The 246,162-nt window shown below is 40.9% G+C and overlaps 14 protein-coding genes, 146 non-coding genes and 29 pseudogenes across 176 annotated transcripts in view; 185 read left to right on the forward strand and 4 right to left on the reverse strand.

The window, feature by feature from the left end:
• The window catches only part of XRCC2 (homolog of X-ray repair cross complementing 2 (XRCC2)), a 13,075-nt gene extending 6,173 nt beyond the window's left edge, over positions 1–6,902 (forward strand). The window contains exons 5-11 of one of the 3 annotated variants that reach the window (XR_015423074.1): positions 2,456–2,518; positions 3,454–3,588; positions 4,894–4,984; positions 5,866–5,902; positions 5,994–6,094; positions 6,357–6,435; positions 6,696–6,902. Coding sequence is in view for 1 of the 3 variants with exons in the window: in XM_023694291.2 (XP_023550059.2) it covers positions 2,456–2,518; positions 3,454–3,588; positions 4,894–4,984; positions 5,866–5,902; positions 5,994–6,094; positions 6,357–6,380 (451 nt within the window). In the remaining 2 variants the exon portion in view is untranslated. The other 2 variants (XR_002817072.2, XM_023694291.2) reach the window with 2 other exon arrangements.
• Positions 6,903–9,114: 2,212 nt separating this feature from the next.
• Positions 9,115–12,329, forward strand: LOC111806055 (Tetratricopeptide repeat (TPR)-like superfamily protein). The gene is made up of 2 exons (XM_023691439.2): positions 9,115–9,188; positions 9,311–12,329. Exon 2 carries the CDS (start codon positions 9,653–9,655, stop codon positions 11,435–11,437), a length of 1,785 nt encoding a protein of 594 aa, XP_023547207.2. The 5' UTR covers positions 9,115–9,188; positions 9,311–9,652; the 3' UTR covers positions 11,438–12,329.
• A 1,182-nt stretch (positions 12,330–13,511) lies between these two features.
• PAHX (phytanoyl-CoA dioxygenase (PhyH) family protein) lies at positions 13,512–18,946 on the reverse strand. Of its 2 annotated transcripts, none has more exons than XM_087117560.1 (9): positions 18,798–18,946; positions 18,565–18,686; positions 18,395–18,452; positions 17,778–17,846; positions 17,379–17,497; positions 17,133–17,280; positions 16,897–17,041; positions 16,352–16,438; positions 13,512–13,780 (listed from the first exon to the last, which is right to left on the reverse strand). In XM_087117560.1, exons 1-9 carry the CDS (start codon positions 18,850–18,852, stop codon positions 13,738–13,740), a joined length of 846 nt encoding a protein of 281 aa, XP_086973686.1. In that variant the 5' UTR covers positions 18,853–18,946; the 3' UTR covers positions 13,512–13,737. The 2 variants fall into 2 exon arrangements, with proteins under 2 accessions (XP_086973686.1, XP_023516663.2); XM_023660895.2 differs by having other exon boundaries at positions 18,395–18,455.
• A 3,563-nt stretch (positions 18,947–22,509) lies between these two features.
• Positions 22,510–36,553, forward strand: LOC111806211 (SEC12-like protein 2). Its single transcript, XM_023691586.2, has 10 exons — positions 22,510–22,900; positions 25,759–25,853; positions 28,417–28,567; positions 29,132–29,223; positions 29,360–29,453; positions 34,326–34,401; positions 34,480–34,600; positions 35,186–35,302; positions 35,390–35,457; positions 36,271–36,553. Exons 1-10 carry the CDS (start codon positions 22,595–22,597, stop codon positions 36,378–36,380), a joined length of 1,230 nt encoding a protein of 409 aa, XP_023547354.1. The 5' UTR covers positions 22,510–22,594; the 3' UTR covers positions 36,381–36,553.
• Positions 36,554–38,489: 1,936 nt separating this feature from the next.
• On the forward strand, positions 38,490–41,838 carry CYCJ18 (cyclin J18). 5 transcript variants are annotated; one of them, XM_023669906.2, is made up of 9 exons: positions 38,490–38,663; positions 38,838–38,914; positions 39,465–39,583; positions 39,663–39,761; positions 39,842–39,859; positions 39,935–40,005; positions 40,119–40,245; positions 40,321–40,381; positions 41,467–41,838. In XM_023669906.2, coding segments are annotated over exons 1-9 (666 nt in total). In that variant the 5' UTR covers positions 38,490–38,661; the 3' UTR covers positions 41,559–41,838. The 5 variants fall into 5 exon arrangements, with proteins under 5 accessions (XP_023525674.1, XP_023525659.2, XP_086978218.1 ...); XM_023669891.2 differs by having other exon boundaries at positions 39,484–39,583; XM_087122092.1 differs by having other exon boundaries at positions 39,484–39,583; positions 41,472–41,838.
• Positions 41,839–42,888: 1,050 nt separating this feature from the next.
• LOC111792396 (putative clathrin assembly protein At1g25240) lies at positions 42,889–45,453 on the forward strand. Its single transcript, XM_023673819.2, has 2 exons — positions 42,889–43,595; positions 44,568–45,453. Exons 1-2 carry the CDS (start codon positions 43,020–43,022, stop codon positions 45,198–45,200), a joined length of 1,209 nt encoding a protein of 402 aa, XP_023529587.2. The 5' UTR covers positions 42,889–43,019; the 3' UTR covers positions 45,201–45,453.
• Positions 45,454–48,928: 3,475 nt separating this feature from the next.
• Positions 48,929–54,056, reverse strand: LOC111800515 (Pentatricopeptide repeat (PPR) superfamily protein). 9 transcript variants are annotated; one of them, XM_023684366.2, is made up of 5 exons: positions 51,253–54,056; positions 50,078–50,282; positions 49,760–49,884; positions 49,516–49,650; positions 48,929–49,432 (listed from the first exon to the last, which is right to left on the reverse strand). In XM_023684366.2, the coding sequence occupies exon 1, from the start codon at positions 53,960–53,962 to the stop codon at positions 51,845–51,847; it is 2,118 nt and encodes a 705-aa protein (XP_023540134.2). In that variant the 5' UTR covers positions 53,963–54,056; the 3' UTR covers positions 48,929–49,432; positions 49,516–49,650; positions 49,760–49,884; positions 50,078–50,282; positions 51,253–51,844. The 9 variants fall into 9 exon arrangements, with proteins under 9 accessions (XP_023540134.2, XP_086985186.1, XP_086985335.1 ...); XM_087129060.1 differs by adding an exon at positions 50,863–51,159 and having other exon boundaries at positions 48,929–49,650; XM_087129209.1 differs by having other exon boundaries at positions 48,929–49,645; positions 49,760–49,826.
• A 4,515-nt stretch (positions 54,057–58,571) lies between these two features.
• Positions 58,572–67,196, reverse strand: LOC111811437 (plant UBX domain-containing protein 7). Its single transcript, XM_023698286.2, has 10 exons — positions 66,789–67,196; positions 66,096–66,232; positions 65,893–66,003; positions 63,004–63,196; positions 61,186–61,263; positions 61,024–61,092; positions 60,629–60,772; positions 60,448–60,547; positions 59,343–59,599; positions 58,572–59,085 (listed from the first exon to the last, which is right to left on the reverse strand). The coding sequence occupies exons 1-10, from the start codon at positions 66,888–66,890 to the stop codon at positions 58,921–58,923; spliced, it is 1,356 nt and encodes a 451-aa protein (XP_023554054.2). The 5' UTR covers positions 66,891–67,196; the 3' UTR covers positions 58,572–58,920.
• A 13,439-nt stretch (positions 67,197–80,635) lies between these two features.
• LOC111777792 (uncharacterized) lies at positions 80,636–84,296 on the forward strand. The gene is made up of 4 exons (XM_023657511.2): positions 80,636–81,469; positions 82,649–82,906; positions 82,991–83,208; positions 84,128–84,296. The coding sequence occupies exons 1-4, from the start codon at positions 80,728–80,730 to the stop codon at positions 84,155–84,157; spliced, it is 1,248 nt and encodes a 415-aa protein (XP_023513279.2). The 5' UTR covers positions 80,636–80,727; the 3' UTR covers positions 84,158–84,296.
• A 20,429-nt stretch (positions 84,297–104,725) lies between these two features.
• LOC111779783 (uncharacterized) lies at positions 104,726–122,330 on the forward strand. The gene is given in 15 exon segments (XM_023659925.2): positions 104,726–105,075; positions 105,691–106,221; positions 106,479–107,642; positions 107,728–108,055; positions 109,621–109,876; positions 109,957–110,173; positions 110,303–110,646; positions 110,761–111,288; positions 111,519–112,734; positions 113,119–113,466; positions 114,668–114,905; positions 115,271–120,309; positions 120,401–120,543; positions 120,831–121,930; positions 121,933–122,330. Coding segments are annotated over 15 exon segments (11,661 nt in total). The 5' UTR covers positions 104,726–104,952; the 3' UTR covers positions 122,019–122,330.
• Positions 122,331–140,835: 18,505 nt separating this feature from the next.
• On the forward strand, positions 140,836–144,945 carry LOC111808428 (formin-like protein 2). The gene is made up of 5 exons (XM_023694387.2): positions 140,836–142,352; positions 142,441–142,648; positions 142,729–142,937; positions 143,563–143,807; positions 143,904–144,945. The coding sequence occupies exons 1-5, from the start codon at positions 141,020–141,022 to the stop codon at positions 144,732–144,734; spliced, it is 2,826 nt and encodes a 941-aa protein (XP_023550155.2). The 5' UTR covers positions 140,836–141,019; the 3' UTR covers positions 144,735–144,945.
• An 8,029-nt stretch (positions 144,946–152,974) lies between these two features.
• TH1 (thiamine biosynthesis protein) lies at positions 152,975–162,314 on the forward strand. 2 transcript variants are annotated; one of them, XM_023694450.2, is made up of 10 exons: positions 152,975–153,231; positions 153,816–154,043; positions 154,825–154,899; positions 155,093–155,168; positions 155,252–155,327; positions 156,331–156,465; positions 159,105–159,169; positions 159,267–159,394; positions 160,965–161,221; positions 161,603–162,314. In XM_023694450.2, exons 1-10 carry the CDS (start codon positions 153,196–153,198, stop codon positions 162,138–162,140), a joined length of 1,614 nt encoding a protein of 537 aa, XP_023550218.2. In that variant the 5' UTR covers positions 152,975–153,195; the 3' UTR covers positions 162,141–162,314. The 2 variants fall into 2 exon arrangements, with proteins under 2 accessions (XP_023550218.2, XP_023550227.2); XM_023694459.2 differs by having other exon boundaries at positions 153,826–154,043.
• Positions 162,315–166,341: 4,027 nt separating this feature from the next.
• LOC111779593 (protein SMALL AUXIN UP-REGULATED RNA 9) lies at positions 166,342–168,898 on the forward strand. The gene is made up of 3 exons (XM_023659670.2): positions 166,342–166,606; positions 167,707–168,216; positions 168,384–168,898. Exons 2-3 carry the CDS (start codon positions 167,739–167,741, stop codon positions 168,410–168,412), a joined length of 507 nt encoding a protein of 168 aa, XP_023515438.1. The 5' UTR covers positions 166,342–166,606; positions 167,707–167,738; the 3' UTR covers positions 168,413–168,898.
• A 167-nt stretch (positions 168,899–169,065) lies between these two features.
• LOC111779587 (small ribosomal subunit protein uS4y) lies at positions 169,066–170,569 on the reverse strand. The gene is made up of 3 exons (XM_023659658.2): positions 170,454–170,569; positions 169,718–170,099; positions 169,066–169,533 (listed from the first exon to the last, which is right to left on the reverse strand). Exons 1-3 carry the CDS (start codon positions 170,479–170,481, stop codon positions 169,350–169,352), a joined length of 594 nt encoding a protein of 197 aa, XP_023515426.1. The 5' UTR covers positions 170,482–170,569; the 3' UTR covers positions 169,066–169,349.
• A 7,908-nt stretch (positions 170,570–178,477) lies between these two features.
• On the forward strand, positions 178,478–178,596 carry LOC111782334 (5S ribosomal RNA; annotated as a pseudogene).
• Positions 178,597–178,809: 213 nt separating this feature from the next.
• LOC111782965 (5S ribosomal RNA) lies at positions 178,810–178,928 on the forward strand. Its single transcript, XR_002813246.2, has one exon. It is a non-coding gene; the product is annotated as a 5S ribosomal RNA (ribosomal RNA).
• Positions 178,929–179,153: 225 nt separating this feature from the next.
• On the forward strand, positions 179,154–179,272 carry LOC111782815 (5S ribosomal RNA; annotated as a pseudogene).
• A 146-nt stretch (positions 179,273–179,418) lies between these two features.
• Positions 179,419–179,537, forward strand: LOC147793855 (5S ribosomal RNA; annotated as a pseudogene).
• Positions 179,538–179,764: 227 nt separating this feature from the next.
• LOC147793856 (5S ribosomal RNA) lies at positions 179,765–179,883 on the forward strand (annotated as a pseudogene).
• A 213-nt stretch (positions 179,884–180,096) lies between these two features.
• On the forward strand, positions 180,097–180,215 carry LOC147793857 (5S ribosomal RNA; annotated as a pseudogene).
• Positions 180,216–180,705: 490 nt separating this feature from the next.
• On the forward strand, positions 180,706–180,822 carry LOC147793858 (5S ribosomal RNA; annotated as a pseudogene).
• Positions 180,823–181,384: 562 nt separating this feature from the next.
• LOC147793859 (5S ribosomal RNA) lies at positions 181,385–181,503 on the forward strand (annotated as a pseudogene).
• A 219-nt stretch (positions 181,504–181,722) lies between these two features.
• On the forward strand, positions 181,723–181,841 carry LOC147793860 (5S ribosomal RNA; annotated as a pseudogene).
• Positions 181,842–182,059: 218 nt separating this feature from the next.
• On the forward strand, positions 182,060–182,178 carry LOC147793861 (5S ribosomal RNA). Its single transcript, XR_015413543.1, has one exon. It is a non-coding gene; the product is annotated as a 5S ribosomal RNA (ribosomal RNA).
• Positions 182,179–187,402: 5,224 nt separating this feature from the next.
• On the forward strand, positions 187,403–187,521 carry LOC147793862 (5S ribosomal RNA). Its single transcript, XR_015413470.1, has one exon. It is a non-coding gene; the product is annotated as a 5S ribosomal RNA (ribosomal RNA).
• Positions 187,522–187,748: 227 nt separating this feature from the next.
• LOC147793863 (5S ribosomal RNA) lies at positions 187,749–187,867 on the forward strand. The gene has a single exon (XR_015413943.1). It is a non-coding gene; the product is annotated as a 5S ribosomal RNA (ribosomal RNA).
• Positions 187,868–188,094: 227 nt separating this feature from the next.
• LOC147793864 (5S ribosomal RNA) lies at positions 188,095–188,213 on the forward strand. The gene has a single exon (XR_015413400.1). It is a non-coding gene; the product is annotated as a 5S ribosomal RNA (ribosomal RNA).
• A 227-nt stretch (positions 188,214–188,440) lies between these two features.
• Positions 188,441–188,559, forward strand: LOC147793865 (5S ribosomal RNA). Its single transcript, XR_015413487.1, has one exon. It is a non-coding gene; the product is annotated as a 5S ribosomal RNA (ribosomal RNA).
• Positions 188,560–188,788: 229 nt separating this feature from the next.
• Positions 188,789–188,906, forward strand: LOC147793866 (5S ribosomal RNA; annotated as a pseudogene).
• Positions 188,907–189,133: 227 nt separating this feature from the next.
• On the forward strand, positions 189,134–189,252 carry LOC147793867 (5S ribosomal RNA). Its single transcript, XR_015413121.1, has one exon. It is a non-coding gene; the product is annotated as a 5S ribosomal RNA (ribosomal RNA).
• A 227-nt stretch (positions 189,253–189,479) lies between these two features.
• On the forward strand, positions 189,480–189,598 carry LOC147793868 (5S ribosomal RNA). Its single transcript, XR_015413114.1, has one exon. It is a non-coding gene; the product is annotated as a 5S ribosomal RNA (ribosomal RNA).
• Positions 189,599–189,825: 227 nt separating this feature from the next.
• Positions 189,826–189,946, forward strand: LOC147793869 (5S ribosomal RNA; annotated as a pseudogene).
• Positions 189,947–190,173: 227 nt separating this feature from the next.
• On the forward strand, positions 190,174–190,292 carry LOC147793870 (5S ribosomal RNA; annotated as a pseudogene).
• A 95-nt stretch (positions 190,293–190,387) lies between these two features.
• Positions 190,388–190,506, forward strand: LOC147793871 (5S ribosomal RNA). The gene has a single exon (XR_015413535.1). It is a non-coding gene; the product is annotated as a 5S ribosomal RNA (ribosomal RNA).
• Positions 190,507–190,733: 227 nt separating this feature from the next.
• On the forward strand, positions 190,734–190,852 carry LOC147793872 (5S ribosomal RNA). Its single transcript, XR_015413256.1, has one exon. It is a non-coding gene; the product is annotated as a 5S ribosomal RNA (ribosomal RNA).
• A 227-nt stretch (positions 190,853–191,079) lies between these two features.
• Positions 191,080–191,198, forward strand: LOC147793873 (5S ribosomal RNA). The gene has a single exon (XR_015413546.1). It is a non-coding gene; the product is annotated as a 5S ribosomal RNA (ribosomal RNA).
• Positions 191,199–191,425: 227 nt separating this feature from the next.
• Positions 191,426–191,543, forward strand: LOC147793874 (5S ribosomal RNA). The gene has a single exon (XR_015413480.1). It is a non-coding gene; the product is annotated as a 5S ribosomal RNA (ribosomal RNA).
• Positions 191,544–191,770: 227 nt separating this feature from the next.
• On the forward strand, positions 191,771–191,889 carry LOC147793875 (5S ribosomal RNA). Its single transcript, XR_015413376.1, has one exon. It is a non-coding gene; the product is annotated as a 5S ribosomal RNA (ribosomal RNA).
• Positions 191,890–192,116: 227 nt separating this feature from the next.
• LOC147793876 (5S ribosomal RNA) lies at positions 192,117–192,235 on the forward strand (annotated as a pseudogene).
• Positions 192,236–192,462: 227 nt separating this feature from the next.
• LOC147793877 (5S ribosomal RNA) lies at positions 192,463–192,581 on the forward strand. Its single transcript, XR_015413485.1, has one exon. It is a non-coding gene; the product is annotated as a 5S ribosomal RNA (ribosomal RNA).
• Positions 192,582–192,808: 227 nt separating this feature from the next.
• On the forward strand, positions 192,809–192,927 carry LOC147793878 (5S ribosomal RNA; annotated as a pseudogene).
• Positions 192,928–193,154: 227 nt separating this feature from the next.
• LOC147793879 (5S ribosomal RNA) lies at positions 193,155–193,273 on the forward strand. Its single transcript, XR_015413486.1, has one exon. It is a non-coding gene; the product is annotated as a 5S ribosomal RNA (ribosomal RNA).
• Positions 193,274–193,500: 227 nt separating this feature from the next.
• Positions 193,501–193,619, forward strand: LOC147793880 (5S ribosomal RNA; annotated as a pseudogene).
• Positions 193,620–193,846: 227 nt separating this feature from the next.
• Positions 193,847–193,965, forward strand: LOC147793881 (5S ribosomal RNA). The gene has a single exon (XR_015413122.1). It is a non-coding gene; the product is annotated as a 5S ribosomal RNA (ribosomal RNA).
• Positions 193,966–194,192: 227 nt separating this feature from the next.
• LOC147793882 (5S ribosomal RNA) lies at positions 194,193–194,311 on the forward strand. Its single transcript, XR_015413116.1, has one exon. It is a non-coding gene; the product is annotated as a 5S ribosomal RNA (ribosomal RNA).
• Positions 194,312–194,538: 227 nt separating this feature from the next.
• On the forward strand, positions 194,539–194,656 carry LOC147793883 (5S ribosomal RNA; annotated as a pseudogene).
• Positions 194,657–195,010: 354 nt separating this feature from the next.
• Positions 195,011–195,129, forward strand: LOC147793884 (5S ribosomal RNA). Its single transcript, XR_015413280.1, has one exon. It is a non-coding gene; the product is annotated as a 5S ribosomal RNA (ribosomal RNA).
• Positions 195,130–195,357: 228 nt separating this feature from the next.
• On the forward strand, positions 195,358–195,476 carry LOC147793885 (5S ribosomal RNA). The gene has a single exon (XR_015413231.1). It is a non-coding gene; the product is annotated as a 5S ribosomal RNA (ribosomal RNA).
• A 227-nt stretch (positions 195,477–195,703) lies between these two features.
• LOC147793886 (5S ribosomal RNA) lies at positions 195,704–195,822 on the forward strand. Its single transcript, XR_015414065.1, has one exon. It is a non-coding gene; the product is annotated as a 5S ribosomal RNA (ribosomal RNA).
• A 219-nt stretch (positions 195,823–196,041) lies between these two features.
• LOC147793887 (5S ribosomal RNA) lies at positions 196,042–196,160 on the forward strand. The gene has a single exon (XR_015414156.1). It is a non-coding gene; the product is annotated as a 5S ribosomal RNA (ribosomal RNA).
• A 219-nt stretch (positions 196,161–196,379) lies between these two features.
• LOC147793888 (5S ribosomal RNA) lies at positions 196,380–196,498 on the forward strand (annotated as a pseudogene).
• Positions 196,499–196,725: 227 nt separating this feature from the next.
• LOC147793889 (5S ribosomal RNA) lies at positions 196,726–196,844 on the forward strand. The gene has a single exon (XR_015413563.1). It is a non-coding gene; the product is annotated as a 5S ribosomal RNA (ribosomal RNA).
• Positions 196,845–197,071: 227 nt separating this feature from the next.
• On the forward strand, positions 197,072–197,190 carry LOC147793890 (5S ribosomal RNA; annotated as a pseudogene).
• Positions 197,191–197,416: 226 nt separating this feature from the next.
• LOC147793891 (5S ribosomal RNA) lies at positions 197,417–197,535 on the forward strand (annotated as a pseudogene).
• A 219-nt stretch (positions 197,536–197,754) lies between these two features.
• Positions 197,755–197,873, forward strand: LOC147793892 (5S ribosomal RNA). Its single transcript, XR_015413540.1, has one exon. It is a non-coding gene; the product is annotated as a 5S ribosomal RNA (ribosomal RNA).
• A 226-nt stretch (positions 197,874–198,099) lies between these two features.
• On the forward strand, positions 198,100–198,218 carry LOC147793893 (5S ribosomal RNA). Its single transcript, XR_015413318.1, has one exon. It is a non-coding gene; the product is annotated as a 5S ribosomal RNA (ribosomal RNA).
• A 219-nt stretch (positions 198,219–198,437) lies between these two features.
• On the forward strand, positions 198,438–198,556 carry LOC147793894 (5S ribosomal RNA). The gene has a single exon (XR_015414201.1). It is a non-coding gene; the product is annotated as a 5S ribosomal RNA (ribosomal RNA).
• Positions 198,557–198,783: 227 nt separating this feature from the next.
• Positions 198,784–198,902, forward strand: LOC147793895 (5S ribosomal RNA; annotated as a pseudogene).
• Positions 198,903–200,423: 1,521 nt separating this feature from the next.
• Positions 200,424–200,542, forward strand: LOC147793896 (5S ribosomal RNA). The gene has a single exon (XR_015413471.1). It is a non-coding gene; the product is annotated as a 5S ribosomal RNA (ribosomal RNA).
• Positions 200,543–200,769: 227 nt separating this feature from the next.
• On the forward strand, positions 200,770–200,888 carry LOC147793897 (5S ribosomal RNA). Its single transcript, XR_015414212.1, has one exon. It is a non-coding gene; the product is annotated as a 5S ribosomal RNA (ribosomal RNA).
• A 219-nt stretch (positions 200,889–201,107) lies between these two features.
• LOC147793898 (5S ribosomal RNA) lies at positions 201,108–201,226 on the forward strand. The gene has a single exon (XR_015413475.1). It is a non-coding gene; the product is annotated as a 5S ribosomal RNA (ribosomal RNA).
• A 227-nt stretch (positions 201,227–201,453) lies between these two features.
• LOC147793899 (5S ribosomal RNA) lies at positions 201,454–201,572 on the forward strand. The gene has a single exon (XR_015413361.1). It is a non-coding gene; the product is annotated as a 5S ribosomal RNA (ribosomal RNA).
• Positions 201,573–201,799: 227 nt separating this feature from the next.
• LOC147793900 (5S ribosomal RNA) lies at positions 201,800–201,918 on the forward strand. Its single transcript, XR_015413558.1, has one exon. It is a non-coding gene; the product is annotated as a 5S ribosomal RNA (ribosomal RNA).
• A 227-nt stretch (positions 201,919–202,145) lies between these two features.
• LOC147793901 (5S ribosomal RNA) lies at positions 202,146–202,264 on the forward strand. Its single transcript, XR_015413813.1, has one exon. It is a non-coding gene; the product is annotated as a 5S ribosomal RNA (ribosomal RNA).
• A 227-nt stretch (positions 202,265–202,491) lies between these two features.
• LOC147793902 (5S ribosomal RNA) lies at positions 202,492–202,610 on the forward strand. The gene has a single exon (XR_015413389.1). It is a non-coding gene; the product is annotated as a 5S ribosomal RNA (ribosomal RNA).
• Positions 202,611–202,837: 227 nt separating this feature from the next.
• On the forward strand, positions 202,838–202,956 carry LOC147793903 (5S ribosomal RNA). Its single transcript, XR_015413838.1, has one exon. It is a non-coding gene; the product is annotated as a 5S ribosomal RNA (ribosomal RNA).
• Positions 202,957–203,183: 227 nt separating this feature from the next.
• Positions 203,184–203,302, forward strand: LOC147793904 (5S ribosomal RNA). Its single transcript, XR_015413369.1, has one exon. It is a non-coding gene; the product is annotated as a 5S ribosomal RNA (ribosomal RNA).
• Positions 203,303–203,528: 226 nt separating this feature from the next.
• LOC147793905 (5S ribosomal RNA) lies at positions 203,529–203,647 on the forward strand. The gene has a single exon (XR_015413123.1). It is a non-coding gene; the product is annotated as a 5S ribosomal RNA (ribosomal RNA).
• Positions 203,648–203,874: 227 nt separating this feature from the next.
• LOC147793906 (5S ribosomal RNA) lies at positions 203,875–203,993 on the forward strand (annotated as a pseudogene).
• Positions 203,994–204,220: 227 nt separating this feature from the next.
• LOC147793907 (5S ribosomal RNA) lies at positions 204,221–204,339 on the forward strand. Its single transcript, XR_015413869.1, has one exon. It is a non-coding gene; the product is annotated as a 5S ribosomal RNA (ribosomal RNA).
• A 227-nt stretch (positions 204,340–204,566) lies between these two features.
• On the forward strand, positions 204,567–204,685 carry LOC147793908 (5S ribosomal RNA; annotated as a pseudogene).
• Positions 204,686–204,911: 226 nt separating this feature from the next.
• LOC147793909 (5S ribosomal RNA) lies at positions 204,912–205,030 on the forward strand (annotated as a pseudogene).
• Positions 205,031–205,249: 219 nt separating this feature from the next.
• LOC147793910 (5S ribosomal RNA) lies at positions 205,250–205,368 on the forward strand. The gene has a single exon (XR_015413542.1). It is a non-coding gene; the product is annotated as a 5S ribosomal RNA (ribosomal RNA).
• A 226-nt stretch (positions 205,369–205,594) lies between these two features.
• Positions 205,595–205,713, forward strand: LOC147793911 (5S ribosomal RNA). The gene has a single exon (XR_015413319.1). It is a non-coding gene; the product is annotated as a 5S ribosomal RNA (ribosomal RNA).
• Positions 205,714–205,932: 219 nt separating this feature from the next.
• LOC147793912 (5S ribosomal RNA) lies at positions 205,933–206,051 on the forward strand. The gene has a single exon (XR_015413150.1). It is a non-coding gene; the product is annotated as a 5S ribosomal RNA (ribosomal RNA).
• Positions 206,052–206,278: 227 nt separating this feature from the next.
• On the forward strand, positions 206,279–206,397 carry LOC147793913 (5S ribosomal RNA; annotated as a pseudogene).
• A 1,521-nt stretch (positions 206,398–207,918) lies between these two features.
• On the forward strand, positions 207,919–208,037 carry LOC147793914 (5S ribosomal RNA). The gene has a single exon (XR_015413267.1). It is a non-coding gene; the product is annotated as a 5S ribosomal RNA (ribosomal RNA).
• Positions 208,038–208,264: 227 nt separating this feature from the next.
• On the forward strand, positions 208,265–208,383 carry LOC147793915 (5S ribosomal RNA). Its single transcript, XR_015413124.1, has one exon. It is a non-coding gene; the product is annotated as a 5S ribosomal RNA (ribosomal RNA).
• A 227-nt stretch (positions 208,384–208,610) lies between these two features.
• LOC147793916 (5S ribosomal RNA) lies at positions 208,611–208,729 on the forward strand (annotated as a pseudogene).
• A 227-nt stretch (positions 208,730–208,956) lies between these two features.
• LOC147793917 (5S ribosomal RNA) lies at positions 208,957–209,075 on the forward strand. Its single transcript, XR_015413557.1, has one exon. It is a non-coding gene; the product is annotated as a 5S ribosomal RNA (ribosomal RNA).
• A 257-nt stretch (positions 209,076–209,332) lies between these two features.
• Positions 209,333–209,451, forward strand: LOC147793918 (5S ribosomal RNA). Its single transcript, XR_015413455.1, has one exon. It is a non-coding gene; the product is annotated as a 5S ribosomal RNA (ribosomal RNA).
• A 227-nt stretch (positions 209,452–209,678) lies between these two features.
• On the forward strand, positions 209,679–209,797 carry LOC147793919 (5S ribosomal RNA). The gene has a single exon (XR_015413756.1). It is a non-coding gene; the product is annotated as a 5S ribosomal RNA (ribosomal RNA).
• Positions 209,798–210,024: 227 nt separating this feature from the next.
• Positions 210,025–210,137, forward strand: LOC147793920 (5S ribosomal RNA; annotated as a pseudogene).
• A 227-nt stretch (positions 210,138–210,364) lies between these two features.
• On the forward strand, positions 210,365–210,483 carry LOC147793921 (5S ribosomal RNA). The gene has a single exon (XR_015414223.1). It is a non-coding gene; the product is annotated as a 5S ribosomal RNA (ribosomal RNA).
• Positions 210,484–210,710: 227 nt separating this feature from the next.
• On the forward strand, positions 210,711–210,829 carry LOC147793922 (5S ribosomal RNA). The gene has a single exon (XR_015413555.1). It is a non-coding gene; the product is annotated as a 5S ribosomal RNA (ribosomal RNA).
• A 227-nt stretch (positions 210,830–211,056) lies between these two features.
• Positions 211,057–211,175, forward strand: LOC147793923 (5S ribosomal RNA). Its single transcript, XR_015413456.1, has one exon. It is a non-coding gene; the product is annotated as a 5S ribosomal RNA (ribosomal RNA).
• Positions 211,176–211,402: 227 nt separating this feature from the next.
• Positions 211,403–211,521, forward strand: LOC147793924 (5S ribosomal RNA). Its single transcript, XR_015413392.1, has one exon. It is a non-coding gene; the product is annotated as a 5S ribosomal RNA (ribosomal RNA).
• Positions 211,522–211,748: 227 nt separating this feature from the next.
• Positions 211,749–211,867, forward strand: LOC147793925 (5S ribosomal RNA). The gene has a single exon (XR_015413484.1). It is a non-coding gene; the product is annotated as a 5S ribosomal RNA (ribosomal RNA).
• A 258-nt stretch (positions 211,868–212,125) lies between these two features.
• Positions 212,126–212,244, forward strand: LOC147793926 (5S ribosomal RNA). Its single transcript, XR_015413461.1, has one exon. It is a non-coding gene; the product is annotated as a 5S ribosomal RNA (ribosomal RNA).
• Positions 212,245–212,471: 227 nt separating this feature from the next.
• On the forward strand, positions 212,472–212,590 carry LOC147793927 (5S ribosomal RNA). Its single transcript, XR_015413783.1, has one exon. It is a non-coding gene; the product is annotated as a 5S ribosomal RNA (ribosomal RNA).
• Positions 212,591–212,816: 226 nt separating this feature from the next.
• LOC147793928 (5S ribosomal RNA) lies at positions 212,817–212,935 on the forward strand. Its single transcript, XR_015413185.1, has one exon. It is a non-coding gene; the product is annotated as a 5S ribosomal RNA (ribosomal RNA).
• Positions 212,936–213,161: 226 nt separating this feature from the next.
• On the forward strand, positions 213,162–213,280 carry LOC147793929 (5S ribosomal RNA). Its single transcript, XR_015413378.1, has one exon. It is a non-coding gene; the product is annotated as a 5S ribosomal RNA (ribosomal RNA).
• A 219-nt stretch (positions 213,281–213,499) lies between these two features.
• LOC147793930 (5S ribosomal RNA) lies at positions 213,500–213,618 on the forward strand (annotated as a pseudogene).
• A 119-nt stretch (positions 213,619–213,737) lies between these two features.
• LOC147793931 (5S ribosomal RNA) lies at positions 213,738–213,856 on the forward strand. The gene has a single exon (XR_015413151.1). It is a non-coding gene; the product is annotated as a 5S ribosomal RNA (ribosomal RNA).
• A 227-nt stretch (positions 213,857–214,083) lies between these two features.
• On the forward strand, positions 214,084–214,202 carry LOC147793932 (5S ribosomal RNA). Its single transcript, XR_015413152.1, has one exon. It is a non-coding gene; the product is annotated as a 5S ribosomal RNA (ribosomal RNA).
• Positions 214,203–214,421: 219 nt separating this feature from the next.
• Positions 214,422–214,540, forward strand: LOC147793933 (5S ribosomal RNA; annotated as a pseudogene).
• A 119-nt stretch (positions 214,541–214,659) lies between these two features.
• On the forward strand, positions 214,660–214,778 carry LOC147793934 (5S ribosomal RNA). Its single transcript, XR_015413154.1, has one exon. It is a non-coding gene; the product is annotated as a 5S ribosomal RNA (ribosomal RNA).
• Positions 214,779–214,897: 119 nt separating this feature from the next.
• On the forward strand, positions 214,898–215,016 carry LOC147793935 (5S ribosomal RNA). The gene has a single exon (XR_015413155.1). It is a non-coding gene; the product is annotated as a 5S ribosomal RNA (ribosomal RNA).
• A 227-nt stretch (positions 215,017–215,243) lies between these two features.
• LOC147793936 (5S ribosomal RNA) lies at positions 215,244–215,362 on the forward strand. The gene has a single exon (XR_015413427.1). It is a non-coding gene; the product is annotated as a 5S ribosomal RNA (ribosomal RNA).
• Positions 215,363–215,580: 218 nt separating this feature from the next.
• LOC147793937 (5S ribosomal RNA) lies at positions 215,581–215,699 on the forward strand. The gene has a single exon (XR_015413428.1). It is a non-coding gene; the product is annotated as a 5S ribosomal RNA (ribosomal RNA).
• A 227-nt stretch (positions 215,700–215,926) lies between these two features.
• On the forward strand, positions 215,927–216,045 carry LOC147793938 (5S ribosomal RNA). The gene has a single exon (XR_015413429.1). It is a non-coding gene; the product is annotated as a 5S ribosomal RNA (ribosomal RNA).
• Positions 216,046–216,272: 227 nt separating this feature from the next.
• On the forward strand, positions 216,273–216,391 carry LOC147793939 (5S ribosomal RNA). Its single transcript, XR_015413493.1, has one exon. It is a non-coding gene; the product is annotated as a 5S ribosomal RNA (ribosomal RNA).
• Positions 216,392–216,618: 227 nt separating this feature from the next.
• Positions 216,619–216,737, forward strand: LOC147793940 (5S ribosomal RNA). Its single transcript, XR_015413430.1, has one exon. It is a non-coding gene; the product is annotated as a 5S ribosomal RNA (ribosomal RNA).
• Positions 216,738–216,965: 228 nt separating this feature from the next.
• On the forward strand, positions 216,966–217,084 carry LOC147793941 (5S ribosomal RNA). Its single transcript, XR_015413431.1, has one exon. It is a non-coding gene; the product is annotated as a 5S ribosomal RNA (ribosomal RNA).
• A 227-nt stretch (positions 217,085–217,311) lies between these two features.
• LOC147793942 (5S ribosomal RNA) lies at positions 217,312–217,430 on the forward strand. Its single transcript, XR_015413494.1, has one exon. It is a non-coding gene; the product is annotated as a 5S ribosomal RNA (ribosomal RNA).
• Positions 217,431–217,657: 227 nt separating this feature from the next.
• LOC147793943 (5S ribosomal RNA) lies at positions 217,658–217,776 on the forward strand. Its single transcript, XR_015413432.1, has one exon. It is a non-coding gene; the product is annotated as a 5S ribosomal RNA (ribosomal RNA).
• A 227-nt stretch (positions 217,777–218,003) lies between these two features.
• On the forward strand, positions 218,004–218,122 carry LOC147793944 (5S ribosomal RNA). Its single transcript, XR_015413436.1, has one exon. It is a non-coding gene; the product is annotated as a 5S ribosomal RNA (ribosomal RNA).
• Positions 218,123–218,349: 227 nt separating this feature from the next.
• Positions 218,350–218,468, forward strand: LOC147793945 (5S ribosomal RNA; annotated as a pseudogene).
• Positions 218,469–218,695: 227 nt separating this feature from the next.
• Positions 218,696–218,814, forward strand: LOC147793946 (5S ribosomal RNA). Its single transcript, XR_015413333.1, has one exon. It is a non-coding gene; the product is annotated as a 5S ribosomal RNA (ribosomal RNA).
• A 227-nt stretch (positions 218,815–219,041) lies between these two features.
• LOC147793947 (5S ribosomal RNA) lies at positions 219,042–219,160 on the forward strand. Its single transcript, XR_015414237.1, has one exon. It is a non-coding gene; the product is annotated as a 5S ribosomal RNA (ribosomal RNA).
• Positions 219,161–219,387: 227 nt separating this feature from the next.
• Positions 219,388–219,506, forward strand: LOC147793948 (5S ribosomal RNA; annotated as a pseudogene).
• Positions 219,507–219,733: 227 nt separating this feature from the next.
• On the forward strand, positions 219,734–219,852 carry LOC147793949 (5S ribosomal RNA). The gene has a single exon (XR_015413125.1). It is a non-coding gene; the product is annotated as a 5S ribosomal RNA (ribosomal RNA).
• Positions 219,853–220,079: 227 nt separating this feature from the next.
• On the forward strand, positions 220,080–220,198 carry LOC147793950 (5S ribosomal RNA). Its single transcript, XR_015414259.1, has one exon. It is a non-coding gene; the product is annotated as a 5S ribosomal RNA (ribosomal RNA).
• Positions 220,199–220,425: 227 nt separating this feature from the next.
• On the forward strand, positions 220,426–220,544 carry LOC147793951 (5S ribosomal RNA). Its single transcript, XR_015413156.1, has one exon. It is a non-coding gene; the product is annotated as a 5S ribosomal RNA (ribosomal RNA).
• A 227-nt stretch (positions 220,545–220,771) lies between these two features.
• On the forward strand, positions 220,772–220,890 carry LOC147793952 (5S ribosomal RNA). Its single transcript, XR_015413272.1, has one exon. It is a non-coding gene; the product is annotated as a 5S ribosomal RNA (ribosomal RNA).
• A 227-nt stretch (positions 220,891–221,117) lies between these two features.
• LOC147793953 (5S ribosomal RNA) lies at positions 221,118–221,236 on the forward strand. Its single transcript, XR_015414274.1, has one exon. It is a non-coding gene; the product is annotated as a 5S ribosomal RNA (ribosomal RNA).
• A 227-nt stretch (positions 221,237–221,463) lies between these two features.
• On the forward strand, positions 221,464–221,582 carry LOC147793954 (5S ribosomal RNA). Its single transcript, XR_015413299.1, has one exon. It is a non-coding gene; the product is annotated as a 5S ribosomal RNA (ribosomal RNA).
• Positions 221,583–221,809: 227 nt separating this feature from the next.
• On the forward strand, positions 221,810–221,928 carry LOC147793955 (5S ribosomal RNA). The gene has a single exon (XR_015413159.1). It is a non-coding gene; the product is annotated as a 5S ribosomal RNA (ribosomal RNA).
• A 227-nt stretch (positions 221,929–222,155) lies between these two features.
• Positions 222,156–222,274, forward strand: LOC147793956 (5S ribosomal RNA). The gene has a single exon (XR_015413472.1). It is a non-coding gene; the product is annotated as a 5S ribosomal RNA (ribosomal RNA).
• A 226-nt stretch (positions 222,275–222,500) lies between these two features.
• On the forward strand, positions 222,501–222,619 carry LOC147793957 (5S ribosomal RNA). The gene has a single exon (XR_015413198.1). It is a non-coding gene; the product is annotated as a 5S ribosomal RNA (ribosomal RNA).
• Positions 222,620–222,838: 219 nt separating this feature from the next.
• On the forward strand, positions 222,839–222,957 carry LOC147793958 (5S ribosomal RNA). Its single transcript, XR_015414288.1, has one exon. It is a non-coding gene; the product is annotated as a 5S ribosomal RNA (ribosomal RNA).
• A 227-nt stretch (positions 222,958–223,184) lies between these two features.
• LOC147793959 (5S ribosomal RNA) lies at positions 223,185–223,303 on the forward strand. Its single transcript, XR_015413160.1, has one exon. It is a non-coding gene; the product is annotated as a 5S ribosomal RNA (ribosomal RNA).
• Positions 223,304–223,530: 227 nt separating this feature from the next.
• On the forward strand, positions 223,531–223,649 carry LOC147793960 (5S ribosomal RNA). Its single transcript, XR_015414302.1, has one exon. It is a non-coding gene; the product is annotated as a 5S ribosomal RNA (ribosomal RNA).
• Positions 223,650–223,876: 227 nt separating this feature from the next.
• LOC147793961 (5S ribosomal RNA) lies at positions 223,877–223,995 on the forward strand. Its single transcript, XR_015414320.1, has one exon. It is a non-coding gene; the product is annotated as a 5S ribosomal RNA (ribosomal RNA).
• A 227-nt stretch (positions 223,996–224,222) lies between these two features.
• LOC147793962 (5S ribosomal RNA) lies at positions 224,223–224,341 on the forward strand. The gene has a single exon (XR_015413161.1). It is a non-coding gene; the product is annotated as a 5S ribosomal RNA (ribosomal RNA).
• A 227-nt stretch (positions 224,342–224,568) lies between these two features.
• Positions 224,569–224,687, forward strand: LOC147793963 (5S ribosomal RNA). The gene has a single exon (XR_015413443.1). It is a non-coding gene; the product is annotated as a 5S ribosomal RNA (ribosomal RNA).
• A 227-nt stretch (positions 224,688–224,914) lies between these two features.
• On the forward strand, positions 224,915–225,033 carry LOC147793964 (5S ribosomal RNA). The gene has a single exon (XR_015413288.1). It is a non-coding gene; the product is annotated as a 5S ribosomal RNA (ribosomal RNA).
• Positions 225,034–225,260: 227 nt separating this feature from the next.
• Positions 225,261–225,379, forward strand: LOC147793965 (5S ribosomal RNA). The gene has a single exon (XR_015414337.1). It is a non-coding gene; the product is annotated as a 5S ribosomal RNA (ribosomal RNA).
• Positions 225,380–225,606: 227 nt separating this feature from the next.
• LOC147793966 (5S ribosomal RNA) lies at positions 225,607–225,725 on the forward strand. The gene has a single exon (XR_015413483.1). It is a non-coding gene; the product is annotated as a 5S ribosomal RNA (ribosomal RNA).
• Positions 225,726–225,952: 227 nt separating this feature from the next.
• LOC147793967 (5S ribosomal RNA) lies at positions 225,953–226,071 on the forward strand. The gene has a single exon (XR_015414350.1). It is a non-coding gene; the product is annotated as a 5S ribosomal RNA (ribosomal RNA).
• A 219-nt stretch (positions 226,072–226,290) lies between these two features.
• Positions 226,291–226,409, forward strand: LOC147793968 (5S ribosomal RNA). Its single transcript, XR_015414367.1, has one exon. It is a non-coding gene; the product is annotated as a 5S ribosomal RNA (ribosomal RNA).
• Positions 226,410–226,628: 219 nt separating this feature from the next.
• LOC147793969 (5S ribosomal RNA) lies at positions 226,629–226,747 on the forward strand. The gene has a single exon (XR_015414387.1). It is a non-coding gene; the product is annotated as a 5S ribosomal RNA (ribosomal RNA).
• A 227-nt stretch (positions 226,748–226,974) lies between these two features.
• On the forward strand, positions 226,975–227,093 carry LOC147793970 (5S ribosomal RNA). Its single transcript, XR_015414398.1, has one exon. It is a non-coding gene; the product is annotated as a 5S ribosomal RNA (ribosomal RNA).
• Positions 227,094–227,320: 227 nt separating this feature from the next.
• On the forward strand, positions 227,321–227,439 carry LOC147793971 (5S ribosomal RNA). The gene has a single exon (XR_015414412.1). It is a non-coding gene; the product is annotated as a 5S ribosomal RNA (ribosomal RNA).
• Positions 227,440–227,658: 219 nt separating this feature from the next.
• LOC147793972 (5S ribosomal RNA) lies at positions 227,659–227,777 on the forward strand. Its single transcript, XR_015414428.1, has one exon. It is a non-coding gene; the product is annotated as a 5S ribosomal RNA (ribosomal RNA).
• A 227-nt stretch (positions 227,778–228,004) lies between these two features.
• Positions 228,005–228,123, forward strand: LOC147793973 (5S ribosomal RNA). Its single transcript, XR_015414445.1, has one exon. It is a non-coding gene; the product is annotated as a 5S ribosomal RNA (ribosomal RNA).
• A 227-nt stretch (positions 228,124–228,350) lies between these two features.
• LOC147793974 (5S ribosomal RNA) lies at positions 228,351–228,469 on the forward strand. The gene has a single exon (XR_015413301.1). It is a non-coding gene; the product is annotated as a 5S ribosomal RNA (ribosomal RNA).
• Positions 228,470–228,688: 219 nt separating this feature from the next.
• LOC147793975 (5S ribosomal RNA) lies at positions 228,689–228,807 on the forward strand. The gene has a single exon (XR_015414460.1). It is a non-coding gene; the product is annotated as a 5S ribosomal RNA (ribosomal RNA).
• Positions 228,808–229,026: 219 nt separating this feature from the next.
• On the forward strand, positions 229,027–229,145 carry LOC147793976 (5S ribosomal RNA). Its single transcript, XR_015414479.1, has one exon. It is a non-coding gene; the product is annotated as a 5S ribosomal RNA (ribosomal RNA).
• A 227-nt stretch (positions 229,146–229,372) lies between these two features.
• On the forward strand, positions 229,373–229,491 carry LOC147793977 (5S ribosomal RNA). The gene has a single exon (XR_015414503.1). It is a non-coding gene; the product is annotated as a 5S ribosomal RNA (ribosomal RNA).
• A 227-nt stretch (positions 229,492–229,718) lies between these two features.
• On the forward strand, positions 229,719–229,837 carry LOC147793978 (5S ribosomal RNA). Its single transcript, XR_015413302.1, has one exon. It is a non-coding gene; the product is annotated as a 5S ribosomal RNA (ribosomal RNA).
• A 219-nt stretch (positions 229,838–230,056) lies between these two features.
• On the forward strand, positions 230,057–230,175 carry LOC147793979 (5S ribosomal RNA). Its single transcript, XR_015414524.1, has one exon. It is a non-coding gene; the product is annotated as a 5S ribosomal RNA (ribosomal RNA).
• A 219-nt stretch (positions 230,176–230,394) lies between these two features.
• On the forward strand, positions 230,395–230,513 carry LOC147793980 (5S ribosomal RNA). Its single transcript, XR_015414538.1, has one exon. It is a non-coding gene; the product is annotated as a 5S ribosomal RNA (ribosomal RNA).
• A 227-nt stretch (positions 230,514–230,740) lies between these two features.
• Positions 230,741–230,859, forward strand: LOC147793981 (5S ribosomal RNA). Its single transcript, XR_015414556.1, has one exon. It is a non-coding gene; the product is annotated as a 5S ribosomal RNA (ribosomal RNA).
• Positions 230,860–231,086: 227 nt separating this feature from the next.
• LOC147793982 (5S ribosomal RNA) lies at positions 231,087–231,205 on the forward strand. The gene has a single exon (XR_015412912.1). It is a non-coding gene; the product is annotated as a 5S ribosomal RNA (ribosomal RNA).
• A 219-nt stretch (positions 231,206–231,424) lies between these two features.
• LOC147793983 (5S ribosomal RNA) lies at positions 231,425–231,543 on the forward strand. Its single transcript, XR_015413032.1, has one exon. It is a non-coding gene; the product is annotated as a 5S ribosomal RNA (ribosomal RNA).
• Positions 231,544–231,770: 227 nt separating this feature from the next.
• Positions 231,771–231,889, forward strand: LOC147793984 (5S ribosomal RNA). The gene has a single exon (XR_015413082.1). It is a non-coding gene; the product is annotated as a 5S ribosomal RNA (ribosomal RNA).
• Positions 231,890–232,108: 219 nt separating this feature from the next.
• LOC147793985 (5S ribosomal RNA) lies at positions 232,109–232,227 on the forward strand. Its single transcript, XR_015413093.1, has one exon. It is a non-coding gene; the product is annotated as a 5S ribosomal RNA (ribosomal RNA).
• A 219-nt stretch (positions 232,228–232,446) lies between these two features.
• LOC147793986 (5S ribosomal RNA) lies at positions 232,447–232,565 on the forward strand. Its single transcript, XR_015413104.1, has one exon. It is a non-coding gene; the product is annotated as a 5S ribosomal RNA (ribosomal RNA).
• Positions 232,566–232,792: 227 nt separating this feature from the next.
• LOC147793987 (5S ribosomal RNA) lies at positions 232,793–232,911 on the forward strand. Its single transcript, XR_015413115.1, has one exon. It is a non-coding gene; the product is annotated as a 5S ribosomal RNA (ribosomal RNA).
• Positions 232,912–233,138: 227 nt separating this feature from the next.
• LOC147793988 (5S ribosomal RNA) lies at positions 233,139–233,257 on the forward strand. Its single transcript, XR_015413126.1, has one exon. It is a non-coding gene; the product is annotated as a 5S ribosomal RNA (ribosomal RNA).
• Positions 233,258–233,476: 219 nt separating this feature from the next.
• On the forward strand, positions 233,477–233,595 carry LOC147793989 (5S ribosomal RNA). Its single transcript, XR_015413143.1, has one exon. It is a non-coding gene; the product is annotated as a 5S ribosomal RNA (ribosomal RNA).
• Positions 233,596–233,814: 219 nt separating this feature from the next.
• On the forward strand, positions 233,815–233,933 carry LOC147793990 (5S ribosomal RNA). The gene has a single exon (XR_015413085.1). It is a non-coding gene; the product is annotated as a 5S ribosomal RNA (ribosomal RNA).
• A 227-nt stretch (positions 233,934–234,160) lies between these two features.
• On the forward strand, positions 234,161–234,279 carry LOC147793991 (5S ribosomal RNA). The gene has a single exon (XR_015413157.1). It is a non-coding gene; the product is annotated as a 5S ribosomal RNA (ribosomal RNA).
• A 219-nt stretch (positions 234,280–234,498) lies between these two features.
• Positions 234,499–234,617, forward strand: LOC147793992 (5S ribosomal RNA). Its single transcript, XR_015413170.1, has one exon. It is a non-coding gene; the product is annotated as a 5S ribosomal RNA (ribosomal RNA).
• Positions 234,618–234,844: 227 nt separating this feature from the next.
• LOC147793993 (5S ribosomal RNA) lies at positions 234,845–234,963 on the forward strand. Its single transcript, XR_015413195.1, has one exon. It is a non-coding gene; the product is annotated as a 5S ribosomal RNA (ribosomal RNA).
• A 219-nt stretch (positions 234,964–235,182) lies between these two features.
• LOC147793994 (5S ribosomal RNA) lies at positions 235,183–235,301 on the forward strand. Its single transcript, XR_015413220.1, has one exon. It is a non-coding gene; the product is annotated as a 5S ribosomal RNA (ribosomal RNA).
• Positions 235,302–235,528: 227 nt separating this feature from the next.
• On the forward strand, positions 235,529–235,647 carry LOC147793995 (5S ribosomal RNA). The gene has a single exon (XR_015413236.1). It is a non-coding gene; the product is annotated as a 5S ribosomal RNA (ribosomal RNA).
• Positions 235,648–235,874: 227 nt separating this feature from the next.
• Positions 235,875–235,993, forward strand: LOC147793996 (5S ribosomal RNA). Its single transcript, XR_015413255.1, has one exon. It is a non-coding gene; the product is annotated as a 5S ribosomal RNA (ribosomal RNA).
• A 219-nt stretch (positions 235,994–236,212) lies between these two features.
• On the forward strand, positions 236,213–236,331 carry LOC147793997 (5S ribosomal RNA). Its single transcript, XR_015413273.1, has one exon. It is a non-coding gene; the product is annotated as a 5S ribosomal RNA (ribosomal RNA).
• Positions 236,332–236,550: 219 nt separating this feature from the next.
• Positions 236,551–236,669, forward strand: LOC147793998 (5S ribosomal RNA). Its single transcript, XR_015413289.1, has one exon. It is a non-coding gene; the product is annotated as a 5S ribosomal RNA (ribosomal RNA).
• A 227-nt stretch (positions 236,670–236,896) lies between these two features.
• LOC147793999 (5S ribosomal RNA) lies at positions 236,897–237,015 on the forward strand. The gene has a single exon (XR_015413316.1). It is a non-coding gene; the product is annotated as a 5S ribosomal RNA (ribosomal RNA).
• A 227-nt stretch (positions 237,016–237,242) lies between these two features.
• Positions 237,243–237,361, forward strand: LOC147794000 (5S ribosomal RNA). The gene has a single exon (XR_015413335.1). It is a non-coding gene; the product is annotated as a 5S ribosomal RNA (ribosomal RNA).
• Positions 237,362–237,580: 219 nt separating this feature from the next.
• Positions 237,581–237,699, forward strand: LOC147794001 (5S ribosomal RNA). The gene has a single exon (XR_015413350.1). It is a non-coding gene; the product is annotated as a 5S ribosomal RNA (ribosomal RNA).
• A 227-nt stretch (positions 237,700–237,926) lies between these two features.
• On the forward strand, positions 237,927–238,045 carry LOC147794002 (5S ribosomal RNA). Its single transcript, XR_015413366.1, has one exon. It is a non-coding gene; the product is annotated as a 5S ribosomal RNA (ribosomal RNA).
• Positions 238,046–238,272: 227 nt separating this feature from the next.
• Positions 238,273–238,394, forward strand: LOC147794003 (5S ribosomal RNA). Its single transcript, XR_015413496.1, has one exon. It is a non-coding gene; the product is annotated as a 5S ribosomal RNA (ribosomal RNA).
• Positions 238,395–238,621: 227 nt separating this feature from the next.
• Positions 238,622–238,740, forward strand: LOC147794004 (5S ribosomal RNA). Its single transcript, XR_015413391.1, has one exon. It is a non-coding gene; the product is annotated as a 5S ribosomal RNA (ribosomal RNA).
• Positions 238,741–238,967: 227 nt separating this feature from the next.
• On the forward strand, positions 238,968–239,089 carry LOC147794005 (5S ribosomal RNA). The gene has a single exon (XR_015413498.1). It is a non-coding gene; the product is annotated as a 5S ribosomal RNA (ribosomal RNA).
• A 227-nt stretch (positions 239,090–239,316) lies between these two features.
• Positions 239,317–239,438, forward strand: LOC147794006 (5S ribosomal RNA). Its single transcript, XR_015413499.1, has one exon. It is a non-coding gene; the product is annotated as a 5S ribosomal RNA (ribosomal RNA).
• A 227-nt stretch (positions 239,439–239,665) lies between these two features.
• Positions 239,666–239,784, forward strand: LOC147794007 (5S ribosomal RNA). The gene has a single exon (XR_015413419.1). It is a non-coding gene; the product is annotated as a 5S ribosomal RNA (ribosomal RNA).
• Positions 239,785–239,983: 199 nt separating this feature from the next.
• Positions 239,984–240,102, forward strand: LOC147794008 (5S ribosomal RNA). Its single transcript, XR_015413149.1, has one exon. It is a non-coding gene; the product is annotated as a 5S ribosomal RNA (ribosomal RNA).
• A 227-nt stretch (positions 240,103–240,329) lies between these two features.
• LOC147794009 (5S ribosomal RNA) lies at positions 240,330–240,451 on the forward strand. The gene has a single exon (XR_015413554.1). It is a non-coding gene; the product is annotated as a 5S ribosomal RNA (ribosomal RNA).
• A 227-nt stretch (positions 240,452–240,678) lies between these two features.
• LOC147794010 (5S ribosomal RNA) lies at positions 240,679–240,797 on the forward strand. The gene has a single exon (XR_015413434.1). It is a non-coding gene; the product is annotated as a 5S ribosomal RNA (ribosomal RNA).
• Positions 240,798–241,024: 227 nt separating this feature from the next.
• LOC147794011 (5S ribosomal RNA) lies at positions 241,025–241,146 on the forward strand. The gene has a single exon (XR_015413503.1). It is a non-coding gene; the product is annotated as a 5S ribosomal RNA (ribosomal RNA).
• Positions 241,147–241,373: 227 nt separating this feature from the next.
• Positions 241,374–241,492, forward strand: LOC147794012 (5S ribosomal RNA). Its single transcript, XR_015413449.1, has one exon. It is a non-coding gene; the product is annotated as a 5S ribosomal RNA (ribosomal RNA).
• Positions 241,493–241,719: 227 nt separating this feature from the next.
• On the forward strand, positions 241,720–241,838 carry LOC147794013 (5S ribosomal RNA). Its single transcript, XR_015413162.1, has one exon. It is a non-coding gene; the product is annotated as a 5S ribosomal RNA (ribosomal RNA).
• Positions 241,839–242,065: 227 nt separating this feature from the next.
• On the forward strand, positions 242,066–242,184 carry LOC147794014 (5S ribosomal RNA). Its single transcript, XR_015413469.1, has one exon. It is a non-coding gene; the product is annotated as a 5S ribosomal RNA (ribosomal RNA).
• Positions 242,185–242,411: 227 nt separating this feature from the next.
• Positions 242,412–242,530, forward strand: LOC147794015 (5S ribosomal RNA). Its single transcript, XR_015413482.1, has one exon. It is a non-coding gene; the product is annotated as a 5S ribosomal RNA (ribosomal RNA).
• Positions 242,531–242,749: 219 nt separating this feature from the next.
• On the forward strand, positions 242,750–242,868 carry LOC147794016 (5S ribosomal RNA). Its single transcript, XR_015413087.1, has one exon. It is a non-coding gene; the product is annotated as a 5S ribosomal RNA (ribosomal RNA).
• A 227-nt stretch (positions 242,869–243,095) lies between these two features.
• Positions 243,096–243,217, forward strand: LOC147794017 (5S ribosomal RNA). Its single transcript, XR_015413507.1, has one exon. It is a non-coding gene; the product is annotated as a 5S ribosomal RNA (ribosomal RNA).
• Positions 243,218–243,336: 119 nt separating this feature from the next.
• LOC147794018 (5S ribosomal RNA) lies at positions 243,337–243,458 on the forward strand. The gene has a single exon (XR_015413508.1). It is a non-coding gene; the product is annotated as a 5S ribosomal RNA (ribosomal RNA).
• A 227-nt stretch (positions 243,459–243,685) lies between these two features.
• LOC147794019 (5S ribosomal RNA) lies at positions 243,686–243,804 on the forward strand. Its single transcript, XR_015413089.1, has one exon. It is a non-coding gene; the product is annotated as a 5S ribosomal RNA (ribosomal RNA).
• A 227-nt stretch (positions 243,805–244,031) lies between these two features.
• On the forward strand, positions 244,032–244,150 carry LOC147794020 (5S ribosomal RNA). Its single transcript, XR_015413497.1, has one exon. It is a non-coding gene; the product is annotated as a 5S ribosomal RNA (ribosomal RNA).
• Positions 244,151–244,369: 219 nt separating this feature from the next.
• LOC147794021 (5S ribosomal RNA) lies at positions 244,370–244,488 on the forward strand. Its single transcript, XR_015413516.1, has one exon. It is a non-coding gene; the product is annotated as a 5S ribosomal RNA (ribosomal RNA).
• Positions 244,489–244,715: 227 nt separating this feature from the next.
• Positions 244,716–244,834, forward strand: LOC147794022 (5S ribosomal RNA). The gene has a single exon (XR_015413241.1). It is a non-coding gene; the product is annotated as a 5S ribosomal RNA (ribosomal RNA).
• Positions 244,835–245,061: 227 nt separating this feature from the next.
• Positions 245,062–245,180, forward strand: LOC147794023 (5S ribosomal RNA). The gene has a single exon (XR_015413553.1). It is a non-coding gene; the product is annotated as a 5S ribosomal RNA (ribosomal RNA).
• Positions 245,181–245,407: 227 nt separating this feature from the next.
• LOC147794024 (5S ribosomal RNA) lies at positions 245,408–245,526 on the forward strand. The gene has a single exon (XR_015413569.1). It is a non-coding gene; the product is annotated as a 5S ribosomal RNA (ribosomal RNA).
• Positions 245,527–245,753: 227 nt separating this feature from the next.
• Positions 245,754–245,872, forward strand: LOC147794025 (5S ribosomal RNA). Its single transcript, XR_015413580.1, has one exon. It is a non-coding gene; the product is annotated as a 5S ribosomal RNA (ribosomal RNA).
• A 227-nt stretch (positions 245,873–246,099) lies between these two features.
• LOC147794026 (5S ribosomal RNA) overlaps positions 246,100–246,162 on the forward strand; it is a 119-nt gene continuing 56 nt past the window's right edge. Inside the window, exon 1 of the ribosomal RNA XR_015413379.1 lies at positions 246,100–246,162. This exon is cut by the window's right edge and continues 56 nt beyond it. This is a non-coding gene — a ribosomal RNA (5S ribosomal RNA).

The raw sequence follows: 246,162 nt of genomic DNA on the forward strand, positions 1-246,162 counted from the left end.
CAAGAATTGATGTAAGAAGCTTTCATCACCCAATTTTAATCAATGCAACTTACATTTTTAATCCAATTTCTTTCCTCAGAGAAATAAAACTCCATAGTTTCACCTTTAATCGCAATTATGATGTCTAGCTCAGAGGAGATAACACATTAGTTTCTGATTTTGCATCAAAGAACTCCAGTTCAGGTATGAGACTTTGTTCCTTTCTTTTCCTTTGTGTTTCAAATTCAGCATATCATTTCTTGATATCTTCTATTAATTTTCTGAGCTTTGAACTAATAAAAAAAATCCAGCCCATCCTTGAGAACAATCTTGAACAAGGGATTTCTCTATAACTTTTCCATATTCCGAATGAATAAGCCAACTGTTGTAGAACTGAAAAGGGGAAGGACCCCAAATGAATGCTCCTGCGTCAAGTAACAATGGAAAATGATCTAAAATGTGCTAGCTTGTCTAGATTCTCTGGAGTTATCAAACAAACCATTCCATATTTTTGGTCAATGATCTCTATTTCTGCTGGAATAAAACCACATTAAAATTTCTTCTCTTGAATTCTAAAAGCTGAACAATCCATGCAATTAGGAGTATGATAAACTAAACCCCCAAAATGCTGCCCAGTTTCTTCAAAACAATATCTTTTCCAGTAAGGCAAATGAAGCTTTTTCAAAGAAATCCAACCACCATATCCATATCAACTTAGGATGGGAACGATCATTTTGTGACCATTTCTCAATTTTCAGATGGAAATTACCAATTTACCTCCACCTACCCTCAAATTCAAAAACTGATAATTCATCATTTAACTTCAAAAACTTATCTGCCATAAATGGATTGATTAAAACTTTGGATTGTAAATAAACTTCTAGAGGAAATTGAATATCCTTCCAAGAGTTCTGGGCTAGCAATCTGGATAACAAAAATGAATTGAAAAATCTTTCACCTACATCATTGTCTTTCCTAATCCAACATTTAGAAAGGAGGAGTCTTCTAGGATGAAAACTAAGTGTGGGGCTGCAATAGACAAGAGCACTATAATTTTCTATTTTGAAAAAAAAAAAAAAATCCCAAATCGATAAAAAGAATAGCAAAAACATTTAGGTTAGAAAGGAATGGCAAAAGAATCTCCAAAGTGAGTAACTTGTAATGGCGGTTAAGAAAGCACAAGGTTAAGCACAAAATTAGATTTCTTAGTGGCAACTAGTCAATGATGAAGCCCAGCATGACCCACGACGAGGTAGTCTAGTGATAATGTAACTACAATGATGGACTCCGGTGACAATGTGAATCCCTTCACCCTCGAGGTGAATCTCTTGTGTGATGACGAGTCTCCTGATGGTGCCCAAATCTTGATGGCCGAGACCTCCCACATGGTACATATTTCCTGCGACAGTGACACTAGACATGCCAGATCCTTGGTGAACACACCTATGGCCAGCTACTCGTGACAGCCAACTTTTAGCATGACCTGTGTGCCTACAGCCCCCTGCTACAGCCCCCTTCTCTCTTATGGATTATCCTAGCAACAACTCACTCGAGAAAGGGAACACAAAAATGGCTTTTTCATTTTCTTAGTCATAAGGAAGGCACCTTCTCTTATGGATTATGAGCTAGATGACAGATATAGGGAAACAAGAATAAAATTATCAATGATCATTAGAGACAAAGCCTTTTTCACATCACTCAAATGAGATTTTTTCCAATGACTAATAGCATCTTACCAGGCCCTACTATCAGCCCCACTGAATCAAAGTTCTTCAACGTTTTCTAGAACAAACTATTTGGATAGAGAAACTCATCAACAAGAAGGGTACTATGGTCGATATTTCTCAGTTCCATAGAAATGGTGGTCTTATTTAACTTTTTGTTCGAGTGTTGAACAAAAATGATGGACAGCCTTCCTCAGCCTCATTGAAGATTAGCCTCTTTCATCCACCAAAAAACTTTTTGAACAACTAAAACCCAATCAACTTCAGAATAGGAAGCCAACCGACAAATACGCTTTCCGTCCCTTGCCTTCCATAAAAAAAATCCATCACATAAACTAGAAAATCCCTATACAGAAACATACCTTTCGATCCTCAACAAAAAGGGCAAGACAGTCATCACAGAGTTTCCCCGCTCCCTTGTTCCCATTGTTTGGGATACAGTGGCGATCATCACCCGTAAAGAGAAAAAGAGGTGTCCCTCTCTTGATAACAGTCAAAGATTGAGTTTTTCCTTGCTCCTGTCTTTTAGGTTGCTTCTTTTCTCTTTTGTTTTTAACGCTACTTCAGGTTTCTTATAAAAAAGGAAAGGAAAAAAAAGTTTGGAATTGTATTAAGGTGCACATATGTGAGAATTACAAATCTTTTCTTCTGCTCAACGTACTGTGAAATTGCTTGCCTAATTTCTTATTGAATAGCCAATTGTATGTATAAATGTTGAATTTGGGAATCATTTCTTTCTTCTTTCTGTTTAGTATTGGAGCTTATCATTGGGTTGATCGTGTCTCTTCATCCTTGCCTTTGTGGGGTAACAACAGGTAGTGCCTTCAAATTTTAAATTGTTTAATTATATATATAGCACACTTGTCAAATTAGAATTCCCACTAAATTTTGGGAAAAGGAGATTATTAGCTGCCATTTTTCTTTTCTGGTTAAACTTTTTCAGGCATTCCAATTTAAGTCTTGCATGAGCTTCTTATTGTGAGTTACTGATGGAGCAGGGTTTGCGACAGAGAAAGTCTCCAGTTACTTTTTATCATGTGATTTTCTTAAGAGATATTTTGATTTTTTTTTCTAAATTCTGCGCATGGATTTTGTCTCCTGACATATTTCTTAGTCCCTCATTTTCCTTGGTTGATTTTTCCCTTTACAAGTGTGCCTAAATTTTCTCATGCATTTTTACAAATTCGGAGGATATTACTTCATTTTAATCTCACTCCCTATTTGAAGTTCAAGAAAGTTGATTAGACATACTAGGAATGTTTGGTGGTTTCTGCTGCTTTGATTAGTTCTTTTACAAGGTTTATTAACATCATCTCTCTTTCTATTAAAGAATAGATTAAACGTCCTAGTCTAGGATATCCCAATTTTTCTCTCTCAAATACTTATTTCCAAATCATCTCTTCGAGTTAACGTCTCAAGCTCCATTTCCGTCCTTTGCAGGGGTTGACTTTATCTCCCTGGTCTATAAATTTTTTAGGCTCCCTCTTCTTTTCATTGATGTGATTGTTTCTTATTAGAAAGAAAAATAGAAAACTATTCCCCCGACTGCTTCATATAGATATCATCCATAATAAAAGAAAACTAAACTACATCTCATCCAAGCCAATGGTAACTTTTTTCTCGCATGCATAATTTTGTGAGAATCATCCAAAAAAAAAAAAAAAAAAAACGTGTTTCAACAATGTACAATTGTGTTCCCATTGTTATGTATTCCTAGTGTTATGACAATTTTATGTATTTACTCTCTCAGGAAAGGCTTTTCTCTTGCAAATATGTTAGAAGCTGCAGTAGAAGAAGTTAAAAAGCTTTTGCTGGTGCATCCGAGTATTGTTATTGCTTCAAAAGCTACCATTTTTGGGGATAGATCTTCTGACATGGTTAGACGGTGAGTTTAAGGCCAAAAGAGACCTTTTTTCCCATATGTGAAACAAAAAGTTGTATAGCATAGTCTTAACTCTTGAAGAATTATGTTTCTTGTACTTTACTGCCTAATTCGGTATGCTTTACAAGATTGGTGACATGTGCCTAGTCTTAACCGTTTCATGTTTGAGATATGAATGCTCGCTCTGATCCATAGACTTGCATGCTTCTTTCACATGGTCAAGTACTTTAATAACTTGTTACAATTCTCTAAGACTATTATGCTTCATATTGCTTGAAGACTTGCTTTGCGAATTGGGAGATCTATGATATGAATCTACGCATCACCAATTCTTTTGTTATTCTTGCCCATGTTTTGGTTGCTTCATTTTCAATCTCTCTTTTCTTGGATAGGAAGCAACTACCTTCATTGGTTCTTCCATCAAAAGAAAAATAAAGAAGAATAAGGAGAATGATGTTATGCTATATGGTGTGACCTTGATTTCCAAATTGATGAACTTTTCAGGTATTGATATGAGTTGGAAACTGTAAATTTCACTTTAACTATATTTAGTCTTTTTTAAGACAAGATTTCATTGAGATAACTGAAAGAATGCAAGACATAAAAAACAAGCCCACAAAAAAAGAGGCCCAACACTAACTATAAGAACGAATCCAGTCCAAAAGAATGTGACAAGTAATTACAAAAAGTCTAATTAATAAACTCACACAAAAAAGAAATAAATCTAGCTAACCCTCAAAACTCCTCTCAAGAACTCTCAACCTCTCTAATTATCCTACCGTTCATCTCAAGCTAAATTTCACACAAATGGGGGGGGGGGGGGGGGGGGGGGGGGGGCGGGGAAGAAGCCTTCAACAGTGCTTTCCTTTATCTTGAAAAGGAGGGTTCAGGAGCACTTCCTTATCATAGAATAACAGACTTTGTCGCGAGCCAACACAATCCCACAAGTCATGAAAAATTGATTCCAAAGGAAGAGAGCAAACCGACAATCTTTCTGTCGTTTGATGTATTCTTCTCTCAATAGGGATTATGTTTTTTCTACTTTTTGGAAGATTTATTCCAAAGAATGTTAAGTTCTTTGTGTGACAAGTTATTCATAGACCAGTAAACACTCTTGCTTTAATCACTATAAATTCTGTTGGAACTAATAATTATCAACAATTGAAAAGCGTTCCTTTTGTAATAGCCCTTTAGCCTTGGTTTGAGAAATATTAAAACTATGGACATTGTTGTTTTGATATTTCTGTTTCTAGCTATGCTTCTTTTGATGATATGACATACACTAACCCTCACAAACTTGTGTGTCAGTGAAAAATCTTTATCAGAGACGGAATCAAGACATGGGAAAACCGATGGTGGACAAGTTTTGTACCGTGAGTATATGCCTTCTGCATGGCAGGTAAGCTATGAAACTGTCCGTCTATATTTTCTTTTATGAAAGCCATAACTTACGTAGTTAGAAGTGTTGTCAGATTTTAAAGATAACAAGTCTCTCGATCACGTTAACCAGACTTGAGGTATTGCCTGAATGAAGAATTACAAACATAAATTTAAGGATAAAAAACTAGAAATAAAATTGTTATCAAACAGTGCCTATATCATATAAGAAGAGATAAGACATCCAAAGCTACTGCTGTTACCATCACCTTCCTCTGAATTTAATGCATCATTCACTGATTTTCTGGAGACATTGTCCTCGCGGTGTACCCAAGGCTCAATGTTTTCCTTTCCTTCTTCTGTGTTTTGGAATCGAGTATTATAAGTCTCGTTTGCTAACTATTTAGTTTTTAAAAATTAAGTGTATGAATAGTCTACCTAATGGTTTCTTTGTTTTATTATCTACTTCTAAAAGTTGTCTTCAAAATCTAAATCATGTTTTGAGAACTAAAAAAATGTAGTTATGTTTTTAGAATTTGGCTAAGAATTCTAGTATTTAGATAGAAAAGATGAAAACCAAAATCAAATCCAAATAGTTATTAAACGAAATCGTATCTCTATTTGTTTGGATTGAAAATTATATCAAGCATTATTTGATGATCACTATCTTTTTTTTGTTTTTGTTGTTGGAATGTCTTCTTATAGTAAATTACAATTGTAAACACATTCTCAGTTCTAAGCACTATCATTATAATCTTTCTTAAATTATAAGCAAATAAAGGAAAACTAGTCATTTTGTATTTAAGTCTTATTCCATTTTAGTCTAGTTCCAAAGTACTCCACCAGAATGATATTTTGATCATTCTAACCTTAGAAAGAGACTAAATTGTTCTGGTTTTGCAGTCTTTTGTAACGCACAGAGTTTTTGTTCGAGGCTCAGGTTTGATTACATATTATGCTCAAAAGTGGAATGATTTGGTCAACTTTCTTTGTATTCAATCAATTATCTGATAGCTTTTATTGCCTTACAGACGAATATCTTACCGTGAGCAGTTGTGAGCATCAATCAATATATTTTTCTGAATGGCTGCTACCATCCCTGGGTGTCCTCGATAAATTTATTGTCAAAAATGTGAGAAACCAACCCATTTTGCATATATTATCACTAAACTAGTCAAGCTCCACACTCATCGATTCATCGATAGTAATGATATGTATTATTTCTTTTAAAATTAGAGGTTCAAATCTTCGTAGTACTAGAACAAATAAAACTATCACCAAACTCAAAACTTTAAATGGATAAGATTATGTTTTTATTTAATCCGATTAGTATGTATTTGTTGTCTAAATAAACTTCCATGAAAAAATTATGGATTTTTCATTTGTACCTGCAGGCTGGCGTCTTTATGGTACCATGAACTGCATTTGTTTGATATGCTACTGACCAGTTCTTGGGCGTTCTTATGATTCCAGGTCAGCTTTTTTGTTTTTATTTGAATAACGTTTGGATGTCCAAGTTTTGTATTATTATCATTGTAGTTGAAGTTTTTATTATTCAACTCTCTAAAAAGCGTCTTCTTTATTATGATAGTTAACGTCTAGAAGTGGCGTTTTAAACTATGGTATGCTCGTCAACAAAGATTAATGTTGATGTTTTCTTCCTCAAATATCATACAAAAATGTAAATAATTTCAGTGATATTTTCTTTTTGTTGACTTGTTCTCATTCTTTAGGGTTCAAGGTTTAGGGTTTAGCGCCCAACCGGGGACCTAACTGGATAAGGGAAAGGTGGTTTGGTTCGTGGTTGGTTTGATTGAGCTTCTCTTTCTTTCATTTCCTTCGTTTTCAGTGTTTGAATAAATAGGTTTAGGAGAATGAATCTTTCGTCTTTCTCTTTTTCTTTTACTGAGTGAAAAAATAAAGAGGAGAAAGAACCAAGCAGTGAGACCAATAAGTGATTTGTTTTTGGCCCAAAATTTCTCCTTTTTCATCAATTTCCTCAATCTAATTACTACATTATTAAAAATGCTGGCTAAATAAATATACTAAACATATATGATTCAAAACTTTCAAACATAACATAGTACAGTTATACCGAACAAGCCAACCTTACAAAAGATGTTTATTATTTATCTTTGATTTTTCTTCGGTCATCAAATGTCATAACTCTAATATGTCGATTTAGATTCTACAAATCAAAATGAATAAGAACTAGACGTCGGGCCAATGTGGGATTTCACAACGATTGACAAATGCTTGTTATGTCATTTCTTTGGGTGAGAGTATCTTCGACCCCTAACCTTTAAAGTTATCATTTGTAGCTTTTTTTGTTGTAAAGTTCTTAAAAAGTGGGTTGAACTCAAATGACGAAGATGAATAGCTTTAAACTCGTACATCGACCTTTGATTGATAAAAAAAGACAGTCATATTGTGGTGTGTTTTTGCAAAACTATCGTTACTATCCTATAACAAATGTGCTCTAGAGGAACTAGAGTTATCTAAATAAGTAGTGAGTGTCGTATTTTTACCTATGCAAAAGAAATATATATGTTAGAAATATACATTTGATCTTTGTTTGTATAAGTAAGCTACTTGTATATCCACTCACTCATTGGCGCGACCACTAGACTCATCCATCATTTCGAAGTTAATATGAAACAACATAAATTACAAAAATAAGTTATCACACAAAGAAATAATTTCATGAAAATGGAATGTTTGAGAGTGATTTTGAAATAATGGAAATCACGTTAAACTTATATTTTTCTTTTTACATGAGACAAATTTGAACATCTGATTTTTTAACTAATAGTATATATCTTAATTAGTTGAAATATGCTCAAGTTGACGTGTACTAATAAGTTACTTTAAAGTTGGAAGTGACACCAAATAGATTTATATTTTATGTTAGTTTAGTTAGTTTAGGTTCTCGTGTATTTGTTCATTGATTTGAGGAGTTAATACTCAAAACGTGTTACGTATCACAATCGCACACTATCAAGACTCGCAACACGATTGTATGACATTTACTCTCACTCTCAAGTAAGTCAGCCAATTTGGATCGTCATTGGCACAAACAACATATGCTCAAACCTTCGACCTCGTTCCTCAAGGAAATATTTTAGAAAGCGAAGATAGATAAAGTTTTAGAAAGCGTTTGAAAATTGGTTTGTAAGAAAGCAATGGTATATGTTAAGAACAAATAAGCAACAACCACAACTTTTACCAAGTTATAACCGCGTATAACTTGGTAGGAAGAATTGACAACTATTCACATCTCCTATGATACATCTTCAGGCATTTTAGCTTTGACATGTGTAGACATGATTTTCGCATTGCCATAACAATAATAGTAAAGACCTAATTAACATGAAAATAAGTAAAAATGGTTTGGAACATGTATATGGACATCGACAACATGCTAAGCATGATCAGGTATCTAATACGCAGCTATCAAGCCACACACCTTAGACAAGTATGACTGTGACACTAGCCTCTTATCCCATTTTTATGTTTTTTTTTTTTTTTTTTTTAAACTATATTTCATGCTTTCATGACTTATTTGTAAGAAAATAAAATGTATTTTAATTTCTTTTTGTTGCAAAATTAAGTAATGAAAACGTTCCCCTAAATTACAAGAGTGGGTTATGTGACATACATAAACTTGATCTTAGAGTAACCTTTATCCGTTGAGCGACGACCCTTTCATTCAACACCATCGGATCACTAAGGCCGACTTTCATCCCTGCTCGACGGGTGGGTCTTGTAGTCAAGCTCCCTTTCTGCCTTTATACTCAAGGGTCAATCTCCGTCTGGCTCGAAGAAACCTTTGCACGCCTCTGTTACCTTTTGGGAGGTGGGATCTCTTACTATATATATGAAATTTTATACGTGGAATATTTTAGAATAACTTGTTTCTAACGGATATAAAAAAAAAGATATTAAAGAAAGTAATACACAAAAAATATGCCATATATATTTTTAAAAAAAAATAATTAAAGTAAAAAATGCTTAATTATATAATAATGATGAGATATTATGGGCAATAAGTAAGAAATATATTTTAGATTTATTTATTAAAAAAATGCAATAAAAAATTAAAAAATTAATGTTATTTAAACCCCAGATAAACCCTGGTTCAGGGTTCGTTGGCTCAAAGCTCAGAACTGAGAGTCGATCTTTCACCACTGGAAAACAGTTCTACAATGCAACAATGAAAAGAGAAGGTTTGAGTCGTCATCTTCAATTTTAGGGTTTGGAAATGGATCATCAAAGTGTTTCGTCCCTACTTAGAATACGCACTAACGTTTTCAAGTTTCTGTTCAACTCGGTTTCGTCGTCTGTGCAGTTCATTTGAGCAGTTCGTTTGGGAGTTTTCAAATTTCAGTAGCTACCTCTACTCGATAAGTTCCTGCAAGATTCTGATGATAAGGTGTGCTTCTTTCGATTCACAGGATTTGTGGATGTTTGATTTCCTACGTTCGTTTCAAATTCAATCATGACCACCAATTTTTGAGATCTGTTTGATTAAATTTTTGGATTTGGTGGCAATCTATGCATTTATATTCTGGATTATTGAATTCTATATGAATTTTGTGGTATGAAAGATTGATTGCCCTATGCTAAGAAGGAGCCGACGTTGTACGGAACCTCAGAGCTCGTTGAGCTTCTTTTTCCTTTTCTGAAAAGAATGGCTGGTTTGGATTCGATATGCTGCGAGACGAATCTATTTCTCCAAAGTGTATTTGCTATTGTCGTAAAAGGTCATTGGAAGCACCTCTTGAAGCCCAAGATAAGTTCTAGCCTGACATCGATATCCATCCACCAGATTCTCCTCCAGCTATCGTTTTATTGTTCAGGTCCTTCACTTTCTTGGGCGTTTTTCAAGTGGGTTGAGTTGATTCCTGATTACAAACACTCTTTACAATCCTCATGGACCATGATATGCATTCTCACAGAGCACAAACATTTCAGAACTGCACAAAATTTGGTTGAAAAGATTGCACATAAGGATTTCATATCCTCCCCATCGGTTTTAAATGCTTTGGCAACCACCTATGATAATTCTGATGTCAATGCACATATTTTGAGCTGGTTAATGATAATATATGTAAATTGCAAGATGTCCCAGGATGCTATTCAGGTTCTAGAATATATGAGGCTTCATGGGTTTAAGCCTCATTTGCATGCTTGTACTGTGCTTTTAAATTCCTTGGCAAAGGATAGGTTAACCGACTTGGTATGGAAGATTTATAAGAAAATGGTTCGAATTGGAGTTGTTCCTAACATTCATATATACAATGTGCTAATTCATGCTTGTTGCAAGTCTGGGGACGTTGAAAAGGCTGAACAACTATTGAGTGAAATGGAATTGAGGTTTGTTTCCCCTGATCTTTACACATACAACACGTTGATATCTTTGTATTGTAAAAAGAGTCTGCATTATGAAGCTTTGTGTGTTCAAGATAGAATGGAAAGGGGAGGAGTGAGCCCTGACATTATAACATATAATTCCCTTATATATGGGTTTTGTAAAGAGGGTAGGATGAGAGAGGCTGTAAAGCTTTTTCGTGAAATTAAGGATGTTTCTCCCAACCATGTTACATACACCACGTTAATTGATGGATATTGTAGAGTGAATGACCTTGAAGAAGCACTAAGATTATGTAAGGTGATGGAAGCTAAGGGTCTGCAACTTGGAGTTGTGACTTATAATTCAATTCTCCGTAAGTTATGCGAGGAAGGCAGGATAAGGGATGCAAATAAACTCTTGAATGAGATGAGTGAGAGGAAAGTTGAACCTGACAATGTCACTTGTAACACATTAGTTAACGCTTACTGCAAAATAGGAGATATGAAATCTGCATTGAAGGTGAAGAGAAAAATGTTGGATGCTGGACTGCAGCTCGACAGCTTCACGTACAAGGCGCTGATTCACGGATTTTATCGAGTAAGAGATACGGAAAGTGCCAAAGAGCTCTTATTTGTCATGCTTGATGCAGGATTATGTCCCGGTTATTGTACATATTCATGGCTAGTTGATGCTTATTGTAAACTAGGAAATGAAGGAGCTATCATAAGTCTACTTGATGAGTTTTTGACAAGAGGTCATTGTGTTGATTTATCAGTTTATAGGGCACTAATAAGAAGGTTGTGTCACAGAGAAAGGGTTGGTTTTGCTGAACAAATATACAGCACCATGCAACAGAAAGGTATATCAGGAGACAGTGTGATATATACAAGCCTGGCATATGCTTACTGGAAAGAGGGGAAGTCAAATCTTGCTTCAGAGATGCTGCATGAAATGGCTAAAAGAAGATTAATGATAACCCTCAAGATTTATAGATGTTTCAATGCTTCTTATGGATGCGACAACCGCATCTTGAATCTATTTTGGGATCATGTTTCAGAGGGAGGCTTACTGTCGAAGAGCATCACCAAGGAAATACAAAAAATGAACTTGCAAACTGGTTGATCAAAAACTTTGCTACTGCTAATGAGAAGATATGCATTGGTTCAAGAGACAGAACACGGTTGGATGCATTCCTTCGATAGGAGGGCTTCTGTCCTGCCCATTTCAATTGATCAGTCTTCGGTCAGTAATTTCATACTCTCGACCAGCTTAGCTTGCTTACCAAGCCACCCTCTTGAGAAGCTAGTCGCCAGAAAGAAAAGAAGCGAGGAGGAAGAAAGCTGTCGTAGAAGCAAAGCTTCCCTCCCTATAGTCGTAGTACTCGACTCGTCCCTACTTGGATTCAAAAAGTCACTGACGGTTTCCGACTTTCTCCGGTTTCTGCTACCGTAATCATTTGTCACTCCCATTACTTCATCCATCAACCTTTTTTTCTTATTTTACGGGGTGATCCAATATTGGTTCAAGAACCACTCCACTGTGCGGACCCATGACTTACAAACACTAAAACTTACGATCAGTTAGATCAAAGGAAAAAAGTTTAGAACATGAGCATCATGATCATATCAGGAAGGGACAGGGTTTATTACTCTTATCAGTTGTCGATTCCAGCAGGATGTCGAGAGGGTATTATGCGATTTCATACGTTGCCTCGTTCAGTTGATCTTTGCATTTGCATCTCTCCAGGTACTACCATTCTTCATGCAGGTATTGAATCTGCTGATCCTTATGTTCTTTGATGTAGCACAGAAAAACACTGGTAGTATGGAAGTCTGAAACGGAAATCATGAGATTATTCATTTTTCATGTGCAGAAGTCTCCTGCTGCCTCTTATATCAAGGTATAGCACTTTTTTACTTTGGTAAAATGGTAGGGTTATTAAAAATTCATTTTCTCAAGTGTTAATGGACTTTGTTGTGCCTTTATATATAAATGATTAAAAGTTAGCTATGAAGTATAGATAATTACGCAGAGAATGTGTGTTCATGTTGAACGCGAGTACGTCCGAACACGCTCCGAACATGTGTTAGAAGAATTAATGGACGATCCAAACTAAATTCAAAGTAATTGTCACTCAAAACAATTACCACAGTTGGTAAGGAGAGACCAAGAATTTTAGATAGGAAACTTCTTTCCAATTGAAAATAGAAGAAAATAGAATGATTTTGGTCTAATCTCAAATGTTATACTGAAAACTAAACCCGGATTGAAAATAATTCTATTTATAGAGACCTTGAAGGTTTAATCTTAATAAGTTCCAAAATCAATTTTCAACATATGATTTTTAAAGTTAACATGTTAGGCGATCTTTCTTCCCCGCTTGTGATCTCTCTCTAATGGTTCGATCTCTCTTATGGTTCATGTCACTAAGCGATCTCTCTCTAATGGTTCGATCTCTCTTATGGTTCATGTCACTAAGCGATCTCTCTCTAATGGTTCGATCTCTCTTATGGTTCATGTCACTCTCTCAAGTCAAATTAAATCTTTACGCACATCAACTCTCTCTCTCTCTCTCTCGTTTAATTTGGTGGGATGTAGAGAGTGATGAAGAATGGTCAAAGAGTGAGGAGAACTTAAAAAATTATAATCATAAAAAAGTAACTCAACTCGAATATGGTTAGTTCGGTCGATTTCCTTTTCCATATAACCAAATTGAATCAGGTCAGGTCGATTTTGTAGAAGAACGGATCTAATCTGGCCTATTTTTACCTCTGGTTATGGAGAATATTGATGACTACAAGAAATACAACTGGAAAGTATATTATTCATTCATAAGAGATAACTATCTTCACCTCCTTAAGAGATTCACCTGCTAGTTCAGGATTTTCTTAAGAATCTGAGCAAACCATACATTCTTAGACAGATCATTAATTGATAACTTCCTTAATAATTACTGTGGGAGTATCATTGATGGTTGAGCAAAGCTCTCAATCCAAGCTGAAGAAACAATAAGCTGCAACGCTTCTAAGAAACCTATTAGCCTCCATTTATCGTCTGAGAACCCAGAAATACTTTACTATTTTCAAGCAATTACTAATAGCAAGTGAAAAGTAATGTGCCTTCTTTTTTAAAGGCATGTCGACCGTGCACCTTCAACGGGATGCCCAAGGACATGATAAAGGGAACTTGAACAGTATGAAATAAACAACTAAATCAAATACATCCAAGACAGGATAAAGATGGTTATACAACCTAAGCCTTGGCAATTGTGAGGAATATCTTAAAAGCTACAAAGATTACAGAGTTGAGTTAATGAAACTTTAGCACGTCTATTTATTGCATTACAACAACTGTGTATCACCCCATATGTCATATGAACAATCAGGTGTAAACTTTGTGAAGAAACAAACCATCAGATTCAATCAAGATTCATAAAGAGGCTCTGGCTGCACTTTTCTTCTAATCCTGTATGAGAATGAATGATGAATGTTAGGAGATGCTATATTCTGAGGGGAATATAAACGATACTCCACTCTCAATTTAATAATTATTATGAATCAATGTCAACTTAAACATTATTTTCAATGCCCACTATATTAATGTTTGCATCGTTTTTTGGAGCATTTTCAATCAACACAAAAATAAAATTTTAAAAAAGAATCCTCATACACCGTGCCAACATCCCAAAATTGAAGCTGGAGATTCCAAACTGGACGAATAGTTTTCTCCTGACTCAACTATGGGCAATAATCTTAAATACAATGGAGTCAGTCACTGCCTCGCAGCTTGCCCCAACTATAAATAGAACTCCACGTTGAAAGATCATTGCCTCAAACCTAAAACAGAGCACAGATGTTGATACAATAGGATGCCTCATAGTTTCTAGCAACCGTATAAATGACTCCTATGTTACATAAAGGTCTGTCTTTTAGTTAAATTTTAGCAAGTCCTTTCACTTTAAGGCAGTGACATGTATAAGCAAACCCTCAAGCCAGCGAACCAACTAGGGCTAGGGGTAGACACATTTATATGGTTGAAAATCCCATAAACACTAATTTCATAGGCACAATCAAATAAACAGTAAACTATCGTATGTACTCATCTCAGATTCAGCTTAATACAATGAAATTAAAATTGACATTCTTTTTTGCAAGAGATCAACAATGTTGAATCTCCTCCAAGCCAATAACTAAAAAAATATGTTAGCTTTAGATGGGAATGTAGTACTGAACCATAATCTAAGGAACTAAACCAGAATGGAAGAATAATCTGAACAGACTTTCTTCATCCAAGCTAGCTAATGTGATTCTTCTATATCCTTCAATTGAGTCAGCTACGCTAACATCCCCTTATAAGACACATGAAAACACTTAATTTGGAAATAAAGTAAAGAGGTCAAAAAGAAAACAACCTAAAGGGGGAACGGGCAAGGGGTCCCCTCTCCAAGGAGTAAGAATACAGCCACACCTTCCATTCTAAGCTAATATGGAAAGTGGAGTATTTACAAAAAGGCTTGTGTTAGATACTCCAATTAGAGGCCGTGAATTGTACTAGGTCACAAAGGTAATCAAAAGAATTGTGATTATCTTTACAGAATCAATCGTTTCTTTCTTTCAAAATCAGCCCTTGCCTTGCAAACAAGCCGCAAGCCATGCAAGACTTCCCTCAACCAATCTTCCTTTCGCTTTAGAAGGATTATTAATAACCGAGAGATGAAGGTTGTGTCTAAAGAATACTTCAAAGTTAAAAGAATTACTCTATTCCGGATAGAACAAGGGAATCAGGATCTTGACTTGTCTAGTTTCTATTCTTAATTTTTTTTTTTCCTGACACGTCTTCTCATGTAAGAGAATTTGGAGAATTCAACTCCTTCAGAAGGTGGGGGTTTATACATGCCATGTAACCAATTCGTTCCTATGATCTCATTTGGAGGATGTTTGCTATGTTCACATGCTTCCAAACTCACTAACCTAGGAGGAAAAGGCCCCAGGATCAACATCTCCGAATTCCTTGATTGTCCCACAAAATCGTGTACAACCCTTTCTAGAAGACCTGAAAGTTGGTGCTTTGAGCCAATTGGCCAATTGCTTTTCAGTAATGAGGTTGTATGTGCATTTCAAACTGCCAAACCGCCTTCCATGGGTGGTGCTGCATGTGTGATGAGGACGCTGGATTAATAGGAAGGATTAATAGGACATCCGTTCGTCTCAAACCCCTAAGGTCATAAATGTTGGCCTTTCAATCCGAGAATCTTTCAATTGGCATGCTGCAGTCCGGGGTTCCTATCAATCCAAGTGATTTTCTTGTTGCCACATTGTTGGGTCACCCATTTAAAAAAAAAGAAAGAAATTCTCTGTCTCTAAATTTTAGCCTTCTTTGGAAATCTTTGGTCACAAAAACAATATCATCTTAATGAAATGAAGGATACTTCTGAATCTACTTTGAACAAAGTTCTCACTTTAGCACTATATGGGAGAAAACGTTATTTTTCTTTTTCCAACTATAAGTTCAGCATTCTTTTGGTTAGATGGAAGGTCCTTTTGAAATCCAAATGACTTGGAGAATCTCCCCCTCTTTTCTACTTTCATTCATCAACAGTATTTCTATTTCCTTGCAAAGAAAAAAACGGTTCTGCTTAGAGCCTCAATTATTTTCTCTTTCTTATTATAAATAATTGGAAAACTAACTAAAGAGTGGGGCTAACCATACACATATTAGCTTAACTGTAGGCTTTGTGAGGCAGGTATCTTTTACGTTATTGTTTTGTTGTGTTTTTTTTTTTTTTTTTTTTTTAATTTTTGTTGCACCTTGTGATAATCATCTCTCAATGAAAGTTTGTTCTAAATTCTATGTAAAAATAAAAAATAAAAAGAATTTATATGCTTGCTGAAAACATTTAAACAATAGCTGATGGAAGAGTTAATATCAAAACTAGTTCAGGTTCCTTCAATAACAAAATAAAATGAATCTGTCTATGGAAAATTAGCCCCTTTATTTAAGAGAGCGGGTAAATTGTGCAAACTTTTATGTACTCACCAATTATCTGGAGCCCATACACAACCTTCTGTATCAACCACGTGTAGGCTATATGCATGTCTTGATTTTGGAGAGCGATTCTCAAAGCTATAGTTAACACATGAGAGAAATTGGACAACAATGAGCTTCGAGATAAAATTGTCATAATTTATATTTTAAAGGAAAACATACAACTCCTGGAGAATTTAGCTCATACTCCTCAGAGTGCTTAGAAAAATAACCAAACTTAGCATATGATGTTGAATCTAATATTAACCAGTAGTCTCCGGACAAACACAAATTCTGAGACATTGTTTTTTTTAAAGATCTGTGTATATATATATATACTGCATCGCTTTTCACATGAATTAACGTCACTAGCAATAGTGAGATGGTATACGTAGCCACTTTTAACAAATGCTGAGAATGAATAGTACTTTTTGAGTCAATGGTGATGGAGACACAAAAAAAGTTTCTTGAAATGAAAATTTGAGAATGGTATAAATTTATAGACAACCGTCAACGTCTACCAACTAATGAAATAGTTTAATATTCCTTCCACATACCTTTGATGAATAAGGTCTCCATGAATAACAACCAATGATCCAGCTCTCACTTCAATAGGCACGAAATCTTTATGTTCGTAAGCAGGAGAAGGCTGATCAAAGTACACCCCGTTGTCGCCCCTAAGAAATCTTCTAACAAGTCCATCTAGAAATAAAGAGATTCAAAAAAAAAAAAAAAAAATTAGACATAAGGAACGACAGTTTGCCATCTATGAAGTTGCTTGACAGGGGGATACTTTTATGTGATCCAGGAATAGCCCAAAGACAGCCGTTCGTTGTATTTGCATCTTCAAGTGCTAGCCATAGCCCTGTGCATGTAGTTGGTTCGGTGTAAAGAAATGAGTTATCCTGGTGAGGCACAACTTCACCTCCAATACCTGGTTGCTGTCAGAGTGGTCTCCAAACGTTAATATATAATTAAACTTACTTGAATAAAACTAACACACTAGTATTAATAAATTATACAACGACAAAGGGAAAACCTTAAATATGTACATAGACTGAATGACTATCGGCTTCTTGTACCCCAAGGACAACAATAAACCTGAAACCTTCTTAGAGCTGGAGAAGCTTTTGAAAACTGGGTCAATCTCATGTAATGCTACAAAAAGGAAGGGTTAATTATAATTTTTATTATAAAAAAGTCCCCAATTTCGCATCATTAAAACAATCCTGAATTTCCAAGGTTTTATTTTATGAGCTTCTAGGCATGGAGAAAATCTATTTTGAAAGTCATAATGGCCTAGAGGAAGTAATAGAAGTTAGGAGTACTTTTAAACCCAAGTACGCCAAGATGAAGTTGAAACCCATGCTAAAGAGAGAGAAAAGACATAAAAAGTTTCTATCGGATCAACCGTCTAGTATAATAGAAGAATACAAACCATGACCAACTTTGTTAATTGAGAGTTCCTTCGCTTGTTTCAAGTTTCCATCCTCTTGAAATGCTTTTTCTGCAAAATAAATAAGAGGGGGGGCGATTGGCATGGACCATACTTATGAAAACTTAGTATAGATTCGTGAATAACATATTCAAATCCTACTTGTCACAAGAATAACAAAGCAAGTTTTACTATTTGATCATTGGATTGGAGCTGCTAAATCCTAACCTCAAATGAATAGTTTTGGACCCAATCCCATCCAAGACCAAATCATGTCCACATTTCTTTGTAACCAAAACTTATTTATCCTGAAATCTCACTGTAGGAGCTCCAATCACGTATAATGGCCAGTATCTACAGCTAACACATATTTCTTTCGCACATGAATGGGTATACAAGTTTTGAATCGGCATCGTATAATCTAATTGCTAAGGAACTAAGTTCCCATAAACTCTGATGCTAAAACAAAAAATAAAAAAATAAAAAAAAGGATGGAAGCAATCTAATCCCCTTTCCAATGTTCCTTAACACTTGAGGAAAAAAAAGTCTATGTGAAACTATCACAATAAAAACTTAGAAAGATGATAAAACGATACACAAAGGGCAAGAGTGTAAGATACCCTCAAAAAAGAAGGAAATATTCTCAGCGCTTTCGAAGAAGTAATCGTCGGTCAACTGCCGCTATAGAGTAACAAACAGATCATAACGCTAATAGTTAGAAGTTCGAATACAAAGTTCTGAAGTTTCGATGAGTCATTACTAAAAAAATAAATTAATCATTAACAAAAACCTGATTTACAGTAGAGAAAACAGAGGAAGTGGAGCAGTCAAATTCATCAAGCAACTGCTCCATTCTCTTTCTCATGGCATCAATTTCATCAGGACTGGCGAATGATTCAACCACAAGATAACCTGCGAAAAAATAAGAGAAAACAGGAGGAGAAGAAGTTCGATGATGGTGGAAATTGGAAGAGCGACTAAGATTGGAAAACAGAAGTCGATGATGGGAGCGTGGAAACGTACCATGTGAGTCGAAGAACTGGAGTTGATCCGAGCTGAGATCACGAACAATTCCCATGGCGGTCTTACCAAACAGCTTCCAATGCGTATTCTCAATTCTAAATACCCTACGTGCAATGATTGAAATGCCCACCTTCACCCAAACACTCGTGTCCAATATTTTAAATTGAAAATAAGTTTTTTTTTATTTTATTTTATTTTATTTATTTTATATTTTTTTCTAAGTAGTGCTGTAATTTATATTTACGTTTTAATTTGAATAGTTTCTATCTTATATTTTAAAACTAAACTTTTATTATAAAAAAACTGTTAAATTTTTTTAATAAAGTTATAGTACAATATAAAATATATATATATAGATATATATATTGGGTTAGACGAACACGACTCTCTGTGATATTATCCACTTTGAGCATAAGCTCTCATAGCTTTGCTTTGGGCTTCCCCAAAATGCCTCATACCAATGATTTCTAACATGGTATCAGAGTCATGCCCTAAACTTAGCCATGTCGATAAAATCCTCAAATGTCAAACAAAGAATTGTGGGCCTCGAAGGTATAGTCAAAAGTGACTACTTTGTTCGAGGGCTCCAGAGAAAGGAGTCGAGCCTCGATTAAGGGGAGGCTTAGAGTGTGCTTTGTTCGAGGGGAGGATTGTTGAGGATTATTGAGAGTGAGTCCCACATTGGTTAATTTAGTGGAAGATCATAGGTTTATAAGTGGGGAATACTATCTCTATTGGTACGAGATATCTTGAAAAAATAAATATTAGAAGTTTTTTATTAAAATTATAGGATGAAGATTTTTTTTTTTTTTTTTTTTTTTTTTTTTTTTTTTATTTTTTACACTTATATTGTGTAGACAGTAAACTTTCCATTTAAATAAATTAAACTCTAAACTTAAGCGCGGCAATTTTTACCCTTGTTTAAATTTAAATGGGCTTCTTGTGATCAAATTTATCCTATAATTTTTACCCTTATTATTTAAATGTTTACCCTCGTTATTTAAATTTTTACCCTTTTCGGATCAAATTTGTCGTTCATCTCACCTTCGTTATAACACGTCCAAGCGTTGTCATCATTATTTGAAGATGTCATGGACTTACTGTCGCCTCAAGAATGCTCAAAAGTATAAGTGAAAAGCAACAAGCACGTGAATGTTGAGATGTGGTTCAAAGTTTGATAGAGTTTTGAGAAAGTTATTAGTAGTTTCTGAAAATTTATGAATTTATTTTTGGTAAATGGCTCGAGAAATTTTCCGACAAATTATTTTGTCTTCTAAGGTCTCTTTTTAATATTATTTTCCGACAAATTTGAAATGAGAACCATTTTTTGTCCGTGATAGTGAGTGAATACTTATTCTGGGTACTAAAGGAAAGCACGAGAATGATTTTTTTTTTTTTTAATGTACTAGAACCGTAGCAGAAGAAAAGAAGAAGGATATCAACGCTTTGTTTATTATTCAGCAAGCAATTAATGATTTTGAAACTTTGCTAATGACTAACGAATTTCGGATGAGACAATTGTTGCAAAAGTGTTGAGAAATTTAACTTTAAAGTTTGACCATGTGGTTGCTACTACCGAAGAACTTAAGGATCTATAAGTAATCTCCGAAAACGAAGAAGAAGAAGAAGAAGAAGAAGAAAGGCTTTTTATGACTCGTATTGATACTAAGCCGAAACAAAGTGATTTATGGTTATTGATAGCGGATGCTCAAACCATATGAGAGACACCAACTCTTCATTTCAGGGGCTCGATGAGATCCAAAGGGTTAAGGTACAACTTGACAATACAATAGAGATGCAAAGTTGAAGGAAAAGACACACGGTAAAAGTTGAAACAATAGTGTTTAATTTATACAATTTATTAATTATTGGACAATTGATGACGGAAAGATATTTGGTTCTATTTGATGACACACATGCAGGCCAAAAAGTTCTGCAAAAGATACTCTACACTATGACATTTGAGATATAAACATCTTCATACGAAGGGTCTGAAGTTTGATTTGCCGACTATTTGTTTCATGGCTTTAATTTGAGCTGCAGATCGTACTCTGGAGACGGAAATACCCACATTAATAGTAGGTCTGATTCCAGTATTGAATAGATCTATAGATAAGAATATTTCTCCATCGGTAATGGAAATTACATTAGTAGGAATATAAGCTGAAACATCTCCCGATTGGGTCTCAACTATTGGTAAAGCAAGTCGTACTTCCTTCACCTAAAGCAGAACTTGATTTAGCGGCCCTTTCCAAAAGGCGTGACTGCAAATAAAAAACATCTCCCCGATAAGCTTCGCGGCCGGGTGGTCTTCGTAAAAGAAGAGACATTTGTCGATAAACATGTGATTGTTAGGAGGGATCATCATAAATGATTAAAGTGTTTTGTTTCCTGTGAGTGTTTATTTTTTAATATTTATTGATGAACTGGATTTACTTCCTACCACATGAAACTTTAATGTGACAGTCACTTTTGTTATCTTTACACTCTTGAACAAAACAGAGTCACTAAACAAAAGAAATTGATGTGAAGATGACAAGAAGTATGTTACCAGCAAGAAAACTTTTGGCAGAAGTTGTACCAACATCTGTCTATCTATTAAATCTCTCACTAACAACGAATTGAATTCCTTATGAAGCATGACAGGGAAGGAAACCATTTGTAAGTCATTTACGAGTCTTTGATTGTATGTCTTATACTTTGATAAATTCTTAAATTCATCAAAAACTCGATGAAAAATATGAAAAATGCATTTTCATTGGTTGTTATACTCAATCAAGAACAGATAAATTGTATAACCCTCTCAATGAAAATATTTCAGATAAAAGATGTAGTATTCATAAGTTGCATATTCCAGTACTTCTACTACAACACAATCGACTTCAGCATCACCAAACAATAACTCTTCTGTTAAAGAATTTTCGGATGAGACATCGCCAATGAAATATAAATCTGTAGCTAACATATATACATATTGTCAATTTGTTCTTACTAATTCTGACCTTTAAATCATGAAGAAGCAACCGAAAAAGTAGACCGACATAAAGCATGGTAGAAGAGATGCAAACAATCGAGAAACTTGCTTTATAAGAATTATCAAACAATTGGTTATATCACTTCAAAATTTAATCTCAACATTACAGAAAAAATTTCTTTAATCAAATTACCTTCAAATTCGACTATTTTTATACGAGAAGTGTTCAAATGATTTTAGATCGGATCAACTTGGACTACTCAACCTAGATCATGAAAATTGAGTTAGGTCGGATTTTTTTTTCCGATTTGAATTTTTAAAAAATCGAAAAAAAAAACGAGTTAATTTAGGGGTTTGACATTTTCTTGGTCAAGTCAACTCGTAAATAGATAGAGTCAAGCTCCAATCCTACTCTGATTCTAAGATTAGTATATGAGTATTAAAAATATTTAATATTTGTAACAAGCATTGTGATTGCCGTGACAGTTTGAAATTTGAGATTTATGAATTTTTTTTAAATAACTAATAAAAATAACACAACAACTCAACCCGCTCTATATTTTCGAGTTTGATTGTGAACTTTATTTGAATTGTTCGGGCCACAAACCTAATCAATTCGAAATTTGGATCGGGCCCGTGTATTAAAAATATATTTTGACTTAAAATTTTGAGTCAAAGGAGAGAGGAGGTGTGAAATGAGAGAGAGGAGAGTTACATGAAACAAAACGGAAGAAGCGAGCAAAGGCCCCAAGGAGACTATATTCTCGCTTAATTTGCACCAAAACCAGACACTCAACACACAACGAGAAACCCCCCAACCCAAATGGAAGCTCCCGAGCCTTCCAATTCTCGCAAGTATGGCGTCCCTTTCTACGCAGCCGCTTGGGTGCCTTCCATTTCTCTCAAATCCGAGAAAGAATCTCCAGAATCTGAAATTGATCGGGATCAATCCGGTGACGGTGACGGTGACGTTTCCGCCGACGACAAAACATTTCCATCTCATCCCACCACCGCAGTTAATTACTACGTAGCTGCCGCTGGCGGTGGCGGAGAAGGTCGGAGTGGAATTTCCAATGCCCTCATACTAGCTCATTTCGATTTTGAATCCCGCTCGCTCTCTGATCAACCTGTAAACTCTCTCTCTCTCTCTCTCTCTCTGTTCTTCGGTGATTATTTTTCGTGTTCGAGTTTTCCTTTTCTGGTAAATGCTTGGCGTTATTTTATTTCGTCTATGTTATTGAGTGAAGCAGAAATGGGTAGATTATCATTTTTCTTCGATTGTTGATTCTCTTGCTGACTAGTTGCTATATCCTACTGTCTTTAAATTACGACCCTGTTTGGTTTTTCTTTTTGGTGATTTCTTTTCACCAATATATCGAAGTTTGCATTATGTAAATATTTGAAAATCTAAGACGTTGCTTGCTTACATTGATTTTGCCTCCTCAAATCTCGATATGATTCGGTGGCATAATTGTCCTTTACTCTCCTGCAGTTATGGTTGACCCGATGTTTTTACGGTACATTTTGATGTTTTCGTTTTTCTTTAATCTTGGAAATGTGAATTTTATAATAGAAAAATGATTAGTGTTGCCACATATGAAGATAAAACATCTTCCTAGCCTAGCCCAAGTCGATGACCAATATTCTCTCCAATTTGAAATTGGTCTCAGTACATCAAGAAGAAGCAACAGAACAAATAAATTCTTTGTTACATTTATGATTTAACAAAGGCCTGTACATCCCTGATCCTATTGAAAACTATTCCTCTCTAACAGACACTCCTATGAAATAGCCAAACAAGCATTAAAAGTATCTTGAATTTATCATTGAAGGGATGACCAAGGATCATCGAGGAGATATATGTTCAATCTTCTATAGGAAACTCCTTATGACAGATTGAAATTGCTCAATAGTTCATACCAACATCATTTCTTTCATGTAATATATAATATTCTCTGACTTGGGAGTGTAAACAACTAATCTTTATTCCTGCTAGAATATTTTCAAAGGAACCTATCACTTGATGGGCCTCCTTCTCCAATCTCATTTGCGCATTGGACCTAAAGGAAGAAAATGACAGATGGCTTTGGTTGTAAGAAACCTCCTCAACTTTCATGGTTAAGTCCTCTAAGCCGAGACATGCACAAGGTTTGAGAGAACGAGGCGACACGAGTGTTGAAGACAAGCTCGAAGAGGGTCGAGTAGGGCCCTGGGCCATAATCTCAGAAGTCGAGGTTTCAATATGAGTTTTGGCATGTGACTTTGGAATTAAGTCTGTCTATACGAAAGATGAAATCTCACCAAATTTGGTGTTAACGGATACTCGACAGACTATGCATAGGGTTGTATGTTTGCTCGCCAAAATGACGTCTACTCGAGAAGGATTGGACATGCCTCAAAATGTACTATAGGGGGAGGCATAGTATCAACTCTCCACCACCCCTAGGCCTTATGGCTTAAGCGAATTACCCTGTAGCACATACGTGTGTCATAGTGAGGGCAAGCGTTACGAGACGAGTGTCTCAAACGACTTCCTTTGAAATGGGTTTTTCAAGGACAGTACCGGGCAGCACAGGTGTGCCGGTATTGCGCCCTAGTCCATGTGTCAGAGGTTGGGTTATGCACCAGCTATCCAGTATGGTGTCTGTAAATGACATGACATGGGCACGGGAGGGCCAACGCCTCGATTGAACCCGGATGAATGGATGTTCGGGATGCCCCGATGTTATGAACGACACGTGGGCCTGTTCTTGATTGCATGATCGAGTGAGTTGTGATGGCTGACGACACCTCGTGACTTGGGAGGATGTCAAGACATATGTGGGCCATGTCGATTGGGAACCAAGATGACACGATGAGATGCGACGTTACATTGAGCGACCTTGGCCCCGAGTAGAGGCAAGGTCAAACTGAATGACTTGGCCTAGTGCAGAAGCAAGTCGATTGTTTCACGGACGATTGAACGTGCGTGCGTAGATGGCGTGTGTGGCTGAACAAGCTTGGATTCCGCACAAGTGATGTTTAGTTGGCGAAGACAAACCTCGCATGAGGTCCGACGAAGCCACGAAGTTGGGGCAAAAAATGCACATGAGGCTTGGGTTCCCCTTAAGGCTGGTCGTGAACATGAGTAATAACTGTGTTTCCTTTCAAAAAAGAAAAAAAGAAAAGAAAAAAAAAAAATTAAAAAGCACGATTAACAACCTTCACCACTCCCAAAAATTTTCTCAAAGATCGACCAATTTGAATGACACCTCGACTTAATCTCCTGAAGAGAAATGTACATTGTTGTTTGTGATCTGCCAGTGTCATTTACCTATGTGAAAATCTTCTGTAACTACTAACTTTTTTCCTCTATCTTGAAGCTGACTCGAGCAATCTTCCAACAAAATAAAGTGGACAAGTCAATTGGAACAATTTTCATTAAGAATGCATTCAATAATTTGCTTTTTCTATCACCTGCTGAGGCCTTTCTTAGAGAAAATAGCATGCAAAAATGGCCAGTCTACATCGTTATAAGCTTTCTCAAGATTTAATTTGAAGATAATTCCTATGTATTTTCCTTCTATTCTTCCTTTCGTACATACCTTCTTTAACAAATGAATGGCATTGACAATTTGTCTATCGGCTATTACCATCAAATGCAGCATGCTTTAACTAAAACCATGGAGGGTTTGGGTCAATGCCATCAAGGTTATCATTTCTGAGGATTGGTTTGAACAAAATCAGATGATCTATTTTTTATTTTTTATTTTTTATTTTTTATGATTTGCATTTAGCTCATATCCCCTCTTTAGTTAGTTTGCTATTACATTCGTTAACGTTTTATCATATTTGTGTTATCGTAATTTTATGAGATTTATTTGAATCCTGTGGAATGCTTTTTATTTGGTAGCTTTTTGCTCTATTTCCGTACAATCTTTTGCTATCATTTTTTGCTGCTGCCTTTTTTTTAGTTGGTATGCATTCATTAGTGATCTATCCTTCCAGGTTGCAAAATATGGAACTGGTTCTGATTTGCCTTACAGAATGGCTGCTCATCCAGCTGGAGATGGAATTATTTGTTCTTTTCCAAAAAGTTGCAGGTACTACTATTTCCGTTAACTGAATAAATTAATACGAACCAAAGATGATGATTATTAGTTCTTTCTTCGATAGACCTATGGCCAGTCTAAATCTCAATATACTAATAACTGTTTTAGGTAGGCATGTATGAAACAAAAAAGAGAATTGATCAAAGGGTACAAACTCCAAAAAGAATGAAAAAGAAAAATAAAGAGAAATACAAAGAAACGGCAACCCATAACAAATAATAAACTTAAAAAGTTGACAAAGAACTCATTCATCAAATTGAATCAAGAGAATTAACATTGAACTGCTCATAGAAGTTGAAATAGGCTTTTGGAAGCTCCATCAAGTATTGGCGAAGAATTTCAGTCTTCATTTCAAGGAACTGTATTTAACACAAAAATTTCTTTTGAATTCTTTTGAATTCCTCTTTGAGATGAGCTATCCAAGCCGATAAATGAGCACTACATAGCGGTATTTGACTCCATAAGAAATGTTGAAAATAAATCTCAAAGTGAGCCTTGGAAGATAAAATTCACACATCTTCAAATTGAATATATATTTAGGAGAAATGCCAAAAAACTACTTAAACTTTCAAAAAAGGTTCATTTTTCTCGAATAATAAATGATCAATGAATAAATCGAGAGAACATTTGATAGTTCCAAGGAGTTTAGCGTTAAAATTAGTACTATCATGAACCAAGAGCTACCTTGAAACAACGAAAAAACTACGTTAAATGCTGCCTTGAAACGATAAGGAAGCCCTAATGATTAATGTAGCCGAAATAACTTCTTGGTAGAAGGCAAGAGCCAAAAAGCCTGGAGTAAAAGCGCGGCGAACATCTTCAGCTAATATTCTAATGAAGAAGTTAAAGCTATCTTGACATAAATTGTGAAATTAATGTTGGCCGCTGAACCTCTGTAATTATTTGTGCAAGAGAGCTTCTTAGAAAATGACAACCAATAAACCCCAATTATGAAGGCAACTGAAATATCAAAAGATGCTGAAACCAAAAACACCTCACCAGGAAACAAACTTCAAAGGGAAAACCTATGCTCGAAGACAAAATATTCATTGAAGCATTAAAAGTATTCCTTGTGGATCTTCTTAGCATTTTTCCGAAGGCATTTAACGATGGAATTTCGCACATTTGTAAACCACAAAGCTTAATTGAAAAGGAAAACTTGCAAGGAATTCAATATTATGCGAATCGTTGTCCAGAAAATCTCCTCTTCTCTTTATCTTTGATCACAATGGATGCTAGACAAGAGTGCTTATCCTGTAACCATTTTTCCAATTTTAGATGAAGTTTCTAAGAATTCTCTATTTTCCACCGCAATACTTTTGTATAACATTTTCTTCCATCTTCAACGTTGCCTTATTGGCCATAAACGGGTTGATGACCAACCGTCCCTGATGATGCTTTTCTAATGTTTCCTTAACATCCTTCCATTTATAATGGGCAAACAACTGGTTAAACACAAATCAGTCACTAAAATTTTTAAAGACTACTTTATCTTTCTAAACCAATCTCTAGAGTCTTGTTCTTTCTTAATCCAATGACGTTGATTTGAAGAATCTAGAGACAGAATAAGACAAAAATTCCTTGACAAAGAGAAGAATGATTCTTCCTTTTTACCAACTCAGCATATGTACTTCATTATGATCGTTTTACCCATCCAAATGATTTAAAAAACCATCTCAAATCATTTCCCAAAAACCCAACCAATCGTTTTTGTTGTTACTAGCTGGAACCATAACTACTGATCTACGACCAGAAGGTTTTATAACAATACCTTGAGAATCCAGCCAAAACAATTCATCTTCTTACTTAACCGACAAATTACAAACTCACCCTTAACAGGCCTAAAGAAGTGTGATGTTAATAGAGACTGCATAAGGTCAACTGAAGCTTCCTCGAACCAAAGAATTTCTTATGATGAACAACAATGGAGAAAAGGCAAGAACTATTTTGTTTTCAATCTCTAAAAATCAGAGCCTAAAGAATTGATGAAAAGTCCTTTCCTATGGTAAAAGGCTTCATATTCTGAAATATCCTTAAACATAACTTGATTTGTGACTGATAAGAAGGCTAAAATGGATGAACTCGAAGATGTATGAAAGCTAGGATTGGAGAAGAGAAGGAAGGAAAGAGAAAGAGAGAGAGTAGAGAGCATATATTTGCTTGCCTGAACATTTCCTTTTCCTTGCTTAGCCTCTTTGATTATGAGTAAAATTCTATCCTGAACTACAAAACAGATAGGCATTCATGACATATGACAAAAACTAAGAAGTTGCAACAGTTTGGTATTTTTATATCCATGTTTCTCATGTTAAGGTCCTCCAATTTGTCAATTATGAAATAAGACTGGAGTACAGTACTTTCAGTCTTGAAATTAATCTTCCTGTTCATCATCCCAAAATAGAGTTGAAGTTTTCCTTAAGAGAAGTTACTGTTTCATAATATTTAACTGCAAGTTGGAGTCGTATCCTGTGGTTAATTTGATTTTCATCTTTTATATCATGGTGTAACTTGAGAAGCTTCGATTTGTAATTAATATTTTGCTCTCTTTATTCAGCTTGTTTAAATTGGATATCAAAAAGGACGATGGAGACCAGAAACTCGGTCTAAAACTCTCTCAGAAGGTGCTCAGCCAGTTGGAAGATGTTGGACTGCAGTTAGCCTTGAAATTTAACAACGAGGGCTCATTGCTTGCCACTGGTGGCGAGGTAGGAATTTTTCTATTTGATTGATCTTTTTTGGGAAGGAAACAACTTTCTATACTGCACACAATTTAAAGTATGAGAGGGTGGGGAGTTAAGGTATTCTTCCAAAGAGGCAAAAGGAGCTTACAAATTCAATCATTAGAAACCTAAAATGTTAATAACTTATGCATTTCTCCAAGTGCTCGCTGTTTGCAACTCTGTTCTGTCATTTTATTATGGTGAAGTTTTGATATCATTAAGTTCACTGTAACCCATAGCTTAAGCTTTTAGGTTAAATGATTATTTAACATGTTACTAGAGTAGAATGTCATATGTTCAAACTTCATGTCATTCTCTCCAATTAATATTGATTTTTACTTGTTGGACTTTCTACAAATTTCGAAGCCCACACGTGAGGGAGAGTGCTAAATTATTGATATGATTAAGTTTACCGCAACCCATCAACTTGAGCTATTGGGTTGAAGAGTGATTTAACACATTGCATGCATATATTAAAATTCTTTAGGATGTTTGGTTTTTATCTAGAAGTAGCTTGCATTATTATTCTCTGATTTGAATGCAGTACAGGATGGAAATTTAAGGGTCTTCAAGTGGCCTAGCTTGGACATTATTCTCAATGAACCCAATGCCCATTCTACTGTGAAGGACTTGGATTTCAGGTCTGCAATGTTATAGTTTCTTTTTCTTGATAGATCCTGCATATGTTAGATAATATGATAAGTGTATGTTGTTTGTTTATCTAAACTCCATTTGCGTGATGAAGTTTTGGTGATAGGTGTCATTTTACTTTTGCAGTCCTGATGGCAAGTATCTGGTCTCCTTAGGTGGCCCTTGTAGAGTGTGGGATGTGACTTCATCAACTGTAGTAACTGCTCTTCCAAAAGGAAATGTGAGTAAATAATTGTTTTATTATTTGAAGGCCTTGTGCATTTAGTTTTTGAGGCATTTGCATCTATGTTAAGCTCTTTATTGTATTCCCTTTGATATTTGGGTTCGTGTGGTGTCATTGACTGACATGTACTTGTATTTGCCTTTATTAGATAAACATGAGGTTCCATCTCAAAACTAATTTGTAATAAGAGGAGCAACTCATGGATCTTATAGAGTGAGATCTCTTCATTTTTTTGATGTGAGATCCTTAACATACCCCTTCAAGATGGTGCTTCTTCGACTACCCCATTATTGGGTCGGATCTTGATATTTTTGAGACCAAATACCCATTTAGGCTTCATGGGCTATGATAGCATATTAAATAAACATAGGGTTCCATCTCAAAACCATGTGGCAATGAGAGAGTAACTCATATGTTTTATAAAATTGTGAGGTATCTTAATCTTTCTGACATGCTAACCTCAACAACATTTTTCTTATAGGTTGTGTTTTGAGGGGGATTGGGTGGGCAGGGATTCTTTTGGTCTTTTTGGGGCTTTCTTGATGTGTGATTTCGTTGGGTGCTTTTGGAGGCTTCTCTTTACTTTATGCCTTTCCTGTAATTTTATTTTTTTATTTTTTGAATAGCAAAATCTCCTGCTTGATATGGAGTATATCCTTGACACCAATAAGATTTCGACCTCGACCAAGACCCTTCATACTGACTGAATGCATGGTAGAAGTGATAATTTGTTTATTAATTGCTTTTCTTGACTATGGAATCTGGTTCTACCCCTGGAATCCATGAGAGAGTGAGAAGCATGGCCCACTTCTTACTCCCAAGTTACATCTAGAAATTTATTCTTTTAGCATTTTTCTTATGCTTTTCACTCGTTGAAAGCCTGACCACCACTCCATCCAGATATCATCTCATCCTCAACCACTATGGAAATATTTCCATTTCACATTTCTTTTTACTCTGATTTAGAAGAAGAGGTATTTATGAGTAAAGTTTAGAAGAATAGCCAAGCACCAAGATTGATATTGAACTTGAAGTTGTAAAGTTTGCCGATTAAAGAAATCCTTATATGGTCTCAAGTGGGCTTGAAGAGCTTGGTTTGAATGCTTTGGGAAAGTAGTGACTATGATATGAACCATGACATCAATCATACAAGATAAACTTTAAGGAAGATGTGAAGAAAATGTTGTTCAAGCTTCATTTATTCTTGGATGGTTACAAATTTTGGGTGGATGGTAATTTAGAGTTATGGTGTTTCTTTAATGTATTTTAAGGCTTATTTACGTAGTGGTTAATTGTGTCCATAAAGTATACATAGTGGCTAATTATGGTCATAAAGTATGAAAGTTACCACTCTTGGAATGCCTCATGGAAGGTTAAAAGTTTTCATTTTGAGGTTATATGAAGCCATGTATCTTATATTTGTAAAGAGACTTAGTAAAAATAGTATTTGTGTTTTCTTTTAGCCAATAGAAGTTCCTTTGCAATTCAATGTAGTTTAGGTTGCATGTAGAATCATTCAAGCTAGACATGATCGATCTTGCTTGTGGAGTGATTCGAATCTCAAACAAATATTCTTGCCTTGAGATATTTGATCAACAAGGTAATTTGGATTTTACTTTCCCTTGGAGTGATTCTTTATTATTAGGGCTAAGTGCTCTTACCTTTCCTTTGCAATTCTATGTAGTTTAGATTGCATGTTTAGAATCATTCAAGCTAGATATGATCGATCTTGCCTGTGGAGTGATTCAAATCTCAAACAAGTATTCTTGCCTTGAGACATTCGATCAACAAGGTAATCTAAATTTTACTTCCCTTGTAGTGATTCCTTATCATTTGGTATAAGAGCTTTCCTTTGGTCTGATTCTTTATCAGACTAGCTATGGCTACCTTCAAAGTCAACGGATCATATGGGAATAATAAAACTACTATTTTAGTTGTGTAATTGATCTTAAGAACAAACTTCGAAGTCTTGAATTTCTTTTTAGGGAGAGTTAGATAAAAATGGCTCGGGGGGATGTTAACAAATTGGTCTACTACCGAAACGAGACTTCATAAGTTCAGGGACTTGAGAACGGAACAAAAGACGGGGCGACATGGGGGCGAAAAAAGGTAAGAGAGGGATGGGGTTTCTCTCGCTTTTGGCAACGCCCATGTTGTGGCAATTCCACCCAGAAGGTAATGGGTTACTCCTATAGCACGTCCTTGGACAATGCTCAAGGCTTGGGAAGATCAAAGAAAGAACCTGTTCGATGAAAGATTCGAGGAAAAATATAAATTCTCGTGATTTGTATCCAAAAATAAGTTCAAAATTGAAAAAATTGGATCACGAAATTACGAAACATAATTTTATTGAATTGGATCTATTTTTGTTTATCAAAAGAAATATGTAATTGACTTAGTTCAAGACACATGTTTACTTCGGTTGTCAAACAACAGGAACTCCTATGAATCGAGTCTAGAAGTCAGAACTTGTAGAAGTTGAAGAAGTAAAGAACAAAGACAAACACCTAAGACTTATGGTAGACTAATCAATTTATCTCATACATCTATATATAACATTTATATCAAGTATGGTGAGTCAATTCATGCATTCACCTGGACCCATTCATTTCGAAGTAGTATACAAAATTCTGAGATATTTGAAAGGAACTCCAGGTATAGGTGTATTATTTCAGAAGCATGACAATTTTCAAGTTGAAGTGTTTATTAATGCAGATTAGGTTGGAAGCACTACTGATAGAAGATTTACATCTACTTATTGTTCGTTTGTTGGAGGAAATTTAGTACATAGCAGAATAAAAAACAAAATATATTAGTCACAAGTAGTGCTGAAGTTGAATTTAGAGCCTTAGTATATGTAATTTGCGAAGGTATATGGATTAACAGGATACTTGGAAATTGTCTCAAAGCACCTATATAGGTCAATTGTGATAACAAGAACTGATAATTTAGTCTTACATGATAGATCTAAGCATATTGAAGTTGACATTATTTCATAAAACCGAAGATTAATGCAAGTGTAATATGCATATCTTATCTTTTGTCGACAAAAAAATGAAAAGAAAAAAAAAAAAAAAACGGTTGATATGTTAATTATAGGTCTTTCAAAAAGACAATTTGATAAACTTATCAAACAAGTTGCCTATGGAAGATATCAACAAACCAGGAGGGAGAGTGTTGAACCGTGTATCAACAAACAAGTTGCCTTGTGTATATTGTACTTTCCCTATTGGTTCATGTTCTGTCTTCTATATATGAGGACCGTGTATTTGTTTAGATGGGTAAGAACAAATACAGTACTATTATTTTTCGTCCCTAAGTTTAAGTCCAGTGTTTTATCTAATTGATTCAAGAATGTCCTGCTTTTTAGTATTGAAAAGCAAATGGCCTTTGTGGCTAATAGACAAATTTTGGATGCTTCTTCAATTGCAAATGAGGTGATTGATGATTGGACAGCATCTCAGAAGAAGGGTGTTCTTAAACTTCATTTGTTTTTGCATGAGCAAGATGCTCATTGGCCCAACATCATTGTTGATAAATACTATCATTCAGAGGCTAATTTCCTTTTGCCAAAGCACATCACGAGGGTCCATACAAATCTCCTTGGTGTTTATTTGTTTCGTCCTTTTGGCATAACTCTTGTTTGACTTGTGGAATTATTGCTACAATTTTCCAAGACTTTTTTGAATAACCACTTGACCTATTCGAATTATTGTAATGCTTGCTCAAGTTTGGAATAGTTCACAAGAAGCTTGGGATTTGGGCTTCATCATGATCTTAATGATTTAGTGGTGATTGTATGGGCCAGTCTCTCCCATTTTCAATCTGTAGGTTTGTTTTGATGGTAGTTTTTATTTAAAGTGTGATTGTATAAGTTCTTTCGATTGATGTATTAGGTCTTTCTTTTACTTAAGATAGACCTTTGTAATTCTTTTATAATGAGAAATAATTATTTTCTGAATTTTTCCTGGAAAATCAATATGATATCAAATTAGGAAGTCTTGGGTTCAAACCAATGTAATCTCATATTCGCCCTAAATAATATTGATTTCCGCTTGTTAGAAATACAAATTTTCAAGCCCTCAAGTAGGGGAGCGTTAAAGTATTAATATAATTACATTTACTTTAACCCAACAACTTAAGTTTTTGGGTTCATGGGTGATTTAACACTATCATTTATAATATAACTTTTGATTCTTGGCGTTGGTCTCTTTTAACCCTGTTTACGTGGCTAGTTTCTGCTACATATCATTGTTCTAACAACCTTTATTTGATGGTTTGAAAAGATGCCTATCCTAAGATTTTTTTTTTTTTTTTTTTAAATTCTTTTTATGGGAGCTTAATCTTGGAGGTCTTGACATAGTTATTCGATTTCAAAGGAGAATGCCTCAGTTTACCTTCTCTCCTTGTTGTGTGATGCGTTTTTCTAATTTGGAGCATCCTTGTCATTTCTTTTCTTAGTGCTCTTATTGCCTCATAGTGTCGGGCAATGTTTGATGCTTTTGGTTAGTCTATGGTTTTGTCAAATGATGTTTTTGGTATCCTTGATTCAGTTTTTGTGGTAATCCTTTCTATGGTGTAAAAAGAACTTTCTGGCTAGCTAAGTTTTATTTTGGTATCTCTAGTTTTGAGAGATGATCGAATTTTCAAGGATGATTTCTCAACCTTAGATAGCTTCATGAATTTGCTTTTATATCATGCTATGTGTCAGTGTAAACATAAACTTCCATTTTCTGATTATATTCTTTCTTTGTTGATTTCAGCTTTATTGTATCTCACCTTTATTTGAAGCTTTTTTCAAAACTCCTTTTATTTTATTAATCAATGAAATATGTCTCTTCCCAAAAAACTTGTTGGTGTGTCTTGCAGGATGAGGTTTTTGTCTCATGCAGATTTTCTTTGGCCAACAACGGGAATATGGTTTTATACACTGCTACAGTGACTGGTAAAGAGATTTCTTCCGAGTTATGTTTGCCCTATAATTCTATTGTTATCTAATCTTGGTGAGGATTCTATTAAATAGGCAAAGGTGGAGCCATTGTAACCTGGGATGCAACCACTTGGAGGAGGGTAGCCTCAAAGCTCATAACTCGTGATAATATTACTGCATTCAATGTTTCAGCTAATGGGAAGCTCCTTGCCTGGTACTAAAATAAGTGATTTTTTTTCATGCAAGTTATCTGCTATTTTGATACCGGAACATTGCAGTCGTTCCTCCTATTATGATGTCCATGTTTAGAATATGTCAAATACCATTAAATGGGAGGTGAAATTCCAGCTCCCTAGGTGTTCTAACCTTGTGGGATGCTCTATGTTGTGTTGCCCATGATTTGCTTAGGTCTTCGTTAGGGTGCACTGTGAGATTGGTTTTAATCAGACCCAATTTTTGGGGCAATAAGGCCTATTAGGTAGTGGGAAAACTGTAGACTCTGTTTCATGCATGACATATCTAACTTATCAGAAAAATTCCGGACAAGGTTATTTATCTTTTCCTGTTTGTCCGTGTGGACTAAAAATTTCGAAAGGTTATTTTGCAAATGAGATTAAGTTGAAAACAAAAAAATGATTATTACAGTCCTTTTAACTTATGCCTTCACTAGTAACTATTCTATTCCAAATAACGAATAACATTGTTTTTTGTTACCTTGCTGGCTAGGCTACTCTTGAATATGAATGGTGTTGTAGTTTGAATACACTCAGTAACAATTTCTGCTTCATTATTGGTGTAGTGGTACAACTCAGGGAGATGTTCTGATCATAAATTCAACCAGCATGCGAGTCCAAAAGATAGTTAAGAAGGCACACCTTGGTTTTGTAACTGCAATGAGCTTTTTCCATGATTCAAGGTTTTAATCAAACATCTCCGTTTAACATAATTAGATATCACTGTAATAATATTGATTATGAAGGATGTTATTTTTTTTTTAATCCAGGGCTTTGGTTTCTGCATCAATGGACTCCAGTGTTAGGGTGACTGTAATCGAGGAGGAGCAGAAAAACGGTACTTGTATCCTTGCTTTATGGTCTGATAACTCAAATGTCTATCATCACATGCCATCAGTTGTGAATTGTCACCTTACTGCACTTGACCTATAGAAACAGGATATAGAATGATATCCACGCACACTGCACCATCTCTAGTAGCAGGCTTATGTTTAAAACAGCATGATACATAAGCCTGCTACCAGTTTTGATAGAAAACAGCATGATATAACTTTGGGCTTTTAATCGAAGGATTTTATGTTCTTTATTGTTTGGTCATGGTTAATGGTGAAAGATACAATGTGCTTGATGTAGCCTAGTCTTAGGAAAATTTTACTTAAAAAGAAAAAATCATGAAAATATATGTTTTCACCGATGTTCTCTCATTAAACTGAAAATGATAGAATAAAAATGGCTAAGATGCCTTCACCGCTCCTTAGTGGAACTGTCTCACTTTGTCTATATTTGGTGAAGGACATTTCTTCTTAACTATATCTGAGTAATGATTACCTCTGGTTCCTATGTCCACCTTGAGGTGTTGTGCATTTGGTGAACGCATAGTTTTAACACTGATTTTGACCATCATGTTTGATGTTTTAGGCTTTTTCTAATGTTGGTATATTTTTTTTAACATTAACTTAGATATTTTTTATTCGTAGATGATGTATGTATGAAGGGTCCGAACTTCATATATATCTTCTTTTAACCTAAAATTGACATTTAATTCATGTAGTATAATGACTTGTTACATAAGAGCGTTAATAAACTTTACTAATCTAATAGCAAATGGAGGCCCGAGGGTATCACTAAATCACCATTTATTTGCTTGCAGGAATGAACTTGTGGGTCATCATATTCATTTTGTTAATTGCCGTTGCTGCATATTTAATCAAGAATGGTAAATTTGACAAGTTTGAGCTTCCCACCTTTTCCAGTGGTTAAATGAAGGTGGAATGTTGAGGAACTCAAAGCCTATCAATCTTAATTGGAACTGTTTTGACTCTCCCATAGCATACTTGTTATATTCAAATTCAAATAAGCAGTGTCCTAGTTCTATGATCATATATGTAAAATTTCCACAGTTTTGTTAATGTTCAAAATTGAAATTTTCTTGATCTACCCTCTTTAAGTTTGTTCTATTTTTTTTTCCTCTCTAACATTGAAGAATAGATGAGAAGGACAAAGTGCTTTCGACAATTCCTCCTGTGAATATGATTGCTGGATACAATGTTGAGAAAAATGAACTTAGCTGCAAAAGGTTAATTGTGAAGTATCAAGTATACAAACCATAGACTTTTGTAGAATGAGCTTATGTATCTCTTTGATTTGTCACTTTTAAAGGAGGGTCGAGAGCTTTATAGGCAATTTATAATTAGATTCAAGCTTGTACAAAAATAAACCATAAATCAGCTTTTGCCCTGGTTTGCATAGCACTCCCATTAAGGCAATTACGCCAATTTTTTAATAGTTTGACCTATCAAACTTAGCTCGTAATTATTTGTTAATTTCATTATGGTTCAACTAGTCAAAACATCATCGAACTCTTAGAAACTAAAAATAAAACCTTTGAAAAGAGGTCTATTGTGAAGCTTCAAGCATCAAGGCAGCAATATGTTCAGAATGAGTTTGTAGAAGTTGCTAGTGTTGTAGTTTGCTTGCTTCTATCATCTATTTTCTTTTGTTACTTTTTATTGTAGTGAGATTGCAATCATCTATTAGATCTGCTTCTCAAAGAGTATATCACTACATCCTTAACCCTAGATCTGCTTCTCAAAGAGTATATCACTACATCCTTAACCCTCTATATTGGTAACAAAAAAGAGTGCGACCAAAATGGAATGACAATTGGTTAGTTCAATATAGATTGATTATATCGATTTTAATTTGCTCAATTCATTGTGATAAGCTTGGTGCAGGAAACGTGTAGGGAGTATCACAGTCATGCTTATCCAAAGCGTGTTGCATGTGGCCACGTGTTGGATGTCTCGATTATGCTTATCCAGAACGTGTTGTCTATGACTGCATATCCGTTTTAAACGGCTTTTACTTGCTTTCATGTATAGTTAGATCTTTAATATTGCAATTGTGTCAATACGGGGTGTATAGCTATTCTCCAAAATCATATATCTATACCCACCAGGGCTAAAATGTCTCAAAATATTCTATAGAAGTGTGACTAGTTGTCAATTCTTCCTCTCAAAATGTTCTGTAGATATGTGACTAGTTGTTAATTCTTTCCCTTCCAATTATATGCTATCAAAGTTGTGGTTGTTTAATTTTTTTTAAACCTATAACATTGCTTTCTTACCAATTGAGTGTGTTATGAATAATTGGGTCTACTTGAACAAAGGGGGACCAATTAAACTAAACCGGCCACACTAGTCTTTTGACTGGAGGCCTTTGTATGTGACAAGCTTTGTCCCTCTAAAACTTGAATGCCTCCTAGAACTATAGGCCTCTAATTCTCATAAATTATTGTCCTCTAAAATTTAAATGCGTTCTAGAACTATAGGCCTCTAATTCTGTGGTTTATACAAACAAGAAAAAAAATTGCACCAATTCGAATTATTGTGGTTTGTACAACAAGAAAAAAAAAAAAAATGCACCAATTCGAATACGCAACCCGAACCAACCCAATAATTGATACTCTATTTTCGAATTAGGTTGGGTAGGATTATCGAATTATTTTTTTATAATTATTTTAAAAGAAATTATATTAATCCATAATACATGTTTTAATAACTAAAAATATTAATCCATCGTATATGTTTTAATAACTAAAATCTGATAAAAGTTCAAATATTAAATATTTATAAATCACAATCATCCACGGTTACAAATGGTCAAATATTTTTAATCTTCAAATCTTCATAACCATTTATTTTCGAGTTGGTCAAGTTGACCCGATAAAAATGTGTCAACCTACCAACCGAGAATGTTCAATTTTTCAAAAATTTAATTTAACTCAAATCAAATAAAAAATTTAATCAATAGTCCAACTTTTATGTTTACCTTATGGAGTTGAAATAAATAAAAGAAAAAAAAAAAAAAAAAAAAGAGGGGGAAGAAGAACGGAGAAACAAAAGGCCTAGGCGTGTTTGTTGTATGGTAGACATTGGCATGCAATGCAACTATGCGATGAAGGGAAGCAGAACAACGATGGAGAGTGAGAACTTACCGATTCTGAGAATTCGCGTCGTCAAATTCCTTATTCAATCTGCTCATGTGAATCTTCTTTCACTCCCAACAATTTTCAGTTCTAGAAGGCCACAAGCAGCAAATTTCACAGAATCTTTTGGAAATTTCTCTTCTCCAAATTTCAGTTCTAGTTTTACCTATACTTCTTTCGTCCTCTACTCACTTACTTTTGCTTCTGGTTTGAATCAATTTTCTTGGTAGGATCTCGAAGTGGCTCCGATCGTCAAATACTCTGCGTTGTCACTTTTCGCTGATAGATTCTACCCATCGCTTTCTGGGTAATTTTTAGCTCTTTTTGATTCTTGATGCATTCAATTTTGGAAATATTTAGTTCAATAAGCAGTATCTTGTCGAATGAGTGCACAATATGATTATAGGAATGTGAAGGGTATCATCCAATGGAGCAATATTATCCAATTTTAGTTTGATTTTACTGATATTGCTGGTTTGATGTCATGGACGTCAGTGTTGTTTGAATTAGGATCGGAATTGTTATCATTTCCTTATGAACAATTGGAGAAATTCTATATTTATTACGATTTTCTATTTCAGTGCCCGTCTTTGCTTTTGAGAAGATTGCTACTCATCGAGTGATAGTTTTACCAGGGCTGTCTTATGAAATTTTCTATCTCGTTTAGATGTGAGTTAGATGTTGTTTAAGCACTTTTGGAGGAAATACTAATTTAGTGCTTTTTAGCGTTCTAGACTTTTCAAGATCACTTTTGGTTGTCGAACGAAATGCTAGGAAAATTTAAGAAGTACTTCTGATTGGTTGAAGTTACTTTTCATCCTTCCATAAGTCATCCTAAACTCATACTCACCTTTTAATTGCTATTTGCATCAAAAGAATCACCAGCAGCAATGCCTCAAGAAATTGGCTTCTGCAACCAATCACAGAGAGCAATTTGCAGTTATTTGCACTTGTTTCCTTATGGATATCTAGCAAAGTGGGTTTTTCTTTCTCCTCTTTCTGAAGATGAGTGCCTTACTTTTTCATGTGATTCAACTATACAAATTCTTTTGCAGCTGCACACTTCTCATCCTCTTTCTATAAAACTTCTGAAATCTTTTGGGGATAAGATGATTAAGGAACAACATTTCATGACCCGGGATTTATTGGATGCAGTAAGTTGCTGTTTCCATAGTGGTTTTAGAATTGCTTTCTTGCAGTCATATCGGCAATTACTGATGATAATGTTCTGTAGGAGGTCATATTCATGCAGGTGTTTCTCATAAACCAAAGATGTTTCTTTCCTCATTTTGGTTGTGTCCTGATGATATATGTTTATCTTCTATAGATATTGAAGTTTGAGATTGGTACTGCAAATATCACTTTTGTATTTCTTGAGGAACTTCTTATTCAATTCAAGTAAGATCTTTTGCTGTCTCACTCAAATCAGGCTGTCATTTTAGTCTCGGGTAATTACTATCAGATTGTTCTTGGCTTCTTCTTAGTTTGTCTCTTCCTGGTACTAAATTCAGGGAAGTAGCGAAAGTTGGGGAGCTTGTGAACTGGGAAGCATGCATGGATGTAATGGATCTTCTTTATGAAAAAGAAGAGACATCTGTGTCTTACAGTTCTCCTTGTTCTTTAGCTGCTGCCATCTTGGTATGTCTTTTTAGGAGTGAGATTAGAACATTTCTAATTATTCACTAACTTTCTCTCTCCTTCTCATGTTTGTAGGTGGCTTCATATCTCATCACTGTTCCAGTGCAAGAATGGGAATTTCCAGTTCTTCCCTGGGGTAAGTTGCATTTACAGTTCATCTCTCCTTTTTATTAAGCATGGATAGAACTTTGAAAGTAAGAAAAAAAGTTGAGCTATCTTTATGAAACACTTCTCTGATCAAAGTTGAGGATTTTGCTGATATAAGCTTAAATTCTCAAGTATAACACAAGTGGGAACTCTGAGTGCGGAATGTTTTTCTGTCTCTCTCAAGTCAGAATGGAGAAGGTTTCATTGAACTGGGAGTGGAAGGAGTAAGAACGACATAGATTCACTAGAGAATGAGAATGGGGAAACATTGCAAGGGGGGTTAGGAGATTAAGGAGGAGATTATCTCCTTTTTCTCTTCTTTTTATGCCCCAGTTGTTTCTCATAGTTTTTTTTTTTTTAAAGAAGATTAGATTGGTATCCTATATCTGATACTGATAGGGTTGAGAGACTCCCCATTTAGTTTATAGGAGATTTTGTTTGATGAGAGACAATTCATTAATATTTGAAATTTACGCTTACAATTTACATGTTTAGATATACTTTAAAACACTCGGTCCACTCCAAAAGAGAATTTTAGAATAATAACTCGAATACTATGAACTTCAATATGTTTAAACATTTAAGTCGTCAAATTCACACACAATGTTTTTGCGTTTGCCTTTTTCTCAATGGTTCGGATGTAGGTTCCACTGATATAGCTAATAAAAGGAATAGAAAGGGCGCAAGGCTCAAAATCAACTAAAATGCCCCTTTGAGGGAAGGAAATAAAACTCTCATCTCATAGGGTATCTAAGATGAACTTTGATTGATTGCCTCTCTTGGGCATGAGGTTCAAATTCAAGATGTCTGAATTGTCTGAGCTAGATCTAACTTTCTTCGTTCCATATTGTAATACAGTACTGAATGTTATACTAGTTTGGAGCAAAAATAGTGAATCTATCATCATCGTTTTCTTGTATTGGAGAATATTAGCAGTGAATCAGTGATGACCAAATGTAATGGAACACAGGAACTAGTGGTAGTTTAACTTACTCTGTTGTTGTTTGTTGTTGAGTGAAGCTCATAGGTTGTGTTAAAACTAATTCGTAAATTGATTTACTCGTATAATCGCAGTCCAGTTCGTAATGCCATTCATAGAAGAAGATATTGTAGAACAAATCAGAGGCATTCTGCTTCACGTTTTAGAGACTGATACTGATTGCTAGAGAAGTAGCAGAGGCTTGAAAACAGAGCAGCTCTTAATCATGAGAAGTAAGTGCTGTTGCTATTTTGTGCTATCTTTTTGGGTTAAAAGTTGATGTTCCTGCCAGGAAGAAACTGAAATGCATTGTAGCTTTGGAAGCCGTACAAATAGAGAAATAGAATCAGCCTACCAAAGTGGGTAAATGTTTTTTTAGCAACAACATATGATCTAAGTCTTAAAAGTAGAGCTGTTGAAATTTTTTAAATTGGGCGTTTTTTAGCATAATAATTCTTTTATGTTAATATGCTTATTTACCAATTTTTTATTCATTTTCTTGGTTTGATTGTTGTAAGTTTGGCTGATAAAATCTTAAACTTAAAAGTATTTAATATATTTTAGATTTTTTTTTAAAAAAATTTATTTTTATGTTTAACGGGTCGATGAACTTTCAATTTGTATTAAGTGACCAAAAAAATTGTATTTATGGTGTAAATTTTCGAGGTTTGAGTTTAGGAAGTCTATATCTGAAATAGAATTCAATAAAGTTTTTTTTGGAGGGAAGATTTAAAATTTGTTTCGTGGATTTACGAAATATTTAATACTAAATAAATAGTTAGATTTTAGGTTAATTTAAATTTTCGTCTTAATTTTTTTTTCTTTAAATGTGTTGGGCTTATTTAATAATCATTTAATTTTTAAAAATTGTGTTCTAATTAAGCATTTCAATTCTTAGCCAAATTTCAAAAAACAAAAATAAAGTTTTTAAAAACTATGACCCTTTAATATTCATTGGGTTTTTAAAACTCTAGCTTGTAAATATTACTTTCACCTTTTAATTTCTTTATTGTTTTTTATCTCAAATTTTGAAGAGAAAAAAATAGTTTAAATCTTATTTTACCTACTTATCTACTATATATATATATATATATATATATATATATATATATATATATATATATATATATATATATATATATTAATAATTAAAATTTTATAAAACTCAAATATCAAACATTCACTAGTCACAACCTTATTTCTAGGTTGCGGGACTAAAAATTGTAAACCCACAAACTAACTCAAATTAAAAATTCAATTGTAAACCCACAAACCAATTCAAATTAAAAATTCAATCCAACTCAAACGCAAGAAAGAATGATGTATTAATATGATATGTGTTCGAGGTGATTGATTGATGTTATCTCTCCATTGAGTTTGTTTATATTTTAGTGCGGGCAATTATTAAAAAAAGAAATAAAAAAAGAATGAAAAAAAAAAAGAAAAGATGATTGGGCAATTATTATAGATTACATCTATTTCCCCGCAGGCACGTCCAATCCCCACCGAATACCGCGTTGAATTTTTCGTTCCATCGCATAAGCCACAAGAACACCCACAAAGCGTTGCACAAACCCACCATATAAGGGATTAAAAGGCCAAAAGGCATCCCGGTGGACGCGCGGGCATTTGCTGTGGTGGGCGGAGAATGAAGCTATGGCAAAAGGCTGTGGGCGCAATCAAAGACAGAAATAGCATTTGGCTTGCCACCCTTTCACGCCGCACGCCATATCGCCACCCCGACCTTGAGGCTGCCATAATCCGCGCAACCAGCCACGACGGCGCTAAAATCGATTACAACAACGCCCGACGCGTGTTCGAATGGATCCGTACGTCTCCGATCTACATGAAGCCTCTTGCGTGGGGCCTCTCCGCCCGCATGGAAAAGACTCGAAGTTGGGTCGTTGCTTTAAAGGGGTTGATGCTCATCCATGGGGTGTTTTGTTGCCAAATCCCGTCCGTCCAGCTCATCCGACGGCTGCCGTTCGATCTGTCCGGGTTCAAAGATTGCCATTCCAGCCCTTCCAAGACTTGGGGGTATGATGCGTTTGTGAGAAGCTACTATGCGTATTTGGATCAGAAATCAGCGTTCATATCTTCGGAGGCTAAGAAATTGAAGAAAGGGTTGAAGCCACCATTGTTGGAGGAGTTGATTAAGCTTCAAAATTGGCAATCTATGTTGGATACCTTGCTTCAAGTTCGACCATTGGATGACAACATGAAGGTATATCTTTTAACTTATATATATATATATTTTTTTTTTTAATTTAACCTCATTCTATTGTTCTGTTTGATATCATATTAAATTACTCATCCACCCAAAAGCCCTAAATTTTTAACGTGGGTCTTCTGTTTGATATCATATTAAATTACCCATCGACCCAAAAGCCGTAAATTTTTAACGTGGGTCTTCTGTTTGATATCATATTAAATTACCCATCGACCCAAAAGCCGTAAATTTTTAACGTGGGTCTTCTGTTTGATATCATATTAAATTACCCATCGACCCAAAAGCCCTAAATTTTTTAGGTGGGTCTTCTGTTTGATATCATATTAAATTACCCATCGACCCAAAAGCCCTAAATTTTTTACGTGGGTCTTCTGTTTGATATCATATTAAATTACCCATCAACCCAAAAACTGTAATTTTTTAGTTTCTTTTGTTCTGATATCATATTAAATTACCCATCAACCCAAAAATCGTAATTTTTTAGTTTCTTTTGTTCTGATATCATATTAAATTACCCATCAACCCAAAAACCGTAAATCATATTAAATTACCCATTAACCCAAAAGCAGTAATTTTTTAGTTTCTTTTGTTCTGATATCTTATTAAATTACTCATCAACCCAAAAGCCCTAATTTTTTAGTTTCTTTTGTTCTGATATCATATTAAATTACCCATCAACCCAAGCCCTAATTTTTTAGTTTCTTTTGTTCTGATATCATATTAAATTACCCATCTGAGTTTTTTTGTTTTGATATCGTATTAATACCCATCAACCCAAAAGTCCTAAATTTAACGTGAGTCTTTTGTTTTGATGTCATATTAATACCCATCAACCCAAAAGTCTAATATGAGATTAAGCTACCCATCAATCCAAAAGTCGTAAATTTGGCACGAGTCTTTTGTTCTGATATCATATTAAATTACCCATCAACCCAAAAGTCTAAAGTTAATTCCTTTGTTCTATAGGTTGGTTTAGTTTTGGAGGCTATGAACAATCTCGTTGTTGAAGTTTTCGACGTATACAGTCGAATCTGCAACGGAATTGCTCAAATTTTGTTGAAAATATACGTCTCACCAACGAAAGCCGAAGCATCGATGGCGCTTCGTGTTGTTCAAAAAGCAGCAAATCAAGTAGAAGATTTGTGTCAATATTTTGAGGTATGTAAAGAAATGGGCGTTTTGAAGGCAAGTGAGTGCCCAAAATTGGAGAAGATCCCAGAAGATGATATCAAAGAACTTGAGCTGATCATCAATGGAAGTGTTAACAATGATGAGAAAACAAAACATTGTGAAGTTCTTGAAGAAGAAAAAATGGGGAATGATAATATGATTAGAGAGGGAGACGACCACGACGATGACGATAATAATAAGAATAATAATAACAACAACAATGGAGAAGAAATGAATGGAATTAGAAGGAATGGATCAAATAAAAGGGTTTTGAAGACAGTGATTACAGAGAAATGGGAGATATTTGATGGAGCTTGTTCATCAAGAACAGCATTGGCAGGGCCTCTTCCAAGCTGTTCTTCATCCCATTTGAGTATCATTTCTATACCAAATTATAAGTCAGAGCTACCAGATTTGATCACTTTCTAGGCCACTTGATATCAGGCATTTAATTATGTATATTCACGGTCAGTCATCATCAGATAACTTCATCTTCTTCTTCTTATTATTATTATTTTAGTTACTAAAAAAAAGAAGGAACTAAGTTATTTGTAAGCCCTCTCTCCCTCTCTCTCTCTCTTTCTCTAATCCATTTGTACTAATGTTCCACTGTTTTAAATGGATATCAATGTATGTACTGATTGCTAGTTTTGATATGGTAATGAGAAGTGTTAGAAAAATATGGGAATGAGTTATGTATATGATTAATTGAATTTTTATGTGTATCGTAAGAACTATGATCCGTTAACTAATAAAATGTCTAAATTAAGAATGTTTCTAATTTTTCCAACCGAAGTGCGATCTCACAATTCCCCCTCCCCCTTCGAGCCTTAGCATCCTCGATGACACTCGTTCCTCTCTCCAATTAATGTGAGATCTCACAATCCACCCCCTTCGAAGCACAGCGTCGCTGGCACACTGTCTAGTGTCCACCTTCCTTTGGGCTCAACGTCCTCGCTAGCACACTATTCAGTGTCCACTCTCCCTTCGAGGCTCAACATCCTCGTTGGCACACTGCTCGGTTTCCACCCTCTTCAGGGCTTAGCATCATCTTTGGCACATAGCTCGGTGTCCACCCGCTTCGAGACTTAGCATCCTCGCTGGTACATTGCTCGGTGTCCACTCCCTTCAGGGCTTAGCGTCATCGCTAGCACATAGCTCGGTGTCCCACTCTCCTTCGGGCCTCAGTGTCCTCGCTGGCACAGTCCGGTGTCTGGCTCTGATACCATTTGTAATAGCTCAAGCCCACCGCTATCAGATATTATTCTATTTGGGTTTTTCTTTCTGAGTTTCCCCTCAAAGTTTTTAAAACCTATATGGTAAGGAGAGGTTTCTACACCTTTATAAAAATGTTTTGTTCCCCTCTCCAACTGATATAGGATTTCATAATCCAGATGACATTTCCGTGTCAAAGGAAGATATAAAAATAAATTTAGAACTTCTACAAACTCCAAATGATAAAATTAACTCTTTTCAAAGATTCAATGCGAACAAATTTGCATATATGATACGACAATCTTCATCTCTCATTTTACTCCAAGAAAATCAAACTCTTTGAGGTATGGTAAGGTAACACATATTCTTTGTCCGATTCTTGTCCTTGTACTTAGTTCTTGTTCTTGAGCCTTATCTTTAGCGGTATCTAGCTATATTCATGTCTTAGCATACTCAGGGCCCGGGTATTGCTACTTTAATAGGGCATGGGTGTATGATGAGATTACTTAATATATGTTATTGAAGTAGCACCCTAATTACTTGGAGCTAATCATCTTAATTTAGGTTAACATAAAAAATCAAGTGCTAATTTTGAGTTTCTCCTGAGTTAGGCTAGCCTCCGAGTTACTTAAAAACTAAGGGTTATCCTAAAGCTTATCATGAGAGGGTTCCTAATTACTTAAAATCAAGTATTAACTTTGAGCTCATCTTGAGTAAGGATATCCCTTTGGCTACTTAAAGATTAAGGGTTGTCAAGCTTATCATGAGATAGCACCTTCCTTACTTAAAAATTAAGTGCTGACTTAGAGCTATCTTAATAGAAATCAAGATCTATCCCGATCCCTAACCCTAACGGTAACATAAATTTATAACACACCTGAGTCGTCGTTAATAACATTCCAAGCCTCAAAGGAATTGAGTAAAGTGCATAAATATTGAGGTTAGTTGTTAGGGACATTTTAGTCATTTCTTTGAAATCCTTGGTAAACTTTCATGTCTTTAGAAATAGATCTAAATTAAAATTTTGAGCCATTTGGAGGGTGTTGGAACCTTGAAATGTCTTAAAAACACTTTAGGGGCATCTTAGTCATTTACCACCGTAAACTTGGTTCGAGCTTCAAACATGATCCAATTATTCTAAAACCTTAAATGATCCTTAAAAATCATAAAAATAAGTCCTCTTGTAACGTTTCATAATATTTGGAGGTCATTTGGATTGTAAACCGAAGGTATTTTACTATAGGGGCATTATGGTCATTCTACATTGTTACTCGATTTAACTACTTAATTTTATCGAATGACAACCAAATTTCATATATAACCTTAATATGTCATATTATACTTCACATCAAAATTTTATAGACAATAGAGTTCGTTTAGTAGATTATTTTAACATTACTTGATTCCAAAGCAAAATATTCGGATTAAGTTCTTAGCTCACCATTCTTTGCTTATTTCTAACATGTTCCTTTAAATCACACTTAAGGTTCATAATGAATCTCGAGTCATTCCTATAAGTATTTTATAAGAAAAGTTTAGATTGGCTACTTACCTCTTCGTCAATGATTCTTGAGCTTCCAATATACGATTTACTTCAATTTTCTTAGAATTTTATGAGAACTTATCTAGAAGGAGTTTAATTTTAATAAAGTCCAGAGGAAGTTTAAAATTGGTTGAACGGGCCACTTCATCACCTTATTCCTCATAAAGGAGGAAGAAGCGTGTGGCACACTCATTTGTCGCCTAAAACTCCCCCGTTTTAGCTCATTTCAGAACGTTTCTCTCCTCAATTTCTTCATGAAACTTGGAGATGCTACATTAAGAAAGAGTTAGGGACAGATATCTTACCTTTTTGTGCAATATAGCTCAAGTTACAACTCACCAAAATTGGGTAAAAATCGGTTTTCTAGCCGGAGTAAACCCACTAGGATTTCTTATTGGTTGGAACGATTGAGACCTTTCCAGGCCATGGCTTCCTCACAATTTTTTTTTCCTTATAATTTATTAAAGTTTAAAAAAATTATTTGAGAGAGATGAATTTGTGTGTGCAGTCTTAATTTTAGAGTCAACTTCCTTGGTTGCAAGTCAACCCGTCTTAATTTTAGAGTCAACTTCCTCGATTGCAAGTCAACCAACATATCGAAAATCGACCTCTTTAGGTAATGCTTTAAAATTTTACAACGGCCACTGTCTCTTTTTTTTTTCTTTTTTTTTTTTTCTTTTTCCTTTGCTTACTTTATAATTATTTAAAATTACTTATTTTATTTTATTAAAAAACTCGATACACAAATTCTCCTCGTTTAAGAACTTTCGTCATCGAAAGTCAACTTTTATGTATTTAGTTCTCACCCCACTTGAGATATACATATGTGCTAACTTCTCCACCCACAGTTTACTACCTCATTAAGGGTATTTGCAAGAGAGTACGTGATTTTTGTCTCGATCGCTGGTTCCATTCAAGGGTTGCATCTCTATCTCTAGTTTAAACGTCATTTATTCACTATATACCGATATACGTCCCATGTAGTTCCTTCCTTTTCAGCCTCACCTCACGACCCGAAAAACCAACATCTCTAGCATACTAGGTTCGATCTGCATTTGCTTTACAATTCGCTAGCCCCAACATCGACAAACCGTACAAAATTCTAACGTACATACAAGCTACATCATTCCTTATTTCAGCCTTTAAGTGTCCGATAAAAATTCTTTTGTGGTCGATGCGTATTTATTTCCAGTAAGAATGCCAATTTTTCATTCCCCAAGACCAAAACTTGTATATGATGACTACTGTGATTGGATCGAGCTTCAGAGACCTTAACATAAGTTACTTAAAATGTCTTCGAAGTTTCATAAGAAATCATGAAAAGACAGCTAAGAAGACAAAGAAACCCACGAAGAACCCAAATGAAAAGTCAGCTAAGAAGACAAAGAAACCCACGAAGAACCCAAATGAGTTACTGTTGTCAAAGCCTAAATTAGCAAACAAAAATTACACACACGATCACAGACGCAAGTACTGCAAAGAAACCCAGACAGAGTGTGAATTTCTTTGTACTTTACACGGTTAAAGATTGTTGGGAGAGAAGTCCCACATCGGCTAATTAAGGGGTTGATCATGAGTTTATAAGTAAGGAAATACATCTTCATTGGTACGAAGTATTTTGGAAAAACTAAAGATAAAACTATGAGAGTTTATACTTAGAGTGGACAATATCATGTCATTATGTAGGTTCGCGATTCCCAACATACACAACCTTTCAACTTCCTCTAAAAGGGTTTACCTAGAAGTCCTGAATTATGATTGTTGTTAGCTTCAATCCAAGTGTAATGAAGAATCCCGTATTTTCTATTATCCCATTTTCTTTCGGGATAGGCGGCTCACGACCTGTAGGCCTCCTCCTACCTCCACACGGCATTGTTCTTCAGCTTTCGTAGTAGTTTTATAACTACAATTGATGGAGTATGGTTCTCCAAGTGTAAGTTCAGAAAGTATATCTTCTCTTCCATGGTATCTAGGTAGAGTGCTAACCTTAAATCAGAAGAATGTGGAGATCTGTTTCCTGAGCCAAATGAGCCACGTCTTGAGCTTTATTCCTAGTGTACAGAATGCTTGAAACTTGAGATGATGGACAGCTTCCTACACTTGAATCATTTGTATTCTGAGCTGAAAAGGAGATGGCATAGCATCAATCAATAAATTATCATAGTTCATAAAGTGGTCATACAGAAATTTTGCACTTCAATACAAATCAAGTTTAAAAATAGTAAAATACTTGAATGATTGAAGGTTGCTCATCACCGTTGCCTTCCGTATGATCTTTCGGAGTTCTCTGGTCCACTCTGCAAGAAATTATATGAATACTTAAGGATAGGTTTCATATCTTCCTTGGCTCGACCACTGTCAGCAATAGAAGAAAAGTTGTCACTAATGTTTGCATCAAGCCCAAGTATATATATTTTAAGAACTGGGATACGATTTTCAAATTCAAACTACAAAAAGTTTCAATGATCCTTATAAATTGAGCTAAATCTATTAAGAACCTTAACCGATTGGTCTTTTCCGTTAGAGATGTTAACAGAGTCAATAGTACCTGATGAATTGATCCCACAAAGGAACTCAAGTTGTTGTTTTGTAAGCATTATTTCACTGTTTGCAATACTGTTAGAGAGGTAAAAGGAAGTCTCTGCCACTCAGAGTTGTAAAACATTAGTCCTCCACAGTGCAAGGCTTTTAGTAAATTGCAGTCAATTTCACGTTCTGATCAAGAAGCAAAAGAATCAAGCAAAACACTTTGCCTGCAAAGAGAAAGGTTGCCAAAGTCTAAAAGAGGTCAAAAGTCGGCCTGTATGAGCTCATAATGAAGATATACAAGTAAAAATGTCACTGGCCCGATCAAGCACATCAAAATTGGCAAAGGAAAACTTTATTCAGCAATCCCAGATTAGTAGATACATAATAAGTTGGTGATTTAGAGACAGAAGAGTATTAGGAATAACGACTCTTTACAATGGTATGATATTGTCCACTTTGAGCATAAGCTCTCATAGCTTTGCTTTGGGCTTCTCTGAAAGGCCTCATACCAATGGAGATGTATTCCTTACTTATAAACCCATGATCATTCCCTAAATTAGTCAATGTGGGACTCCCTCCCAACAATCCTCGATCATACAATAGAATGCTAAGAACGTACCAGATGGTGCCACGTTTGTTAAACTACTACTAATTCCAAAAGCTCAAATCTCTAAGCTATGACGATGAATTTTAAAAAATCTCCGTATTGAAAATTCAGAGAAATATTTAAATAATGCCCAAACAGGCACTTCAACGCTACCAATTAGAACAAGAAATATCCAATCAGAAGTCACTCTCAGATACCTTTGATTGGAGATCCCATTCCGGCCTTCCCCATCCCTGAATGAATATTCATGCTTAAATAGTCCCTTCCCTTGATCCGATGTCCAAGGAACTCTTCTGTTCTGGGCGCAGCGGCCAAGCCCTTTGCTAAATCTTCGCAGGACTACCGTATTCCAACCATGAAGATGGAAAACTATAGCTCAAGCCCGAATTACTGCCTTCAAACAAGGTGCACCGTGCAGGTTCGGAACAATCACAGAAATGCTGGCAAATCAAACTGATAGCCATCGTAGGCTTTAGCCAGATGGAGCATCAATTCTTCAGTGAGATTTGAAATTTTATTCAGCTCATCAGAACATGCTTAATATTCGAAAAGGAAAAATTACGAAAGTAATTAATTACTCTATTCACTTTTAGAATTGACGATGTCACTGTAGTATGTCTGGCCAATTAGTCCTGGTGGATGCCGCTCTAGTTAGCTCGATGTAATGAATCGAATTCCCTTTAGCTCAAGTCCTTTGCAAGATGTGTACAATCAGCTTAAGTGTAAGTTGTGTTTGCAGAAGAATCTTGTCAATGAGAAGATAATTGTGTACTTCACTGCTACAATCCTAGACAATTATTGAGTATGCAACTCCTTGCCCTCCAAGACATCCATTCACGACAAAACATCACAAAGTCACCACCGTGATTTTATTAGAGTGCATGAGAATCATGAGAGCCATTCAAAAGAAAAAAAGGATTTACATGAGAACCATTCAAAAGGACAGGATTCTAGATACGAACATCCTTCTTTCCATCCACCAAAACTCTCCACGCAAGGATAGAAGATTGATAGTATCCAACGTTTCCCTATTCGACAAGGCTTGTCGAAACTCCAGTGAAGGAGAGGACAAGGACATTAAGAAAATGTCATAGATCCATATAATAGAGCCTCACTGGGTAAAGTATCTTGATTATCTCAACGAAAACATGAAGATAGGAACCACACAAGTCACTTCAACTAATGAAATGGCACACCTGCATTAGTTTCTACTAGGCTATACCCTGGAACCTTTTTCAATCCTCTCCGTAGCATCAAATCTCTCACCTCATTAACTTGGCCCCATCTCCCATCTGAAGCATACAGGTTAGATAAAAGCACATAAAGGCTAGCTTCATTTGGATGAAACTCTAGCATTTCTCTGACTATGACTTCTCCAAGATCAAACCTCGAGTATAATCCACATCCATGAAGAAAAGCTCCATACAAACTAATATCTGGTTGAACTGGCATTTTCTTAATAAAGTCCAATGCTTCCTCCAGTCTACCAGATCGGGATAAAAGATCAACCATACAGGCATAGTGTTTCATGGAAGGCACATAGTTATAATCCTGACTCATAGATTTGAAATATCTCCATCCCTCTTCAACCATCCCGGAATAGCTACAAGCAGATAATACCGTCGTGAAAATTACGTCATTAGGTTTTAAATCCTCCTTCAACATGTCGGAGAAAATGGCAAGGGATCCACTTCCATCACCCTGCACTCCATAACCACCTATCATTGCACTCCATGTGATAATATTCTTATCTCCCATACTGTCGAACACCATACGTGCTGATTTAGCATCGCCACATTTGGCATACAAGTTCAAAAGTGCAGTGCCAATGTAAAGATTTGATGAAAACAAGCCTTCTTTAATCGAGTAAGCATGAAGTGATGAACCGACCTGTACAGCACCTAGGATGGCAGATGCTGAAAGGGCGCTCACCAGAGTTATTGCGTCAGGTGCAAGGGAGTCCGATCTCATTTGATTAAAGAGACGGAGGGCATCATATGCAGATCCACTCTGAGCATACCCAGATATCATTGAGTTCCAAGTAATCACATCTTTTTCCAAAACCCCAAGAAATACAACATAAGCATCGTCAATCATATGGCATTTAGCATACATGTCAATAAGAGCATTCTTCACTGCACACTCTTCCAGCCCAAGTTTAATCCCAAGTCCATGAACTAACATTCCGATACTTAAATTACCAGACACCGAACATGCCGAAAGAATACTTGCAGCAGTGACCGAATTAGGTAAGAGACCAGACCTTATTTTATCAGTGAAAAGCCTCAATGCCTCGTTGGGTTGGCCAGCTTGGGAATATCCAACGATCATTGCAGTCCATGAAACGAGATCAATACTAGGTAGCTCGTCAAATATCATGTGAGCATCTCTTGTTTGCCCACATTTAACATACATGTCCAAGAAAGCTGTCGCCAAAAAAGAGTTAAGTTCAATAATAACGTTCTTAATGGCATAGCCATGTACCCATTTCCCCTGATGCAAAGCTCTTAATCTTGTACAAGCAGTTATTATGCTCCCTAAAGTAAATTGGTTGCTTTCGACCAATGATTCTCTCATCCGATTGAATAAAACCAGACCCTCTTCTGCACAATCATTTTGTACATATCCCGCAATCATTGTAGTCCAAGAAACCACATTCTTATCGATAATTCCTTCAAACACAGCGCTTGAGCACTCAATCTGCCCACATTTACCATACATATCTATCAAACCAGTCAATACAAAACTATCCGGACCCCCCACCTTCACAATCTGGCAATGGACCTTCCTCCCTTCATCAATTTCACGCAATTCGCTACACGCTTTCAAAATAATTGAAAAAATAATGTTATCACATTCCTTAAATGACATCCGCATGCGATTATAGAACGGAATAATATTCGCAAACATGTCATTCAAGAAATACCACCTGATCATTACCTTCCACGCATAAAAGTCTGGGTCGCGCATTTGATCGAACACCATGCGAGCAGAACCCACATCCCGAAGTGCGCCATAAACTCCGACTAACTTAGTATCACAAAGAAGATTACCGACAAGGCCGTGAACTATAAGCAACCCATGGAACTTGATGAGAGTATCAATGTTCCTGCAAAGTCCCATGAAATAAAAGCAGGAATGTAAGGAAATAAACTGTACTGAAGCCAGGGTTTGATCGAGGTCGGAGAGTGGGGGCTGGGAAGCATATGTGGAATAAGAAACGTGGTGCCCCATTTCAAGTAAAGGTCCTGCGAGACGGGAGAAGATTCGAGGAAGGCTAAAGAAGCGCTGCAACATTCCCGCTTGTGAAATGCTCTACCGTCTTGCCGCCATTCTTTTAAGGATGGTCAGGTCGTATGCTCCGTTTTCAAACGCAGCGGTCCAACTTAAAAAAAAAAAAAAAAACTTCAAATTTTTTTTAAAACACTCTAGGTTTTTTTTTAGTTTTTGTAGTGGCCGATGGGGTTAGCTCTAGCGCCCTAATCTTAACTGAGTTTTTTTTAGGCATGCTTTATTAGAGAGATATTTTTATCGATCACCTAAGCACGTAATCCATGATTTAAATTTCACTTTAGACATACCTGGGAACTGAGGAGATCTATTGGATTCCTAGGGCGGCTCGGTGACTGAACGCGGACTTCTGACTCTAGGTTGCTCTTTTATGACCCCTCGAGTCTTTCTTAGTCTAGGAGAACTAGGGTCTAGATGCTTTGATCGTCCCTTGCGATCCTAAGGTACTCAGTTTGCTAGAAGTGTCCTGGCCTAGATCATCGTCCAGCCAACCTAACCCTAATGTCTTAGCTCTGTGAAGATAAACATGCTCTATAGGGAGAGAACACATAAAACACCTGGAGCTAACATAGTATATCATGCACATATACAAGCAAACAAGCTCAACGAGGAGATAACGTTCATCATTCATCAAGAGCACATATCACAATAGTCATCCTTCTTTCTAACCGAGCTGAAAGCATATAAAACAATATTTATCACAAATCTCATCATAAGGGTATTTTGGTAATTTCTTAGTATAACGTATTCATCCATATTACTCAACTCATATTCTAGTCATGCATATTTTCTTTCTAGATAAAACAATATGCTTCTTGAAAATCTCATCCTAGGGGTATAACGGTAATTTTATCGTAACATACATATAGTACATACTCTTCCAAAAATTTCATTTTGAAGTCCTTAACATGCACTTTCTAGCCACTTAGGTAAGGAACGCTTACATGCTAGTACATCCCAGCGATCCCTACAAGTATTATTTGCCTAAAGTCTGTGGTTACTTACTTAGATGATTGCCTTCTCGAGCTAGTTTTTCTGCATGTTAAGAGTTCCAAAGTTTCAAAAAATTATCTGATAGGTCCTAATTCAAGAAAACTAGAGTCAGTATTGAAATTAGGATGAAAAACTGATAAATGGAGATAGATCGAAGCAAAAGGAGGTAATTCACATGCCTACATGTGCAAAAAAACACTCTCATGCGTACTAGGTGACACAATCGCACTTTCGAAGGCAGCGGACTAGCGATTGTGCGGCACTCACTTTCCAACGGCAAGTGAGCTAAGCCAATTTGTTCTTGCGTCGCCTACGGCCAAGCGACGTATGATCGAGCCTCTAGCCTCGGTTTTAAAAGAAGATTTTAGAAAACGAGGAGAGCGAGAGATTTTGGAAAGAGACGTTATATCAACAAGCAAGAGAAAGATAACAACGGCTTAGCATATATAACCTTGGGTAGGGAGAAGTTGACAACTAGTCATATCCCCTATAGTACATTCTGAGCCCTTTTATGTCTGGCAGGCCTAGACATGATATTTTTGAGGCGTCATACGCCCTAGAACTACAAAAGGAAAAATACTAGAATGAAAAGACATGACAAGGGTTTGGCTTGTCATGGGCATGCGGCCATGGGCAACACGCCCTGGACGAGCATGACCGTGACACTAGGCACGTGCGTGTACAAATGTGCCTGAGGGGAGTATAGATGCGCCCTTGAAGTGAAACATGGTGAAATTCCACTAGCTGGGGCACGGAGCAGGTCAAGTCAGCTGTAGCAGATTGCCCTCGATTTTAGGTCGAGCGAGCAGGTCGGACGCGGGTCGCGAGTGACCTAGCGCGCCTTCGAGTCCTACACAGTGCAAATTAATTCTAATTTTCCCTCAACCAATTCGTGCTCGACACTAAAGGCGGTCGCGTTCTGCCAGTGGTCATCTATCACATGTCCTCCTCCATTAAACTAAACTTAGATTCAATTTGCAATGTCGATTTCCTTCCTATTTGATTCTAACTTGGTTCCCCACCAAATTGGTAACGTTTTAAGTCATTCCAACTTAACAGAAAATAGGATGGTAATTAAAGTTGAATGTTATATCTAAGTTATTCCAAGTCGTTGATTTCAATAAAAAGTTAGATCTTAAATTTGCTTGCAATCTTAAGAGTATGGGTATGACAATTTAGCAGAGTTGAAGTAGATTGAGTCATAGGCACATGAGCTACTAAACTAGGACTTCACACTTCTTAGCATTTGTTTTAGAGAGCACGGCAACGCTAATCATTAAGAAGAAAGAATTAGCCCACGCAACCGTATATTGAATATACGAATATAAAGAGCTGATCTAGATAATGATTAAAAAGAAAAAAACATGAACCCAAGGGTTCCCTCAAACATACAAACCAAGAAGGACAAGATTAAAAGGTTTTCTCTGAGTTCAACATAGTTTTGTTAGTTAGAGTGATGTCGTTGGACTCACTAATCCCCCATAGCTTACGTAATTCCCATGAATCAGATATTCAAGGAAGTTTCCAGACGAGTTTTATAATAGCGCTCGTATCGATTATAGGAGGCTAATCAAAGACAAAAAGGACAACAAGATGAATCCTTAAGCTAACTTGATATCCCATAAATTGAGCTTAAACCAAGCTCTCGGATTATGAGTCTTCGTTGAACAAAAATATTCCTTTGTACACTGACTGTTATAGAATGTGGTCTAGTGAACTATTTTAGACGAGGAACAATTTGTTGTTGGTATAGACTTGTTCAGAGACATAAGGTTGTAAGTTCACTCACTCTAACAATGTAGAAGATTTGTTCAAATGTTTCAAGTTTCGGAAGTTAAATAATTTGTTGGCATCAGTCATAGTATAAAGATGTGTTGGATGATATATCAAGGTTAGTAAAGTTTAATGATGTCATGAAGAGATAACTAATTAGAGTACTAAAGGCTTCGGTGGATACCTAGGCATCTAGAGATGAGGAAGGGTGTAGTAAGCAATGAAATGCATCGAGGAGTTGAAAATAAGTGTAGATCCGAAGATTCTCAAACTACTGCTGAATCCATGAGTAGGCAAGAGACAACGTAACGAACTGAAATATCTTAGTAGCCAAAGGAAAAGAAAGCAAAGGTGATTCTTGTAGTAGTGGCGAGTGAAATGGGAGTAGCCTAAACCATGAAAACGGGGTTGTGGGAGAGAAATACAAGCATCGTGCTACTAGGCGAAGCGATAGGTAACTCAAAAAGTAAGCATCCTACCTCATATTTATGAAAGGAACATGAGATTGTTTGTTTCGTCCTTAATTTATGACATGATTCACGCATAGATTACGAGTCCTTATAGGTAGACGAGGACTCAAGTTATGAGAAAAGAGTAATAAGAATTTTAGCCTAGGAAGTGAAGGTTTTATGTAGTGAGAAAATGGTATTTACAAAATCATTAACGGAAGAACTTATGTAAAAATAGAAAGAAGAGATGAGGGAGAAATACCCCGAACAATTCCAAGATTAAACACCGACACACAAAAGTTACTTTGCATATGTATGATGTAATAATAAAAAAAATTAGTTTAAATTATTACTAATAAATTTAAATTATTTTATGTAAAAGCCAGGAATATGTTAAATTATTAATAAATTTAAATTATGTTATGCAAAATTAGGCTTGATAGTTTAAATTATAGGAGGAGTAGGTTAAATTATTATAAGTTAGTAGGAGTAAGTTGAGTCAGAATTCTAATTCAAGATTGTTGCACTGCCTAACAAAATTAAATTTAAGAGAGAAATGTTAAGCTAGCATTAATAAGTGGTAGTAGTTTCGGCCTAAGCCAACTAATTAAGTGGCGATTCTATCGGAAGACTTTTCTCATTTATGATGACACATCCTCTGGTCTTTACACGCATCATATATGTTTATATAATATGATGATGTGATTTTAACATGATATTATGATATGTATGATGATGTGAATTGACATGAGATTATGATGTATCATGATGATGTTGTGATAATACGACTATAATGCTATGATAGATGATGATGCATAATGACATGATGACATAAGATATATGAGGATGATATGACATAATAGGATAATATCTCATGTTATAATAATATGCATGTATGAGACGGGAAGTTTCTTATACACAATCCTAAATGATGTTATAAATAATGAATATATGAAAATTTATTGTTACCTAGAGTCCGAAGGATTTAAAATATTGTTGATCCTTTATTTAAGACCCTCTTATCTTACCCTAATGCATGCACATAATTATAAACATATAATTTTTATTTAACCATCTAATTTTTTTATTGTTAATAATAATAATAATAATAATTAATACTAATAATCTTAATCTATCTCTCTCAACTCCTCCCATAACCATTTACAAGATGATTTCCTATACTTTTGGGACACCAACCCAACCATTGTAATCAACAATCCGAACGTAGAAAGCGAGTTTTGCTGGATAAGAAACACACGGGCCCAGCTTCGACGACACACACGGGCGCAAGCCTTAAAGGATTGATGGCATGATAGAACAAAGTGGAAAAGCATGGCTCTTGCGTTTTATCACAATCAACAATAATACTGCTAACGGGGGGCTGTCTAAGAGTGAACGCATTTTCGACCATAATCTACTACCCTTCGATTTCTAAGAATGATAGACAAAGCCACACATAAATCACGAGCACCACAAACACACACACACGCACATGCATAGGAGGGAGGGAATGGTAAATTCACAACTCCTATAGTCACAACCATGTCCCTTGTGTAGGTGTGTGTATGCTTTTTCAAAAGGAAATGGAAAAACACAGTAGAGAATATCACAGCCTAGCTAGCTAAACTTTTTACCCAAAGTAAATGAAGAATGCAGAAGAAAACCCACAAAATGCAATGCAGTGAGTGAGTGAGTGACTGACTGACTGACTACTTACACAAACTATGTTTCTTTGGGAATAGACATTTCTCAGTCCCAAGTGACAGAGATCATTGAATTAGCAAGCCCTGATTCCTCAAATGTCATTTGGGTATCATACTTCAGAGACTTTGTAGCTCCTGGTATTGCATGTGTCAATTTGAATGCCTTTGTGCCACCTTCCTCTAACTGAGAAGAACAGAATGACCAAAGCAACTGCAACAACAACAAGAAGAACAATACCCCTTAGCGTTACTAAGAATTGGATTGGATTATGCGCATATTCGTTTGGCTCGAGTTGCGTTCATATAAATATTGTGCATTGTTGAGCTTCAAATCATTTAATTGTCTGATATTCTAATCTTTTTGTGCTTCTAAGAAGCTTGAATAACTTATAATGTTTTAGTCTGCAACCATAGTAAGATAAGCAAGGAAAAGAATAAACAATTGTAGCTCCTAAGAAACAGTATTACCTGGATAGGATCGGTTCGGAGGAAACTCCTTTGGCATCTACGTCCATTGGGAAGGCGGAACCCGATCCTGCAAAGAAGGTTTCTGTCACCTTTGGGTTCTTCAGGCAATGGTGGATAAGTTGGGCACTTCTCTTCTTCCTTCTCACTACTTTTTGCATCCTTAGTATCCTCAGAAGATAATTTGACTGTTTCCTTCATGCCTTCTAAAGAAACTGCCAATGCACGTTGCACTTCCTCGTCCTCCTCATAATCCTCTTCTGCAGATAATTGTAAATAACACTATAGTTAACAATATGTTCGGTTACGGGTTGATGAATAAAAAAGACATCAGCAAACCATGCACAATCACAATCACTACGTTTATTTATTTTTTAAATGAACTCACTTTCTTAAAAAGGATGAAAGCCTACCAAAGAACTCAAAACAAAAACACAGGTCCAGCAGAATCACGACGATCACACGGAGCACCAACTATCATCAGTACAGTGTAGTTATACTATTCATTGTTTTTGTTTCGTTTAGGATCAGAAACAGACATTTCATAAACTTAAAGTGATCCTTACAAGGGGAAAAAAATAATGTTCTCTCCGGTTGGTGGTTGAAAGGAAAAGGAAAGCAAGTCCACAGGACGGGTGTCATTAGAGCTTTCTTATGCCTCATTTGGTTGGAAAGAAATATAGAATTTTTCATGATAAAGAAAAATCCACATATAGCTTTGAGGGTATGTCTAATCTTAGAGTACCCTTCACATAACTTACTTGGTAACCATACCATTTTGTTGCAAAATCCACACTCTGTTTAAACCAAGCAGTTTACCATCTCCAACAACCCCCTTTAGCTCACATTATTCCCCATCTTTTGAGTTTCTTTATGATGAGATATTCCAACTTTTCATTATTGAGTCCTATCTTAAAACTGATTTCACTTTTGTTTCACCATCCCATATAAATTGAGATATCAAACTGCAATGGAATCTTCATCAATGCATACATTCTTAGCTGTTAGCTGCCTTCGTTTGGATAAAATAGGTGAAGCAATAGTTACAAACTCGAATACCTATTTGGCTTCAGATTACTTCAAGTCAAATAAGGATTGTTTTTTATACCTCTAACTTTCGGTGGAGTCATGGAACTCTCCCTTGGACGTTTATGAGATAAGGTAACATGATGATCCTTCGGACCTCCATCCATGAAGGGTAATAGATCCTGTAGGACACAAGACACCTTTCTCAGATAAACCAAACTTGTTATTGAGATAAAGATAGTTAAAGTCTCTAGAACATTCACCTCAAGTAACCGTTCGGGTTGAACCATTCCAAACCAAGAGTGCATTTTTTGCCCAGTGATGGGATCAATGACAAGAACAGCAGGAATTGATTGTAGTTTATAGTATGTGCAGACCTTTTGGCCTTCAGTTGAATCATCATACACCTGTGCGCAAATAACATGATATGATTAAAAAAATGAAACTGAATATAACCCAAGTTTTTAGTTCAAGTTCATGAGGATTCTTTTATGTAATTAATCTGTTTCCTTTTTTCAAAAAAATAAATGCAGACATCAACTTTCATACAAAGTGCTGAGAGGCCATGCGCTATAGTGCAAATAACATTTAATTCTTAGAAAAAATTACAGAAAGTACGTATGAGAAAATCGAAAATCTACCCTGGAATGAAGCTGACCTGCCAAAAGATAAAATTGGTAGTAATGGTTTGAGAAACAGCTTCATTTGCCCATGTATCCCGGTTAAGCTACACAAAGCAAAATAGTAATCCCAAGTAAGTGCCTATTAAACAGGTAAACAAACTACAAGACAGAGGAACGACAACGGTCGAAAATATTACCATGTGCGAGCTGAATTCCTTGGTCGACTGCAGATTTGCAATCAGCCACTTGTCCTGGATGCAGGCAGCACCTTTTGCCTGAAGAAGATAAGACCTCCAGTAAATTCAGTAATGGCATAAAGACAGAACTGCATCATTACATTAAAAAAATATGCTCGACATCTTTGAACTAAAGAGACTTGTATCAGAAGAACGAGCAAACTTCCTTAGCTGATTTCTCAATCTCTCTAAAATTCTATTATTTCTAACAAACCAAATATCCCATAAAATCGCAAAGAAACTAGCCTATCACAAAACTTTGTCTTTCTCCCAAAGAGGAGGATTCAAAGGCACCTCCACCAGCAAAGCTAGATACCTGAGGCCAACAAACACCAAATGATCTCAACCAACAGTTCCTCTGATAGTGAGCAAAGTGGTAAAATCAAAACAAATAATTGAGGTCCTCCTCAGGACGCCTACAAATAACGCACTAGTGGATACAAATCGTAGGAAGAATGCCTTCGAACACGATCTCTGATGTTAATCTAAGAAGCATGTGTTCAGATACGAGACACGAACATGGCTATTCCATCAATTCATAACTCTAGGACATGGACACAACAAGGACAAGTTTATTAAAATATACTTTTAAGAAAATATATATCATTTTTATACAAGAAAGAAATTCAAAGTTAACGAGTTTATACATTTATAAAGTTTAAAAATTAGGTTGATAAATTTCACTCTCAAAATTTATTATTTTTGTCATATATGTGTCAGTTTAGTATACTTAAGACGTGTTAAATACATGTTCAACAATGCTTTGACTTTGTAAATCTAGTGTTTGACACATCTATGACACTACAAGTATCCAATACATGTCCAACAAGTGTTGGACATGGACACACTAGCCAAACTAAGGTGTTTGTGCTTTTGAGGTGATAACTCCACATTTATAACCTTCCATGCAAACACTTTAACATTCTTTGAGAAAATTAATCTTCCACAGTAAGGAAAAAAATAGAGGCAATAACGGAACAAGTAGGGGTAGACAAGGTACGAAATAAGGAACAACAAGAGAAACCCCTTGGAAGGATTGGGGAACCAAATCCTCACATCTCTTCACCCTAGTAAAATGGTCATTCCGAAGAAGAGAAGATTGGCCACTTCCAACGCCTCTCTATCAAAAAAGGGCAATGGAAGCCTAAGGAAATTGAAGAAGAATACGGGGAAAGTAACATCCAGTCCCCAAGATTGTTGGCTTGCATTCGAAAGATGGTATAAACACTAAAATAAAGCACACAGGGAAGTGACAGAAGTGAGAAGAGAGATAAGGTGCAATCAAGCTGAAAAAATTATGATCGACAAGAATGCACACCTAAAGATGAGGATTATATAAAGGGGAGGACAGTGAAGTTAATCATCCACTGCCCAATTGGACAGAGCTCTTCTGATATCCCAACCCTAAACACACACACACACACACACACACAACCCCTACTCCCTCCCACACACACAACGAAAACTCATAGCCATAAGGAACTAACACCATGGAAAAATATAAATTAGAATTTCACTAAGACCAGTCACAATCTAAGTTAACCTACCTCCTTAAAGTCATTTTGTTAAATAGGACACCGTTTCCAAAGTTTATTTTCTTCATTTTTTTCCATTTTTCCCTTTCATTTGGGAGTGGAGGTGGGGGAAGAATGGGGGCAAAGAAGAATGCCTTCATTCAAGAATATGCCATGCATGCACATCAAGAAGATCAACCATTACATCGTAAGATTTGGTAAAGGTTAGGCAGAAACAATGTAAAATAAGGGACATGATACTTACCTTTTCAAAAGGTCCAATGAACATCAAATGGTGAGGAGGGCGGTATAAAGAAGCTAAATTATCTCGAGAATTGCCACTTGTGGATGCTGCACCTTCTTCTGATTCCCAAACATCATGATGCTTCACCTCATTTTGCGCGTTCCGTAGTCCTATTGATGATCCAGATTCATTTGGCAGATAGCCCATAGTTGTTCTGTATAAAGTTAACCAATAAAAATTAATCGAAATGAATCTGGAAAATGAATTACAAAATGAAAGGATAGAAGAGCTTGTAAAAATGCAACATACAGGTTTGAAGGATAGAAGAGCTTGTAAAAATGCAACATACAGGTTTGAAGGATAGAAGAGCTTGTAAAAGCTAATTTAAACGTACAATAGAAAGAGCACAAAATATGGAAAAGTTAACCACACTGTTTTGATTAATCCTGCTTCTAATACAACCAAAAAATAGATGCAAGTTGGTAGTATAAATAGAATTAATTTTGGGGTCAAGAAAGTAGTTGAGATAATTCATTTATTTGCCCTTCTGAGAACTGATGTAAAAACAAACAAAAAGATGTCGTCGAAAAAGTATACAAGGATGCTCATGGAAGAAACTCTTCAAAGTGGATTTTGAAATTTCCTGATCACCTAATGAGTATGGCGGTAGCAAGTGCATGTGGTGAAGACATTTTTAGGTAGTATCAATATTAGGAGAGGAGGAAGTTGTAGAAGTGGCCAAAGGGTTTCATTCCGAAGATTCAAGATCATGTTGAAAATTTTCTTCTATTAACATTGATGACAATGAAAGGGGACTGCCTTTTGGAAAGATGTGTGGGTAGGGAGAAATCATTGTTTGAACAATTTTCGAGTCTATTTGGAGTAGATGTAAATAAAAATCTCGGTGTTCAAATATTGGGATAGTGGGTGTCAATCTTGGAAAACTAGAAGACTATAAATAAAAAAGTGTTCCTATTTGCACTGATTTTTCTCCTGTTTGCTTTAACCAGCACCAAAGAGGCATTAACATCGAACCTTCGGGATGCACAAAGCTGCACATGTAAAATGGGTTATCGTAGAAACCTTAAAGATAATGGAAGTGTAGAATTGGCTTCCCTTTCAACAATATCTACAAGTCAGCTCTCCTCCAATCCACAGGTCTATTGGGTATGGAAGCTAGATAAAGGAGTCATTTTCACTTATCTATCCTTAGTCTAGTTTAAATTCACATTTATTCAGCTAGAGAAGTTCTTTTGTAACTTTTGAATGCGCTTCCCCTATGTACATTTCATTTAATCAATGAAACTCTTTTCTATCCAAAAAAAAAAAAACCTTCTCCATCCTTAGTCCAAAAGCTAGAATCAATCTTTCACCCCACCAACATTTGCCATTATAATATCATTGAAAAGGATATATACCCTCCTTCCTCAAAAGGACAAGTTTTTGTTATGGGAGTTCAGTTACCCTTGCCTAAATATGCGTGATTGATCACAAAGGGGGGGTTCCTTGGAAAGCCGTATCTCCGAATTGGTCTATCTTATGCAAAAGAGGCCCACAAAGCTATATGTTCGTGTTCAGCCCTTTCTCCTCCAAAATATGGGAACAGCAGTTTGCTACATTTGATTGGTCATTAGCTCTATCCAACAATAACCAATCATGATCACCCTTTCCAACATACAAACAATACTTTTCATAGCTTTTATTACGTCTATATTGAAAGAAATAAATTGCAGAGATTTCAAGACAAAAGGAAGCCTTTAGATATACTTTTTGATTCTCAATCCTCCGCTATATCTTAAGTGTAAAAATATCCCCTCTTTGGCTTGCCTTCATCCTCCTTGGCTATATCTTTTAAAATACCCTCTATTGAGAAGTTTTCTATAACTTCCTTCGGGTGGAATTTCAACTCCATTCTTTTGTAATTTCATCATGAATGAAATTGTTTATATATATATATATATATATATATATATATATATATATATATATATATTAAAACTTAGTCCCTTAGTTGGAGAAGTCTAGTGCGGATGAAAACCATTTCCAAAAAGAAAGAGGTATATGAGTTTAAAGGTTGGATTCATTTAAATTTTTGGTTCATTTCCTGGTGAAGAGTTGAAATGGAATAGTTCTTTCACAGAATCAAAAGTTTAGACCAAAATGCAATGAAGATAAATACTTTAATGCGGATCTTGAAAAATGATGACGTGCATACAGCAGATAAACTTCAAAGAACCTATCTTTAACGGTCTCACATCCTTAGGTAGGTGTGCTATGCATGAAGGCAAGCTTCTGTTATGGCATCAAGATGAAAAGCAAAGCTAAACTAATTTGGGTGAATAATGTAAAAGAAACTCTTTTTTTGGTTCACAATTCATTCTTTAACTTATCTCTTTTATTGATTCCTCCTTTTTAATCTTGGCTTAGAAAATCCTCAAACCGAAGGCCGTTTAGGCTATCCTCCTTTTTATGGATAATGTATATCGTTCATCATTTCACATCAACAAACAGACTCACTAAAAAATCCAAGACTAAATAATTCAGGAAATCAAAAGTTAAATATAAATGATATGCAATCATTAACTGACCAAGAGAAACATATATTCACATAATCCCATGGCAGACACCACATTACATTTATGAAATACTAGGCATAAACTCCATTGCTTTTGACCAAATTCATATCAAATTCTTTTTTCGAGTTCAACCTCATCTGATAAACTTAATGTCTAAATGCACATGTGATGAAAGGACTACTAATGATCCAAATAGTAATTTGCAATTGAGACTAGCAATCAAATAATCCAAATAGTAGAATCAGTAATAAAGGCAAAATGATCACTGGTACACATCAAAGACATAATGAAGAGAGCGAGTCCGAAATGAAGCAAGCATGAAAAAGAAGCATACCCATACAACATTGCATCATCATAAAGAGCTTCCCTTATAACAGGTAAGGGCGGGCGGACCTCATCCTCAAATTGTCCAAATGTTCCAGCTCCCACATGCTTTCCAGGTTCACTTAGCCAATTGTAAAACCAACGTTAAAAATTAGCAATTGAACTCCAATAACGTGCTAGAAACAAACACAAACAAATGGCTTGCAAACATACTCGGATGTCTGATCAGTTGAAGAATTGATTTGTTCATTTGTAGTTGGAGGAGAAGGTACAGGTGGTGGTACAGCCACTCCTCCTTCATTACCGACATAAAACAGCTGAATCGCATCCTCAAGCTTCCAACTTGTTGCCTGTCCATACAACATTCAAAATTGAGAATCCTAAAAAGAAAATAACTAGAAGATTTCTTTCAAAATAGTCCCGGATCATCCACAAGCTTCCAACATCTTGTTGCCAATCCATTAATCGTTTAACATATAGCCTCATGTTAATCTGCTAACTAGCAATAATCAGCTTCGAACTATTTTCGTTTCATAGCAAATAGAAATGTAGGATATGAATACATAAAAATATCGTTCTAGAACCAAAATCTAGATTGGAGGACTTGATAGATAGCACCCGAAGTAGACACAGACGCATCATGCAGTACACCAAAAGAAACGAATAACATCAAAAGATAGCACATGAGCAAAACTATCTTCCCCTCCTACCCAACAGCCGTAAACCCAACACCGACTTAACAAAGGGTCTAGATTACAAAACCCCATCAAGCCGAATCGAATAGACAATAATCAAGCATCAGAAAACAACCCATTTGCACAAAACATATCATAGTGCCACAAAATGAGAGAGAAGAAAAGGAACAAGGGTGGGGGGCAAAAGGGGTTGTGGGGAAGGGAAAAGAACCTGCAAAAATTGCGTAGCAGTCTCGGCAGTTTGGCCGACAGCAATCTCAAGGAAGGAGGAGACCATACTCTGCTTATCGGAAGCTGAAAGCACCCCTTCCATTTCACCCCGCTTGAATCCCGACGATCGGCAGAAGAACAAAAAAACAAGTGGTGGGTGAAGAGAGTGTGGATTGGTTTGGAAGGGTTGAAATTGTGAAGTTTGATTCGACAGTGTCGCTGACAAATTTGTTGGGAGTGTGTCAGATTGCCGGTGAGATCTAATCGGCAATGAAATAGATAAAGAGAAGGGTTTGTAGGTTCCCAAAACGGGAAGTGGAAGAGTAAAAAAACGAAGGAAAATTGGAAGAAATTAAAGGGGAGAGATAGAGGATTGGCGTATGGAAAAAGAAAGCATCTGCCTCTCTCTGGTTCTACAATTACGAGTCTCAATACTCACCTTTTTTTTAACTCACCACTGCCAACTCCCGAACACTCTCGCTAACACTCCGCTCAGTACTCACCTTGTTAAATAATAAACTCAATCCAACCCTAGATTTATTTTTGAATCCCGTAGATTCAAATTTATTTAAATTTTTATTTTTAATAAAAATAAAATATTCCTTCGTAAAATATCTATTTACAATTTATATTTTAAAATCAACTAAATCTGGTTGGAGAAAGAAAAACTTATGAATCAATCTTATTTATAAATTTTTTATTTATTTGAATTCGACCCAAACTATATGGGTTAGGTTTTGATCAGATTTTTTTTTGTCATACTTCGAGAAATTATAGATAAAATAATTCATTTTTAAAAACTAAATATGAGAATAAATAATATTTATTTCAGAAGCTTTCTAAAATTTTCAATCTTAAAGTTAGATAAAATTCTATCTTTGAAATTAAATAAGATTTTAGAAGAATATAACTATGTTACATTTCCGTAATTATCATCCGTAATTATCAGACTCCACAATGTCAAAATTTGGTGCAATTTTTGCTAGTTTGAATTAGTCAAGATATTCGTTATTAACGGATATTCGAGATGATATTTGGAGAATATATTAGTTCTAGAATATATCTGAGATTGAGTTAATATTTTTTTATATATGATTTGATTTGTAGTATATTTTATTTTATTCTCAAGATTTAGTTAGTATATATTTTTATTTGTAAGTATTGATTGGTATCTTGTATCATATTTGTCGGGAATATAATGAAGATTGAACTTTGGATCCCAAATCTATTTTCTCATTCTTAACTTTCTATTGTTTAGTAATAATATTTTTCGATCTATTTACACTCTTGAGTGGTAGTTATTGTGTCACACAACCTAACAATTTGGAGACGGATACGGATGGTCAAGTTAGAATTCATTCTCAAAAGATTCTTCTCATCATTTGTAAATTAGAGCACTCGAGTAAGATTAAGGTGCCCACGAAAAGAATTACAAAACTAAAGGATTGTTCAAGAGGCTCAAGGAAAATAATTCCGATGTTCTAACAATGTTTCATAAGGACCCGAGGGCTTTGGGAAAGGTTCGGAAAAAAAACTGGCAAAAAAAAATGATCATTTTTCTATTTTTTTAAGAAAATTATTGGATTTTTAATTCCGTGTAGAAAAGGAATTTCAAAATGTTCAACTACGGAAAATAACCAAAGAGGGGTAAAGAAGACTTTGAGTTAAGTTTAAAATCAACAAATAAGGTCGTCCAGCTTCATCTATAAATAAGAAGTTACTGATAATGTTTTGGGACAAGAACGGAGCCTTGGCGATTCCTAAATTTGAGATAGAACTTTCCATCAAATAAATTTAGGAGCTATAGCCAACCAATTTTTCTCGAACAAATTCCTACTCCTTCTAAATGAGCTCCCCAACAAGTTTGATGAAGGGTTCAAGAACTACAAGTGGACCAAACACGTTTATCTAATTCAATCTTTCATGGTTGATCGCAAGAAGAGAATTAAAAGAATGCAATCTAGAGCTACATGAAGATTCGTTCCTCCAAATCAGTCCAAAATCAACTGACAGATTCAGAATCATACTATGAAGAAAGTATGTTGTGACCTTCACGTTGAGACAAGAAAAGCGGCAACCCTCAAGAAACATCTATCCGATCACGCGAGGGCTAAAACACACGAGAGTCATAATGCGACTGAGGAAGATGGTTCATCATCAAACACACCATATAATGTGTGCATTAAAGAGAAGATAAGGCATGAGCAAGATAGAGGCAACAAATAGACAAGAGTATAAAAAAATAAGATAGTTGAAGGGTTGGGTAGGGCCTTGGGCCTTAACCTCAAAAGTCGGAGTTTCGAAGAAAAATTAGATATGTAGTTCGGGAGTCAAGTCCATCCGTATGAAATATAAAAGTTCGTCAAATTTGGTGTCAAACAAATATTGGATAGACGCTCCACGACAATGTATGCTCGTAGCCAAGATATGTCTACACCCGCCAAATTGGAAATGCCTCAAAATGTACTATAGTTAGCTACTTTGTAGCCTAAGCAAGCTACTTTGTGGCACATACGTGTGTCACAATGAGGGTGAATGCTACGAGGCGAGTGTCTCGAGTGACTTCTTTGAAATGAATTTTTCAAGAACAATGTCGAACAACACGAGTGTGCCAACATTGCATCCCAACCTAGGTTTTCAAGTTGCATGGCTTGAAACCTAAGAAGTCTTGAATGTTGATTTCAGACTATGTCAATTAAAACGTATGAAGCTTTGGGCGTAGGTATTTAAACTATACCGCTTAGATCATATAAAACTTTCGCATACGTTTTCAGATTGCATTACTTGGAACTTATGAAGCCTTGAATGCAGGTTTCAAACTAAATCGCTGAGAATGTATAAAGCCTTGAGTGTAGGTTTCAAATTGTATTGCTTGGAACCCATGAAGTCTTAGACGTAGGATGTCAGATTCATGTTTTGTACGGTAAATTCTTGGGGAAGTGTTTTAGGGAACAAAACAAGAAACAAGAACTAAGACAAAGATGAAAATCAAGAACAAGAACTAGAACAAGGATCAAGGTCCAAGTTCTTATAACTAAGGTCATTAGATTAGAATCGAGATTAAGAACTCAGAACTCAGGACCAAGGTCCTTCGGCTAGACCATGACAATAACTCAAGAATAGAACCTAAGGGCTTAAGTTCTTAAGATAAGAACATAACAAGGAAGAATGCGGTACCTTAGCAACCCTCGTGGATACAATTAAGAGCTTACAGGTAAGCTATTTATTAAGCCTTCATATTTGTTCCTATTCTCTCATGTTTTTTAAGTGACAAGAAGGAGCTAGTTAAGGATGGACGTGGATCTAGAGCAGGTGTCATACAAAGCTATTTTTTACCGTTGGATTTCTTTAAATTCATGAGCTACAATCCGCCATTTTCCTTCAAACTTGTCCCTACACCTTCTAAAAAAAAGTTGTCTACAAGTTCTCTCAAGAATCGTAAGTGGTAGTAGCCCTTTTCTCCAATTCAGTCTGCCACTAACAAGCCTAAGGAAAAACTTGAATTTTCAACTCGAGCCTGCACGCAAATCCATCCTCTCAAACTAGTTCCAATCACCTCTTAAGATTTCAAGGAGTATTTCTTGTGAAGATTTCAAATTCCATTAAGCTTAGAGAAGGGAGAAATTTGAGATTTTCAATTTCTAGGTAAGTTCCAATTTTCTCTCTATGGTCTCTTTTCTTCCATATTGATGAACATGTTTCATGAAGGAGTCGGGTTCTGAGGGGTTTGGATCGAGCTACAAAAGACAGCAATAATCTATATTTTGAGTTGACTTGGTGAAGATTTGACTCCAAAAGTGGCCACAATCATACAAAGTCATCCCTCCCACACAAATTCTTAAGTTTGAGGGGAGGATAAGGAACCAATTATAAAGGGTCTTTTGTTCTCCTCCCCAATTAATGTGGGACATCACAATCTACCTCCCTTCGGGCCCAGCGTCTTTACTGTGGCACACGAGGCACACTGCCTCGTGTCTACCTCCCTTTGGGAAACAGCAAGAAGGCTGGCACATCGTTCGATGTCTAGCTCTGATACCATTTGTAACGACCCGTCTACCTCCCTTTGGGGAACAGCAAGAAGGCTGGCACATCGTCCGATGTCTGGCTCTGATACCATTTGTAACGACCCAAATCCACTACTAGCGTATATTGTCCTCTTTGGGCTTTCCCTTTCGGGCTTCCCCTCAATACTTTATTATAAGTCGTCTGCTAGGGGAAGGTTTCCACACACTTATAAAGGTCTTTTGTTCTCTTCCCCAACCAATGTGGAACATCACAATCCACCCCCTTTGGGCCCAACCAATGAGGGACATCACAATCCACCCCCTTGGGGCCCAACCAATGTGGGACATCACAATCCACCCTCTTTGGGGACCCAACGTCCTTACTGACACACCACCTCGTGTCTACCCCCCTTTGGGGAACAGCAAAAAGGCGGGAAGGTTTCCACACCCTTATAAAGGGTCTTTTGTTCTCTTCCTCAACCAATGTGGGACATCACAATCCACCCCCTTTGGGCCCAACGTCCTTACTGGCACACCACCTCGTGTCTACCCCCCTTTGGGGAACATCTTTTGGTCTCTTCCTCAACCAATGTGGGACATCACAATCCACCCCCTTTGGGCCCAACGTCCTTACTGGCACACCACCTCGTGTCTACCTCCCTTAGGGGAACATCTTTTGTTCTCTTCCCCAACCAATGTGGGACATCACAATCCACCCCCTTGGGGCCCAACCAAGGTGGGACATCACAATCCACCCCCTTTGGGGCCCAACCAATGTGAGACATCACAATCCACCCCCTTTGGGGCCCAACGTCCTTACTGGCACACCACCTCATGTCTACCCCCCTTTGGGGAACAGCAAAAAGGCGGGAAGGTTTCCACACCCTTATAAAGGGTCTTTTGTTCTCTTCCTCAACCAATGTGGGACATCACAATCCACCCCTTTTGGGCCCAACGTCCTTACTGGCACACCACCTCGTGTCTACCCCTTTGGGGAACATCTTTTGTTCTCTTCCCCAACCAATGTGGGACATCACAATCCACCCTCTTTGGGGCCCAACGTCTTTACTGGCACACCACCCCGTGTCTACCCCCCTTTGGGGAACAGCAAAAAGGCGGGAAGGTTTCCACACCCTTATAAAGGGTCTTTTGTTCTCTTCCTCAACCAATGTGGGACATCACAATCCACCCCCTTTGGGCCCAACGTCCTTACTGGCACACCACCTCGTGTCTACCCCCTTTGGGGAACATCTTTTGTTCTCTTCCCCAACCAATGTGGGACATCACAATCCACCCCTTTTGGGCCCAACGTCCTTACTGCACACCACCTCGTGTCTACCCCCTTTGGGGAACATCTTTTGTTCTCTTCCCCAACCAATGTGGGACATCACAATCCACCCCTTTTGGGCCCAACGTCCTTACTGCACACCACCTCGTGTCTACCTCCCTTTGGGGAACAGCAAAAGGGCTGGCACATCGTTCGGTGTCTGGCTCTGATACCATTTGTAACAACCCAAATCCTCCGCTAGGAGATATTGTTCTCTTTGGGCTTTCCCTTTCGGGCTTTCCTTTTCGAGCTTCCCCTCAAGACTTTAAAACGCGTATGCTAGGGGAAGGTTTTCACACCCTTATAAAGGGTCTTTTGTTCTCCTCTCCAACCAATGTGGGATATCACAACGTGTGTCTTCTTCCCCAGATGGAGGAAGAGAACGATGACATGGCTGGTTCAACTGAACCGACCACGTGAATCGGTCATGTTATCCCAAAATATATCATCCCTAAGTTTTTCATCAAATTCAACTCCTTCTAGACCAGTTCTCATAAAATTCTCAATGTTCACAGAAACTAAACTCACTAAGGAAACTACTTAGAAAAATTTGGAGTAATTCGAGTATCGAAAGCTCGAGAATCAAGGCCTCAAACATCGACCAAGAGGTAAGTAGCCAATTCGATTGTTTCTTAAAATATACGGGTAAGAATTATTTGGACCTTGAAATTATCCTTAAATTAAGTAAGAACTAAAGAAAGTAATATGGAAGGAATAGATTAAGAATCGTGAATTAAAGACCTGAACCGAATGTTTTACTCGAGATTCAAGTAACATTAAAATAACATTTAAAATGAACTTTGTTGCTCATGAAGTTTTAACGTCAAGTATATTATGACATATTAATATTATATATAAAATTTTGTGGTCATTAGACATGGTTAAGTGACGAAACCAAGTAACCGTGTAAAATGATCATAATGCCCCTAAGGCATATTACCTACGATTCATGATCCTAATGACCTTCAAACGAATTGAAAATTTATTCATGATCTTGAATTATGACTTTGAAGGGACTAGTAAATTTTCATAACCATTGGATTACGTATGGGGCTCGAACAAAAATTTAGGTAGAAATTTACCATATTGCCCCTGTTAACTAAGACTCGGGATTTTTAAGAATTTAAGTATGCCCTTTGGTCATAAGACCTCCTTACATGATACTCTAAGTGCTTGTGACATGAGACATGAATATAGTAATGAGAATGTTTATGTTACTTTAGGGTTGTGCCTGTGCCATGAATAGGGTATGTTATAAGATTCAAGTATATGTGGGACTATTAATATATCGTGCACCAAGAGCACCCCGTTCATGACCTCGAATTATGACTTTGAAGGGACTAGTAAATTTTCATAACCATTGGATCGCTTATGGGTCTCAATCCAAAATTTAGGTAGAAATTTACCATATTGCCCCTATTTAGTTTTAAGAATTTAAGTATGCCCTCTGGTCATACGATCCTTAAGACCTCCTTAGGACCATGCAAGCCCATACCTGCACATCCCATGCCTTAATATCGTGATGCCTAAGTTGCTAGATACTGTGATGCTATATCTTAAGTGACCACAACCTCCCATCACATGGTGCGTTACAAGGCCCTTGATTTTTCTTCTAGGTGGGATGTCTTGCATCATGTCTTACGAGCAGGATGTCATGATTGGCCTCATATTTCTCACATAAATGTGTCTTGTGTCCTATCTTATTAGCAGGATGTCATGACCATGTTTTGCAACAATTACGTGATTTCATTCGTCTTTCATAGGGAGTAATCTATGGTTACATGTCAAGCTATTGTTAGGTTCTTGAATACTCGTGAATATATAGTATCCTAATCAAGAGCCTATAAGTAGGCTGTTTACTGAGTCTTCGTACTCACTCCATGTGTTCCCTGTTTTTCAGGTAACTAGTTGTTGGTCGAGGATGGGAGTGAAATTTAGAGCTGAAGCCGTAAATCAACCACCCAACCTCCATCTTTGTTTTCTTTTGAAATTTTTTTGTATCCGTTCTTTATTTTATGCCTAAACTTTGTATGTATGAACTCTATTTGATATACTGAAAATATGTATGTACTTTACGTGTTAAATGTTTTTCTTTAATTGCGAAAGTTTTACTATGTTTTCAAGTCAGGACCTGCACTTCAAAAATCTTCGAAAATCGAGTTGTGACATCAAAGTAGCTTGATTTGATCATAATCTTTAATAACATGCCTCTCATAACATGTATCGATACATACGGTAAACATAGCTTAATCTAAAGTCCTAGGGTACTACTTACTTAGTATGCTCGGTACTTTTTGTATCAGTTTTGGTCTTTTAAAATCTCTAAATTCCTCCATACTCTTCAAATAAGTCCTATACTAAGAGAGAAAAGAGGAGTGTCATAGAAAACGAATAGAAAATAGGAGGAAAACAAGCCAAACATGCGACAAATAGAAAACTAATTCGATTTGACAAGACGGGTCATCTCGTACAGCCAACAAGCCGCTTGCCCATGTCCTATGTTTTCAGTCTCTCGTTCTAGGCCTCAATATCCTCTACTTCCTTCACCAAATTTGTAGTATTCTTCAAGTTGAAGCTAATGTCCAAAATGTTGGGATTTATGCCCTAAAGCCTCGTAATTAATTATTTAGTTTTAACAATAATTTTTATTATTTTATTTGTAATTTAATGTTATCCATGGTATAAAAATTCAAGGTTATTAATGTAATCTTGAACAGTATGTGGTTGACATACAATAGGATCGTGTTCAAATAATAACCTAAAGAGTCTATAGTATATGGATAAGGTTGGGAGCTTTATCCTGGTAACACTATTGATACGGTCCACTTTGTAATCGTTACAAATGATTTGATCCAAATCGTTCATGTAGAGACATGTAAGTGGGGGTATCCTATACAATGAGTTTGTATAAGACTGGACCAAGAAATTTTAACCCCTCTTTATAAATCGGTTAATTGAGAAGATTAATATTTCACATGATGATCATATGCGACTCGATCTTAATCCTGAGTGAGTTATGAACTCATGCCTCCTTTAATTTACATGGGTGAGAATGACTATTTTAGCCGATTCAATATGTCTACAATTTTGGAGACTTGACCAAATAGGGAGTTGAAAACATAATATGATGAGATGGAATTCACTCTTTTACATACAAGGAAAGTAGATGAGTTGTTCTCTTAAGTACTGATTTCGAGACTTGAACAATAGGCCCCACCCTCTCATTGGCTCGAGAAGGACTTGATTTATGATTGGATCATAAACAAATGGTTCATTAGAGAATTAGTGGTCTTAAGATGAAAGATGTAATTACAGGGGTAAAATGGACTTTTGACCCAACTGTAATTATGAAAACTCGTGAAGTATCGACTTGCTTGTAATGATTATATCAATGGACATAATTTGTCCTGCAGTATATAAGAGTACAACTCTAGGTTTACAGTGGAGTGACCTTAACGAATGAAAATTGATTAATTAAAGAGTTTAATTAATCAATTTTGTATCATTGTAGGTCCATAAGATTCCTTGCTAGCTCACAGTAACAAAAAGTTAAATTAAAGAAAAATATATTTATTAGATTTGATACAATTAAATATTAAATCAATTAATGTATTTACATTAAATAAAAATATATTTGAAATTTGAATCAGATTCAAATTAGTTAAATATATATTAGGATATCTTATAATATCTAAATATGATTTGGATAAAGTATAATATCCTAATATACAAATATATTATTTGGTAAATATTCTCCAAAAGTCCCTCTAAATGGAACCCTCTGGTTGAGTCAAACATATACCAATCTCTCCGCTTCCTCTGGAGAATGAAATTACATCTCCAGATAATTCTCGAAACTATTTTTCTCCAATCTCTTAGGAATTTTCTTTCAAGAGGCTCCCACAAACTTTGATCTTGTATTCAAGTCATAGCAAGAAAGATCTCGTGGCATGTTGAATAGCTTTTGCATGGTTGGAAAACTTCAAGGACTTGCAAGCTAGGGTTTCTACAAAGGTAGAGTTTTTACTCTCGAGTTTATTGCTTTTATTTTAATTTTTAATAAAAATCAAAACGGTTCCCAATGCTTCCGCGACGTGGATGAAGAATTCATTTCCTTCACAAAACCCCTAAAATCTAACTAAAATCGAGCTTCTTCACACTGCCACCTTTGCAACCCAGTTGCCAACCACATCTGAAACACTTGTTAGATCTTTAAAAGCAAAAACATTAAAATTGTACACCATACTTCACACTCAAAGGTAAAATTAATCATAACATAGATTTTCTTAAATTTGTGTAAGAACTAATGCCAGGTAAAGATCAAATTCCTAACTCCATACCAAAAAAAATAATAATAATAATAATAAATAAATAAATAAATAAAATCGTTATCCATAGATACTCTAACTAGAGTATGACAATGACGTGCAACTCATTATTAGTGTGATCACGTTTTAAAAGGTTTCGGTTTCTCTTCTTACATCAGAGTTCATCCAATTGTACTTGATGATTAGAGTTGGAATATAAGTTCACTTTCCGTGAACTAATCATAGTATACAAGGTCCATGTACTATCTATTTGTCACAACTTAATTTTTTAGGGTTATCGAAGTACGGATCGTAATTTGAAAACACGGTAAATTTTTTTGTAAAATAAAAACAAGGCATTTTAAAAAATAAATACATGCATATATTTACGTTATATCAAAGTAGGTTTATAGATACATCGTTTAAAAACAAAATAAAGAACGGACTAAAAAAACATTTTAAAACAAAACAAAATAAGAGGTTCGGTGGTTGATCTATCCCCATCCTCAACGAGCTCTTAGTTACATGAAAAACATGGAGTAAGAACAAAAATTGAGTAAGTAGCTTATTTATATGCTCTTTATGGTGTCCAATGAGCTATATTTTCTTGAGTAACTAAGGAGTAAACATATACCTTGGCTTATTTCAAGACATATGGTCAACTTGGTTGCTACCCCTAAAGTGGCCTTAGATTACTCCCATGAAAGACCGATGTGGTCACATGGTTGGTGCATAACATGATCGTGACATCCTACTAGTAAGACATGATGAAAGGTGTCACGATCATACTTCTTCAACTGTGTGGTGTCGTGATCTTGACGTGCTCACACAAGCCTTAAAGGAGAACTCAAGCCCCACATTTTTTGTCTAGCTTTGTGGCTTCGCCGGACCTTCGACGAGGTTTTCCTTTGCTAACCGAACACAACTTGTGTGAAATCCATACTCTCGTGCGTGCATGTTCAATTGTGTGCGGCTCTAGTCGACATGTCTCTACACTAGGTCAAGTCACCCGATTCGACCTTGCCTGTACTCTAGGCTAAGGTCTCTTGTAAGCAACGTCATATCTCATCATCATTTCGGTTCCCAAAACATGACTCATTCATCATGATAATATCCCATGTCTCAAGACAACTCGACCATCTTGGCTTGCTAGAACACATTCATTCAAAACTGACCCATGTGTCAATCATCTCATCGAGACATCCCGAACATCCTTCCATTCGAGTTCTCAATGGGCATTGGACTCTCTCGTGTTCATGCTAAACCATTAACAACATCTGTTTTGGATAACAAGTGCATAATCTAACCTCTTAAACATGGGCTAGGGCACAATACCGACACACCCATGTCGTCTGATATTGACCTTGAAAGATCCTTTTCAAAGGAAGACACCTGGATACTCGTCCACACTGTGACACACATGTGTCCCAGAGTAGCTCGCTTAGGCCACAGGGCTTTGTGGTGGTAGAGAACTGACATCATGCATCCCCCTATAGTACATTTTGAGGCATTTCCAATCTTTTTAAAGTAGATGTCATTTTGGCGAGCAATCATACGACTCCATGTAGCGTCTTTTGAGTATCCGATTGATGCCAAATTTCATATGTTATAAGTGTACCGACGAATGTATAAGAAGGATAGAAATTATCTGATTATGCTAGAAAATGAATATGAATTAATGTTATGGGCTAGCATTTAGTTTGAATTCATATAAATACATTTCCTTTTTCTAATTTATCTTTTAAATTGTTAAAAGCGAAGGATCTAAAAAAAAAATTAATATCATTTTCACCCATGCCTAATTTAAAAAATTGTATTAAGAAATACGTTTAGCCATAAAAGCATTTAAAATTTAAAATTGGTCCCCAAAAAAATATTGAGCGATGCCAAGTAAATGGAGACTGACATGAATGGGCTTCTTCAATTATGATAGGAGAACTTTTGAACACATGCCACGTCAGAGCCGACATTTTCAAACTCCATGGTGGGGCCCACTTTTCAAGATTCAAAATGTAAAAAAAAAAAAAAAAAAAAATGTTTCTTTTATTTCGGATTATCACCCTTCTTCGACATTCTTGTAGGCATTCGTTCATCCAGACACGTAGGATGGGAAAAAAGCATTCTTTACAAGAGTGTAGAAATATGAGAGCTCAAAACAAAAAGTCCGAAGAAAACAATAGTATCCGTTAGCGGCAAACTTGAACTCTTACCCTTTTACTTTTAAAAGTATTTAAAAAATACCCGTGAATTTTCAAAAAGTTTCATTAATACCCTTAACATTTTTTTTTAAGAATTTCAAAAACGCCTTTAAATTTTTAAAAACTTCAAAAATACACTCACCATTAATCCCATATTTCAAAAATATTGATAAACTTTTAAAAGTAAAATTAAAAAAAGAAACTAAACTAAAGATCTCCGTTAAATGATTTTTTTTTTCATATATATATAAATGATAATAAATTTTTTAATTTTATTTTTACAAAAATTAAGTGCGTTAATATTACTTTTAAACATAATACAATCATTAGCGACATTTTTGAATTTTTTAAAAAATTGAAAAATATTAATAAAGCTTTTTTTAAGTTTAAAAATATTTCTAAAATATTATTGAAAGCTTAAACATATTTTAAAAATAAAACATTAATAAATTCTTTAAACTTTGCCATAAAAAAAAAAATAATTAATTCTTTATATAAAAAATATAGTTTAATATCCACTTGTCCTCTAGTATCTATAACATATACTCATCAATTTTTATAAAAAAATAAAAATAAAATAAAAGAAATAATATATATTTTTTTTTAAAAAAAAGGGAGTTAAAAGGCTGCCCCCATGAAGGAAACAGCACATTGACGAAAGAGAAATTGAAAAAAAATGATATCGCGAGAAATTGAAAGGGACATCCGTTTGTAATATATCTTCAAAAATTCGCAATTGATTGGGTATTGGAAGGATCTCTTGTTACTGTAAACTACCCATAATGAAATCACGCCACGTGAAGCTTTCTCGTGGACCCCACTCTCCTCTCTCCACGTGGCACTATTTTACCTTTCCCCTTCTCTAATCATTCATCATTCTAACCCAACCTTAAAATAGTATTTCTTTTCAATGCTAATTCTAAACTTTTTATTTTTATTTTTATTTTTTATCTCACTTAAATCAAAATTTATATGTAAATACCACAATAAATTTTAATTCTTAAACTAATATAAAAATATTATTTAAAATGTCTATTAGCTTACTCATAATTCTCGTCGTCACTTAAGTATCCGACTAGCGTTCATATGACTTGATAACTGAACTAACTCAAACCATAAAAATTGGGTTGGGTTATATTTTTTTTAGGTTGGATTGAGTTAATTTTTTTAGAAAACTGAATAAATTTGGGTCGATTCGCAAATTTACATTTTTCAAGAATTACAAATATTTGATGTTTGTAACCAATATTAGCGATGCATAGTGACGTATAAATATTTAATATTTGAGTCTTATAAGATTTAAGTTATGAATTTTTGGGTTAGATGAAGTAGAATTGCGAAGTCTATTCGGCCTAACAACTCAAAATTTCAGTTGGTAAAATATAAATTAAATGAAATCAGTAAAACTAAGCTCATGAGCTTATTATCGTAGGTCGGAACAAGTTAATAGGGTCCCGTTTTTTACGTCCTCATATCTCTTCCGTGTGGCGACATGGGGATGAAAAAAGCTAAGAGAAAGATGGCGTTTCGGGTTTCTCTTGCTTTTGGCATAGTGGGCCCGAGCGAGAGGCCCACACGACAAGCTATTAACTCAGTGGTAGAGCGCGTCCATGATAACTGCGTCGTTGTGTCTGGGTTGTGAGGGCTCTTAGCCACATGGATAATTGAATGTGCTCATCAGCGCCTAACCCTAAGATGTGGATCATCCAAGACACATTAGCATGACATAGTTCTCTCGTTTGAATTAGGATTTGAAACCAAACTTCTCTTCAAAAGAATAGATGGGTCGATTCAGGTAAGATCCAACTTTTTATTTACTCGTGAGATCAATTCATAGGGAACATTTTGATATTTAAGGAGGAAGAATAAAACATAAATGTTTTTTTTTTTTATTTTCTCGAGTAGCATTGGAGTTATTTACTTCTAATACTCAACATTAAAATAATAATAATAATAATAATAATAATAAATAAATAATAATAATAATAATAAGACAGAATGAAAGAGAGAGAGAGAGAGAGAGAGAGAAAAAGTAAAGAAAAAGTTTCGCCTCTTCTCTTTCTATTTCTCTATCCATTGAGAGAGTCTGTGAGATGCCAAAGCCATGTCGGATCCTCCGACAACATCATCGGAGCCACCGCATCAGCAGCAGCAGCAGCAGCAGCACCACCCCCACCACCACCACCACCAACAACAACTCCTACATTTGCCGCTAATCCATGGCGGCGGCGCCCGAATCAACGCAGCAGCAGCAACCTCCTCCTCCACAGTAATAGTCCGAGAGTACCGCAAAGGAAACTGGACACTCCAAGAGACAATGATTCTAATAACCGCCAAAAAGCTAGACGACGAGAGACGGAACAAGGTAACCTTAGCTCCTCCGACGGATCCAACAGCCAGAAAGGGCGGTGAGCTACGGTGGAAATGGGTCGAAAACTACTGCTGGAGCCACGGATGTCACCGTAGCCAAAATCAGTGCAACGACAAGTGGGATAACCTCCTCCGCGACTACAAAAAAGTCCGCGACTACGAATCCCGCGCGTGTGACCAACAATCCCAAATTCCCTCTTACTGGAAAATGGAGAAACACGAGCGTAAGGACAACAATCTTCCTTCCAATATGGCGTTTGAAGTTTATCAAGCCTTAAACGACGTCGTCCACAGAAAGTTCTCTCAAAGACCTCTTATTTCCAATACTACCCCTACTACTACTACTCCTACTACTCCTACTACTTCTCCTACTCCCCTTGTTGCTCTTCCACCAGCTCCGCCTCCTTCCTCCGCCGTCCCCGCCCTTCCCCCACCACCACCCACGACGGCGACCAATTCCTCCCCGGCGGTTTCAGGTGAGTCTGTTTTGTTTTTGTTCTTTTGTGCGTGATACTATTAAAATCGTCCCCCCCAAGTCCTGGACCTTTCCTTTACTAAAAATAAATAAATAAAATAAAATAAATAAAATTGTTTTTTTTTTTTTTATAATTTTATTTAAAGAAAAAAAAAAAAGGAGAGAGAAAAGAGTTAATATTTTGGGTCAAAGTTGCAGGGTTTGACTCTGCCACAAATTTTAATAGGACCCTCTCCCGTATTCTTCTTCCTTTTCATTTCGTTATTCCTTTTCTAATCCCCTACGCTCACCTTCATGGCTCTACAATGCACCCTCCAAATCTCACCCTTCGATTGCATTACTTCATCAACTCATCCAACGGTTGGGATTTGGGGTAGAATTCGAAATTGTAAAAGCTGGGGGGCAACACTGATAAATAATGTATAATATTGGGAATGGAGAAAGACAATGATGAAATTGTGGTGATGAGATTGAGATCGTGGGGAGATCCTTTTGGGTATCTAAAACTAATAATAATAATATTATTAATAATAATAATAATAATACAAATCCCCTTTTAAGGTTAATATTAAATTATTTATATATATATTTTAATTTTAAGATACGATAATACAATATGGTCCCTTCAATCTAAGCATGCAATGCAAAACTCACTTTTCAGCCTTTCCATAATTAAATATTATGCAAAAAAAAAAAAAATAATAATAATAATAATAAATAAATAAATAAAATAAAATAAAACCTAGCTCCTGAATTTTTTTTTTTTTTAGTATTATATGTTTATTAATTACCCGGGTTTCTATGACTTAAAAGCTCGACTAACTTGGACTATCCAACTCAAAGTGTCATGTTTTGTTTTAGTTTGAGTTGACTTGCTTAGTTCATGGGTTGACATATCAACTCAAAGTGTTATGTTTTGTTTTAGTTTGAGTTGACTTGGTTAGTTCATGGGTTGACTTATTTTGTTCAAGTCAATCGGACCATCCCAAAAATAGGGTTATAACAAAACCAAATCAGATTTTTCAGGTTTAAGTCAACCCAATCTTTCAGGTTTAAGTCACCAATCCGATCAATTCGAAATTTCAGAGTTGGTTTAAGAGATTAACTCAATTCAACTTGTATATACTTTTAGTTGATTAATTATGACGAGAAAAATTGGTAATTAATTGTGTGTGTGTAGAATCATCCTCATCGGGGACGGAGTCGAGCGAGAAGAAAGAGAAGACGAAGGCAAAGAGGAGGAAAATGGAAGATAATATTGTGAGAAGCGCTATGATGTTAGCTCAAACGCTGCGGAGCTGCGAGGAACAAAGGGAGATCCGACACCAAGAGGTTATGGAGGTTCAAAAACGTTGCCTTCAAATCGAAGAAGCGCGCAACCACATTCACCGCCAAGGGATTAGCGACGTCGTGGCTGCCATCGCCAACCTCTCGGCTGGTATGAACACTCCTTATTCCTATTCCTATTGCCATGCATGGGCATGCAAGCGTTTTTGCTTACAAAAGAAGATTGTGAGTACAGAGATAGATGATAGAGAAAGAAGAAGAAGGTCGGAAGGATATGAATGTTCATACAATGGAGAAGAGGTGAGAATGTTGAAAGAACAAAATGAAGCAATGCAAGCTGAGGTTATGAATGTGAAGACTGAGCTTTCCCAACTTAGAGACCAAATGCCATCTCTCATGCAAACCATGATGCACAATATGCTCCACAACATCCCTCCTCCTCCTCCTTCCATGGTACTCTCTCTCTCTTCCTCTCTCGATTCATTCGCATAATCACGATCATAAAATCTAATAGTATAGAGATCATCACGTTAATTGTGTTTTATGGTATGGATAGAGATAGAGCGGATGTAATGGCTCAAGCTCACCGCTAGCAGATATTGTCATCTTTGAGCTTTTCTTTCGAGCTTACCCTCAAGGATTTTAAAACGAGTATGCTAGGGAGAGGTTTCCACACCCTTATAAAGAATGTTTCGTCTCATGATCCACCCCCCTTCAGAGCCCAACATTCTCGAATGCTTCGTTCTCCTCTCCAATCTATGTAGTATCTCACAATTCATCCCCCCTTCAGAGCCCAACATCCTCACTAGCACACCACCTAGTGTCTGGCTCTGATACCATTTGTAACCGCCTAAGCCCACTGATAGTAGATATTGTACTCTTTGGATTTTCTCTTTCGGGCTTACTCTCAAGGTTTTTAAAACGCATTTGTTAGGGAGAGGTTTTCACACCCTTATAAGGGGTGTTTCTTTCTCCTCTCCAATCTATGTGGTATCTCACAATCCACCCCCTCTTCAGAGCCCAACATCCTCGCTAGCACACCGCCTGGTGTGTCTGGCTCTGATACCATTTATAACAGTCTAAGTTAGATATTGTCCTCTTGGGGTTTTCTCTTTCGGGCTTACTCTCAAAGTTTTTAAAACGCGTTTACTAGGGAGAGGTTTCCACACCCTTGTAAAAGGTGTTTCTTTCTCCTCTCCAACCGATGTGGAATCTCACAACAGAGATGAAAAAGTGGGATGGACAATGGTCTCGTTCTTAGGTTAAAAAGTTAATGATAAAATTATTGACCCGGGTCGTAATTAAAGTGATAATGCATGTTTTGATCATTAATATATGATTTGATATATATATTTTTTTTTTGTGTGCATAGGACCCATCTGGATCAGGGGGAGATGCTTAGAAAGGATTCTCGACCGTAACGATTGATTATTAATTTAAATAAAAATATTTTAGTAGAATTTATTATTGTTTCATGTGGAATTTAATGATTTTGTAAAACTTATTTAATATAATTTATTATTATTAATTTTTTGAGTGAATCCTTTAATTAGTTGAGTTTGTTAAACATAAAATCTAGAATTGCCTCCTTACTCGATTCTCCACCATGTCGGTAAGTTTCGTACCATGACCTTGTTCTTACTTGAAAATCATTTTAAAAGTAGGGTAAGGCACTCCCCTAATATGGTCAGATATGTAAACTATCATATAGTTTATCAATCAATATCGAGGGATTCTAGTGGTTTATTACTTGAAACATATAGTGTGTAATCTATTCACCAAAAATCATTTTCAACAATCACTCCTTAGTGACCATTGGTGACCGGTTATGAACATGGATTGAAGAAATTAGTCGAACTAAACGTGCATTAGAAAGAAATCTACTAAACTAAGCTAGAACTAGAGAAAAAAAAACAACTGAATCAAACTAAAACCGAAGAAAAAAACTAAATCAAGTTGGAGCCGGTGTAAGACAATTGAAACGAGCTAGAAATAGATAGTGTTTCACCCATTTCTAGCGTCGATGAAGAACCAAACATGAATCGATCGATGAAGAACCACTGCATATTGGCTGAGGCAGAGGCAGAATTGATCCACTGTGTGTTTATTATTTCTCGTGCTAGTGGGTGTCACCATCGCTCGAGGGATGATATGAAAACCGTAGCCAGTTGGATATAGGAACCCTCGTGGATATGATATGTAAACCCCTAGACCAGAAAAGCTTAAATTATAAAATCAAGATGATTTCTTTGTAACTCTTGGGAGTATAACCTTCATATTTTATGTCACAACCCGATTTTAGATGTTTCGAAACATCGTGACCAAAAAAAATGAAAGTGAAAATTAAAAAAAAAAAAATTAGAAAATGAGAGAAAATTTAAATGAATTAGAACCAAGCAACACCAAAATTATACAAAATAAAATCTAATTACAAGTAGATGTTGTTCGAATTTATTACAAAGGGAAAAATGGATTTGGGAACAATTACAAAACTAAATACAAATGGCTCAAATACAAAGATAGATTGACACTGCCAAATGTGTGACCAAGTAGCTCTCAAATGCTCCTCTATCTTGATCGACAACCTGCAAACACTTGAAAAAGAAAAGGAAAAACGGGTGAGTATAAAAATACTCGGTAAGCAATCTACTTGTAGGCTCTCATTGCATCCTTAATTTAGTAGGTACCCATGAGCTTCACTTTGGGCTCTAGGAAGTTAGGCCTAGTCTCCAATGCTATCTAAGCATCTGAAATACCTCGAAGCTTCGAGCGGTACTTTAGCTGCTCATGAATCTGCTCTGGGTTTAGAGATGGTGGTTCACCCATTTCTAGCGTCGTAGGTCTTTTGAGTGACAATTCTCATCTCTGGGGTGAACTATTTTTTTTGTTCTTAGATTTAGGTAGTTTGTTTTGTCTAAGTACTATTTAACTGGTTCTCCCTATGCTTGTCGACTACTAAGATTACCCTCATAATCCCACGTTCCCTCTCACGATGGATCTGTTGTGTAGGGTAATCTAACTGAACTATCGACCATACAACCCTAAACGGCCTAGGTCTGCTTCAATAGTACTGGTACTGGAGTGAAAAGGGAAGTTGACACTATTCTAACTTCTAACATCGTGGAATATACATCTATGTTAAGAAACTGGAAATATCAGAAGAATTAGGAGAAATCTCACGATAAGAATAAAATTGACTATTATATAACGTTACCGAATACACTGAAAACAAGGAAAAACAGCTCAAGTTTAACAACTCCTATTCCTAATAACGTGGTATGAATAAATCAAATCTAAATCAAATAAACAAATATCCCCTTAGCGACAGGAATGTTAGCTAAATGTGAAATAACAAAACTTAACAATTCTCTTTTAAATTGAACATAAATAGTAATCAGTTTATATCTACGTTTTCTCTCTCGATGAATAAAGTATGCTCATAGTCACACTTCTCAAAATCTTCCTTCATGAAATAGGCTTCTATACGGCTGTACCAAGCACGTGGAGCTTGCTTAAGCCCATAGACGGTCTTCTTTAACATGTAAACCTTCTGCTCATGTCCCTTTTGCACATATCCACAGGGTTGCTCCACAAAGACCTCTTCATTCAAATCACCATATAGAAATGCAGATTTCACGTCCAGCTGATAGATGGACCAGCTTCTTTGAGCTGCACGTGCTACCACCAAACGAATTGTCTCCATGCGCGCAACAGGTGCAAATACTTCAGTATAATCTATCCCATGCGGTTGAGTATACCCCTTTGCTACAAGCCTAGCCTTGTATTTGTCGACTTCCCCATTTTCATTAAATTTCGTCTTATAAATCCATTTTACTCCAGCCTTTTTTTCGCCCTTCAGTAACTCCATCAATTCCCATGTGTCATTTCTGTTTATTGCTTCCATTTCTAGATCCATGGCTTGTCTCCATTTCTCACTCTTCAATGCATCTTCAAAGTTTACTGGATCAGTAGTGGTAAATATGGCCAAGTGAGCTTCATTCTTTCTCACTCTTCAATGCGTCTTCAAAGTTTACAGGATCAGTAGTGGTAAACATGGCCAAGTGAGCTTCATTATCTTCTTTAGAAAGATCTTCTCCTATTGCAGAGTCTCTCATCCAGACTGGTGGTCTCCTATTCCTCTCCTTATTCGAGCTCGAAGAGCTTGCTTTAGCGAAAGAGCTAGAGAAAATATTTTCCTCTGCAGCTTCTATATCAGATTCGCTCATTTCTTCATTTTCATCAAACACATCTACTGCCTCCTCTCGATCACCCCATTCCAGATCACACATAATGGATTCTTTATAGGTCTTATCCCAGTCCCAAGTCTTATCTTCCTCGAATACAACATCCCTACTTATTATGATCCTTTGTGAAGTTGGATCATAGAATTTGTAAGCCCTCGACTCTTCACTAACTCCCAACAAAACACAACTCAAACTCTTATCATCCAGCTTAGTTCTTTTATTGTCAGGCACATGAGCATGAGAGATACCTCCAAAAACTCTAAAATGTTCAACTGAAGGTTTGAGTTCACTCCAAGCTTCTTCTGGAGTTTTATTTTTGACAGCCAATGTTGGACTTCGATTCAGTACATGCACAGTCCATTTCACTGCTTTAGGCCAAAACTCTTCGGAATTTTCTTTTCTAAAATCATACTACGAACCTTATTCATAATAGTTCTATTTTTTCGTTCTGTAACTCCGTTCTGCTGTGGCGTGTATGTAGTTGTCAATTGTCTTTGTATACCATTTACATCATAAAAATTGGTGAATTCTTGTGATGTAAACTCTCCTCCTTGATCAGTTTGTAAGGCTTTAATAAATGAGTTTGTTTCTTCGACATGATTCTTAAAAAATTTTAAATATAGCAAAGAGTTTTGATTTTTCTATTAAAAAATAAACCCAGGTTTTTCTACCAAGTCATCTGTGAAAGTAATCAAATACCTTTTTGTGAATGTTTGCTGAATCACCACACCTAAATCGGGGTGAGAGTTCTCTTATTTATAATCATTTACAGGATACAGAAATATGGTAAATTACAAATAATATGAAAATAGTAATAAAAGGAAAGAATAATAAATGAATGCAATATATTTGCCTTTAATAAGAGGGCAAATATGGTAACCCGTAATGTAAGGCAAATATCTAGATATTTGCCTTACAATGAACGGTCAACTATCCTTAACACCCCCCGCAAGCTAAGCGTCGGATTTGAACGAACGTGAAGCTTGGATCTGGAAAATTCAAAGAGAGGTCGAGAAATACTCTTTGTGAAGATGTCAGCAACTTGGAGATGAGAGGGTACATATTGTGTGTGAAGTTTGCCAGCGATAACAAGTTCTCGAAGAAAATGATAATCTAGTTCAACATGTTTGGCCCGCTTGTGAGAAACGGGATTAGAGCTAAAAAAAATAGCACTTTTGTTGTCACATAAGAGTAAGGGCTGCTGTGAAATAGGAACCTTGAGGTCATGCAAAAGATGCGTAACCCAAAGAAGTTCAGCAGCGGTTGTGACAAGAGCACGATATCAGATTCACAGCTGGAGCGTGAGACAATAGGTTGCTTTTTGGCACTCCAAGAAACCAGATTGTTACCACGATAAATAGAATAGCCGGATGTAGAACGACGAGTATCGGGACAACCAGCCCAGTCAGCATTCGAATAAGCGACTAGCGTACTAGGAACAGTGGATGGACGAAAGGTAAGACCAAAGTGGAGTGTTCCTTTGACATAGCGAAGAATACGTTTGACAGCAAGAAAGTGATCTGCAGTAGGGGCATGCAAGAATTGACTGACAGAATTGACAGCATAGGCAATATCTGAACGCGTAATAGTCAAGTACTGAAGGGCGCCAACAAGAGATCTGTAGAGAGTAGGATCAGAGAAAGGAGAACCATCAGCAGTCAGGTGTTGAGAAACAACCATGGAAGTGTGAACTGGTTTGCTATCGAGCAACTGAGCACGAGTAAGAATATCTCGAGCATATTTTAACTGACTAATAAAGAGACCATCAGGAGTGGGTGAAGCTTCAAGACCAAGAAAGTAACTGAGAGAACCCAAATCTTTGGTAGCAAACTCAGAATGAAGCTTGCGAGTAAAGCTGTCAATAAGAGATGAGTTGTTGCTGGTAACAATAATGTCATCAACATAAAGAAGCAAATAGATAATGTTAGATTGCTGATGAAAGACAAAAAGGGACGTGTCAGCGCGACTGCAAGAAAACCCAAGTGTGAGAAGAAATGAGCTAAAACGCTGAAACCAAGCACGAGGAGCTTGCTTTAAACCATAGAGGGCTTTCTTTAATAGACAAACATGAGTGGGAAATTGAGGATCAATATACCCAGGAGGTTGTTCCATATGAACACGTTCAATAAGAGTTCCATTGAGAAAAGCATTCTTGACATCAAGTTGTCGAAGAGGCCATTTATTTGTGACTGCAATAGAAAACACAACACGGACAGTGGTAGCTTTGACAACCGGACTGAAAGTGTCAGTGTAGTCAAGACCAGGAACCTGAGTATAACCTTTGGCAACAAGACGAGCCTTGAAACGCTCGACGGATCCATCAGGCAAATATTTAATACGAAACACCCATTTAGAGCCCACGATGTTGGTGTTGGCAGAGCGAGGAACCAAAGTCCAAGTATCATTTTGTTGTAATGCTCGAATTTCTTCATCCATGGCAGCCACCCAAGCAGGATTCTTAGCCGCAGATTTGAATCCTTTTGGCTCAGTGGATGCAAGAAGAGCAGAAAGAAGTCCAGATGAGCCCAAAATACCAAGATTTGCTGGATGACGAGTCTTGAATATACTAGCTTTGGCTCGTGTGATCATAGGATGAGTGCCCAAAGAAGAGAAATCAACAGGAGGTTCAATAGAGGTCGAATTAGAAGTCAAGGGTGGCAAAGTGGAACCTGCAAGAGAAGTATCAACCTGCACAAACTCATCTACAAGGTCAGAACAAATATCACACGGGGATGAACTGGATCGAGGAGTTTGCGGTGATGAAGTGGTAGGGGGGGATGAATCAATATGATGAAAATGTGGTTCTAAGAAATTTGAAATAGGAATAGAGAAAAGAGGTTGGGTCTGGGAGCTAGGGATAGCAGGAAAGTGAGTTTCATCAAATTGAGCATGACAGGTGATATATAGCTTAGTGGTGGCGGGATCAAGACAGCGGAACCCTTTATGAGCAGGACTATAACCCAAAAAAATACAAGGAATGCTGCAGGGAGAAAGCTTGTTAGGCATATAATCACGCAAATAAGGATAAACACGACAACCAAAGGGATGAAAATTGTCATAATGTGAAGTGTACCCATAAAGGAGTTCAAAGGGTGACTTACCTCCAAGAAGTGGAGTAGGCAATCGGTTGATAATATAAGCTGCAGTGCTGAAGGCGTCAACCCAAAAACGAGAAGAAAGATGAGAGTGAAAGAGAAGGGCCAAGCCAGTCTCAGTCACATGACGATGTTTTCTCTCAGCACGACCATTTTGAGCAGGTGTATATGGACAAGAGAGTTGATGGTGGATGTCAGAATTACGTAAATGAGTTTTGAAACAAGTACTAGTAAATTCGGTACCACCATCGCTTTGAAATACCTTGATACGAGAAGAATATTGATTTTCCACAAATTTTTGAAATTGAAAAAAAATATAAAAAAAATCAGATTTAAATTTTAAAGGGTAAAACTAAGTGAATCGAGAATAATCATTAATAAAAATAACATAATAAAGGAAACCCGAATTTGATTTGACGGGAGAAGGTCCCCAAAGATCACAATGAATAAGATCTAACACATGAGACGACCTACGTTCATTGCGGGAATAAGGCAATCGATGACTTTTCGCAAGCTGACAAGTATTACATAAAATGATGGAGAAGGCAATAAAGACGTAAGAGAAAGATGACCTTTTCTATTTAAAAAAGAAATAACAGAATGATTCACATGACCTAGACGAGCATGCCATAAATCATATGAAGCACGTAAAGATTTGTTTCTAAGGGCTGAAATAAAAGTAGAGTTGCCGCGCTCCAGCACATATAGCCCTCCATCTCTTTTACCGGTTGCCACCACCCTTCCTGTTTGACGATTCTGGATAGTAATAAGATTATTAGTAAATGTAACGGAGAGAGGAAAATCAGACGTTAATTTACTTATGGAAAGAAGATTTTTAGTGAGGTGAGGGACAACCAAGACATCTAACAAGTGAATATTTGGAACAGGAGAAAGAGTACCGGTGTGGGTAATGGGTAGGGATGCACCGTTTCCTACAATCACAGAGTCCTTACCCGTGTAATTTTTAGACTGATACAAAATAGATGGGTCGGCAGTCATATGGGCCGAAGCTCTAGTGTCCAGAAATCAATCAGCAGCATCGGGTCCAGCAATAGAACATGACGTGTTAAAGGCTTTAGCAAGGTGAGCATGAGAAGAATCAGGTCGAACATACCGTTGGTTGCAGCGGTCAGCATAATGGCCCTCTTTGCGGCATATTTGGCAGTGAGGTGGTCGACGACCTTGACTTGAGTGGGTTCGTCCTCGATTAGAAGAGTTGTTTTTGTGAGAATAAGAACGACCTCGCTGGTTGGTAAAGGAAGCAGGGTGGCTTCCATGGGTGCGACCATGATTAGTGACTGTGAATGCTGTAGGAGTGGAGTTAGAGGACTCAAGGGAGAGCTGAAACAACTCAAAACTTTCAGCTTTAGAGACTAAATCTGCAAAACAGGGGATAGAGGTGAGAGCCATCTGAGCAGTAGAAAAAGCTGAAAATTCGGTGCCGAGTCCACGAAGGAACCAGTGCACTTTATCAATGTCCTCGACCGGTCTGCCAATGGCATGAAATTGGTCACAAATTTGTTTGAAGGCACGGGCATACTCAGCAACAGGTTTGGTGCCACGTTTCATCAACTGTAAGTCATCCTTGAGTCTCAGTTCACGAGCTTTCGACTGATGGCTGAACGTAGTTTCCAACGCAAGCCAAACATCATGTGCAGTAGAGAGACCAACGACAACAGCCATGGCTTCCTCAGTGAGAGAGGAGAGTAGGAGACAGAGAAGTCGTTGATCGGCTGCTCTCCATGCCAAATATTTGGGGTTGAGTGTTGAAGAGGTTTCTGGTTCAAAGCGAGGTGATGGAACCATAGTTCCATCGACATAGCCCAGCATGTCTTGACTCTCAAGGAGAGGGAGAAGTTGGCTTTTCCAAAGAAGATAATTGGAGGAAGAAAGTTTGATGGTGATCATATGGATTAGAGTATTGAAAGGAAGAAGATGATAAGAAGATTCGGAAGCCATAGAGAAGAAAGGATCAGGGTTGTTAAACCGAAAGGGCTCTGATACCATGTGAATGTTTGCTGAATCACCACACCTAAATGGGGGTGAGAGTTCTCTTATTTATAATCATTTACAGGATACAGAAATATGGTAAATTACAAATAATATGGAAATAGTAATAAAAGGAAAGAATAATAAATGAATGCAATATATTTGCCTTTAATAAGAAGGCAAATATGGTACCCGTAATGTAAGGCAAATATCTAGATATTTGCCTTATAATGAACGGTCAACTATCCTTAACACTTTTCTTATTGTTTGAGATGGGTTTGATCGGTCCACAAATATCAGCATGCACCAATTGGAGAATTTGTAAAGCTCGCCATGTGCTCCTTTTTTGGAAACGAGTGCCTTTGTTGCTTACGCACCAGACAATCTTTACACAGTCTCAATGGAGACTTGAGCTGTGGTAAACCATCCACCATCTTCTTTTGCTGAAAAGTCTTTAATCACTTAAAGCCCAAATGTTCATATCTACCGTGTCAAAGTTGATCAATATCTTCTGTGATTGTATTGAAACAAGTGGATGCTATAGGTTGAGATATAGCATGCAATATCAACATTCGATTCGAAGACATCTTTGTCTCCATTATTAAGCCTCTCTCAGGATGAAACACCTTGCACGTTCCATTTTGAAACAAAATAGTAAGCCCCTTTGCTTGCAATTTCCCAATACTCAACAAATTGTTTTTCAGCTCCGGCACATAGAATACTCTTGTGATTATCTGTATGATTCCATTCACTTGCAGTCGTACATTACCCTTTCCTGTTACAACCATGCTTGAGTTGTTGCCTAGCTTCATTGAATCTTTGAAACTTCCATCGAAATCTGAAAAATATTCCTTCTTCCCACACATATAATTGCTACATCCCGAGTCAAGGAACTACATATCTTCTCTATTAGCCTTATTCATATTCACGTAAGCCATCAGCAACATCTCTTCTTGAGTCTGCATAGTTTGCATCCTTCTCCTTGTTTTGACATTTCCATTGAAAATGTCTTAGCTTGTGAAAATTATAGCACTCCACTGTGGCCCTGTTGAAGGTTTGTCTACCTCGTCTCCTTTTTTTGCCTCTAAAACTTCGACCTTGACCCCTTCCTCCAGATTGCTCACCATGAGTGATCTTCAAAGCGTTTTCTTCTTTAACATGAGGAACTCATGCATTGTTCATGCACAAGTAGACTGCTTTGTAACTCATCAATGATTAAGATGGTTGTATCCTTGGACTCCTTAATGGAACACACAATATAATCAAACTTAGATCTCATAATCTTTTCAACTACTTCAACATCTCCTTTGTTCTCACCATTTAGTTTCATGTAGTTGGTTATGCCAAGGGTCCGAGCAAAATACTCATTCACAGATTCTTCTGCCTTCATGTGAAACATTTCAAATTCCTTCCAAAGAGCTTGCAAGTGTGCACCCTTTACTCGTGTCGAACCTTGATATTTCTGCTTCATAGAATCCCATATGTTATTTGTTGAATCCTTGTTGAGACAATGTTGAGGATTGTCTCCAAGATCGAACGATCTAATGCTTGAAATAGATAATTCTTTGCTTTCAAAACTTTCAACTTCTGATCTTCAATGTGCTTCTTCTGGGCATCTGTGAAAACGATCTCTTCTGTTGCTGCAGGAATCCCATATTCCACCAAACCTCAGTACTCCTTTGAATGCAAAAAGTTTTCCATGAGCATCGCCTAATGATTATAGTACCCATCAAATTTCGGAATTGCAGGCTGCACAAATGAACTCTCCATCGACATACTTTTATTATGACACACGTAGAAGACTGCTGCTTCTAGTTTTAACCTGCTCTCATCCCAAATGTTAAAAACTGGAAAGATGATGAATGGGGAGAAATCTCACGATAATGAAATTGGCTATTACATAGTTATAGAATACACTAAAAACAAGGAAAAACATCTCTAACAACTCCTATCCCTAGTAACATGACAAGAGTATGCTAAATCAAATAACTAAATCAAATAAACAGACATGGGCTTAAAAACCTAATAACAAAACCTAATAGCCAATATATTGGGAAGTATCCTTCCCTCCTGACATATAATATGCATGAGGTCCATTAATTTCAACTCATAATACATGGTTATGATGCACATCATAATTCCATTCAAAGAATTATTGACCATCCCAAAGTTGAATTTAATATTGTTTAAGGTAATTAAGGTCAGTATAAAGTTAAATTTCTTGATTTAAGTTCAATTGAGTTAGGAAAATCGAGTTACTAACGAAATGGGATGGACTGTCTAATAGGAAACGACAACTAGCAATATTTGGAGGATTTTGAGGAACGGAAGGCAAACGTACTCGAACTGAGAGAATACGTCGGCTAAGGCCAACCAAGTAAGTGGCCTCAGTTTTGTTATAATTGTATGATGATGACATGTGTCCATGGCTTTGCACGTGTCATATGCTCGTATATGCAAACTGTTATGAAATGATATCTGTATGAGATAATACGTGAATATTATGTTGTATTTGATGAATTGATATGTCTATGATATGATATGTTGAAGACATGCTCGAGTTATGTTATGTGATTGTTATGATGTGCGCATGATGTGAATTGCTACATCTTAAGGCATAAAAATGTTATGATATGACATATGTGCAACATGAATGATATGTGATATGATGGACATGCAAATGACAAATTGGCATGAAATACAACCCTGAAACACGCATGGAAGATATGATATGAAGGAAGACAGTAGCGGAGTAGTAGTATATGATAATGAAAATGGAAAAGTGTTGGGACCTCATGCATTATTGTGTGTTCATGCATTGGGGGATACCCCGTCTCCTTTTACAATAGTACGGACACGTATGCTACGAGGTAGGGAAACAATCATTATGTTTACCATAATTCTTCCATGACGGTCACTATTCCTAACAGGTGTCCGACATCAATAGTTACCCGAGAATGCTCGCCCGACCATAAAGGGGCTTAGGAGGTGTGCGAACCGACTGGTGGGTCCATACTCACACGTGTGAATCGTGTGTAGAAAATTAAGTACACATCCACTTGCCCGCTTAGGATAGCTGCCATAAAAAAAATAGATTGTTATGATAGATCCCACTCATGAATTGTATGTGTTTGCATTTCCCCGATATTGGGGTTGTTTATTGAGTATGTCTTACAATACTCAAGTTATGTGCTACTCTTATTTTTCAGGTAAAGGCAAGGCTTCTCTGTACGATTGACGGTGGCATCGCAATCTAGGAGACCATCTTCAAAAGCCCACAGACGAAATTGAGGAAACCCACAAATTATTACAAACCTTCCTTGAATCAAGTTTGAACTAATGACATTTAGACGCGTTGACTTGACTTGCACCAATCCTAGTTGTAGCAGCCTAATCTCTCAGCTATGTAAGTCATGCGAGTCTAAGAAGCCCAACATCGTGTCGACTCCACCTGTTTTTAAGCCTGATTTACTCATTTTGTACAATTGTGAAAGAACGTTTTAAAAAATTAAGGATATCAAAGGTTAGTGTAGCTATTCTCTTATATTATAACTAAACTTATTGTTTGAATGCCTACAAACTAGACTGGATGAACTTATTTGTTGCACGAATAACACGTACTATTAAATTCTTATGACAATTATATGACTGGTATGATGTATATACTTCCATGTTTGCTTTAGTATAATTCATATAATGATATGACCATAACTACCATAGTTATGCCGGGCAAGACAGTATGATGTACCATATAAAATAAACATGATTCAAATACTATAAGTATATATATGTCATGATATTTATGAGAGTGTTATGTGCATTATTGAATCTTGATAATGCAAAATCTAGTACATGTTGTATGCTCATATGATGATGGATTATTTCTCCGGTACATAATATATCGATGCATAGACTCATGATATTATTCTTTTTTTTTTTTTTTTTTTTTGCTGGTTTTGGTAGTGTGAGCTTGCATAGGGGTACGTTAACGAGTTTTCCTAGTAGACCCATGTGCATAAACTGTGTGTAGAAAAGCACTATGCATCCAAACCTATTTGAAAAAGAAAGTAGAGCCCAAAGAACAGTGGTCAATTTATGTCCCAATCATATTGCACGTGTATACCGTCGTTGATCTAATAACATTTTTATTCATGTTTTTCATGTTAATAAAAATAACATTGCTTCCCTAAATAACATTTTTATTAATCTAATATAAAATTTTAAAATATCTCATTAGGATTCATACCAAGATTCAGAATCTAGATTTGACTCATAATTGTCCCGGTATTCTTTTACATCTCTGCAACATAATATAGGCTCTGACACCGTACAAAGAGTCTAAGTACGACATTCCATCGAAGTGAAAAAAATATATGATCATGATATACCATGCGTTAGAAGATCTACGGTGACTTGGGGCATAAGGTGGATCTTAAATAGAGTGATAACTAGTCGTCTGAACGTCATGGTAGGCATAGGTTTTGGGTTTTGTATTCATATAAACTCGCCTACTTGGCTTTGCTCTTAACCTTGACATACGTCATACTAATCTTTGGTTTAAGTCCTAAAAACGCTCTTATGTTATACGTCGTGAAGGTCATTTAGTGAGTTAATTTAAAAGTTTATGATTCTCGAACAAAACGTCCCATTTAAGTCTATAACCTATGGTTTTTGACCTATCTCTTTCATTTTCCCTCATGTAAATTTCAAGAGATTCGTGCATGTAAGTCTTGAGAAAAAAAAAGCTAAAGTGGTTACTTACTTACTCGTTGTGTTTGGGACCTTAGTTTTAGTACCCCGAATGACCACTCTCCCAATTTTCTTGTATAGGGCATGTGAGGAACAAAAAAGAATTGGTTGAGAACCGGTCTGGAAAAGGGTTAAAAACTAAACGAATCATGTGCGGAGATTTGGGTAACATGGTTGGTTTAATTGAATCGGTGACGTCATCGTCTTCAACCTCGAGACTGAGAGAAGAAGTTGAAAATCGTTGCTCGCTACCTCTAAATCTTGCATTTCACAACCTTGTATGTTGGTTGTCTAGATAGAAGCAGAATTTGGAGTTTGCCCTAATTTGACCAAAAAAAAAAACTTGCCATTTTCCAGATCCATAACTCAAACGTCTCGGGGTCGTCTACACTATTCCTAATTAGACTCTCAAAAACGGAATGGGATAAGTTTCGTTGGACGAAATTTTATGAATAGACCGAATTGAATTTTATCTTTTCCAAACGTGGCCTTCAAATCTTGAATTGGGGGAACATAATCCATCCACTTTCAGTTTTCCATTCCTTTACGAAACTTGTTGGAAATCATCTTATAAAGGTATAGAAAGTGATTGATCGTACCTCCTAATTTTGGTCAAACTCGAGACTTTAATACATAAAAAAAGAAAGCTTAGAACTTGCTTCAAAATCTTGCCTAATTCTCGACCTTGAAAGCTCCAGAAACAACCTGAATTTGAAGTTGAATTTCTCAAGTTTTAGTCGAAAAATATGCTCCGTTCAACCCCTTGCCAACTTAAATTTCCAATCTCCATCGTTATCAAATGTAACAGCCTCAAGCCACTACTAGTAAATATTGTCTGCTTTAGACATTACGTATCGACGTCAATCTTACAATTTTAAAACGCGTATACTAGAAAGAGGTTACCATATCCTTGCAATAAATGTTTCGTTCTTATCTCTGGCCGATCTCACACCAAATCTATTATGTACAACTATTTTTACAAAATCTAGCTTTTAGTGCTATTTTTCAAAATTTTCCTTTTCAAATAGTTTATTATTATTTTTCTAAAATTTTTCAAAAAATGTATAGATGATTAATTTTTTAATATTAAGTTATATAATTTTTTCCTAAAACGACAAGACATGTTTTTTTCTTCGTTCTAACGCTATTTTCATTAACTGTATATTATTTTTATATCTGAACCTCATGCCTATGTGTAATCATTATAGTTACAAAATAATTATATATATATTTTTTTGATTCTCTGCTCTTAAAGAATCTAGTGATGTATAAAAGGTCGAAGGATATGAAAATGACATCACTTACGTGTGAAATTGATGTGTATCCAATGAGACGTAGGGAGTAAGAAAGTAATACTCGTTTAATAGTTTTCGTGTGCACGAAAGTGATGCATATGAATTTATGTATATAAAAGTAAAGAATTGGAATTCAAAGCACGTTTTAGGTCCTACTGCAATTATGATAGTTATGTTTTCACGTATTTGCATTTTTCGACTCCAACAATAGAATTACTTATTAAATATTTTAAATATCCAAACATTTTTCAATATATATATATTTAAAAAATATCCAAAAACGGTTTATCGACCCTTCATAAATTATTTTCAATGTGGTAATATCGACAATAATATTTTTAAATTAAAAAAAGATTATAAAATTTAATAATATTTTTATTAATTTAAGGTTAAAAAAAATATTTTTTTAATAATAATATAAAGAATTTAAAAAAAAAAAAAAAAAAATTGAATGGTATTTTGGGGGTGTGGCAGAGTACCACGGACTAAATATGAAAGATGACAGTGTTTTAGCAGAGTCAGTGGCAAGGACTGGTCAAAGCTTGTCAATTCCACTTTGACCACAATCTCCCCTGGGCCCCACATCTCTTTTTTCCTTTCTTCCCATTTTACCCCTCCCCCGACCCCACCATTTTCCCTCATCTCCTGCCTCCACCTGACAGACTGACACTCCCCTTTTTCTTTTCTTTTTCTTTTTTTTTTATTTATTTTTTTCTATCTTTCTGAAATTACCCTTTTAACCTCTGCATTTCCCTTTTTCTTTTCTTTCTTTTTTTTTTTTTTTTTTACAGCCTTTTCTCACCGACCATCCCAAACTCTGTTTTATTCTTCCCCCCAATTTATCGTCTTCTTTTTATCGTTTCCCGAAATATCGCCAAAACGGAGTAATCGTAATATTTTACTTTTTTACTTTCACGGCTGAATATGTTGCCGTGGTAACTAACAGCCTGTCACCACTTGCTTTCTCAATTTTTTTTTTTTTTTTTAATTAATAAACTATTTTTATATTTACAAAATTAATAAACTTTTTTCTCTCTGTGTATATTTATAATCTTCGAGCTTATATGTAAGGATCACTCCCAGTCATCGACTCGTCTACTAAGTTCTTAAGTGGTCTTAAATAGCTGATGGCTTCATGGTCATGCATACTCATGGGTCCAACTTAGCACTTAGTGCGTTGGTTAAGTGGTTTTGCGGGGATTAGTAGACTAGTGGACAAAGTGGCACCACTATCACTTTGAGTTCGTTGGGCAAACCTTTAGTGGTTTCCACGTCGTACTGTATTAAAAAATGTGTAATTTTTCAATTTATTGTTAAATGATATAGTTATTAGGTGGGCCACAATAAGTTAGGATCGTGTGCAAGGGTTAGCTAACTCAACCCTCTCATGAGTTCGACCAAGTAATCTATACACGACAGGATAGACCAATAAACATAACATAGAGAAACATAGTAATTAGCTAAAATCTCGTTTAAATTGAGTCCATATAAGATTTAGCTCCCCAACCCTTTGAACGTGAACTATATTTCAATTAGCTAAAATCTCGTTTAAATCTCCTTGAATCTCAAATTCGGGCTTAACTAGCTAATTCAACTTTCTCTCAAACGTACATTTTTCTCCATTTTCAAGCCTAAATAGCTAATTAAACCCTCCATCTTCTCTCCTAATGATTTTTTCACAATACTTTGACTAATTAGACGTTTCTGTTACGTAATGTCTTTCACTTTCTTTGTAAGAATTTCTATAGGTCGTTCCTCATGGCTCAAGTCTTTTTTTAAGGGCAAAGTTTCATTATTAATAACGTAAGTTAAATCAGTCACACATTTACATAGCATTGATACGTAGAAAATGTTATGTACTGGGTCGAGTTAGTGGCAATGTCATCCTATTCGCTACTAATCCAATCCGCTCCAGAATTTTAAATGGGCCAATAAACTATGAATTAATTTTTCTTTTCTTTCCAAATCTCGGGATGGGTGTAACTTTAAAAAATACACTAAGGCATTAGATTTTTTTTTTTTTTTTTTTTTTTTTTAATCTTTTACACTACCGTTATCATTTACCACTTCTTCCAAGAATATTAGGGTCTAACATCTATGACCATACAGCATCTTAATGATGTCATCTATATGGTCGCAAGATAACTATTATTATAAGTAAACTCTACGAGATGTAAGTGAGTATGCTAACTACCAATAAAGTCTAACAAATGATTTTTTAGGTTCGAATTTTGGACAATAACAAAAAAGAAAAAAATAAAAGCAAATAAAATATAATAAAGTTGGGTAAAATTTTATGTAATTTAAAATAAAAAAACACCACAATTAAAAACAAAACGAAATACAATTACAAGCCAGTGTTGTTCGAGTTTATTACATACAGAAACTTGGATACAACTTCAAAACGAAATACAAAAAATACAAAATGCACAGATGACTTACCACCCAAGACGACCCTCTCTATGACTGCATAGCTCCCGAACACTCCATAATCTAGACCGATAATCAACAACACCTCTATTTAGTAAATCATGCTTCAAATCATAATTTCTTAATTTCTTGTTGTCATAAAAAATTACTAAACCTTGGATCAATTTCTATTATGCGCTTATTATCCAAGTACTATTTATCTTTATTGAAGGCTTTCAAACAAACCTACAAATAAAATTATATAAATTTTTACTTTCTATTCTCATTTAAATAGGTAGAAAATGATGACTTCATTTATTGTCTATGAGTATATAAGGTGTCTTGCGTTTAAACCCGCCTTGAGAGGGGGGACATAGAGCCAAATAGGTTAACTTAGTAGCGGGCAAACACAGGGGTTGCTCTTTCAATCTTAGGTAACTATATGGTCCTGTGGGAATGGTTCACCGGTTAACCTTGCATGGATGACGAGCAGGGTAGCCCACACCATACTGCCTCCAATAGAGAGAGAGTTTTGAGAGGTAAAACCTAGACTCATCACACTAGTTTTACGCCACTTAAGCAAAGCAAGCTATTTACGTCTAAGTACAGAAAAGTATTTCACCGCGAATATGGGATTTTCCGCCCAGAAAACCTACGCCTTGTTGGAAAAGGGTGAACCACCCCCTCATTCCTAAAGTGGGTCAGTGAATAGCTAAAGCACCGCACAGAACTTTGAGGCAATCTAGATGCTCAGATAGTAGTAGAGACTAGGTCTGAACTTCCTAGAGCCTAGAGTAAAACTCATAGATATCTATTAGGTTAAGGATCTGATAAGAGCTTACAAGTAGGTTGCGTACTAAGTATTTTATAGTCACCAATTTTTCCTTTCTTTTTCAAGTATTTTCAGGCTTGCCAGTCAAGGTGGAGGAGCATTTGATAGCTGTGCAGTCACAAAAAGGGTCATTATAGAGTGTCAATCCATTTTTATATTTCGAGTCATTATGCAAGGGAGCCCACCGAGAAACCGAGTGCCCACAAAAGGCGACACACTATGCCTTCCAAGTAAAATTTGGAATGATCTAAAAAACATTGTTAGTTGGGAAGGTTAAACACCCTGCGCGGGGAGCTAAACACTTGTTCACTTTCCATAAGAGAGTGGAAGAGACAGTGGAACACATTATTATGTATGTCGAGACCTGGGTTAACCACATAGTGCCCAAGAACACCATTGTCGACTTTGGAGCCACCCACAACTTCATAACAGTGAGCGAAGCAAAACGCTTGAACATCCTTTGGGATTGAGATAGAGGAAAGATGAAAGTCGTCAATTTAGCAGTTTTACCTTTTAGAAGTTCTAAAAAAACTCCGATTAAGATGAGAACTTGAAATGAATAAACCAATTTTGTAATAGTCAAGATGGATGACTTCAACATCGTGTTACGGATGAATTTCCTGTTAGAACATAAAGTTATTTCCAAGCCCCTAGCAAAATGCTTAGTAGTAACAGGGTCCAACCCAACAATCATTCAGACAAACACCTATACTCGTTGTTGGTGTCATAGTTTATAGGAGAGCTTGAGTGAACTAACTCCAATAGAAACCTCGTGGTCGCTACAGAAACACTATGATGCAAGACAAGAAAGTATTTAACTCCACCTAGGCAAATAGATCACGAGATTGATTTTGTGTCAGGGGTGACATCACTTATCATAGATGTGTGTCATACGTCTCAACCTGAAATAGTCGAGTTCCACAAATAGTTAAGTGACTTGTTGAAAGTCCGGTCCATTAAACCCGCAGAGACTCTTGTTAGTGGTTACCCAAATGCTAGGTCGAGACACCAAGCCAACACCTCCACTGGTAGGGGAGATAGAGACAAACCTCCGAAGTAACTCATGTTTACTCGAGAAGACCATTCAGACAAATGAAGAGAAGGGTCGATTGGAAGCGTCGACCATGACAATTCCAAAATAGAGAGAGAGTTATGATCAAGTTGAGGTCAGATCAACACTGGTTTCAACACAGGAATAACCAACGATTGATCCACAAAATACTATGGACCAGTCAAAATTATTGAGAAGGCAGGGAAGACATCTTATAGGATCCAATTGCTCCTATGGAGGTGGACTAGCCCTATTTTCCATGTCAGTCATTTGAAGCGTTACTATCCCAACCAGAAAGACACAAGGCACAATGAGGTGGTACGACCTCACGCCACGAAGAAGAGTTCCACCACAAAGAAAGTAGGAGAGATTCTGATTGAGAAGATGCAAAAAGTTCACAAACCTATAAGTGGTTTTTAACAATTTCTGGCATATTGGAAACGACTTATTAAGTCAGAGATCAGCTGGAAGCACGTCCAGAGACCTAAAGCCAACCTCATCCTACATTGCTAAGATGTGAAGAGCCGGTTGACATGAACGTCATCCAATTGAGTGGGGGAGGATATCACAGTCATGCTTGTTCAATGTGTGTTACTCGTGGCTCAGTGTTAGATGTCCTGATTATCCTTGTCCAAGACGTGTTGTCCATGACTGCATGCTCATTCAAAACCCCTCTTACTTGCTTTCATGTATAGTTATATATTTATTACTCTAGTTGTGTCAACTATGGTGTACGACAGTTCACCAACCTCATTTCTACACCCGCCAAGCCTAAAATGCCTAAAAATGTATTATAATGGATGTGACTAGTTGTCAATTATTACTACGAGTTATATACTATCAAAGCTATGGCTATTGTTCATTCGCTTTTAGCTTATAACATTGATTTCTTTCAAATTATTTTCAATGCATTTCATCGCCACATTTTCTAAAACATTTCTCTCAAACGTGACCTGAGGCTCGACTTCCATATGACTGACTTGTTCACCATGTTAGAACAAGTGTCGCACAATCGCTGTCCCGTTGCCGCAAGAATGTGATTGTGGCACTAAGCAACAAACCTCACATTTTTATCACTTTGTAATGATCCATTGTTGATGGCGTTCATGATTCTAAAAGGAGCTTCCAAGTCCACCCATCTCAACGAACACTACAACACGCATGTAACACATCTTCACTTCCTATTTTTCTTTTCGAGATTATTGTATATAAAATAAAAGTTAAATTAATAAAAATACCCATTAAATTTCGTAGATTATTGACAAACTTTGTCAACTTTCTAATATTATTTTTGAAAGTTCATTTTTGAAACGCAAATGTATTTTTAAATATTTTTAAAAAAGTTTAAAATTATTTTAAAGCTTTTATTTTTATTTTATTTATTTATTTATTTATTATTATTATTATTTTAAGTTTGAAGGTATTTTGAGATTTTTAAAAGTTTAGGATTTTTTTTAGATAGAGTACTTTTTATTTTTTAATTTTATTTTCATTTCCTTTTAATAAACATGTCCTTATAATATGATATGTTAATACTTCGACAAAAGTAGATTATTGGGCCATATAAACTACGGGCCCATAGTACTCGAGGTACACAGGTCGAGGTGAGCTTCTCAGGGTAAGCTTAAGAACAAAAAACTTCTAAAATAGTACGATATTGTCCACTCTGAGCATAAAACTCTCATGGTTAGAAACCACGAGAACTCTGGTGGTTTTACTTGATCCCAAAATGCCTCATATTAATAAAGATAATATTATTTCCTTATAAACCCATGATCTTTCCGTTAAGCAGCCAATACGAGACTCCTCTCCCACCAATCTTCAACAGGTAATAGATACGTGAAAGGATAAAAAATTAAAATGTTCTTCAATCCATAGAAATTTGGTGATTATCAAAATTTAAATTTAATGAACTTTGTCCTTGTAAATATTAGTTAAACTCAATAGTTTTTTTTTGTTTTATTTCCTTTATTTTTTAAAAAAAAAAAAATAATAACAAACAAATAAAAAGGATAAAAAAAAAAAAAAAAATAATAATAGTAGTTTTTTAAAAACTTAGTAGTGGGTAGTCCGTACATGCCGACTTCTCCTTCGTTCTTAAGAAACTTGTTGTACAGTGTGAAAGAAGAGCTCTGTTGCGTTCCTTAACGAGGCTGCAAAGTGAAGCCTCGGAAAATGACGTCTTCTTTCAATTTGAAGATGTTAAAGCATCGGAAAAGATCATCAATGAAGTTCTGTGTACGGAAAAGGCGGAAAAAGAAGGCGTAAGTGGACCCATATGGTACTATGGAGGTCATTTTTTATGCTCTCAATGGCTTTTCCAAGTCAATTTTTAGTCTACTTTGTTTTCTTCATCAATGCGGTTGCTTTTATTTCGTCCTCACTTGTTCCCATTGTTTCTGATTCGATTAGAAGTATTCGAAGTGAGCGTTAAGAGGGTGTGAATGTTGATCGAGGTTCAATTTTCCCAGTTTCATTGTTTGTGTCTCAATTTGATGCTGAGGGAGTTTGTGAGTGAAGATTTTTTCTGAAAATGGAATCAGCTGGCTCTTCAAAGATGATCAATCCTAAGAAAATACGTTTCAATGGTCTCATAGATCAGTTGTTTTCTTTGACTTTGGAAGATATATCATATGATGATTTCTATAAAGACAAGGTTCTGTTCTTGTTTGATCTTTTGATCTTCTGAATTCTGATTATTTTTTATTTTCTGGGTTCTTCTCTTTCCCTCATGTCATAAGCTGCCACTCTTTTGCCAGTTCTTTATATTGTTCTTATGATTTTGTAATGGTAACAGTGGATGCTGGACCAACTGAAAATCTAAACTAGTTTAAGAATTATATATAAAAAGTTGCATCTTCTTTTACTAACATTGTTAAAACTTGGAGGACAAAAATGAGATTGTGGGATGTGGTTCAGTGTTCATTAAATTCCTAAATTCTATGGCCATAAAATCAGTTGTATGCTTTTATTTGAGGTCATAAAATCAAGGTTCCGTAGCTAAAATGCTACTATTATTAGTTTATCGACTTCAATCTTTCAATACTCGTTTTATGAGATCAATGCATGTATTGACAAGCTGGCTTGCGAGCTAGTTCTGTTTACTTCATTAAACGTGTAAGCTTCGTTAGATGGTGCATGATCTGTTACTTGTTATAGCAAATTGAAGTAGCCTTTTCATTCCTGTAAAATCTTTGGTTTCATCTGTTGAAATAAGTCAAATTACCAGACCTGATGGGTGCTTATTTTTTTCTTGAGTTCAAAATTGCAGGTGCAAAATATTCCAGAATCGTTTAAATCCGTGCATCAATATCTTGCGTCTTATCTCTTTCCTTTGTTAGAAGAAACAAGAGCAGAACTGTCTTCAAGTTTGAAGGCAATTCATAGAGCTCCTTTTGCTAAGCTGATCTCTGTTGAGGAACGAAAATCTAGCGGCAAATTGTTACTAAATGTCAACGTTGATACTTGGAGAAATACAACGAACAATAGTAAGAAGGAGCCTTATAGAACATTGCCAGGGGATATCTTTCTCATACTGGATGATAAGCCGGAAAATGTCATGAATTTGCAATGCTCAACAAGGACCTGGGCTTTTGCTTGGGTTCAAAACGTCACTGACAATGGATGCTCTACTCATCTGAAACTAAATGTATCCAAAAATATCAGTGGTGAACAGGGCATGTCAAAAGAATTCTTTATCGTTTTTCTGATGAATGTCTCAACCAACGTGAGAATATGGAATTGTTTACACTTTTCTGAAGACGTGAAGATTATCAAGCATGTACTTAGCAAAAATTCAATGGTAATAACTTTTCCTGAATTAAGATGTTCACCTATTACCTCATTAGCTTCTGATTGGTTTGGGCCCTCGGAGCACGAAACTTTTAAACAACAAAAGAATTGGAAGCTCTTGAAATATCTCCAATTGTTATGGGAACTTTTTACATTTATGTGCCTTTTACTTGGTTTTTTCATGTCCAAACTTTCTTTAAACACAATTTTGGGGAAAACGAAACTATTTCAATAAATAGCAATTAATTTGTTCATTTCTGATGTCAGGGTGATGAAATCTGTAACAAATGCTCTTTGTCTAATAATGTTGTCTGTGCTGAAAAATTGGGGGCAAGCTTATCTTCTGTGTTGAATGATTCTCAAAAAGAAGCTGTGCTATGTTGTGTCTGCAAGACACTTTGTGACCACAAACCTTCGGTGGAGCTTATATGGGGTCCACCTGGTACAGGAAAAACTAAAACTATCAGTTTCTTGCTGTGGTCAATTTTGGAAATGAAACAAAGAGTTCTTGCCTGTGCACCAACAAATGTGGCTATTACAGAGTTGGCCTCTCGAGTTGTAAAGTTGTTGAGAGAATCATCCAAAGAAGGTGGTGTGCTATGCTCTTTGGGAGACGTGCTCATATTTGGGAATAAGGATCGGCTGAAAGTTAGTTCTGAACTCGAAGAAATATATTTAGATTATCGTGTTGGCAGGCTTCTCGAGTGTTTTGGACAATCTGGTTGGAAGTGTCATATTACTTCTCTGATAAAACTTCTTGAAAGTAGCAACTCTGAGTATCAAATTTTTTTGGAGTCTAATGTAAACACGAGCAGAAGTGACAAGAAGAAAGGTGATAATGGGGTTGAGGTCTCTTCATTCCTTGGGTTCATAAGGGAAAAATTCAAAACTACCGCTTTGGCAGTCCGTGGTTGTCTTCAAACTTTGATAACACATATTCCCAAACAATTCATCCTGGAGCATAACTTTCAGAATATAGAGATCCTTCTGAACTTGGTAGATTCATTTGGGACGCTCTTATCCCAGGACAATGTAACATCAGAGCAAATGGAGATTCTGTTTTCATGTTCAGAAGTATTTATGCGCTTCCCAAATTATTCAATGGAAGCAACCTTCTTACATTTGAGGAGCCAGTGCCTCTCAATTCTCAGATTTCTTCAGGCTTCTCTGGATCAACTTCAACTTCCAAGTACACCAAACGAAAAATCTGTGAAACAGTTTTGTTTCCAGAGGGCCTCTCTGATTCTTTGCACTGCTTCCAGTTCATTCCAATTGAAATCCATGAAAATGGACCCAGTTAACTTGTTAATCATTGATGAAGCTGCACAGCTGAAGGAATGTGAATCGATTGTACCATTGCAGCTTCCTGGATTAAAGCATGCTATTCTTATTGGTGATGAGCGCCAATTACCAGCAGTAGTTAGTAGCCAGGTATGCTCAATTGATCGTCTATATTGACATTCCAATATAGTTTGTCATTGAAATCACACGTAATATCTAATCTTCTCTTTATTAGGTTTGTGATGCAGCTGGATACGGTAGAAGTCTTTTTGAACGGCTGAGTTTATTAGGACATTCAAAGCATTTGCTCAACACACAATACAGAATGCATCCATCAATAAGCTGCTTTCCAAATTCCAAATTTTACAGTAATCAAATTCTAGATGCTCCTCTTGTCAAGGATAAAGTACACAAGAAGCGTTATATTTCAAGTCCAATGTTTGGTCCGTATACTTTCTTAAATGTTTCTGTTGGGAAAGAAGAAGGGGACGATGATGGACACAGCAAGAAGAATACTGTTGAGGTAGCTGTTGTGATCAAAATAATTGAAAAACTTTACAAAGGTATGTTGATACAATTGAGACATCAGGTTTAGCATGCTTGGTAAATTGATTATTTATTAATTTATCTAAAATCACTTTTTCAATTTACTCTAATTTACAGAATCCTCTAGATAACAGCTTTCTTAAAAATTTGTCATGTTCTCTAACGAAGTTTTTGAAATTCCAATTCTTTCCTTGCCTATGCTTTTTTTTCCCAAGTCAAACAAAATAATTTGCCTTTTAAATCATGCAAATTTTAAATAATTCACTTATAATAAATGCAATATTAAATATTAATATTGAATTATCTGAATGATATATCTACTATGGTTATTATAGCAAAATCCTAAGATTCGTTGACGTGGATATGTCAGGGACTCCTTATTTATTATTATTTTTTTTATAGAATCTGTGTACATATTGATATATTAAGAATTCTATATAGACAAAAACATGTAAATTTACTGTAAACACACAAGATATTTCACTAAAAAATTGTTTTTTAGTGTGTTGGATACATGTCTGGAGCCTAGAGTTCGTGCTTCCTAGGAAAAACCACAACAATATTAGTATTGATTTATCAAACAAGCATTTTTAGGTTTAAAACTGAAATTTAATAAACACTAATTTATCACATATTACAACTGATTTTTCTAAAAGCACATTTGCCCACAAATATTTTGAAACAACTTCAATCTCAAACTAAGCCATAATCTCCTATGTTTTTAGTGCTATATGCAAGGGTTTTCATCTATAATATTGCTTTATAATTTATACATTTTCAATTTTAACCAGTTATTCGTTTAGGGTGTTACACTACTATTTATATGATCAGAATTGTAAACTAATGATGATAGGGATGTGGCTTAAGTTCAAGCTCTCATGAATTTGAATATTTCATTCTGAATTGTGGTTCATCCAAAGGCATTGCATTCATGTGTAGGTGAAATAGATGCAATTTTACAATTTGGTTAAAAGAAAGAAAGAAAGAGAAAAGGGAAATTGTGAGGCCTTGGAAAGTGGTGTGATCCATTGTTAGGTTCAATTCCTCTTTTTGCGTGTTCTCTAAGATCTTTTATAATTTTCCAATTTTGTTTGATTAGTTCATATTGATTTTTTTTTTTTTTTTTTTTTTTTGGTACAGTTAGTATGGTCTTTGTCTTAGCTCCTTTTGTTGGATTTTATTTTTATAGTCAAAGGTCACAATAGCAACAATGCTTCTTGTTGATGATGCAAAATTATTGTGGATATTGTAGTCTTAACGATATTGAAAATTGCACTGGCATTATTGATACTGAGAAACTGAAAAAATTGCTTACAACTTGGCTCTTTCCTGAAAGTATCAAATCCAGGAAATCTTCATAGGGTTTAGGGCTTTTTCTACTTGATGGATTTTTTAAATAAATATATTTCTTAGTTTATTGCTTGCAATAACTACTTAGAAATCTTCTTTATGCTCTTTCGGATAGGTTTTGGATTTTCAGTAGATCCTTTGTTGTAGATGATTTTATTTATTTATTATTATTATTTTTATATAATTTCTCTTGCTTTCACTCATCAATGATGTGGGTTTCCTTCATACGCAGCATGGAGGAAAGCCAAGACAAGGCTCAACGTTGGTGTAATCTCTTTCTACGCTGCACAAGTTTCAGCAATTCAGAGCAGGCTTGGACATAAATATGAGAAGAGTGGTAATTTTACTGTAAAAGTAAAGTCTGTGGATGGTTTCCAAGGTGGTGAAGAGGATGTGATCATATTAACTACTGTCAGATCCAACAGGAGAAGCAATATTGGGTTCATCTCCAATTCACAGAGAATCAATGTGGCTTTAACAAGAGCTAGGTATTTTATCCTCCATGTATGTATTGGTAATATTTAATTTCTTTTTACTTTTTACATTTTAGAATCTTTATTCTTTATAGACACTGTCTGTGGATTGTGGGAGATGCAACAACATTGGGAAATAGTAATTCTGAATGGGAATCTGTAGTTTCTAATGCCAAGGATCGTCAATGTTATTTTAATGCTGAGGAAGACAAAGACTTGGCAGATGCTATCATAGGGGTCAAGAAAGTGCTCCTTGAGCTTGATGATTTACTCAACAAGGATAGTGTACTATTTAAACTTGTCCAGTGGAAGGTATGTTTCTTCTAATACTCTATGTCATTGTTTAAGATAACTTCGTTGCTAAATATTGATATGTATGTTCTTTCAAATTCAAATTGATTTTTCATGTGCTTAAACGAAGTTATCTTCTGGTAATCTCAGGTTCTTCTAAGTGATTCTTTTAGGGCATCATTCCAGAAAATGGTCTCGATCAACCAAAAGAAGTCGATTATTGTTCTTTTGCTGAGGCTTGCCTGTGGCTGGCGCCCAGAAGCTAACAGCGTCTCCAATACCAAATGTTCTAACATAATAAGTGTTAAAGTTGAAGGTCTGTTCATCGTGTACTCATTGGATATTGAGAAGGATTCAAAGTACAAACAAGTTCTGAAGATATGGGATATCAAACCTTTGGCGGATGTAAAAGTACTAGTTGAATGCCTTTCCAACATACATGAGTTGTATACTGATGACTTTCTAAATCTTTGTAAAGCAAAGTCTCATAAAGGGTACATCCTTATCTTTTCATTTTAAATGTGAACAGCGTGAAAAAGATTTTCCATTCAGTTACTTACCAATTGGATGATGTTGGCCGCACATAATTTTCTGTTATATGGCTCCAGGGATCTTGAGCTTCCAATCACATGGAGTGCTTCTCTTGATGTTGTTATGTATAAGGATCACATGAAAGCTGAGCTCGATGCCATTTTAAGTTTGCAAGCTGACAGTGATGACATTAAGAATAGCACTCTGAAAAAGAATTTGCTGCAGATGAAGTTTCAATCTTTATCCTATCTAAAAGCAAAGCACTTGCTTTCAAGACATGATAGTAAAGAATTGGATCTCCCATGTCAAGTGGAAGATGAACAATTGGAGATAATTCTTTTTCCTACCAGTGCCTTCATAATGGGAAGGCCTGATTCAGGAAAAACCGCAGCTTTGACAATAAAACTGTTTATGAGAGAACAACAGCAGCAGATCCATTCCGGGGGATGTAGTCAGGTAACGAGAGAAAATGCAGAAGTAGGTTATAGAAATGATGATGGTGAGGCATGCAAAAAGATTGATAGGACTGTCCTGCGTCAGCTTTTCATCACAGCCACTCTTAAACAATGCCAAGCTGTAAAGGAGCACCTTTCGTACTTGAAAAGGTTTGTGACAAATTTCTGGTACTTGTCTTAGAGTCATACCTTTCTTGAAAAATGCATTAGAGAAGGAGATTAGATCTTCCCTCTTCTTTGTATTTAATTCACCACAAAGTACGGTCTCATATTGTTTCTTGAGCTATCTCAAATTATGTTTCTGACATATTCTAATTTTACCATCACCAAATCATGCTTTATATGTTTAACCCATAATAGAAGGTTTCTTCAATATGCAGAATTTCCACTGGTGGGAACATTTTAGAAGAGAACCAAAAATTTAACAAAGTTGGCGTGATGGATATGGATGATGCTCAAGATCTCTTGGATGTTCCAAATAGCTTCGATGGTATTCCATTCAGCTCATATCCTCTCGTGATAACATTTCGAAAGTTCTTGATAATGGTTGATAGAACTGTGGGAGATTCATTCTTGGTTAGATTCCTGAAACAGTGGAAACTTAGTTGTGGCAAGCCCAGAGATCCATTATCAACTGCTGCCTATAATTTTATAGAATCAAAAGAAGTAACTGTTAAAAAATTTGCTTCATCTTACTGGTCCTATTTTGATGGCTGTCTAACCAACAACCTCGATGCTGTTATGGTTTTCAATGAAATCATTTCCCAGATAAAAGGTGGATTAGGAGCAAAGGAAACTCCTGATGGTAGACTTAGTAAGCTAGACTATACTCGACTTGCAAAGGGTCGGTCTACATTAAGCTGGAAGCAAAGAGAAAGAATTTATGATATATTTTTAGACTATGAAAGGATGAAGAATGAAAAAGGGGAATATGATTTGGCTGATCTAGTCATTGATCTTCATCATCGGTTGAAGTGTTCTCAGTATACAGGTGACCAAATGGATTATGTCTACGTGGATGAAGTACAAGCTCTTACTATGATGGAAATTGCTCTTTTGAAATACCTGTGTGGAAATGTCAGTTCAGGCTTTGTTTTTTCAAGTAATACAGCTCAAACGATTGCCAAGGGTATTGACTTCAGGTTCCACGACATAAGATTTCTGTTCTACAAGGAATTCATATCAAGAGTAAAAACTGATGAAAAAGACATTGGCGCAGGGTTATTGAAAATCCCTGACATTCTTCATATGAATCAGAATTGTCATACACAACCTAAAATTCTCCAATTAGCTAGTAGTGTTACAGATCTTCTTTTTCGTTTCTTTCCTCACTGTATTGATATACTGTGCCCTGAAACAAGTGAAATGAGTTCTGGTAATTTTGAAACTCCAGTTCTTCTTGAGAATGGCAAAGGACAAAATATGATGACACTGTTATTTGGAGGGACCGGAAATATACCTGCAGATACTCGTGAATTTGGAGCAAAACAGGTCATCCTGGTTCGAGATGAGCATGCCAGGGATGGGATCTCTAATCTTGTACGGAATCAAGCAATTGTCCTCACAATTATGGAGTGTCAGTCCTTGGAGTTTCAGGTGAGTATTAGTTCTTATTTTGAATTCTAATAAATTTTCTAAGAAGTCACTGTCACTCATAGCCATTCTTTTGATATTTGAATTGATGATATATCTGGCTTCTAAGAGTTGTCTCAAGTTTGGATGATTTATCACCTCAGGCATTTCAAAACCTGAAAACTCAGGTTATAAAATCTACTCCATATAAGTGTCATAGGTAAGTTCTGTTTTCGCTATAGTCAATCAATTGCACAAGATGAATGGGATCGAGATTGGAGTAACTTTATTAGTTATTGAGACAGTTACCTTTTTTTCAGAATAGAATCTATGTCTTGCCAAATTTATCGTCGAACTTTGTGTCACGTTTGTATATTGAAGTTCTTTTTTTTCTCCTTTTCGTTTTAGGATGTTCTGCTGTACAATTTTTTCAACTCATCACCTCTGGGACATCAGTGGAGCGTCATATATCAATACATGATCGAGCAAGACATGCTTGAAATTGCTCCCAATTCTCCAAACTTCAATCAACCAGTACATATGGACTTATGTTGGGAATTAAAGTTACTACATATAGCAATTACACGTTCTAGGCAAAGATTATGGATTTATGAAGACAGCCAGGAGTTTCCCAATCCGATTGTTGACTATTGGAAAAAACTATGTTATATTCAAGTCAAGACATTGGATTACTCGATCATACAAACAATGAAGGCCCCAAGTACGAAGGAGGAGTGGAGCTCGCTGGGGCTTGAGGTATGATAAAACTTTCCAGCTTGCATGATAAATAAAGTTGGATTACTGGTTACAAATATCCTCTTGAATATTCTAATAACTATAAATACCCTTCATATGGAATCTAGATTTTTGTTATATAACTCTTGAGGAGTGGATCCAATAATCTTGCCAACTAACAACACCCATAATAATCTAATCTAAAAATCTCAAAACGAATTTGAAAATCAATTCGAGGATATTAAAAACTGGATAACCTTTTGGTCTAATATCTTGAGACATGGAAGATCCTTCTTTGTTTGAGATATGAATCACGCCACATGCAAGATTGACCAAATAAGCTTGAATGAGTCTAAGAATGTATCCTAAAATACATAGAATTATAAATAAACGAGCACTTGGCTTCAAGCTTCAAGAAGCAATTTTCATTACATTTTAAATCTAATTTGAAAAGACAACTCATGTGATCGTGAGACAGAGGGTTGGAAGTTGGAAGAAACCGATTAGGAGATACCTTGCACATTTAGAGGTAAAGTAGTTTAGGGATTGCTGAAGGACGTTGCTTTTAAACGGGAGGAAGACAAACTCTTTGAAGGAGGGTTAGAGTCTTTAGCTTCTTCAGTAGAAATTTTATCTTGCTCGATGACAATTGGAAAAGTGATCTCCATGTCATCACTACTAATACTCACTAAGGAATCCTTATTGACTCCACTTCATTCTCGAGGAAATCTGCCTTGTCGATTCCCCTTCTGTTGAATTTCTAACTTCTTTTGAAAGATGATTATCAACAAAAGTAGGAGATGAATTGATGGCCAAAGGAAGTGAAATGGCTCAAAAACCTTCTCATTTGGAGCACTAATCCCAGGGATCCTGACCTGAAGGTTCCAAATTGAGTGCATTTTTAGTCAGGACTTTTCCATGTATTGTATCAGATGAGGAAGTATTTAAAGAGGCTGAAGACTTTTTCCTAGCATAATAAGAAGTGAGAGTTTTGTGTATAAGCACATTGGATTAATTTATATGAATTTGGAAATACTTTTAGTTACATTGAACTGTCCTTTTTTATCTACATGGACAAATACATATACTATTGGTATTGGTTTGTTAGGATGTTGAAATGTTAGCTACACATAGATTCTATCCTCATGTCTGTTGCAAGTTCATCTTTTGTGTTAGCTAAAACTTCTCATCTTTTGTGCTTCCTTTTTATACATTGTGGCAGTTCTTTTGTGAGGGTGTTTATGTGGCAGCATCTCTGTGCTTTGAAAGAGCTGACGACAGACTTAGAAGAGCATGGGCCAGGGCTGCTTCTCTTCGTGCAACTGCTTGCATATTGGATGGTTCAAATCCTCAAATGGCTCGTAATGCCCTTCAGGAAGCTGCTGAAATTTATATTTCTATGCATCGTGCTGAGGTTGCTGCTAAGTGCTTCATTGAGTTAAAAGAATATCAAACAGCAGGTACGTAACTTCAATCTTGTTTAAAGTCTAAGACTGTTCAAGGATCATATTTAGGAATCCAATAGGACTAGATGGTAAGGAAGGGATAATATGATGATTAGTAAGATAGTTTGTTTGAGAATATTTATTAAAAATAGAGAGACACAGCACTAGTGGGGTTCCTTAACTTGGCCTTATTTTTATATTATTTCCTGTCTCACTTTCACTTCTGTTGCATAAATATCATTGTTTTTATTTGACCTCTTTTATATCAACAAAAAGTATTATTTTTCTTTTTGTTTTTTTCTTTTCATTTCTCTTGCTTTTAAGTATATGATGTGTGCCCATCTTGAATATCTTGTTAATGTCTCAATTATTTGATGTAGCTTACATATATTCAAAAAAATGTGGAGAAGCAAAGTTAGAAGATGCTGGTGATTGTTATATGTTGGCTGAATGCTACGAATTAGCGGCTGAGGCATATTCAAGGGGTAGATTCTTCTTAAAGTTCTTGAATGTCTGCACTGTTGCAAATCTTTTTGACATGGGGTTGCAAGTGGTCTGCAGCTGGAGGAAACATTGTGATGATGATGATGATCTAATTGAAAAATGTCTAGATTTCAAAGAGATCTGGCATGTGTTTCTGCAGAAAGGCGCCCTGCATTATCATCAACTTCAAGATTTTCGTTCCATTTTAAAATTTGTTGACATCTTCGACTCCATGGATGAAAAATGTTCATTCCTTAGGACTTTAGGTCTCTCTGAGAAAATATTGTTGCTTGAGAAAGACGTAGAAGAGGATACTAATATCATAATGAAGAAAGAGGGTACTTTACTTGAGATTCATCGTTTAGAGAAGGCTGGAAATTTGAAAGATGCGTCATCGCTCATATTGCAACATGTGCTTTTCAGTTCTTTGTGGGGATGTTCAAAAAAAGGTTGGCCACTTCAGTTATTTAAGAGAAAGGAGAAACTTTTAACCAGAGCAAAGATACTGGCAATGAATGAGTCAGACAGCTTCTATGATTATGTTACTACTGAAGCCAATATCTTATCAAATCAGACAAGAACACTGTTCGAGATGGAGCAGAATTGGAGTTCCTCCCACAGGCATGGAAATCTCAGAGGTGAAATTCTGTCTGCTTGGAGAATTCTTGATGCTCATCTTTCTTCCGGCACCTCCAAATATATATGGGAAAATAAAATAGTGACAAGTTTAAGAGAACATGTGGAGCAAACAATTTCCCGTAACCGGGTTTCAGTTCAGACACTGGTTTACTTTTGGAACTTCTGGAAAGAAAATGTGATGAGCATATTAGAGTATCTGCAACTTCCTGAAAGCCAAATCAACAGTGATTATGCAAGCTATGAACAATTCTGTCTAGATTACTTGGGTGTGAGGAAGCAGTTAAATTATGGGAACAGTATTTACCATTTAGTTGACCCTGAAGCTGAATGGGCTAGGACAGTATCTTTTGAAGGCAACGAAAATTTTGTTACCATCAATTCTCGAGAGTTTGTTGCAGCTGCACAGAGTTATTGGTTATCAGAAATATCTTCTGTTGGGTTGAAGATTTTATCCAAATTAAAAAATCTCCATATGCTCTCTGTCAATAGCTCTCTCTCATTTTATTTTCAAGCTTTCACTGCCGTTCATCTTTTTCAAATGGCCAAGTTCCTCACAGAAGACGATTATATCAAGTCATCCATCGACTACAAAAACCAGACAACAATTTTTGACTCGGGGTATCTTTCCATCCAGTTTTTAAGACTGCACCAGACTCCAAATGTAGATCTGGCCAATGAGATTGAAGCTGTACATGACAACTCACAACATTATCTCGTGAGTTGTGCGCTCCACTTCCATAAAATACAAGATAGCATCACGATGTTAAAGTTTGTCAGGGACTTTTATTCTATGGATTCAAAACGTTCATTCTTGAAGTCTTTCAACTACTTCAATGAACTCTTGTCCCTAGAAATGGAAGCAGGAAACTTTTCAGAGGCTTTGGCTATTGCAGTGTCACAAGGAAACCTTCTTCTTGAAATTGATTTGCTAGAGAAGACAGGAAACTATAAAGAGGCATCCTTGCTTCTTTTCTTCTATATATATGCAAACTCATTGTGGACTTCTAGAAGCAAAGGTTGGCCATTAAAGGAGTTCAAGCACAAGCAGAAATTATTAGAGAAAACGATGTCCATTGCAAAACGTGATTCAGAATCATTTTATGACATGATTTCTGTAGAGGCTAATATCTTATCAGGGAAACTAAGTGGTTTGGATGAGATGGAACAGAGTCTAACTGCTTCGAAGGGCCATAAAAATTTCAGAGGTTTAATTCTTTCTGTTTGGAAGATTTTAGATGCTCATCTTAAACTAGATGTGTCGAATTACATGTGGGAAAATGTGACAGAGGATGATCTAGAAATGCATTCAAAAGAATCAATCTCCAAAAATCAGGTGTCTTTTGGAACACTGGTTTATTTCTGGAATCTATGGAAGGATAGTGTCAATGCCATACTTGATCATCTATGCTCTATTGACATTGAAGATGTTCATGGTTACTGTGAGAGTCAGCAGGATTTTTGTTTGTTTCACTTTGGTGTAAGGAGGCAATACAGTAATCATGAAACACTGTACTTTTTGCTTAATCCTGATGCTGATTGGGCAACAGAAGTGGTCAATGGATCCCTGCACAGGAATGGTGGCTTAATCGGCATTGCTGCGTGCCAGTTTACATCTGCTGGCTGGAGATATTGGAGTTCAGAAGTGCTTTCGGTTGGAATAAAGGTCTTGGAAAAATTAAAGACCCTTTATTCATTCTCTGCCACTGCCTCTAATGCCTCTGAATTATGTCAAAGTATGATAGCCATTAATTTCTGTGAAGTTGAGAATTTTCTCAAGAATTCCCAGTTTCTAAAATTTGCAACCGGAACATTGTTGCAAAATTTTACCAGCGTTAGGCTGCAGTTCGTCTTGTGCTGCAAAGATCATCTGGGCCAAGGTAGTTTAGTAGGTAATATTCATGATTTGGAAGATTTGAAGTTTACTTTTTTAAGAAAATGTGCACTTCACTATCATAGGCTTCAAGACACGAGAACTATGATGAAATTTGTTAAAACCTTTCATTCCATGGATTCCAAACGTTTATTTTTGAAATCTGTGGCCTGCTTTGATGAGCTGATATCACTGGAAGTAGTATCAGGAAATTTTATGGAGGCTGCTGTCATTGCTAGGCAGAAAGGGGATCTTCTCCTCGAAGTTGATTTGTTAGAGAAGGCTGGCCAACTTGAAGAAGCTGTGGAACTGATTCTCTTCTATGTTCTAGCCAACTCTCTATGGACAACCCAAAGCAAAGGATGGCCCTTGAAGCAGTTTAAACAAAAGGAGAAACTTCTATCAAAAGCAAAATCAATTGCAAAGCTCAATTCTGATGTGTTCCACAGAAATGTTTGTTTAGAGACTGATATACTATCTGATGGAATATATAGCTTGTTAGACATAAAACATCACTTGAGCAGTTCCGGGGAAAATAAGAACATCTGTGGTGAGATATTATCAGCTCGACGCATTCTTGATGCTCACCTTTGTTCAAACACCTCCTCATATGACTTGGAAGATGTCATAGTGAGTGATCCCTTGAGACATGCAGAGGATAAAATCTCTCAGAGCCAGGTTTCCATTGAAACCCTTTCCCACTTTTGGAACCTCTGGAAGGATCATATCTTAGGCGTCATTAAATATCTCGAGTCACTTGGTACCAAGAATGTTGATGACTTCATAATTTATGAGGGGTTCTGTTTGAAATACTTGGGTGTGAGGAAGCAGTTTGACGATCAGAACACTTATCAGTTATTTACTGATGCTGATTGGATGATGCATATTAGCCATCACTCTGTTCAGAGAGATGGAAAGCTGATGAGCATGGATGTTCAACAGTTCGCTCTTGCTGCTAGAAGTTATTGGAACACAGAGTTACTTTCAATTGGTATGAAAGTTTTGGAATGTTTAAGCAACAGCTACAGGTTCTCTGTCATTCATTCCTTATCTAGATTTCGTCGAAGTTCTATTGCCATTGGTGTCTTTGAGATTGCAAATTTTCTGTTGTCATACAACCTTGCCAAATTGCCTGATGATGACAAGAAGCTGCATGATTATCTTGAATCATATGCTGATCATTTCTTTGATAATGTGTTTGGTCTTTGTTGGACTGAACCAATGACTGAAAATATGATTACTTTAAGAGAAACTGAGCTTTCTTGTAGTGTCACTGAAGCAGTCATATTGAAAATAATTGGTTCAAAGAGTCAATTATCATATGAACAAATTGGAAAGGTCGTGATGGCACTCTTAGGTTCTGGGAAGCTAACTTCTGGAGTGTACGATAAGATTGCTGGAAAATGCAGTATGAAGTTACAGTGGAAGGCAGTAATTGATGCATTCAATTCACAAACTTCAGAAAGTTCAGTGGCTGGAAAAGTTGTTGAGGCTTCTGGAGAAGGTGGTCTGATCAACCAGTTGCACGAGGCTTTGATGCTTACTTTTGTTAACTGGAAGAAAGAGTTCGATTATATGTCACCTGATTGTTTCTTGTATATAGTCGAGCGTCAATTTGTTTTGATATCGATGTCTCAAGGATGCTTCTATACCACTCGATCTTCATTCATTGAGTGGCTTGTCTGCGAGGAGTGGTCTGGCAGGCATGGACAAAGCATGGTGAGTACTGAAATATCTTCTGAACCCTTGTTTGACTCTATAGCAAAAATGGTTCATGAGCTTCTCTTCAATAACTGTGGTGCAAGGGAATGGATAAAGAGATCCAACATCAACTCAAAAGAATACTATCCCATTTTTCTGTTGCGACTTGTCATCATTATGTGTTTACTTTCTGCCAATTTGGGGAAGTATTATAACATGCTGTATGATTTTATTGGCAAACCTGATATGCATTCACTATTACCTGAGGCCTTCTCTAAGCTCTTTATGCAAAGAAAGAAGCAGAACCTTCATTTCCTGAATTATATGGCAGAAGCAGCTTGGAAGATTAGGAATCCTCTAGTCAAAGTATGTTTCAAAGGTGTATGCAACAAACCTGTAGCTCCAGCAGCCATTTCCCTTAGAATGAAGAAAATTGGCAAGAAGGATGATATATGGAAACTTCTTTTTGCAAAGAATCTCATGGATGATCACAATTGTGGATCTATTTCTCCTTCTGGCAGAAAGAAGGCTGAGCCTATCAATGGTTCAACTCTATTGAACGCTGAACCCTCACAAGTTCTGCATAATGCTAATGAGGATGAAAACAGAGATGCAGTAGAAATTATGATCAAAACAAACTCGAACACAATTTCTGATTCAATTAAATCAGAAAAACATACTCAGGTGGTGAATCCAAAGAGCAGGAAGTCTAATGCCTTAAAGAAGGTAACATCTTTTATTTGAATGCTATCTGCCGTTTTGTTTTTCCTATTATTTTTGCCTTTAAGCTGTATCTTTTTCTTAAATATTTTTTCAGATGAAGTTGAAGAAAAGAGTTCATTGTATAAATACTTCAGTGCCCAAATCTAGTCAGAAAGGCTCTTTTGACAGAGAGACCGAACTTTTTCGAGTGAAAAGCATACTTGATGAACTGAAGATGTCTCCTGCAGTTCGTATGAGGTGAGTTTCATCTAAAGCTCATCATCATCTAGAGAGGCTTATCTGTTAATGAATAAATTTAATTCATAGTACACATGGACAGATTTTGAAAAAAAAGTTCATTGGATATATCTAGGGTAGATTCATTATTTAATATTTAGTACATGAATGACCATGGAGGATGTTCCGAATGGCTTATATAAGAACCTTCATAGTCAAATAGGCTCATTTTCCTGTGCATTAGACTAGAATAATAGATGCTCCGAATCTGATACCTGTGTTTCATGTTGTTTGCCTGTTATTTTCAGTGATCCTAAACTTGTTACATCTATTGAAAGACTTTCAAGAAAGTTGGAGCGCGGAAAACGAGAGAAAAACACTTGGAACATGGATGGAAATACAAGCCAGAGCGCCAAGCTTTCATCTGCTTCCAGAAGGGAGAGAGCAAGAGAAAGGAAGGGCAAAGAGAGTGACAAGATGAGTGTTGAAAATAAGATGCTGACAGCCAAAGGATCTTCACAAGTGTTGAATTTTCAGCCTAAGATCGAGCTGGAAACGACATCTCATACGAAGACTAAGGATAAGAAGATAATTGCTCAAGGGTCTTCACAAGTGTTGCAGTTTCAACCTAAGCTCAAGACAGTATACAAGGAAACCACATCTCAAAATGGTATGAAAACCGAGGATATGATGAAAGTCGCCCATGTCATGTCACCTGCTAAAGGATCTTCTCCAGGGTTGAAGTTTCAACCTAATCTCGAGTCGGTAAGGAAGGAACCGACATCCCAAAATGATCCAAAGACAAAGGATGAGATGAAAGTTGCTGATCACATGTTAACAGCTAAAGGGGCTTCACAAGGCTTGAAGTTTCAACCTAAGCTCGAGTCGGTAAGGAAGGAACCAACATCCCAAAGTGATACAAAGACAAAGGATAAGATGAAAGTGGCCGATAACATGTCAACAGCTAAAGGATCTTCACAAGGATTGCAGTTTCAACCAAAGAATGAGGCAGTGTGCAAGAAGAAAGCATCACAAAACGAGAAGACGGGGGATAAGATGAAAGTTGCACATGTCCATGGCATGCCAACAGCTAAAGGCTCTTCAAACAAGTTACAATTTAAGCCAAAGGTTGTGTCTGCCAAAAAGGAAATTGCAACCCAGAATGATGTGAAGACTGAGAAAGACACGAAGAACGTTGTCAACAAAGCAGAGTCCGGACAAAAGTTGCAAGGCAAGCAGAATCTCAGATATGTACAAAAAGAAACAACATGCTTGAGTGATTCGAAGGTGAAGAAGGAGGATAAGATGAAATTGTTCAATAACTTGTCAGAAGCTAAAGAGTCATCACAGCCGTTGCAACTTGAACAGAAAAAGTTAAAACAAAAGGATATCAAAGCTGAGAAGGGTAAATAGAGTTGCAAGATCACAAGTCCATAGCCAAGCACACTGAGACTAACAGAAAATTGTATGAAATTCGAACATTGAAGAGCACTTAAATAGACGAGTCTTTTCAAGTGCACAATCTTACAAGACTACAAATCAAGTCTCAGCAAGGAAGATTTTGGGCCCCAACGACAATCGGTACTTGTTCTTATTCCGTTTCTTGTTCTTGTATATATATATATATACACGTGTACATATGTGAGAACTTTGATTGTATAATATAATGCATATAGTCAAATGGCTTTGATATTGGCGAAGTAAACTCTTTACTATTGATGTAGGGGTTAAAGAATGGCTTAGTTAAGAAGAAAATGCCTCAGGTTATCTTATACAAGTAATGAGACCAGTGCATAATTTCTCCTTTAGTGTATGAAAGCTATCTGTCTGTGGTTGTCGCTAATTGAATTTCCCCTTCTTTAAACATTCAATCATTGGTACAGCAAAAGAGTTTTAACACAGTTTAAACAAGTAAATAAATGCAAATACGGAAATTTTAAAACATAAAACTGATCGAGTTGTGTCATGACTGATTTCTCTTACCTTGTCGTCACTTCCATGCTTTGATCTTGTCCTTACCTGAAGATCATTTTAAAAACATGGTGAGTATTAGAAATACTCCCTAAGACACTCCCCTAGGGTCAGATATGCAAACCATTATACAGTATTTCAATCAAGATTGAGAGACTCTAATGATTGATTATTCGAAATACACAACTTGTAATTTATACTCGAAACATACAACTTGTAATCTATACTCGAAACACACAACTTGTAATCTACTCAAGAAAAATAATTTTCAGCCATCGTTCTTTAGAGTCCATTAATGATTGATTATTTGATACACACAATGTGCAACCCTTACCACAAAAATAATTAACAGCAATTTCCATATGTGATCATTAATGGTTGGCTACCCAATATAGACAACATGCAACTCTTACTGGAGTCATATGATACCATGGTTCTAAAAGTCGTAGGGCTTTATTACTCACCGTCCTCTTATGTAGAGATTGGGTTTGATTCCATCTTTCTCTAAAAGTAGTTCAACTTTAGGAGTCGTCCCGTCAACTTTCAACTTAACTTAGGGTTTTCTCCTTTTGAATGATAACAACAACAGTAGCAGCGGCGGCGGTCTTGTACAAAGTAACTGCAGCGACGAATGTGGGCGACGAGGGAACTCTAGTTGTACTTAATGAGAAGTCGGTACTATTTAAGAGTCTGAAATGGCATGAGGATAGAAAGCTCATTAGGTGCCATTAGAGGAGCTTCTAGCTAGTACTCAATAGTAAACACGTGTGGAGATATCGGGAGACTGATAGGTTACTTATAAGCGAGTGGCGACTCCTCCATATCTATTAGACTTCCCTAGAACCTAAGACAAGACAGGGCACCTCGACTTATTCACAAGAAGCATGAAGGCTAGATGGATCATGGAGAGTAGAAAATGAGAGGCTAAATACACTTCAATGGGTGACTTACGCCCTTGAAATAGGATTAAGTAGGGTACATGAACCTTAAGAGCTTGAGAGGGCTAGCAAAGAACTCGAGTCATGGAATTGGTTGACTCTAGGACCCTGATTGAGTCATAGCTTAAGAAACATTAAATACGAAAAGTATTGATGAGAGCCTAAAAGTAGGTTTAATTATGGAGTATTTTTATATTCATTGATGGCGAGAACATGAGAAGTCATACGACTCTTATATGAGAATATTTTTTAAAAAAAAAAATAATAAATGACAACATTTTTAAAAAAAATGTTTAATGTTAAAATTGCAACCGGCATTTGAATAGAACGAAAAACTTAGGTAAAAATTACATCATTAAATAATTTAATAGAAAACATTTATTTTTATAATTGCTATTGGATGAGATAGTTTAAAATTAATCTACGAATCTAGTTGGCAAGTCGGGTTGGGTTATGGGATCCATGATAAGGTTCGTACATCGTCATGTGAATGGACTCCACCACTTATACCATTCTCCACTTAGTCAATACAATCGGTCAGGAAATCTTTGCTTTGACCTATGGATGTCTTTTCTCGGTTGAGCCATCTATTAGACCTTTGCTCATCGTTTCGAGTGGCTGGTCCTAATGGGTGTGCTGGGTTTGGCCCTTGAGCACCCCCTGGGCTTAGTACCCTCCTAACCAGTTTCAAATACTTTTCGTGAACTGAATTTCAAACCTTATGAAACCTTTTCAACTGCTTTCCACCACCAAAGACAAAGTTCTTCAAAAACTTACCTCTCTCTTTTTATTGCTTTTGCAATCCACTCAAATCAATCCTCCCATTACTCGTGTTTTTTTTTTTACTTTTTGAAAATAATCTAATCTTTTATTGCTTTTTCTCGAAATAATAATAAATTATAATAAATCGTAAGAGTATTCATATGATCTAATCCACTAAACCGTTCAAACTATCTAATTCAAAGCATAAAAACTTAAAATTGTTATGAAAATTAAGTATATCTTGTATTAGTAAACAGATGTTAGTGATATACGGCAACATGTGGATGTTTGATATTCGATTTTTATGATATTTTAGTTATAAACTTAATATGTAACGTGAATAAGTATAATTTTAAATATAAAAAAACGAACAACCAAAATCAAAAAAAAAAAAAAAAAAAAAAAAAAAAAAAAATTTGAATCCTTTTTCATTTCAAATGATTTACAAATTTGACTTTTGGGTTTGTTTTGATTTCACTTTTCTTATTATTAGTTTGAGCACGTGAGAGCATATTCAAGTTTGAAATTTGAATTGCTAATAATTGTTACATTTCTTTATAATTACCTCTCTCATCTATTTATTTATTTATTTTATTTTTATTCCTTCATCTCAAAATTATTCCCAATCTATTTCAATTTTAAATTTCTTGGCTGTTATGGTAATTTCTTTATTTACTTCTAATTTTAATATTAATATTTTATAAATATTTTAATTCTTGATCTTTTCAAAATAATTTTTAGAAGTTTATCAATTTTAACCCATAATTTTTATATTATCTTCTTAACCTTACACTTGAATCAATGATACAATTTTAGGGTTCAATTTTTTATATATATATATATATATATTTTTGTGTTGAATGAATAATAAAATATATGAACGATTTAAAATTGATATAACCTAACAAACTTATCAATCAACATTAATTACAACATTAAAGTTTAGTGTAAAAAAAAATGATTAGAGAGAGAAAAATTATGGAGGGAGTAATAAGAATTTTAGAGATAGAAGTTGAGGCCGAGAGTGGATGAACTCGAAATTTTGAGTTGGTTGGGTTGGTGATGATAGCAACGTGAATAGAGTTCATAACTCACCCAACCCAACTAATAAGGATTATGGTGTCCGAATGATCCAAAAGAACCTATTACATTACTCGAGACATTTAACCATTATTCATTCTTTATCTACAAAATTGGATAGACTTGGTTCAAACTCTATTTCATATATAATAAGCTGACCCGATTGAGGAAGGATCGTTTAGAGTTTGGAACGTGAACATTTGCAAGATTGAAATGGAGCATGAATGAGGTTGCTATAAATAGCACTCGACATGAAGGGTAGTGGAGAGTAACTTGTCAATTATAGTGGGAATAACGGGTAAATCATGGCAATTTGAGTCGAGAGATTATAAATACCCACAAATTAACGGATAAAAATCACATTTTTAATAAATGAAATTGAGTTCTTATTTGTATCATCCAAGTCAAGTAGAATAAGGTGTTAATTTATTTGATTAAAGGGTTATTGCTTCCCTATTAATTTATTTGCTGAAAATTATGATTTTTTTTTATAAAAAATTCAACTTATCATGTTATAGAATCGCATAAAACTTAAATATCAAACATGTACATATCACATTGCATTACTAATATAGGTTCCAAACTTTAAATATTCTTAATTTTCACAATAATTTTAAAAATAGAGTAGGATTGAGTTCGATTATAACTTTACTTTCGAGTTGATCAGGTTGATTCCACTAAAAAATGTCAATCTGCGAACCGACCCAAATTTTTTATTTTAAAAAATTCAACCCAACTCAAACTAAAAAATTTCAACTCAACCCAACTTTTATAATTTGAGTTAGATAGTTCATATTGATCAAGTTACTTTGCTATAACTAGTCGAGACCCGAATGGATAAATTTTTTATAAGAAAAGTAAAATTAAAAAGACATCTAGAGATAAAAATTTAATGAGATGAAAAAGTCAATAATTAAATAACCTTGAAATGAGATAAGTTTAGAGAGATATTACATAACTTTTCTTCAAAGGAAAAATGGCTTGGGAATCATTTCCATCCTTATTTTAAAATGAAAATTAATTTTAGCTAGTCAGGCCAGAATTAGTCTCGAACATATTCAAACACGATATCAATTTGATCACCTATAAAATAAAAGAGAAAAAAAAAAAAAAGAGATAGAATCACCAACCCTTCCTAGATACGCATGGATACTCGCATCTGGGTTGTGTGCATGAAACGTCTTCCATCTGCACATGAGGTGGGATTTTTAGCCCGTTTCGGCTCTCATTCTTCTATTCTTCACACCACCTTCTATAATCGCCTTATTTCAACTTATCAAGACCTACCAAAAAAATTTCAGAAAATACAGAGCTCCTAACAAACATAAAATTATGTTCAAGAAGACGCGGGTCACCAAAGTAAGTAGCCAATCAAATCTTCTTCAAGCAATACTTATACGAATTACTATGACGTACTAGCATGCGAGAATATCTTGCCTTAATGGTTAAAATATGCTTGTTTAAGATTTTAGAAGGAAGATTTGGATGATAATGCATTGCATGATGTAAAAAATTCATCAAAATGTCAAATGGAAGATGAGATACTGTGATATGTGCTTCGAGTGATTGATGAATGTTATCTACCTATTGAGATTGCATTGATATTTAGATTATGTGTCACATTCTTTAGGTGATTGATAGGATTATCTTTGTATTAAGCATGCATGAATGTACTATATTAAGAATAGGGTGATAGAGCTAGGTCACGTTCATGACCCTAGGTCAAAGCATTTCTAGTAGATCGGGCACCCTAGGATCGTGAGCAATGATCAGTGGTTGAGATCATAGTGCTCTCAATAATTAGATTAGCCCCGAGGATTTAGTCCCAAGAGTCCTCAAAATGTGAGTTTGAGATTTAAACCATTTAGACGCCCTAGAAACCTACTAAACCTCTACGACACCTAAGGAAATTAAAGAGAGTTTATGAAGCCGCTAGCAATATGAACGATATCACCAGAGACCAACAGCCTCATATCTTACTCCAGTACCTCAGTAGCATTATTCAGTGACCTAGATAAGATCCACTAATGCCCTTGCCAAACGGTAAGTATCTAGGAGCCCGTATCGTTAAGCTTGACAAAGATCAAATATACTAGTGCATTGTGGCAACTCGAGGAGTTACTATTGTATGTAGAGATATGTCAAGATCCTAGGCCATGATTTTGTCAACCCGTTTTGAGAGGGGACGAGAAACTACAAAAGTAGTGTAGCTCATGATTAGTGCCACTATCGTGTGTTAAAATGGTTAGTGGTTCCCTAAACAGGCTCGTTGCACTGCAAACTCGCCTTGAGAGGGGGTGAGGGAGCACATAGATAGACTAAGTAGCTAGCAAGTATGTAGGAGTGCTTCCTCAAATGTTGACTATATGGTAATTCCTCTAGAAGGATTGCTAGTTAACCTTTCACAAATATGTTCGGACAGAGACATCATATTGTCTTATGAGATATGATGAGGTCATGTTTCAACCTAGGATACCGGTCATTTACTGTTGTGGGTATGCAAGCTTACTAAGTATGAGAACATACAAGTTGGTTCACCCAAAGATGAGATTTGTCGTCTAATAGATTTGCAGTGCTAGAATTCAGTGAACAACTTCTAGACTCCCGTTAAGTTTCTGACAAATAAGAGAATGGTTCGAAACTTTAAGCCTTTTCCAGGAAGGCCCAAACTTCTTAGAGCCGAGAGAAAAGTCTATGGTAACTTATAAATTAGATGCGGTGAGAGCTTACAAGTATTTTTATACTCATTCAATTTTTCATTTCTTTTTCAAGTGCTCACTAACTGTCAGTCAAGGTGGAAAAACGTTCGGGAGCTGCACGGTCGCAGAAGGGGTCGTCTTAGGCGTCAATCTTGTTTGTGTATATTGGGTCTTTTGTGTTTTGTTTCAAATTGTACCCCAAACCCATTCCTCGAATGTAATAGACTTGAACAACACAAGATTGTATTAATTTTCAATTTGTTTATAATTGTGGTGTTGATTATTTTAAATTGCGCACAATTTTATCGTATTCCATTTTTTATTTTATTTGCTTTTGTTTTCGTCTTTTTGTCAAGATCCGAGATCCAAAGACTCAAAAATTGGGTTGTGACAAAAATGCCCGTATTTTGTTAAAATGAGCCCCTTTGTAATGCAACATAAAACGCAGCTTCGGCCCCGTCAATCCCCAAGGATCCAAATCCAATAAAAAAAAAAAAATACATCAATTCATCTCTTCCTTTCCTTTGAAAGAGAGAACAAATAACATAACTTAATTTTATTCCAAACTGGATCTCTCTTTTTTTTTTTTTTTTCCCACATTTTTCATAAAAAAAATATGAAAATTTCCATTTCTTCATCGAGTATTGATTGATAGGAGAAAGTCGTATGTGCCATATGTAAATTACCGCAATTATTGTTAGCATCATATTCCATATTCGAAAGAATACCGTACTGGGGTCTAGTTGATTACGCCCGATTTTTGTAATGGAATAGAATACTCAAATCTGATATTGAAAATACGTCTAATGTGTAGGAAAGAAAATGACCGGTATCGCTCAGTTGGTAGAGCAAAACTATTCGGACTATTATCCCTCTACACCCTTTAGCCCATTGCCTAAAATTCTCCACTAATAATTTAAACTTCCTTTTATAACAATTTGATTTTTTTTAAACAAAAAAAAAATCTTTATCAACTACTTTTTCTAATTTTCAAAATTGACATGAACTTTGAAAACATTAGAAAATCTTATATGAAAGCAATGTTTAAAATTTTAAATTTCAAAAATAAAATTAAAAAAAAAACCTAAAAAATAAATGATTATGACATGAGATCTAAATAATAATAATATAGTTTCAACCATTTATTTTTATTTTCATAATTTAGTTTATAAAAATAAAATAAAACTAGACTAAAAAATATATAATATATATATATTATTAAATATGAAAAGGGTTTGGTTTAGGTGGTTTGAGACAATAGTGAGTGATTTTGAAAGTCTTTTGCTCGTCACGTGATTTTGAAACACGACCAATGTGGGTCCCACTGCCATGCAATGCCTTTTTCTTAACTTAGCGCCAAAACTGCCACGTCATTGTCACGCTGTAATGCACATTTTGTTTTGCCTCAATCATTGACGAGGAATTCCCTCCTTTTCAAACCTGTGGTGCCTATATTTTCATATTTTTGGGAAGCTGACGTTGCATAAATTGTTCTCCATACAATTAATATCATAATTATGTCTTAATCCTAACCAAAACTTACTAAATTCATCTTAAATTATTAAACTAATCATTTTAATCATTTCAAACTCACTCTCCTACAATGTTTGAACACGGGATTCTAAAATTAGTGATTTTTAATTATCATTATTGCGTGCTGAAAACTTCGACATTGTGAACCCTTTGGGGAGACGTGGTGAAAATCAAAGTAATATGAATGGAAGTATGATATGGTTTAGCATCAAATACGTATTGGAATGATTGGAATGTGAAAATTGGAAGGTAGTAAACCAAAATAGAGACAGACGTTGAACGATGCTAAAAATGATTAATGAATCAAGGCATGGTTCTGGTTACCTAATGGTAACCCTAATTCGACCTATTAATCATGTAAGACAGTGAAGTATAACTGAATTTAAACAAAGGGTTCCACCAAGTGTCTCCCACCGGGTATCACTATCATACCAACAACAATTTTTATATCTCTACATGCTATTCATGTTTGTTATTATACTGCCATTTTTACTCTCTAGAACAATCAAGTTTACTTAGTTTCTTTCATGGAGTATTTCTACATGCTATGCCCTATTCAAATATGCTCCGCTTTTGAGAGGGTGGATTTGATTTGACATTCTTGTTAGAAATGACATAATAAAAATTACAAAGAAAGTAAAAGATATTTTCAAATAATGAACGGGTTGAATCATATTACGCTTTTATGTAACTACAACTCATATTTTAATCATTCAAAAAAAAAAAAAAAAAAAAGTTTTAGCGCATTCACGTCAACATTATCATTTTAAAGAAAAATACAAAATCACTCTAAAAATCACATATTTAGAAAATAACTTGGATTGGTCAGAAAAGTAAGTAGCATAGACAACTAATATCTGTCTTGACCAAAAATTTGTCCACGAGAAGGTATTGCCTCCAAGCTCACAAGCAATGAACCATCACCAACATTTCTTTTTCAACGGTAGCATACCTTCTTTCTGTCTCATTTAGTTTTTGACTTTCATATGCAATGGGGTGTCCATCCTGTAATGGAATGCCTCCAAGAGCATAGTCCGATGCATTGGTCTCGACTTCGAAGGACTTTGTCATGTCGACAATTTCCAACACTGGTCTTTCCAACATGACATTCTATAGGTCATCAAAGACTTTCTTTACTTCAAAGGACTTTGTCACATAAGTTCATGACAGTGTTTTAAGATAAAGTTTATGTTATGGAGGAGCTTAAATGAAGTATTTTCTCATTTAATGTCCATGGTATGTATACACTAGCAACCTTACATTAAGTAGAAAATTTAGGGTCGTTACATGGGTGGAAAAAAATTGTAGGATTATCTATGCTCTCTGATGACGATGTTTTCGTTTCTACCGCCTCCGGTTTTGACTCTGAGATTGCGTCTAATGCAACTTGGAAGGCTTGAAGGACCGCTCTCTTGAGATATTGGTATACTTTATGGGAGGTGCTAGTTGAAGTAATTTTTATTGTAGGGCCCTCACCCTAGGATAATGCTCCTTTGTTGGGGTGCTCTCTGATCTCCCCTCCGGTTCTCGATCTATCTCCTCCTTTGTTCTAGGTGAATTAGGTCTATTGTTATAAATGTCTTCACTTTGAGGAGGGTTGACTTCACCTTACATCTTAGGATTGTTCGTTACTCAGGTCGAACAATCGTTCAGTTATAACATAGGCCGAGGAGAGATCTTGTACTCTTTATTCGTATAATTTGAACTTTGCCCGCACTTAAGTTCTTCTATGAAGTGGAAGACTTTGTCCTTTTCGAACATATATCGGATGTCCAACATTAGCATAGCAAATCGTTTGACGTAATCACAGACATTTTTCATGTGACTGAGTTCTCTCAGTTTTCTCCTGGCCAAGATGTTGACATTTTCTCGGAAGTATTGGGATCGGAGTTCCTGCTTTAGTATCTCCCAAGTGTCTATTGTGCATCAACCTTCTTTGATATCTATATATATCGACCTTGACCAAAGTTTAACATTCTCATATAGATGCATGGTGGCCAAGGTGACCTATGCCTCCTCTTTTATCGTGTTCGTTTTCCGAAAGTATTGCTCAAGGTCGAAGATGAATTTCTCTAGTGCCTTGGAGTCTAAAACCCTACAAAAGGGTTTCGGTTTCGGAACCTTGATCTTATTGAATTGAACTGCCCTCTGTAGAAGTTTGCTTCACCACCACTATGTTGGTGAAGTTTAATCTGGAGCTCAGATCCATTTTTCCCCTTGACCACGTCGAGGGTATGTCTTTAGATAGCTAGACGACCATCTAGACAATCACTTTTTGGGAGCTGTCTAAGCCATCAACACGCTCCTCTATTTAGGCAATATAACCCGTTGAGGTATCTCCTCCCTCGAGGCCACCAGTCTTTGTGGCTTTCTCTTCTAGGTTATCCACCCTGCGTCAACCATGTGGGTCTTTAGGGCAAGCTCTTTCACGTGCTTGTCCAAGTACCAAAATACTGTTAGGGACTTCTCCCAAGTATTGCATTTGTTCTTCGATGCCAACTAGTTGGTCGATTGGAACTTATTCAACTATTTCATCGTAGACATGTTTACTAAATTGCTTTTAGAGCCGACTTGACTCTAATACCAATTGTCACTATCACACTTTTACGGGATGCTTGCAAGCGATTGTGCGATACTCACTCTCATCACTGAGTGAGTTAGCCAACTCGAGTTCGTGTCGCCTTCGATCAGACGACGTATACCCAAGCCTTTGGCCCTCTTTGAGAATAAAGTTTTAGAAAATGGGGCAAAGAGAATTTAAAAAGAGCTTGAAAGCAATGTTGTAAGCTAGCAAGCAAGGAAGACAACAAAACAACTTTGATAACATATACATCCAAGTAAGAAAAATAGACAACTAGTCGCATCACCTATAGTATAGTATGAGACATTTTAAGTTTACCAGGTATAGACATGATTTTTTTCGAAACTTCATACTCCTTGAAAATACAAAAATAAACTATATATCATGAAAGCAGTAAAGTAGTATAACACGAGGGCTTTGGCATGCAACTGAAATGCAGCCATGGACAACACACCTTAGACAAGGATGACGTGACACATAGTAGGGGAGGACACTTGCAGGTTGGAGGGCCAATTTGGGTCGAGCCTATGGTTAGGGTTAAGTCTACAGTTCGAGTCACGGTTGGAGTTTCAAGTTAAAGGTGATTCGAGTCCGATCGCCTACAAATCCTTGCACAGCGGCGATCCTTTGTTCCCAACTCAATGCAAATTTAATCTTTACTTATGTTGTGGCTAATGAGCGACTAACACATGGTCATATCCTCACCTAACGGGTGTTTCTTCTTCCTCAGCCCTACACGAATTCAAGAATTTCTCTTAGATTTCGTGTGTTTTTTTTATATTTTCTTTGAATTTTGGTATCTTATTCTACCTAACTTGAATCAACTTGGTTCTTTCATCAAAGTTGTAGAGTTTTAATTCTACTTTCCATTAAAGTTATTCCTATACAACTTCAATAACTATGGAAGAAGTTATTCTTGTTCAAAGGTAGCTTAAAACTAGAAAACTCATCATTTTTTAGGCTCGTTAGAACTCTAACTTCAATCCAATTTAACTCTACTTTCCTTTACGGAAATTGTGCGAAATTCTTCCAAGAATAATATATTAAAGTTTTAGAATCTAACTCTACATGAATCTCACCGATCTGAAGAAAAATTGAGACTAAAACTTAGAAATCTTGCCTCACGTTTTACCTTGATTCATGACAGTGTTGGACGACTGAAATGTCCAAATCAGGTCTCCTCGTAATTTTGAGTAAGTTTTGTGAAGGAAGCTTGAACCAAAAACGACTCTAAGTGGGAAGATTGGGAGTCCTCCAACGATTATTTTCTCTCTCAAACTCCTTTCTCCTTTCCTTCAAAACTTAAACGATCAAGTCGTGACAGAATCATAAACATATTTTAACTGAATTATATTCTAAAATATATATATAATAAAGTATCAGTTGAATCTCATTCAAATTTTAAATATATACTTTTATTTAATGTATTTAAGATATATTAGTTATTTTAATATTTAATGCATCGAATACAATAAATATCTTTTTCTATATTATATTTAATATATCAAATATATTAATATTAGTTTGATCATATTTCGACATTTGAACGGTCAAAAAGTACGATTATTTTTTAAGAAAATTGTTGGACTTTGAAAAATAGGGATAGAAATAATAAATTTTCTACAATAAATAAAGAAAAAAATGATAACGACATTCCATTTGTTCTCATGTAACGTTTAAGTCGTCATTGTGGAGTCAACATGGTATCGGGTTGTAGTAACCACATGTCGAGTAGTAAAAATATCTCAAAGGTTAAGACTTGTGGGCCTCTCGAAACAATATCCCAAAAAAGATTGGTGTAGAAAGCTCGGGAGAGGATAAAGTGAAACATAACTTAATTTTTGCGTAACTAAAAGGTTCTATTTATCGACCTCTTAAAAAAAAATATTAAATAATATATTTAAATATTTAATATTTTAAAATTTAATTCAAGTTAATATATCCTAATATATATTTAATAAATTTAAATCTCGTTCAAATTTCAAATATATATTTTTATTTAATGTATAATATATATAAACTATATTTTAATATTTAATGCATTAAATATAATAAATATTTTTTTGTTTAATATATAATATATTTAATATATTAAATAATTTCAACTCTTCCAATTAAATATATTAAATGCTAATTTAATATTAAATAAAATTTGAGAACTTCAAAATATATATATATATTAAATATTAATTAAAAACTTCAAATTTTTCTTCTCCATAAAATACACAAAATTAATTAATTTATCATTATTTGTTAACGCTAATTTGCTTCATAATAGACCTAGAGTTACACTCTCATACACGGTATGATAAATTGTGTCTATTGATACAATTGTTACAAATAAATCAATCATTCATGAGTGGTTCATTATTTATAGTCAGGTCAAAATTATATTTTATCCATGTAATTACATTTTACATATGATATCTTCGTGATTCAGATAAAGATTCGGAGTGAAGTTTAGGATCCATTTATGATTTTAATAAATGAAATTATTAATTTAGAATTTTGATTATAAATGAAAAAAATTATTTAAAAAAAATGATATTTTGATATTGTTATTGAAGGAGAGAATGAAGAGAAGGAGCGTAGGCGTCGGTGATTCAGATTTGATTTCTGCAGCGCAGCGATTCTGAATAAAAACAATACAAATTCGGTATTTATGGCAATTTATCAATTTACCAACCCCTATTTTTCTTTTTCTTTTTCTTTTTTTCCCATTATTTATTTATTGCTTTTACATCCCACCCATTATTATTATTATTATTATTATTATTATTATTTTAATATTTTCACAATTAAAATTACTTTAAATTAAACAATATGGTAAAAACATCATTCCATGCTTTGTTTTGTTAATTAATTGTGTAATAACAATTTTTTTGTGTGAGATAATCAACATTTTTAATTTTACGTTTTCTAATTATTTAGTTTAATACTTTTCTAAATTGATAATTAAAGGCCTTTTTCTAATATTTTGGCTTCCATTTTCTTTTTAAAATTAAGCTTTCTACCACTTTTCGTTTCAATTTTTAGCTAAGCTAAGATACTGATATGAATCACGACCAAGGAATTTCCATACTTCAAGGTCCAATTACAAAGACGAGAGCCAAGAAGCTACAACAAACCTTATACAGTTATATTCAAGCTATGGTGAACTCATCAAAAGAAATTCTAGAAGACGTTGGAGACCTTTCTTATATGTTATGCAAAGTTGAGCTTCAAGTAAGAGATGAATTAAATGCACTTTAAGTTGCATTTAATGAATTCCACTGAATTTATGAAACTGGTTCAAGGATGACTAATAAACACATTTCATTAATTGCATTATTTAATTATAGTTTAACGATTTGTTAGTCATGTTTAAGCTAGTTTTAAATATAGGAGTTAAAGGTTGTATTGTAACCCACATAGGTTACTATATTCCACCATTAACTAGCCATTTTAACACGAAGGTTATGGGTATTTCTCATTTATTACCCATTTAATTTGGGAGTTATGTATACATGGGTTAAGGTTGTAAAGGCTCTATAAAGCCTTCTTTTGTTTGATTAGATATCAGATTTTGAAATTAAGAATAGAATTTCTATTTTAGCTTTGTTAAGAGCTAAACTTTCTTTGCAAATTCTTGTGTTTAGAACTTGCATGTTAGAGTCATTCAAGTGATTTTGATCAAACATGTTGTGGAGTGATTCGAATCACGAGTTTAGAAACGAGTTTTCTTTACTCTTGATCTTGATCATCAAGGTAATCCGTTCCATACTTTCCCTTAGTTTGATTTCCATATCAGATACTCGATCGAATAGACGTGCACCAAAAATGGGTGAATGGCCTCTAGACTCTAAAAGAGTTTATTATGGACATGAGAACCACTTGGAACTTCGAGGTTTTTTTAGAAGCTCAGTGAGCTATAGAATTAGGATCGAACTTCCTAGAACCTAGAGAAGAGCATGTAATAACTTACTACAAACTGGATGCGATAGAACTTACAAGTAGGTTGCTTATTCAGTATTTTATAATCATCTCATTCTACATTTGTTTAGGTATTCGTTAACTGTCAATCGAGGTAGGGGAGCGTTTGGGAGCTATGCGGTCACAAAGGGGGTCGTTTCGAAGTGCCAATCCATCTATGTTTTGGGTTTTTCGTGTTTTACTTGAATTTGTATCCCAAACTCATTCTTCGTTTGTAAAAAGATTTGAACAATACCGACTTGTATTAGATTTTGATTTGTTTTTAATTGTGGTGTTGTTATGTTTAAATTGCACAAAATTTTATTGTATTTTATTTATTTTAATTGCTTTTATCTTGTCTCGACCGAAATTCACATACCCTATTGAGGCCTAGAAGCTATTCACCAAGCTCTAGTGTCGTGAATCTATTGGACAATGTATCAAATCTTAGAGTGAACTAATCTTTCTCTTCTCATACTTGGTAAGTTTGCATTGCCATAGAAATGAACGATCGATATCCTGGGTTGAAGTGTTATCCTATCATTTTGCATAAGAGAGTATGGTATCTCTATCTGAAAACATATGTCTAAGGTTAACAGGTGACCCTTCCATAGGAATTTTCATACAATCAACGTCTAGAAGAGCGTCCCCACATCCCACTAGCTACTCAGTCAACCCATGTGATTCCTTACCCCTCTTAGGGTGGGTTTATCGTGCAACAAGCCTATTTAGGAAGCCTTTGACCATTTTTTCACACTGGACTGAATGTGAGCTGAACTACTTATGTAGTCCCTCATCCCCTCTTAGATTGGGTTTACAAAATCGCTTTTGACCCATACTTGTACACATTAATAACTCCTCAATTAGCCACAACCCACCATCCTGTTTGACCTTGTCTAGCTCGATAGTAGAAGTTCTTAGATTCCTACCGCTTGGCAGGGACACTATTCGATTTGACCTAGGTTGCAAAATAGTGGTATTGAGGTACCAGAGAAAATAGGAGGATCGAACTCTGGTGATACCTTTCACGCTTCTAGAGGCCTCATAACCTCTCCTCAATTTCCTTGGGGGTTGTGGAGGTTTACTAGATTTTTAGGGCGTGAAGACGGTTTAAACCTCGAACTCACATTTCCATGACTTCCGGGACTAGCTCCTTGAGGCAAATCAAATTTCTGGGTACACTATGGTCTCGACCATTGGTCACAACTCATGATCCTAGAGTGCTCGGTTTATTGAAAATGCTTTGACCTTGGTTTAGCGCCCTATTCTTAAGTTGGTACATTCATGCATGCTTTATTAGGAAGATAATTCTATCAATCACCTAAAGCACGAAATACATTATCTGAACATTCATGCAAGCTCAATAGGGAGATAACATCGATCAATCACTTAGAGCACAAATCATAAAATCTCATCCTCCTTTTTAACACATCAAAAAACATTTAAAACATCGTAAAATCTCATTTTTGGGGCATTTTGCTAAATTTTTTACCTCAAACATATCATTCTCATCTAAATTGCCCTTCCAGAGTCCTAATCATGCATATTCTAACCACCTAAAACAAGGCATATTTGCATGCTAGTATGTCTTAGTGATCCTTACAAGTAATTCTTGAAGAAAGCCTCAATGGCTACTTACTTGGGTAATATGTGCATTCCTGAACTTGCTCTTTCGCTTGTTAGGAGCTTCTAATTTTATGAAATTTCTATGTAGGTCTCAGTTCAAGTTAAACATAAGGTTATATCAAAATAGTGGTGAAAAACGAACAAACAAGAGTCGAATTAGGTAAAAAACCAACCTCAAAATGCCTCACGTGCCTCCACACGCGCAACCCACACACGAGTATCCACACGCGTTTGGGAGGGGTAGTCGTGCAGGCTATGCTCCTTTGTGTCCCACGACGTGAGTTTGGACCTTGCTTTCGTTTTGATTTCCTTGGTTTTTACTATATTGACACATGGCTCAATCTCGTGCATTCACCTGCTAGGAATCCTATGTTGACATGTGTCCTCATCCTTTCTAGTTGCGCTCCTCTGCTCGATGCTCGACACGTGTCAGTTGCATTTTAGTTTCAAGAACCCTTTTGAGAATACTTTAGGATTTCTTGTTTTTTCCCCCTTTCTTCCGACTATGTATCTTTTTTTACGTAACTGCTCATTTTTTACCGTTCTTGAGGATCGTCATAACTCCGTGAGGTTTGCCTCTGAATTCCTTCATAAAAGTTGAGCAAAATCACTTCTTAAATAATTTTAGGCTAATTTCAAAACCTAAATTCTCAAGAAACTCATGAGTGCAAGAAAAAATGAAACTAAAAACTCGAAACCCTTACTGATATGAACCAAGAGACATCAATCATACAATATGCTTCAATGAATATGTGAAGAAAATATTGTTGAAATCATCAAAAAATATTTTAATTCATGCCACATTGAAGAAGAATGAAGTTTCATGTGATAAATTTTGGGTGGATTACAATCTAGAGTTATTGTATTTCATTAAAGTAGTTTAAGAGTTTTTATTTACTTTAGGTTACAATTACATTACGGCTAATTATGGCATTAAGTATGAATGTTAGAACTCTTGAAATGCCTTTAATAGTTTCATTTTGAGGCTATATAAAGCCATGTATATTGTATTTGTAAGCCGACTTGGAAAAATATATATAAAAAGAGCATTTGTGCTTTCTTTAGCCAATGACTAAGTTTCTTTGCAATTCTATGTAATTTAGGTTGCATGTAGAATCATTAAGCTCGACATGATCAATCTTGCTTGTGGAGTGATTCGAATCTCAAGCAAGTGTTCTTGTCTTGAGATATTTGATCAACAAGAATCATTCAAGCTAGATATGATCGATCTTCCTTGTGGAGTGATTCGAATCTCAAACAATGTTCTTGTCTTGAGATATTCGATCAACAAGGAAATCCGAATCTTATTCTCCTTGTATTGATTTCCTTATCTTATCACTTACCTCTCAATCTTCCTGATTTTTTTTATGAATTTGAACCGTTCAAATGTCCAGATTAAATATCCAGGAGGCTGTCGTGAATGAATTTCTCTTTTCTCTCTCTTCCTATTTCTTTCCTTTTCTTCTTTGTTTTCTTTCTTTCTTTCTTTTCTCTACTAATCAATCAACTAATTCATTTACATGCCATTAATCACGAAAGAAAGTTGAAATGACCAAAATACCCCTCCAGAATTGGTTTGACTTTTCTCTTACTTTTCAACAATTTTCTATTATATTTTTCTTTTAGTTCTCTAGATTTTTCTTAGTATTGCTCTATTGTATTTCATCTTGAAATTCGACATCTAAAGTCCCCAAAAAAATTGGAAAAAAAAAATATTCCAAGTGTAGTAGAAGAATGAGAAAGAGGAGACAAAGTTGGAGAAAAAAGTAGTAAAAATTTAAGGAAGGGAGACAAAACAAAAAAGAGAGAGAAAAGATGAGAGAAAAGCCAAAATTTTGGGAATAATAAAATTTAAATAGAAAATAAAAAATATTGATTTAAAATAAATATAGGGGGAAAGCAAAATTAATAAATTAATAAATTAATAAATTAATAATATTAATAATATTTGAGAAAGAGTATCCTATCCACCACCAACATTCCAATTAAGGAGAATTATATATTTAAAAATAATAATTAAAAAAATGATTTGGTCAATTATACGTGGCCCCCACCCTGTCATAACCAAAAAATAATAAATAATTAAAACTCATTTTCTTTAATCCCATAAAACATTTTATATTTTTCTCCTTTTTTCTTTTCGTGTTCTTCAATGCCTCACATAATCATTAGTGTTTTACATACTTTTTTTAAAATTTATTTGAACGTACAAATTTCTTTCCTTTCTTTATTTATTTTTTTTAAATAAATGGGAGAAATTTTAGAGATCAAGATGATTAAAAATTATCATTTGAATGGAAAATGAGAGAGGAGAGACGGTAGAGAGATTTTTGTGTATTAGCTAAATGAGTTAGGACCAGGATTATATTGTCAAGAGAGATTCTTTGTAGCAATGATGAACAAAATAAGAGGTAAATTGTGTGAATATCTCCGTATTAAAGTAGACGGGAAAAGGGAAATGGAGGATAGAGTTTTCGTAAGAGTAATTTTTATTTTTATTTTTTTAATTTTCATTAATAGAAGCGGTTAATACAATGTATCCATGTCCACTATAATAGAAATTAAAACAAATAAACAAAAGGAAGCAAACCAGAATAGTTTTCTCAATAACGCCAACGCCACCGTCTGCCAACAGATAAATTTTATATAATTTTTTTTATTTAACACAAAATAAAACTAAATTAAAACACTAATTAAATAAAAATTGTATTGCATCAAATTGAAACAACTTTAAATTAAACTTGTTTATTATTCTTTTTTAAAAATAGTTATTTAAAAGTTTTTATTTTTTTAATAAAAACTTTATTATAAAAAATCCTAATGAATCAATATAATTTTTAAAAATTCTAAATTAATTAATTTATTTATATATATATATATATATATATTTTTTTTTTCATTTAATAGACCTTTCTAATTGTGAACTTTAAAATTAAAAAATAAAAATAAAAAGTGAAGTCTCCGAATGTTGGCGCGCTACAGAAGTAGGTACACCAGAGGCACTGTAGCCACCGTGAAAACCCAGAGGGCGATTTCCGTAATTTCCGCCTCTGCAATATCATGGCGCGCTTCAGTGTTGACCATCCACGCGCCCATCCTCGCGCGTGCAACCCCATCGACCCTCCCCTGTTTCTCCTGAGGAAGAAGAAGAAGAAAGGGGTTTGCGTTTTGTGTGTCCAGCTCATTAGTGAGCAGTGAGCAGTGATCAGTCATCTCCTTGCTTCCTTCCCCCTTCACTGTGATCATTGCTACCAGAATCTTTCCACTCCCAAACAAACTGCAACTCCCCCAATTATTATTTCACACTTAAACCCCCTTCCTTTCCATCCGCCATTGTTGCTCTCTTCTTCTCTGCAATGTCCCTTCCGTCCCCTTCCCTCTTTCTCCTCTTCTTTCCTCTCTTTCTTTCTCCCCTCTCCGCCGCATCTCACCGGACCTTCCTCCCCCTCCTCCGCCACCACCGCCACCTCCTTCACCAACCCTTTTTCCCATGGACTTCATCAATGCCTCCTACTCAACCTCCTTCTCTCTCTCCCTTGCCTCAACCTCAGCACCAACAGCCCAAGCTCCCCTTCTCCTCCACTTCCTACTCCTCGCCTCCCAAACCCTTTTTTCCCTCCTACCCTTCCTCGCCCCCGCCGCCTCCGACCCCACCTTCCACGGCGCTTCCTACGTTTCCGGCTAACATTTCTGCTCTTCTCTTCCCTCAGCCTACTTCTTCTTCCCACCACCTCCACCGCCACGTCTTTGCCATTGTTATCTCTCTGTCTCTTGCTTTCTCTGTTCTTCTTCTTCTCCTTGCTCTGTTCTTCTACTTTCGTAAGCGAAACCCACAAGTCTCTGCTACTGATAAGGCCTCCGGTACTGATAATCTCCGCCTCTACCCGCCGGGTATCGACACTTCCGATGGACTTCACAAGCACAGAACCTCCTCTACTACTACCTCCAAATTTCTCTATCTTGGGACTTTGGCTACTTCTCCAGAGATTGATGAGGAGGCTCCCGGAACTGTGGATGACGGTGCCGGCGGGATTGTGGAGTCGGTTTCTCCGGTGAAAATGGGATCCCCGGAGTTGAACCCCCTTCCGCCTCTTCCTCGCCGGAATTTCGCCCAAGATTATCAAAGGAATGTAGATGGTAATGATAAGGATGATGATGAAGATGGTGAGGACGAAGAGTTCTTTTCGCCGAGAGGGTCTTCCGTCGGCGGGAAGGAGAATATGGGGAGTAATAGAAGATTGAGCCCTGTGAAATTGTTTCAATATGTGGAAACTGATAATTTCTTGAGGAAAAGCTATAATTCGAGTTTGAATTCTGGTTCACCCTCTGTTTCTGTTCCCAATAGTCCTTCTCCGCCATTGATCTTCAGCCCCACCAGCTTAATCTCGAAATCGCCTGACTCCATTATCAGATTTCCTGTTCCTGTACGGCAGCCGACGCTTCCTGTACCACCATCACCGTCGTTGTCCTCTGCTTCTTCGCCACTGGGAGGTTCCGGAAACACCAAGAACTCGCCATCGAGAGACCTCAATTTGTCGGAGCTACATCGGCAGTTCTCTAATGGATATAGAATGGATCACCAACAACCATTTCCGGTGAAACTGCCACCACCTCCACCTCCACCACCGCCACCGCCGCCTCCAATGTATTGGGAGATTCCTCAATCTTCCAATAAGGAGCCAAATCTAGGTTGATAATTAGTACAAGACAACATTAATATATTAAATTATTGCTAAATCAAAAGCTGATAGGATTCTTTTATTCATGTTCTTAACAGGTCCACCCGTACTCACAGTGCCATCAAGACCTATACTCTCCCAGAACATAGCTCATATGTCAGCAGAGGAGCAATCAAACGCCATTGGAGATACAGAGCGAACGGAGGAAAATTCGAAGCCGAAACTGAAGGCATTGCATTGGGACAAAGTTCGAACGAGCTCCGATCGAGCCATGGTGTGGGATCAGATCAAATCGAGTTCTTTTCAGTAAGAAACTTATATTATGCTTCTTGAATTCATATTTTTGTTGTTCTGGATCATCCTTTTGAACTGTACTATGATTGCAGGTTGAATGAAGAAATGATTGAATCACTTTTTATGGCGAATAACAATAATTCAAATCCAAGCAGCAAAGAAAATGGTGGTGTTCGTCAAAACATGGCTTTAGGGAATCAAGAGAATCGTGTTCTTGATCCTAAGAAGTCTCAGAATATTGCAATTTTGCTGAGGGCACTTAATGTTACCATTGAAGAAGTCTCAGAGGCCCTTTTGGAAGGTATACTTTATCAAACTAGTCTGGTTTAATACATGAAACTGGTACATCTTCTGTTCATTGCATACTAGAATCTGTTGAAATCGTTTTATTGTAACAACCTAAGCTCACGTGTCTACTATAGTGAGGGTCTAAGTTCTACCCCGACCAGTTCATCGCACCGTTCGGTGGCTGGCTCTGATACCATTTGTAACAGCCTAAGCCCACCGCTAACAGATATTATCCACTTTGGCTCGTTACTTAGGTAGAGGTTTCTACACCCTTGTAAGTAATGCTTCGTTCCCCTCTCCAACCAATGTTGGACCTCACAATCCGCCCCCTCTTCTCGGCCTAAACTCATCGCTTGTCCTCTTTGAGCTTTCCCTTCTGGGCTTTCCCTCAAGATTTTAAAACGCGTCTACTAGGGAGAGGTTTCTCCACCCTTGTAAGAAATGCTTCGTTCTTCTCTTCAACGACCGATGTGGGATCTCACTTTTGTACCGTGATCAAATGAATTAGGAGTTTTCCCATGTTGGCACATGTAAACTATAGTTAGTCTACATTGATTCAGGTGTCATTATTCCTGGTTTTGTAGGCATTGCATGTGCCAAACCCTGTTTGTTTCAATTATTTTGCTATGTTCATACAGGGAATTCAGATACTTTGGGTACCGAACTGCTCGAAAGCTTACTGAAAATGGCGCCAACGGATGACGAGGAACGTAAATTAAGAGAATACAAAGACGATTCGCCTTTTAAACTTGGCCCAGCTGAGAAATTCCTCAAAGTAGTTCTTGATGTACCTTTTGCATTCAAAAGGGTGGATGCTGTGCTTTACATTGCCAATTTCGATTCTGAGGTCGAGTACCTCGATCGGTCCTTCGAAACGCTCGAGGTAATTCTTACCCTTTCTACAGTCAACTTCTTGTTACTGGAAATTCTGTTTTTTCAAATTTATGGATTGTGCAAGAATATTTTGTGTTCTACACAGGCTGCTTGTAAAGAATTGAAAGACAGCAGAATGTTTCTCAAACTTCTTGAAGCAGTGCTCAAAACTGGGAACCGAATGAATGTAGGCACGAACCGAGGCGATGCTCATGCCTTTAAACTCGACACCCTTCTCAAGCTTGTCGATATCAAGGGCACGGATGGAAAGACGACTCTCTTGCATTTCGTAGTGCAGGAGATTATTAGAGCTGAAGGTTATCGACATTCCACCTCTGATCACAACCCGACAAATGCTGATAAAACTCAACAATCTTCCTTAACAAATGATGTTGAATTTCGAAAGCTTGGTCTTCAAGTCGTTTCGGGTCTTAGCAGGGAGCTCTCAAATGTGAAAAAAGCTGCATTAATGGATGCCGATGTGCTTAGCAACGACGTAGAGAAACTCGCTAGAGGGATCACGAAAATCACTGAGGTCATAAGATTGAATGAAGAGATGTCGAAAGGAGGGAGTAAGTCAAATTTCTCGGCCTCGATGAACAGGTTCTTGGGGAAGGCAGCTGAAGAAGTAGCAAGGATAGAAGTCCGAGAGCGCATTGTCGTCTCCATGGTCAAGGAAATAACCGAATACTTCCATGGAAACTTAGCGAAAGAAGAAGCTCGACCGCTGCGTATTTTCATGGTGGTAAAGGATTTTCTTGGCATCTTAGATCAGGTATGCAAGGAAGTTGGAAGAATCAACGAAAGAACAATAGTCGGTTCGGCTCGACAATTTACGGGGCCTTCAAGTCAAAGTCTTCCATCAATTTTCCCGGGATTGTGCGAAAGTCAACGCTACGGTTCGTCTGATGATGATAGCTCATCTTCCTCGTCTTAGAACATGTTTGTTGGATGGATTATTTATGTTGTTTACAAGTTGGCATGAAACTGCTTTCATATTTTGGTTCAATAGTTTTGTCTGTAAATATGTTCATATCTTAACAGTTTCAGAAAAAGACTGAAAGTTTCATCTCCATTTGTTTTTCGCAACGCAAATTCATATCAAAACAGTGTTCCATCTTCGATATAAATTTACCCCGTGTTCGGTATTGATAAAGTTTTAATTTATTTGAACTAAGCTCAACGAAATCGTACGAATTGGGTTGGATTGATCATATCGTCGAGTTTTTGAACACCATCCTACCTACTTAAACGACTTAAAAGCTTAGTTGAAGGAAGAAGGGAGTTGACCGTGTAGAAAACAAATAAGTAAAGTAATATATAGACTCGAGCGATCAATATCGGTAAATAATTACCGAGAAAAATGGTGGACGTGATTTTAAATTAATAAAACAAATTTGTAATTAGGTAGGGATGACAACCTTAAATTACGGTCATTTTATAATATTTGTTTCTTATTATCACATAAATGGGAGTACGAGTCATTTACTTCTGAAAGTGCAATAAAACAAGACTTCGAGTTCATATAAAGTGAATAAACACAAGACTTCGAGTTAGATGTATAATAACGTGTCAAATGTATAAAAACGTGTCAATGGATCGCTTATATTAAAACAAGACATCGAAAGTAAACACACGTGAAGTCAATAATTTGCCAAATCTTAATGAAACTTTGCAATGGTCGAAAAGAATAAAAATGGTTTTGAGTCGGAGATTAATCCAACGAAAATATATACTTTTTGAAAATATAAAATTGTAATATCTGAAATGAAATAAAATAATTATTTTTAAATTGTATGAATGTTGGAAAAGTAGAAGATTGTAATGACTCTAATTTTCTATCGAAATAGAGTTGATACCATATGCGTGACGTGACTTTTTTATGTGGAGACGTTTATTTAAAATAATTTATCAAACGATGTCATAAACTTAAACATTCGCATTAAAAACCTTAAAACAAAACAAATAAAAGATTAGAACAATGCCATAATCTAACCTAAAATCTAAGAAATAAGACTGCAACTACCATAACACAAGTTCTATGTGTTGGATCGGTATGGCAACCCTAGAGGGGGGGGTGAATAGGGTTTTAACGATAAAAGTGTTTAAACGTGATTAATTTTTCTAATGATGAAACTTTTTACAAATAAGTAAAAGATGATAATTACTATAACAAAGTAATTCAGGTCAAAACAATAATCAAGTAGAACATGCAATAAATCACAATAATAATTTTGAAATTAAATAGAAAAGAGTCAGAGAAAATGACACCGTAGTAGTTTTATAGTGGTTCGGTCAAACTCGACCTACTCCACTCCCCAAGCGCCTCTTGGGAATTTGAATAAAGAACTTTCTCGACTCTTTCCACGGATCTGAGCCAAACCGCTACACCGCTCTTTTTACGAGTTCAAGAGCAAACTCAATCATTTCCACGGCGCAGGATCAAACCGATACAAGTATTTGAGTTTGATAATAACACACCACAACTCTCTCAAAGAGTAGATTTACAATTTGGGATACTCACAACTATTTCCTCACAATACAAAAATAATCCATCTCAAGAATAAGATAAAAAGAAATAAACTTGTAAGCTTGGAGAGAGCAACAAACAATGAAGACTTTGAACAAATGAGGATTGGAGAATGTATGTAAGTTGTTTTTTTTTTAAAATGCGGGGAAGATGAGTTTATATAGAGGAGAAAAGTGGCAAAATGTAGGATTGAATATTGACCATTGGATTGTGTTAGGAATAATGGAAGGGGGAGATTAAAAGTAAATAAATAAGAAATTTTTCTAAATTCATTTATTTCAAAATTTTAATATAATAGTAATATAATATAATAATAATAAAAAGTTATGTGAGTAACGGTCAAATGAAATTCAAAATTTATTATAAATATAATAATATAATAATAATAAAAACTATGTGAGTAACCACCAAAATTTTAAAATATAATAATATAATAATATAATATTGTAATAATAAAAATCGATGTGAGTAACGGTTAGATTCAAATTTATATTGTGTAAAAATAACTTTATTTAAAAATATAGTAATAAGAAAAACTCCACCATTTGTTACTCTCCCAAAATCATAAATGTCATACTTTGATATATTTTGATTTGTCCATCATTTTGATTTTGCTGCCACATCATCACGTCGGGTATGTTGTCTCGACTGTAATTTCTTCGTTTTAGCTCTGATTTGAGTAATTGAAAAGTCGTTGAAATTGTTATTCCCGACCTTATACTGTGGACAGTTCAAAATACTGAAAATAATTAATAATTAAAAAGTAGGTTTGTTATCATCAAAACATCAATTAATTGATTGAAATTAATTAAAGTGAGATCAAGGCCAAAAAGTCAGCAATCTCCCCCTTTTTGATGATGACAAACCATTTCAAGAAAGAAGACTTAGTTTGCTTACCCATTTGACAAGCGTCACAAATTTTATCTTTTTCAAATTTAAGTTGAGGAAGACCTCTAACTAATGAATTTTTTGAAATATTTGAAATCAAGTACATACTAGCATGTCCTAGTCTTCTATGCCATAGCCAAGAGTTATCAAGCAAAACCGAAAGACATTTATCATTTGTAGGACAATAATTCAAATCAATAGTATACACGTTATCATCTCTATTTCCTACAAACAAAACTTTTCTATCACTAGCATTTTCAATTATGCAATTATTCTTATCAAATACAACTCTAAAACCTTTATCACATAATTGACTAATGCTAAGTAAGTCATGCTTTAAACCATCAACTAATAATACATTTTCAATGAGAGTACAAGAGTCATTACCTATAGTACCCTTACCAATTATTTTACCCTTCTTGTTATCACCAAAAGTTACTAAGCCACCATCCTTCTTGGAAAAATTCACAAACTTGGATGGATTACCCGTCATGTGTCTTGAGCAACCACTATCCAAGTACCACTTATTTTTCTTGGAGGCTTTCAAACAAACCTAAAAACAAAGATATTCAAAATTGACATTTTGGTACCCATACTTGTTTGGGTCCTAGAAAGTTAGTGTTCACAAATTTAGGAATCCATTTCATATTTGCATTCATATTAAAGATATTGTATTTGGATAAGTAACAAGAATAATTTTTATGTCCAAACTTACCACATGAAAAACAAACAACATTATGCAATAATTTATTTCTTAGACTAAATTTGTGTATTCTATTTTTATTCAAAAAATTATTTTCTAAAACATTGTTAAATTTTGTATTTTGAGAAACTTTTCTTGCTAAAGGGATGTTTTGAGAATTTTTCAATTTAAAGCACTTAGGTCTAATATGACCTTCAACACCACAATAATGACATATAGGCACAAATCTAGATTTATCATACTTAGATACAAATTTAATGTTAGATTTAGACAAGATAGGGGATGCTTTAACAAATATTGTTTTAAAATTTTGAAGGTGTAGAGCATTCATCAATATAGCCTAATCTTCTTTTATCACCATATGACTTACCTCCTTCAAGTATTTTATCTAATTTTTGAGCACCTATCGTTAACATTTTAATAGACTCCTTAGCCCTACCAAGTTCTTGCAAATTATTTGATTCATTTTCTTTGAGCAATTTAATTGATTTATCTTTTTCACAACAATCATGCTCAAGAGACTTGACTTTATCAATTAATGCATTTTTCTCATCACAATCAAATACATGCTTTTCACAAGGTACATCAATTTTAACAATATTATGATCCTTCTCTTTTAAGCAAGAAATTTCATTCAGTAAAGACTTATTTTCAATAATTGAAGTCTTATATTTCTTTTTAAGCACAACATACTTTGAACTAAGTTTTTCTAAATCAATTGTCATCTCATCAACAAGTTTAAATAATTCATGATAAGAAAGAGATTCAAGAGTTACCTCATCTTCTTGTTCATCTTCTTGTTCATCATCTTTGTCACTATGAGCCATGAAGCAAAAATTTGCTACTTCTTCATCACTTCCACTTGCACTTTCATCACTATCATCCCAAGTAGCCTTCATTGCTTTCTTCTTGGATTTCTTAGATGATTTGAGGAGAGGACAATCCGTTCTTATATGACCCGGCTTTTTACATTCATAACATATTACCTCATCGTTTTTGCTCTTTTCACCTTTTGACTCTTTTTGATTTGTGAAATGTTTCTTGAATTGTTTCTTCCTTTTAATAAAATTTTTATACTTACGTGTGAAGTAGGCGACATCATCTTCATCAAGGACGTCCTCATCTTCAGAGTCAACTTTGATGGACTTTAGGGCTATACTTTTCTTCTTTTTGGATTCTTCTTCCATGTGGCCGTTCATGGTAATCTCATGTGTCATGAGAGAACCAACGAGTTCATCCAAAGGAAGCTTTGTGAGATCCTTTGCTTCTTGAATCGCCGTCACTTTTGCCTCCCAACTTTTAGGTAGAGACCTAAGAATTTTTCTTACATTTTCGGAAGTAGAATATACTTTTCCAAGATTTTTCAAAGCATTTAAAATATTAGTAAATCTAGTAAACATATCACCAATAGGTTCATTTTCCTCCATTTTAAATAGTTCATAATTATGAACTAACATGCTAATTTTTGTTTCTTTAACTTGATTGGTTCCCTCATGAGTTACTTCAAGAGTTTTCCAAATTTCATATGCCGAAGAACACATACATACTCTATTAAATTCATCATTACTTAAGGCACAATACAGACAATTGATAGCACTAGCATTTAAAGAACATTTTTTCATATCATGCTCATCAAATTCATTTTCTAATTTAGGCACCTCAATATTATTAACAATTTTTATTGGAATGTAAGGACCATTACTAACATTTAACCACAATTGATAATCAACGGATTGCAAATAAATTTTCATTCTAGCTTTCCAACATGTATAATTTGTTCCATCAAAATAAGGTGGCCTAGAAGTTGATTGCCCTTCACTAAAACCATTTTTAACACGTAGGTTTGCCATAAGCTCGAACAATAAAGTTTAGATAAAAAATCTATGGGAGCAACCTGCTCTGATACCAATTGTTGGATCGGTATGGCAACCCTAGAGGGGGGGTGAATAGGGTTTTAACGATAAAAGTGTTTAAACGTGATTAATTTTTCTAATGATGAAACTTTTTACAAATAAGTAAAAGATGATAATTACTATAACAAAGTAATTCAGGTCAAAACAATAATCAAGTAGAACATGCAATAAATCACAATAATAATTTTGAAATTAAATAGAAAAGAGTCAGAAAAAATGACACCGTAGTTTTATAGTGGTTCGGTCAAACTCGACCTACTCCACTCCCCAAGCGCCTCTTGGGAATTTGAATAAAGAACTTTCTCGACTCTTTCCACGGATCTGAGCCAAACCGCTACACCGCTCTTTTTACGAGTTCAAGAGCAAACTCAATCCTTTCCACGGCGCAGGATCAAACCGATACAAGTATTTGAGTTTGATAATAACACATCACAACTCTCTCAAAGAGTAGATTTACAATTTGGGATACTCACAACTATTTCCTCACAATACAAAAATAATCCCTCTCAAGAATAAGATAAAAAGAAATAAACTTGTAAGCTTGGAGAGAGCAACAAACAATGAAGACTTTGAACAAATGAGGATTGGAGAATGTATGTAAGTTGTTTTTTTTTTAAAATGCGGGGAAGATGAGTTTATATAGAGGAGAAAAGTGGCAAAATGTAGGATTGAATATTGACCATTGGATTGTGTTAGGAATAATGGAAGGTGGAGATTAAAAGTAAATAAATAAGAAATTTTTCTAAATTCATTTATTTCAAAATTTTAATATAATAGTAATATAATATAATAATAATAAAAAGTTATGTGAGTAACGGTCAAATGAAATTCAAAATTTATTATAAATATAATAATATAATAATAATAAAAACTATGTGAGTAACCACCAAAATTTTAAAATATAATAATATAATAATATAATATTGTAATAATAAAAATCGATGTGAGTAACGGTTAGATTCAAATTTATATTTTGTAAAAATAACTTTATTTAAAAATATAGTAATAAGAAAAACTCCACCATTTATTACTCTCCCAAAATCATAAATGTCATACTTTGATATATTTTGATTTGTCCATCATTTCGATTTTGCTGCCACATCATCACGTCGGGTATGTTGTCTCGACTGTAATTTCTTCGTTTTAGCTCTGATTTGAGTAATTGAAAAGTCGTTGAAATTGTTATTCCCGACCTTATACTGTGGACAGTTCAAAATACTGAAAATAATTAATAATTAAAAAGTAGGTTTGTTATCATTAAAACATCAATTAATTGATTGAAATTAATTAAAGTGAGATCAAGGCCAAAAAGCCAACACTATGGTCTTCAATGCGACACTGCCATCAACCGTACAGGGGTGTCTTGTTTTCTCTTAGGTGGTTTTCCAATCTGGGCAAGTTGGATGTGTAGTTTGTCTCTACATACGACCCACACATGCGAGCATGGGCTCGCTAGGTGGCCTCACACACTCCCTAGGCCTGCTGATCGAGCTAGCTCCTTTGGGTTGTAGCCAGACACTTGGAGGGAATAGTGACCGTCGTTGCACCATACTAAGCATGATGGTCATTTCAGTCTTAGAGTGTATGTGTCTGTACTCGTCATAAAGGGAAAGTATCCCAATGTACATAAACATACAATTATGCATGAGGTCCCCATATTTTCCTTGGTAATAAACATAACTTTCAAATCATAGCATGGGGTTGTGCTTCGTAGCTTTTCTTCCCTTCAAAACATTTCATAGCATGTCATAGCATGTCATGGTCTAACATAACACATCATAGTACATCATGGCATCTCAACATTATATAGCTTATCATTACATAATATAACATTTCATTAATACCATCATATTACTTGACATATCTTGTAAGAATACAATCATAACATCACATCACAAAGCATATCACACATATGAAACGTGCAAGACTTTGGGGCAGGTGTTATCATACATAAACACAATTCTTCCAACTAGACCGATAGTAGAGCCACTTGGTTGGCCCAACCTTAGCTCAGGAATCCCACCATCATAAATTACCAACCTTAGCTCAGAAATCTCACCATCATAAATTAGAGTTCTACCATGAGGATTGACTCACCTAATCTGTATAAAATAATTTAAAGCTAAGAAGTAGTCATGACTGACCTAATTTTGCTTAAAATAATTCAAAGCTAAAAAGCAGTCATACTACCTTTACATTCAAGGGTTGAAATTAGTAAGAAAGGTTTGAATAGCTTTCAAAAGAGTTGAAATTAGTAGAAAAGATTCTCAACTATATTAAACTCAAGCCAGATTAGCCAAAATATCGGCTTGGAGCATTTAGAAAGTGTACTCTCCGACTGGATTCAAAGTAAGTGGGATGAAAGAAATAAAGGACCTCCCTTTTATAAGTAGAGCTCAGCTAACCATTTTCTCAACCTAACAGATGTGAGACAGCTTCATTTTCCTTTTTTTTCTTTTTTCTCTAATTTTGGATTATTACATCAAAAGGAAAATAATTTATTAAAATATATTAAAAAAAGAAATTTTGAAAAAATAGCCATCAAATTTGAAAATTGGAGAAATAGCCTGAAGAAAAATACTCATTCTATTATTATTAACCATTTTCCAATTGAAGGCAAGATTCCATTGTATGACGACCATGTATTTAGAGGAAGCAACAAAATAAAGCTAGTGACAGCATTTTTCTCTATTTTAATAATATTTTCATTGTTATCTAACAATGATTTCACTGTATTCGTAAGTTTGTGAATATTCAAGTCGATTCTGGCACGTACCATTTTAAGATGGAGTATTTTAAGTAACTTTTTATATATACCATTTTAAGATAAAGTATTATAAGCAGGTTCTCGCACATACTTATAAGAACGAACGTCGTTTTAAAGAAAAAAAAAGTAGGATCGTAACACCAAATTTTTTAATTTTAAATTCACCATTCATACCATAAAATTTTCTTGTTGGGATACTCGAACAAAAAATTAAGATTTTAGTAAAAAGTTAGTGTTAAAATTTTTCCATATATTTTTATATATTGAAAAATAACCTTAGAAATGTATTTTTGTAATAATTTTAAAAAATTTAGGTACAAAATGAATTTCCTATTTTCCTCTTTATCCCTTATTTTCTTAAAATTAGTTTAAACGATTATTACTTTCCCTTGACTAAACCCTACTTCACGTTCAGACAGCCTCTACCGCCCATTACCAGTCACTGTACTCCGTCCCGCCGCCGCCTCCTGCCCGCCGCCTCCTCCTCCCCCTCCCCCTCACATTCTCTCGCCTTCCCAAGGACTCAAGAGTCACAGTTCTTTGTTTAATTCCCTCAGAAACACAGTGGTTCAACCCCTAACCCGCGCCGTTCTTGAGATGGTGCTGCTGCCTCTCACTTTTCAGATTCCTAAGGTCTGATTTTTTTTTGTTTCTTTTTATTCTTTTTCGTTGGGTTATGCGCTTCATCCAAGGAGAAGAAAACTAATAATGTATCCCTCGCAAATTAGACAGAAAACACCGATTGAACCAACAAGTACAGAGGAACATAAAACAAACCAATTCTTGTATGAATCAGTAAATTTATAGGAGAAGTAATGTTTAAGAATGAACAATGCTTAAAAAGACCCTGTAGTTTTGTTGGCTATGAAAAACTTGTTGGAATTGAAAAGCTGTATTTGAAAACATTGAAACTATAGAAAACTATGGACAAACAAAATAGAAAACTTAACTTTTGATTTTAGTTTGATTGAATGACGTTGAGTCTTCTTGAAAATAGAAGAAACTATCCACGGAGAGAAGAAATTATTATCTATTTTTTAAAAAAATTTCATATGGAGTAGAGTTGGAAACAGAATTTTGAAGTATTAAATCCTTACAAATCAGACCTATATAGAAGTATATTTAGGGGTTCCAACACGGGTTAGCTTTATCAATTATGGAGGTATATTTTATGATTTATGGGTTTTACTTTCTGTGCCTTGATTTGTCCTTTTTAGTTCAATCAAGTCTCTAGGTTTTGTATGGCCATGAAGAAGCCGGAAGAAACAGTTGTAGCTTCAAGTGATCGCTATGAGATGAGGATTCCACATGTGTTGAGTGTTGCTGGTTCTGATTCAGGAGCAGGGGCTGGAATCCAAGCGGATCTTAAGACTTGTGCTGCTCGTGGAGTGTACTGTTCCACTGTGATAACTGCTGTTACAGCACAGAACACCGTGGGGGTTCAGGTCATTATCACACACACATAATTATTATCCATATTTATTTGTTGGTGTATTTGTTTTGGCTTGAAAGGACAATGGGGAGGACTGGTGAATAAATAAATAATGTTCCTTGCCTGCCTGCTATGGTATAATGGGGTGTATAATGTTATTGTGAGTTTAGGATGATTTTTGAAAACAAGGTGCTTCTGAGTGAAAGCTTATCCTTTGTTAGCACTTTATTAAGTGCTATCCTGGGTATGTTTAGGAATGCTTTAGGCATGGTGAAAAACACCTTTTTCTTATGCTCAAAAGCATGTATCATAAATATCATGTTTGGGAGCAACAACAGATGCTTTTAAAAAAGTTAATAGTACTTATAATACTTGGTAAAAAGCACTTTTAGAGTGCTTTTGTCTAACTGGGAAGTACTTTATAAACACTTATTGATAGTGTGAAAGCAAGCATAAAGTAATCTTTCGTAAAGCAGTTCTTTTCAAATTGCTTACAGTACTTCATCCTTATTCTATAAGCACTCCTAAATACATCCGTAGTCCTTTTAATAAGTTTTCAAGTATCACTTCTAAGTATTTAACTCAAATTATGAAAACTTTGAAAATACTTTTGACAAGCCAGAAACACTTTTTACCTTTGCGAAAATCATCCTAAACTCACTCTTAGAATATACAATGCCCTTGAAGTTAGTTTTTGCTTTGTTCTCAATGAAATTAGCTGAAATGTTTTGTCCTAAATTATACTGCTTGTAACACAAATTTTATTTAACACGAAGATGTACTAACTTTTTCAGGATGTAAACATTATGCCGGAGGGCTTTGTTTCAGAGCAGCTGAAATCTGTTCTCTCTGATATGCAAGTGGATGTGGTGAGTATAATTAAATTTTAAGTTAGGATTGCCTTGCAAGTTTTTTAGGAGCTCATATGGACAAGACTGTGGACAGTTCATGTATAGGATATTGAACAGGCTAGCTGTTATTGCTTTTTCAGTGCACGTACTAATATATACTTTATGTAAGCTGGAAAACACAGAAAGACTACTAATGATTACATTAATTCAGGTGAAAACAGGAATGCTACCTTCTACTGGCATCATTCAGGTTATACGTCAGCACCTGAAGGAGTTTCCTGTTCAAGGTATAAAGTATTTCAGTAAGTTATTGGTGCATTTCTTTGATTTAATTATCGTTTTTTAAAGATTTTAATATGAATAAAGGCAGCTTTGGTGGTTGATCCTGTCATGGTGTCTACCAGTGGGGATGTTCTGGCTTGTCCTACAATTATTTCAGTGTTACAGTAAGTTGATTATCTGTTTATAGGGAGTATCATTAGTCCTTCAAACTAGTTCTTATGATAATTTCCTGCGCTTCCTGTTTGCATTTTTTAAATGTCCTCAGAATTAGTATATTGTTTTTTGGTTCAAAAGGACTCTGAAGCTTTTGGTATGGACTTCAAGCTTTTAGCGTTAAGGCTTACATCGAACGAACCTTTATAAGAACCTACTGAGGCTTGAAATTCTTATGCCTCATATAATAATTAGAAAAATAATACTATTTTATTGCCTATTCTCTCAAAATGTGAATGTTCACCTGTGTAAGTAATGCTTATAGCACCACAATTTATTCATGCTTTTCGCTGATGTCCATACATCCAAGTAAGGACTACATGAAACTCCCAACAATTTAATACTGTTTTTAATGGTATTGCTACTGTTTTTACTTTCACATGTTAGATTGAGTGATTTTGCAAAACCCCTTCGTTTGCAAGGGGACATCTTGTCCGTTTTTCCATATACTGTTTTGGAAGCTTTTTTTTAATAATGAAATTTCTTGCATGTTTCTTATAAAAAGAAGAGAGAGAGAGCGTGAAAAGGAGAAAAATCTTCTTGGTAGTAGCTTCTTCTTAAAGTTGCTGGTTTTTCTTGTTGAGAGAGGCTTTTAGTTTTGACTTGGCAAAACTTGTTAGTCTTTGTTTGGCTGCAATTACTCCCACAAATTTGCCTCACATTGGCCCCAAGGTGTGTCCTTGTTGGTAAGAAATTACAATATTGGAACCCCTCCCAAATCTTTAATTTAAATAGTGGGTTCTAGGGATCGAGAGAATTAATTTCCTTGCCCATCTACTAGAGCTGGGGCTGCGGGTTTTGCTGGGGATTAGAGTTGGTGGGGCCTGGATTCCCCAATTTACAGCCATAATTTGCTTAATTGAATGAAAATAATGCTTTTTCTTTAATCAAAATTCATGTCTGATCTTCATATGTTAGTTTTTCATAATTCTATGATACGTCTTTTGCTTTCAGGGATGAACTTCTACCAATGGCTGACTTGGTAACCCCAAATTTGAAGGAAGCATCTGCCTTACTTGGCGGTATGCCCCTTAATACAATTTCTGACATGCGTCATGCTGCAACGCTAATCCATCAGATGGGATCCAAGTAAGTTTTTAATCCATCACATAGCTTGCGTTCTTTTGTAATTCCATTTTATCAATGAAATGAAAATCAATGTTTCTCATGAAAAAAGAAGAAGAAATTTTATGCTACCTCTAGTCACAAGAGACTGACTTTGACACTCAATTTTCCTCATTGCCGCCTGCCTCCTAGCAGTAATGTTAATACCATTCTACTTAATTCAAAGAAGTTTTTTTAAGTCTAAATTATAAAAATACCCCTGAATTTTACTCTTTGGTTCAAAAGTTCAGAGGTGTCTTTTATAATTTAACCATTTTTAAAACTTTAATTCTATGGTTATTCGGATTACATTAGCGATCGTTAGTCATTCTCCCTCCTTTGCCACCCAATCTTCACCTTCTTATAGACCCATCGAATCTTCGCCCCCTTGCCTTCTCAATCCCTTGACCAACCCTCCTCAACAATCGCTAGCCATCCTGACCCCAATCCCTTCTTCCTTTCCCTCCTCATCAGCCAATTAACCTACCTCACTGCATTTACCAATTGGCCTCGAGACGACTACAAATTCCATGGAGTAATCAGGGACAAAAAAAAGGCTCAACGAAAATCGTGATTGGCGACGAAGAAGACAGGAGGTGTATCTGATATTGGGAGAAAACCCTTCATATTTTCCTTGACCCTTATGTTAACCTCCATCATATTCATCCGAGAGAAAGATTTAGTGGCTGTATCGATGTATCCTCCATGGGCATTCCAAATTTTCTTGAAGGATTCAAAAGATCATTTCTTGAAGGATATTTATCAATTTGAAAATTTCTGATTTTCATCCATCCCCACTGGGTAGGCACTGGAGGATCTTTAAGAAAGGACTCCATACTCAAATTTTCAAATCTTACCCTATAAGTTCCCACCTTATACCACCTATATTTCCCAAAGTAGTCTCTCGTTCTTTGCCTTCCTCCACGAGGAGTGCCCTATCAGGTTGAATGGGTCTAATAAACCCAAAATCATATACTTATTGTTAAAGAGCTCATAAAATCACATGCCCGTCATTATGAAAGTGCACAAAAGATAAAAGGATTGATCTCTGCTTGTTTCAGTGATTTTTAACCCTTTTCCACCCTCAATCAGTGATTGGTGCGCACCGTCGAGTTAGGCAGCAGGAGAGCATGGTAGGGAGGGGTGGGATTGGGTTGGGTATGTGAGAAGAGAGAGAAGGGAACATTTTTTTTCTCTTAAATCAAACAGAGTGAAAGCCAATTGGAGAGCTTTGTTGTAATTCACCAATAGTTGCTTGGAGTTTTTACTCCCGTGTTTCATCAACTAGTGAAATTGTTTCTTCTTCTTCTTCTTCTTCAAAATAATATAACAATAAATTAATAAAAATCTTTCTAGTTTTCTAACAACAAAATGTTGTAGGTGCACATGGGTGTCCATGAAATTAGTGAGGTGTCCACCAGTTGGCCTAAATGCTCAATCCATGGATATCAACGAAAGGAAGAAAAACAATGGGGTTTATAAAATTTTTGGAAGGAAGAAAAAAAAAAGGGAGCTGCAAAAAGAGTGACGGAGGGAGGTTGAGAGAAGCAAATGTTTAGTTTAGGCTTGGGTTTACTCAAATAACAGCATCCAAATTTCTCTTAGAATTATTTGTTTATTTATTTTTCTAATTTCTTATTGATTTAAAACCCTAGCTAATTGGATCTAAGAACCCTTATCAACCCTTAGATATTCTAACCCATAAATCACAAATTCTAAAACCCCCAAATGAAGATGAGTTCATCCCAAATGATTGTAAGTATCGAGAATTCAATTTGAAGAATAAGACCTTTAGATCTAAAATATCCCAGAACTCTAAAATGACAAGAAATACCCCAAGGAAAGTTAGATCCGGATTATTTTATTGATCAAATATCTCAAGTATCACAAGGCAAGAAAACTTGTTTGAGATTTGAATCACTTCACCAGCAGAATCAATCATGTCAAGCTTAAATGATTCTAAGCATACAACCTAAACTATATAGAATTGCAAATCAACTTAGCCCTTGGCTAAGAGAAAGCATGAATGCTATTTTTACTATATTTTCTAAGTCTATCTTACAAAGACAACATGCATGACTTTATATAGCCTCAAAATGAAACCCTTGACCTTTCATGAGGCATTTCAAAAGTTGTAACCTTCATACTTCATGGCTATAATTGGCCACTAAGGAAATGTATCCTAGAAACATCATAAATTTAGATTATCATCTACCAAAGAATTTGTAACCATCCAAGAATAAATGAAGTTCCACCTGACGTAGTTTCATTGTTGCACAATTGAAGTTTCATTGTTGCACAATTGAAGTTTCATTGTTGCACAATTGAAGTTTCATTGTTGCACAATTGAAGCTTCATTGTTGCACAATTGAAGCTTGATTCTTCTTTAATGTGACATTAATTGCAACTTGAGCTTATCTCGTGGTAATTTGAACCACATTTTTTCACATCTTTCTGACATGATTGTTAGTTCTGCATGTTACAACTATTAAGATAATTTTGAGTTCAATTTTCTACCCAATTAAATTCAACCTTGCACATTTTAGATGCCCCCTCCGCTTCATACTACCATTTTTATCAATTTACTCCTGACTGATGCTGAAGAGCGTTATGTTTGATTTTAGAAATGTACTTGTCAAAGGCGGGGACCTTCCAGATTCATTGGATGCTGTAGATATATTCTTTGATGGTAAGTACAGTACAGATTGCATAATTCTGACAATTTGATATATATATTTTTTTGTTATGAAGGAAGCCCATCCACTGAATCCATATTTTTTTCATAGGCAAGGATCTGCATGAGCTACGATCTTCACGCATAACGACTCGCAACACTCATGGCACTGGATGCAGCTTAGCATCATGCATTGCAGCTGAGCTTGCTAAAGGGGCTTCAATGTTCTCAGCTGTTAAGGTAATAATCTACGGACACTTATTTTAAACCCACCAATAAGAAGATTAAAGTCTCAACGGTTCATAATACAACTTCCTATTGAATAGTTAAATAATTTTTAAAAAATAAACATCTTCAATTTGTTATAGGATAATAGTTGTTGAAAATAACGCTATATTCAATATGTATGCTCACTGACCTTGACAGATGATCAAGACGGGATGTTAAGAGTTACTTTAATGCTTTTTTTTTTTTCTGGCTTTTCATTGAAATGATGAAAAATAAAAAAATGTTCTAGGGATACAAACTCCCAAAGGGAGTGAAAAAGGGAAAAAGGAAAAAAAATACAAACAGTACATACAACCAAATAGAGATTAGTCAGGAAAATAAATAAATTTTTAAGGAACCAAGAACTTTCTCTGAACACTTGGAGAGCTTGCCAATGAATAATGAAACTGTGAATAAAACCTCTATCAAACACTGAAATTCGATAGATGCTTCAAAACTTCAAAAAGAAAACCAAGAATCGACCACAACCAACAACTCTTGAGCCAATTTTACTCGTCACACCTTCATCAACTCTTGAGCTTTGCAAGAATTACTAACCATTGTTAAAAGCTTTGTAAGAACGATCACCGACAAAGAAATAAAAAATATCCTCATGCAAGTCAATTCAAATATTTCATGCAAGTCGATTCAAATATCCCAGTGAAGACAAAAAAAAACTTTGTAAAGCAAAACCAGGACGTGGCTACCCTCTCGAGCTAATGGAGAGTCTTCTTGTCACAGTCCTGAAATAATAAGCCAAAAGTTTAAGAAAAAGAATCTACAAGAACATCAACCTCCCTACTGAAATCCATGGATGAATGAGTGATTCCACACTGTTCAAACGTACCTGGGAGTCAACCTCAAACACGTCATTACATGGTGGTGAGTTCTTTTTCGAGTGAATAACTCCTCTCGTTAAACCTTGAGTGAAGTCAAAATGGTTGTTGAGGGGATAAGTGAAGGGGGAGGGTGGTAAGGCGACATTCTAATTGAATAAGAATTTAAAGAAGTTTCCTGGAAGCATGAATGGTAAGAAGAAAAAAGCACATCTTTTTTGTGAGAATAATGCAAATGATAGGCTGGAATATATAAACATTCTTCCCCTCCTTTTTAACACTTGTGGGCTTGGAAATCTCAAATCCGTAATGGAGGCCTCTAGGATTCTCAATAAATGAGGGATATATCTTTCACAGTCCTATTTGATAATCAAGCTTTTAAAAGTTGTACTTATTTTTTCACCTTTCTTTACAGCATCTTTCCTAATGAAACATTTAAATTCACGACCAAATTCTATTTACAAACCCAAGGTTTTCAAAACTACTTTTTTATGCACTAATCAAAATATGGTTGCCACTCAATCCAATTTGGAGCTTCAAATTCTTTGGTTATTTGTTTTTTTTTTTTTTTTTTTTTGGATGAAAGAGACGTATCATTTCACTCCATATATATAATTTGAGTAATTCAAAACGCAATAGGCTTGGTTGTCGTTACCAGACTTGGTGATTGTCCACAACTAAAATTTTATTTATCTGGATCTTTACAGATAAGCAAACAGTTTATTGAAAGAGCATTGAGTTACAGCAAGGACATTAGCATTGGAAATGGACCTCAAGGCCCATTCGATCATCTATGTCGTCTTAAGAGTCGAGAACAAAGTTCATATAGACAGGGGAGTTTCAATCAATCTGACTTATTCTTGTATGCTGTTACGGACTCGGGTATGAATAAGCGTTGGGACCGTTCTATCACAGATGCTGTTAAAGCTGCAGTTGAAGGAGGTGCTACTATCATTCAGATAAGGTTTGTCTACTGTTTTCCATTAATCAATTGTTGTTAGTTTGTTCGCTTAAAAATGTTTTCAGAAGTTCATACATATTCAAGTCATTACTTCAAATGTATTGAATTCCTTGTTGCATTTTAATACCTCTTAGCACCTTCTCAGTTGTTCAAAGGTTGAATGGCTTTAGAAACTTACCCATAAAGTGTAGGCTAAATATGCTCCCTCTATAGGCTAGCAATAGTGAGGTAGTAATCTTGGGTTAATAGAACCCGACTGTAAGATTTGAATCTCTTAACGTGTTGCATTATTGTTGACCGGAGTTATAAACTTGGTATAATTAAAACTTGTATTCAATTGTTAATTTGCTTCCAATGGTCGCATGATCTTATTTTTATGAACAGGGAAAAGGATGCTAAAACTCGCGATTTCTTGGAAGCAGCCAAATCATGTATAGAGATTTGTCACACACACGGTGTTCCATTACTGATCAACGATCGTATTGACGTCGCACTTGCCTGTGGTGCTGATGGTGTACACATTGGTCAGTCCGATATTCCTGTTCATGCAGCTCGTAGCCTTCTTGGCCCTGATAAGATTATCGGTGTCTCATGCAAGACACCGGAGCAAGCGGAACAGGCATGGCTTGATGGTGCTGATTACATCGGGTGTGGTGGAGTTTATCCCACAAACACAAAGGCAAACAATCTGACTGTTGGGCTTGATGGATTGAAAAGGGTTTGCTTAGCTTCCAAGTTGCCTGTGGTTGCAATTGGTGGAATTAATCACAGTAATGCAGCGGCTGTGATGGAAATTGGTGTCCCAAATCTTAAAGGTGTTGCAGTTGTGTCGGCTCTTTTTGATAGGCAATGTGTTTTAGAGGAGACCTTGAAGCTACATGCAACATTAGTGGAGGCTACAGCATTATCACCTGCGAAATGAGTGAGGGACCATAGTGCAACGACACAGTTTCTTGATTTTGATGAAATCAAATGTATGAATAATTGTAATGCTTTGATTTTAGTAGAAAGGTTTTTGAAATAAATGTAATTGTCTCAATGTGATTATAATGTAACAAAAATTTAATTTCATGATAATAAGCATGGTCATTATATATTCTTTAAAATAAGCATGGTTGATGGGGCGATTTAGCTGTGTTAAGCAAGTCGGGATCTGAGGTTGGTTGGGAGAATTTGATCCAAGTTGCTATGTAAAAGAGGTCTAGCATTATGTGGTGCTTTGTTGATCATGCTGTTCAAATTCAAACATGGAAATGGTACATACAATAAGATCGGTAGAAAAGATACATAACTCGTGGAGGCTCTTGAACCTAGGATGTCTCTCTATAGCCACTTGTTCCTTGTTCCAGATCCTGGCCTAAGGCTAATCGTGTTTATGGTTGATGTTATGGTACCACACTCTAAACTTGACCATAAGGAATAACAAAAAGGTTTTGTTTTGAGGACCTAGGTCTTAAGGTTCTATGTTATGGGTTTTTGAGTTCTTGAACTCAAAAACTTGATCTGTCTATTGCGTAGCCTTGGCTTATGCACTTGTGTGGTCCCTAGTAGGATGGGTTTAAGGAAAGTGGATCCCAATGTGTTGTCCGCTTCCACTCCATGCACAATACATAGCATTAGTACTGGTCCTAAAACACTTCCCTAAAAAAAATATGCTAGGTTACATGGTTGGTAAACAAACATGAATTCGAGTAAAAAAAAAAATCTATGTCCAAGATTTGAATAAAGACTCAGGATTTGAATTTGTCTTTTAACTGTCCCAATATTCTCCTGTCTCATGCAACATAGTCCCAACGTCTCATGCCTGAGATTTGAATAAAGATCCAAAATTTGAATTCGGCATCCATCAAACTTGACATTCCCCTATATCCCTAGCGATATAGTATGAGTCCGAAATTTTGCAAAACAAAGCATCCTGCAAAAAGCCTTAACAGGACATCCTACCCAAGTGAGAAAAAAATAAGATCATGATGTACCACATAGATGGGAGGTCTAGGGTGACTTGGGGTATAAGGGAAGTCTGATAGAGTGGTACCTAGCTAACTGGGCGTCGTGTTAATCTTTGGGTTCGTGATTTTGACTTTAAGTGCCAATCATAAAAGGCTAAGGCACAACAAAAGCATATTATGTTCTATAAACTTCGTAAAGTCATACTTCCAAAGTATATTTATCATTTTCATGCTTAAACATGTATCATAAATTCATAATATTAGGTCATACTTTAAAATTTCATGCACAAATTTAGTGGGTTAATTTTATGATTTATGCAGTTTTAGGTTCTATTAGGTATTTACAGAGTAAAACGTTTAATTGAAGTTATAGGTTGTTGACCTAACCCTTTCCTATTCACTTAATAATAAGTGAACATAACTTCGTACGACATATGTCCTACGAAGTGCTTCATAAGAAAAGGCCATGACAAATTACTTGGTGAAGCCTAAGAGTCATTTCTAGCATGCTCCTTAACTCCAAGTTGCACCAAGTTCTTTCTTTGAGCAGTTTTTGTAGCTTTCAAATTCCTTTTAGTCTATGCATCTTGCCCTCCCAACACAATCTCATCTGCTAGCAAGATTCTAGTCATGAATTTTGAGTACATAACATGGTTTTGTTGGAAGGACTTTGGTCATAAGGTTTTGAGTTCTTGTGCATACTTCAATCTTGAGGACTGAGATTCTGAGTTCATGAGCATAGTTTTATTTCGAAGACATTTAGGTTTTGGATTATTAGTTCTTAGTTCTTGTTTATTGTCCCTTGGACATTTTCCTTGGAGACTTGTAGGTTCCTATGTTGGTGAATAACACGAACCTAATTTATGTCCAAGGTTTCATGCTTCCTCTACGACATAGTCTAAATCATGATACTTGTATCTAGGGCTACATGTATTCCCTTTTAACATAGTCTGTATGTTTGTGTCCAGGGCTTCATGTGCTCCCTATGAGATATTCTGAATACTTACCTCTAGAGCTTCATGTGTTCCCTGCAACATAGTATGAATACTAGGTCGAGAGGTTTATGTGTCCCCTACGACGTAGTCTAAGTCATGAGATCATGTTGCACCGCTCATTGGGAGGCCCTTAGAGAATGAGGTGAGTATGGGTAGAATGGTACCTCCTAAGTAAAATTCAAGAAAAAAAAAAAATACTAGAATGTAGGTGGTTCTACAAACTACAACTTTACTGAAGAAATCGTCTGATTTGAGCCCTAAATTGAAAGATACAAACCCTAAATCGAAAGATACAAAAATATGAAGTTCAAGAAACCTAATTCTACTTTGCGATTTCGTCTAATAGGAGGAGAGATAAATTTTTTTGGCTAGGCTAGGGACACGCGTTGCCCATTACGTGGAGTCACGTGTTGAGCGTTGAGTGGAGCAATGTGGCTCCAGCCATTCTGTGACATGCGACATCGGCAACACACCGTTTGACCCGCAACCCGCCAATCAACCCAATCCAATCCGCAACCCAGTTGACTTACAGTCCAACCCGAGCAAACCAAACCTCTCCAAACTGGACAACGACTGCATATTTTCTGCTCGCACATGCCACTTGCGACTAGGACCATTCCCGGCACGTGAAGGCACATGGCCAGCGCATGTGAGTCTAATTTTCACCATTTGACTTCTGTTGGCCCGATTTTTCATCCTTATTTCAATTCTAACCTCATTGTATGTGAATAAGAATCTAAGGAAGAAAAATCATTATTTTTGGACACCCTATTTGTGTAGGAATGCTAAGCGAATGACACGCGTCAACCAAGTAAGTTACCATACGGTAGGAAGAAATACTTGTAGGAATCGCTTGTGTATGCATGCATACTAGTTTAATTACCTTAGGTGGTTAGATTTCCCAAGAAAAGAGCTTCGGTAATAAGATTTAAAGAATGGATGCGTAATGTGAAGTTAATCATGCTTTATGCTTCTGCTTAGTATGTATGTTCTTAATTTATGCACAAAAGAGGATGAGACATTTGTGAACTCTACGCTCCAGGTGTTGATGGATGATGTTGCCCCCATTGAGCATGTTTGCCTATTTTACATGAACTTTGTATGATGTATCTAGATTTTTGATGTATGCACATCAAATTATTTATGATTTATTGTTATGTTGAGACTAGGGATTTGTGGTTAGAGTGACAAGTCACTATTTAGACCTAACTTTTTCCGTAGGAGCCTAACATATCACCACGACATGCGAACGACTTTAAGAGGTACCCTTAGGCTGAAAATTGTGTGAACGGTGTCATAGCTTCGTGGGGGACCAGGGGTTCCTGATTAGAATTCACTGCTCCTAGTTGTTTCGCATGGGAAACGTGAACCCCCGTCGTACAACTCACCTCCTAGGTAAGATACAAAGTAGTCTGATAAGTCATGCATGATGTAGCTCCTCATAGGTCACCACCGGTCATTCACAACTCAGCATAAGGAACTCTTAGGGTTCAAATGAAATGACGGAGAATCAAAATAGCCCCAAGGGGTTAAGACTAGAACCAGACGTCCTAGACCCAATGAGAAGTCCGTGTTTATCTGTTAAACCTAAAATGCGATGAGAGCCTACAAGTAGGTAGCTTACCGAATATAACTTTTATATTCATCCTTGCTATATCTTCTCTTTTCAGGTGCGTGAGGCGTCAGGTCAAGAAAAGACTTGTTGAGTGATGTGGATTGTCACAGAGGAAAGCATGTCCCAAGGCGTCAATCCAATCTTTCTTTTTGTACACACTATCCTTCATGTTCTTCATTGTCAAAACGGATCACATATTGATTTCTTGTATTGCAACTTTCTTCTTATGAAATAAATGGTTTTTGAACTGATGTCTTCCTTTGAGTTTTCATGCACACACACTACACGGCATTGTCATTTTGAGTCATGACTCGTAGTAAAATATTGGGTCGTAACAAGATCATAACATTATTGGTATCTTTTAGATTAATTTCTAATGGTCTTATTATTTGTAAAGTTATTAAATCCATCCTATCACATGATTGAAACACTTGTACACATAAGAAATAGATTGAATTAGGTGTATTAAACAAAACAACATGCGATCTAAGCAATGTGCTTAGAAGTTAATAAAGTAATATTTAGCCACTAATATAGATATATATATATATATAGTATCCAACTGGTCCGCGGGGCATCATGGCAAGGTGTCGACAACGGAAGGCAGGCCGAAAGGATCGGCGGAGAGGGGTGGGTTGAGGCCATGGTTTCAGGGGAGTCCTTCTTCAACGCCCTTTCCTCTCTTCCACATAAATATTCATTCTCCTCTTTCTTCTCTCTTCGGATTACTTTCCCTCCTTCCCATTTCCCTCTGCTTCCCATTTCCTCCTCCTAATCCAAATGCCTTTTCTTCCTCACCTTTGCGCCTAAATGCTCTTCTTCTTCGCGGGTATCTTCTTTTCTTTCCCCTTTTATTGCTTTTTCTTCCCATTGTTGTTGTTCGATTTGATTTGATGGAATGTAAGTTGTATTATTATCGATTTGGAATTGGAATTGGAATAGAGTTGTTTTCATCGTTTATTGTCAATCAGGTAATGTAAGACGTCGTTTTCGTTTCTCAATTTGGATGTGAGGAATGATGAGACGGACTAGGGATCTCTCGTACCTACAACTTGGCTTGTTGAATTGCTTAATCACATCTTGTGAAATGAAATGGATCCTGTTGTGATAATTGTTTCTTTATGTTTCTTTATTTCTTAATTGTCTGGAGCATGCTTGTTTCTTTTCTTCACTTCCTATTTCTGAGGAATCACTAACCTCATCTACGTGATATTCATAAGCTCTTATAATTTTAATAGCCCAATGTGGGACTCCTCCCCGCACTCCTCAACAATCATCTCTTCGAACAAAATACATTAGAGAGTCTCCCCTGTGACCTGGGTCCTCGAATAGCGTCTCCTTAATCGAGACTTGACTCCTTCTCTGGAGCACTAGAATAAAATACCCCACCTATTTGACAATTGAGTCATTTTTTACTACACCTTCAAGGCTCTCAACTTCTTTGTTCGACACTTAATGATTCCATTGACATGACTAGGTTATGGACATGGCTCTGATATCATGTTAGGAATCACGGACCTCTACAATGGTATGATATTGTCCACTTTGAGTATAAGTTCCCATGGTTTTGCTTTTGGTTTTTCCAAAAGGCTTCACACCAATGGAGATGGTATTTCTTACTTATAAACGCATGATCTTCCCTTTAATTAGCCAAGTTAGGACTCCTCCCGGCCATCCTCAACAGTACTTGATAGAATACTCTGTATGGTTGCTTTCCATAAAATGGGTTGTTCTGCATATTACTACAGTTGAGGTTTCCTTTTCAATGGGTAGGTTGAATGCATACCAAGATACATTGTTAAGTGGATGAGCGTTTTACCTCTTAGAATTGGTGGGTCCCCTCAGTTTGAGTGATTGTTTCATGCTTTAGTTTACTATTTAGAACTGTTCTATTTGTCTCCGAAATTAGACACTAAATTTTGTGCACAGGGGTTCTGTACAATTGTGGTGAACATTAAGAAATGGATGGAAATGGTGGGATGAAGTGGACTGGAATCCGCCATTTTGTGAGGCTGAAACAGACTCTCCAACACTGGCAAGCTGTCACAGTTAACCCGAAATCCCAAGCATCCAATAAAAATCAAAGCCAAAGCCAAAATCATAATCGTGGGATCCTTTCACCAGCAATCAACAAAAGGCTGATGAATGCCATGTGTTGTGATTCGGATGAGGAGAGCTGCCAGAGCCCTGAGCATCTATCCGATGTCCCGAAAGGGTACTTGGCTGTTTATGTTGGGCCGGAGCTTCGTAGGTTTATCATTCCCACCAGCTATCTTAGCCATTTGGTGTTCAAGGTGTTGCTGGAAAAGGCAGAGGAGGAGTATGGATTCGATCACAGTGGTGGGCTCACACTCCCATGCGAGATCGAGACCTTCAAATACCTTCTCAAGTACATGGAGGTTCAGCAGCTCGATGATCATCCTGATGAGCAGACCCCAGGTAAAAAAAGAATCCTCAACCTTCCCATATCATCATCTTTTATCAAGTTCTTGCAGTGAATTCCATTAGCAAAGTTCATATATTATATGAATTGCATGAAGATTATATTGAGAAGAATGAGGCAGCTTACATAGAAAAATGATGCATATTTGGTTTGGTTGCTGCAGCTGAGAGTTCTTTAAGCATGGAAGGATAAAAAAGGTTGTGATGAACAGCAATGAGGGCTATTGGGAAAGCCGGATGGATGTCAGATATACTGTGAAATTGATGCGTTGTGGTTTTGGTTTGAGAGTCAGAAACATTAGTAGGGATGTTTGTTTGTGTTTAATTAGTTAGAAAAGTGGAGGATGGATTAAATTAATATTACCTTTTCTTTTCTTTTGTTTTTTTTTTTTTTTTTTTTTTTTTGCTTTTGGGAGGGAATAATAATCAATTAATTACCCTTTCAAAGGGATATGAACTTCAATTTGCTTCCCTGTATTTGAATGTGAAGCACATGATTGTTTTATTATAAATAATAATAATAATATCCACCGTCTAATTCAGCCCTAAATGTGAATGTGGATTTTACAACCTTTCTTATCCTCCTCCATCTCGGGTGGGGTTGGGTTATACAAAAATGTGTCAACTTGTATCGTTATCGTTCTTAAATTTTCAATTTTATCAATTTCATTGACTTGTACCTCGAACTTAGATAAATAGTACTTATACATTGAATCTCTTACTTTATGAAAAATCATAACAAGACATAAAAATCAAAGGATGGCTTCGGAAAACTCTATAAAGGGAGTGCGAGAAGTAGGCATTAAAGGGAATGAAGAACTCTGTAAAAGAACTTAGGACAAACCGTAATAAGAACACAAAAACTCTACTTTTGTAGGAACCTTAGCTTACATGTCTTCTCAATGTAGTCCAACAATTTAAAAGTTCTCCTACATCCCACGAGATTTTCTACAACTCGAACACAAAACCAAGGCATGTGAGACCTTCAATTGAGCCAATAACAAATACAGGGTAGAAACAAAAGGCGGTCACAGCTCAAAGTAGAAGTCCAAACACAAGCTCAAAAGACGTAAGAAAACACAGACAACACAAAATTGAAGTAAAACACTACTTTTAACTAAGCCCACAGCTCAATCCTCTTCTTCTTCATCTCCATCTCCGCCAGCAGCCTTTTTCGCAGCCGCCTTCTGGTTCTTTCTCTTCACCCGTCCAGGACGTCCGCCTCCAAATGGACTTGTGAGAGAGAAGTCTATGTGCTTTTGGGAATCAACCCTCACCATGAAAGAGGGGATGTTAACTACCTGCCTCCCTACCCTATCAAGGCAAAGAAGAAAAATGTGCTATATGTATTGAGCATCATCATGAACTAGAACGATGCAAGCAACAAAACGGCAGAAGAAATGTTGTTTACAAGCATTAATCAAGCAATATATTTGAGTTAAACTGTATATGAACTCTATTTCATTCTGGGAAAAAGATGGATAGTGAGGCACCCTACCTTATATGCTTCTGCCTGATGAGCACTCTAGCGTGGTGGATAGATTTTGCCATTCCCGACTTGAACACAAGGGTTTGGAGACGACGCTCAAGGAAATTTTCGACAGTAAGTGCCAAGACATAATCGAGCTTGTTTTGACTTTCATCCAAAAGACCATACCTGTTCATCCTCCTAAGCAGGGCCTCTCCCTCAAAAATTCTTCGTGGATTCTTTTCATCAAGCGTCAAAAGCATCCTGGCATTATTTCGGATTCGGCTCAATGCATATTGAACACGCCATAGCTCTCTTTTACAACGAAGCCCATATTCACCTACAAGTTTGAGCTCTGCATCCAGACGCTCCTTCTCATAAGGGCGCCGAGGTTTCTTGAAGGTCTTCCCATCTATATAATGACAAATCCACAATTCAGTGATCCTGGGTCTATATAAAAGCAGGAAGAAGCAAACATCACCCAAGCATTATTGTTTTTCAAACATTTTTCTGTAAAATTTACAGCCAATATCGTCATTGATTTTATAACACCCTAGAAGGTCGAGTCCAGAAAGTGAAACTTACAATGGCATCCAGTTCCAGCTTAAAACAGTCGTAAAAATGTATTGAGCTACAAGAATCTAAGCCTAGAAAATCTGAGATTATGCAATTTAATATGATGAAACCGTAGGTTCCCAGATTGAAATGAAGCAATTAAGAGAAGAAATTGAAAGGAAAAAATAGATGGTAAATTGAGCATACTCACAGTTCCTGTAGAAAGAGACGTGGACCATGGTATGCTCTCTGCTAGGGCTTCAACCAAGCGGAATGGTGGAGGTTGAAGAGGGAGGAGCTAGGGTTTAATTTTATTTTTAATTTTTTTATTTTTCGTTTATAAATAAAAGTGGAGAGGAGAGTTGGGAAGTGGGCTGGGCCGAAGTGGGTTGGGCCGAAGTGGGCTGGGCCGAAGTGTGAGATGGACTCTTACTGTTCAAGGGATACGAGTTTGAATTTTAATAAGGATTATTCATATTTTGAATATAATTGTTTATTATGATATTTTCTAATAAAATTACGTGTATTTCTCGGATATATTCCTTAATAAAATCAATTTGAATTTACAGGTTCATGTATATAGGACCGTGAAGGAAGAAGATTACCAGATAGAAAATTTCGATGAATTCAACTCCAAATTCAGGATGATCTTAAAGTTTTCAGGGTCGGTGGAGCCGGGTTATATAAAGAAGACTTGGAGATGATTTTCCTTCCTTTATTGACCCATGGTTGGGCATGATGGTACTGCCCTTATAATCCTACGATTGATTTAAGATTTAGAAGTTTGGTATTGATTATTTGGATACATATACGATGATTAAACCTATCGGGACATGATGAAATCCATTTGATATAAATTTAGAAATATGACAAGTATATTAGACAATTTAGTTCGGCAAATTATTATGCCCTAATTATGACCCATGATTAGTGTCGGTGATTTGATTTGACTTATTACTATAAGAGGACGATAAGGGTTTCGCTAACTAGATCCTAATTTGAGCTTGTCCTAACTAAGGAGGAGGATTTGCCTAGCATACACTGGGTTAGACTCCCTATTTGATAGTACATTTGAGTTACTATTAAGGAGGCATGTTGCTTAATAGGGAATCTACCTGGACAAACAGGTGCATGCATTCGTACTTATGATGATACATGATATAAATCAAAACATTTCAATCCTGCCATATGAATTTTAAGGAATGATTCTTGGATGATTATAAATTTTGGGTAGATAATAATTTATAATTATTGTATTTTATTAATATATTTTAAGATTTTTAATTTACTCTTAGGTTACATTTACACTATGGCTAATTATGACTATAAAGTATAAAAGTTACAACTCTTGAAATGTCTCCTAAAGTTAAAGATTTCATTTTTTTAGGCTATACAAAGTCATGCATGTTATCTTTGTAAAGGAGACATGAAAAATAATATAGTAAAAAGAGCCTTTATGTTATCTTTTAGCTTGCAATTCTATATTAGTTTAGATTACATGTTATAATCCTTCAAACTTGACCTGATCCATCTTTCTTGTAGAGTGATTTGAATTTTAAATAAATGCACTCGCCTTGAGATATCTAATCAATAATGTAATTCAAGTATTATCAATAAGGTAATTCAAGTCTTATCAATAAGGTAATTCAAATCTTACTCTTCTTTTGGGGTGAAATCAAATTGATTTGAGGCTTTTAGCATTTGTGAACTAGGAGTTTGCATATCCAGGCACTTTTGTGGTCCTTAGATTCAACTTCCCAAAGATGATTGAATTTTAATTTCTTTGTGGTGACATTAGATATTGTAAGATGATTGAGGTTAAGTACCAAAATGACTTTAGGTATTTTAAGATCAAAAGAGATTACTCTCTTTCTCCTTATAGTGGAAGTAAGAGAACCAATTTGATTTTATGAAGATTAAATCTTTACCTTTGTAGAAATCATGGGTTGCAAGCTTCCCAAAGTGTATTCAAACCGTGCAAGAGTTCCTCCAAAAATCTCCAGATTAATATTTGTGAAAGCCTCTTGAAAGAAAGTCCCTAGAACTTGGTCAACACTAACGTGTACTTCAAATCTTGAAAACTCACTTCACAAGCCTTAGTCCACACAAATGAGATACCCCTCTTGGTCAATTGTGTGAGCGGTGACGCTATCTTAGCAAAGTCTAGCATGAAGCGTCATAGTATACTGCTAATCCCAAAAAATTAGGTACTTCGGTAACTGTAGTCATTGCTAGGCTAGGGAGCCTGATGATTATTTATAGCTTATTCAAGCGTTATACATAGTAAAGCTATATTTGGTAAATGACATATAAAGTAAATTGTCATCTAGTATAGTAAAGGTAGGGTAGATAGTTATATATAGTAGATAGTTATATCTGGTAAAACTATATATAGTAAGCTAAACCATATATATCTCCCCGGGTAGAGCTTTGAAAATCTAGTATTCGCTGTATTCTCTCTGTACATACTTGAAGTCATCAATATAAATCCTTTAGCAGAGCTCCTCTTGCATTTTCTCTATCCTGTTCTTTGTGTTCATCTAGATCGAGTGTGTACGTTGTTGTGCGATCCTAACAACTGGTATCAGAGCTAGGCGAAATTCACCATGATCTGTGAAGATGAAAAGTTCAAAGATTGAAATTGAGAAGTTCGATAGATCCGATTTTTGTTTCAGAAAGATGCAGATTGAAGATTATCTGTACCAGAAAGATCTTCGCGAACCCCTATTGGGGGTGAAGCCGGATACCATGACCACGGAGTAGTGGAAGCTCAAGGATCGACAAGCCTTAGGGCTGATCCGGTTGACGCTATCCAGAAATGTGGCGTAACATCATTAAGGAGAAGACAATATCAGATCTGTTGAAGGCGCTGTCGAATATGTATGAAAAACCGTCGGCTATGAACAAGGTGTATTTGATGCGAAAATTGTTCAATCTACAATGTCTGTGGGTGGATTTGTTGTTGATCATATAAATGAATTCAATATGATCGTAAGTCAACTGAGTTCGGTGAAAATTAATTTCGAGGATGAAATTAAAGCATTGATTTTGATGTCATCTTTACCCGAATCGTGGAATACTGTTGTTGCTGCAATTAGTCATTCTCGAGGATCTGATAAGCTAAAGTTTGATGAAAATCGAGATGTAGTTTTTAGCGAAAGTATTCACAAACGAGAAATTGGGAATTCATTTGGTAGTGCTCTCAGTGTTGACCAACGGGGAAGAAGTAAACCAAAGGGTCCAAACAAAGGGCGATCAAAATGAAAGAACTGAGAAAAAAACTCCAAATAAATCAAACGTAACGTGTTGGAATTGTGGAGAAAAATGTCACTTTCGGACAGATTGTACTAGCCAAAGAGGAAGCAGAATCACAAATCTGGAGATGATGATGATTCTATAAATTCAGCCGAAGACATTGGGGATGCTCTAATCTTCAGTGTGGGCAGTTCGATTGAATCCAGGATTTTGGATTCAGGTGTATCTTTTCATTCGTCTCCAAATAAAGAGTTGTTCCTGAATTTCAAGTCTAGAAATTTCGAGAAGGTGTATCTTACCGACAACAAAGATTTGGAGATTAAAGAAAAGGGGATGTTTGCATAAAAACTCCAGTAGGAAATCATTGGACATTAAACGATGTCAAATATATTTCTGATCTCAAGAAGAACCTGATCTCTATTGGTTAGTTGGACGGCACATGTTATGCAACAAAGTTAGGGAAGAGTTCATGGAAGATTATGAAGGGTGCTGTGGTGGTAGCATGTGACACAAAATCTGGAACCTTATACACCACTGCAGGGTGTATGAACATAGCTGCTGTTGCTGAGAGTGCTTCAAATTCAAGTCTATGACACAATAGACTTGGACATATGAGCGTGAAAGGAATGAAGATGCTGGCTGCGAAGGGAGTTTTAGAAGATCTGAAATCTGTTGATGTGGATCGTTGTGAGAACTGCGTTATGAGCAAGCAGAAATGAGTTAGCTTCACAAGGACTGCTAGAGAATTTAAGAAAGTGCGGTTGGAAATGGTCCACTAAGCAAGTGGGAGTTGAGCTTGAGTTGCAGGGAAACTCACCTAGTGATGTTGTGGCATATACTCATGAAACTCCTAAGACTACTGCTGAGGAACCAGATGTGGAGCAAGGTTTCAAGACCACGAAGCAAGTTGGAGTTGAGCTTGAGTTGTAGGGAAACTCACCTAGTGATGTTGTAACAGATACTCATGAAACTCCTGAGCCTACTGCTGAGGATCCAGATGTGGAGCAAGGTTTCAATACCACGAAGCAAGTGGGAGTTGAGCTTGAGTTGCAGGGAAACTCACCTAGTGATGCTGTAGCAGATACTCGTAAAACTCTTGAGACTACTGCTGAGGAACCAGATGTGGAACAAGGTTCCAAGACAACGAAGCAAGTGGGAGTTGAGGTTGAGTTGCGAAAAAATCACCTAGTGATGTTGTAGCAGATACTCAAGAAACTCCTGAGACTATTGCAGAAGAACCAGCGGTAGAGCAAGTGACACCTGAACCGGTGTTGGATCATCTAGTACTATCAGAGTACCAGATATGTATGTATCTTCATTACACTATCTGTTGCTAATGAAAGGGAACCAGAGCCCTTTGATGAGGCCCTACAGTTGGAGGATACAACCAAGTGGGAGAAAGTCATGGATGATGGGATGTCTAGGCTTCAAAAATGTATTGTACTGAGGCTGAGTATGCGACAATAAGTGAAGTTGAAAAGAAGACGATATGGATGACTGACTATCTGGAAGAATTGGGCAAGAAGTAGCACGAAAAGATTCTTTATAGAGATAATCAGAGTGTCATACAGTTTGTGAGAAACCCGCTATCACTTAAAGATAAAACACGGAAGAAGATACCATTTCATTTGTAGGTTAGTGGAAGATGGTGATGTGTTTTGAGAAGATAGAGGATGCAAAGAATCCAGCAAACATGTTGACAAAATGTGTTGATGTTGGAATATTGAGATTGTGCAAAGTCTCGATTGGTATAGTGCAGTGAAGATGCTCATGATCGTTTGAGGATGATGGTTGACTAGATCAGTCTCGAAGAATTTTTAGGTTATTAGTCAACCGTTATATACAGTAAAACTATATTTGGTAAATTACATAAATAGTAAATAGTCATAAATAGTAAAAAGTTATATATATAGTAGATAGTTATATACCATAGATGTTATATTTGGTAAAGCTATATATAGTAAGCTAAACTATATATATATCCTCTCAGAAAGTATGCTTTGTACTATTTTTCTACATACTTGAAGTCATCAATATAAATCCTTTAGCAAGAGTTCTCTTTGCATGTTCTCTATCCTGTTCTTTGTGTTTATCTAGAACAAGTATATGCGTTGTGTGCGATCCTAACAGTGAGGCAAGCCCACTTGGTGACTGCTTCAACCATTGTGGGGTCCACTAAAATCCTATCCTTTGACACCATATGCCCTATAAATGAGACTTGTTGTAGCCATAGTTCACACTTAAAGAACTTGACATACAATCTATTCTCCCTCGAAATAGTCAGGACTTTTTAAAGATCTAACTTGTATTCCTAATCCATTTTTCAATACACTAGAATGTCGTCTATAAACACGATAACAAACGTGTCTAGACACTCTTTGAATACTCGATTCATCAACTTCATAAATATACATGGGCATTGGTGAATTCGAACAGACTTGTATTATATCAAAGTCATCATGTTTATTTCTTTTATCGTGTTTTTCTATGTCTTTTGGCCCCGACTTCTATAGGTCCTTGGTTCGACCTCCTAATGAGAATTGAGGTCCTTGCACGCCTTATGAAGGTGTCTTCATTCTTGTTTGGGATGTGTATTGGAAAATTAGATACATCGTAGTATTTTAAACGAAAGATGCTAAGAGCAAGTGAGGGAAGGGTTATCTTGCTTTCAATGTCCACCTTGTACACCTCCCAATATATCTTTTGAGCTTTTTGCATTACTCCACCCAATAGACGAATATCCTGTTTCATATAATCCAACAATTCCCTCTTATTATTAATCAGATCCTCTACTTTCAGTTTGTCATATGGGATTGAGATAGAGCCTTTTGGTCCAAGATCTGGGCAAAGATTGTTCCCAAGGGAGCTCAGTTTGCCAGGGAGTAGATTCAAGGAGCCTCTGAAGCAGAATAACATCTTCTTACCGTAATAGACTGCTAACTCGTAAAGCCTATTGTTCCTCATCAGTGGTTTAAGCTTCAAGCTCACCTTCTGTCTTTTTCGTGTGGCTAATCGACTTTTTGATGTGTAATCAACATTGCGGATTACCCACATAACTGATTACCCAGACAATTCAAGAGGAGAAAGAAAGAGGCTTTAACACCACAATGAAGATTACCCACAATTCTTATTAATAGAAAGAAAAAGAAAAGATAGAGAACCTCTTTACACCATCTCATTAAGGATCAAGATCAGAGACAGAACTCAGGAAAATGAAATTGCCTTAGTTATAAAACCAACAATCAAAATTAGAATTATGAATCATCTAACTGTGATTTAATCTCTTTGTATCTCTCGGAAATCTCACTTTCTTTACGATTTAATTGATCATTCAGAGTCTTATTTTCTATCTGTAGTTGTATTAACTCATACCATAGAAATTCGATAATTGATTTTCCAATGTGATCTAGGGAAGACAAGTCTTTTATATTAATTGGGTCTGTATCAACCCAGACATCTTATCAACTTAATGAAATCATCCCACGATAGACGAAACACTGAATGATAGACCGGTGGTGACCTCTATTTACGCCGTTCTCCAGACAAGGTAAGCGAACCGCAGTTCCTTACTCTGATCAAATGCTGGAGGAGACTGGATCATCACATGGTTGGGACACCTGGAAAAAATGAACAGGCGCTATAATTTTTGCCGGAAGAGTTATACTGTCTTAACCATGGATGAGAATGAGAAGATAACGGGTGATATTCCACCGACATAATTCGTTGGAGTGGGCTCCCTTAGGTCTTTGTATTCCTCTTGACAGACCTTCGGGAGACGGGATCGGGTGAAATAGCACTGGATGAATCTCGCTTTAGGATAGGGGTTTATACAATCGGTATTTAGCGGGTGGTGTATCGACTTTTGGCAGTGGTGGTGTATCGAGTTTTTGGTATGGAGGATTTGGGTATGGAGGATTTGCTGTGTAATAGTACATTGCTTATTACCCACAAAACCACCTTCGGTGTCTTTGGTGTGGTGGTGTATCGAGTTTTTGGTATGGAGGATTTGGTATGGAGGATTTGCTGTGTAATATTACATTGCAGATTACCCAGAATCAGGAAAGAGGCTCATCTCGCACATGTTTTGCCGTAAATTTTCTAAGTATTTTTCCTAAAATTTTCTGTTATAAAAAGTTATAAATTGTTCATAGACATGTTTAATGACATGCATATTTTCTATTACTTATTTAAACGATTTTTATTTCATGTCGATTTTTATTTAACTATGCTTAAGTTTTCAAATTATCAAACTATTTAGAGATCAATTAAAAGTCACAATTAGCCTAACAACAAGTATATATTCAAAAATAATGAAAATTATGAAAAATTTAAAATATTGTAATTAAATAGAGAAGAGTTAGAAAATATATCACTATAGTTTATAAAATGGGTTAGACAAACTTCATCCTCCAAATGCCTATTGAGAATTTGAATAAAAAACTTCTCAACCCTTTCCAAGAATCAAAGAAAAATCGCTACAATGCTCTTTTTACGAGTTCAAGAACAAACTCAATCATTTCTACATCTTAGGTAAAACTGCTGCAATGTTCTTTTTAAGGGTTCAATAACAAATTCAATTTATTCCATGATTTAAGATCAAATCGTTAAACTGCTTTGTTTATTAGTTAAAAGTAAACTCAATTGTTCCGTTACACCACTTGCCCTTCACGTCCCTTCTTCTCAACGTGTTCGCGCGGGCCATGCGTGCTTGGGTGAGAGTAGTACTAAATTGGGTGACCACTTGGGAAGTCCTCGTGTTGCACCACTTTTTTTATTTCTTTTGCTTGTTATTTCAATTTCTCCCCGTTCTTTTCTTCCTTTCTTTACAAATGGCAACCACGCCCACGCCCATCGCGTATCTTTTCCCCGACATGTCCGCGCGGGTCCCGCCGGCCGTTCCCAGCACGTGCGTGCACCCACCGTCGCCTCGATCATGCCCACCCCGCATGCGTTAAATGCAATTTGTGCGCATGGCATGTCGGGTGCAATCATACCAGCACTAATGCACCGGATCCCATCAGAACTCCACAGTCAAGTATGCTTGGGCGAGAGTAGTACTAAGTTGGGTGACCACTAGGGAAGTCCTCGTGTTGCACCACTTTTTTATTTCTTTTGCTCGTTATTTCAATTTCTCCACGTTCTTCTCATCCTTTCTTTACAAACGGCAACCACGCTCACGCCCATTGCATTTCTTCTCCCCGAAGTGTCCGCGCGGACCCCGCCGGCTGATTCCAGCACGTGCGTGCACCCACCGTCGCCTCGATCATGCCCACCCCGCATGCGTTAAATGCAATTTGTGCGCATGGCATGTCGGGTGCAATCATACCAGCACTAATGCACCGGATCCCATCAGAACTCCGCAGTTAAGCGTGCTTGGGCGAGAGTAGTACTAAATTGGGTGACCACTTGGGAAGTCCTCGTGTTGCACCACTTTTTTATTTCTTTTGCTCGTTATTTCAATTTCTCCCCGTTCTTCTCTTCCTTTCTTTACAAATGGCAACCTCCACCGCTTGCACGCTCACGCCCATCGCGTTTCTTCTCCCTGACGTGTCCGCGCGAGCCCCACCGGCCGTTCCCAGCACGTGCGTGCACCCACCGTCTCCTCGATCATGCCCACCTCGCATGCGTTAAATGCAATTTGTGCGCATGACATGTCGAGTGCGATCATACCAGCACTAATGCAACGAATCCGATCAGAACAACGCAGTAAAGCGTGCATGGGCGAGAGTAGTACTAAGTTGGGTGATCACTTGGGAAGTCCTCGTGTTGCACCCATGTTTTATATTTCTTTGGCTCGTTATTTCAATTTCTCCCCGTTCTTTTCTTCCTTTCTTTACAAATGGCAACCACGCTCACGCCCATAGCGTTTCTTCTCTCCAACGGTCGTATGCGTTAAATGCAATTTGTGCGCATGGCATGTCGGGTGCGATCATACTTGCACTAATGCACCGGATCCCATCAGAACTTCGTAGTTAAGCGTGCTTGGGCAAGAGTAGTACTAAGTTGGGTGACCACTTCGGAAGTCCTCGTGTTGCACCTCTTTTTTATATTTTTTTGGCTCGTTATTTCAATTTCTCCCCGTTCTTTTCCTCCTTTCTTTACAAATGGCAACATCCCCTGCTCGCACGCTCACGCCCATCGCGTTTCTTCTCCCCGACGTGTCCGTGCGGGCCCCGCCGGCCGTTCCCAGCACGTGCGTGCACCCACCGTCGCCTCGATCATGCCCACCCCGCATGCGTTAAATGCAATTTGTACGCATGGCATGTCGGGTGCGATCATACCAGCACTAATGCATCGGATCCCATCAGAAGTCCACAGTCAAGCGTGCTTGGGCGAGAGTAGTACTAAGTTGGGTGACCACTAGGGAAGTCCTTGTGTTGCACCAATTTTTTATTTCTTTTGCTCGTTATTTCAATTTCCCCCCGTTCTTTTCTTCCATTCTTTACAAATGGCACCCACGCTAATGCCCATTGCATTTCTTCTCACCGACGTGTCCGCGCGGGCCCCGCCGGCCGATCCCAGCACTTGCGTGAACACACCGTTGCCTCGATCATGCCCACCCCGCATGCGTTAAATGCAATTTGTGCGCATGGCATGTCGGGTGTGATCATAACAGCACTAATGCACCGGATCCCATCAGAACTCCGCAGTTAAGCGTGCTTAGGCGAGAGTAGTACTAAAGTGGGTGACCACTTGGGAAGTACTCGTGTTGTACCCCTTTTTTATTTCTTTTGCTCGATATTTCAATTTTTCCCCGTTCTTTTCTTTCTTTCTTTACAAATGGCAACCTCCCCCGCTCGCACGCTCACGCCCATCGCGTTTCTTCTCCTTGACGTGTCCGCGCGAGCCCCGCTGGCCGTTCCCAGCACGTGCGTGCACCCACCGTCTCCTCGATCATGCACACCCCGCATGCGTTAAATGCAATTTGTGCGCATGACATGTCGAGTGCGGTCGTACCAGCACTAATGCACCAGATCCGATAAGAACAACACAGTTAAGCGTGCTTGGGCGAGAGTAGTACTAAGTTGGGTGACCACTTGGGAAATCCACGTGTTGCACCACTTTTTTATATTTCTTTTGCTCGTTATTTCAATTTCTTTCTGTTCTTTTCTTCATTTCTTTACAAATGGCAACCACGCTCACGCCCATCGCGTTTCTTCTCCCCAACGGCCGTATGCGTTAAATGCAATTTGTGCGCATGGCATGTCGGGTGCGATCATACCTGCAGTAATGCACGGATCCCATCAGAACTCCGTAGTTAAGCGTGCTTGGGCGAGAGTAGTACTAAGTGGGTGACCACTTCGTAAGTCCTCGTGTTCCACCCCTTTTTTATATTTCTTTTGCTCGTTATTTCAATTTCTCCCGTTCTTTTCTTCCTTTCTTTACAAATGGCAACCTCCCCCGCTCGCACGCTCACGCCCATCGCGTTTCTTCTCCCCGACGTGTCCGCGCGGGCCCCGTCGGCCGTTCCCAGCACGTGCGTGCACCCTCGATCATGCCCACCCCGCATGCGTTAAATGCAATTTGTGCGCATGGCATGTCGGGAAAATCATACCAGAACTAATGAACCGGATCCCATCAAAATTCCGCAGTCAAGCGTGCTTGGGCGAGAGTAGTACTAAGTTGGGTGACCACTTGGGAAGTCCTCGTGTTGCACCCCTTTTTTATTTTTTTTTTGCTCGTTATTATAATTTCTCGCTGTTCTTTTCTTTCTTTCTTTACAAATGGCAACCTCCCACGCTCGCACGCTCACACCCATCGCGTTTCTTCTCCCCGACGTGTACGCGCGGGCCCCGTCGGCCGTTCCCAGCACGTGCGTGCCCCCACCGTTGCGTCGATCATGCCCACCCCGCATGCGTTAAATGCAATGTGTGCGCATGAAATGTCGGGTGCGATCTTACCAGCACTAATGCACCGGATCCCATCAGAACTCCGCAGTTAAGCGTTCTTGGGCGAGAGTAGTACTAAGTTGGGTGACCACTTCGAAAGTCCTCGTGTTGCACCCCTTTTTTATATTTCCTTTGCTCGTCATTTCAATTTCTCCCCGTTCTTTTCTTCCTTTCATTACAAATGGCTACCTCCCCCGCTCACGCCCATCGCGTTTCTTCTCCCCGATGTGTCTGGGCGGGCCCCACCGGCCGTTTCCAGCATGTGCGTGCACCCACCGTCGCCTCGATCATGCCCACCCCGCTTGCGTTAAATGCAATTTGTGCGCATGGCATGTAGGGTGCGATCAGACAAGCACTAATGCACCGGATCCCATCAGAACTCCGCAAGTAAGCGTGTTTGTGCGAGAGTAGTACTATGTTGGGTGACCACTTGGGAAGTCCTCGTGTTGCACCCCTTTTTTATATTTCTTTTGCAAGTCATTTCAATTTCTCCCAGTTCTTTTCCTCCTTTCTTTACAAATGGCAACCTCCCCTGCTCGCACGCTCACGCCCATCGCGTTTCTTCTCCCCGACGTGTCCGCGCGGGCCCCGTCGGCCGTTCCCAGCACGTGCGTGCACCCTCGATCATGCCCACTCCGCATGCGTTAAATGCAATTTGTGCTCATGGCATGTTGGGTGCGATCATACCAGCACTAATGCACCGGATCCCATCACAATTCCGCAGTTAAGCGTGCTTGGGCGAGAGTAGTACTAAGTTGGGTGACCACTTGGGAAGTTCTCGTGTTGCACCCCTTTTTTATATTTCTTTTGCTCGTTACGTCAATTTCTCACCGTTCTTTTCTTCCTTTCTTTACAAATGGCAACCTCCCCGACTCGCACGCTCACGCCCATCGCGTTTCTTTTCCCCGACTTATCCGCGCGGGCCCCGCCGGCCATTCCCAGCACGTGCGTACACCCACCGTCGCCTCGATCATGCCCACCCCACATGCGTTAAATGCAATTTGTGCGCATGGCAAGTCGGGTGCGATCATACCAGCACTGATGCACCAGATCCCATCAGAACTCCGCAGTCAAGCGTGCTTGGGCGAGGGTAGTACTAAGTTGGTGTTAGGATCGCACAACAACGCACACGCTCGATCTAGATGATCACCAAGAGAAGGATAGAGAGAATTGCAAGGAGAACTCTGGCTAAAAGGATTTTTTATTGATGACTTCAGACATGTACAACAAGAGAGTACAAAGAATAGAAAAGTACATTTCAAAGCTTTACTAGACGGGATATATATATGGTTCAGTCTACTAAATATAGCTTTACCAGATTTAACCATCTACTATATATAGCTATGTACCATATATGGCTTTACCAAATATAGCTTTACCGGATATAGCCATTGACCAAGCTATAAATACAGGGAGCAGACTCCATAACTCAACAATTCTCCCACTTGGAGACTGATCCTACACCATACCAAGTAGGGCTTTGCATAGCTTTAATTTTCCAACATCAACACATTTTGTCAACATGTCTGCTGGATTCTTTGCACCCTCTATCTTCTCCAAACACATATCGCCTTCTTCCACTAACCTGCGAGTGAAATGGTACCGTCTTCTAATGTGTTTTGTCCTTGAATGATAGACTGGGTTTTTCACCAACTGTATGGCACTCTGACTATCTGTATAAAGGATCTTCTTGCACTGCTTCCGGCCTAATTCTTCTAGATAGTCTGTCATCCATATCATCTCCTTTCCAGCTTCAGCTATGGCCACGTACTCAGCTTCAGTAGATGAAAGAGCAACGCATTTCTGAAGCTTAGACATCCAACTCACTGCTGTTCCATCTATAGTGTAGATATACCCAGATGTGCTCTTGCTGGAGTCTACATCTCCACTCAGATCAGCATCCACAAAACCTTGCAGAACTACTTTGCCATTGCCATAACAAAGTGTAGTATTGGATGTACCTCTCAGATATCTCAGAAGCCACTTCACAGCTTCCCAATGTTCCTTCCCTGGATTTGCCATGTACTTGCTAACAACTCCCACTGCATGTGTTATGTCAGGTCTAGTGCAGACCATAGCATACATCAAACTCCCAACTGCAGAAGCGTACGGAACTGATGCCATGTGCTCACGTTCCTCAACTGTCTTGGGAGATTGCCCCTTTGACAATTTAATATGATTTGCCAAGGGGGTAGTCCTGGGTTTAGCGTTATTCATCTTGAATTTGGACAACACATTCTCAATGTACTGCTCTTGGGATAGATTTAATGTGCTAGCAGATCTATCTCGAGAAATCTTCATCCCAAGGATCTGCTTCACTGCACCTAAATCTTTCATCTCAAATACTGAAGACAAGTTTGCCTTCAGGTGGTTTATCTCCCTCATACTTGATCCAGCAATTAGTATATCATCCACATACAGGAGTAGAAACACATAAGAATCAGTGTATTTCTTGAGGTAGCAACACTGATCCTTTTCACTTCTGTGGAAACCACTCTTGCTCATGAAGGAGTCAAACTTCTTGTACCATTGTCTTGGTGCTTGTTTCAGTCCATACAAGCTCTTATTGAGCTTACACACCATGTGCTCCTTGCTTGGAGCTGCAAATCCTTCGGGTTGTTGCATATAGATCTCCTCATCTAGATCTCCATGTAAAAATGTCGTTTTTACATCCATTTGCTCAAGGTGCAAATTCTCCGATGCAACAATACTCAGTAGAATTCGGATAGTAGTTAATTTCACAACTGGAGAAAAGATCTCAGCATAATCAATGCCTTTTCTTTGTGAATATCCTTTAACTACTAACCGAGCCTTAAACCTCCTTCTGCCATCTGGTTCAACCTTGATTTTGAACACCCATTTGTTCAACAGAGCTCTCTTTCCTGTAGGCAACTCAGTCAGCACCCACGTATTATTCCTTTCAAGTGAGCTCATCTCATCATCCATGGCTTGCTCCCACTTAGTTGAATCTTCCACTTGTAGGGCCTCATCAAAGGACTCTGGTTCTCCTGCGTCAGTCAGCAACAGATAGTGTAACGAGGTTGAATATCTGTCTGGTGCTCTGGTAGTTCTGGATGATCTTCTCAACACCTGTTCAGGTGCAACTTGCTCCACGTCTGGTTCTTCAGCAATAGGATCAGCCACGTCTGGTTCTTCAGCAATAGGATCAGGAGTTTCTTGAGCTTCTGTTGTACCATCACTGTGTGAATTTTCTTGCCACTCAAATTCAACTCCCACTTGCTTCGTAGTCTCAGAGTTTATCTTCTCTCTGTCCTTGTACATGACATTTTCATCAAAGGTCACATCACAGTGTCTTAGGATCTTCATATTTTTCTCATCCCAAAACCTATACCCGAACATGTCAGAGCCATAGCCTATGAAGTAGCATTTCACAGCCTTAGCATCAAGCTTATCTCTCTTCTCTGGATCAACATGAACATATGCAGTACAGCCAAAGGTTCTCAAGTGAGAGTACTTGAGTTCTTTTCCTGTCCATACTTCTTCGGGCAATTTGAACTTCAAGGGTACTGACGGCCCTCTATTAATCAAATATGCTGCTGTGTTCACAGCATCAGCCCAGAATGCCTTTGGCAATCCAGAATGAATCCTCATGCTTCTTGCTCGCTCATTCAAGGTTCTGTTCATCCTTTCTGCAATACCATTTTGTCTTGCCTTACCGGGAATTGTTCTTATTAATCTAATTCCCTCAGCTGCACAAAATGTTATAAACTCTGATTTGTTGTACTCTCCTCCATTGTCAGACCTCAGGCATTTGATCTTCAAGCCGGTCTGATTTTCAACTTCAGCTTTCCACTTCTTGAAGGTGGTAAACACATCTGACTTGTGTTTCAGAAAGTAAACCCATACCTTCCTGCTGAAGTCATCGATGAAGGTGACGTAGTACCTTGATCCACCAAGTGATGAAACTGGAGATGGTCCCCAGACGTCTGTATGGACCATTTCCAACCGCACTTTCTTCGGTTTTCTGGCAGCCTTTGTGAAACTAACTCGTTTCTGTTTGCCCGTAACGCAGCTCTCACAAAGACCCATATCAACAGATTTTAAGCCTTATAAAGCTCCTTTCGCAGTGAGCATCTTCATTCCTTTGACGCTCATATGTCCAAGTCTATTGTGCCATAGACTTGAATTGGAAGCACTCTCAGCAGCAGCAGTCATGTTTATACACTCTGCAGTAGTGTATAAGGTTCCGGATTTTGTGCCACGCGCAACAACCATGGCGCCCTTCACAATCTTCCAGGAACTCTTTCCAAACTCTGCTGCATAGCCTGTGCTATCCAACTGACCAATAGAGATCAGGTTCTTCTTGAGACCAGGAATGTATCTGACATCTTGTAATGTCCATTGATTTCCTGCTGGAGTTTGTATGGAGACATCTCCCTTTCCTTCAATCTCCAAGGTTTTATTGTCGGCAAGATACACCTTCCCGAAATTTCCTGATTTGAAATTTCGAAACAATTCCTTACTTGGAGACGAATGGAACGATGCACCTGAATCCAAAATCCAGGATTCAGCTGGGCTATCCACACTAAGGATTAAAACGTCCTCAGCATCTTCTGTTGTGTATATAGAATCATCATCATCTTCAGATTTATGATTCTGCTTCTTCTTTAGCTTTGTACAATCTGTCCGAAAGTGTCCTTTTCCCCCACAGCTCCAACACATTACGTTGGGTTTGTTTGGAGATTTTCCCCGGTTCTTTGATTTTGAACGCCCATGTTTGTTTGAGCTCTTTGATTTGCTTCTTCCCCTTCGATCAACACTGAGAGCATTGCCTGATGAATCTCCAGTTTCCCGTTTGCGAATACTTTCGCTGAGAACTACATCTCGAATTTCATCAAACTTCAGTTTATCAGATCCTCGGGAACTGCTGATTGCGGGGAACTGCTGATTGCGGCAACAACAGTATCCCATGACTCGGGTAAGGATGACATCAAAATCAACGCTTTAATTTCATCTTCGAAATTAATTTCCACCGAACCCAGTTGACTTATGATCATATTGAATTCATTTATATGATCCGCAACACGTCCACCTTCAGACATCTGTAGATTGAACAATCTACGCATCAAATACACCTTGTTCATAGCCGACGATTTTTCATACATATTTGACAGCGCCTTCATCAGATCTGACGTTGTCTTCTCCTTGATGATGTTAAACGCCACGTTTCTGGATAGCGTCAACCGGATCATCCCTAAGGCTTGTCGATCCTTGAGCTTCCACTGTTCCGTGGTCATGGTATCCGGCTTCACCCCCAACAGAGGTTCGTGAAGATCTTTCTGGTACAGATAATCTTCAATCTGCATCTTCCAGAAACCGAAATCGGATCCATCGAACTTCTCAATTCCAATCTTTGAACTTTCCATCTTCACAAATCGTGGTGAATTTTGCCTTGCTCTAATACCAGTTGTTAGGATCGCACAACAACGCACACGCTCGATCTAGATGATCACAAAGAGAAGGATAGAGAGAATTACAAGGAGAACTCTGCCTAAAAGGATTTTTTATTGATGACTTCAGGCATGTACAACAAGAGAGTACAGAGAATAAAAAAGTACATTTCAAAGCTTTACTAGACGGGATATATATATGGTTCAGTCTAATAAATATAGCTTTACCAGATTTAACCATCTACTATATATAGCTATGTACCATATATGGCTTTACAAAATATAGCTTTACCGGATATAGCCATTGACCAAGCTATAAATACAGGGAGCAGACTCCATAACTCATCAGTTGGGTGACCACTTGGGAAGTCCTCGTGTTGCACCCCTTTTTTATATTACTTTTGCTCGTTACTTCAATTTCTCCACGTTCTTTTCTTCCTTTCTTTACAAATGGCAACCTCCCCCGCTCACGCCCATCACGTTTCTTCTCCCCGACGTGTCCGCGTGGGCCCCGCCGGCCGTTCCCAGCACGTGCGGGCACCCACCGTCGCCTCGATCATGCCCACCCCGCATGCGTTAAATGCAATTTGTGCGCATGGCATGTCGGGTGCGATCATACCAGCACTAATGCACCGGATCCCATCAGAACTCCGCAGTCAAGCGTGCTTGGGCGAGAGTAGTACTAAGTTGGGTGACCACTTGGGAAGTCCTCCTGTTGCACCCCTTTTTTATATTTCTTTTGCTCGTTACTTCAATTTCTCCCCGTTCTTTTCTTCCTTTCTTTACAAATGGAAACCTCCCCCGCTCGCACGCTCACGCCCATCGCGTTTCTTCTCCCCGACGTGTCCGCGCGGGCCCCACCGGCCGTTCCCAGCACGTGCGTGCACCCACCGTCGCCTCGATCATGCCCACCCCGCATTCGTTAAATGCAATTCGTGCGCATGGCATGTCGGGTGCGATCATACCAGCACTAATGCACCGGATCCCATCAGAACTCCGCAGTTAAGCGTGCTTGGGCGAGAGTAGTACTAAGTTGGGTGACCACTTGGGAAGTCCTCGTGTTGCACCCCTTTTTTATATTTCTTTTGCTCGTTACTTCAATTTCTCCCCGTTCTTTTCTTCCTTTCTTTACAAATGGCAACCTCCCCCGCTCGCACGCTCACGCCCATCGAGTTTCTTCTCCCCGACGTGTCCGCGCGGGCCCCGCCGGCCGTTCCCAGCACGTGCGTGCACCCACCGTCGCCTCGATCATGCCCACCCCGCATGCGTTAAATGCAATTTGTGCCCATGGTATGTCGGGTGCGATCATACCAGCACTAATGCACCGGATCCCATCAGAACTCCGCAGTGAAGCGTGCTTGGGCAAGAGTAGTACTAAGTTGGGTGACCACTTGGGAAGTCCTCGTGTTGCACCCCTTTTTTATATTTCTTTTGCTCGTTACTTCAATTTCTCCCCGTTCTTTTCTTCCTTTCTTTACATATGGCAACCTCCCCCGCTCGCACGCTCGCGCCCATCGCATTTCTTCTCCCCGACGTGTCCGCGCGGGCCCCACCGGTCGTTCCTAGAACGTGCGTGCACCCACCGTCGCCTCGATCATGCCCACCCCGCATGCGTTAAATGCAATTTGTGCGCATGGCATGTCGGGTGCGATCATACCAGCACTGATGCACCGGATCCCATCAGAACTCCGCAGTCAAGCGTGCTTGGGCGAGAGTAGTACTAAGTTGGATGACCACTTGGGAAGTCCTCGTGTTGCACCAATCTTTTTTATATTTCTTTTGCTCGTTACCTCAATTTCTCCCCGTTCTTTTCTTCCTTTCTTTACAAATGGCAACCTCCCTCGCTCGCACGCTCGCGCCCATCGCGTTTCTTCTCCCCGACGTGTCCGCGCGGGTCCCGCCGGCCATTCCCAGCACGTGCGTACACCCACCGTCGCCTCGATCATGCCCACCCCACATGCGTTAAATGCAATTTGTGCGCATGGCAAGTCGGGTGCGATCATACCAGCACTAATGCACCGGATCCCAACAGAACTCGCAGTGAAGCGTGCTTGGGCGAGAGTAGTACTAAGTTGGGTGACCACTTGGGAAGTCCTCGTGTTGCACCCCTTTTTTATATTTCTTTTGCTCGTTACTTCAATTTCTCCTCGTTCTTTTCTTCCTTTCTTTACAAATGGCAACCTCCCCCGCTCGCACGCTCGCGCCCATCGCGTTTCTTCTCCCCGACGTGTCCGCGCGGGCCCCGCCGGCCGTTCCCAGCACGTGCGTGCACCGACCGTCGCCTCGATCATGCCCACCCCGCATGCGTTAAATGCAATTTGTGCGCATGGCATGTCGGGTGCGATCATACCAGCACTAATGCACCGGATCCCATCAGAACTCCGCAGTGAAGCGTGCTTGGGCGAGAGTAGTACTAAGTTGGGTGACCACTTGGGAAGTCCTCGTGTTGCACCCCTTTTTTATATTTCTTTTGCTCGTTACTTCAATTTCTCCCCGTTCTTTTCTTCCTTTCTTTACAAATGGCAACCTCCCCCGCTCGCACCCTCACGCCCATCGCGTTTCTTCTCCCCGACGTGTCCGCGCGGGCCCCACCGGCCGTTCCCAACACGTGCGTGCACCCACCGTCGACTCGATCATGCCTACCTTGCATGCGTTAAATGCAATTTGTGCGCATGGCATCTCGGGTGCGATCATACCAGCACTGATGCACCGGATCCCATCAGAACTCCGCAGTCAAGCGTGCTTGGGCGAGGGTAGTACTAAGTTGGGTGACCACTCGGGAAGTCCTCGTGTTGCACCCCTTTTTTATATTTCTTTCGCTCGTTACTTCAATTTCTCCCCGTTCTTTTATTCCTTTCTTTACAAATGGCAACCTCCCCAGCTCGCACGCTCACACCCATCGCGTTTCTTCTCCCCGACGTGTCCGCGCGGGCCCCGCCGGCCGTTCCCAGCACGTGCGGGCACCCACCGTCGCCTCGATCATGCCCACCCCGCATGCTTTAAATGAAATTTGTGCGCATGGCATGTCGGGTGCGATCATACCAGCACTAATGCCCCGGATCCCATCCGAACTCTGCAGTCAAGCGTGCTTGGGCGAGTGTAGTACTAAGTTGGGTGACCACTTGTGGGAAGTCCTCGTGTTGCACCCCTTTTTTATATTTCTTTTGCTCGTTACTTCAATTTTTCCCCGTTCTTTTCTTCCTTTCTTTACAAATGGCAACCTCCCCCGCTCGCACGCTCAAGCCCATCGCGTTTCTTCAACCCGACGTGTCCGTGCGGGCCCCGCCGGCCGTTCCCAGCACGTGCGTGCACCCACCGTCGCCTCGATCATGCCCACCCCGCATGCGTTAAATGCAATTTGTGCGCATGGCATGTCGGGTGCGATCATACCAGCACTAATGCACCGGATCCCATCCGAACTCTACAGTCAAGTGTGCTTGGGCGAGAGTAGTACTAAGTTGGGTGACCACTTTGGAAGTCCTCGTGTTGCACCCCTTTTTTATATTTCTTTTGCTCGTTACTTCAATTTCTCCCCGTTCTTTTCTTCCTTTCTTTACAAATGGCAACCTCCCCCGGTCGCATGGCATGTCGGGTGCGATCATACCAGCACTAATGCACCGTATTCCATCAGAACTCCGCAGTTAAGCGTGCTTGGGCGAGAGTAGTACTAAGTTGGGTGACCACTTGGGAAGTCCTCGTGTTGCACCCCTTTTTTATATTTCTTTTGCTCGTTACTTCAATTTCTCCCCGTTCTTTTCTTCCTTTCTTTACAAATGGCAACCTCCCCCGCTCGCACGCTCACGCCCATCGCGTTTCTTCTCCCCGACGTGTCCGCGCGGGCCCCGCCGGCCGTTCCCAGCACGTGCGTGCACCCACCGTCGCCTCGATCATGCCCACCCCGCATGCGTTAAATGCAATTTGTGCGCATGGCATGTCGGGTGCGATCATACCAGCACTAATGCACCGGATCCCATCAGAACTCCGCAGATAAGCGTGCTTGGGCGAGAGTAGTACTAAGTTGGGTGACCACTTGGGAAGTCCCCGTGTTGCACCCCTTTTTTATATTTCTTTTGCTCGTTACTTCAATTTCTCCCCGTTCTTTTCTTCCTTTCTTTACAAATGGCAACCTCCCCCGCTCGCACGCTCGCGCCCATCGCGTTTCTTCTCCCCGACGTGTCCGCGCGGGTCCCACCGGCCGTTCCCAGCACATGCGTGCACCCACCGTCGCCTCGATCATGCCCACCCCGCATGCGTTAAATGCAATTTGTGCGCATGGCATGTTGGGTGCGATCATACCAGCACTAATGCACCGGATCCCATCAGAACTCCGCAGTTAAGTGTGCTTGGGTGAGAGTAGTACTAAGTTGGTTGACCACTTGGGAAGTCCTCCTGTTGCACCCCTTTTTTATATTTCTTTTGCTCGTTACTTCAATTTCTCCCCGTTCTTTTCTTCCTTTCTTTACAAATGGCAACCTCCCCCGCTCGCACGCTCACGCCCAGCGCGTTTCTTCTCCCCGACATGTCCGCGCGGGCCCCGCCGGCCGTTCCCAGCACGTGCGTGCACCCACCGTCGCCTCGATCATGCCCACCCCGCATGCGTTAAATGCAATTTGTGCGCATGGCATGTTGGGTGCGATCATACCAGCACTAATGCACCGGATCCCATCAGAATCCGCAGTTAAGCGTGCTTGGGCGAGAGTAGTACTAAGTTGGGTGACCACTTGGGAAGTCCTCGTGTTGCACCCCTTTTTTATATTTCTTTTGCTCGTTACTTCAATTTCTCCCCGTTTTTTTCTTCCTTTCTTTACAAATGGCAACCTCCCCCGCTCGCACGCTCACGCCCATCGCGTTTCTTCTCCCCGACGTGTCCGCGCGGGCCCCGCCGGCCGTTCCCAGCACGTGCGTGCACCGACCGTCGCCTCGATCATGCCCACCCCGCATGCGTTAAATGCAATTTGTGCGCATGGCATGTCGGGTGCGATCATACCAGCACTAATGCACCGGATCCCATCAGAACTCCGCAGTCAAGCGTGCTTGGGCGAGAGTAGTACTAAGTTGGGTGACCACTTGGGAAGTCCTCGTCTTGCACCCCTTTTTTATATTTCTTTTGCTCGTTACTTCAATTTCTCCCCGTTCTTTTCTTCCTTTCTTTACAAATGGCAACCTCCCCCGCTCGCACGCTCACGCCCATCGCGTTTCTTCTCCCCGACGTGTCCGCGCGGGCCCAACCGGCCGTTCCCAGCACGTGCGTGCACCCGCCGTCGCCTCGATCATGCCCACCCCGCATGCGTTAAATGCAATTTGTGCGCATGGCATGTCAGGTGCGATCATACCAGCACTAATGAACCGGATCCCATCATAACTCCGCAGTTAAGCGTTCTTGGGCGAGAGTAGTACTAAGTTGGGTGACCACTTGGGAAGTCCTCCTGTTGCACCCCTTTTTTATATTTCTTTTGCTCGTTACTTCAATTTCTCCCCGTTCTTTTCTTCCTATCTTTACAAATGGAAACCTCCCCCGCTCGCACGCTCACGCCCATCGCGTTTCTTCTCCCCGACGTGTCCGCGCGGGCCCCGCCGGCTGTTCCCAGCACGTGCGTGCACCCACCGTCGCCTCGATCATGCCCACCCCGCATGCGTTAAATGCAATTTGTGCGCATGGCATGTCGGATGCGATCATACCAGCACTAATGCACCGGATCCCATCAGAACTCCGCAGTTAAGCGTGCTTGGGCGAGAGTAGTACTAAGTTGCGTGACCACTTGGGAAGTCCACGTGTTGCACCCCTTTTTTATATTTCTTTTGCTCGTTACTTCAATTTCTCCCCGTTCTTTTCTTCCTTTCTTTACAAATGGCAACCTCCCCCGCTCGCACGCTCACGCCCATCGCGTTTCTTCTCCCCGACGTGTCCGCGCGGGCCCAACCGGCCGTTCCCAGCACGTGCGTGCACCCGCCGTCGCCTCGATCATGCCCACCCCGCATGCGTTAAATGCAATTTGTGCGCATGGCATGTCGGGTGCGATCATACCAGCACTAATGAACCGGATCCCATCAGAACTCCGCAGTTAAGCGTTCTTGGGCGAGAGTAGTACTAAGTTGGGTGACCACTTGGGAAGTCCTCCTGTTGCACCCCTTTTTTATATTTCTTTTGCTCGTTACTTCAATTTCTCCCCGTTCTTTTCTTCCTATCTTTACAAATGGAAACCTCCCCCGCTCGCACGCTCACGCCCATCGCGTTTCTTCTCCCCGACGTGTCCGCGCGGGCCCCGCCGGCTGTTCCCAGCACGTGCGTGCACCCACCGTCGCCTCGATCATGCCCACCCCGCATGCGTTAAATGCAATTTGTGCGCATGGCATGTCGGATGCGATCATACCAGCACTAATGCACCGGATCCCATCAGAACTCCGCAGTTAAGCGTGCTTGGGCGAGAGTAGTACTAAGTTGCGTGACCACTTGGGAAGTCCACGTGTTGCACCCCTTTTTTATATTTCTTTTGCTCGTTACTTCAATTTCTCCCCGTTCTTTTCTTCCTTTCTTTACAAATGGCAACCTCCCCCGCTCGCACGCTCACGCCCATCGCGTTTCTTCTCCCCGACGTGTCCGCGCGGGCCCCGCCGGCCGTTCCCAGCACGTGCGTGCACCCACCGTCGCCTCGATCATGCCCACCCCGCATGCGTTAAATGCAATTTGTGCGCATGGCATGTCGGGTGCGATCATACCAACACTAATGCACCGGATCCCATCAGAACATCGCAGTTAAGCGTGCTTGGGCGAGAGTAGTACTAAGTTGGGTGACCACTTGGGAAGTCCTCGTGTTGCACCCCTTTTTTATATTTCTTTTGCTCGTTACTTCAATTTCTCCCCGTTCTTTTCTTCCTTTCTTTACAAATGGCAACCTCCCCCGCTCGCACGCTCACGCCCATCGCGTTTCTTCTCCCCGACGTGTCCGCGCGGGCCCCGCCGGCCGTTCCCAGCACGTGCGTGCACCGACCGTCGCCTCGATCATGCCCACCCCGCATGCGTTAAATGCAATTTGTGCGCATGGCATGTCGGGTGCGATCATACCAGCACTAATGCACCGGATCCCATCAGAACTCCGCAGTGAAGCGTGCTTGGGCGAGAGTAGTACTAAGTTGGGTGACCACTTGGGAAGTCCTCGTGTTGCACCCCTTTTTTATATTTCTTTTGCTCGTTACTTCAATTTCTCCCCGTTCTTTTCTTCCTTTCTTTACAAATGGCAACCTCCCCCGCTCGCACCCTCACGCCCATCGCGTTTCTTCTCCCCGACGTGTCCGCGCGGGCCCCACCGGCCGTTCCCAACACGTGCGTGCACCCACCGTCGACTCGATCATGCCTACCTTGCATGCGTTAAATGCAATTTGTGCGCATGGCATCTCGGGTGCGATCATACCAGCACTGATGCACCGGATCCCATCAGAACTCCGCAGTCAAGCGTGCTTGGGCGAGGGTAGTACTAAGTTGGGTGACCACTCGGGAAGTCCTCGTGTTGCACCCCTTTTTTATATTTCTTTCGCTCGTTACTTCAATTTCTCCCCGTTCTTTTATTCCTTTCTTTACAAATGGCAACCTCCCCAGCTCGCACGCTCACACCCATCGCGTTTCTTCTCCCCGACGTGTCCGCGCGGGCCCCGCCGGCCGTTCCCAGCACGTGCGGGCACCCACCGTCGCCTCGATCATGCCCACCCCGCATGCGTTAAATGCAATTTGTGCGCATGGCATGTTTGGTGCGATCATACCAGCACTAATGCACCGGATCCCATTAGAACTCCGCAGTTAAGCGTGCTTGGGCGAGAGTAGTACTAAGTTGGGTGACCACTTGGAAGTCCTCCTGTTGCACCCCTTTTTTATATTTCTTTTGCTCGTTACTTCAATTTCTCCCCGTTCTTTTCTTCCTTTCTTTACAAATGGCAACCTCCCCCGCTCGCACGCTCACGCCCATCGCGTTTCTTCTCCCCGACGTGTCCGCGCGGGCCCCGCCGGCCGTTCCCAGCACGTGCGTGCACCCACGTTCTTTTCTTCCTTTCTTTACAAATGGCAACCTCCCCCGCTCGCACGCTCACGCCCATCGCGTTTCTTCTCCCCGACGTGTCCGCGCGGGCCCCGCCGGCCGTTCCCAGCACGTGCGTGCACCCACCGTCGCCTCGATCATGCCCACCCTGCATGCGTTAAATGCAATTTGTGCGCATGGCATGTCAGGTGCGATCATACCAGCACTAATGCACCGGATCCCATCAGAACTCCGTAGTTAAGCGTGCTTGGGCGAGAGTAGTACTAAGTTGGGTGACCACTTGGGAAGTCCTCGTGTTGCACCCCTATTTTATATTTCTTTTGCTCGTTACTTCAATTTCTCCCCGTTCTTTTCTTCCTTTTCTTTACAAATGGCAACCTCCCCCGCTCACACGCTCACGCCCATCGCGTTTCTTCTCCCCGACGTGTCCGCGCGGGCCCAACCGGCCGTTCCCAGCACGTGCGTGCACCCACCGTCGCCTCGATCATGCCCACCCCGCATGCGTTAAATGCAATTTGTGCGCATGGCATGTCGGGTGCGATCATACCAGCACTAATGCACCGGATCCCATTAGAACTCCGCAGTGAAGCGTGCTTGGGCGAGAGTAGTACTAAGTTGGGTGACCACTTGGGAAGTCCTCGTGTTGCACCCCTTTTTTATATTTCTTTTGCTCGTTACTTCAATTTCTCCCCGTTCTTTTCTTCCTTTCTTTACAAATGGCAACCTCCCCCGCTCGCACGCTCACGCCCATCGCGTTTCTTCTCCCCGACGTGTCCGCGCGGGCCCCGCCGGCCGTTCCCAGCACGTGCTAGCACCCACCGTCGCCTCGATCATGCCCACCCCGCATGCGTTAAATGCAATTTGTGCGCATGGCATGTCGGGTGCGATCATACCAGCACTAATGCACCGGATCCCATCAGAACTCCGCAGTTAAGCGTGCTTGGGCGAGAGTAGTACTAAGTTGGGTGACCACTTGGGAAGTCCTCGTGTTGCACCCCTTTTTTATATTTCTTTTGCTCGTTACTTCCATTTCTCCCCGTTCTTTTCTTCCTTTCTTTACAAATGGCAACCTCCCCCCCTCGCACCCATCGCGTTTCTTCTCCCCGACGTGTCCGCGCGGGCCCCGCCGGCCGTTCCCAGCACGTGCTAGCACCCACCGTCGCCTCGATCATGCCCACCCCGCATGCGTTAAATGCAATTTGTGCGCATGGCATGTCGGGTGCGATCATACCAGCACTAATGCACCGGATCCCATCAGAACTCCGCAGTTAAGCGTGCTTGGGCGAGAGTAGTACTAAGTTGGGTGACCACTTGGGAAGTCCTCGTGTTGCACCCCTTTTTTATATTTCTTTTGCTCGTTACTTCCATTTCTCCCCGTTCTTTTCTTCCTTTCTTTACAAATGGCAACCTCCCCCCCTCGCACCCATCGCGTTTCTTCTCCCCGACGTGTCCGCGCGGGCCCCGCCGGCCGTTCCCAGCACGTGCGTGCACCCACCGTCGCCTCGATCATGCCCACCCCGCATGCGTTAAATGCAATTTGTGCGCATGGCATGTCGGGTGCGATCATACCAGCACTAATGCACCGGATCCCATCAGAACAATGCAGTTAAGCGTGCTTGGGCGAGAGTAGTACTAGGTTGGGTGACCACTTGGGAAGTCCTCGTGTTGCACCCCTTTTTTATATTTCTTTTGCTTGTTACTTCAATTTTTCCCCGTTCTTTTCTTCCTTTCTTTACAAATGGCAACCTCCCCCGCTCGCACGCTCACGCCCATCGCGTTTCTTCTCCCCGACGTGTCCGCGCGGGCCCCGCCGGCCGTTCCCAGCACGTGCGTGCACCCACCGTCGCCTCGATCATGCCCACCCCGCATGCGTTATATGCAATTTGTGCGCTTGGAATGTCGGGTGCGATCATACCAGCACTAATGCACCGGATCCCATCAGAACTCCGCAGTGAAGCGTTTTTGGGCGAGAGTAGTACTAAGTTGGGTGACCACTTGGGAAGTCCTCGTGTTGCACCACTTTTTTATATTTCTTTTGCTCGTTACTTCAATTTTTCCCCGTTCTTTTCTTCCTTTCTTTACAAATGGCAACCTCCCCCGCTCGCACGCTCACGCCCATCGCGTTTCTTCTCCCCGACGTGTCCGCGCGGGCCCCGCCGGCCGTTCCCAGCACGTGCGTGCACCCACCGTCGCCTCGATCATGCCCACCCCGCATGCGTTAAATGCAATTTGTGCGCATGGCATGTCGGATGCGATCATACCAGCACTAATGCACTGGATCCAATCAGAACTCCGCAGTTAAGCGTGCTTGGGCGAGAGTAGTACTAAGTTGGATGACCACTTGGGAAGTCCTCGTGTTGCACCACTTTTTTATATTTCTTTTGCTCGTTACTTCAATTTCTCCCCGTTCTTTTCTTCCTTTCTTTACAAATGGCAACATCCCCCGCTCGCACCTCACGCCCATCGCGTTTCTTCTCCCCGACGAGTCCGCGCGGGCCCCGCCGGCCGTTCCCAGCACGTGCATGCACCCACCGTCGCCTCGATCATGCCCACCCTGCATGCGTTAAATGCAATTTGTGCGCATGGCATGTCGGGTGCGATCATACCAGTACTAATGCACCGTATCCCATCAAAACTCCGCAGTTAAGCGTGCTCGGGCGAGAGTAGTACTAAGTTGGGTGACCACTTGGGAAGTCCTCGTGTTGCACCCCTTTTTTATATTTCTTTTGCTCGTTACTTCAATTTCTCCCCGTTCTTTTCTTCCTTTCTTTACAAATGGCCATCTCTCACGCTCACGACCATCGCGTTTCTTCTCCCCGACGTGTCCGCGCGGGCCCCGCCGGCCGTTCCCAGCACGTGCGTGCACCCACCGTCGCCTCGATCATGCCCACCCCGCATGTGTTAAATACAATTTGTGCGCATGGCATGTCGGGTGCGATCATACCAGCACTAATGCACCGTATTCCATCAGAACTCCGCAGTTAAGCGTGCTTGGGCGAGAGTAGTACTAAGTTGGGTGACCACTTGGGAAGTCCTCGTGTTGCACCCCTTTTTTATATTTCTTTTGCTCGTTACTTCAATTTCTCCCCGTTCTTTTCTTCCTTTCTTTACAAATGGCAACCTCCCCCGCTCGCACCTCACGCCCATCGCATTTCTTCTCCCCGACGTGTCCGCGCGGGCCCCGCCGGCCGTTCCCAGCACGTGCGTGCACCCACCGTCGCCTCGATCGTGCCCACCCCGCATGCTTTAAATGCAATTTGTGCGCATGGCATGTCGGGTGCGATCATACCAGCACTAATGCACCAGATCCCATCAGAACTCCGCAGTTAAGCGTGCTTGGGCGAGAGTAGTACTAAGTTGGGTGACCACTTGGGAAGTCCTCGTGTTGCACCCCTTTTTTATATTTCTTTTGCTCGTTACTTCAATTTCTCCCCGTTCTTTTCTTCCTTTCTTTACAAATGGCAACCTCCCCCGCTCATGCCCATCGCGTTTCTTCTCCCCGACGTGTCCGCGCGGGCCCCACCGGCCGTTCCCAGCACGTGCTAGCACCCACCGTCGCCTCGATCATGCCCACCCCGCATGCGTTAAATGCAATTTGTGCGCATGGCATGTCGGGTGCGATCATACCAGCACTAATGCACCGGATCCCATCAGAACTCCGCAGTTAAGCGTGCTTGGGCGAGAGTAGTACTAAGTTGGGTGACCACTTGGGAAGTCCTCGTGTTGCACCCCTTTTTTATATTTCTTTTGCTCGTTATTTCAATTTCTCCCCGTTCTTTTCTTCCTTTCTTTACAAATGGCAACCTCCCCCGCTCGCACGCTCACGCCCATCGCGTTTCTTCTCCCCGACGTGTCCGCGCGGGCCCCGCCGGCCGTTCCCAGCACGTGCGTGCACCCACCGTCACCTCGATCATGCCCACCCTGCATGCGTTAAATGCAATTTGTGCGCATGGCATGTCGGATGCGATCATACCAGCACTAATGCACCCGATCCCATCAGAACTGCGCAGTTAAGCGTGCTTGGGCGAGAGTAGTACTAAGTTGGGTGACCACTTGGGAAGTCCTCGTGTTGCACCCCTCTTTTATATTTCTTTTGCTCGTTACTTCAATTTCTCCCCGTTCTTTTCTTCCTTTCTTTACAAATTTCAACCTCCCCCACTCGCACGCTCACGCCCATCGCGTTTCTTATCCCCGACGTGTCCGCGCGGGCCCCGCCGGCCGTTCCCAGTGTCACGATCCTACATTCTTGACCGTGCGGCGTCGTGACCGATACACGCTCACGACCAGCCTTAAGGGGAATTAAGCCCCATATATATTTTTCGCCCCGGCTTTGTGGCTTCGTCGGACCTTAGGCGAGGTTTGCCTTTGCCAATCGAACATCGCTTGTGCGGAATCCAAGCTTGTTCAACCACACACGCCTTCTGCGCGTGTATGTTCAATCGTCTGCGACACATCCGACTTGCCTCTACGCTAGGCCAACTCCTTCGGCTCGACCTTGCCTCTACTCGGGCCAAGGTCTCTCAATACAACGTCGCATCTCATCTTGCCATCTCGATCCCCATCGACGGGGTCCATATGTCTTGACGCCATCCCGAGTCTCGGGATGTCGTCGTCCATCATAACTCGTTCGGTCGTGCCATCGAGAATGGGTCCGCGTGTCGTTCATCTCATCGGGGCTTCCCGAACATCCATCCATCCGGGTTCTATCGAGGCATAGGCCCTCCCGTGCCCATGCCGAGTCATTTACGGATACCGTACCGGATAGCGGGTGCATGTAGCAACCTCCAACACGCGGGCTAGGGCGCAATATCGGCACACCCGTGCCGTCCGGTACTGTCCTTCAAAAACCCATTTCAAAGGAAGTCGCCCGAGACACTCGTCTCGGCACGCTCGCCCACACTGTGACACACGTATGTGCCACAGGGTAGCTCACTTAGGCCACAGGGCCCAGGGGTGGTGGAGAGCTAACACCATGGTACCCCCTATAGTACATTTTGAGCCATTTTCATTCTACCAGGAGTAGACATGATTTTCGTGAGGTGTCATACGGTGTCGTGCATTGTCCGTCCAATGTCCGATTGACACCAAACTTGGCGAGCATTCATATTTTATATGGACGGACTTAACTCCCGAACCGCATGACCAAATTCCTTCCGAAACCTCGACTTTTGAGGTTAAGGCCCGGGGCCCTACCCGGCCCTTCGACAAGCCTATCTTGTCCTTCATGTCTATGTTGATGTCTCTGTTATGCTTGTGTCTCAACATGTCTTCAATACCCACTTTGCGTGGTGGTGTGTTGGATGATGCATCGTCCTCCTCGATCGCATCATGGCATTCTTCTACGTTGGCCCGCATATGGCCGAATGGGCGTCTCTTGAGGGACACCCCTTTGCTTGTCATGGCGTGAGGGTCACAACCTACTCTCTTCATAGTAAGGTTGTGACATTCTCCCCCACTTAACTTAGTCATCGTCCTCGATGACTTACTCGGGTCACAATCATGTTGCAGATTGTGACACCCAGCACGTGCGTGCACCCACCGTCGCCTCGATCATTCCCACCCCGCATGCGTTAAATACAATTTGTGCGCATGGCATGTCGGATGCGATCATACCAGCACTAATGCACCGGATCCCATCAGAACTCCGCACTTAAGCGTGCTTGGGCGAGAGTAGTACTAAGTTGGGTGACCACTTGGGAAGTCCTCGTGTTGCACCCCTTTTTTATATTTCTTTTGCTCGTTACTTCAATTTCTCCCCGTTCTTTTCTTCCTTTCTTTACAAATGGCAACCTCCCCCGCTCGCACGCTCACGCCCATCGCGTTTCTTCTCCCCGACGTGTCCGCGCGGGCCCCGCCGGCCGTTCCCAGCACGTGCTAGCACCCACCGTCGCCTCGATCATGCCCACCCCGCATGCGTTAAATGCAATTTGTGCGCATGGCATGTCGGGTGCGATCATACCAGCACTAATGCACCGGATCCCATCAGAACTCCGCAGTTAAGCGTGCTTGGGCGAGAGTAGTACTAAGTTGGGTGACCACTTGGGAAGTCCTCGTGTTGCACCCCTTTTTTATATTTCTTTTGCTCGTTACTTCAATTTCTCCCCGTTCTTTTCTTCCTTTCTTTACAAATGGCAACCTCCCCCCCTCGCACCCATCGCGTTTCTTCTCCCCGACGTGTCCGCGCGGGCCCCGCCGGCCGTTCCCAGCACGTGCGTGCACCCACCGTCGCCTCGATCATGCCCACCCCGCATGCGTTAAATGCAATTTGTGCGCATGGCATGTCGGGTGCGATCATACCAGCACTAATGCATCGGATCCCATCAGAACTCCGCAGTTAAGCGTGCTTGGGCGAGAGTAGTACTAAGTTGGGTGACCACTTGGGATGTCCTCGTGTTGCACCCCTTTTTTATATTTCTTTTGCTCGTTACTTCAATTTCTCCCCGTTCTTTTCTTCCTTTCTTTACAAATGGCAACCTCCCCCGCTCGCACGCTCACGCCCATCGCGTTTCTTCTCCCCGACGTGTCCGCGCGGGCCCCGTCGGCCATTCCCAGCACGTGCGTGCACCCACCGTCGCCTCGATCATGCCCACCCCGCATGCGTTAAATGCAATTTGTGCGCTTGGAATGTCGGGTGCGATCATACCAGCACTAATGCACCGGATCCCATCAGAACTCCGCAGTTAATAGTGCTTGGGCGAGAGTAGTATTAAGTTGGGTGACCACTTGGGAAGTCCTCGTGTTGCACCCCTTTTTTATATTTCTTTTGCTCGTTACTTCAATTTCTCCCCTTTCTTTTCTTCCTTTCTTTACAAATGGCAACCTCCCCCGCTCGCACGCTCACGCCCATCGCGTTTCTTCTCCCCGACGTGTCCGCGCGGGCCCCGCCGGCCGTTCCCAGCACGTGCGTGCACCCACCGTCGCCTCGATCATGCCCACCCCGCATGCGTTAAATGCAATTTGTGCGCATGGCATGTCGGGTGCGATCATACCAGCACCAATGCACCGGATCCCAACAGAACTCCGCAGTTAAGCGTGCTTGGTCGAGAGTAGTACTAAGTTGGGTGACCACTTGGGAAGTCCTCGTGTTGCACCCCTTTTTTATATTTCTTTTGCTCGTTACTTCAATTTCTCGCCGTTCTTTTCTTCCTTTCTTTACAAATGGCAACCTCCCCCGCTCGCACGCTCACGCCCATCGCGTTTCTTCTCCCCGACGTGTCCGCGCGGGCCCCGCCGGCCGTTCCCAGCACGTGCGTGCACCAACCGTCGCCTCGATCATGCCCACCCCGCATGCGTTAAATGCAATTTGTGCGCATGGCATGTCGGGTGCGATCATACCAGCACTAATGCACCGGATCCCATCAGAACTCCGCAGTTAAGCGTGCTTGGGCGAGAGTAGTACTAGGTTGGGTGACCACTTGGGAAGTCCTCGTGTTGCACCCCTTTTTTATATTTCTTTTGCTTGTTACTTCAATTTTTCCCCGTTCTTTTCTTCCTTTCTTTACAAATGGCAACCTCCCCCGCTCGCACGCTCACGCCCATCGCGTTTCTTCTCCCCGACGTGTCCGCGCGGGCCCCGCCGGCCGTTCCCAGCACGTGCGTGCACCCACCGTCGCCTCGATCATGCCCACCCCGCATGCGTTAAATACAATTTGTGCGCATGGCATGTCGGGTGCGATCATACCAGCACCAATGCACCGGATCCCAACAGAACTCCGCAGTTAAGCGTGCTTGGGCGAGAGTAGTACTAAGTTGGGTGACCACTTGGGAAGTTCTCGTGTTGCACCCCTTTTTTATATTTCTTTTGCTCGTTACTTCAATTTCTCGCCGTTCTTTTCTTCCTTTCTTTACAAATGGCAACCTCCCCCGCTCGCACGCTCACGCCCATCGCGTTTCTTCTCCCCGACGTGTCCGCGCGGGCCCCGCCGGCCGTTCCCAGCACGTGCGTGCACCAACCGTCGCCTCGATCATGCCCACCCCGCATGCGTTAAATGCAATTTGTGCGCATGGCATGTCGGGTGCGATCATACCAGCACTAATGCACCGGATCCCATCAGAACTCCGCAGTTAAGCGTGCTTGGGCGAGAGTAGTACTAGGTTGGGTGACCACTTGGGAAGTCCTCGTGTTGCACCCCTTTTTTATATTTCTTTTGCTTGTTACTTCAATTTTTCCCCGTTCTTTTCTTCCTTTCTTTACAAATGGCAACCTCCCCCGCTCGCACGCTCACGCCCATCGCGTTTCTTCTCCCCGACGTGTCCGCGCGGGCCCCGCCGGCCGTTCCCAGCACGTGCGTGCACCCACCGTCGCCTCGATCATGCCCACCCCGCATGCGTTATATGCAATTTGTGCGCTTGGAATGTCGGGTGCGATCATACCAGCACTAATGCACCGGATCCCATCAGAACTTCGCAGTGAAGCGTGCTTGGGCGAGAGTAGTACTAAGTTGGGTGACCACTTGGGAAGTCCTCGTGTTGCACCCCTTTTTTATATTTCTTTTGCTCGTTACTTCAATTTTTCCCCGTTCTTTTCTTCCTTTCTTTACAAATGGCAACCTCCCCCGCTCGCACGCTCACGCCCATCGCGTTCTTCTCCCCGACGTGTCCGCGCGGGCCCCGCCGGCCGTTCCCAGCACGTGCGTGCACCCACCGTCGCCTCGATCATGCCCACCCCGCATGCGTTATATGCAATTTGTGCGCTTGAAATGTCGGGTGCGATCATACCAGCACTAATGCACCGGATCCCATCAGAACTCCGCAGTGAAGCGTGCTTGGGCGAGAGTAGTACTAAGTTGGGTGACCACTTGGGAAGTCCTCGTGTTGCACCCCTTTTTTATATTTCTTTTGCTCGTTACTTCAATTTCTCCCCGTTCTTTTCTTCCTTTCTTTACAAATGGCAACCTCCCCCGCTCGCACGCTCACGCCCATCGCGTTTCTTCTCCCCGACGTGTCCGCGCGGGCCCCGCCGGCCGTTCCCAGCACGTGCGTGCACCCACCGTCACCTCGATCATGCCCACCCTGCATGCGTTAAATGCAATTTGTGCGCATGGCATGTCGGATGCGATCATACCAGCACTAATGCACCTGATCCCATCAGAACTGCGCAGTTAAGCGTGCTTGGGCGAGAGTAGTACTAAGTTGGGTGACCACTTGGGAAGTCCTCGTGTTGCACCCCTCCTTTATATTTCTTTTGCTCGTTTCTTCAATTTCTCCCCGTTCTTTTCTTCCTTTCTTTACAAATTTCAACCTCCCCCACTCGCACGCTCACGCCCATCGCGTTTCTTCTCCCCGACGTGAACGCGCGGGCCCCGCCGGCCGTTCCCAGCACGTGCGTGCACCCACCGTCGCCTCGATCATGCCCACCCCGCATGCGTTAAATGCAATTTGTGCGCATGGAATGTCGGGTGCGATCATACCAGCACTAATGCACCGGATCCCATCAGAACTCCGCAGTTAAGCGTGCTTGGGCGAGAGTAGTACTAGGTTGGGTGACCACTTGGGAAGTCCTCGTGTTGCACCCCTTTTTTATATTTCTTTTGCTTGTTACTTCAATTTTTCCCCGTTCTTTTCTTCCTTTCTTTACAAATGGCAACCTCCCCCGCTCGCACGCTCACGCCCATCGCGTTTCTTCTCCCCGACGTGTCCGCGCGGGCCCCGCCGGCCGTTCCCAGCACGTGCGTGCACCCACCGTCGCCTCGATCATGCCCACCCCGCATGCGTTAAATGCAATTTGTGCGCATGGAATGTCGGATGCGATCATACCAGCACTAATGCACTGGATCCAATCAGAACTCCGCAGTTAAGCGTGCTTGGGCGAGAGTAGTACTAAGTTGGGTGACCACTTGGGAAGTCCTCGTGTTGCACCACTTTTTTATATTTCTTTTGCTCGTTACTTCAATTTCTCCCCGTTCTTTTCTTCCTTTCTTTACAAATGGCAACATCCCCCGCTCGCACCTCACGCCCATCGCGTTTCTTCTCCCCGACGAGTCCGCGCGGGCCCCGCCGGCCGTTCCCAGCACGTGCATGCACCCACCGTCGCCTCGATCATGCCCACCCTGCATGCGTTAAATGCAATTTGTGCGCATGGCATGTCGGGTGCGATCATACCAGTACTAATGCACCGTATCCCATCAAAACTCCGCAGTTAAGCGTGCTCGGGGGAGAGTAGTACTAAGTTGGGTGACCACTTGGGAAGTCCTCGTGTTGCACCCCTTTTTTATATTTCTTTTGCTCGTTACTTCAATTTCTCCCCGTTCTTTTCTTCCTTTCTTTACAAATGGCCATCTCTCACGCTCACGACCATCGCGTTTCTTCTCCCCGACGTGTCCGCGCGGGCCCCGCCGGCCGTTCCCAGCACGTGCGTGCACCCACCGTCGCCTCGATCATGCCCACCCCGCATGTGTTAAATACAATTTGTGCGCATGGCATGTCGGGTGCGATCATACCAGCACTAATGCACCGTATTCCATCAGAACTCCGCAGTTAAGCGTGCTTGGGCGAGAGTAGTACTAAGTTGGGTGACCACTTGGGAAGTCCTCGTGTTGCACCCCTTTTTTATATTTCTTTTGCTCGTTACTTCAATTTCTCCCCGTTCTTTTCTTCCTTTCTTTACAAATGGCAACCTCCCCCGCTCGCACCTCACGCCCATCGCGTTTCTTCTCCCCGACGTGTCCGCGCGGGCCCCGCCGGCCGTTCCCAGCACGTGCGTGCACCCACCGTCGCCTCGATCATGCCCACCCCGCATGCTTTAAATGCAATTTGTGCGCATGGCATGTCGGGTGCGATCATACCAGCACTAATGCACCAGATCCCATCAGAACTCCGCAGTTAAGCGTGCTTGGGCGAGAGTAGTACTAAGTTGGGTGACCACTTGGGAAGTCCTCGTGTTGCACCCCTTTTTTATATTTCTTTTGCTCGTTACTTCAATTTCTCCCTGTTCTTTTCTTCCTTTCTTTACAAATGGCAACCTCCCCCGCTCACGCCCATCGCGTTTCTTCTCGCCGACGTGTCCGCGCGGGCCCCGCCGGCCGTTCCCTGCACGTGCTAGCACCCACCGTCGCCTCGATCATGCCCACCCCGCATGCGTTAAATGCAATTTGTGCGCATGGCATGTCGGGTGCGATCATACCAGCACTAATGCACCGGATCCCATCAGAACTCCGCAGTCAAGCGTGCTTGGGCGAGAGTAGTACTAAGTTGGGTGACCACTTGGGAAGTCCTCGTGTTGCACCCCTTTTTTATATTTCTTTTGCTCGTTACTTCAATTTCTCCCCGTTCTTTTCTTCCTTTCTTTACAAATGGCAACCTCCCCCGCTCGCACGCTCACGCCCATCGCGTTTCTTCTCCCCGACGTGTCCGCGCGGGCCCCGCCGGCCGTTCCCAGCACGTGCGTGCACCCACCGTCACCTCGATCATGCCCACCCTACATGCGTTAAATGCAATTTGTGCGCATGGCATGTCGGATGCGATCATACCAGCACTAATGCACCTGATCCCATCAGAACTGCGCAGTTAAGCGTGCTTGGGCGAGAGTAGTACTAAGTTGGGTGACCACTTGGGAAGTCCTCGTGTTGCACCCCTCTTTTATATTTCTTTTGCTCGTTTCTTCAATTTCTCCCCGTTCTTTTCTTCCTTTCTTTACAAATTTCAACCTCCCCCACTCGCACGCTCACGCCCATCGCGTTTCTTATCCCCGACGTGTCCGCGCGGGCCCCGCCGGCCGTTCCCAGTGTCACGATCCTACATTCTTGACCGTGCGGCGTCGTGACCGATACACGCTCACGACCAGCCTTAAGGGGAATTAAGCCCCATATATATTTTTCGCCCCGGCTTTGTGGCTTCGTCGGACCTTAGGCGAGGTTTGCCTTCGCCAATCGAACATCGCTTGTGCGGAATCCAAGCTTGTTCAACCACACACGCCTTCTGCGCGTGTATGTTCAATCGTCTGCGACACATCCGACTTGCCTCTACGCTAGGCCAACTCCTTCGGCTCGACCTTGCCTCTACTCGGGCCAAGGTCTCTCAATACAACGTCGCATCTCATCTTGCCATCTCGATCCCCATCGACGGGGTCCATATGTCTTGACGCCATCCCGAGTCTCGGGATGTCGTCGTCCATTATAACTCGTTCGGTCGTGCCATCGAGAATGGGTCCGCGTGTCGTTCATCTCATTGGGGCTTCCCGAACATCCATCCATCCGGGTTCTATCGAGGCATAGGCCCTCCCGTGCCCATGCCGAGTCATTTACGGATACCGTACCGGATAGCGGGTGCATGTAGCAACCTCCAACACGCGGGCTAGGGCGCAATACCGGCACACCCGTGCCGTCCGGTACTGTCCTTCAAAAACCCATTTCAAAGGAAGTCGCCCGAGACACTCGTCTCGGCACGCTCGCCCACACTGTGACACACGTATGTGCCACAGGGTAGCTCACTTAGGCCACAGGGCCCAGGGGTGGTGGAGAGCTAACACCATGGTACCCCCTATAGTACATTTTGAGCCATTTTCATTCTACCAGGAGTAGACATGATTTTCGTGAGGTGTCATACGGTGTCGTGCATTGTCCGTCCAATGTCCGATTGACACCAAACTTGGCGAGCATTCATATTTTATATGGACGGACTTAACTCCCGAACCGCATGACCAAATTCCTTCCGAAACCTCGACTTTTGAGGTTAAGGCCCGGGGCCCTACCCGGCCCTTCGACAAGCCTATCTTGTCCTTCATGTCTATGCTGATGTCTCTGTTATGCTTGTGTCTCAACATGTCTTCAATACCCACTTTGCGTGGTGGTGTGTTGGATGATGCATCGTCCTCCTCGATCGCATCATGGCATTCTTCTACGTTGGCCCGCATATGGCCGAATGGGCGTCACTTGAGGGACACCCCTTTGCTTGTCATGGCGTGAGGGTCACAACCTACTCTCTTCATAGTAAGGTTGTGACATTCTCCCCCACTTAACTTAGTCATCGTCCTCGATGACTTACTCGGGTCACAATCATGTTGCAGATTGTGACACCCAGCACGTGCGTGCACCCACCGTCGCCTCGATCATTCCCACCCCGCATGCGTTAAATACAATTTGTGCGCATGGCATGTCGGATGCGATCATACCAGCACTAATGCACCGGATCCCATCAGAACTCCGCAGTTAAGCGTGCTTGGGCGAGAGTAGTACTAAGTTGGGTGACCACTTGGGAAGTCCTCGTGTTGCACCCCTTTTTTATATTTCTTTTGCTCGTTACTTCAATTTCTCCCCGTTCTTTTCTTCCTTTCTTTACAAATGGCAACCTCCCCCGCTCGCACGCTCACGCCCATCGCGTTTCTTCTCCCCGACGTGTTCGCGCGGGCCCCGCCGGCCGTTCCCAGCATGTGCGTGCACCCACCGTCGCCTCGATCATGCCCACCCCGCATGCGTTAAATGCAATTTGTGCGCATGGCATGTCGGGTGCGATCATACCAGCACTAATGCACCGGATCCCATCAGAACTCCGCAGTGAAGCGTGCTTGGGCGAGAGTAGTACTAAGTTGGGTGACCACTTGGGAAGTCCTCGTGTTGCACCCCTTTTTTATATTTCTTTTGCTCGTTACTTCAATTTCTCCCCGTTCTTTTCTTCCTTTCTTTACAAATGGCAACCTCCCCCGCTCGCACGCTCAAGCCCATCGCGTTTCTTCTCCCCGTCGTGTCCGCGCGGGACCCGCCGGCCGTTCCCAGCACGTGCGTGCACCAACCGTCGCCTCGATCATGCCCACCCCGCATGCGTTAAATGCAATTTGTGCGCATGGCATGTCGGGTGCGATCATACCAGCACTAATGCACCGGATCTCATCAGAACTCAGCAGTCAAGCGTGCTTGGGCGAGAGTAGTACTAAGTTGGGTGACCACTTGGGAAGTCCTCGTGTTGCACCACTTTTTTATATTTCTTTTGCTCGTTACTTCAATTTCTCCCCGTTCTTTTCTTCCTTTCTTTACAAATGGCAACCTCCCCCGCTCGCACGCTCACGCCCATCGCGTTTCTTCTCCCCGTCGTGTCCGTGCGGGCCCCGCCGGCCGTTCCCAGCACGTGCGTGCACCCACCGTCGCCTCGATCATGCCCACCCCGCATGCGTTAAATGCAATTTGTGCCTATGGCATGTCGGGTGCGATCATACCAGCACTAATGCACCGGATCCCATCAGAACTCCGCAGTGAAGCGTGCTTGGGCGAGAGTAGTACTAAGTTTGGTGATCACTTGGGAAGTCCTCGTGTTGCACCCCTTTTTTATATTTCTTTTGCTCGTTACTTCAATTTCTCCCCGTTCTTTTGCTCGTTACTTCAATTTCTCCCCGTTCTTTTCTTCCTTTCTTTACGAATGGCAACCTCCCCCGCTCGCACGCTCACGCCCATCGCGTTTCTTCTCCGCGACGTGTCCGCGCGGGCCCCGCCGGCCGTTCCCAGCACGTGCGTGCACCCACCGTCGCCTCGATCATGCCCACCCCGCATGCGTTAAATGCAATTTGTGCGCATGCATGTCGGGTGCGATCATACCAGCACTAATGCACCGGATCCCATCAGAACTCCGCACTAAAGCGTGCTTGGGCGAGAGTAGTACTAAGTTGGGTGACCACTTGGGAAGTCCTCGTGTTGCACCCCTTTTTTATATTTCTTTTGCTCGTTACTTCAATTTCAACCCGTTCTTTTCTTCCTTTCTTTACAAATGGCAACCTCCCCCGCTCGCACGCTCACGCCCATCGCGTTTCTTCTCCCCGACGTGTCCGCGCGGGCCCCGCCGGCCGTTCCCAGCACGTGCGTGCACCCACCGTCGCCTCGATCATGCCCACCCTGCATGCGTTAAATGCAATTTGTGCGCATGGCATGTCGGGTGCGATCATACCAGCACTAATGCACCGGATCCCATCAGAACTCCGCAGTTAAGCGTGCTTGGGCGAGAGTAGTACTAAGTTGGGTGACCACTTGGGAAGTTCTCGTGTTGCACCCCTTTTTTATATTTCTTTTGCTCGTTACTTCAATTTCTCCCCGTTCTTTTCTTCTTTTCTTTACAAATGGCAACCTCCCCCGCTCGCACGCTCACGCCCATCGCGTTTCTTCTCTCCGACGTGTCCGCGCGGGCCCCGCCGGCCGTTCCCAGCACGTGCGTGCACCCACCGTCGCCTCGATCATGCCCACCCCGCATGCGTTAAATGCAATTTGTGCGCATGGCATGTCTGGTGCGATCATACCAGCACTAATGCACCGGATCCCATCAGAACTCAGCAGTTAAGCGTGCTTGGGTAGTACTAAGTTGGGTGACCACTTGGGAAGTCCTCGTGTTGCACCCCTTTTTTATATTTCTTTTGCTCGTTACTTCAATTTCTCCCCGTTCTTTTCTTCCTTTCTTTACAAATGGCAAACTCCCCCGCCCGCACGCTCACGCCCATCGCGTTTCTTCTACCCGACGTGTCCGCGCGGGCCCCGCCGGCCGTTCCCATCACGTGCGTGCACCCACCGTCGCCTCGATCATGCCCACCCCGCATGCGTTAAATGCAATTTGTGCGCATGGCATGTCGGGTGCGATCATACCAGCACTAATGCACCGGATCCCATCAGAACTCCGCAGTTAAGCGTGCTTGGGCGAGAGTAGTACTAAGTTGGGTGACCACTTGGGAAGTCCTCGTGTTGCACCCCTTTTTTATATTTCTTTTGCTCGTTACTTCAATTTCTCCCCGTTCTTTTCTTCCTTTCTTTACAAATGGCAACCTCCCCCGCTCGCACGCTCACGCCCATCGCGTTTCTTCTCCCCGACGTGTCCGCGCGGGCCCCGCCGGCCGTTCGCAGCATGTGCGTGCACCCACCGTCGCCTCGATCATGCCCACCCCGCATGCGTTAAATGCAATTTGTGCGCATGGCATGTCGGGTGCGATCATACTAGCACTAATGCACCGGATCCCATCAGAACTCCGCAGTTAAGCGTGCTTGGGCGAGAGTAGTACTAAGTTGGGTGACCACTTGTGAAGTCCTCGTGTTTCACCCTTTTTTTATATTTCTTTTGCTCGTTTCTTCAATTTCTCCCCGTTCTTTTCTTCCTTTCTTTACAAATGGCAACCTCCCCCGCTCGCACGCTCACGCCCATCGCGTTTCTTCTCCCCGACGTGTCCGCGCGGGCCCCGCCGGCCGTTCCCAGCATGTGCGTGCACCCACCGTCGCCTCGATCATGCCCACCCCGCATGCGTTAAATGCAATTTGTGCGCATGGCATGTCGGGTGTGATCATACCAGCACTAATGCACCGGATCCCATCAGAACTCCGCAGTTAAGCGTGCTTGGGCGAGAGTAGTACTAAGTTGGGTGACCACTTGTGAAGTCCTCGTGTTTCACCCTTTTTTTATATTTCTTTTGCTCGTTTCTTCAATTTCTCCCCGTTCTTTTCTTCCTTTCTTTACAAATGGCAACCTCCCCCGCTCGCACGCTCACGCCCATCGCGTTTCTTCTCCCCGACGTGTCCGCGCGGGCCCCGCCGGCCGTTCCCAGCATGTGCGTGCACCCACCGTCGCCTCGATCATGCCCACCCCGCATGCGTTAAATGCAATTTGTGCGCATGGCATGTCGGGTGCGATCATACCAGCACTAATGCATCGGATCCCATCAGAACTCCGCAGTTAAGCGTGCTTGGGCGAGAGTAGTACTAAGTTGGGTGACCACTTGGGAAGTCTTCGTGTTGCACCCCTTTTTTATATTTCTTTTGCTCGTTACTTCAATTTCTCCCCGTTCTTTTCTTCCTTTCTTTACAAATGGCAACCTCCCCCGCTCGCACGCTCACGCCCATCGCGTTTCTTCTCCCCGACGTGTCCGCGCGGGCCCCGCCGGCCGTTCCCAGCACGTGCGTGCACCCACCGTCGCTTCGATCATGCCCACCCCGCATGCGTTAAATGCAATTTGTGCGCATGGCATGTCGGGTGCGATCATACCAGCACTAATGCACCGGATCCCATCAGAACTCCACAGTTAAGCGTGCTTGGGCGAGAGTAGTACTAAGTTGGGTGACTACTTGGGAAGTCCTTGTGTTGCACCCCTTTTTTATATTTCTTTTGCTCGTTACTTCAATTTCTCCCCGTTCTTTTGCTCGTTACTTCAATTTCTCCCCGTTCTTTTATTCCTTTCTTTACAAATGGCAACCTCCCCTGCTCGCACGCTCACGCCCATCGCGTTTCTTCTCCCCGACGTGTCCGCGCAGGCCCCGCCGGCCGTTCCCAGCACGTGCGTGCACCCACCGTCGCCTCGATCATGCCCACCCTTCATGCGTTAAATGCAATTTGTGCGCATGGCATGTCGGGTGCGATCATACCAGCACTAATGCACCGGATCCCATCAGAACTCCTTAGTCAAGCGTGCTTGGGCGAGAGTAGTACTAAGTTGGGTGACCACTTGGGAAGTCCTCGTGTTGCACCCCTTTTTTATATTTCTTTTGCTCGTTACTTCAATTTCTCCCTGTACTTTTCTTCCTTTCTTTACAAATGGCAACCTCCCCCGCTCGCACGCTCACGTCCATCGCGTATCTTATCCCCGACGTGTCCGCGCGGGCCCCGCCGGCCGTTCCCAGCACGTGCGTGCACCCACCGTCGCCTCGATCATGCCCACCCCGCATGCGTGAAATGCAATTTGTGCGCATGGCATGTCGGGTGCGATCATACCAGCACTAATGCACCGGATCCCATCAGAACTCCGCAGTTAAGCGTGCTTGGGCGTGAGTAGTACTAAGTTGGGTGACCACTTGGGAAGTTCTCGTGTTGCACCCTTTTTTATATTTCTTTTGCTCGTTACTTCAATTTCTCCCCGTTCTTTTCTTCCTTTCTTTACAAATGGCAACCTCCCCCGCTCGCACGCTCACGCCCATCGCGTTTCTTCTCCCCGACGTGTCCGCGCGGGCCCCGCCGGCCGTTCCCAGCACGTGCGTGCACCCACCGTCGCCTCGATCATGCCCACCCCGCATGCGTGAAATGCAATTTGTGCGCATGGCATGTCGGGTGCGATCATACCAGCACTAATGCACCGGATCCCATCAGAACTCCGCAGTTAAGCGTGCTTGGGCGAGAGTAGTACTAAGTTGGGTGACCAATTGGGAAGTCCTCGTGTTGCACCCTTTTTTATATTTCTTTTGCTCGTTACTTCAATTTCTCCCCGTTCTTTTCTTCCTTTCTTTACAAATGGCAACCTCCCCCGCTCACACGCTCACGCCCATCGCGTTTCTTCTCCCCGACGTGTCCACGCGGGCCCCGCCGGCCGTTCCCAGCACGTGCGTGCACCCACCGTCGCCTCGATCATGCCCACCCCGCATGCGTTAAATGCAATTTGTGTGCATGGCATGTCAGGTGCGATCATACCAGCACTAATGCACCGGATCCCATCAGAACTCCGCAGTCAAGCGTGCTTGGGCGAGAGTAGTACTAAGTTGGGTGACCACTTGGGAAGTCCTCGTGTTGCACCCCTTTTTTATATTTCTTTTGCTCGTTACTTCAATTTCTCCCCGTTCTTTTCTTCCTTTCTTTACAAATGGCAACCTCCCCCGCTCACGCCCATCGCGTTTCTTCTCCCCGACGTGTCTGCGCGGGCCCCGCCGGCCGTTCCCAGCACGTGCGTGCACCCACCGTCGCCTTGATCATGCCCACCCCGCATGCGTTAAATGCAATTTGTGCGCATGGCATGTCGGGTTCGTTCATACCAGCACTAATGCACCGGATCCCATCAGAACTCCGCAGTTAAGCGTTCTTGGGCGGGAGTAGTACTAAGTTGGGTGACCACTTGGGAAGTCCTCGTGTTGCACCCCTTTTTTATATTTCTTTTGCTCGTTACTTCAATTTCTCCCCGTTCTTTTCTTCCTTTCTTTACAAATGGCAACCTCCCCCGCTCGCATGCGTTAAATGCAATTTGTGCGCATGGCATGTCGGGTGCGATCATACCAGCACTAATGCACCGGATCCCATCAGAACTCCGCAGTCAAGCGTGCTTGGGCGAGAGTAGTACTAAGTTGGGTGACCACTTGGGAAGTCCTCGTGTTGCACCCCTTTTTTATATTTCTTTTGCTCGTTACTTCAATTTCTCCCCGTTCTTTTCTTCCTTTCTTTACAAATGGCAACCTCCCCCGCTCGCACGCTCACGCCCATCGCGTTTCTTCTCCCCGACGTGTCCGCGCGGGCCCCGCCGGCCGTTCCCAGCACGTGCGTGCACCCATCCTCGCCTCGATCATGCCCACCCCGCATGCGTTAAATGCAATTTGTGCGCATGGCATGTCGGGTGCGATCATACCAGCACTAATGCACCGGATCCCATCAGAACTCCGCAGTCAAGCGTGCTTGGGCGAGAGTAGTACTAAGTTGGGTGACCACTTGGGAAGTCCTCGTGTTGCACCCCTTTTTTATATTTCTTTTGCTCGTTACTTCAATTTCTCCCCGTTCTTTTCTTCCTTTCTTTACAAATGGCAACCTCCCCCGCTCACGCCCATCGCGTTTCTTCTCCCCGACGTGTCTGCGCGGGCCCCGCCGGCCGTTCCCAGCACGTGCGTGCACCCACCGTCGCCTTGATCATGCCCACCCCGCATGCGTTAAATGCAATTTGTGCGCATGGCATGTCGGGTTCGTTCATACCAGCACTAATGCACCGGATCCCATCAGAACTCCGCAGTTAAGCGTTCTTGGGCGGGAGTAGTACTAAGTTGGGTGACCACTTGGGAAGTCCTCGTGTTGCACCCCTTTTTTATATTTCTTTTGCTCGTTACTTCAATTTCTCCCCGTTCTTTTCTTCCTTTCTTTACAAATGGCAACCTCCCCCGCTCGCATGCGTTAAATGCAATTTGTGCGCATGGCATGTCGGGTGCGATCATACCAGCACTAATGCACCGGATCCCATCAGAACTCCGCAGTCAAGCGTGCTTGGGCGAGAGTAGTACTAAGTTGGGTGACCACTTGGGAAGTCCTCGTGTTGCACCCCTTTTTTATATTTCTTTTGCTCGTTACTTCAATTTCTCCCCGTTCTTTTCTTCCTTTCTTTACAAATGGCAACCTCCCCCGCTCGCATGCGTTAAATGCAATTTGTGCGCATGGCATGTCGGGTGCGATCATACCAGCACTAATGCACCGGATCCCATCAGAACTCCGCAGTCAAGCGTGCTTGGGCGAGAGTAGTACTAAGTTGGGTGACCACTTGGGAAGTCCTCGTGTTGCACCCCTTTTTTATATTTCTTTTGCTCGTTACTTCAATTTCTTCCCGTTCTTTTCTTCCTTTCTTTACAAATGGCAACCTCCCCCGCTCGCACGCTCACGCCCATCGCGTTTCTTCTCCCCGACGTGTCCGCGCGGGCCCCGCCGGCCGTTCCCAGCACGTGCGTGCACCCACCCTCGCCTCGATCATGCCCACCCCGCATGCGTTAAATGCAATTTGTGCGCATGGCATGTCGGGTGCGATCATACCAGCACTAATGCACCGGATCCCATCAGAACTCCGCAGTGTAGCGTGCTTGGGCGAGAGTAGTACTAAGTTGGGTGACCACTTGGGAAGTCCTCGTGTTGCACCCCTTTCTTTTGCTCGTTACTTCAATTTCTCCCCGTTCTTATCTTCCTTTCTTTACAAATGGCAACCTCCCCCGCTCGCACGCTCACGCCCATCGCGTTTCTTCTCCCCGACGTGTCCGCGCGGGCCCCACCGGCCGTTCCCAGCACGTGCGTGCACCCATCGTCGCCTCGATCATGCCCACCCCGCATGCGTTAAATGCAATTTGTGCGCATGGCATGTCGGGTGCGATCATACCAGCACTAATGCACCGGATCCCATCAGAACTCCGCAGTGTAGCGTGCTTGGGCGAGAGTAGTACTAAGTTGGGTGACCACTTGGGAAGTCCTCGTGTTGCACCCCTTTTTTATATTTCTTTTGCTCGTTACTTCAATTTCTCCCCGTTCTTTTCTTCCTTTCTTTACAAATGGCAACCTCCCCCGCTCGCACGCTCACGCCCATCGCGTTTCTTCTCCCCGACGTGTCCGCGCGGGCCCTGCCGGCCGTTCCCTGCACGTGCGTGCACCCACCCTCGCCTCGATCATGCCCACCCCGCATGCGTTAAATGCAATTCGTGCGCATGGCATGTCGGGTGCGATCATACCAGCACTAATGCACCGGATCCCATCAGAACTCCGCAGTGTAGCGTGCTTGGGCGAGAGTAGTACTAAGTTGGGTGACCACTTGGGAAGTCCTCGTGTTGCACCCCTTTTTTATATTTCTTTTGCTCGTTACTTCAATTTCTCCCCGTTCTTTTCTTCCTTTCTTTACAAATGGCAACCTCCCCCGCTCGCACGCTCACGCCCATCGCGTTTCTTCTCCCCGACGTGTCCGCGCGGGCCCTGCCGGCCGTTCCCTGCACGTGCGTGCACCCACCCTCGCCTCGATCATGCCCACCCCGCATGCGTTAAATGCAATTCGTGCGCATGGCATGTCGGGTGCGATCATACCAGCACTAATGCACCGGATCCCATCAGAACTCTGCAGTGTAGCGTGCTTGGGCGAGAGTAGTACTAAGTTGGGTGACCACATGGGAAGTCCTCGTGTTGCACCCCTTTTTTATATTTCTTTTGCTCGTTACTTCAATTTCTCCCCGTTCTTTTCTTCCTTTCTTTACAAATGGCAACCTCCCCCGCTCGCACGCTCACGCCCATCGCGTTTCTTCTCCCCGACGTGTCCGCGCGGGCCCCGCCGGCCGTTCCCAGCACGTGCGTGCACCCACCCTCGCCTCGATCATGCCCACCCCGCATGTGTTAAATGCAATTTGTGCGCATGGCATGTCGGGTGCGATCATACCAGCACTAATGCACCGGATCCCATCAGAACTCCGCAGTGTAGCGTGCTTGGGCGAGAGTAGTACTAAGTTGGGTGACCACTTGGGAAGTCCTCGTGTTGCACCCCTTTTTTATATTTCTTTTGCTCGTTACTTCAATTTCTCCCCGTTCTTTTTCTTCCTTTCTTTACAAATGGCAACCTCCCCCGCTCGCACGCTCACGCCCATCGCGTTTCTTCTCCCCGACGTGTCCGTGCGGGCCCCGCCGGCCGTTCCCAGCACGTGCGTGCACCCACCCTCGCCTCGATCATGCCCACCCCGCATGCGTTAAATGCAATTTGTGCGCATGGCATGTCGGGTGCGATCATACCAGCACTAATGCACCGGATCCCATCAGAACTCCGCAGTGTAGCGTGCTTGGGCGAGAGTAGTACTAAGTTGGGTGACCACTTGGGAAGTCCTCGTGTTGCACCCCTTTTTTATATTTCTTTTGCTCGTTACTTCAATTTCTCCCCGTTCTTTTCTTCCTTTCTTTACAAATGGCAACCTCCCCCGCTCGCACGCTCACGCCCATCGCGTTTCTTCTCCCCGACGTGTCCGCGCGGGCCCTGCCGGCCGTTCCCTGCACGTGCGTGCACCCACCCTCGCCTCGATCATGCCCACCCCGCATGCGTTAAATGCAATTCGTGCGCATGGCATGTCGGGTGCGATCATACCAGCACTAATGCACCGGATCCCATCAGAACTCTGCAGTGTAGCGTGCTTGGGCGAGAGTAGTACTAAGTTGGGTGACCACATGGGAAGTCCTCGTGTTGCACCCCTTTTTTATATTTCTTTTGCTCGTTACTTCAATTTCTCCCCGTTCTTTTCTTCCTTTCTTTACAAATGGCAACCTCCCCCGCTCGCACGCTCACGCCCATCGCGTTTCTTCTCCCCGACGTGTCCGCGCGGGCCCCGCCGGCCGTTCCCAGCACGTGCGTGCACCCACCCTCGCCTCGATCATGCCCACCCCGCATGCGTTAAATGCAATTTGTGCGCATGGCATGTCGGGTGCGATCATACCAGCACTAATGCACCGGATCCCATCAGAACTCCGCAGTGTAGCGTGCTTGGGCGAGAGTAGTACTAAGTTGGGTGACCACTTGGGAAGTCCTCGTGTTGCACCCCTTTTTTATATTTCTTTTGCTCGTTACTTCAATTTCTCCCCGTTCTTTTCTTCCTTTCTTTACAAATGGCAACCTCCCCCGCTCGCACGCTCACGCCCATCGCGTTTCTTCTCCCCGACGTGTCCGCGCGGGCCCTGCCGGCCGTTCCCTGCACGTGCGTGCACCCACCCTCGCCTCGATCATGCCCACCCCGCATGCGTTAAATGCAATTCGTGCGCATGGCATGTCGGGTGCGATCATACCAGCACTAATGCACCGGATCCCATCAGAACTCCGCAGTGTAGCGTGCTTGGGCGAGAGTAGTACTAAGTTGGGTGACCACTTGGGAAGTCCTCGTGTTGCACCCCTTTTTTATATTTCTTTTGCTCGTTACTTCAATTTCTCCCCGTTCTTTTCTTCCTTTCTTTACAAATGGCAACCTCCCCCGCTCGCACGCTCACGCCCATCGCGTTTCTTCTCCCCGACGTGTCTGCGCGGGCCCCGCCGGCCGTTCCCAGCACGTGCGTGCACCCACCCTCGCCTCGATCATGCCCACCCCGCATGCGTTAAATGCAATTCGTGCGCATGGCATGTCGGGTGCGATCATACCAGCACTAATGCACAGGATCCCATCAGAACTCCGCAGTGTAGCGTGCTTGGGCGAGAGTAGTACTAAGTTGGGTGACCACTTGGGAAGTCCTCGTGTTGCACCCCTTTTTTATATTTCTTTTGCTCGTTACTTCAATTTCTCCCCGTTCTTTTCTTCCTTTCTTTACAAATGGCAACCTCCCCCGCTCGCACGCTCACGCCCATCGCGTTTCTTCTCCCCGACGTGTCCGCGCGGGCCCCGCCGGCCGTTCCCAGCACGTGCGTGCACCCACCCTCGCCTCGATCATGCCCACCCCGCATGCGTTAAATGCAATTCGTGCGCATGGCATGTTGGGTGCGATCATACCAGCACTAATGCACCGGATCCCATCAGAACTCCGCAGTTAAGCGTGCTTGGGCGAGAGTAGTACTAAGTTGGGTGACCACTTGGGAAGTCCTCGTGGTGCACCCCTTTTTTATATTTCTTTTGCTCGTTACTTCAATTTCTCCCCGTTCTTTTCTTCCTTTCTTTACAAATGGCAACCTCCCCCGCTCGCACGCTCACGCCCATCGCGTTTCTTCTCCCCGACGTGTCCGCGCGGGCCCCGCCGGCCGTTCCCAGCACGTGCGTGCACCCACCCTCGCCTCGATCATGCCCACCCCGCATGCGTTAAATGCAATTTGTGCGCATGGCATGTCGGGTGCGATCATACCAGCACTAATGCACCGGATCCCATCAGAACTCCGCAGTTAAGCGTGCTTGGGCGAGAGTAGTACTAAGTTGGGTGACCACTTGGGAAGTCCTCGTGTTGCACCCCTTTTTTATATTTCTTTTCCTCGTTACTTCAATTTCTCCCCGTTCTTTTCTTCCTTTCTTTACAAATGGCAACCTCCCCCGCTCGCACGCTCACGCCCATCGCGTTTCTTCTCCCCGACGTGTCCGCGCGGGCCCCGCCGGCCGTTCCCAGCACGTGCGTGCACCCACCCTCGCCTCGATCATGCCCACCCCGCATGCGTTAAATGCAATTTGTGCGCATGGCATGTCAGGTGCGATCATACCAGCACTAATGCACCGGATCCCATCAGAACTCTGCAGTCAAGCGTGCTTGGGCGAGAGTAGTACTAAGTTGGGTGACCACTTCGGAAGTCCTCGTGTTGCACCCCTTTTTTATATTTCTTTTGCTCGTTACTTCAATTTCTCCCCGTTCTTTTCTTCCTTTCTTTACAAATGGCAACCTCCCCCGCTCGCACGCTCACGCCCATCGCGTTTCTTCTCCCCGACGTGTCCGCGCGGGCCCCGCCGGCCGTTCCCAGCACGTGCGTGCACCCACCCTCGCCTCGATCATGCCCACCCCGCATGCGTTAAATGCAATTTGTGCGCATGGCATGTCGGGTGCGATCATACCAGCACTAATGCACCGGATCCCATCAGAACTCCGCAGTGAAGCGTGCTTGGGCGAGAGTAGTACTAAGTTGGGTGACCACTTGGGAAGTCCTCGTGTTGCACCCCTTTTTTATATTTCTTTTGCTCGTTACTTCAATTTCTCCCCGTTCTTTTCTTCCTTTCTTTACAAATGGCAACCTCCCCCGCTCGCACGCTCACGCCCATCGCGTTTCTTCTCCCCGACGTGTCTGCGCGGGCCCCGCCGGCCGTTCCCAGCACGTGCGTGCACCCACCCTCGCCTCGATCATGCCCACCCCGCATGCGTTAAATGCAATTCGTGCGCATGGCATGTCGGGTGCGATCATACCAGCACTAATGCACCGGATCCCATCAGAACTCCGCAGTTAAGCGTGCTTGGGCGAGAGTAGTACTAAGTTGGGTGACCACTTGGGAAGTCCTCGTGTTGCACCCCTTTTTTATATTTCTTTTGCTCGTTACTTCAATTTCTCCCCGTTCTTTTCTTCCTTTCTTTACAAATGGCAACCTCCCCCGCTCGCACGCTCACGCCCATCGCGTTTCTTCTCCCCGACGTGTCCGCGCGGGCCCCGCCGGCCGTTCCCAGCACGTGCGTGCACCCACCCTCGCCTCGATCATGCCCACCCCGCATGCGTTAAATGCAATTTGTGCGCATGGAATGTCGGGTGCGATCATACCAGCACTAATGCACCGGATCCCATCAGAACTCCGCAGTCAAGCGTGCTTGGGCGAGAGTAGTACTAAGTTGGGTGACCACTTGGGAAGTCCTCGTGTTGCACCCCTTTTTTATATTTCTTTTGCTCGTTACTTCAATTTCTCCCCGTTCTTTTCTTCCTTTCTTTACAAATGGCAACCTCCCCCGCTCGCACGCTCACGCCCATCGCGTTTCTTCTCCCCGACGTGTCCGCGCGGGCCCCGCCGGCCGTTCCCTGCACGTGCGTGCACCCACCCTCGCCTCGATCATGCCCACCCCGCATGTGTTAAATGCAATTTGTGCGCATGGAATGTCGGGTGCGATCATACCAGCACTAATGCACCGGATTCCATCAGAACTCCGCAGTTAAGCGTGCTTGGGCGAGAGTAGTACTAAGTTGGGTGACCACTTGGGAAGTCCTCGTGTTGCACCCCTTTTTTATATTTCTTTTGCTCGTTACTTTAATTTCTCCCCGTTCTTTTCTTCCTTTCTTTACAAATGGCAACCTCCCCCGCTCGCACGCTCACGCCTATCGCGTTTCTTCTCCCCGACGTGTCCGCGCGGGCCCCGCCGGCCGTTCCCAGCACGTGCGTGCACCCACCCTCGCCTCGATCATGCCCACCCCGCATGCGTTAAATGCAATTTGTGCGCATGGCATGTCGGGTGCGATCATACCAGCACTAATGCACCGGATCCCATCAGAACTCCGCAGTTAAGCGTGCTTGGGCGAGAGTAGTACTAAGTTGGGTGACCACTTGGGAAGTCCTCGTGTTGCACCCCTTTTTTATATTTCTTTTGCTCGTTACTTCAATTTCTCCCCGTTCTTTTCTTCCTTTCTTTACAAATGGCAACCTCCCCCGCTCGCACGCTCACGCCCATCGCGTTTCTTCTCCCCGACGTGTCCGCGCGGGCCCCGCCGGCCGTTCCCAGCACGTGCGTGCACCCACCCTCGCCTCGATCATGCCCACCCCGCATGCGTTAAATGCAATTTGTGCGCATGGCATGTCGGGTGCGATCATACCAGCACTAATGCACCGGATCCCATCAGAACTCCGCAGTCAAGCGTGCTTGGGCGAGAGCAGTACTAAGTTGGGTGACCACTTGGGAAGTCCTCGTGTTGCACCCCTTTTTTATATTTCTTTTGCTCGTTACTTCAATTTCTCCCCGTTCTTTTCTTCCTTTCTTTACAAATGGCAACCTCCCCCGCTCGCACGCTCACGCCCATCGCGTTTCTTCTCCCCGACGTGTCCGCGCGGGCCCCGCCGGCCGTTCCCTGCACGTGCGTGCACCCACCCTCGCCTCGATCATGCCCACCCCGCATGCGTTAAATGCAATTTGTGCGCATGGCATGTCGGGTGCGATCATACCAGCACTAATGCACCGGATCCCATCAGAACTCCGCAGTCAAGCGTGCTTGGGCGAGAGTAGTACTAAGTTGGGTGACCACTTGGGAAGTCCTCGTGTTGCACCCCTTTTTTATATTTCTTTTGCTCGTTACTTCAATTTCTCCCCGTTCTTTTCTTCCTTTCTTTACAAATGGCAACCTCCCCCGCTCGCACGCTCACGCCCATCGCGTTTCTTCTCCCCGACGTGTCCGCGCGGGCCCCGCCGGCCGTTCCCAGCACGTGCGTGCACCCACCCTCGCCTCGATCATGCCCACCCCGCATGCGTTAAATGCAATTTGTGCGCATGGCATGTCGGGTGCGATCATACCAGCACTAATGCACCGGATCCCATCAGAACTCCGCAGTGAAGCGTGCTTGGGCGAGAGTAGTACTAAGTTGGGTGACAACTTGGGAAGTCCTCGTGTTGCACCCCTTTTTTATATTTCTTTTGCTCGTTACTTCAATTTCTCCCCGTTCTTTTCTTCCTTTCTTTACAAATGGCAACCTCCCCCGCTCGCACGCTCACGCCCATCGCGTTTCTTCTCCCCGACGTGTCCGCGCGGCCCCGCCGGCCGTTCCCAGCACGTGCGTGCACCCACCCTCGCCTCGATCATGCCCACTCCGCATGCGTTAAATGCAATTTGTGCGCATGGCATGTCGGGTGCGATCATACTAGCACTAATGCACCGGATCCCATCAGAACTCCGCAGTTAAGCGTGCTTGGGCGAGAGTAGTACTAAGTTGGGTGACCACTTGGGAAGTCCTCGTGTTGCACCCCTTTTTTATATTTCTTTTGCTCGTTACTTCAATTTCTCCCCGTTCTTTTCTTCCTTTCTTTACAAATGGCAACCTCCCCCGCTCACGCCCATCGCGTTTCTTCTCCCCGACGTGTCCGCGCGGGCCCCGCCGGCCGTTCCCAGCACGTGCGTGCACCCACCCTCGCCTCGATCATGCCCACCCCGCATGCGTTAAATGCAATTTGTGCGCATGGCATGTCGGGTGCGATCATACCAGCACTAATGCACCGGATCCCATCAGAACTCCGCAGTTAAGCGTGCTTGGGCGAGAGTAGTACTAAGTTGGGTGACCACTTGGGAAGTCCTCGTGTTGCACCCCTTTTTTATATTTCTTTTGCTCGTTACTTCAATTTCTCCCCGTTCTTTTCTTCCTTTCTTTACAAATGGCAACCTCCCCCGCTCGCACGCTCACGCCCATCGCGTTTCTTCTCCCCGACGTGTCCGCGCGAGCCCCGCCGGCCGTTCCCAGCACGTGCGTGCACCCACCCTCGCCTCGATCATGCCCACCCCGCATGCGTTAAATGCAATTTGTGCGCATGGCATGTCGGGTGCGATCATACCAGCACTAATGCACCGGATCCCATCAGAACTCCGCAGTCAAGCGTGCTTGGGCGAGAGTAGTACTAAGTTGGGTGACCACTTGGGAAGTCCTCGTGTTGCACCCCTTTTTTATATTTCTTTTGCTCGTTACTTCAATTTCTCCCCGTTCTTTTCTTCCTTTCTTTACAAATGGCAACCTCCCCCGCTCGCACGCTCACGCCCATCGCGTTTCTTCTCCCCGACGTGTCCGCGCGGGCCCCGCCGGCCGTTCCCAGCACGTGCGTGCACCCACCCTCGCCTCGATCATGCCCACCCCGCATGCGTTAAATGCAATTTGTGCGCATGGCATGTCGGGTGCGATCATACCAGCACTAATGCACCGGATCCCATCAGAACTCCGCAGTTAAGCGTGCTTGGGCGAGAGTAGTACTAAGTTGGGTGACCACTTGGGAAGTCCTCGTGTTGCACCCCTTTTTTATATTTCTTTTGCTCGTTACTTCAATTTCTCCCCGTTCTTTTCTTCCTTTCTTTACAAATGGCAACCTCCCCCGCTCGCACGCTCACGCCCATCGCGTTTCTTCTCCCCGACGTGTCCGCGCGGGCCCCGCCGGCCGTTCCCAGCACGTGCGTGCACCCACCCTCGCCTCGATCATGCCCACCCCGCATGCGTTAAATGCAATTTGTGCGCATGGCATGTCGGGTGCGATCATACCAGCACTAATGCACCGGATCCCATCAGAACTCCGCAGTTAAGCGTGCTTGGGCGAGAGTAGTACTAAGTTGGGTGACCACTTGGGAAGTCCTCGTGTTGCACCCCTTTTTTATATTTCTTTTGCTCGTTACTTCAATTTCTCCCCGTTCTTTTCTTCCTTTCTTTACAAATGGCAACCTCCCCCGCTCGCACGCTCACGCCCATCGCGTTTCTTCTCCCCGACGTGTCCGCGCGGGCCCCGCCGGCCGTTCCCAGCACGTGCGTGCACCCACCCTCGCCTCGATCATGCCCACCCCGCATGCGTTAAATGCAATTTGTGCGCATGGCATGTCGGGTGCGATCATACCAGCACTAATGCACCGGATCCCATCAGAACTCCGCAGTCAAGCGTGCTTGGGCGAGAGTAGTACTAAGTTGGGTGACCACTTGGGAAGTCCTCGTGTTGCACCCCTTTTTTATATTTCTTTTGCTCGTTACTTCAATTTCTCCCCGTTCTTTTCTTCCTTTCTTTACAAATGGCAACCTCCCCCGCTCGCACGCTCACGCCCATCGCGTTTCTTCTCCCCGACGTGTCCGCGCGGGCCCCGCCGGCCGTTCCCAGCACGTGCGTGCACCCACCCTCGCCTCGATCATGCCCACCCCGCATGCGTTAAATGCAATTTGTGCGCATGGCATGTCGGGTGCGATCATACCAGCACTAATGCACCGGATCCCATTAGAACTCCGCAGTTAAGCGTGCTTGGGCGAGAGTAGTACTAAGTTGGGTGACCACTTGGGAAGTCATCGTGTTGCACACCTTTTTTATATTTCTTTTGCTCGTTACTTCAATTTCTCCCCGTTCTTTTCTTCCTTTCTTTACAAATGGCAACCTCCCCCGCTCGCACGCTCACGCCCATCGCGTTTCTTCTCCCCGACGTGTCCGCGCGGGCCCCGCCGGCCGTTCCCAGCACGTGCGTGCACCCACCCTCGCCTCGATCATGCCCACCCCGCATGCGTTAAATGCAATTTGTGCGCATGGCATGTTGGGTGCGATCATACCAGCACTAATGCACCGGATCCCATCAGAACTTCGCAGTTAAGCGTGCTTGGGCGAGAGTAGTACTAAGTTGGGTGACCACTTGGGAAGTCCTCGTGTTGCACCCCTTTTTTATATTTCTTTTGCTCGTTACTTCAATTTCTCCCCGTTCTTTTCTTCCTTTCTTTACAAATGGCAACCTCCCCCGCTCGCACGCTCACGCCCATCGCGTTTCTTCTCCCCGACGTGTCCGCGCGGGCCCCGCCGGCCGTTCCCAGCACGTGCGTGCACCCACCCTCGCCTCGATCATGCCCACCCCGCATGCGTTAAATGCAATTTGTGCGCATGGCATGTCGGGTGCGATCATACCAGCACTAATGCACCGGATCCCATCAGAACTCCGCAGTTAAGCGTGCTTGGGCGAGAGTAGTACTAAGTTGGGTGACCACTTGGGAAGTCCTCGTGTTGCACCCCTTTTTTATATTTCTTTTGCTCGTTACTTCAATTTCTCCCCGTTCTTTTCTTCCTTTCTTTACAAATGGCAACCTCCCCCGCTCGCACGCTCACGCCTATCGCGTTTCTTCTCCCCGACGTGTCCGCGCGGGCCCCGCCGGCCGTTCCCAGCACGTGCGTGCACCCACCCTCGCCTCGATCATGCCCACCCCGCATGCGTTAAATGCAATTTGTGCGCATGGCATGTCGGGTGCGATCATACCAGCACTAATGCACCGAATTCCATCAGAACTCCGCAGTTAAGCGTGCTTGGGCGAGAGTAGTACTAAGTTGGGTGACCACTTGGGAAGTCCTCGTGTTGCACCCCTTTTTTATATTTCTTTTGCTCGTTACTTCAATTTCTCCCCGTTCTTTTCTTCCTTTCTTTACAAATGGCAACCTCCCCCGCTCGCACGCTCACGCCCATCGCGTTTCTTCTCCCCGACGTGTCCGCGCGGGCCCCGCCGGCCGTTCCCAGCACGTGCGTGCACCCACCCTCGCCTCGATCATGCCCACCCCGCATGCGTTAAATGCAATTTGTGCGCATGGCATGTCGGGTGCGATCATACCAGCACTAATGCACCGGATCCCATCAGAACTCCGCAGTTAAGCGTGCTTGGGCGAGAGTAGTACTAAGTTGGGTGACCACTTGGGAAGTCCTCGTGTTGCACCCCTTTTTTATATTTCTTTTGCTCGTTACTTCAATTTCTCCCCGTTCTTTTCTTCCTTTCTTTACAAATGGCAACCTCCCCCGCTCACGCCCATCGCGTTTCTTCTCCCCGACGTGTCCGCGCGGGCCCCGCCGGCCGTTCCCAGCACGTGCGTGCACCCACCCTCGCCTCGATCATGCCCACCCCGCATGCGTTAAATGCAATTTGTGCGCATGGCATGTCGGGTGCGATCATACCAGCACTAATGCACCGGATCCCATCAGAACTCCGCAGTTAAGCGTGCTTGGGCGAGAGTAGTACTAAGTTGGGTGACCACTTGGGAAGTCCTCGTGTTGCACCCCTTTTTTATATTTCTTTTGCTCGTTACTTCAATTTCTCCCCGTTCTTTTCTTCCTTTCTTTACAAATGGCAACCTCCCCCGCTCACGCCCATCGCGTTTCTTCTCCCCGACGTGTCCGCGCGGGCCCCGCCGGCCGTTCCCAGCACGTGCGTGCACCCACCCTCGCCTCGATCATGCCCACCCCGCATGCGTTAAATGCAATTTGTGCGCATGGCATGTCGGGTGCGATCATACCAGCACTAATGCACCGGATCCCATCAGAACTCCGCAGTTAAGCGTGCTTGGGCGAGAGTAGTACTAAGTTGGGTGACCACTTGGGAAGTCCTCGTGTTGCACCCCTTTTTTATATTTCTTTTGCTCGTTACTTCAATTTCTCCCCGTTCTTTTCTTCCTTTCTTTACAAATGGCAACCTCCCCCGCTCGCACGCTCACGCCCATCGCGTTTCTTCTCCCCGACGTGTCCGCGCGGGCCCCGCCGGCCGTTCCCAGCACGTGCGTGCACCCACCCTCGCCTCGATCATGCCCACCCCGCATGCGTTAAATGCAATATGTGCGCATGGCATGTCGGGTGCGATCATACCAGCACTAATGCACCGGATCCCATCAGAACTCCGCAGTTAAGCGTGCTTGGGCGAGAGTAGTACTAAGTTGGGTGACCACTTGGGAAGTCCTCGTGTTGCACCCCTTTTTTATATTTCTTTTGCTCGTTACTTCAATTTCTCCCCGTTCTTTTCTTCCTTTCTTTACAAATGGCAACCTCCCCCGCTCGCACGCTCACGCCCATCGCGTTTCTTCTCACCGACGTGTCCGCGCGGGCCCCGCCGGCCGTTCCCAGCACGTGCGTGCACCCACCCTCGCCTCGATCATGCCCACCCCGCATGCGTTAAATGCAATTTGTGCGCATGGCATGTCGGGTGCGATCATACCAGCACTAATGCACCGGATCCCATCAGAACTCCGCAGTTAAGCGTGCTTGGGCGAGAGTAGTACTAAGTTGGGTGACCACTTGGGAAGTCCTCGTGTTGCACCCCTTTTTTATATTTCTTTTGCTCGTTACTTCAATTTCTCCCCGTTCTTTTCTTCCTTTCTTTACAAATGGCAACCTCCCCCGCTCACGCCCATCGCGTTTCTTCTCCCCGACGTGTCCGCGCGGGCCCCGCCGGCCGTTCCCAGCACGTGCGTGCACCCACCCTCGCCTCGATCATGCCCACCCCGCATGCGTTAAATGCAATTTGTGCGCATGGCATGTCGGGTGCGATCATACCAGCACTAATGCACCGGATCCCATCAGAACTCCGCAGTTAAGCGTGCTTGGGCGAGAGTAGTACTAAGTTGGGTGACCACTTGGGAAGTCCTCGTGTTGCACCCCTTTTTTATATTTCTTTTGCTCGTTACTTCAATTTCTCCCCGTTCTTTTCTTCCTTTCTTTACAAATGGCAACCTCCCCCGCTCGCACGCTCACGCCCATCGCGTTTCTTCTCCCCGACGTGTCCGCGCGGGCCCCGCCGGCCGTTCCCAGCACGTGCGTGCACCCACCCTCGCCTCGATCATGCCCACCCCGCATGCGTTAAATGCAATATGTGCGCATGGCATGTCGGGTGCGATCATACCAGCACTAATGCACCGGATCCCATCAGAACTCCGCAGTTAAGCGTGCTTGGGCGAGAGTAGTACTAAGTTGGGTGACCACTTGGGAAGTCCTCGTGTTGCACCCCTTTTTTATATTTCTTTTGCTCGTTACTTCAATTTCTCCCCGTTCTTTTCTTCCTTTCTTTACAAATGGCAACCTCCCCCGCTCGCACGCTCACGCCCATCGCGTTTCTTCTCACCGACGTGTCCGCGCGGGCCCCGCCGGCCGTTCCCAGCACGTGCGTGCACCCACCCTCGCCTCGATCATGCCCACCCCGCATGCGTTAAATGCAATTTGTGCGCATGGCATGTCGGGTGCGATCATACCAGCACTAATGCATCGGATCCCATCAGAACTCCGCAGTTAAGCGTGCTTGGGCGAGAGTAGTACTAAGTTGGGTGACCACTTGGGAAGTCCTCGTGTTGCACCCCTTTTTTATATTTCTTTTGCTCGTTACTTCAATTTCTCCCCGTTCTTTTCTTCCTTTCTTTACAAATGGCAACCTCCCCCGCTCACGCCCATCGCGTTTCTTCTCCCCGACGTGTCCGCGCGGGCCCCGCCGGCCGTTCCCAGCACGTGCGTGCACCCACCCTCGCCTCGATCATGCCCACCCCGCATGCGTTAAATGCAATTTGTGCGCATGGCATGTCGGGTGCGATCATACCAGCACTAATGCACCGGATCCCATCAGAACTCCGCAGTTAAGCGTGCTTGGGCGAGAGTAGTACTAAGTTGGGTGACCACTTGGGAAGTCCTCGTGTTGCACCCCTTTTTTATATTTCTTTTGCTCGTTACTTCAATTTCTCCCCGTTCTTTTCTTCCTTTCTTTACAAATGGCAACCTCCCCCGCTCACGCCCATCGCGTTTCTTCTCCCCGACGTGTCCGCGCGGGCCCCGCCGGCCGTTCCCAGCACGTGCGTGCACCCACCCTCGCCTCGATCATGCCCACCCCGCATGCGTTAAATGCAATTTGTGCGCATGGCATGTCGGGTGCGATCATACCAGCACTAATGCACCGGATCCCATCAGAACTCCGCAGTTAAGCGTGCTTGGGCGAGAGTAGTACTAAGTTGGGTGACCACTTGGGAAGTCCTCGTGTTGCACCCCTTTTTTATATTTCTTTTGCTCGTTACTTCAATTTCTCCCCGTTCTTTTCTTCCTTTCTTTACAAATGGCAACCTCCCCCGCTCGCACGCTCACGCCCATCGCGTTTCTTCTCCCCGACGTGTCCGCGCGGGCCCCGCCGGCCGTTCCCAGCACGTGCGTGCACCCACCCTCGCCTCGATCATGCCCACCCCGCATGCGTTAAATGCAATATGTGCGCATGGCATGTCGGGTGCGATCATACCAGCACTAATGCACCGGATCCCATCAGAACTCCGCAGTTAAGCGTGCTTGGGCGAGAGTAGTACTAAGTTGGGTGACCACTTGGGAAGTCCTCGTGTTGCACCCCTTTTTTATATTTCTTTTGCTCGTTACTTCAATTTCTCCCCGTTCTTTTCTTCCTTTCTTTACAAATGGCAACCTCCCCCGCTCGCACGCTCACGCCCATCGCGTTTCTTCTCACCGACGTGTCCGCGCGGGCCCCGCCGGCCGTTCCCAGCACGTGCGTGCACCCACCCTCGCCTCGATCATGCCCACCCCGCATGCGTTAAATGCAATTTGTGCGCATGGCATGTCGGGTGCGATCATACCAGCACTAATGCATCGGATCCCATCAGAACTCCGCAGTTAAGCGTGCTTGGGCGAGAGTAGTACTAAGTTGGGTGACCACTTGGGAAGTCCTCGTGTTGCACCCCTTTTTTATATTTCTTTTGCTCGTTACTTCAATTTCTCCCCGTTCTTTTCTTCCTTTCTTTACAAATGGCAACCTCGCACGCTCACGCCCATCGCGTTTCTTCTCCCCGACGTGTCCGCGCGGGCCCCGCCGGCCGTTCCCAGCACGTGCGTGCACCCACCCTCGCCTCGATCATGCCCACCCCGCATGCGTTAAATGCAATTTGTGCGCATGGCATGTCGGGTGCGATCATACCAGCACTAATGCACCGGATCCCATCAGAACTCCGCAGTTAAGCGTGCTTGGGCGAGAGTAGTACTAAGTTGGGTGACCACTTGGGAAGTCCTCGTGTTGCACCCCTTTTTTATATTTCTTTTGCTCGTTACTTCAATTTCTCCCCGTTCTTTTCTTCCTTTCTTTACAAATGGCAACCTCCCCCGCTCACGCCCATCGCGTTTCTTCTCCCCGACGTGTCCGCGCGGGCCCCGCCGGCCGTTCCCAGCACGTGCGTGCACCCACCCTCGCCTCGATCATGCCCACCCCGCATGCGTTAAATGCAATTTGTGCGCATGGCATGTCGGGTGCGATCATACCAGCACTAATGCACCGGATCCCATCAGAACTCCGCAGTTAAGCGTGCTTGGGCGAGAGTAGTACTAAGTTGGGTGACCACTTGGGAAGTCCTCGTGTTGCACCCCTTTTTTATATTTCTTTTGCTCGTTACTTCAATTTCTCCCCGTTCTTTTCTTCCTTTCTTTACAAATGGCAACCTCCCCCGCTCGCACGCTCACGCCCATCGCGTTTCTTCTCCCCGACGTGTCCGCGCGGGCCCCGCCGGCCGTTCCCAGCACGTGCGTGCACCCACCCTCGCCTCGATCATGCCCACCCCGCATGCGTTAAATGCAATATGTGCGCATGGCATGTCGGGTGCGATCATACCAGCACTAATGCACCGGATCCCATCAGAACTCCGCAGTTAAGCGTGCTTGGGCGAGAGTAGTACTAAGTTGGGTGACCACTTGGGAAGTCCTCGTGTTGCACCCCTTTTTTATATTTCTTTTGCTCGTTACTTCAATTTCTCCCCGTTCTTTTCTTCCTTTCTTTACAAATGGCAACCTCCCCCGCTCGCACGCTCACGCCCATCGCGTTTCTTCTCACCGACGTGTCCGCGCGGGCCCCGCCGGCCGTTCCCAGCACGTGCGTGCACCCACCCTCGCCTCGATCATGCCCACCCCGCATGCGTTAAATGCAATTTGTGCGCATGGCATGTCGGGTGCGATCATACCAGCACTAATGCACCGGATCCCATCAGAACTCCGCAGTTAAGCGTGCTTGGGCGAGAGTAGTACTAAGTTGGGTGACCACTTGGGAAGTCCTCGTGTTGCACCCCTTTTTTATATTTCTTTTGCTCGTTACTTCAATTTCTCCCCGTTCTTTTCTTCCTTTCTTTACAAATGGCAACCTCGCACGCTCACGCCCATCGCGTTTCTTCTCCCCGACGTGTCCGCGCGGGCCCCGCCGGCCGTTCCCAGCACGTGCGTGCACCCACCCTCGCCTCGATCATGCCCACCCCGCATGCGTTAAATGCAATTTGTGCGCATGGCATGTCGGGTGCGATCATACCAGCACTAATGCACCGGATCCCATCAGAACTCCGCAGTTAAGCGTGCTTGGGCGAGAGTAGTACTAAGTTGGGTGACCACTTGGGAAGTCCTCGTGTTGCACCCCTTTTTTATATTTCTTTTGCTCGTTACTTCAATTTCTCCCCGTTCTTTTCTTCCTTTCTTTACAAATGGCAACCTCCCCCGCTCGCACGCTCACGCCCATCGCGTTTCTTCTCCCCGACGTGTCCGCGCGGGCCCCGCCGGACGTTCCCAGCACGTGCGTGCACCCACCCTCGCCTCGATCATGCCCACCCCGCATGCGTTAAATGCAATTTGTGCGCATGGCATGTCGGGTGCGATCATACCAGCACTAATGCACCGGATCCCATCAGAACTCCGCAGTTAAGCGTGCTTGGGCGAGAGTAGTACTAAGTTGGGTGACCACTTGGGAAGTCCTCGTGTTGCACCCCTTTTTTATATTTCTTTTGCTCGTTACTTCAATTTCTCCCCGTTCTTTTCTTCCTTTCTTTACAAATGGCAACCTCGCACGCTCACGCCCATCGCGTTTCTTCTCCCCGACGTGTCCGCGCGGGCCCCGCCGGCCGTTCCCAGCACGTGCGTGCACCCACCCTCGCCTCGATCATGCCCACCCCGCATGCGTTAAATGCAATTTGTGCGCATGGCATGTCGGGTGCGATCATACCAGCACTAATGCACCGGATCCCATCAGAACTCCGCAGTTAAGCGTGCTTGGGCGAGAGTAGTACTAAGTTGGGTGACCACTTGGGAAGTCCTCGTGTTGCACCCCTTTTTTATATTTCTTTTGCTCGTTACTTCAATTTCTCCCCGTTCTTTTCTTCCTTTCTTTACAAATGGCAACCTCGCACGCTCACGCCCATCGCGTTTCTTCTCCCCGACGTGTCCGCGCGGGCCCCGCCGGCCGTTCCCAGCACGTGCGTGCACCCACCCTCGCCTCGATCATGCCCACCCCGCATGCGTTAAATGCAATTTGTGCGCATGGCATGTCGGGTGCGATCATACCAGCACTAATGCACCGGATCCCATCAGAACTCCGCAGTTAAGCGTGCTTGGGCGAGAGTAGTACTAAGTTGGGTGACCACTTGGGAAGTCCTCGTGTTGCACCCCTTTTTTATATTTCTTTTGCTCGTTACTTCAATTTCTCCCCGTTCTTTTCTTCCTTTCTTTACAAATGGCAACCTCCCCCGCTCGCACGCTCACGCCCATCGCGTTTCTTCTCCCCGACGTGTCCGCGCGGGCCCCGCCGGCCGTTCCCAGCACGTGCGTGCACCCACCCTCGCCTCGATCATGCCCACCCCGCATGCGTTAAATGCAATTTGTGCGCATGGCATGTCGGGTGCGATCATACCAGCACTAATGCACCGGATCCCATCAGAACTCCGCAGTTAAGCGTGCTTGGGCGAGAGTAGTACTAAGTTGGGTGACCACTTGGGAAGTCCTCGTGTTGCACCCCTTTTTTATATTTCTTTTGCTCGTTACTTCAATTTCTCCCCGTTCTTTTCTTCCTTTCTTTACAAATGGCAACCTCCCCCGCTCGCACGCTCACGCCCATCGCGTTTCTTCTCCCCGACGTGTCCGCGCGGGCCCCGCCGGACGTTCCCAGCACGTGCGTGCACCCACCCTCGCCTCGATCATGCCCACCCCGCATGCGTTAAATGCAATTTGTGCGCATGGCATGTCGGGTGCGATCATACCAGCACTAATGCACCGGATCCCATCAGAACTCCGCAGTTAAGCGTGCTTGGGCGAGAGTAGTACTAAGTTGGGTGACCACTTGGGAAGTCCTCGTGTTGCACCCCTTTTTTATATTTCTTTTGCTCGTTACTTCAATTTCTCCCCGTTCTTTTCTTCCTTTCTTTACAAATGGCAACCTCGCACGCTCACGCCCATCGCGTTTCTTCTCCCCGACGTGTCCGCGCGGGCCCCGCCGGCCGTTCCCAGCACGTGCGTGCACCCACCCTCGCCTCGATCATGCCCACCCCGCATGCGTTAAATGCAATTTGTGCGCATGGCATGTCGGGTGCGATCATACCAGCACTAATGCACCGGATCCCATCAGAACTCCGCAGTTAAGCGTGCTTGGGCGAGAGTAGTACTAAGTTGGGTGACCACTTGGGAAGTCCTCGTGTTGCACCCCTTTTTTATATTTCTTTTGCTCGTTACTTCAATTTCTCCCCGTTCTTTTCTTCCTTTCTTTACAAATGGCAACCTCGCACGCTCACGCCCATCGCGTTTCTTCTCCCCGACGTGTCCGCGCGGGCCCCGCCGGCCGTTCCCAGCACGTGCGTGCACCCACCCTCGCCTCGATCATGCCCACCCCGCATGCGTTAAATGCAATTTGTGCGCATGGCATGTCGGGTGCGATCATACCAGCACTAATGCACCGGATCCCATCAGAACTCCGCAGTTAAGCGTGCTTGGGCGAGAGTAGTACTAAGTTGGGTGACCACTTGGGAAGTCCTCGTGTTGCACCCTTTTTTTATATTTCTTTTGCTCGTTACTTCAATTTCTCCCCGTTCTTTTCTTCCTTTCTTTACAAATGGCAACCTCCCCCGCTCGCACGCTCACGCCCATCGCGTTTCTTCTCCCCGACGTGTCCGCGCGGGCCCCGCCGGACGTTCCCAGCACGTGCGTGCACCCACCCTCGCCTCGATCATGCCCACCCCGCATGCGTTAAATGCAATTTGTGCGCATGGCATGTCGGGTGCGATCATACCAGCACTAATGCACCGGATCCCATCAGAACTCCGCAGTTAAGCGTGCTTGGGCGAGAGTAGTACTAAGTTGGGTGACCACTTGGGAAGTCCTCGTGTTGCACCCCTTTTTTATATTTCTTTTGCTCGTTACTTCAATTTCTCCCCGTTCTTTTCTTCCTTTCTTTACAAATGGCAACCTCGCACGCTCACGCCCATCGCGTTTCTTCTCCCCGACGTGTCCGCGCGGGCCCCGCCGGCCGTTCCCAGCACGTGCGTGCACCCACCCTCGCCTCGATCATGCCCACCCCGCATGCGTTAAATGCAATTTGTGCGCATGGCATGTCGGGTGCGATCATACCAGCACTAATGCACCGGATCCCATCAGAACTCCGCAGTTAAGCGTGCTTGGGCGAGAGTAGTACTAAGTTGGGTGACCACTTGGGAAGTCCTCGTGTTGCACCCCTTTTTTATATTTCTTTTGCTCGTTACTTCAATTTCTCCCCGTTCTTTTCTTCCTTTCTTTACAAATGGCAACCTCCCCCGCTCGCACGCTCACGCCCATCGCGTTTCTTCTCCCCGACGTGTCCGCGCGGGCCCCGCCGGCCGTTCCCAGCACGTGCGTGCACCCACCCTCGCCTCGATCATGCCCACCCCGCATGCGTTAAATGCAATTTGTGCGCATGGCATGTCGGGTGCGATCATACCAGCACTAATGCACCGGATCCCATCAGAACTCCGCAGTTAAGCGTGCTTGGGCGAGAGTAGTACTAAGTTGGGTGACCACTTGGGAAGTCCTCGTGTTGCACCCCTTTTTTATATTTCTTTTGCTCGTTACTTCAATTTCTCCCCGTTCTTTTCTTCCTTTCTTTACAAATGGCAACCTCGCACGCTCACGCCCATCGCGTTTCTTCTCCCCGACGTGTCCGCGCGGGCCCCGCCGGCCGTTCCCAGCACGTGCGTGCACCCACCCTCGCCTCGATCATGCCCACCCCGCATGCGTTAAATGCAATTTGTGCGCATGGCATGTCGGGTGCGATCATACCAGCACTAATGCACCGGATCCCATCAGAACTCCGCAGTTAAGCGTGCTTGGGCGAGAGTAGTACTAAGTTGGGTGACCACTTGGGAAGTCCTCGTGTTGCACCCCTTTTTTATATTTCTTTTGCTCGTTACTTCAATTTCTCCCCGTTCTTTTCTTCCTTTCTTTACAAATGGCAACCTCCCCCGCTCGCACGCTCACGCCCATCGCGTTTCTTCTCCCCGACGTGTCCGCGCGGGCCCCGCCGGCCGTTCCCAGCACGTGCGTGCACCCACCCTCGCCTCGATCATGCCCACCCCGCATGCGTTAAATGCAATTTGTGCGCATGGCATGTCGGGTGCGATCATACCAGCACTAATGCACCGGATCCCATCAGAACTCCGCAGTTAAGCGTGCTTGGGCGAGAGTAGTACTAAGTTGGGTGACCACTTGGGAAGTCCTCGTGTTGCACCCCTTTTTTATATTTCTTTTGCTCGTTACTTCAATTTCTCCCCGTTCTTTTCTTCCTTTCTTTACAAATGGCAACCTCCCCCGCTCGCACGCTCACGCCCATCGCGTTTCTTCTCCCCGACGTGTCCGCGCGGGCCCCGCCGGACGTTCCCAGCACGTGCGTGCACCCACCCTCGCCTCGATCATGCCCACCCCGCATGCGTTAAATGCAATTTGTGCGCATGGCATGTCGGGTGCGATCATACCAGCACTAATGCACCGGATCCCATCAGAACTCCGCAGTTAAGCGTGCTTGGGCGAGAGTAGTACTAAGTTGGGTGACCACTTGGGAAGTCCTCGTGTTGCACCCCTTTTTTATATTTCTTTTGCTCGTTACTTCAATTTCTCCCCGTTCTTTTCTTCCTTTCTTTACAAATGGCAACCTCGCACGCTCACGCCCATCGCGTTTCTTCTCCCCGACGTGTCCGCGCGGGCCCCGCCGGCCGTTCCCAGCACGTGCGTGCACCCACCCTCGCCTCGATCATGCCCACCCCGCATGCGTTAAATGCAATTTGTGCGCATGGCATGTCGGGTGCGATCATACCAGCACTAATGCACCGGATCCCATCAGAACTCCGCAGTTAAGCGTGCTTGGGCGAGAGTAGTACTAAGTTGGGTGACCACTTGGGAAGTCCTCGTGTTGCACCCCTTTTTTATATTTCTTTTGCTCGTTACTTCAATTTCTCCCCGTTCTTTTCTTCCTTTCTTTACAAATGGCAACCTCGCACGCTCACGCCCATCGCGTTTCTTCTCCCCGACGTGTCCGCGCGGGCCCCGCCGGCCGTTCCCAGCACGTGCGTGCACCCACCCTCGCCTCGATCATGCCCACCCCGCATGCGTTAAATGCAATTTGTGCGCATGGCATGTCGGGTGCGATCATACCAGCACTAATGCACCGGATCCCATCAGAACTCCGCAGTTAAGCGTGCTTGGGCGAGAGTAGTACTAAGTTGGGTGACCACTTGGGAAGTCCTCGTGTTGCACCCCTTTTTTATATTTCTTTTGCTCGTTACTTCAATTTCTCCCCGTTCTTTTCTTCCTTTCTTTACAAATGGCAACCTCCCCCGCTCGCACGCTCACGCCCATCGCGTTTCTTCTCCCCGACGTGTCCGCGCGGGCCCCGCCGGCCGTTCCCAGCACGTGCGTGCACCCACCCTCGCCTCGATCATGCCCACCCCGCATGCGTTAAATGCAATTTGTGCGCATGGCATGTCGGGTGCGATCATACCAGCACTAATGCACCGGATCCCATCAGAACTCCGCAGTTAAGCGTGCTTGGGCGAGAGTAGTACTAAGTTGGGTGACCACTTGGGAAGTCCTCGTGTTGCACCCCTTTTTTATATTTCTTTTGCTCGTTACTTCAATTTCTCCCCGTTCTTTTCTTCCTTTCTTTACAAATGGCAACCTCCCCCGCTCGCACGCTCACGCCCATCGCGTTTCTTCTCCCCGACGTGTCCGCGCGGGCCCCGCCGGCCGTTCCCAGCACGTGCGTGCACCCACCCTCGCCTCGATCATGCCCACCCTGCATGCGTTAAATGCAATTTGTGCGCATGGCATGTCGGGTGCGATCATACCAGCACTAATGCACCGGATCCCATCAGAACTCCGCAGTTAAGCGTGCTTGGGCGAGAGTAGTACTAAGTTGGGTGACCACTTGGGAAGTCCTCGTGTTGCACCCCTTTTTTATATTTCTTTTGCTCGTTACTTCAATTTCTCCCCGTTCTTTTCTTCCTTTCTTTACAAATGGCAACCTCGCACGCTCACGCCCATCGCGTTTCTTCTCCCCGACGTGTCCGCGCGGGCCCCGCCGGCCGTTCCCAGCACGTGCGTGCACCCACCCTCGCCTCGATCATGCCCACCCCGCATGCGTTAAATGCAATTTGTGCGCATGGCATGTCGGGTGCGATCATACCAGCACTAATGCACCGGATCCCATCAGAACTCCGCAGTTAAGCGTGCTTGGGCGAGAGTAGTACTAAGTTGGGTGACCACTTGGGAAGTCCTCGTGTTGCACCCCTTTTTTATATTTCTTTTGCTCGTTACTTCAATTTCTCCCCGTTCTTTTCTTCCTTTCTTTACAAATGGCAACCTCCCCCGCTCGCACGCTCACGCCCATCGCGTTTCTTCTCCCCGACGTGTCCGCGCGGGCCCCGCCGGCCGTTCCCAGCACGTGCGTGCACCCACCCTCGCCTCGATCATGCCCACCCCGCATGCGTTAAATGCAATTTGTGCGCATGGCATGTCGGGTGCGATCATACCAGCACTAATGCACCGGATCCCATCAGAACTCCGCAGTTAAGCGTGCTTGGGCGAGAGTAGTACTAAGTTGGGTGACCACTTGGGAAGTCCTCGTGTTGCACCCCTTTTTTATATTTCTTTTGCTCGTTACTTCAATTTCTCCCCGTTCTTTTCTTCCTTTCTTTACAAATGGCAACCTCCCCCGCTCGCACGCTCACGCCCATCGCGTTTCTTCTCCCCGACGTGTCCGCGCGGGCCCCGCCGGCCGTTCCCAGCACGTGCGTGCACCCACCCTCGCCTCGATCATGCCCACCCCGCATGCGTTAAATGCAATTTGTGCGCATGGCATGTCGGGTGCGATCATACCAGCACTAATGCACCGGATCCCATCAGAACTCCGCAGTTAAGCGTGCTTGGGCGAGAGTAGTACTACTAAGTTGGGTGACCACTTGGGAAGTCCTCGTGTTGCACCCCTTTTTTATATTTCTTTTGCTCGTTACTTCAATTTCTCCCCGTTCTTTTCTTCCTTTCTTTACAAATGGCAACCTCCCCTGCTCGCACGCTCACGCCCATCGCGTTTCTTCTCCCCGACGTGTCCGCGCGGGCCCCGCCGGCCGTTCCCAGCACGTGCGTGCACCCACCCTCGCCTCGATCATGCCCACCCCGCATGCGTTAAATGCAATTTGTGCGCATGGCATGTCGGGTGCGATCATACCAGCACTAATGCACCGGATCCCATCAGAACTCCGCAGTTAAGCGTGCTTGGGCGAGAGTAGTACTAAGTTGGGTGACCACTTGGGAAGTCCTCGTGTTGCACCCCTTTTTTATATTTCTTTTGCTCGTTACTTCAATTTCTCCCCGTTCTTTTCTTCCTTTCTTTACAAATGGCAACCTCCCCCGCTCGCACGCTCACGCCCATCGCGTTTCTTCTCCCCGACGTGTCCGCGCGGGCCCCGCCGGCCGTTCCCAGCACGTGCGTGCACCCACCCTCGCCTCGATCATGCCCACCCCGCATGCGTTAAATGCAATTTGTGCGCATGGCATGTCGGGTGCGATCATACCAGCACTAATGCACCGGATCCCATCAGAACTCCGCAGTTAAGCGTGCTTGGGCGAGAGTAGTACTACTAAGTTGGGTGACCACTTGGGAAGTCCTCGTGTTGCACCCCTTTTTTATATTTCTTTTGCTCGTTACTTCAATTTCTCCCCGTTCTTTTCTTCCTTTCTTTACAAATGGCAACCTCCCCCGCTCGCACGCTCACGCCCATCGCGTTTCTTCTCCCCGACGTGTCCGCGCGGGCCCCGCCGGCCGTTCCCAGCACGTGCGTGCACCCACCCTCGCCTCGATCATGCCCACCCCGCATGCGTTAAATGCAATTTGTGCGCATGGCATGTCGGGTGCGATCATACCAGCACTAATGCACCGGATCCCATCAGAACTCCGCAGTTAAGCGTGCTTGGGCGAGAGTAGTACTACTAAGTTGGGTGACCACTTGGGAAGTCCTCGTGTTGCACCCCTTTTTTATATTTCTTTTGCTCGTTACTTCAATTTCTCCCCGTTCTTTTCTTCCTTTCTTTACAAATGGCAACCTCCCCCGCTCGCACGCTCACGCCCATCGCGTTTCTTCTCCTCGACGTGTCCGCGCGGGCCCCACCGGCCGTTCCCAGCACGTGCGTGCACCCACCCTCGCCTCGATCATGCCCACCCCGCATGCGTTAAATGCAATTTGTGCGCATGGCATGTCGGGTGCGATCATACCAGCACTAATGCACCGGATCCCATCAGAACTCCGCAGTTAAGCGTGCTTGGGCGAGAGTAGTACTAAGTTGGGTGACCACTTGGGAAGTCCTCGTGTTGCACCCCTTTTTTATATTTCCTTTGCTCATTACTTCAATTTCTCCCCGTTCTTTTCTTCCTTTCTTTACAAATGGCAACCTCCCCCGCTCGCACGCTCACGCCCATCGCGTTTCTTCTCCCGTTCCCAGCACGTGCGTGCACCCACCCTCGCCTCGATCATGCCCACCCCGCATGCGTTAAATGCAATTTGTGCGCATGGCATGTCGGGTGCGATCATACCAGCACTAATTCACCGGATCCCATCAGAACTCCGCAGTTAAGCGTGCTTGGGCGAGAGTAGTACTAAGTTGGGTGACCACTTGGGAAGTCCTCGTGTTGCACCCCTTTTTTATATTTCTTTTGCTCGTTACTTCAATTTCTCCCCGTTCTTTTCTTCCTTTCTTTACAAATGGCAACCTCCCCCGCTCGCACGCTCACGCCCATCGCGTTTCTTCTCCCCGACGTGTCCGCGCGGGCCCCGCCGGCCGTTCCCAGCACGTGCGTGCACCCACCCTCGCCTCGATCATGCCCACCCCGCATGCGTTAAATGCAATTTGTGCGCATGGCATGTCGGGTGCGATCATACCAGCATTAATGCACCGGATCCCATCAGAACTCCGCAGTTAAGCGTGCTTGGGCGAGAGTAGTACTACTAAGTTGGGTGACCACTTGGGAAGTCCTCGTGTTGCACCCCTTTTTTATATTTCTTTTGCTCGTTACTTCAATTTCTCCCCGTTCTTTTCTTCCTTTCTTTACAAATGGCAACCTCCCCCGCTCGCACGCTCACGCCCATCGCGTTTCTTCTCCCCGACGTGTCCGTGCGGGCCCCGCCGGCCGTTCCCAGCACGTGCGTGCACCCACCCTCGCCTCGATCATGCCCACCCCGCATGCGTTAAATGCAATTTGTGCGCATGGCATGTCGGGTGCGATCATACCAGCACTAATGCACCGGATCCCATCAGAACTCCGCAGTTAAGCGTGCTTGGGCGAGAGTAGTACTAAGTTGGGTGACCACTTGGGAAGTCCTCGTGTTGCACCCCTTTTTTATATTTCTTTTGCTCGTTACTTCAATTTCTCCCCGTTCTTTTCTTCCTTTCTTTACAAATGGCAACCTCCCCCGCTCGCACGCTCACGCCCATCGCGTTTCTTCTCCCCGACGTGTCCGCGCGGGCCCCGCCGGCCGTTCCCAGCACGTGCGTGCACCCACCCTCGCCTCGATCATGCCCACCCCGCATGCGTTAAATGCAATTTGTGCGCATGGCATGTCGGGTGCGATCATACCAGCACTAATGCACCGGATCCCATCAGAACTCCGCAGTTAAGCGTGCTTGGGCGAGAGTAGTACTACTAAGTTGGGTGACCACTTGGGAAGTCCTCGTGTTGCACCCCTTTTTTATATTTCTTTTGCTCGTTACTTCAATTTCTCCCCGTTCTTTTCTTCCTTTCTTTACAAATGGCAACCTCCCCCGCTCGCACGCTCACGCCCATCGCGTTTCTTCTCCCCGACGTGTCCGCGCGGGCCCCGCCGGCCGTTCCCAGCACGTGCGTGCACCCACCCTCGCCTCGATCATGCCCACCCCGCATGCGTTAAATGCAATTTGTGCGCATGGCATGTCGGGTGCGATCATACCAGCACTAATGCACCGGATCCCATCAGAACTCCGCAGTTAAGCGTGCTTGGGCGAGAGTAGTACTAAGTTGGGTGACCACTTGGGAAGTCCTCGTGTTGCACCCCTTTTTTATATTTCTTTTGCTCGTTACTTCAATTTCTCCCCGTTCTTTTCTTCCTTTCTTTACAAATGGCAACCTCCCCCGCTCGCACGCTCACGCCCATCGCGTTTCTTCTCCCCGACGTGTCCGCGCGGGCCCCGCCGGCCGTTCCCAGCACGTGCGTGCACCCACCCTCGCCTCGATCATGCCCACCCCGCATGCGTTAAATGCAATTTGTGCGCATGGCATGTCGGGTGCGATCATACCAGCACTAATGCACCGGATCCCATCAGAACTCCGCAGTCAAGCGTGCTTGGGCGAGAGTAGTACTAAGTTGGGTGACCACTTGGGAAGTCCTCGTGTTGCACCCCTTTTTTATATTTCTTTTGCTCGTTACTTCAATTTCTCCCCGTTCTTTTCTTCCTTTCTTTACAAATGGCAACCTCCCCCGCTCGCACGCTCACGCCCATCGCGTTTCTTCTCCCCGACGTGTCCGCGCGGGCCCCGCCGGCCGTTCCCAGCACGTGCGTGCACCCACCCTCGCCTCGATCATGCCCACCCCGCATGCGTTAAATGCAATTTGTGCGCATGGCATGTCGGGTGCGATCATACCAGCACTAATGCACCGGATCCCATCAGAACTCCGCAGTTAAGCGTGCTTGGGCGAGAGTAGTACTAAGTTGGGTGACCACTTGGGAAGTCCTCGTGTTGCACCCCTTTTTTATATTTCTTTTGCTCGTTACTTCAATTTCTCCCCGTTCTTTTCTTCCTTTCTTTACAAATGGCAACCTCCCCCGCTCGCACGCTCACGCCCATCGCGTTTCTTCTCCCCGACGTGTCCGCGCGGGCCCCGCCGGCCGTTCCCAGCACGTGCGTGCACCCACCCTCGCCTCGATCATGCCCACCCCGCATGCGTTAAATGCAATTTGTGCGCATGGCATGTCGGGTGCGATCATACCAGCACTAATGCACCGGATCCCATCAGAACTCCGCAGTTAAGCGTGCTTGGGCGAGAGTAGTACTAAGTTGGGTGACCACTTGGGAAGTCCTCGTGTTGCACCCCTTTTTTATATTTCTTTTGCTCGTTACTTCAATTTCTCCCCGTTCTTTTCTTCCTTTCTTTACAAATGGCAACCTCGCACGCTCACGCCCATCGCGTTTCTTCTCCCCGACGTGTCCGCGCGGGCCCCGCCGGCCGTTCCCAGCACGTGCGTGCACCCACCCTCGCCTCGATCATGCCCACCCCGCATGCGTTAAATGCAATTTGTGCGCATGGCATGTCGGGTGCGATCATACCAGCACTAATGCACCGGATCCCATCAGAACTCCGCAGCTAAGCGTGCTTGGGCGAGAGTAGTACTAAGTTGGGTGACCACTTGGGAAGTCCTCGTGTTGCACCCCTTTTTTATATTTCTTTTGCTCGTTACTTCAATTTCTCCCCGTTCTTTTCTTCCTTTCTTTACAAATGGCAACCTCCCCCGCTCGCACGCTCACGCCCATCGCGTTTCTTCTCCCCGACGTGTCCGCGCGGGCCCCGCCGGCCGTTCCCAGCACGTGCGTGCACCCACCCTCGCCTCGATCATGCCCACCCCGCATGCGTTAAATGCAATTTGTGCGCATGGCATGTCGGGTGCGATCATACCAGCACTAATGCACCGGATCCCATCAGAACTCCGCAGTTAAGCGTGCTTGGGCGAGAGTAGTACTACTAAGTTGGGTGACCACTTGGGAAGTCCTCGTGTTGCACCCCTTTTTTATATTTCTTTTGCTCGTTACTTCAATTTCTCCCCGTTCTTTTCTTCCTTTCTTTACAAATGGCAACCTCCCCCGCTCGCATGCGTTAAATGCAATTTGTGCGCATGGCATGTCGGGTGCGATCATACCAGCACTAATGCACCGGATCCCATCAGAACTCCGCAGTTAAGCGTGCTTGGGCGAGAGTAGTACTACTAAGTTGGGTGACCACTTGGGAAGTCCTCGTGTTGCACCCCTTTTTTATATTTCTTTTGCTCGTTACTTCAATTTCTCCCCGTTCTTTTCTTCCTTTCTTTACAAATGGCAACCTCCCCCGCTCGCACGCTCACGCCTATCGCGTTTCTTCTCCCCGACGTGTCCGCGCGGGCCCCGCCGGCCGTTCCCAGCACGTGCGTGCACCCACCCTCGCCTCGATCATGCCCACCCCGCATGCGTTAAATGCAATTTGTGCGCATGGCATGTCGGGTGCGATCATACCAGCACTAATGCACCGGATCCCATCAGAACTCCGTAGTTAAGCGTGCTTGGGCGAGAGTAGTACTAAGTTGGGTGACCACTTGGGAAGTCCTCGTGTTGCACCCCTTTTTTATATTTCTTTTGCTCGTTACTTCAATTTCTCCCCGTTCTTTTCTTCCTTTCTTTACAAATGGCAACCTCCCCCGCTCGCACGCTCACGCCCATCGCGTTTCTTCTCCCCGACGTGTCCGCGCGGGCCCCGCCGGCCGTTCCCAGCACGTGCGTGCACCCACCCTCGCCTCGATCATGCCCACCCCGCATGCGTTAAATGCAATTTGTACGCATGGCATGTCGGGTGCGATCATACCAGCACTAATGCACCGGATCCCATCAGAACTCCGCAGTTAAGCGTGCTTGGGCGAGAGTAGTACTAAGTTGGGTGACCACTTGGGAAGTCCTCGTGTTGCACCCCTTTTTTATATTTCTTTTGCTCGTTACTTCAATTTCTCCCCGTTCTTTTCTTCCTTTCTTTACAAATGGCAACCTCGCACGCTCACGCCCATCGCGTTTCTTCTCCCCGACGTGTCCGCGCGGGCCCCGCCGGCCGTTCCCAGCACGTGCGTGCACCCACCCTCGCCTCGATCATGCCCACCCCGCATGCGTTAAATGCAATTTGTGCGCATGGCATGTCGGGTGCGATCATACCAGCACTAATGCACCGGATCCCATCAGAACTCCGCAGTTAAGCGTGCTTGGGCGAGAGTAGTACTAAGTTGGGTGACCACTTGGGAAGTCCTCGTGTTGCACCCCTTTTTTATATTTCTTTTGCTCGTTACTTCAATTTCTCCCCGTTCTTTTCTTCCTTTCTTTACAAATGGCAACCTCCCCCGCTCGCACGCTCACGCCCATCGCGTTTCTTCTCCCCGACGTGTCCGCGCGGGCCCCGCCGGCCGTTCCCAGCACGTGCGTGCACCCACCCTCGCCTCGATCATGCCCACCCCGCATGCGTTAAATGCAACTTGTGCGCATGGCATGTCGGGTGCGATCATACCAGCGTTAATGCACCGGATCCCATCAGAACTCCGCAGTTAAGCGTGCTTGGGCGAGAGTAGTACTAAGTTGGGTGACCACTTGGGAAGTCCTCGTGTTGCACCCCTTTTTTATATTTCTTTTGCTCGTTACTTCAATTTCTCCCCGTTCTTTTCTTCCTTTCTTTACAAATGGCAACCTCCCCCGCTCGCACGCTCACGCCCATCGCGTTTCTTCTCCCCGACGTGTCCGCGCGGGCCCCGCCGGCCGTTACCAGCACGTGCGTGCACCCACCCTCGCCTCGATCATGCCCACCCCGCATGCGTTAAATGCAATTTGTGCGCATGGCATGTCGGGTGCGATCATACCAGCACTAATGCACCGGATCCCATCAGAACTCCGCAGTTAAGCGTGCTTGGGCGAGAGTAGTACTAAGTTGGGTGACCACTTGGGAAGTCCTCGTGTTGCACCCCTTTTTTATATTTCTTTTGCTCGTTACTTCAATTTCTCCCCGTTCTTTTCTTCCTTTCTTTACAAATGGCAACCTCCCCCGCTCGCACGCTCACGCCCATCGCGTTTCTTCTCCCCGACGTTTCCGCGCGGGCCCCGCCGGCCGTTCCCAGCACGTGCGTGCACCCACCCTCGCCTCGATCATGCCCACCCCGCATGCGTTAAATGCAATTTGTGCGCATGGCATGTCGGGTGCGATCATACCAGCACTAATGCACCGGATCCCATCAGAACTCCGCAGTTAAGCGTGCTTGGGCGAGAGTAGTACTAAGTTGGGTGACCACTTGGGAAGTCCTCGTGTTGCACCCCTTTTTTATATTTCTTTTGCTCGTTACTTCAATTTCTCCCCGTTCTTTTCTTCCTTTCTTTACAAATGGCAACCTCCCCCGCTCGCACGCTCACGCCTATCGCGTTTCTTCTCCCCGACGTGTCCGCGCGGGCCCCGCCGGCCGTTCCCAGCACGTGCGTGCACCCACCCTCGCCTCGATCATGCCCACCCCGCATGCGTTAAATGCAATTTGTGCGCATGGCATGTCGGGTGCGATCATACCAGCACTAATGCACCGGATCCCATCAGAACTCCGCAGTTAAGCGTGCTTGGGCGAGAGTAGTACTAAGTTGGGTGACCACTTGGGAAGTCCTCGTGTTGCACCCCTTTTTTATATTTCTTTTGCTCGTTACTTCAATTTCTCCCCGTTCTTTTCTTCCTTTCTTTACAAATGGCAACCTCCCCCGCTCGCACGCTCACGCCCATCGCGTTTCTTCTCCCCGACGTGTCCGCGCGGGCCCCGCCGGCCGTTCCCAGCACGTGCGTGCACCCACCCTCGCCTCGATCATGCCCACCCCGCATGCATTAAATGCAATTTGTGCGCATGGCATGTCGGGTGCGATCATACCAGCACTAATGCACCGGATCCCATCAGAACTCCGCAGCTAAGCGTGCTT

The sequence above is a fragment of the Cucurbita pepo genome, chromosome 1 (genome assembly GCF_057944985.1).
Source record: "Cucurbita pepo subsp. pepo isolate OVF chromosome 1, ASM5794498v1, whole genome shotgun sequence".
NCBI lineage: Eukaryota > Viridiplantae > Streptophyta > Magnoliopsida > Cucurbitales > Cucurbitaceae > Cucurbita > Cucurbita pepo.

What these genes read in the sequence shown, in the direction of transcription:
- LOC111806055 (XM_023691439.2), top strand. Translation starts at nt 9,653, where the DNA reads ATGGCTGGTTTGGATTCGATATGCTGCGAGACGAATCTATTTCTCCAA.
- PAHX (XM_023660895.2), bottom strand. Translation starts at nt 18,852, where the DNA reads ATGGGAATTGTTCGTGATCTCAGCTCGGATCAACTCCAGTTCTTCGAC. An exon ending in AATTAACAAAGTTGGTCATG is followed by an intron (nt 17,498 to 17,777) that starts GTTTGTATTCTT and finishes TCCTTTTTGTAG; the next exon opens with CATTACATGAGATTGACCCA. An exon ending in TATTCCTGGATCACATAAAA is followed by an intron (nt 17,042 to 17,132) that starts GTATCCCCCTGT and finishes CTTTATTTCTAG; the next exon opens with ATGGACTTGTTAGAAGATTT.
- LOC111806211 (XM_023691586.2), top strand. Translation starts at nt 22,595, where the DNA reads ATGGAAGCTCCCGAGCCTTCCAATTCTCGCAAGTATGGCGTCCCTTTC. An exon ending in CTGCTCTTCCAAAAGGAAAT is followed by an intron (nt 29,454 to 34,325) that starts GTGAGTAAATAA and finishes TGTGTCTTGCAG; the next exon opens with GATGAGGTTTTTGTCTCATG. An exon ending in CGAGGAGGAGCAGAAAAACG is followed by an intron (nt 35,458 to 36,270) that starts GTACTTGTATCC and finishes ATTTGCTTGCAG; the next exon opens with GAATGAACTTGTGGGTCATC.
- CYCJ18 (XM_023669891.2), top strand. Translation starts at nt 38,544, where the DNA reads ATGGTAGACATTGGCATGCAATGCAACTATGCGATGAAGGGAAGCAGA. An exon ending in CCTTATGGATATCTAGCAAA is followed by an intron (nt 39,584 to 39,662) that starts GTGGGTTTTTCT and finishes ATTCTTTTGCAG; the next exon opens with CTGCACACTTCTCATCCTCT. An exon ending in ATTTCCAGTTCTTCCCTGGG is followed by an intron (nt 40,382 to 41,466) that starts GTAAGTTGCATT and finishes GTATAATCGCAG; the next exon opens with TCCAGTTCGTAATGCCATTC.
- LOC111792396 (XM_023673819.2), top strand. Translation starts at nt 43,020, where the DNA reads ATGAAGCTATGGCAAAAGGCTGTGGGCGCAATCAAAGACAGAAATAGC. An exon ending in CATTGGATGACAACATGAAG is followed by an intron (nt 43,596 to 44,567) that starts GTATATCTTTTA and finishes TTTGTTCTATAG; the next exon opens with GTTGGTTTAGTTTTGGAGGC.
- LOC111800515 (XM_087129246.1), bottom strand. Translation starts at nt 53,962, where the DNA reads ATGTTGCAGCGCTTCTTTAGCCTTCCTCGAATCTTCTCCCGTCTCGCA.
- LOC111811437 (XM_023698286.2), bottom strand. Translation starts at nt 66,890, where the DNA reads ATGGAAGGGGTGCTTTCAGCTTCCGATAAGCAGAGTATGGTCTCCTCC. An exon ending in TCAACTGATCAGACATCCGA is followed by an intron (nt 66,004 to 66,095) that starts GTATGTTTGCAA and finishes CAATTGGCTAAG; the next exon opens with TGAACCTGGAAAGCATGTGG. An exon ending in GATGATGCAATGTTGTATGG is followed by an intron (nt 63,197 to 65,892) that starts GTATGCTTCTTT and finishes AACTTTATACAG; the next exon opens with AACAACTATGGGCTATCTGC.
- LOC111777792 (XM_023657511.2), top strand. Translation starts at nt 80,728, where the DNA reads ATGTCGGATCCTCCGACAACATCATCGGAGCCACCGCATCAGCAGCAG. An exon ending in CATCGCCAACCTCTCGGCTG is followed by an intron (nt 82,907 to 82,990) that starts GTATGAACACTC and finishes TTGTGAGTACAG; the next exon opens with AGATAGATGATAGAGAAAGA. An exon ending in CTCCTCCTCCTCCTTCCATG is followed by an intron (nt 83,209 to 84,127) that starts GTACTCTCTCTC and finishes TTGTGTGCATAG; the next exon opens with GACCCATCTGGATCAGGGGG.
- LOC111808428 (XM_023694387.2), top strand. Translation starts at nt 141,020, where the DNA reads ATGTCCCTTCCGTCCCCTTCCCTCTTTCTCCTCTTCTTTCCTCTCTTT. An exon ending in ATCAAATCGAGTTCTTTTCA is followed by an intron (nt 142,649 to 142,728) that starts GTAAGAAACTTA and finishes CTATGATTGCAG; the next exon opens with GTTGAATGAAGAAATGATTG. An exon ending in GGTCCTTCGAAACGCTCGAG is followed by an intron (nt 143,808 to 143,903) that starts GTAATTCTTACC and finishes TGTTCTACACAG; the next exon opens with GCTGCTTGTAAAGAATTGAA.
- TH1 (XM_023694450.2), top strand. Translation starts at nt 153,196, where the DNA reads ATGGTGCTGCTGCCTCTCACTTTTCAGATTCCTAAG. An exon ending in TCACTTTTCAGATTCCTAAG is followed by an intron (nt 153,232 to 153,815) that starts GTCTGATTTTTT and finishes TGTCCTTTTTAG; the next exon opens with TTCAATCAAGTCTCTAGGTT. An exon ending in CTGATATGCAAGTGGATGTG is followed by an intron (nt 154,900 to 155,092) that starts GTGAGTATAATT and finishes ACATTAATTCAG; the next exon opens with GTGAAAACAGGAATGCTACC.
- LOC111779593 (XM_023659670.2), top strand. Translation starts at nt 167,739, where the DNA reads ATGGATGGAAATGGTGGGATGAAGTGGACTGGAATCCGCCATTTTGTG. An exon ending in TCCTGATGAGCAGACCCCAG is followed by an intron (nt 168,217 to 168,383) that starts GTAAAAAAAGAA and finishes TGGTTGCTGCAG; the next exon opens with CTGAGAGTTCTTTAAGCATG.
- LOC111779587 (XM_023659658.2), bottom strand. Translation starts at nt 170,481, where the DNA reads ATGGTCCACGTCTCTTTCTACAGGAACT. An exon ending in CGTCTCTTTCTACAGGAACT is followed by an intron (nt 170,100 to 170,453) that starts GTGAGTATGCTC and finishes GTCATTATATAG; the next exon opens with ATGGGAAGACCTTCAAGAAA. An exon ending in ATCAGGCAGAAGCATATAAG is followed by an intron (nt 169,534 to 169,717) that starts GTAGGGTGCCTC and finishes TTGCCTTGATAG; the next exon opens with GGTAGGGAGGCAGGTAGTTA.